This window comes from Artemia franciscana, chromosome 16 (genome assembly GCF_032884065.1).
Source record: "Artemia franciscana chromosome 16, ASM3288406v1, whole genome shotgun sequence".
Taxonomy (NCBI): Eukaryota; Metazoa; Arthropoda; class Branchiopoda; order Anostraca; family Artemiidae; genus Artemia; species Artemia franciscana.
The window spans coordinates 30,071,055-30,359,412 of NC_088878.1; the positions used below are offsets into that span (position 1 = coordinate 30,071,055).

The 288,358-nt window shown below is 35.5% G+C and overlaps 6 protein-coding genes and 1 long non-coding RNA gene across 11 annotated transcripts in view; 5 read left to right on the forward strand and 2 right to left on the reverse strand.

Annotated features, from left to right (window-relative positions):
• Nucleotides 1–12,961: 12,961 nt before the first annotated feature.
• Nucleotides 12,962–98,361, reverse strand: LOC136037329 (golgin-45-like). Its single transcript, XM_065720000.1, has 6 exons — nucleotides 98,253–98,361; nucleotides 90,638–90,996; nucleotides 76,761–76,960; nucleotides 71,126–71,254; nucleotides 65,956–66,166; nucleotides 12,962–13,228 (listed from the first exon to the last, which is right to left on the reverse strand). The coding sequence occupies exons 2-6, from the start codon at nucleotides 90,992–90,994 to the stop codon at nucleotides 13,085–13,087; spliced, it is 1,041 nt and encodes a 346-aa protein (XP_065576072.1). The 5' UTR covers nucleotides 90,995–90,996; nucleotides 98,253–98,361; the 3' UTR covers nucleotides 12,962–13,084.
• Nucleotides 94,261–94,755, forward strand: LOC136036826 (uncharacterized). Its single transcript, XM_065719158.1, has one exon. The coding sequence runs from the start codon at nucleotides 94,261–94,263 to the stop codon at nucleotides 94,753–94,755; it is 495 nt and encodes a 164-aa protein (XP_065575230.1).
• A 6,277-nt stretch (nucleotides 98,362–104,638) lies between the features above and the next one.
• Nucleotides 104,639–150,171, forward strand: LOC136037332 (AP-1 complex subunit sigma-2-like). Of its 2 annotated transcripts, none has more exons than XM_065720003.1 (5): nucleotides 104,639–104,794; nucleotides 117,004–117,182; nucleotides 122,961–123,069; nucleotides 129,415–129,552; nucleotides 149,943–150,171. In XM_065720003.1, exons 2-5 carry the CDS (start codon nucleotides 117,004–117,006, stop codon nucleotides 149,985–149,987), a joined length of 471 nt encoding a protein of 156 aa, XP_065576075.1. In that variant the 5' UTR covers nucleotides 104,639–104,794; the 3' UTR covers nucleotides 149,988–150,171. The 2 variants fall into 2 exon arrangements, with proteins under 2 accessions (XP_065576075.1, XP_065576076.1); XM_065720004.1 differs by lacking the exon at nucleotides 149,943–150,171 and adding an exon at nucleotides 137,592–137,783.
• LOC136037333 (uncharacterized) lies at nucleotides 135,392–194,376 on the reverse strand. The gene is made up of 3 exons (XR_010619916.1): nucleotides 194,264–194,376; nucleotides 159,941–160,078; nucleotides 135,392–135,669 (listed from the first exon to the last, which is right to left on the reverse strand). It is a non-coding gene; the product is annotated as an uncharacterized LOC136037333 (long non-coding RNA).
• On the forward strand, nucleotides 162,220–179,361 carry LOC136037330 (uncharacterized). Of its 2 annotated transcripts, none has more exons than XM_065720001.1 (4): nucleotides 162,220–162,903; nucleotides 166,629–166,734; nucleotides 177,683–177,858; nucleotides 179,047–179,361. In XM_065720001.1, exons 1-4 carry the CDS (start codon nucleotides 162,812–162,814, stop codon nucleotides 179,216–179,218), a joined length of 546 nt encoding a protein of 181 aa, XP_065576073.1. In that variant the 5' UTR covers nucleotides 162,220–162,811; the 3' UTR covers nucleotides 179,219–179,361. The 2 variants fall into 2 exon arrangements, with proteins under 2 accessions (XP_065576073.1, XP_065576074.1); XM_065720002.1 differs by lacking the exon at nucleotides 162,220–162,903 and adding an exon at nucleotides 163,918–164,975.
• Nucleotides 194,377–194,507: 131 nt separating the features above from the next.
• Nucleotides 194,508–239,932, forward strand: LOC136037334 (regulator of nonsense transcripts 3B-like). Of its 2 annotated transcripts, none has more exons than XM_065720006.1 (7): nucleotides 194,508–194,571; nucleotides 197,886–198,099; nucleotides 209,879–210,082; nucleotides 216,273–216,502; nucleotides 218,580–218,746; nucleotides 236,044–236,509; nucleotides 238,338–239,932. In XM_065720006.1, the coding sequence occupies exons 2-7, from the start codon at nucleotides 197,913–197,915 to the stop codon at nucleotides 238,569–238,571; spliced, it is 1,488 nt and encodes a 495-aa protein (XP_065576078.1). In that variant the 5' UTR covers nucleotides 194,508–194,571; nucleotides 197,886–197,912; the 3' UTR covers nucleotides 238,572–239,932. The 2 variants fall into 2 exon arrangements, with proteins under 2 accessions (XP_065576078.1, XP_065576077.1); XM_065720005.1 differs by having other exon boundaries at nucleotides 194,528–194,654.
• A 14,646-nt stretch (nucleotides 239,933–254,578) lies between these two features.
• LOC136037339 (fatty-acid amide hydrolase 2-like) overlaps nucleotides 254,579–288,358 on the forward strand; it is a 206,635-nt gene continuing 172,855 nt past the window's right edge. For both annotated transcript variants that reach the window (XM_065720010.1, XM_065720011.1), the window contains exons 1-2: nucleotides 254,579–254,908; nucleotides 270,565–270,784. In XM_065720010.1, the coding sequence (XP_065576082.1) occupies nucleotides 254,723–254,908; nucleotides 270,565–270,784 (406 nt within the window). In that variant the 5' untranslated portion in view covers nucleotides 254,579–254,722. The remainder of the gene's footprint in view (nucleotides 254,909–270,564; nucleotides 270,785–288,358) is intronic.

Consider the following 288,358-nt stretch of genomic DNA (forward strand, 5'->3'; position numbering starts at 1 on the left):
ACATGAATAATTAAAACGGAATTTGCATAGCAATTTTACTTTTTTCTGGATAAATGGCTTTCTCAAAGTTTTGTTCGAACGATTTTGAGGAAAAGAGGCGGGGGAGAGGGCCTAGTTGCCCTCCAATTTTTTTGGTTACTTAAAAAGACCACTATAACTTTTAATTTTATTTACGAACATTTTTATTAGTAATAAATACACGTAACTTACAAATTCACTTACGTACCGAATTCCTACATTCGTATTCTTTTATTACGTATATGAGGGGGTTCGTCCCCTCGTCAATACTTCGATCTTTACACTAAAGTTCAAATTTTGTTTCGATTCTTTAAGAATGACCCCTGAATCACAAAGGCCGTTTAGTTAGAATAAATAGCTCTTTTGAAAGTACTAAAAATACTTTAGCGATAAGAGCGAGGTATTGAGGAGGGGACGAACCCCCTCATATACGTATTAATTTCTGTTCGTTTTAAGTTTTAATCTTGCTCCTTACTTTCAGTTGAAAAAATATTTTTTTAAATTTATCTTTGTTTTTTTAAACAATGATGGAAAATCTAGCGCCCCTTCAATAAAATTCTCTTTCCCCATGATAAATTCCTCCATGAAAAGATCCTTCCACGTAACCCCCTGCCCCCAACCCCCACCAGAAAAAATCTCCCCTGAAGGATATCTCAAAATTTTGGTCCGATGACTTCGGGAAAAAATGAGCGTGGGAGAGGGCTTATTTGCCCTCCAACGTTTTGGGTCACTTAAAAAGGGCACTAGAGCTTTTAACTTCCATTAGAATGAACCATCCCGCGACATTCTAGGACCACCGGATCGATACGATCACCCCTAAAAAAAAACAAAAACAAAAAAATTAATAAATACGCATTCGTGATCTATCTTCTGCAAAAAATACAAAATTCCACATTTTTGCAGATAGGAGCTTGAAACCTCTACAGTAGGGTTCTCTGATATGCTGATTCTGATGGTGTAATTTTCATCAAGATTCTATGATTTTAGGGGGTGTTTCTTTCTTTTTTTCGAAAATAAGGCAAGTTTTATCAGGCTCGTAACTTTTGATGGGTATGACTAAAACTTGATGAAACTTATATATTTAATATCAGCGTACAAATCTAATTCTTTTGATGCATCTATTGGTATCAAAATTCCGTTTTTTACAGTTTCGGTTACTATTGGGCCAGGTCGCTCCCGGCGAACCGCGTTTTTGATTCCAAAGCAGCTGATCTTGAAAAGAGATTAAAAAAAATTAGATAAAGGTTTGATTTTAAAGGCTATTGAAAGATAAAATAAAGATAAAGTAAATTATTTACATATTGATATCGACTTCATAAGATTCACAACTCTTACTTCACGACTTCACAACTCTTATTTCGTAAGACCTGTTTTGATCTTAAAGCTCAAGATGGGAAATTGTAAAAATGTCAGAAATTTTCATTTAGAATGGTGTGAACTCAATTAAAAATCATGGGCTGATCTAGGTGGGGTCTAGAAACCGTGTTTACATTGTGGAAAGGTATAATAATGAGACAAAATTTGATTTCCAAGGACCTGTTTTCATGCAGACTGTAGGGATAGAAATGTTCAAAATGTGCAATATTTGATGTTAGAATGATGTAAAATGGACTGAAAATTATATAAATTGAATGGATGACTTAGGTGAGGCCCCCAGAAGGGAGAAGTTAGGTGACAAGCCCCATTTACTATACAACTGAGGAGTCATTGTTTAGGTAGGGGTAGGGTAGATTCCTAAAAATGTCCATTTTAATGGACATACTGTTTACTCTTTAAGAGGCTTTAGACAAATGCTGAAAGAGGTGGAGGGGGAGGGGAGTAGAAATTAATTAAAAAGTTTCTCTATACAGCTAAAATGTTAAATTCTTATATGTGACAGCACAGAGGTGGGAAAGGCAAGGCAGGCCATCATCAACCCCACCAGGAAATTCCGTCGGGGTGGCAAATACTGCTAGGAACTTAGTTTTGAGCAATTTAAATGGTAATATTTTTATTTTTTCTACTTATATGAAGTACTTCAATGTATTTAAAAAAATGTATGTAATGTATTTATCGAAAAGAAAACACCATTGTAGACGTTATGATGGCTACAGTTATGTAGAAGATAAAAAGTCTCACTGAATTTCCATCCATACAAACAATAATATTCATCCAACCGAAATTCTTTAATGGTAAGATTAACAAGTACTTTTTACCAAAATTGCTATCCATCGCCGATTTTTTAAGTATATTCAAATTTTATCCAAAATTGATATTGTAAATGTTAACGTAGAATGGTACTAATCAGCATAAAATTTTCGATTTACACATTTTAAAAGCAATTAACCAGAGATTTAAGGGACCGGTACCTCAAATTCTATCTTGGTTAGGCCTGGGTATATTTGGGAAACAATCAGAAAGTAAACTAAAAAAAAGAAACTTTTAAACTGAAAGCAAGGAACACATTTGAAACCTATTTGAACAGATTATTCCTTATATGAAGGGGCCTGTCTTCTCCGTGGCTCTTTACACTTTACTGTGAAGTTTGGCTTTTGTCCAAATTTTAAAAGAAAATTTGCAATTGGAAAAAAAAAGTTTTTCAAAGCATTAAAAAACTTTGTTTAATGATCAAGGTGTTGAGAAGGGGGCAGTTGCATTGCATACAGAGTAACTTCATTTTTTTTTTTGAGTTTTAAACTTGCTACTTAATTTAGTTGAAAACCTTTTTTGTTTGTTTACTTACACCTCACGAAACTGTTCAGTTTTATGAATACAATACTTTTGGTAACACAGAAAAAAACGATCAATATTTTAATGATCTCTGTTTGGCTTTCATGGGTGATCAAACAGTTCGTGGAAACAAACTGTAAGAAAGGACCTGGCGCAACAGTAACCGAAGCTATAAACAAGAGAGAAGAGCTCATACGGCAATGGGACGAGGTCGGAAGAGCCAAGATCCAAGAGCTCATTTGGCATGAACTCTAGAAAAATTCCAAGAATCGATAGATTGATTTAAAAGGAAAATCAGAGGCTTAATGGTGGTCGGGATTTAAAATATGAGCTCTGAGACACGAGTTCCTTCTAAATTTCAAAATTCATTAAGATCCGACCACCTACTCGTAAGTTAAAAATACCTCATTTTTCCTTTCCCTTCAACCCCCCAGAAGGTCAAATCGGGGAAAACGACGTTATCAAGTCAATTTGTGCAGGTCCCTGACACGCCTACCAATTTTCATCATCTAGCACGTCCAGAAGCACCGAACTCGCCAAACCACTGGACCCCTCTAACTCCCCCAAAGGAAACGGATCCAGTCCGGTTACGTCAATCACGTATCTACGACATTTGCTCATTCTATTCACCAAGTTTCATCTTCATCTCTCCACTCTAAGCGTTTTCCATGATTTCCGGTCTCCCCCTCCAACTCCCCCAATGTTATCAGATCTGGCCGGGATTTAAAATGAGAGCTCTGAAACATGAGTTCCTTCTAAATGTCAAATTTCATTCAGATCTGGTTACCCGTTCTTCAGTAAAAAATACCTCAATTTTTCCGAATTAACACCCCCACTCCCAAATCCCCCAAAGAGAGCGGATTCAGTCCTGTTATGTCAATCACGTATCTAGGACTTGTGCTTATTCTTCCCACCAAGTTTCATCCCAATCTCTCCACTCTAAGCGTTTTCCAAGATTTCCCGTTTCCCCTTCCAAATCCCCCAATATCACCGGATACGGTCGGGATTTTAAATAAGAGCTCTGAGACACGAAGTCCTTCTAAATATCAAATTTCATTATGATCCGATTACCCATTCGTAAGTTAAAAATACCTCATTTTTTCAATTTTTCCACCTCCTCCAGCCCCCAGACGGTTGAATCAGGGAAACGACTGTTATCAAGTCAGTTTGTGCAGGTCCCTTAGACGCCTACCAGTTTTCATCGTCCTAGCAAGTCCAGAAGCACTAAACTCGCCAAAGCCCTGGAACCCTCCCCCTCAACTCCCCCAAAGAAAGCAGATCCGTTCCGGTTATGTCAATCACATCTAGGATTTGTGCTTATTTTGCCCACCAAGTTTCATCCCGATCCCCCCACTTTAAGTGTTTTCCAAGATTTTAGGTTTCCCCCTCCAATTCCCCCCGATATCACCGGATCCTGTTGGGATTTAAAATGAGAGCTCTGAGACACGATGTCCTTCTCAATATCAAATTTCATTAACATCCGATTATCCATTCGTAAGTTAAAAATACCTCATTTTTTCTAATTTTTCCAAATTGACCGTCCCCCCCCCCAGATAGTCGAATCGGGGAAAAGACTATTTCTAATTTAATCTGGTCTGGTCCCTGATACGCCTGCCAAACTTGATCGTCCTAGCTTATCTGGATGTGCCTAAACTAGCAAAACCAGGACAGACAGACCGACAGAATGTGTGATCGCTATATGTTACTTGGTAAATACCAAGTGCCATAACAAGAGCTAAAAGCTCATATGGCACTTGTGACGAGGTCGGAAGAGCCAACAGCTCATATGTTATGAGCTCTTGCAAAATTCTAAGAATCAATAGATTGCTTTAATAGGAAAATCAGAGGCTTAATACCGGTCGGGATTAAAAATAAGAGCTCTGAGTCACGAGGTCCTTCTAAATGTCGAAATCCATTAAGATCCGATCACCCATTCTTAAGTTAAAAATACCTCAATTTTCGAATTTTTCCTCTCCCTTCAGCCCCTCAGACGGTCGAATCGGGGAAAACAACTTTATCAAGTCAATCTGTACAGCTCCCTGACACGCCTACCAATTTTCATCGTCCTAGCACGTCCAGAAGCACCAAACACGCCAAAGCACTGAACTTCACCACCTAACTCCAGCAAAGAGAGCGGATCCAGTCCGGTATGTCAATCACGTATCTACAACATTTAAGAGCGTTTTCCAAGATTTCCGGTTTCCCCTTCCAACTCCCCCCAATGCCAAAAGATCTGGTCGGGATTTGAAATAAGAGCTCTGAGACATGAGTTCCTTCTAAACATCAAATTACATTAAGATCCAGTCACCCGTTCTGAAGTTAAAAATACCTCAATTTTTCTTTTTTTTTCCAAATTAACAACCACCAGCTCCCTCAGAGAGGACAGATCCGTACCAATTATGTCACTCTCATATCTATAACTTGTGCTTACTCTTCCCATCAAGTTTCATCCCGATCTCTCCACTCTAAGGGTTTTACCAAGATTTCTGTTTCCTTCCTCCAATCCTCTATGTCCCCGGATCCGACTTGAATTGAGAATTGAGCATCTAAGACATAAGAATCTTCAATATATAAAGTTTCATTAAGATCCGATCACCCATTCTCGATTTTCACGTTTTCCAAGAATTCTGCTTTCCCCCTCCAACTCCCTTCATTGTCACCGATCTGGTCGAGAGTTAAAATGAGAGTTCTAAAGCACAAGATCCTTCTAGATATCAAATTTCATTAAGGTCTGATCACCCGTTCGTAAGTTACAAATACCTCATTATTTCTAATTTTTCCAAATTAACAACCCCCCCCCCACCCAACTCCGCCAACTCAGCGGATCCGGTTATGTCAGTCACCTATCTTGGACTTGTGTTTATTCTTTCCACCAAGTTTCATCATGATCTCTCCGCTTTAAGCGTTTTACAAGATCCCCCCCCCCTAATGACACTGGATCCGGTCGGGATTTAAAATAAGAGAACTGAGTTTCGAGGTCCTTCTAAATATGAAATTTCATTGAGATACAATCACTCTTTCGTAAGTCAAAAATACCTCATTTTTTCCAATTTTTTAGAATTACCCCCCCCCCTTCCCGCCCATTTCCCCAAAAGAGAACAGATCCGTTCCGGTTATGTCAATCCCATTTCTAGGACTTGTGCTTATTCTTCCCACCAAGTTTCATCCCGATCCCTCCGCTCTAAGCGTTTCCCAAGATTTTAGGTTCCGCAGCCCCCCAACTTTTCCTTCATTGGATCCGGTCAGGATTTAAAATAAGAGCTCTGAGACACGATATCCTCCTAAACATTAAATTTCATTAAGATCCGATCACTCCTTCGTAAGTTACAAATACCTCATTTTTTAATTTTTCAGAATATACCCTCCTCCCCCAACTCCCCCAAAGAGAGCGGATATGTTCCGGTTATTTTAATCACGAATCTAGGACTTGTGATTATTTTTACCACCAAGTTTAATCCCGATCCCTCCACTCTAAGCGTTTTCCAAGATTTTAGGTCCCCCTCCCAACTCATCCCAATGTCACTGGATCCAGTCGGGATTTAAAATAAGAGCTCTGAGTCACGATATCCTTCCAAAAATCAATTTTCATTAAGATCCGATCACTCCTTCGTAAGTTAATAATACCTTATTTTTTCTAGTTTTTCAGGATTACCCCCCCCCCCCCTCCAACTCCCCCAAAGAGAGAGGATCCGTTCCGATTATGTCAATCATAGGACTTGTGCTTATTTATCCCACCAAGTTTCATCCCGATCCCTCAACTCTAAGCGTTTTCCGAGATTTCAGGTTCCCCCTTCAAATCCCTCCAATGTCACCGGATCCAGTCGGGATTTAAAATATGAGCTCTGAGACACGATACTCTTCTAAACTTCAAATTTCATTAAGATCCGATCACTCCTTCGTAAGCTAAAAATACCTCATTTTTTCTAATTTTCAGAATTAATCCCCCCAACTCCCCCAAACAGAGCATATCCATTCCGATTATATCAATCACGTATCTAGGACTTCTGCTTATTTTTACCATCATGCTTCATCCCGATCCCTCCATTCCAAGCGTTTTCCAAGATTTTAGGCCCCCAACTCCCCCCAACATCACCGGTTCTGGTCAGGATTTAAAATAAGAGCTCTGAGACACGATATCCTTCCAAAAATCAAATTTCACTAAGATCCCATCACCCGTTCGTAAGTTAAAAATACTTCATTGCCTAAAGTAGCAAAACCGGGACCGACAGACAGACCGACAGAATTTGCGATCGCTATATGTCACTTGGTTAATACCAAGTGCCATAAAAACGGAGTTTTGATACCAATAGATATATAAAAAGAATTGGCTTATTATGGTGACTCTAAATATACAAGTTTCGTTAATTTTAGTCTTACCTATCAAAAACTAGGAGCCTGTGAAAATTTGTCCAATTTTTGAGAAAAGCGGGAAAGACCTCCCAGAAGTTATAGCATTTTAATGAAAATCATACCATCAGATTCAACGTCTCAAAGACCTTACTATGAGTTTTCAAGCTCATACATGCAAAAATGTGGAATTTAGTTTTTTTGGCAGAAGAAAGGTCACGGATGCGTGTTGATCTGTTGTTGTCTCTTTGTTGTTTTTTTCCAGGGGCGATCGTATCGATCCAGTGGGCATAGAACGTCGGGAGAGGACTCATTCTAACGGAAACGAAAAGTTTAGTTCTATTTTTAAGTGACCAAAGAAACTGGAGGGCATATAGGCCCCCTCCAACACTATGTTTTCCCAAAGTCGTCCGATCAAAATTTTGAAAAAGCGATTTTGTTCAGCATAGTTGAAAGGCCCAATAATTATGTCTTTGGAGGTAAAATGACCCCCGACAGCCCTTGGGGAAAGTTTTACAAGTAAGAGAATTTCCCCATCGTTTACGTATAGTATTTGTTACTGGGAAGTATGCATAGATTTTTTGGGTGAGGAGGGGAGGATGAATTGTCTGCTGGAAGAATTTTGAGCTGGGACAATTTTCTATGGAAAGAGAAGTTTGTGAAGAGTGTGAAGAGCGAGTTGTTGAGGTGGAGGCAACCCCTCCATCATATACGTAATAATTTCTGTTTGTTGTAAGTTTTCATGTTGCTTCTTACTTTAAGTTGAAAAAACTTGTTTTTTTCATTTAATGAAGCTTAGAGACAAACATTTTTACAAAGGCAATGGAAAAAGTACGTCAATTAAAGTAAAGGTCTATAAAAATGAAAAAAGTAAGTTATTAAAAATAATACTCAAAACAATAGCTTACTTACAAAAACTAAGTTTCTCCCAGCATTCAGTTCTGTTGAGCAATGCCGAAGCGTTCGACGGATATTTTTTTTTAACAATATCGACAGTTTTGAATTTGGGTATCAAACACCAAAATATTTAATGCCTTAAGACTCCGTGTTTGTAAAAACTGTCAAAAATGCTTGTAAAACCACATTATTAAAGTAGTTTGTTCAAAGTAAAACATTAAAACTAAGATTAAGAAAGTAAAATAAAAATTTTAAACTGAATATTTTAATTTAATTTTGAATACAAAGAACAAATATATTTGACACCTTTATACTTCATAACTGTAAAAATTAAATCTTTTTCAGTGACAACTAGATAAATACATATACTCCTAAAAAAAAGTTAAATAAAACACAAAAAACATATCCGTTCAGGGAAAAATACAGAAATTCCCAGCAATCCGTTCAGGAAAAACATTTCTGATTATAGTGGCTTCATACATCGGCTTATGGGTACTCTTGCAAGGCAAGCAAAAGTTGACGGCATATTTTTACCGAAATTGCCCCTTATTAAGTTGTGTTCCTTGTGTTTTCTATAATCATAGGAACTTTCTTGTGTACTAATAACTGCACTTATTACTAATAAATAAATTAATATTTAAGATCACCATAAAAACCCGATTCTTTGATTTAATGTTATCAATAGTTGGGCTCTTATGCTTTCTTTATTGACAAGGATTATTATTTACTTGTCATTCATTACTATGAAGAATTTGTTGTTTTTTTCTGCTACTCAAACCAAATCATATAGAACAAATGTTTGTGGAAAACTGGAAAGGGGTCAGTCAGTCACGAATTAGAACTTATATTTTCCTTATTAAGGATCAAAATCTATTGGCAGACAGCCAACAATGGAGCAACACACAGTTTTTTCATGGTTTTTCCCTATTCTGCTCTCTTTCCTTTGCTTTCCTTACAATTACTTTATAGTCCCAAATTTCCAGGGAAGGGGTCATACCCCTCCCCTCCTGGCGCCCATGAGGGGTAATAGCCCTAGATTGTGTCAATTACCCGTTGTTCACGGTTAGATTTTAGTAGAACAGGCAGAGATGTTTTGGTCTTGGTTAACCATAAGCTTGAATAAGATTATTCATAATGAAATAAATGTCAATGAATATACGTAGCTAATAAAGCTGAGTAAAAAGCAAACCATGGACTAGAATGAACATGGTGATTCAATGGTGATTCATAGTGATTCAAGATCAAGCAAAGGAATAACTCCTGAGGGATTACTTTCTTGACTGCTTATGATTTCTCGAAGGTTTCTAGCTCTATTATAAACCTTAGAAAGGGTTATAAAGAAACAGGAAATATTGAGACTCTCGGGATTTTTTCATAGGCTAAGATCCCCCAGAATTGCCCTAGAATATGCTGTTGAAACGACACGATTGCCTAATTAAATCAAAAGACGTTATGTTCGCCTGAATTTGAAAAATTGCTTTTTTGTAATATCGTGGAACACTGAGTTGAAATTTCTAGGGAATTTTTTCTATACATTTTTACTGGAGGGGGGGGGTGATGGTGGTGCATTTATACCTCGATTTTTGGCTCGGGGAAGAGCCAGGATTTTTTTTTTTTGGGTACAACTTCTCAATTATAGGAGCGGCAGAATTTTTAAATTATGTCGCTCCTCAACTCGTCTTCAAGAGAAGCCTTTATTTCCCTGAGACTCTAAGGACCACCCGATTCCCATAATACACTATGACATAAAAATTAGTAAATTAAATGCCAATAAGGAAATAAACTACTTTAACCATTAGATTTTTCGGTTTATTAGCAGAGCCTCATAAAGGAATTAAAGGGAAAATCTTAACATTTTTTGGGGGGTTGGGCAAGGTCGTCAAATTCTTAGATATTACTATCTTCTGAAGTTACGTCATAAGATTAATGTTGTTTGGAAGTATATAACCGGGTTTATTAAGTGTATTGGCTTGAAACACATTTATGCACATATTTCGTTAAGAAATCTATATATATAAAAATAAGTTGTCTGTCTGTGTGTCTGTCTGTGGATCAAGTGACGTCATGTTTCTGTGTCGGCTGACGTCATGAAGTTAGTTGTCGTCATTTTTGCTATGACGGTGACGTCATTAAAGATATTTAAGGCATATATGTTCACGTAGAAATCTATTAATGTTTAAGTTTAAAATGACTGATGAACTTACAATGGCAAAAGCCGATGAAGATGCTCAAAGAGTCTATGCCAAAAAACTTGCTGCTGATAGAGAAAGTCAGAAAAGAAAGCGTGCCGAGGAATCAAAAGAACAGCAAGGAAACAGGCTTGAGGCTAAAGAACGCAAAACCGCGCAGTTAGATGAAGATCCACCTGGACAGCGAGAGTCAAAACATATCAAAACTGAAAATGATAGCGATGATGATTGGGTTTGGGATTTTGACTCGGATAAGGTCATCAATGCCTACCAGATTTTAGTTAAAAAAACAAAGGTTCGGCGATATGTATTTCATAGTGAAGCTGAAAAATAAAGAAGAAAACTGAAAAAAGAAAAAATGTAAAAAACTAAAAAATACTAAAAAGAAAAAACACTCAAAGAGAAATTACAGACCGGGACACAAATGACGACCGGGACAGAGGGAATATAAATAACGACCGGGACACTCAAAGAGAAATTACAGACTGGGATACCGGGACACAAATGACGACCGGGACACAGGGAATATAAATGACGACCAGGACACAGGTATTTAAGAATATCGTTCAAAGACAAATTTTTAATTGTAAGAAGACCGTTGAAAGAGAAATTTCTAATTGTAAAATGACTGAAGAACCTACAATGGCAACGGTACCACCATCGAAGTAGATAACCAGTGGGTTGTTCCATATTCCCCATTAGTGCGAAACGTCAACCCCAAGTCAAATTCGTGCATTGTTTGGCATCATTTTAACAACTTGCTCTCCATCAGCTCCTACAGAGTTATGGGAAAAATATAAGTCAAAAATGTCCGAAGATATACTCCATCGAAAACAGTTAGAGACGTCAGATATGACTTTTGATTTTACATCAGAAATTTATAACTACACTTTAGTTATTATAGAAGATTTGTGCGTACGTATGGCAAACAAACCTCTTCAGGATTTGGGAATGCCTTCACCTAACCGTATCGCTGCTGTTTCGACATGTGTAGAATTGGATCGTGAAAAAAGTTACAGTACGAATGATCTATTGTCGTATGTACAAAATAACATTTCCAAGTTAACTTCGGAACAAAAAGACATTTATGATACGATAGACTCAATGTCAGGACGTATACAACTACCTGCTGATTTCTGTAATTTAGTGACGTCCAAAAATTAATTGATTGAAAAAGTATTTCCGAATATTCTAAAAAATTATAAAAATAATAAATGGCTAAGTGAAAGAGCGATTCTCGCACCCAAAAATATAGACGTCCACGAAATCAACAATATTGTTTTGACCAAGATTCGAGACCAGGCAGTCCTTTACAAGTCAGTCGACACAGTTTTGGAACCAAATGAAGCGGTTAATTATCCATCTGAATTTTTAAATTCCATAGATCTTTCAGGGTTTCCACCACACGTGCTACAACTAAAAATAGGCGTACCAATAATACTTTTAAGAAATATCAACCCACCAAAGCTTTGCAATGGCCGGCGACTTGCCGTAAAAAAAAACAATGGAAAACCTAATAGAGGCCACAATCTTGACAGGGCCTTTTGAGGGTGAGGCTGTTCTTATTCCTCGCATTCCCACGATTCCAACGGATCTGCCTTTTCAATTTAAAAGATTGCAATTCCCAATTCGATTAGCATTTGCAATCACCATTAACAAAGCTCAAGGTCAATCATTAGAAAAATGTGGTATAGATCTTAATACTGATTGTTTTTCCCATGGACAATTGTGCGTTGCATGTTCGAGGGACGGTAAACCTGACAATCTATTTATATGCAGCGACAATTGGACAGCGAAAAATGTTGTATATTCGCAAGTTTTACGCAGTTAATTTGTATTGTACCTACCTATCTATCTATCTATATAAAAACGAGTTGTGTGTATGCATGTTTGTTTGTTTGTAAAAAGAGCGTTTGCATATGACGTCATTATTAGTGCATACGGCTTTGTATATGCACAGACAATGGGAAAGCCAAGAATGTTGTATATTCGCAATTTTTACGTAGTTTAACTCCTGCAGACGAAATGAATGCTTGCCTGAAAAATTCTAATTTATGGGCACACGTAAAAATATTAAAATTAACTACAAATATGCGTGTCCGATTGCAAAACGATGACTCTGGTCAAACATTTTCAGATCAATTGCTGGCAATTGGAAACGGAAAGCTCCCAGTAGTGGGAAAGCCAAAAATGTTGTATATTCGCAATTTTTACGTAGTTTGAAACACATATATAAATCTATCTATATTCACAGGTGGGACACAGGGACACAACTACAATGGCGCGTAACTAATATGGCGCGTAACGACTTACGCGCGCGGGGGGGCTTGGGGGGGCGCGAAGCGCCCCACCAACTAGGTGTTGGGGTGGCGCGAAGCGCCACCCCAACAGCTAGTAATGATATAGAAACAGAAATGGCAATGAAGAAATACCTTTCCCTTTCCTGTTTCTCCTTCTTTCTCCCGTTTCTCTCTTCCTTCACCTTCTTGTTATGTGAGTACGGAAAGGAAAACAGTAGAAGTAAAAAAAAGAGTAAAAAAGTAAAAAGAAACTTTTCCCAAGAGTAAAAAAAAATAAGTGGATCAATTTTTCCTATAGTTCCACGAAGAGAAAAGCTGTTTAAACATGGGTGCCAATTCACAGAAATGTAGTAGATGGTACTTTCCAACATCTAGAGGTTTTTACCCTAAATCTAAAAAATAAGAATACAAAATATTTTTTTCAAAATCTAAATGGCAGGTTACCCCCTCCCCCACCAAATGGGCACACCTGGTTTAAGGACGTTTTCATCATAAATGAAGTTGAATAAAAATTTCAATTTTAATTTACAATCAACACAAACAAATGTTCAAATAATAACTTAATAGTAAGGGTAAATAAAATTACGTCCTTCCCAACCTATCCAAAAAATAATACCACAAACATTAATTTTTTCTTTGTCGGCAATGCTGGCAACACACTAAGGGCTTCATTGAAACATCTTCACTGATACAAATGGACTGACCTGTGAAGACACTGGTGGCTTTATCAAGTCGTTCCAATCGGGAGTGCGACTCTGCGATTAATAGCTGAAAAACATCTTTTTTTATTTTTGTGAAAATAAAACCTATATTAGTCGTCTCCTAGCTGAACAATACATATGAAAAGAAATTACTATGGCACCTGAATATCTATGAAACAAGTAGAATAAAAAATTTATTCTTGCAATGTACTTCTGTCGTAGGGGGAGATAATAGTACGGCGTGAGGAGCAAAAACTCCTCATTCACGATTGAAGTAAATAAAACATTTACTGGAACGGCAAACTAATTTTGAAATAACAGCCTAATGTGGTGTGAACGAGAAACGTGCGTTTATTTTTAATAGAATTTGCAGGTATTTCCTATTAAATTACCCATAAAATATATTTTTTATTATTGCCCCCTCCCCCCAAAAAATTCCTGTGTATGTGTCTGGTGGTGAACCAGAAAAAATTCAATACAGGGTAGAATTAAGGCAACTTGAGCGGTAGGCAAAATATTAAAAAAAAAAAAAAAAAAAAAGAACAAGGTCTGATAGAAGCAACAGCCCCTCCTTAATCCAAAGAAACCTCTCATGTTAAAATGTCAAACTCCAAAAATATGTTGAATTTTCAAAATTTACAAAGATAAGGAGGTATTTTATCTACATAATTGTTTTAGAAGATACTTGATTTGTATGTAAAAGGAAGAGCTAAGAGCTCAAATGGCACGTGTGACGAGGTCGGAAGAGCCAAGAGCCAAGAGATCATAATGCAAGAGATCTAACAAAATTCTAAGAATCAATAAATTAATTTAAAAGGAAAATCAGACGCTTAATGTCGGCCAGGATTTAAAATAAGAGCTTTGAGACACGAGGTCCTACTAAATATCAAAATTCATTAAGATCCGATCACCCACTCGTAATTTAAAAATACCTCATTTTTTCTCATTTTTCCTCTCCCTTCAGCACCCTAGACGGTCGAATCGGGGAAAACGACTTTATCAAGTCAATTTGTGCAGGTCCCTGATATGCCTTCCAATTTTCATCATCCTGGCACGTCCAAAAGCACCAAACTCGCCAAAGCACTAGACCCCCCTTAACTACCCAAAGGACAGCGGATCTAGTCTGGTTAAGTCAATAACGTATCTACGACATTTGCTTATTCTACCCACCAAGTTTCATCCCGATCTCTCCACTCTAAGCGTTTTCTAAGATTTCCCCCTCCAATTCCCCCTACTGTCACTAGATCTGGTCAGGATTTGTATGAGCTCTGAGACATGAGTTCCTTCTAAATATCAAATTTCATTAACATCCGGTCACCTGTTCTTAAGTTAAAAATACCTCAATGTTTTTAATGTTTCCGAATTACCCCCCCCCCCTCAAACCCCCCTCCCCAAAGAGAGCGGATCCGTTCCAAATATGTCAATATCCGTATCTAGAACTTGCGCTTATTCTTCCCATCAAGTCTCGTCCCGATCTCTCCACTTTAAGCTTTTTCGAAGATTTCCAGTTTCCGAGATTTCTGTTTCCCCCTCCAACCTTCTATGTCCAAGGATCCAATTCGAATTGAACATATATCATCTAAGACATAAGCTCTTTCAATATATCAAGTTTCATTAAGATCCGATCACCCATTCGTAAGACAAAGATACCTCAATTTTCACGTTTTCAAAGGTTTTCGATTTCCCCCTCCAACTCCCCCAGTGTCACCAGATCAGGTTGGGATTTAAAATAGGAACTCTGAAGCACAAAATCCTTCTAAATATCAAATTTCATTAAAATCTGATCACCTGGTCGTAAGTTAAAAATACCTCATTTTTTTATTTTTCCGAATTACCTTCCCCCCAAACTCCCCCAAAGTAAGCGGATCCGGTTCGGTTATATCAATCACGTATCTTGGACTTTTGCTTATTCGTCCACCAAGTTTCATCCTGATTTCTCCACTCTAAGCCTTTTCCGAGATTTCTAGTCCCCCCTCCCAACTCCCCCAAATGACACTGGATCCGGTTAGGATTTAAAATAAGAGGTCCGAGTTACAAGATCCTTCGAAATATGAAATTGAATTAAGATCCGATCACCACTTCGTAAGTAAAAATTACCTCAATTTTTCCAGTTTTCAAGAATTAACCCTCACCCCAACTCACCCAAAGTGAGCGAATCCGTTCCGGTTATCTCAATCACGTATCTAGGACTTGTGCTTATTTTTCCTACCAAGGTTCATCCCCGATCCCTCCACTCTAAGCGTTTCCAAGATTTTAGGTTTCCCGCTCCAAATCCCCCCAATGTCACCGGATTCGGTCGGGATTTAAAATAAAAGCTCTGATACACGATATCCTTCTAAATAACAAATTTCACCAAGATCCGATCGCCTGTCCGTAAGTTAACAAGAGATAATAGTTCAAATGGGACTTGTAACGAGGCCAGAAGAGCCAAGAGCTCATATGGTATGAGCTCTAGCAAAATTCTAAGAATCAAAAGATTGATTTAAAAAGAAAATCAGAGGCCTAATGCCAGTCGGGATTTAAAATAAGAGCTCTGAATCACGAGGTCCTTCTAAATACCAAAATCAAACAGTTCGCGGTAATCAAACAGTTCGTGGTAACGAACTGTAGTAAGGAGCAACCCGGCTGAATAGTAACCAAAACTAAAAAAATTGAATTTTGATGTCAATAGCTACATCAAAAGAATCGCATTTTGATGCTGGTTTTAAATATATAAGTTTAATCAATATTAGTCTTACCCATCAAAAGTTACGAGCCTGAGAAAATTTGCCTTATTTAGACAATAGGGAGAAACAACCCCTAAAAGTCATAGAATCTTAACGAAAATCACACCATCAGATTCAGCATATCAGAGAACCCTATTGTAGAAGTTTCAAGCTCCTATCTACAAAAACGTGGAATTTTGTATTTTTTGCCCGAAGGCGGATCACGGATGTGTGTTTATTTTTTATATTTTTTTTCCCAGGGGTGATCGTATCTACCCAGTGGTCCTAGAATCTCGCGAGAGGGCTCATTCTAACAGAAATCTAGGTTCTATTGCCCTTTTTAAGTGACCAAAAAAATTGGAGGGCACCTAGGCCCCCTCCCAAGCTAATTATTTTCCCAAAGTCACCAAATCAAAATTCTGAGATAGCCATTTTATTCAGCGTAGTCAAAAAACCTTATAAATATGTCTTTGGGGACGATTTACACCCCCACAGTCCCCGTGGAAGGGACCGCAAGATACAAACTTTGACAAGTGCTTACATATAGAGATGGTTATTTGGAAGTGTACAGACGTTTTCAGGGGGATTTTTAGGTTGTAGGGGAGGGGGATGTTGATAAGAGGGGGATATGTTGGGGGAACTTTTGTTGGAGGAACTTGTCATGGGAGAAGAAAATTTTCATGAAGGGAGCGCAGGATTTTCTAGCATTATTAAAAAAAAATCAATGAAAAAATAAATATGAAAAAGTTTTTTCAACTGAAAGTAAGGAGAAGCATTAAAACTTAAAACGAACAGAAATTATTACGCATATGATGGGCTCACCTCCTCCTAATACCTCGCTCTTTACGCTAAAGTATTTTTAGTAATCGAAGATCAAGGTAATTTTATGCCTACTTTTAAAGTAAAGGGCAAATATATCATAGAAGAGGCTCCCTTTTACCATTCTCAGGTGAGCGTCACAAATTTTTGCAACTGTACTTCATCAGTGATGGCAATGCTGAATTTAATGCATGTTGCGGAATTTCTCCGGGGCGTTGAAAGGACTATCGTTTCCCAGTTGCAACATCTTTTCCACAATAATAATAGTTTAGTGCGTCTCTTCAAAACAGCAATTGATTTGATGCCTACTGATACGCATAAAATTGTTATTTCCACTGACAAAACGCCTACTGATGAACATGTGCGCAGATACAATGCTCCAACTATCAACGAAGTGGCAATCGTTATAGTCGGTGATCAGTTCTTACGTCGAGACATTATTCTTTATAGGCGAAACAATCAGTTGACAAGAATTGCTGAAACTCATCGATGCTACGATGCCCTACAATATCCTATCATATGTTGGGATGGAGACGACGGCTATCACTTTAATATTAAATTGATAAATCCAGCCATTAACAAAGAAATGGATAAGAAATGCAGCGCAATGGAATATTATGGCTACAGAATAATGATTCGTCATAATGAAGATAACTATATTTTAAAATGCCGTCAATTGTTTCACCAATACTCGTTGATATGTACGTTTTCGTTGTAGATTATAAATATGCAAAATCAAATCTGAGCAACCATTTAACGCTCTTACTACCTTTACCGAAACTGCTACCCTATGTTCTATCAACTGCTGAAGGGGAATCAGCACCCCTCACAAGTCTGAGGATTAAAAAGTTGTTTTGATTAGGCAAAGTTTTATTAGAAACAACTTTTTTCGTTGTAGATTATAAATATACAAAATCTAATCTGAGGTAACATTTAACGCTCTTACTATCTTTACCAAAACTACTACCTAATGTTCTATCAACTGCTGAAGGGAAATCAGCACCCCTCACAAGTCTGAGGATGAAACAGTTGTTTTGACTAGGCAAAGTTCTATTCGAAACAACTTTTTTTCGTTGTATATTATAAATATGCAAAATCTAATCTGAGGTAACATTTAACGCTCTTACTATCTTTACCAAAACTACTACCTAATGTTCTATCAACTGCTGAAGGGGAATCAGTACCCCTCACAAGTCTGAGGATTAAACAGTTGTTTTGACTAGGCAAAGTTTTATTAGAAACAACTTTTTTTCGTTGTAGATTATAAATATACAAAATCTAATCTGAGGTAACATTTAACGCTCTTACTATCTTTACCAAAACTACTACCTAATGTTCTATCAACTGCTGAAGGGAAATCAGCACCCCTCACAATTCTGAGGACGAAACAGTTGTTTTGACTAGGCAAAGTTCTATTCGAAACAACTTTTTTTCGTTGTATATTATAAATATGCAAAATCTAATCTGAGGTAACATTTAACGCTCTTACTATCTTTACCAAAACTAATACCTAATGTTCTATCAATTGCTGAAGGGGAATCAGCACCCCTCACAAGTCTGAGGATTAAACAGTTGTTTTGACTAGGCAAAGTTTTATTAGAAACAACTTTTTTTCGTTGTAGATTATAAATACACAAAATCTAATCTGAGGTAATATTTAACGCTCTTACTACCTTTACCAAAACTGATACCTAATGTTCTATCAACTTCTGAAGGAGAATCAGCACCCCTCACAAGCCTGAGGATTAAACAGTTGTTTTTACTAGGCAAATTTCTACTAGAAACAATTTTTTCGTTGTAGATTATAAATATTTATTTCTTCATTTTCTTTATTACCCTCAAAAAATGAGGAGTAGGCAACAATATAATATAAAAAAAAGATAAACGATAACGCTTAACAATAAAAAAATATCAAATATACAAATATATGCAAAATCTAATCTAAGGTAACATTTAACACTCTTACTACCTTTACCGAAACTAATTCCTAATGTTCTATCATCCTCTGATGGGAATCAGCACCCTTAACAAGCCTGAGGATTAAAAAGTTGTTTTGACTAGGCAAAGTTCTATTAGAATTTTTTTTTCGTTGTAGATCATAAATATTGAAAATCTAATCTGAGATAACATTTAACGCTCTTACTACCTTTACCGAAATACTACCTAATGCTCTATCAACTGCTGAAGAGGAATCAGCACCTCTCACAAGTCTGAGGAGTTAACAGTTGTTTTGACTAGGCAAAGTTCTATTAGAAACAATTTTTTTTTCGTTGTAGATTATAAATATGCAAAATCTAACCTGAGGTAACATTTAACTCTCTCACTACCTTTACCAAAACTTCTACCTGATGTTCTATCAACTGATGAAGGGGAATCAGCAAACCTCACAAGTCTGAGTTCTAAACAGTTCTTTTGACTAGGCAAAGTTCTATTAGAAACAATATTTTTTTTTAATTCAACGGTCAGCTTAAGTAGCCTTTGGCGTAAACTTCTTTTCATTCGGTGTCAATGTGATTTTCACAAATACCAAGGACACAAATTCTGTTCATACCAAAAAACAGTAATTTTTCTTAAATTTTCAAACTTATAAAGCGTTTAGAGCTGTAAAACATTTTCCTCGGTGTTGCCACGTTGAACCGGTAAACAAAAACTAAAAGTAATTATTCAAATTAGATAATGCTTCAATGCAGAAGGAGAATCGACACCCCTCATCGGGTTACAGCGATATAGTCTGGGTTGCAGCGGTTGTTAGCAACCTAGTAAGAGACGATCATGTCCCATAGTAAAAACCAAATAGTCAATAACTCCTAAAACTGGAGCCAGGCCAAAAAAAGAAATAAACTATTAGAACCATCTTGTCCAATGGCCCTATATAGGAAACTAACTGTCCATTGGCTTGAATAACAAGAAGAAATATTGGTTTAAAAATCAAGAAAAGTGGCTGAAACCACGATGTTTTGCATATACAGCATCTTTTTCCTTTCCTTTTTTTTTCCTCAGATAGCAGGGCACTGGAACATCGTAAAGAGCTGTTTAATGGATCATTATAAAGGAAATTAACACATCTAGTGCCTTTTGTAATTAGGTATTAACAAGTAACATGGTGTCTTCTGAGCGAGTACATAAAGGATGGGTACAGTTCATTATAAATGGGGCCTATGCTAATTTCATCGGATATAGCTGAAATCCGGGATGCAGCGGTAGCTATTAAAATAAAGAACGAACGCTTGCTCATAGTAACTGAAATACCAATTAATAATAGCAGCTTAGCTTTAGTGGCAGTACTATCATCGGTAAACTATTCTAGAATATGGTGCAATGTTTGACTTGCTTAGCTGCTTTATTCTTTGAAATTCGTCTCTTAATATTCAAACTAAGAAAAATAGTAAAAACTAAAATAATATAATGAGGAATGAAATCTAGTCCAGAGTAACTATTATATTAAAATAAATAATCATATGCATGATTATGTAGTAGTAACACAATTACCTTTTGCATGATAATATAACACATGTATGTTTGAAAATTGATTACATAAAGGTATCAGTATAGTTTATCATAAATGGTTTTGGTCAAGTTATATTAAAAGACGACCATTAGAAGAACTAACCAATGCATATATTGGACTCAGTTAGGTGCCTGATTCTTAGAGGCTCGTCTTTACTATTCCAAAGAAGAAAAAGTCGTAGGCTTTTTTCTGTTTGTGATCAGGTTTCTTTATAAGCGATCCGGGTTGCAGCGGTAGCTAGCAACCTAGTAAGAGACGATCACGTCCAATACTAACAAAAATAATAACCCATAACTTCTAAAAATAGAGTCAGATCAAAACAAGAATTATACTATTAGAACCGCCTTGTCCGAAACCCCTATACAGGAAAATTAACGTCCCTTGGCTTTAATAACAAGGAAAATATATAGGCTTGAAAATCAAGAAAAGTGGATGAAACCACGATATTCTCCACATACAAAATCTTTTCTTTCTTTCTTTCTTTCTTTTTTCTCTTCCTCAGAGAGGCGGGGCACTGGAACATCGTAGAGCGCTGTTTAATAGTTCATTTTAACAGAAACTGATGGGTTGAAAACCTCTTGTAATTAAAAATTTTTATTTAACAATAATCGACTTTTTGAATACAATCAATTTTTCCAAAAAAAATACATTTTTCTATATCACTGCAGTAGCTTTTGTTATTATAAAATCAAGAATTTGTCACTCTATATAATAAGTTCCAGCGGATATAGCTGAAAAGTAGTAAGGAAAAAATCAAAGTGTCAAAGTGAAGAATCATTACAGCGTTCATATTTTCCGGGTTGCAGTGGTAACTAGCAGCCTAGTAAAAGACAATCATGTCCCTTAATAAAAACTAAATGACCATTAACTCCTAAAATAAGATTCAGATCAAAACAAGAAGTACATTAATAGAACCGTCTTGTCTGAAACCCCTATGTAGCAAACTTACCGTCTCTTGGCTTGAACAACAAGGGAAATATATTGACTTGAAAATGAAAAAAAGTGACTGCAACCACGATATTCTGTGCATAAGGCATCTTTTCTGTCTTTTTCTCCTCAGATAGCATGGCACTGGAACATGGTAGAGAGCTGTTTAATAGGTCGTTTTAAAGGAAATTGATCTGGTTAAAAACCTTTTGTAATTAAAAAACAATTTTTAAAATATAATCAATAAAAAAATTAAATTTTTTATATATTTAAAGTCAATACATTGAAAATTCCCTCCAACACCCGGGTGACTAACAGGTATGCTTACTATTATACCATCAAGGACTTATGAAACATAAGTTACATATAAGACATGATAGTAAATTCGTTAACACACTAAAAAAATATACAAGGAATCGATCTGGTTAATAATAAATGGGGTTATGTAAGTTTCATCAGCATCATGGCTGAAACCTAGTAAAGAAAAAATCAAGGCACATAATGGGTTTAGTTTGATGCCTCATTCTCTGAAATTCGTCTCTTACTATTCCAAATAAGAAAAGGCCATAGGCTTTTCCCTTTTTTATGCTAAAGAACGAGTTAAAAGCAATATTAATTAAAGTACTTAAGTAAATAATTATATACATGATGATATAACAATCTGGGTTGCAACGGTAGATAGCAACCTGGTAAGAGATGATCACACCCCTTAATAAAAACTACATTAGTCCATAACTCCTAAAATAAGAGTCAGATCACAACAAGAAGTACGTTATTAGAACCGCCTTGTCCAAAATCCCTATACAGTACATTTACCGTCTCTTGGCTTGAACAAAAAGGAATATATATTATATTAAAGAACAAACTATAACCAATAGTATTTGAACTGCAAAGACATCAGCTTCATGGGTATCATAGCTGTAGAGATGGCTGAAACCTAGTAAAGCATAAACTATGGCACATATTGAACTTAGTTAGCTGTCAGATTCCCTGAAGTTCGTCTCTTACTGTTCCAAATAAGAAAAAGCCATAGGCTTTTCCCTGTTTGTAATTTTTACATTAGAGTTCAATCAAATTTAAAGTTAAGTTTAAAACGTCAATTAAATTTTTTTATTAATTAGTATTTTCAAAGACCACACTGCCTTTCCATGACGATAAATAACAGTTTAACTATTAATTATAAGTTAAAAGTTTCTGGCTCACTAACATATCAATAATCACATATTATGTGTGTCATAAATAGGCTGCTTTTAGGCACTATAGTAGGGTAGATTCAAAGCCATGTCCATCATGGTTGCAGTTATAGTAAAGAACGATAACTGAATTTCATAGTAACTGAAATGTTTATCATGAACATCGGCTTTAGATGTTAGTGAGTCGAAATCTAACCAAAGAGCACTAGGATTTAGGCCCAGCAAGGTTTGATGAGGTTTCAATTCCATCCATCTTCGGGGTAAACGCCCAAAGCACTTTCACTGCGCTAAGCTGCTTCATTGCTTCATATGCTTCAATGATGTAAACCATTTTGCATCATATCAAAATGCTTATGATGTATGATATGGGAAAGTTTTGCTAAATCCACAATTGTCTGGGGGCAAAGTTTTGGATGAGGGGCTTCTTGGTCTTTTCGAAATAGCTGTGTTAAATCAATCAAACTTCAATGTTTCGTGGTTAAACCGGTAGCTGCATCATTGCTGCAGCTGTAGCTGCAACCTATTAAAACACGAACTATAGGCCATAGTAACCAACATTTGAAAAACACACTTCGAAAAAAACTGCAAAATGAATTATATTAAAAGACGGCCATTCAAAGGACAAACCATTACAAAATTGGGTTTAGTTAGCTACCTGATTCTTTGAGGTTCGTCTACTATCCAGGTTGCAGCGGTAGCTCGCAACCTAGTCAGAGACGATTACGTCCAATACTAAAAATACAGTAGCCCATTACTCCTGAAAACATTTTCAGATCAAAACAAGAAGTACAGTATTAAAACCGCCTTTTTCAAAACCCTTGTATAGGAAACTTGCCCATTCCTTGGTTTGAATAACGAGGAAAATCTATTGACTTGAAAAACAAGATAAGTTTCTTGAACTGCGACATTCTGCACAAACGGTATGTTTCTTCCCGTCTGTTCTACTCAAATAGCGGGGCACAGGAGCATCACAGAGAGATTTTTAATGGATCATTTTAAAGGAAATTAATGTATTTAAAAACCTTTGTAAAAAAATAATTCTTGAAATATAATAAATTTTTACAAAAAACTATTTCCATGTACAACATGATGAATGATGTCATGATCACAGATTGTAATCATATATGGCTCAAAAGTAAATATAATATTATGATGTTAGCTATAGTAACACCAATCTATTTTTACATAATTGCTTAGTATTGTTCATAATAATAGCATAAAAAAAGAGATATGACAGAATAAACACCAGTAAGCTTATAGTTTTCAATGCAACCAGTTATATAATGCCTGTAGGAAGACCCAAAAAACAAAAGTTTTCAATTGTTACAAATGATGATCTTGTGGAACCACTTGAACTATCAAACGTGATAAGACCAATAATGATGAGAATAATGAATGATAATCTACAACCCGGAAAATCAAATGAGACAACATTATCCCTTGCCACAGGCAGGATTGAACCCGCGAACCTCTGATCAAGAAGCACACTTTATTCCACCGTACTGTGACAAGGTATTTAATAATATGATTTTTCCACATAACTATAAATATATATTGGATAAAGGAAAAAAAGAATTGTAATGGCAATGGAACTGCTTATTACATTTAGAAGGACAAAGCATTTTATGTATTGGACTTAGTTAGCTGCCTGATTCTTTGAGGTTCATCTCTTACTATTCCAAAGAAGAAAAAGCCGTATACTTTTTCTTGTTTTCTTGTAAAAGCTCCAACCGATGAAATAGCTATAAATAACGACATTATAGTTTATAAGGACGTTAGCCAAGGACCTGATACTGCATTAACCTAAGTTATAAAAACAAAGGTTTGGCGTTATGTTTTTCATAATAACAAAAGACAGGCCATGGCAAAAGTTAAAGGTCCTACAACAAAAACATAATATTACATAGGCGCTAATACTAATTTAAGGTCATTTAAAATTATTTTTAAAGAACTAATAAGTTCACTATAAATTATAATCCGGGTTGCAGCGGTAGCTAGGAACCTAGTAAGAGATCACACCCCATAGTCTGGGTAAGAAATACAATAGCCCATAATCCCACGCTAAGAAATACAATAACCCATAACTCCTAAAAATAACGTCGGATGGAAAACACATGTTTCACCTTTTAAGAAAGGTGAAAACATGTCAAACGTATTTGTTTTCAGTAAAGTGCAAATTGTGTTCTGGTCTTGAGAAGGGATAGGGGTTATCAGACCTACTCACGTTAATTTTTGTTCGTTTTAAGTTTGACTCGGCTATCTATTGTAATTTCTCTTCGTTTTGAGTTTCATTTATTTATTGATAGTGATTTGTGGTAGTTTTACGCTTGGAATATTATTTGACTTTAGTTTTGCTCATGCTTGGCTTAATGGAGCTCTTTACTTTTCTTTGAAAACTTGTCTTGTGGAAAATTTTTTAATTTAATTTCTGTTCGTTTTTTATTGACATAGTCTCTATCTTTTGAGTTTTCTTCATTAAGAATCCATAGTGGTTGCTATTTGTATGTTGGAGAAACTTTTCCAACAATTTTAAATGTTGACACAAACAGTATTATTTAATTTAATTTTATAGCTTCTAAAGTTGACCTGAGAAATAAAACTTAATATCATTCTAAAAAGATTATATCTATGCTCTATGACAACCTGGATACACTTACACTCTTTTGATTTACTTAAATTTTAAGATCAGAAGTAGTAATTGTAGTATCCCCAAAAGTTTCAACTTAATATGCCCAGTCATTTTCTATATACTACTGAGGTGTCTTATTTGCAACCATTTAACAAAATACCTATTTAGTTTTAAAGCATAATGGGCCAATTGCATCATTATGGGGGGTTGACATGCCTAACATCTCTAAAGAAATAGTTGCTGGATCGTTCTACTATGCTGAATAAAATGGCTATCTCAAAATTTTGTCTAGGGGCGTTTGGGAAATAAACGGGCTTAAGAGCAGGACTGCTTGCCAGACACTCGCGCTGTAATTGGAGTGCAAGGGGGAGGACTTCCTTTTTCATATATCTAATTCAAACATTTAAAACATAAAAACAAAGTGAAAACACTTAAATATATTTTTTTTCTGTAAAGTGCAAATTATTTTCTCGTTCTGAGAAGGCACGTGGGTTGTCAGCCCTACTCATGTTAATTTTTGCTCGTTTTCAGTTTGACTCGGTTGTTAGCAGTATGATTTAAATAAAAAAAAAAAAAACGTTTAAAATGTTTTAACTTTAATAAATTAAAATTTTTTAAGACTTTAAGGAATATATATCAGTAGATGTATTCTAGACTGAAAATCCAGAGCAATTTTTTTCAGTAAAGTGCAAATCATGTTTTGGTCTTAAGAAGGAATGGGGGTTGTCAAGGACATAATCTCCAGAACTTTCAACTACACTGAACAAAATGGCTATCTAAAAATTTTGATTAGATGCGTTTTTTGAATTGATGGGCGTGAAGGGGACCAGTTGCCCTCCTATCACTTTTGACTAATAAAAACGGCACTAACCATTTCAATTTCTAATCGAATGAGCCTTTTTCGAAGTTTCTACGACGACAAATGACCATTTCAAAATTTATATCAGATGCACTACGGGAAAATACAAGGTTTTAAGCGATACAGGTTATCCACCCTCATATAACTCTAAATCTTAAAAAGGGCACTAGAACTTCTGATTACCAATCCAACAAGCCCTTCCGAAGTTAATATGATCATCCTTTCTATATATACCTTACGTACCCTCAGGGCAGTACTTACTTCGCCCTGAGAGCTGTGGGGAGTATTATCCCCAAAGACATAATTTCTAGTCCTCTCAATTACGTTGAAAAAGATGGTTGTCTCAAAATTTTATTTGGATATTTTTGGGAAAATGGTGGGCATGGAGGGGGTTAGTTACCCTCCAATCACTTTCTACTAATAAAAACAACGGTGATACTTTCAATTTCCAGTCGATTAAGCTGGTTTCGAAGTTTCTACGACAACAAATGACCATCTCAATTCTATAAGATGCATTTTGGGAAAATACGAGGTGTGTTGAGGGTTTCCACCCCCGATCTCTCTGAGTCTTAAAAAGGACACTAGAAATTCTGATTACGAGTCAAATGAGCCCCCTCCAAAGTTTATACGATCACCCCTTCTATACATACCTTAGATGCCCCCAGGGCATAACTTATAACTCTTGCCACGAGGGCTGTAGGGGGGAGGGGGGCCATCCTCAAAGACATAACTTCCAGACCTTTCGATTACGCTAAAAAAAATGACGTAAAAAAAATCTCAAAATTTTTAATTGGATGTGTTTGGGGAAATAGTGGGCATGGGAGGGGGGTTACTTGTCTTTAATAACTTTCGACTATAAAAAAGGACACTGGCCCTTTCAATTTCCGATCGAATGAGCTGATCTCGAAGTTTCTAAGACAAAAACACTTCATCTTAAAATTAAAATAAGATGCATTTCGGGAAAAAACGAAGTGTGAAGGGGGGAATCAGCCCTCCGATCTCTCTGAATCTTAAATTCCGATTGCCGTCAAATGCCCCCCCCCCAAGGTTATAGGATCACCCTTCCAATTTATACCTTATATGCCCCCAGGGCATAACTTACAACCCTTGCCCTGAGGACTGTGGTGGGTTGTCATTCTCAAAGACAAAATTTCCAGACCTTTCAATTGCGTTGAACCAAATGGCTATCTCAAAACATTTTTTGTTTGTGTTTCGGCAAATGGTGGGCATATAGGGGGGTTAGTTGCCCTCCAATCACTTTCGACTATTAAAAAGGGCACTGGTTATTTCAATTTCCAATTAAGTTTCTTCGACAAATAATGGACATCTCAAAATGTCTATCAGATGCATTTTGGGTAAATGCGAAGTGGGGGGTGGTATCCGCCCCCCAATCACTTTGAATCATGAAATGGGCACTAGAACTTTTGATTACCAATCCAAGGATCTCCCTCAAAAGCTTATGCGATCACCCACTCTATATATACCTTATATGCCCCCAGGGCATAGCTTACAACCCATGCCCTGCGGGCTGTAGGGGGTTGTCAACCTCAAAGACATAATTTCAGGACCTTTCAACTACGTTGGACTAAATGGCTATCTCAAAATTTATGATTGGATGTATTTGTGGAAATTAAGGGCGTAGAAGGGGATTAGTTGCCCTCCAATCACTTTCGACTAAAAAAGGCACTAGCCCTTTCAATTTTCTATCGAATGAGCTATTTTCGAAATTTCTACAACAACAAATGGCCATCTCAAAATTTCTATCAGATATATTTCGAGAAATAACGAGGTATATGTGGGGGTAGGAGGGTATCCACCCTCCGGTTACTCTAAATCTCAAAAAAGGCACTAAAACCTCTGTTTAGCAATCTAATGAGCTCTCTCCGAAGTTTATACGATCACCCTTTCTATATAAACCTTATATGTCCTCTGGGCATAACTTACAACCCTTGCCCTGAGGGCTGGGGTTGTCATCCTCAAAGACATTATTTCCAGATCTTTCAACTACGTTGAACAAAATTGCTATCTTAAAATTTTTCTTGAATGTGTTTCGGGAAATGGTGGGCTTGGGGTTAGCTTGCCCTCCAATTACTTTCGACTATTAAAAAGGGCGCCAGCACTTTCAATTTCCCCATCGAATGAGCCCTTTTCGAAGTTTCTACGACAGCTCCTTCGATACAAAGTGTCCTAGTCTAAGGAAAAAAAAAAACTAAAAAAACTAATACATTGTGCACACATCGTTCTTTACTTAGGCAGCGCTATTACGCTGCCTATGATTAATAAGTTTTGCCTTGTCAAAAACCCTATATACGAAAATTACAGTCTCTTGGCTTGAACAACACAACACGGAAAATATATTGGCTTGAAAATCAGCCGCAACCACGATAATCTGCAAATACGGCATTTTTTTCTTTCTTTTTCTCCTCAAATAGCTTGGCACTGTTTAATGAGAGCTGTTTAATGACAAATTTTAAGAGAAATTTATGTGGTTGTTAATAAAAAAATTAATTTTTAAAATATAATAAATTTCTTACGAACAGCATTTTTTATTTACAAGATTGAGCAATGACGTCTTAACCGTAGGTAGTAAGCAAGGCAGTTACTAATCGTAGGTTGTAGCCCGTGTGTTACTGCCTTTTAGGGCAGTAAAACATTTTCGATAGTGTTCCCACGTTGAACCGTCAAATAAAAAAGTAAAACTAATAACTCAAATTTGATAACGCTTCACTGCAGAAAGAGAATTTGCACCCCTCACAAGTTTAAGAATCAGATAAAGTCTTTGACTAAGCACACCTCTATAAGAAACATTTTTCTTTAACGGTTATATTATGCAGCTTTTGGCTGAAGTTCTATTATATTTGTGCCTGAGACAGTAATTTTCTAAGATTTGTTAAGACTATGAAGCTTTTAGGGCTGTTAAACATTTTTGCCAGTGTTGTCACGTTGAACCGTCAAATAAAAAGTAAAACTAATTATTCAAATTTGATAACGCTACACTGCAGAAGGAGAATCTGCACCCATCATACGTTTAAAAATCACATAGAGTATTTGGCTACGCACAGTTCTATAAGAAACATTTTTATTTAATTCGGCGGTTACCTTATGCAGCTTTCGGCTGAAATTAAGTTCTATTCGTGCCTGAGACAACAATTTTCTAAGATTTGTAAAAACTAAGAAGATTTTAATCAGCGTTGCAATGTTGAACTGTGAAATAAATAAGTGAAATTAGTTATTCAAGTTTGACAAGGGTTTTGTTCGTAAAATTAAAACATAAACAGTCTGTTATTCCAAAAACATCTAAACCTTCAAAGGATGCCTTTGATCGCCTTTCTAAGCTGTTTGGTGACAAATGTTTTCAGCTTATTTTCTGCTCATTAATCACCCACAACTTCTTTTTTTTTCTTTTTTTTCATTATTAGAGATAAGATAAGACAATACTTGACTGATAAACGACTACAAAAAGCCTTAAAAAATAAAAAAAAGGCGTAGGAAGACAAACAATAAAACGATTAAAACATTTGTCAAACCAAAGTTATCAAAACTGCACAGCTGCACACGGATTTCTTTTTAATTAGAACCTGAATTCCCAATTGTTAAAGATATATATATACATATATATATATATATATATATATATATATATATATATATATATATATATATATATATATATATATATATATATATATATATATATATCTATCTATATCTATATATATAAAAATAAGTTGTCTGTCTGTCTGTGGATCAGGTGACGTCATGTTTCTGTGTCGGCTGACGTCATGTTTTCGACTGACGAAATTACGAAATTACATTGGGACACAAATGATGACCAGGACACCGGCACATAGGGAATATAAATGACGACCGGGACACTCAAAGAGAAAGCGACCGGGACACAAGGAATGTTCAATTAGCAATCACCATCAACAAAACACCGTCAACAAACCATCACAAATGACGACCGGGACACAGGGAGTATAAATGACGACCAGGACATAAGTAAAAAAAAAACTAAAAAAAAAAGGTAAAAACTACAAAAAAACTAAAAAGAAAAAAACAAACTAAAAACTAAAAAAAAAACTAAAAAAGCTAAAAAACTAAAAAAACTAAAAAATAAAAAAAACTAAAAAAGGAAACAAAAAGAAAAATAAAGGAGAAAAACAAAACTAAAAAAATAAAAATAAAAAAAAAAGAAAAAAGAAAAAAAAAACTAAAAAAACTAAAAAATGTAAAAACCAAAAAAAAAAACTAAAAAGAAAAAAAGGGGAAAAATACAAAAATTTATTTCATCATTTACCATTTCAAAAACGAATGTATATACAGACTGGGACACCGGAATACAAATGACGACCGGGACACAGGGAATATAAATGACGACCGGGACACAGGGACACAACTACAACGGGGACGCCGGGGGGCACAGGGGGATATATAAATGACGATGGGGACACAGAGAATGTTCGATTAGCAACCACCATCAACAAAGCTCAAGGGCAATCATTAGAATCATGAGGTATAACTAAAAAAAACTAAAAAAAAAGGCAGAAAACTAAAACCTAAAAAAAAGACCAATTCAAAAACGAATGTATATACAGACTGGGACACCGGGACACGAATGACGACCGGGACACCGGGACATAAGGAATATCAATGACGCCCGGGACCCTCAAAGAGAATTCACAGACTGGGACACCGGGACATAAATGACGACCGGAACACATGGAATATAAATGACGACCGGGACACCGGGGGGCACACGGGGATATATAAATGACGACGGCGACACAGGGAATCGTCGATTAACAATCACCATCAACAAAGCTCAAGGGCAATCATTAGAATCATGAGGTATAGATCTGAATACGGATTGTTTTCCCATGGACCATTATATGTTGCATGTTCAAGAGTCGGTAAACCTGACAATCTATTTATATGCACAGACAATGGGACAGCAAAGAATGTTGTATATTCGCAAGTTTTACGTAGTTAAAAACATATATATATATATATATATATATCTATCTATATTCACAGGTGCGACATAGGGACACAACTACAATGGCGCGTAACTAATATGGCGCGTAACGACTTACGCGCGCGGGGGGGCTTGGGGGGGCACGAAGCGCCCCCACCAACTAGGTGTTGGGGTGGCGCGAAGCGCCACCCCAACAGCTAGTCAATATATATAAAAATAAGTTGTCTGTCTGTCTGTCTGTGGATCAGGTGACGTCATGTTTCTGTGTCGGCTGACGTCATGAAAATAGTTGTCGTCATTTTTGCTATGACGGTGACGTCATTAAAGATATTTAAGACTTGCGTTCACGGAAAAATTTTTAGTTGTAAAATGACTGAAGAACCTACAATGGCAACAGCCGAGGAAGCTGCTCAAAGAGTTTATGCCAAAAAACTTGCTGCTGATAGAGAAAGTAAGAAAAGAAAGCGTTCCGAGGGATCACAAGAACAGCAAGAAAACAGGCTTGCAGCTGATAGAGAAAGTAAGAAAAGAAAGCGTGCCGAGGAATCACAAGAACAGAAAGAAAACAGGGTTGCGGCTAAAGAACGCAAAACCGCGCAGTTAGATGAAAATCCACCTGGAAAGCGAGAGTCAAAACATATCAAAACTGAAAATGATAGCGATGATGATTGGGTTTGGGATTTTGACTTGGATAAGGTCATCAATGCCTACCAGATTTAAGTTAAAAAACAAAGGTTCGGCGATGTGTACTTCATAGTGACGCTGAAAAATAAAGAAGAAGAAAAAACTGAAAAAATGTAAAAACTAAAAAAACTAAAAAGAAAAATCACTCAAAGACAAATTACAGACCGGGACACAAATGACGACCAACACAGAGGGAATATAAATGACGACCAGGAACCTCAAAGAAAAATTACAGACTGGGACACCCGGACACAAATCACGACCGGGAATATAAATGGCGACCGGGACGCAGGGACACAACTACAACGGGGACGCCGTGGTTCAGGTGACGTCATGTTTCTGTGTTGACTGACGTCATGAAATTAGTTGTCGTCATTTTTGCTATGACGGTGACGTCATTAATGGTATTTAAGACATGCGTTCACGGAAAAATGTTTAATTGTAAAATGACTGAAGAACCTACAATGGCAACAGCCGAGGAAGCTGCTCAAAGAGTCTATGCCAAAAAACTTGCGGCTGATAGAGAAAGTAAGAAAAGAAAGTGTGCCGAGGAATCACAAGAACAGCAAGAAAACAGGCTTGCAGCTGATAGAGAAAGTAAGAAAAGAAAGCGTGCCGAGGAATCACAAGAACAGCAAGAAAACAGGGTTGCGGCTAAAGAACGCAAAACCGCGCAGTTAGATGAAAATCCACCTGGAAAGCGAGAGTCAAAACATATCAAAACTGAAAATGATAGCGATGATGATTGGGTTTGGGATTTTGACTTGGATAAGGTCATCAATGCCTACCAGATTTAAGTTAAAAAACAAAGGTTCGGCGATATGTATTTCATAGTGAAGCTGAAAAATAAAGAAGAAAAAGAAAACTGAAAAAAGAAAAAATGTAAAAAACTAAAAAAACTAAAAAGAAAAAACACTCAAAGATAAATTACAGACCGGGACACAAATGACGACCAACACAGAGGGAATATAAATGACGACCAGGAACCTCAAAGAAAAATTACAGACTGGAACACCCGGACACAAATCACGACCGGGAATATAAATGGCGACCGGGACGCAGGGACACAACTACAACGGGGACGCCGGGGGCACAGGCGGGATATATAATTGACGACTGAGACACAGGGATTGTTTGAATAGAAATTACAGACCGGGACCTCGGGACACAAATGACGACCGGGACACTGGGACACAGGGAATATAAATGACGACCGGGACACTCAAAGAGAAAATACAAACTGGGACACCAGGACACAAATGACGACCGGGACACAGGGAATATAAATGCTATTTATATGCACAGACAATGGGACAGCGAAGAATGTTGTATATTTGCATGTTTTACGTAGTTTAAAATATATATTTATATCTATCTCTATTCACAGGTGGGACACAGGGACACAGCTACAATGGCGCGTAACTAATATGGCGCGTAACGACTTACGCGCGCGGGGGGGCTTGGGGGGCGCGAAGCGCCCCACCAACTAGGTGTTGGGGTGGCGCGAAGCGCCACCCCAACAGCTAGTATATATATATATATATATATATATATATATATATATAGCTGTTGGGATGGCGCTTCGCGCCACCCCAACACCTAGTTGGTGGGGCGCTTCGCGCCCCCCAAGCCCCCCCCCCGCGCGCGTAAGTCGTTACGCGCCATATTAGTTACGCGCCATTGTAGTTGTGTCCCTGTGTCCCACCTGTGAATATAGATAGATTTATATATGTGTTTCAAACTACGTAAAAATTGCGAATATACAACATTCTTGGCTTTCCCACTACTGGGAGCTTTCCGTTTCCAATTGCCAGCAACTGATCTAAAAATGTTTGACCAGAGTCATCGTTTTGCAATCGGACACGCATATTTGTAGTTTTTAATATTTTTACGTGTGCCCATAAATTAGAATTTTTCAGGCAAGCATTCATTTCGTCTGCAGGAGTTAAACTACGTAAAAATTGTGAATATACAACATTCTTGGCTTTCCCATTGTCTGTGCATATACAAAGCCGTATGTACTAATAATGACGTCATATGCAAACGCTCTTTTTACAAACAAACAAACATGCATACACACAACTCGTTTTTATATAGATTAAATAAAAAAAACAAGTTTTTTGAAATGAAAGTAAGGAGCGACATTAAAACTTAAAACGAACAGAAATTACTCCTTATATGAAAGGGGTGTTTCCTCCTCGACGCCCCGCTCTTTACGCTAAAGTTTTTTATTGTTTTAAAAAGTAGAGTTGCGAGATAGAATCAAACTTTAGCGCAAGGAGCGGGGCGTCGAGGAGGAAAAACCCCTTTCATATAAGGAGTAATTTCTGTTCGTTTTAAGTTTTAATGTCGCTCCTTACTTTCATTTCAAAAAACTTGTTTTTTTTTATTGAATTTCTGAAAGTTTTTGAATTAATGCATGTCTGATTTTGGCTCTCCGTACATAAATTATTAAAATAAAATTTGCATATTAATTCTTTTTTTGGCTAAATGGCTTTCTCTTAGTTTTGATCAGACGATTTTGAGAAATAAGGGGTGGGGAAGGAGGCCTAGTTGTCCTCCAATTTTTCGGTTACTTAAAAAGGCAACTAGATCTTTTAATTTTTAACGAACGTTTTTATTAGTAAAAAAAATACGCAACTTACGAATTAACTTACGTAACAAACTTTTATATTCTTATATTTTTGATTATATATATGAGGGGGTTGGTCCCCTCGTTAATACCTCGCTCTTCACACTAAATCTTGTTTTGTCCCAATTCTTTAAGATTGACCCCTGAATCAGAAAGGCCGTAGAATAAATAGTTGAAATTACTTAAAAAATTTTTAGCATAAAGAGTGAAGTATTTATCTCCTCCTAAATACCTCGCTCTTTATGCTAAAGTATTTTTAGAACCCCTCATATGCGTAATAATCTCTGTTCGTTTTAAGTTTTGATGCTTCTCGTTACTTTCAATTGAAAAAACTTTTTCATGTTAATATTTTCATTGTTTTTTTTTTTTTATAGTAATGCTAGAAAGTCCTGCGCCCTTTTGATTGAATTTCTCTTCCCCCATGAAATATTCCTCCAAGAAAAGATCCTCCCATATAGCCCCCTCCCCTGAACCCCACACCCAAACCAAAAAAATCCCCTTGATAACGTTGGTACACTTCCCAGTAACCATTACTGTATGTAAACATTGGCCAAAGTTTGTAACTTGCAGCCCCTCTCCCAGGGACTGTGGGGGGTACGTCATCCCCAAAGACATAGTTATTATGGTTTTAGACTATGCGGAACAAAATGGCTATCTCAAAATTTTGATCCGTTGACTTTCGTAAAAAAATGAGCGTGGAAGGGGGCCTAGGTGCCCTCCAATTTTTTTGGTCACTTAAAAAGGGCACTAGAACTTTTCATTTCCGTTAGAATGAGTCCTCTTGCGACATTCTAGGATCACTTGGTCGATACGATGACCCCTGGGGAAAAAAAAACAAACAAAAAAACAAACACGCACCCGTGATTTGTCTTCTGGCAAAAAAATACGAAATTCCACATTTTTGTAGATTGGACCTTGAAATTTTTTCTATAGGGTTCTCTGATACGCTGAATCCAATGGTGCGATTTTCGTTAAGATCCTATGACTTTTAGGGGGTGTTACCCCCTATTTTCTAAAATAAGGCAAATTTTCTCAGGCTCGTAACTTCTGATGACAAAGACTAAATTTGATGAAACTTATATATTTAAAATCAGCATAAAAATCTGATTCTTTTGATATATCTTTTACCATTGAAATTCCGTTTTTTAGAGTTTCGTTTACTATTGAGCCGGGTCGCTCCTTACTACAGTTCGTTACCACGAACTGTTTGATAGATAGATAGATAGATACAATACAAATTAACTGCGTAAAACTTGCGAATATACAACATTCTTCGCTGTCCAATTGTCACTGCATATAAATAGATTGTCAGGTTTACCGACCCTCGAACATGCAACGTACAATTGTCCATGGGAAAAACAATCAGTATTAAGATCTATACCACATTTTTCTAATGATTGACCTTGAGCTTTGTTAATGGTGATTGCAAATGCTAATCGAATTGGGAATTGCAATCTTTTAAATTGAAAAGGCAGATCCGTTGGAATCATGGGAATGCGAGGAATAAGAACAGCCTCACCCTCAAAAGGCCCTGTCAAGATTGTGGCCTCTATTAGGTTTTCCATTGTTTTTTTTTACGGCAAGTCGCGTGCCATTGCAAAGCTTTGGTGGGTTGATATTTCTTAAAAGTATTATTGGTACGCCTATTTTTAGTTGTAGCACGTGTGGTGGAAACCCTGAAAGATCTATGGAATTTAAAAATTCAGATGGATAATTAACCGCTTCATTTGGTTCCAAAACTGTGTCGACTGACTTGTAAAGGACTGCCTGGTCTCGAATCTTGGTCAAAACAATATTGTTGATTTCGTGGACGTCTATATTTTTGGGTGCGAGAATCGCTCTTTCACTTAGCCATTTATTATTTTTATAATTTTTTAGAATATTCGGAAATACTTTTTCAATCAATTCATTTTTGGACGTCACTAAATTACAGAAATCGGCAGGTAGTTGTATACGTCCTGAAATTGAGTCTACTGGGAGCTTTCCGTTTCCAATTGCCAGCAATTCATCTGAAAATGTTTGACCAGAGTCATTGTTTTGCAATCGGACACGCATATTTGTAGTTAATTTTAATATTTTTACGTGTGCCCATAAATTAGAATTTTTCAGGCAAGCATTCATTTCGTCTGCAGGAGTTGATCTAGGTATTATAGGTAATGTTTGCCTGAAATCTCCCGCAAGCAATATTAATGTGCTGCCAAAGGGTTTCGACTTCCCTCTCAAATCTTTCAAGCATTGATCCAGAGCCTCGAGCGATTTTTTGTGTGCCATTGTGCACTCATCCCAAATAATAAGTTTGCATTGCTGCAATACTTTACCCATCCCAGATGATTTGGAAATATTGCACGTGGGAGTTTCTGTAGAATGCAAATTCAGAGGCAATTCAGCTACTTCGGCTTGAATACATTCGTTTTGAGCAGCTTCCTCGGGTGTTGCCATAGGAGCTGATGGAGAGCAAGTTGTTAAAATGATGCCAAACAATGCACGAATTTGACTTGGGGTTGACGTTTCGCACTAATGGGGAATATGGAACAACCCACTGGTTATCTACTTCGATGGTGGTACCGTTGCCATTGTAGGTTCTTCAGTCATTTTACAATTAGAAATTTCTCTTTCAACGGTCTTCTTACAATTAAAAATTTGTCTTTGAACGATATTCTTAAATACCTGTGTCCTGGTCGTCATTTATATTCCCTGTGTCCCGGTCGTCATTTGTGTCCCGGTATCCCAGTCTGTAATTTCGGGGGGAAGGTAATTCGGAAAAATAAAAAAAATGAGGTATTTTTAACTTACGACCAGGTGATCAGATTTTAATGAAATTTGATATATAGAAGGATTTTGTGCTTCAGGGTTCCTATTTTAAATCCCAACCTGATCTGGTGACACTGGGGAGAGTTGGGGGGGGGAGGAAACCGAAAACCTTTGAAAACGTGAAAATTGAGGTATCTTTGTCTTACGAATGGGTGATCGGATCTTAATGAAACTTGATATATTGAAAGAGCTTATGTCTTAGATGCTATATGTTCAATTCGAATTGGATCCTTGGACATAGAAGGTTGGAAGGGGAAACAGAAATCTCGGAAACTGGAAATCTTGGAAAAAGCTTAAAGTGGAGAGATCGGGACGAGACTTGATGGGAAGAATAAGCGCAAGTTCTAGATACGGATATTGACATATTTGGAACGGATCTGCTCTCTTTGGGGAGGGGGGTTTGAGGGGGGGGGTTAATTCGGAAAAATTAAAAACATTGAGGTATTTTTAACTTAAGAACAGGTGACCGGATCTCAATGAAATTTGATATTTAGAAGGAACTCATGTCTCAGAGCTCATACAAATCCTGACCAGATCTAGTGACAGTAGGGGGAATTGGAGGGGGAAATCTTAGAAAACGCTTAGAGTGGAGAGATCGGGATGAAACTCGGTGGGTAGAATAAGCAAATGTCGTAGATATTTGCTTATTCGTATATTGACTTAACCAGACTGGATCCGCTCGCCTTTGGGTAGTTAAGGGGGGTCTAGTGCTTTGGCGAGTTTGGTGCTTTTGGACGTGCCAGGATGATGAAAATTGGTAGGCGTATCAGGGACCTGGACAAATTGACTTGATAAAGTCGTTTTCCCCGATTCGACCGTCTAGGGTGCTGAAGGGAGAGGAAAAATGAGAAAAAATGAGGTATTTTTAAATTACGAGTGGGTGATCGGATCTTAATGAATTTTGATATTTAGTAGGACCTCGTGTCTCAAAGCTCTTATTTTAAATCCTGGCCGACATTAAGCGTCTGATTTTCCTTTTAAATTAATTTATTGATTCTTAGAATTTTGTTAGATCTCTTGCATTATGATCTCTTGGCTCTTGGCTCTTCCGACCTCGTCACACGTGCCATTTGAGCTCTTAGCTCTTCCTTTTACATACAAATCAAGTATCTTCTAAAATAATTATGTAGGAAAAATACCTCCTTATCTTTGTAAATTTTGAAAATTCAACATATTTTTGGAGTTTGACATTTTAACATGAGAGGTTTCTTTGGATTAAGGAGGGGCTGTTGCTTCTATCAGACCTTGTTCTTTTTTTTTTTTTTTTTTTAATATATTGCCTACCGCTCAAGTTGCCTTAATTCTACCCTGTATTGAATTTTTGCTGGTTCACCACCAGACACATACACAGGAATTTTTTGGGGGGAGGGGGCAATAATAAAAAATATATTTTATGGGTAATTTAATAGGAAATACCTGCAAATTCTATTAAAAATAAACGCACGTTTCTCGTTCACACCACATTAGGCTGTTATTTCAAAATTAGTTTGCCGTTCCAGTAAATGTTTTATTTACTTCAATCGTGAATGAGGAGTTTTTGCTCCTCACGCCGTACTATTATCTCCCCCTACGACAGAAGTACAGTGCAAGAATAAATTTTTTATTCTACTTGTTTCATAGATATTCAGGTGCCATAGTAATTTCTTTTCATATGTATTGTTCAGCTAGGAGACGACTAATATAGGTTTTATTTTCACAAAAATAAAAAAAATATGTTTTTCAGCTATTAATCGCAGAGTCGCACTCCCGATTGGAACGACTTGATAAAGCCACCAGTGTCTTCACAGGTCAGTCCATTTGTATCAGTGAAGATGTTTCAATGAAGCCCTTAGTGTGTTGCCAGCATTGCCGACAAAGAAAAAATTAATGTTTGTGGTATTATTTTTTGGATAGGTTGGGAAGGACGTAATTTTATTTACCCTTATTATTAAGTTATTATTTGAACATTTGTTTGTGTTGATTGTAAATTAAAATTGAAATTTTTATTCAACTTCATTTATGATGAAAACGTCCTTAAACCAGGTGTGCCCATTTGGTGGGGGAGGGGGTAACCTGCCATTTAGATTTTGAAAAAAATATTTTGTATTCTTATTTTTTAGATTTAGGGTAAAAACCTCTAGATGTTGGAAAGTACCATCTACTACATTTCTGTGAATTGGCACCCATGTTTTAAACAGCTTTTCTCTTCGTGGAACTATAGGAAAAATTGATCCACTTATTATTTTTTTTTTTTACTCTTGGGAAAAGTTTCTTTTTACTTTTTTACTCTTTTTTTTTACTTCTACTGTTTTCCTTTCCGTACTCACATAACAAGAAGGTGAAGGAAGAGAGAAACGGGAGAAAGAAGGAGAAACAGGAAAGGGAAATGTATTTCTTCGTTGCCATTTCTGTTTCTATATCATTACTAGCTGTTGGGGTGGCGCTTCGCGCCACCCCAACACCTAGTTGGTGGGGCGCTTCGCGCCCCCCCAAGCCCCCCCGCGCGCGTAAGTCGTTAAGCGCCATATTAGTTACGCGCCATTGTAGTTGTGTCCCTGTGTCCCACCTGTGAATATAGATAGATTTATATATGTGTTTCAAACTACGTAAAAATTGCGAATATACAACATTTTTGGCTTTCCCACTACTGGGAGCTTTCCGTTTCCAATTGCCAGCAATTGATCTGAAAATGTTTGACCAGAGTCATCGTTTTGCAATCGGACACGCATATTTGTAGTTAATTTTAATATTTTTACGTGTGCCCATAAATTAGAATTTTTCAGGCAAGCATTCATTTCGTCTGCAGGAGTTAAACTACGTAAAAATTGCGAATATACAACATTCTTGGCTTTCCCATTGTCTGTGCATATACAAAGCCGTATGCACTAATAATGACGTCATATGCAAACGCTCTTTTTACAAACAAACAAACATGCATACACACAACTCGTTTTTATATAGATAGATAGATAGGTAGGTACAATACAAATTAACTGCGTAAAACTTGCGAATATACAACATTTTTCGCTGTCCAATTGTCGCTGCATATAAATAGATTGTCAGGTTTACCGTCCCTCGAACATGCAACGCACAATTGTCCATGGGAAAAACAATCAGTATTAAGATCTATACCACATTTTTCTAATGATTGACCTTGAGCTTTGTTAATGGTGATTGCAAATGCTAATCGAATTGGGAATTGCAATCTTTTAAATTGAAAAGGCAGATCCGTTGGAATCGTGGGAATGCGAGGAATAAGAACAGCCTCACCCTCAAAAGGCCCTGTCAAGATTGTGGCCTCTATTAGGTTTTCCATTGTTTTTTTTTACGGCAAGTCGCCGGCCATTGCAAAGCTTTGGTGGGTTGATATTTCTTAAAAGTATTATTGGTACGCCTATTTTTAGTTGTAGCACGTGTGGTGGAAACCCTGAAAGATCTATGGAATTTAAAAATTCAGATGGATAATTAACCGCTTCATTTGGTTCCAAAACTGTGTCGACTGACTTGTAAAGGACTGCCTGGTCTCGAATCTTGGTCAAAACAATATTGTTGATTTCGTGGACGTCTATATTTTTGGGTGCGAGAATCGCTCTTTCACTTAGCCATTTATTATTTTTATAATTTTTTAGAATATTCGGAAATACTTTTTCAATCAATTAATTTTTGGACGTCACTAAATTACAGAAATCAGCAGGTAGTTGTATACGTCCTGACATTGAATCTATCGTATCATAAATGTCTTTTTGTTCCGAAGTTAACTTGGAAATGTTATTTTGTACATACGACAATAGATCATTCGTACTGTAACTTTTTTCACGATCCAATTCTACACATGTCGAAACAGCAGCGATACGGTTAGGTGAAGGCATTCCCAAATCCTGAAGAGGTTTGTTTGCCATACGTACGCACAAATCTTCTATAATAACTAAAGTGTAGTTATAAATTTCTGATGTAAAATCAAAAGTCATATCTGACGTCTCTAACTGTTTTCGATGGAGTATATCTTCGGACATTTTTGACTTATATTTTTCCCATAACTCTGTAGGAGCTGATGGAGAGCAAGTTGTTAAAATGATGCCAAACAATGCACGAATTTGACTTGGGGTTGACGTTTCGCACTAATGGGGAATATGGAACAACCCACTGGTTATCTACTTCGATGGTGGTACCGTTGCCATTGTAGGTTCTTCAGTCATTTTACAATTAGAAATTTCTCTTTCAACGGTCTTCTTACAATTAAAAATTTGTCTTTGAACGATATTCTTAAATACCTGTGTCCTGGTCGTCATTTATATTCCCTGTGTCCCGGTCGTCATTTGTGTCCCGGTATCCCAGTCTGTAATTTCTCTTTGAGTGTCCCGGTCGTTATTTATATTCCCTCTGTCCCGGTCGTCATTTGTGTCCCGGTCTGTAATTTCTCTTTGAGTGTTTTTTCTTTTTAGTATTTTTTAGTTTTTTACATTTTTTCTTTTTTCAGTTTTCTTTTTCTTCTTTATTTTTCAGCTTCACTATGAAATACATAACGCCGAACCTTTGTTTTTTTAACTAAAATCTGGTAGGCATTGATGACCTTATCCAAGTCAAAATCCCAAACCCAATCATCATCGCTATCATTTTCAGTTTTGATATGTTTTACCTCTCGCTGTCCAGGTGGATCTTCATCTAACTGCGCGGTTTTGCGTTCTTTAGCCTCAAGCCTGTTTCCTTGCTGTTCTTTTGATTCCTAGGCACGCTTTCTTTACTGACTTTCTCTATCAGCAGCAAGTTTTTTGGCATAGACTCTTTGAGCATCTTCATCGGCTTTTGCCATTGTAAGTTCATCAGTCATTTTAAACTTAAACATTAATAGATTTCTACGTGAACATATATGTCTTAATTATCTTGAATGACGTCACCGTCATAGCAAAAATGACGACAACTAACTTCATGACGTCAGTCGACACAGAAACAAGACGCCACCTGACAGACAGACACACAGACAGACAACTTATTTTTATATATCTATCTATATATATAAAAATAAGTTGTCTGTCTGTCTGTGGATGGATCAGGTTAAAAAACTAAAAAAACTAAAAAAAGGCAAAAACTACAAAAAAAACTAAAAACTAATAAAAAGCTAAAAAACTAAAAAAACTAAAAAAAGGCAAAAACTACAAAAAAAACTAAAAACTAATAAAAAAAATAAAAAAGCTAAAAAACTAAAAAAACTAAAAAAACTAAAAAAAGGTAAAAAACTAAAAAAACTAAAAACTAAAAAAAACTAAAAAAAAGGAAAAAACTGAAAAATAAGCTAAAATAAAGGTAAAAACCAATAAAAACTAAAAAAAAAACTGAAAAAACTAAAAAAAGGCAAAAACTACAAAAAAAACTAAAAACTAATAAAAAAAGTAAAAAAGCTAAAAAACTAAAAAAACTAAAAAAACTAAAAAAAGGTAAAAAACTAAAAAAAATAAAAAATAAAAAAAAACTAAAAAAAAGGAAAAAACTGAAAAATAAGCTAAAATAAAGGTAAAAACCAATAAAAAACTAAAAAGAAAAAAAGGAAAAAACTAAAAAAAATTTTCATCTAAAAAACTAAAAAAAACTAAAAAAGGTAAAAACTAAAAGAACTAAAAAAGAAAAAAATAAATGACGAAACTCAAAGAGAAAGCGACCAGGACAAAAGGAATGTTCGATTAGCAATCAACAAAGCACCGGGACACAGGGAGTATAAATGACGACCAGGACATAAGTAAAAAAAAAAAACTATCTATATATATAAAAATAAGTTGTCTGTGGATCTGTGGATCGTGGATCAGGTGACGTCACCTGAAAAAACTGGATCAGGTGACGTCAAAACTGAAAAAACTAAAAAAAGGCAAAAACTACAAAAAAAACTAAAAACTAATAAAAAAAATAAAAAAGCTAAAAAACTAAAAAAACTAAAAAAAGGCAAAAACTACAAAAAAAACTAAAAACTAATAAAAAAGCTAAAAAACTAAAAAAACTAAAAAAAAAGGCAAAAACTACAAAAAAAACTAAAAACTAATAAAAAAAATAAAAAAGCTAAAAAACTAAAAAACTAAAAAAACTAAAAAAAGGTAAAAAACTAAAAAAACTAAAAACTAAAAAAAACTAAAAAAAAAGGAAAAAACTGAAAAATAAGCTAAAATAAAGGTAAAAACCAATAAAAAACTAAAAAAAAAACTGAAAAAACTAAAAAAAGGCAAAAACTACAAAAAAACTAAAAACTAATAAAAAAAGTAAAAAAGCTAAAAAACTAAAAAAACTAAAAAAACTAAAAAAACTAAAAAAAGGTAAAAAACTAAAAAAAATAAAAAATAAAAAAAAACTAAAAAAAAAGGAAAAAACTGAAAAATAAGCTAACATAAAGGTAAAAACCAATAAAAAACTAAAAAGAAAAAAAGGAAAAAACTAAAAAAAATTTTCATCTAAAAAACTAAAAAAAACTAAAAAAGGTAAAAACTAAAAGAACTAAAAAAGAAAAAAATAAATGACGACACTCAAAGAGAAAGCGACCAGGACAAAAGGAATGTTCGATTAGCAATCAACAAAGCACCGGGACACAGGGAGTATAAATGACGACCAGGACATAAGTAAAAAAAAAAATTAACAAAACTAAAAAGAAGGTAAAAACTACAAAAAAACTAAAAAGAAAAAAAAACTAAAAACTAATAAAAAAACTAAAAAATCTAAAAATCTAAATAAACTAAAAAAGAAAAAAAAAGGAAAAAAATAAAGGAGAAAAACAAAACTAAAAAACGAATGTATATACAGACCGGTACACCGGGATACAAATGACGACCGGGACACAGGGAATATAAATGACGACCGGGACACAGGGACACAACTACAACGGGGACACCGGGGGAAACAGGGGGATATAAATGACGACCGGGACAAAAAAACTAAAAAGAAAAAAAAACTAAAAACTAATAAAAAAACTAAAAAATCTAAAAATCTAAATAAGCTAAAAAAGAAAAAAAAAGGAAAAAAATAAAGGAGAAAAACAAAACTAAAAAACGAATGTATATACAGACCGGGACACCGGGATACAAATGACGACCGGGACACAGGGAATATAAATGACGACCGGGACACAGGGACACAACTACAACGGGGACACCGGGGGAAACAGGGGGATGTAAATGACGACCGGGACACCGGGACAGGGAATGGTCGATTAGCAATCACCATCAACAAAGCTCAAGGGCAATCATTAGAATCATGAGGTATAGATCTGAATACAGATTGTTTTCCCATGGACCATTATATGTTGCATGTTCAAGAGTCGGTAAACCTGACAATCTATTTATATGCAAAGACAATGGGACAGCAAAGAATGTTGTATATTCGCAAGTTTTACGTAGTTAAAACCATATATATATATATATATATATATATATATATATATATATATATATATATATATATATATATATATATATATATAATATATATATATATATATATATATATATATATATATATATATATATTCACAGGTGGGACATAGGGACACAACTACAATGGCGCGTAACTATTATGGCGCGTAACGACTTACGCGCGCGGGGGGGCTTGGGGGGGGGCGCGAAGCGCCCCCACCAACTAGGTGTTGGGGTGGCGCGAAGCGCCACCCCAACAGCTAGTATAGATATATATATATGTATATATCTATCTATATAAAAATAAGTTGTCTGTGTGTGTGTGTGTCTGTCGAGTGACGTCATGTTTGTGTGTCGACTGACGTCATGTTTGTCGACTGACGAAATTACAGACCGGGACATCGGGACACAAATGACAACCGGGACACTCAAAGAGAAAGCGACCGGGACACAAGGAATGTTCGATTAGCAATCAACATCAACAAAGCACCGGGACACAAATGACGACCGGGACACAGGGAGTATAAATGACGACCAGGACATAAGTAAAAAAGAAACTAAAAAAATTAAAAAAAAGGTAAAAACTACAAAAAAACTAAAAAGAAAAAAAAACTAAAAACTAATAAAAAAAACTAAAAAAGCTAAAAAACTAAAAAAACTAAAAAATAAAAAAAAATAAAAAAAGGAAAAAAAAATGAAAAATAAAGGAGAAAAACAAAACTAAAAAAATAAAGATAAAAAAACTAAAAAGAAAAAAGAAAAAAAAACTAAAAAAAGTAAAAACCAAAAAAAACTAAAAAGAAAAAAAGGGGAAAAATACAAAAATTTATTTCATCATATACCATTTCAAAAACGAATGTATATACAGACCGGGACACCGGGATACAAATGACGACCGGGACACAGGGAATATAAATGACGACCGGAACACAGGGACACAACTACAACGGGGACGCCGGGGGGCACAGGGGGATATATAAATGACGACGGGGACACAGGGAATGTTCGGTTAGCAATCACCATCAACAAAGCTCAAGGGCGATCATTAGAATCATGAGGTATAACTAAAAAAACTAAAAAAAGGTAAAAAACTAAAACCTAAAAAAAAGACCTATTCAAAAACGAATGTATATACAGACCGGGACACCGGGACACAAATGACGACCGGGAAATACATATATATTTCCGTATATTACCGTATATATATATATATATATATATATATATATATATATATATATATATATATATATATATATATATATATATATATATATATATATAATTTTCATATTTAGAGGGAGGAGTCTAGATTTCTGAAGTTTCTTTTGGTTAATTTACTGCTAAAATGATACAGTAGTTTAACCAATTTAAGCGGAAGCAAAGGGTATGAGATATAATTTAACCTTGGAATAGGAAGTTATGCTTCCATAATTAGCAAATTTTATTTGCCAATTTAAATTTAACAGTTGTTTCATTTTTATGCTGACATAAGAAGTCTGAAAGGATTTCAAGAAGCATTTAGTATTTAGATAATAAATTATGGTATAGGAAGCACATTCCCTTTTTTTCAAGAGGTTATAGCTGTGAAAACCTAAAATCAGAAATTATGAGGGGGTTTAATAAAAAAAAGATTGTACATAATTTATTTTTGTCATTTCCATGCTCCAAAAGGCATGTTTAGCAAATTTTATAATCTCTTTCTATCTCTATTTTGACATTACTTTATTAATTACTTTATTAATAAACACAATAATAGCTCTTTACTTTTTACATCTACTGCACCCGCATATTAGGCTTAGATCAATACTAAAATTTGCAGATTTAAGATTTTAAGATTTAGATTAAAATTTTACATTTCGATAAGACTTAAGATTTAAGGATTTACAGCAGTATTTCACATTGACAAACCAAATTAGAACATAAAAGCGTATTCATTAATTTGTTTTTGTATAAAGAGGTTATAGCCATGCAGACTTAATATAAGAAATTATAAGAGCGTATAACCGAAAAATAGTAAGTAATAGGTTTTCATCTAATTTCCGCATTTCCAAATATGTACTTGACAAATTAATGTACTCGGGAATAACTTCAATAAAATTTTTCCCAGCCTTCCCCCACCTCTTTCTCTCCTATGCGAGAGAGAGAGAGAGAGAGAGAGAGAGAGAGAGAGAGAGAGAGAGAGAGAGAGAGAGAGAGAGAGAGAGAGAGAGAGAGAGAGAGAGAGAGAGAGAGAGAGAGAGAGAGAGAGACTCAGACTCGAAAAAGCCCAACACATTTTCCCATATTTGACAACATTTTACATTTTTCATATATTTTCCAGAAGGGGATAGAGGGTTTAAGGGGGCGGTAGCCACATCACACTTATGGTAATTCCTAATAATTTTAAGTTGGACTTCATTATTAGATTTAATCTATGCTCATTTTAGGTTTGATTTACTCATCCATAGATTGATTGTAATTCTTGTTCGCTTTAGGTGTCACTTATTCATGAATCCTGCAGATAGAGACTGATAACTTATAAAGGACATGAAACCGATTCGAAGAGTCGGTGTCCAATCATGGTTCAGATCAGAATCAGATCCCATCATGGTTAAATATAAATTCTGGTTCGATCAACATTTGTAACGCAAGGAGTCTTCTAGAATGTTTGATGTTACCATCTTCCCACACCAAGGAGAAGTAGAGCAATGCCATCTCAAGCCCTCAAAGCGCTCCAGTAACTTAGAAGATGAACATCCTAGGGAATCACAGGTAGAAAGGACTTTAGTACAATAGTCGATGCAAACCACGAGAAATATGCTCTACGAGGTAGCAGGTGAAATCTTAGGAGAGATGAAGCGAAAACAGACACGTATATCCATGGCCGTATCCAGAATTCTTTCGGGGGGGGGGGGGGATACGAAAGAATTTTTCGTGGGGGGATTTAAAAAAACTAAAGAAAAGGTATCAAAATTTGTTTATATTCATTTCTGTTACGTTTCTTACAAGTCGGACAAACATTTTTATGTGGGGTGGAGGGAGGGGGTTCAAACCCTCTACCCCCCATGGAATACAGCCTCGCGGATATCTGAGAAGACTGTCCACTTTACATAAAAGAAAAAAAGCTAACGTCATTCAGCTGAACTTAAGCATCTCTGCAAATAAGTACCATCAGTCGGGGAGGCAAGATGGATGGAAATATTGGGGAAATGTGGCTGTGGATATGCAAAAAACATCTAGTCTTTCAGATACTAGGAAGCTATACCAGCTGCTTTTAGAGCCAACAGGAAAAAGTGGTCAGATCTTTGTTAGAGAAGAACAGGGCATTGTCCTAACAAGTCAAGATGAGATTGTAGACCGATGGAAGCACCAATTTTTGGGCAAAATAAAACTATCTTTCAATTTGGAAAAAGCGGTACATGGCTCCTTAGACGTATGGCAATATCCAACTTACAAATGAAATCAATTTATTGTCATTTTCTGTTGCCTAGCTCCAGCTAATAAAGTTCATTTAAAAGAGATAGATAAATTATATGGTTAAGTGCCGGTATCAGCTACAACGATAAAATACCCAACACCAAGCTTCTCCAAGTCTCGGGATAAAACAAACCATAATGAAACCGCAGCAACTTAAATAGATAAGAGACACCGAAAGCATGGAAAGCCCTCGTCTTCCAAAGCTAATCTTCGAGGAAGCACCCTCACCACAATAGCTACCCCCCCCCTAGTCTATGAGGTAGAAAGACAACTTTTAGTTGATCAACCTGCTGCATATTCTCCATCAGCAGAGGAAGTTCACAAAGAAGTTTCATCAACTGTTTGGTGAAAGAAAAGGTCCCAAAACAACCTTCGAAGAACGATGGGATTTATCCAAGTACATATTTGATTCTTTTGCAGCTATTGCCTGCAATTTCTATATTGCTGCTATGTAGATAGTTGAGTTCAGACCAATTCATGAAATAGAAGAAAATCAATGCTTATGGGAGAAAAGCTACCAAGCGTCTTCTGTATTGCGCTAAGCTGTCTTGTACCCTGAAATCTCCGTATTAAGTTCTGTGTTGAGTTGTCAAACAGTTCGTGGTAACGAACTGTAGTAAGGAGCGACCCAGCTCAATAGTAACCAAAATTCTAAAAAACGGAATTTTTATAACAATAGTTACATCAAAAGAATCGCATTTTAATGGTGATTTTAATTATATAAGTTTCATTAAGTTTAGACTTACCCATCAAAAGTTACGAGCCTGCGAAAATTTGCCTTATTTTAAAAATTAGGGGAAAACACCCCCTAAAAGTCATAGAATCTTAACGAAAATCACATCATCAGATTCAGCGTATCAGAGAACCCTATTATAGAAGTTTCAAGCTACCATCTTCAAAAATGTGGAATTTCGTATTTTCTTGCCAGAAGGCAGATCACGGATGCGTGTTTATTTGTTTGTTTATTTGTTGTTTTTTTTCTCCAGAGGTGATCGTATCGACCCAGTGGTCCTATAATCTTACGCAAGGGCTCATTCTAACGGAATTAAAAAGTTCTAGTGCACCCAGGGAGCCTAGAGGGCACCCAGTGCACCTCTAGAGGGCACCCAGGCCCCCTCCCACGCTAATTATTTTCCCAAAGTCACCGGATCAAAATTCTGAGATAGCCATTTTATTCAACGTAGTCGAAAAACCTTATAAATATGTCTTTGGGGACAACTTACTCCCCACAGTCCCCGTGGGAGGGGCTACAAGTTACAAACTTTGACAGTGCTTACATATAGTAATGGTTATTTGGAAGTGTACAGACGTTTTAAAGGGGATTTTTTGGTTTGCGGGGGGGGAGGGGGGTTGAAAAGAGGGGGATATGTTAGGGAGGCTTTCCTTGGAGGAATTTATCATGGGGGAAGATAATTTCCATGAAGGGAGCGCAGGATTTTCTAGCATTATTAAAAAAAGAAATGAGAAAATAAATATGAAAAAGTTTTTCAACTGAAAGTAAGGAGCAGAATTAAAACCACTTAAAAAGAACAGAAATTACTACGCATATGATGGGCTCAACTCCTCCTAATACCTTTCTCTTTACGCTAAAGTATTTTTAGTAATTTCAACTATTTATTCTACCGGTTTTGTGATTCAGTGGTCATTCTTAAGAAATTGGGACAAAATTTAAGCTTTAGTGTAAAGAGCGAGGTAATGGCGAGGGGGTGAAACCCCTCATATATGTAATAAAGACATGAAAATACAGAAGTTTGTTACGTAAGCTAATTTATAAGTTACGTATATCTTTTACTAATAAAAACATTCGTAAAACATTAAAAGTTCTAGTTGCCTTTCTAAGTAACCAAAAAACCGGAGGGCAATTAGGCCTCCTCCGTCGCTCCTTTTTTTCTCAAAATCGTTCGATCAAAACTATGAGAAAGCCATTTGGCCAAAAAAAATAAATATGCAAATTTCGTTTTAGTTATTCATCTGCGGAGAGCCAAAATCAAAATAGAAATTACTTCGCATATGAAAGGGGCTGCTTCCTCATCAACGCCCCACTCTTTACGCTAAAGTTTTTTACTGTTTTAAAAAGTAGAGTTGAGAGAAAGAGTCAAACTTTAGCGTAAAGAGCGGGGCGTTGAGGAGGAAAAGCCCCTTTCATATACGAAGTAATTTCTGTTCGTTTCAAGTTTTAATGTCGCTCCTTACTTTCCGTTAAAAAAAACTTGTTTTTTTAAATTTAATTTCGTGTTGGGATCAATGTGTGTTATATGAATATGCGTTATGCGTTATACGAATAGGATGAAACGCCTTCTTAAATGTGTTTGAAAATAGCTGTCTGGGGTTTACTCCTGCTGGGAGCTCATTCTGCGAGGCTACTGATCACCAAAAGAAGTTTTTTGAAATTAAATGTGACACTGAAAATTCCTACAGATTTAACAGAATCGTTCATTATACATTTTCAATATATTTTTTTCCATTCCATAGATTTTATTCATTTCGAGAATGAAATATAATTTATCGTTTCTACAAAATTTCCGTTTAGGTAAATTTTCGTAGATGACCTGATTTTTTTGTCTTTCTATAGTTGAATGCCCGTTGAAAAAAATTATTCCAACTTTTCTATTTAATTTATAGGATCATCCCACGTTTGTTGATTAATGTTAACAAAATGTTAAAAACTTAACAAAAATGAAAATAAACTAATTTTTGATGCATTTTTTGTCCCGCCGAAAAATTCTTTTGCCCCCCCCCTGACAAAATCTTGGATACGACCCTTTTGATATTTCATTAGTCAATTTCTTTGTTACCTGGTATTTTTGTTTCGCGGCAGAAACATTTATTTATGCATTAAAACAAAGAATTTGCATGTTTATTAGATGACTTCATCACGTTTTCTTCAGTGTTTAAAGAAGAATAAATTGCACATTTTAATAATCATAGTCATGTTTTTTAATGACAAAAGTTAAATAAAGCCCTGTCTATTAATATTCTTATAAAAAACAACATAATATTCAGTTGGAACACTGCCGAATTAAATACTTGCATAGTTGTTCATGGAACACCGTTGTTTCACGGCTGTGGGTTTCAGGGAGTTTTAAAAAGTCTTAGTTCAAACTTAGTTATTCATATATTATCAACGATTGTTGGTTGCCCCAAAGACATGTGTCAGTGTGAAATTGCGGCAACAACACTCTGTATAAAATTGTTTGTAAGAGCCGTATCCGGCCATAAGAGTAGTATGGGGTATGGTAATTTAAGCACAGCCCCGTCTCAACAAATATTTGGAGTTACTAACCCCTCGCATCCAATCAATGGGTACTAGAAGAGCTCTGTCTCAATATGCTATTAAATAAAAAAAAACTAATTTTTTTAGCTGAAAGTAAGGAGCGACATTAAAACTTAAAACGAACAGAAATTACTCCGTATATGAAATGGGTTGTCCCCTCCGCAATCCCTCGCTCTTTACGCTAAAGCTTTTAATTGTTTTAAAAAGTAGAATTGTGGCAGAGAGTCAAACTTCAGCGTAAAGAGCGAGGGATTGCGGAGGGGACAACCCATTTCATATACGGAGTAATTTCTGTTCGTTTTAAGTTTTAATGTCGCTCCTTACTTTCAGCTAAAAAAATTAGTTTTTTTTATTTAATTTCTGAACGTTTTTGAATTAATGCATGTTTGGTTTTGGCTCTCTGCACATAAATTATTAAAATGAAACTTGTATATAAATTCTTTTTTTGGCTAAATGGCTTTCTCTTAGTTTTGATAAGACGATTTTGAGAAATAAGGGGTGGAGAAGGAGGCCTAGTTGCCCTCAAATTTTTCGGTTACTTAAAAAGGCAACTAGAACTTTTAATTTTTAATGAACGTTTTTATTAGTAAAAAATACACGTAACCTAAGAATTAACTTACGTAACAAACTTTCATAACCTTATATTTTTATTATGTATACGAGGGGGTTTGTACCCTCGTTAATACCTCGCTCTTTACACTAAATCGTAAGTTTTGTCCCAATTCTTTAAGAATGACCCCTGAATCAGAAAGGCCGTAGAATAAATAGTTGAAATTACTAAAAATACTTTAGCATAAAGAGCAAGGTATTTATGTCCTCCTAAATACCTCGCTCTTTATGCTAAAGTATTTTTAGAACCCCACATATGCGTAATTATCTCTGTTCGTTTTAAGTTTCAATGCTACTTCTTCCTTTCATTTGAAAAAAAGTTTTCATGTTTATTTTTCATTGTTTTCTTATAGTAATGCTAGAGAACCCTGCGCCCTTTTCATTGAATTTTTCTTCCCCCATAACAGATTCCTCCAAGGAAAGATCCTCCAACATAGCCCCCTCTCCTCAGCCCCACCCCCAAACAAAATAGAATCCCCCTGAAAACGTCTGTACATTTCCCAATAACCATTACTATATGTAAACACTGGTCAAAGTTTGTAACTTGCAGCCCCTCCCCCAGGGATTGTGGGGGAGTAAGTCATCCTCAAAGACATAGTTATTATGGTTTTCGACTATGCCGAACAAAATGGCTATCTCAAAATTTTGATCCGTTGACTTTGGGAAAAATGAGCGTGGGAGGGGGCCTAGACGCCCTCCAATTTTTTGGTCACTTAAAAAGGGCACTAGAACTTTTCATTTCCGTTAGAATGAGCCCTCTTGCGACATTCTAGGACCACTTGGTCGATACGATGACCCCTGGGAAAAAAAACAACAAATAAACACGCACCCGTGATTTGTCTTCTGGCAAAAAATACAAAATTCCACATTTTTGTAGATAGGAGCTTGAAACTTCAATTGTAGGGTTCTCTGATACGCTGTATCTGATGGTGTCATTTTCGTTAAGATCCTACGACTTTTAGGGGGTGTTTCTCCCTATTTTCTTAAATAAGGCAAATTTTCTCAGGCTCGTAACTTTTGATGGGTAAGACTAAACTTGATGAAACTTATATATTTAAAATCAGCATTAAAATGCGATTCTTTTGATGTAGCTATTGATATCAAAATTCAATTTTTTAGAGTTTTGGTTACTATTGAGCCGGGTCGCTCCTTACTACAGTTCGTTACCACGAACTGTTTGATAAGAGCTGCTAGCCCCCCGTATCCCACTAGACTTCTATCTAGTGAAGTGCCGTAACATTTTCTGGAAACATTATATACCTATTTTCTTGATGAGACCATACAATGGATACAAGCAGAGCCATATACACCTGGCGTTATCTCAATTTCCGGCGATAAGAAAATTCCTGTCCAAATTTATTTTCTCGATAAAACATTACAATGGGTCCCAATACACATATAGTCTTATCTCAATTTCCAGTTGATAAGGAAATTCCTGATAACATCGCATTGAATGCCAAAATATTTGATGCAAAAGAATGTGGATTTGGCATAGTTATTATTAAACGATAAACTGATTTTGACCAAGCAGGATGTATAAACGGAATTTTAACAATGACTCTAAGACACAAAAGGAGCGCAATATATATATATAAATATATATATATATATATATATATATATATATATATATATACATATATATATATATATATATATATATATATATATATATATATATATATATATATATATATATATATATATATCACTAAATCATTATTTTATTATGCGAAGATTAAACAAGCAATTGCTAATCTAAAGAATGAATTTGTAATTGTGCCAGTGGAAAAAGCTAATAATAATTTTGCCATAATTTGTCAGAAGCTGTATTGTGATATCTTAAAATGGGAGTTATGCACAAATAATGTTTACGAAAAGGTTAATATAGAGGATGAGAACTTAATTGAAAAGACTGAAGAAATACTTTTAAAAAATTTTAATATTAAAATAAATGACAATGATAAAAAGTTCCCTTTCCTATATTGGACTGTAAAATTTCACAAGAATCCCCCTAAACCACGGTTTATTGCTGGAGCAGCTAAATGTCCAACCCGCATTGCTGCTACTGACCTCTCTTTAATTTTAAAGGAAATTGTAAATTAACTTAAAACCTATTGTTCTGGTATTAAAAAATTTTCGAATTTTAATCCATATTGAAGTGTTAATAATTCACTGCAGGTGATAGATTCTTTAACAATGGTTTCAGCTAAAAGAATTGAGTCTTTCGATTTTGCGACAATGTATACTAATTTATCACTTAATGTAGTGTTTGATAATTTAAAAACTGTTATCAAGAAATCTTTCCTCTTATCTAGTAAGAGGTTCTTAAAAATAGACATTTATAATAAAAAAGCAATATGGACAAATTGCTTTAATACTACAGTTAACTTGAGATGTTACAGCTTGGATATGATTTTTGAGTTATTAGAATTTGTTTTATACAATACTTATATAAGATTTGGGGGTGATTTGTACAAACAAATTGTGGGAATTCCCATGGGGGGGAATGCCAGCCCATTTAAGGATTTTAAGGATCCTTAAATGGGCCATTTTAAGGATTTCATTGATATTTCTAAAAATATATATCCATCAGAGCTTATTCTTGAGCCTAGTCATGGCGCTGGTCATGAAGATCATTTCTTAGATTTAAATATTAATATTTGTGATAATAATAAATTAAGTTTCAAAATGTATAATAAAACGGATGATTTTGATTTTGAAGTGATTAGTTTCCCATTCCCTGAAAGTAATATACACTCAAATATCACATATTCAGCGTTTTTCTCACAGTTACTTCGTTATGCAAGGATTTGTAGTAATTATATTGATTTTAAAAATAGATGTAAAATCTTAAGCCAAAAATTGATATCAAGAGGTTTTTCTGCAAATAAATTAACTTGGCAATTTAAAAAAATTAGTTTTCATTATAACGAACTTTTAAATAAATATCAAAAGAATTATCTAGAAATACTTAAAGAAATTTTGAACTAATTTCGGAGGTTCGAGAAATGTTGTCGCAGCGCCATTTATTTTGAATTGTGTTTCTAATTGAGCGGATTTTCTTAAAAAATAGCCACATGGTAAAGATGAATTCTACAATTGTTTAGTTCATTCAGGTTTTTTGCAATGTGTTAATATTTGTTATTTGGTAAAATTTATAATATTTAGTTTACCTATTGTTGCTAAAAAGAGGGATATATTAACAGGATAAGCTTGTTTTGGTTTTACTTGGTTGTTTTACATTTGCTGTTTTTTTTTCTTTCATAGGCATGTATTTTGGGGGTGATACCTGACACGGGGATGCAATGGATATTCTGTGGTAGCCACAACGCTGTGCTGGGTAGAGAATTTAAAGTGGCGAAACCCTATATAGGCCAGTGTATTCTCCTGATGAGCCCTTATGCTGGGTGTTGCCTCTGAATTATTTGTCTATATTATTTCTTCTATTGTTTGGTAAATGACGACTTATACTTATTGACGACATGACTGCCTGTCCATGGATTATTCTTTATGGTTGATTGTTTATGGCTATACTGTTTGACCTATGTGATTGCATGGATGAGTAGGGTTAATGCCTCATTCAAGTGCTTGTCAATATTAATCACTAATTTAGGAAAACAGCCTTCCTTTTCTCCTTCTGACTCTTTTTTTTGTGTGTGTGTTTGTGCTGTTGCATTGGTGATTTTTCTTTTTATGATATATATATATAAATATATATATATATATATATATATATGTTTTTAACTACGTAAAACTTGCGAATATACAACATTCTTTGCTGTCCCATTGTATGTGCATATAAATAGATTGTCAGGTTTACCGACTCTTGAACATGCAACATATAATGGTGTATGGGAAAACAATCCTTATTCAGATCTATACCTCATGAGTCTAATGATTGCCCTTGAGCTTTGTTGATGGTGATTGCTAATCGACAATTCCCTGTATCGCCGTCGTCATTTATATATCCCCCTGTGCCCCCCGGCGTCCCCGTTGTAGTTGTGTCCCTGTGTCCCGGTCGTGATTTATATTCCCTGTGTCCCGGTCGTCATTTGTGTCCCGGTGTCCCAGTCTGTGATTTCGTTTTGAGTGTCCCGGGCGTTATTTATATTCCTTGTGTCCCGGTCGTCATTTGTGTCCCGGTTTCCCGGTCTGTATATACATTCATTTTTGAATTGGTCTTTTTTTTAGTTTTTAGTTTTTTACCTTTTTTTAGTTTTTTTAGTTATACCTCATGATTCTAATGACTGCCCTTGAGCTTTGTTGATGGTGATTGCTAATCGAACATTCCCTGTGTCCCCGTCGTCATTTATATATCCCCCTGTGCCCCCCGGCGTCCCTGTTGTAGTTGTGTCCCTGTGTCCCGGTCGTCATTCATATTCCCTGTGTCCTGGTCGTCATTTGTATCCCGGTGTCCCGGTCTGTATATACATTCGTTTTTGAAATGGTATATGATGAAATAAATTTTTGTATTTTTCCCCTTTTTTTCTTTTTAGTTTTTTTTTTATTTTTATTTTTTTTTAGTTTTGTTGTAGTTGTGTCCCTGTGTCCCGGTCGTCATTTATATTCCCTGTGTCCCGGTCGTCATTTGTATCCCGGTGTCCCGGTCTGTATATACATTCGTTTTTGAAATGGTATATGATGAAATAGATTTTTGTATTTTTCCCCTTTTTTCTTTTTAGTTTTTTTTTTTTTTTTTTTAGTTTTGTTTTTCACCTTTATTTTTCATTTTTTTCCTTTTTTTCTTTTTTTTCTTTTTTAGTTTTTTTAGTTTTTTAGCTTTTTTGTTTTTTATTAGTTTTTAGTTTTTTTTTCTTTTTAGTTTTTCCGTAGTTTTTACCTTTTTTTTAGTTTTTTTTTACTTATGTCCTGGTCGTCATTTATACTCCCTGTGTCCCGGTCGTCATTTGTGTCCCGGTGCTTTGTTGATGGTGATTGCTAATCGAACATCCCTTGTGTCCCGGTCGCTTTCTCTTTGAGTGTCCCGGTCGTCATTTATATTCCCTATGTGCCGGTGTCCCGGTCGTCATTTGTGTCCCGATGTCCCGCTCTGTAATTTCGTCAGTCGAAAACATGACGTCAGTCGACACACAAACATGACGTCACTCGACAGACACACACACACACAGACATATATATATATATATATATATATATATATATATATATATATATATATATATATATATATATATATATATATATATATATATATATATATATATATATGTATGATTAGGGGGTGTGGAAGATTTCTCATATAGTTTTGGTTTATCAAATTATACGTAAAGTCAATCCGTGGAAAATTTTGAACCTGGGCCTTCAGGGGACGGTAAAGAGTAATATCAAATCTAAAAAAGAGCGTTTACCGAATTTTTTGTGCTTGTACATCATATATAATTGTTATTTAAAAAAAACTCATTCCTACCAGTTATTTTTAAACTATTGAATTCAGTACATGGATTATCTCTGAACCCAAGCCAAAACATAATTATTACTAGAATACTTATTATGAGTACGAAAGGGTCCATATCCATACAAAATATTTTTGTGATGCTGAAAGAGAAATGGACAGACATAAAGTCGTAATGAACATGATAGGGCTCCAGGCCCCTCTGAGGAGAGGGGGGGTCAAACTGTTATGGAGGTCATTTTTTAAATGAAATATTTTCTACTTTTTTTCCATGTCTTAAGATCACATTAAATATATTTATAAAAAACCTTGTGATATTTTCAAAATACAAAACGAGCAAGATGTAAATATGTCAGTGTTTATTTTTTCTATTAGAAAAATAATGTTTGTAGTGACTTTTTTCTTTTTTTGGGGGGGGCTTATATATTGTATGTGCGTGCGTATGTGTGTGTTTATCTGTCTGTGTGTCTGTATTTGGACATTGGAGAAAAACCTGCTCATCTCTCTCAGACTATGTTAAAAACAATGTTACCCTATCTCAGACTGTATTTTTTATTATTTCGAAACAATTTTATTTTTAAGAATACAATAATAACATATTTATCATACTGTTTTCACCACATTCTGTCTGTTTGTCTTTTTGTCTGTCTGCCTTTGTGTCTTTTTGTTTGTCAGTCTGTCTATGTCTCTGTTTCTGTGTCTGCCTGTGTATTTGGCTGTGTCTGTGTGTGTGTGTGTGTGTGTGTGTGTGTGTGTGTGTGTGTGTGTGTGTGTGTGTGTGTGTGTGTGTGTGTGTGTGTGTGTGTGTGTGTGTGTGTGTGTGTGTGTGTGTGTGTGTGTGTGTGTGTGTGTGTGTGTGTTTGTGTGTGTGTGTCTGATATTTTGTGAGTTATGTGAGTTCAAAAAAAAATATAAATTTAAGAAAAAATTCGTCCAAAAATACTCCCTCAAATTTTATTCCTTTTCCTATGTGACTTTTCATATTGAAAATCTGTTGATTTTAGCAGGAGAAACTTCCTTAGTTTGCCATAAAATATCAGCCGATGTAAGTTTTTTTTTATGTATATTTTTTTTATTTAATTATTTTATTTGATATATTTAAGTGTCTAATACGTTTCCGTGCTGTAGTGGAAGTGTCATGTAAATCAGTATCCTTTTTGTCTCGTGAGGGGTGATTCTGATATATTCTCTCCAAATCGAATTGTTCGAAAATTTCATCTGAATCTCTATAAAATGTTTCAATGAGCTTATCCTGAGTCAGTCTACCAGAATCGAGATGTTCAAAAATATCATCCGACTCTTTAAGAAATTTGTCAATAAGCTCATTCTGAGACAAATCCTTCGGGCACAGGATGCTTTCTATCACACCCAAAAGAGCATCCCTTGGTATCGGATCTACATAACCAGGAGACTGCTGCCCATCTTTTCTGAAAATGGTTTCAGCATTCTCTCTTTTTGAATCGATGGTCAAGAATTTAAAAAATTCTAAGTCACAAAAAAAAATCTAGGTTCCAGAATAATTCCCCAAATTATAGTCTCCAACCCCCCCTCCATGAAAAATATAAGTCCGAAACAAGAAGAACAATAGAACAATCAATTTGAATGAGTTTTTCGGCCCTATTTCCAAGGGCCGTCCTCAGCAAAACATAAATATATAAAAGAATAAAATCTTAAAACAACATACGACCAATAAAACTAAAATGAAATTTTAATAAAACAGTCCCAGTATTCTTACTTCAGCGTAGTTTAACCAGAACTGATAAATAGAACAGAAATGAAACAAGGCAATTCAATAAAATGAAAGAAGAAGAATCATAAGCAGAATCATAATCATCGACATAAAGCAGGTGGTACGAGAAGCAATTGAAATCAGACTTAATATTAATAATAATATTTCCTTAAATAGGGACCTGGGGAATATTTACTAGATGTTCTATACACAAATTTAATTAAAAACGATATTACAAAATATTTTGAAAAACCAGTTGACATTAACAAAGAAACAGTCACAAATAAACCTTTGAGGTTAGCTGCCAAAAAGCAAGATTAGCACTAAAACGTGTTTTAAATTATTCTTCTTTTATTTCCATGAATTGCCTTATTTCATCTCACTTTATTTATCAGTCCTGGTTGAACTTTGCTAAAGTAAGGATGCTGGGACTGTTTTAAAAAATTTATTTTAGTTTTATTGGTCGGACGTTGTAAGTTTTTCCTCTTTTATATATTTATGTTTTGATGAGGACAGCCCTTGGACATAGAACCGAAAGATTCATTCAAATTAGATTTCCACTATCTTACAAAAAGAATTCCCTAGTGTTCTTCTTGTTTTTAATGTTTGTGATGGAAAGGCAGCGTGGCCTTCGTCGTTTTTAAATCCAAAAAAAGAAGAAAAAATGTCACAACAAACATTATTGTTCTAATAGAAAAGATCACGATTGACATTCTTATATCATCTTCATTTTGTATTTTGAAAATATCGCATGAGAATTTTTTATATATATTTAATGTGATTTTAAGGACATGGAAGAAAATTGAAAAAATTTCAATTTTCAGTTTAAAAAAAATATGTAAAAAAATGTAATTCCAAATTTTATTTTTTAATAGAAAAATTCACGACTGACATATTTATATCGTCTCCATTTTGTATTTTTAAAATATCATAGGTGATTTTTTTTTTGTTATAAATATATTTAATGTGATTTTAAGACATGGAAAAGAAGTTGAAAAAATTCGGTTAAAAAAAAGTTAGCCCTCTTAAGAATTTGACTCGTCCCCAGCCCTCCCTCCCCCTTCTCCAAGGGGTATAGTGCCCTATCATGTTCATTACGATACTGTGTCTATCCATCTCTCGTTCAGAACCAGAAAAAATATTTTAAGGGGACGTGGACCCTGTTGTACTCATAATATGTATTCTACTAATAATTGTGTTGTGACTCGGGTTCGACGATAATCCATGGACTAAAATCAAGAGAATAACAAGTAGGAAGGGGTGTTTTTTATAACTAAGATTATATATGATGCACAAAAACATAAAATTCGGTAAATACTATTTTTTAGATTTTAAAATGCTCTTTACCGTCCCCTGAAGGTCCAGGTTCAAACATTCCAAGGATTGAATTCAATAGCTTAAGAATGGCTAGTGAGGAGGAGTGAAACTAGAGATGATATATATATATATATATATATATATATATATATATATATATATATATATATATATATATATATATATATATATATATATATATATATATATATATACAATTTTGTAACTAAAGGGGACTGTAAATGTTATTGGATAAACCAAAACTATATGAGAAACAGTCCCTACTCACTAGATTCCGAGCCTCTTACATATTACTCATTGTTAAAATTCCGTTTAGACATCCTGCTTCTTCAGACTCAGTTTATCATTTGATAATAACTATGCCCAATCCCCATTCTTTTATATCAAATATTTTGGGATTCATTACGACACTTCCAGGAATTTCCTTATCAACCAGAAATTGAGATAAGGCTACAGATGTATTTGAATCCATTGTAATGTTTCGCCGAGCAAACAGACTTGGCCAGGAATTTTCTTGTCGCCGGAAATTGAGATAACACCCTGTGTTTAAGGCTTTGCTCCATCGAATTGTCTCATCGGGAAAATAGGCATGTAATGTTCCAAAAAATTTTATAGCTCTCCTAGAAGTTTAGCTAGATACGAGGGGCTAGCAACTTCAATAGCACATTGGGATAGGGCTCTGCTAGTATCCATTGAAGGGACACGAAGGGCCAGCAGCTTCGATAGTACATCAGGATAGGCATGCAATTAAAGTACAACCCTGAACTTGCCCCACACATAATTAGTTACACCACATTAGACACATTAGACGTTGAAAACGGGCAATTATGGAAGTTCCGAGCAAAATATTTCATACAAAATGAAAGAGTCGTGTTCTACCACAACAATGCTACAACCTTTCCCCCCACACATACACAAAAAGAAAAACTGCACGGAGATGCCGATGGAATAATATACTCGAAGTTGTTACACGGAACGTTATACAGTCTTTAGCCCCGAGGTTGCCCCAAATTAGTTACCACACACTGGTCAAGGAGGCACACTCGTGCCTCTTTAAAGAGGCGAACCACGACAATGTTAAGCGATCTTCGCTTAACATTGCAGTGGTCGCAGAGGGATGGGGAGGGATGCATTTCGTAGCCCGAGCTCCAACTAAGAAACCTGCCAAATTTCATCCCCCTCCGACTTTTTCTTCATGGGGAAAATCTGGCCGAAAGTTTCGACCCCCCAACCCCACCACCCCTTTAACGTTGTCCGATCGGGCTGAAATTCACAAGTTAAGGTACCCTAGGGCCCAGGAGCTTCTCCGCGAAATTTCAGCTCGATCCGATAACTCCTTCCCTGTTTTCCAGAAACCACGCATAGCCACTTAATGTTCATGTTCTCCTTTTTTTTTTCGCAAGTACATCAAAATGATCAGCTCGACATGGTGAGACTGACTGAAAGCTTCAAAAAATTCTGTCTTAATCCGTAAAATTTTTATTTGAGAAAAATGACAGAAACCCTTTTTTTCTGCCACGCCTACAGGTCACAGCCGACATCGGATCTGGGTGTACGAAGAATCATTCGACGCGGAATTCTCCGAGTAATTTTCCTGGAAAGTTTCGTCGGAAAATCTTAACCCCCCGATTTTCTAGCTTAGAAATTAATTTTTGAAATTCTTAAAAGTTATTTAAAAGTTATATTTATACACATGCAGGTATTTCGACTTCAAACATGCCCGGTTAGCTCAGTCGGTAGAGCGTGGGACTTTTAATCCTAAGGTCAAGGGTTCAAGTCCCTTATCGGGCGGTTTTTTTCACAAAATATGAAAAAAACTTCGTTTCTTTAAAGAGTTAAAGAGGCTGCGTCCCAAAGTCGAACCTTAAAACGTACAGGAATTAGGAGAGGCAGTCCTAATTCCTGTACGAGGAATACAGGAATTATTAAATTACATCCACCATGGATTGTAGAAAAACGTACAGAAATAATATGAAAAAAACTTCGTTTTCGTAAAGAGTTAAAGAGGCTGCGTCCCAAAGTCGAACCTTAAAACGTACAGGAATTAGGGGAGGCAGTTGGGGGGCCACCGCCCCCCAAACCCCCCGCTTTTAAAGACTCTTTTGTACAGGTTTTTTGTTTTGTTAATTAAAAGAGGGCCTTCCCGAAGCCAAGAGCGGGGGGTTAGGGGGGCGGCAGCCCCCCACAACAAAAAACCTGTACAAAAGAGTCTTTAAAAGCGGGGGAATTGGGGGGCGGCAGCCCCCCAACTGCCTCTCCTAATTCCTGTACGTTTTAACGTTCGACTTTGGGACGCAGCCTCTTTAACTCTTTAAGAAAACGAAGTTTTTTTCATATTATATCATATATAACCCATGTATCGTTAATAACACCAAGCTAGACATTGAACACGAGTTAGCGTGAAATTTGCAGTCACACCCCGGTGCACAATTCCTTGACTGAGTCATGCTCCACCACAACAACACTCCAGATATTTTTTTAATTCCAGACTAAGAGATCCAACTAAGAAAAAAGAACACTCACATTAAACGCAAGACATTTTCCATTTGTGTGTGTTACACGAAGTGTAGATGTCTTGAAGAAGCATATTTATACATAGAATCTAGGTGTCCCCCCTCCATTTTCCCCAAACGTATCTGATAAAAAGTTTTGAGATAGCCATTTTGTTCAAAATAGTCCAAAGGTCAAATAACCATGCCTCCAGGTTGGATATCTCTCCTTATAGTCCCAGGGCAAGGGCTGTAAGCTATGCAAGCTGCACACTGTCAAGATATAAAGCTTTTCTAGAAAGGGTGGTCGATAAACTTTGAAGGGGGATTATGCCTTAGAGCAGGGGTCTCCAAACTTTTCAATGTAAGGGCCATACTATATATTTCCCATATTTATGCGGGCCGAAGGGATAAAAAATTAGAGAAAAAAAAACAAATCAGTGCCAGTAATTTAATTTCCCCAAATATTAGAGTAGGCTATAATCATACAAAAATTAAAACACATTTTGTTGGATAAATAAACTAAATAAGTAGATAAAATAGTAATAAAATAAAAGTAAATAAAAGTGAATAAGTAAATAAAATAAACTAAATAAGTAAACTAAATAGACTCATGCCTTTAGTTTTATGCAACAAAATTAGTGTGAAGGATTATACTGTCATTTTGACTTTAAAATTTCATTAAAATCAGGTTCCAGATTAGATGAGTATAAAATATCTTTCAGTCTGTCATCTGCCTGGAGATCAATAATTCTATTTGAAATAGAGTTGGAAGATTTTCAGCATTGTAGTCAAGTGGATTATGAAAGAGCCTGATTTCATTTTCTTTGGCATCAAGGTCAGCAAATCGCTCCTGAAACTGCTTTTTCAAATCTGGCTGCAGACATTTATAAAATATCTTTCAGTCTGTCATCTGCCTGGAGATCAATAATTCTATTTGAAATAGAGTTGGAAGATTTTCAGCATTGTAGTCAAGTGGATTATGAAAGAGCCTGATTTCATTTTCTTTGGCATCAAGGTCAGCAAATCGCTCCTGAAACTGCTTTTTCAAATCTGGCTGCAGACATTTATAAAATATCTTTCAGTCTGTCATCTGCCTGGAGATCAATAATTCTATTTGAAATAGAGTTGGAAGATTTTCAGCATTGTAGTCAAGTGGATTATGAAAGAGCCTGATTTCATTTTCTTTGGCATCAAGGTCAGCAAATCGCTCCTGAAACTGCTTTTTCAAATCTGGCTGCAGACATTTATAAAATATCTTTCAGTCTGTCATCTGCCTGGAGATCAATAATTCTATTTGAAATAGAGTTGGAAGATTTTCAGCATTGTAGTCAAGTGGATTATGAAAGAGCCTGATTTCATTTTCTTTGGCATCAAGGTCAGCAAATCGCTCCTGAAACTGCTTTTTCAAATCTGGCTGCAGACATTTATAAAATATCTTTCAGTCTGTCATCTGCCTGGAGATCAATAATTCTATTTGAAATAGAGTTGGAAGATTTTCAGCATTGTAGTCAAGTGGATTATGAAAGAGCCTGATTTCATTTTCTTTGGCATCAAGGTCAGCAAATCGCTCCTGAAACTGCTTTTTCAAATCTGAAATTATTTCTTTTGCAAATGAAGAAGGAAATTCAACTTTACTTTCTGCATGAAATTTTTCACAACATGGAAAATGAGCAAAATTCTTAAATTTCACCTGGCCTTCAAGTAGTGCAAGTTTTGCTCTCAGTATGAACAAAGTAGTCACTGATCAAATTTGTTTCAGATTCAATTTCAGATTCAAGTGATTCATATGACCTGTCATATCTGCCAAACAATGCCAATTTCCAAATCCATTCACAATCTGATAATAACAACTGATTGGTTGTAATGCACAATACATACCTACCAGTACAAGTAACTGTGATTCACACAATTAAGAGAGGCAAACTGACTCGGGCTGAGCCGCCAGAGCACCACCAGTCAACCGCCCCAGCTTTGAATAATTCTGCAATACCAGTCGTACGATAATTTTTTTTTCAAGGCCACCACACGGGGATTTGTTTGGCGGGCCGGATGAAATTATGTGGCGGGCCAGATGTGGCCCGCGGGCCATAGTTTGGAGACCCCTGCCTTAGAGGGTGCTTTTTAATGCAATAACGTCCTATCTCTCCTTAAGCCTTTAGGCAAATACATAATTATTTCTAAGGAAGGAGCGGGAGGGGGGTGGAGTTAGAAATTGATATTTAATCCGTCTTGATTTCTGGTGATATTTCTGGTCTATGCTATTGTTATTATTAAAGTAAAGAATAACAACAAACCCAAAATTAGAAGAATCCACGGGGGGAGGACTTTCCGGGGGGGGAACTCCAGCTCCCATTTTACATAATACTCGTATATATTTACAGGACATCTTATCGATCGATTTATATAACTCACCTCGATTTATATCTTATATAAAATTAAATTTTATATGTAGCGATAATACGGTTTTAGCAAATTTAAAAGAAAAAAATAATCGGGATTTACTCGAATTTGAAAACAGAGCGAGTAAGACTCGAGTTAGTTTTTTAGAAAGCCTAAAACACACTATGCCAATATGTAGCTGGCACAAGGGCTAGTTGCAGCATGAGTCTTGAAAAGACATACACGTACATATATAAATAGAAGCACTATAATAATAGAATAGAGTAGAATAATAGAATAATAATAGAATAGAATAATAGAACTAAATAATAATAGAAGCACTAACATTAAGTGCGAATTGTTCTCCATTTGTGCTCGCACAAGGGCTAATTGCAGTCTTGAAATAAGTCTTGCATAAGTCTTGAAAAGACATAAACGTACATATTTAAAAGATACCTTATATCGACCGATGTACGCCTTACCGCGATTTATACCTTATATAAAATCGCATTTTATACGTAACCATAATATAGAAAAAAAATCTGAACTTTACTCGGATTTGAAAACAAAGACCAAGTAATACTCAAGTGGAATTTTTCCAGTTTTTTAGAAACCCAATACAAACTATGCCGATAAGTAAAAGCCAAAAATAATATTTGAAACCGAGAATACCAACTATTAAGAAGCACTCACGTTAAGCGCGAGACGTTTTCCATTTGTCTTTGAACACAAATTACTCATAGTTAAAACCCTTTGGAATTTTTTACACAATATACATGCATATTTATAGGATACCTATATATCTTGTAAAAAATAACATTTTATATGTAACCATAATAGAGTTCTAATAAAATGGAGTTTTACTTGAGTTTCAAACTAAAAACCAAGTAAGACTCGGGTTTATTTTTCTGAATTTTATAATTTCTAATAAAGAAATTCTAATGCATTCTATGCCAAAAATCATGATAGTTGAATAAAAAAAAACTCACATTAAGCGCGAGTCGTTCTCCATTTGTATTTGGACAAGGGTTAATCACAGTCAAGACCTCTTGATAAGGTATATTCTTACATCCAAGTTTCTCCCCCAAAATATCAGACGCTTCCACATTGGCTCTGGATATGTCCATTACATTATTCGTTCGAAGACTAATTGTACAATTTGAATTGGGAACGAATGCGTTCAATAAATTCGATAGGTTTCTAGAAAAATAAGATATTAATAGAAAAATTTAAAATAATTGCACATTTTAAAGAATTTAGATATGTCCATAATATTACTCCTACGAAGACTAATCGTACAATTCGAATCGGGAATGAATAGTTTCAATAAGTTCCATAGGTTTCAAGAAAAAGGGAATATTTATCACAGTAATCACAAATATTGCGTTATTCGTAGGAAGACTAACCACAGGAAGACAATTTGAATTGGGAACGAATGCGTTCAATAAGTTTGATAGATTTCTTGGGGAAAAGGGAAAATTTATCACAGCCATCAAAAAAAAAAAAAAATTTTAAAGAATTTAGATATATCCATTACGTTATTCGTTCAAAACCCACTCCCTCAAAACATAGCCCTCCAGAAAAAATCATGGACACGGCTATGATCACAGTAATAAAAAATTATAGTATATTGCAATAATGACATTTTTAGAGACAAGGAGAACATGTTTCTAAAAAAAGGGGGCTTTTTATCAAAGCAATCCGAAATAACAAAGAACTGCGACGAATTTGAGGAAAGCTTTAGAGGCGAGCGGAAAACTCTATACAATGATATCCAGCGTTGAATATGTGGCAAACATAACTAAGGCAAGTATACAATTCGGCTGCTGTGATTCAAAAAGGTGAATGTTTCAAATTAAAATTCGAAAAGAGAGCAAAAAAAAAAAAAAATGCGATTTCAGTTCTTAGTGACGAGCAGCTGTTTCATAAATGGAATGAAACAGCTGGAATGAAATGAAGTTTCTAAACTTAAGATACGACAAACAAAAGCTCAAAATGCCAACAATTTCTAAATTTTAGAAAATGAGAAATAGCACACTTTTGAAAAAAAAGCGCCAAAACAACAACAGTGCCCAACACGCTTTTTAGCAATTCAATAGAAAATACAAGGTTTTTTTTTTTAACTGAAAGTAAGGAGCAGCATAAGAACTTGAAACGAACAGAAATTATTCTGTATATGAAAAATGCTGTCTACTCCTCAACGCCCCGCTCTTTACGCTAAAGTTTGACTCTTTATCACAACTCTACTTTTTAAAACAATAAAAAGCTTTAGCGTAAGGAGCGGGGCGAAGTGGAATGGATAGTCCTTTCCATATACGGAATAATTTCTGTTCGTTTTAAGTTTTAAGGTCACTCCTTACTTTCAGTTAAAAAAAACATGTTTTTTTATTTAGTTTCTGTACGTTTTTAAATTAATGCAGGTTTTGCAATTGGCTCACCGTAAAGAATAATTCAAACGAAATTTGCATATTAATTATACTTTTTTTAACTAGTAATAACCTTATAATAACCTAAGTTTGATTTTTGTTCCAGTTGTTTAAGAATGACTTCTGAATCACAAAGGCTCTTCAATTAGAATTATAACCTCTTTTAAAAGATAAAAAAGGATATTTAGCGTAAGAGCGAGCTATTGGGGAGAGGCAATCCCCCTCGTATACGTAATATTTTCTGTTTGTTTTAAGTTTTAATGTTGCTTCTCACTTTCATTTGAAGAAAACTTGTTTTTTATTCAATAAATAATTTCGGAAAATCCAGCTCCCCCTACATGGAAAATTCCCTTCTCCACAAAAAAATTTCTCCATGGAAAGATTCTCCCATGTAATTTAAATTAGCGCTATTTACGGAACTGATTTTGTAAGGCATGGTAACAGAACAGCCAAAGAGGTCAAAACTATTTTTATCAAAATGAAAGTCACCAGTTCAGCAATTCTCAAATGACTAAAGATCTTTGATTCTCAAAGATCTTTAAAAGACATACGTAATAATTTATGCTCGTTTTAAGTTTTAATGTTATTCCTTACTTTCAGTTGGAAAAAAAACTTGTTTTTATTTATTTAAAAATAAGCACAAGTTGAAGACATACAATATCTTTGTTTTTATCACATAAAAATCATAGTTATGAAGCTGTTTAACATAAAATTAAAGGCTAAGATTGGCCAGGAAATAACACAAACAAATAATTCCTTACATCGGCCATTATTTAACAAAATTCGAACTTAAGCGTAAAGAGCGAAGTGTTAACGAAGGGGAAAATTTCCTCATATAAGTAATATGAGGGGGTTCGCCCCCTCCTCAATCCTTCGCTCTTTACTCTAAAGTTCGACTTTTGTTCTAATTCTTCAAGAATGACCCCTGAATCACAGAGGCCGTTTAATTAGAATAATAACTCTCTTGAAATTACAAAAAATGCTTTAGCGTAAAGAGTGAGCTATTGACAAAAGGACGAACCCCCTCATATACGTAATAATTTCTGTTCGTTTTAAGTTTTAATGTTACTCCTTCCTTTCAGTTGAAAAACTGAAATTTCTTATTGTTTTTTCAATAATGCTCGAAATATAGCATCCCCTTCATGGATATTATCTTCCCCCATGAAAAATTCCTCCATGACAATATAATCCCAAATAACCAAACCCCCCGACCCCCTGGATTAAACTTTAGCTACCGAAAGGTAGACATACACTGTCATAATTGTAGCCATGATTGTCGCATTACATTGAAACATTAAAACTGTAGGACTGCAGAAAAATACTGAACCAAAAACTTGAACTGAAAATATAAAATCAAATTCTTTATGTTCTTAAAAAAAAATATAAAAAAGCATATGTGGCAAAAAAAATTGAAACTATAAGAAGAAACGTGACAGTTCAACATATAAGATACCGATTTTAATGGAGAAAAACTGAGCATTAACATTTTCTATAAGGTTTGAGTTTGTTTGCCATGGAAATAAAAAGAGTAAATACTGTAATAAAAGAAAATGAGAAATGTAAAGTACTCTGGTGTCCTTCTAATAGAGAATTTCACGGCCAATAGAAAGAGATATTGCCACTGTCACGGTCAATGGTTGTATCTGACATTTTGACGCATCTGAGATAATAAAACAGTTCATTGGTAACGAACTATTAGTAATGAGCAACCCGGCTCAATAGTAACCGAAACTCTAGAAAACGAAATTCTGATACCAATAGATACATCAAAAGAAACGGATTTTTATGCTGATTTTAAATATATAAGTTCCTTCAAGTTATATTAATTTCTTAATTCTCACAAATATATATATATATATATATATATATATATATATATATATATATATATATATATATATATATATATATATATATATATATACATGTATATATACATATATATATATATATATATATATATATATATATATATATATATATATATATATATATACATGTATATATATATATATATATATATATGTAAATATATATATATATATATATATATATATATATATATATATATATATATATATATATATATAAATGTATTAATTGTATATTTAAAATCAGCATAAAAATCCGTTTCTTTTGATGTATCTACTGGTATCAGAATTTCGTTTTCTAGAGTTTCGGTTACTATTGAGCCGGGTCGCAAACTACCAATAGTTCGTTACCAACGAACTGTTTTATTCTCTCAGATGCGTCAAAATGTCAGATACAACCTTTGACCGTGACAGTGGCAATATCTCTTTCTATTGGCCTTGAAATTCTCCTTTAGGCGTATTGCATTTATTTAGGTGATTTATAAATTGTCCTTCGACAAAATGTCACATAACGCCTTTTGAGTTCTACAGCTGAACAACCCCTCTATTTTGGTCATTCTCATGTTGCCATTGTCATCTCATCACGTCAATATTTTTGCATAAGACATCTCCTCGCTTAAAAACAAAACAAAAACAATTGCAGTTACAATATCATCTCGTCTTTGTCAATTACCCTGAATGAATAAATGAAATATAAGAAGAAATTAAGCAAAATAAGAAATAGGAACGTGGATGAAACCACTCGATCGAGCGTATTGCTACTAATTGGATCGATATTGCAACCAATTCCTTTGACAAGAGTCGCATAACGCCTTTTGAGACAATGTAGCTGAATAGCTAATTTTTGGAGGCTTCTCATTTTGCAAGCCATCTCGTCAGGTCATGTTCTTTGCAAAAGAATGTTTAACAAAACAATCACCATTGTGATGTCATCTAGCTTTAGTCACTTAGCGTAAATGAAAAAATGAAACCTAAGACAAAATTAACCCAAGAAAGATATAGGAACGTGAAATAGATCAGTCAATCGAGCCCACTACTTCTAATTAATCAGATTACAAATACCCCTATGACAAAGTGTAACATAACACCTTTTGAAAAATCGCGGCTGAGCAGCCTCTTTTCGGATGTTTCTAATGAGTCAGATTACAAATACCCATTTGACAAAGTGTAACATAACACCTTTTGAAAAATCGCGGCTGAGCAGCCTCTTTTCGGATGTTTCTAATGAGTCAGATTACAAATACCCATTTGACAAAGTGTAACATAACACCTTTTGAAAAATCGCAGCTGAACAGCCTTTTTTTTGGATCGTTCTTATTTTGTTTCTGTCATCTCGCATATTTCATTTGGCCATTGTCATTCCGTGTTTCGCCTCAGCCTTTATCTTTACATTCGGCATCTCGTCTTTTAACCATAGAACAGTGATTGCAATCTCATCATTTTCTTCAGCTCTATCTCTATGGAAAAGTTAACAATGGCAATCAAAACTATATTCTTGATAAAGCTCAACAAAAACCTTAAATTAAAATATGGCTAAAAAGAAATGGCTGAAAAGGCTAAAATATAGCTGAAAAGAAAATCAATGAAAAGAAATGGCTTTCTGAAATGACTAGACAAGATAGACGTACAATGGATTATCATCATCTCCACCATAAAGTTAGTAGAAATAATTACTGAACTGGAATTAGCACTTGTCAATTTTCCTGTATTTTACATTTTAGAGGTCAAAGGGCATTCGTTTGCTCGAATGCTCTTTTTCCAGGAAAAAGAAGCCAAAAGAGATGGGGCATGAGAATGGAAGCAGGTAAAAAGAAGGGCAATTATCTTTTTTTTATACATAAGGAATTAAGATTCTCACTTACTTATTTGTGCCCAAAGCCATCTGTCTCGTTTTATCATGTTCATCAACCAAAAGCTTGATACAGTTTTGTAGCTGATCGCATCTTTGAGCAAGAGCATTTTTCCATTGTCTAAGCTCATCAACTAAAACACTAGAAAAAAGGATAGAACTGTTTCTAGAAAAAAAAATTCTAGAAAAGAAAAAAGGAAAAAAACAAGTTTTTCTCTCAAAGTTTTTCTGTCAAAACGCTCGAAAAAAGAGATAAACTTTTTCAGTTTGTATTTATCTCTCCCTCACTGTCAAAATTGCACACTTATCCCAAAAAAGGAATCTAGAAGGTAAATCCTCCTGCATATTAATCTGAAGGACCTTCCACAGTTTTTTTTTTTTTTTTTTTTTTTTTTTTTTTTTTTTTTTTTTTTTTTTTTTTTTTTTTTTTAGCTTAAAAATGTATTTCAAGGCTTTAAGTGGCGTGACCCCCCTTTCTCTGGAATCGCTAAAAATGACATTTCCATTTGCACATCTAGTTTGTATATAAGAAATAGTAACAGCATTGGCATTTCTTGGCATAGTTAGCATTTCTCGTCTCAGTAATATTGAGAGTGAAAGCATATTTTTAGTTACATAGAATCCACATGCGTTCCAAAAGTAAATGAAAACTGTAAATGAAAAATTATTATAATTTAAGGAACTTTTCTATAGTGTTCACAAAGTTAAAATTACCTTTTCGTTTTATTTATTAGTAATGAATTAAAACATTACTTTAGCAGATTAGTGTAGGCGAAGACAGTCGGGTCAATTAGGGAGGGTGAGGCAGAGATTTTATTAAGACTTCAGAATACTTTTTTCGGGTATTTTCATTTAAAATGTTTTTTAAGAAAAAAAAAATACATTCTTATATCTTGAAAAATATATTTTGCCCTCCTCCCCCTATTTTCCGTGAATTGACGCCACTGGGCAATGATGGAAGCCTGTTGCACTAGGAAAGTTTTACAGAAAGTTGGATATTTTATTATGAAAACAAATATACAATAAAACAAATATCAAAATAAATATCTAAAACAAATATCAAAATAAAAGACCCGGAACCAAGAAATTATCCACTCTGAAAAATCATGCATGGCGGAGGTGTATTTATACGTGGCACGGAGAGTGACACACGTGACATAACAAGTGGTGTTTTAAGATGTACAACAGATGGCGGAGATCGGAAAATCCCTCGCAAAGCACAATTTCCATTCATGGTCAAAATATAAAGAAATAAAATTTTAGGGATTTTTTTTTCAAGTTTTCAGGGAGAAAAGCATTTTTTGGACCAGCGACGGGTGGGATTCACTTAATTAAGGACTTTGGCAAATCGTCCCTAGTGGGCTTTTCAATGAAAATCCGGATTAAGAATTGACAATCTAGATTGCAAAATAATCGTTCTAGTGACTATCTTCACCAATAAAATTTAGTGTTTTAAGTACACGAGTCGCTAACCCATCGCCCCTGAAGATGACCTTGGTCTAACAACGTATTATTGCTTACCCATCCAGTGGTACCATTTGGGGGTGGGGGTAAGGACAGGAGGAGGAGCATTTACTGTCTAGGTTTTTTGCCACCCCTTTAAGACACTAATATATATTAGGCACAGATGGGTACCCTTAATTTGTGTGGAAAGATTCTCAAACCATGATGTATTATATCCTTATAAGAGAATGGAACTACTACTTTTATCAGTTCTTGTTCTCAATAGTCCCCTCTGAGCGGGGGCGAATCTCCAGCATTTTTATTGGAGAGGCAAGAGGAGTCCATATCTGGATAAGCAAGGGGCATGGGATGTATAATGATTTAATTGCACGCATTGTTGCGGGAGGGGGGGGCAGCTTCCCCCCCCCAACGACGCCCCTGCTTCCGCAACATTTGATATTATTGTGGATTAACAGATGCGAATATATTCAATTCTAAATAAAATTAACTAAAAATTAAGAATTAAAAAAAAACTAAAAAATTTACCACCATGAAGGATTTTTTTTTTACCTTGGCGGAATTGTATCTGTTGAAGAAAGTGATGCGCGAGTCATATCTGGCAGCTATTTGAATACAATTACTAGGGGGTCTATTTTTCCAGTTTTATTTTCTTATACATAGGGAGGTAGCATTAGCCTAGGGGACAAACGCTCCTCTCCCTGCCCCAATCCCCTCCCAATTGGGAGCATTTACCCCTCTAGATTTCGAAAAAATAAATTTTTTTGGTATTTTAATTAACGAATACCTTTTGTTGGTATTTTTGCTGAAAAACTAAAAAAAAACAAAGCTTCCTCCTCCATAAATTTAAAAATTCATTTGCCCCCCGCACCTCCAAATAATTTTATTGCGATGACTCTATGTACCCATAAGATAAGATAAGATTTATTCATCACGAAACACACATACAATATTACATTTTACTATTTCCAAAAAGGCTCTTTGGCCTGTAAAAAAGGGGAAAATGAACGAGCCACTTACTCAGAGAATAAAAAAAAATAATCACTTACTCACAGAGAGAAGAGCAAAAAGGAGAAGAGAGGAAAATGTAAATAAAATGAAAAACTATAGAAAACAAAACTAAATAGACTAATAGATTGAATAGACTAAATTAATTATGTAGATCTGTAGATAAAATAGACTCCAATGAAATAATAAGGAAATATATATGCATACATACACGCATATACACATATAAAAAGAGATAAAATAATTTCTAAGAAGCCAATGAATTTTTAATAATTTTTTTGAACAAACCGAATGAGTGGCACCTTCGAGCTGATTCGGGCAACTTATTCCATACAATATAACTCGCAATGAAAGGATTAAAGTCTGACCTTACACAAGGAGTAAAAGGAACTTGAATATGATTTTCGGTATTGCGAAGATTATAATTATTCTGATCAGAGGTGAAAGATGGCTGAACACTTAGGGGACGGGGGAGGTCACCATGAAGCTGAGAAAAAGTAAAACATGCACACGAAAGAATATACAGTGACTCGAGATCAAGTAATGGGATAACTCTTGAACGGTTAGTTTCCTTAATGAGATTTCTAGCTTTATTATAAACCTTAGAAAGTGGTTTTAACAGTGAAGGAAAGGTTGACATCCATACTAATGGACAGTAGGAAACGTAAGATCGGATCAAGGAGTGAAAAAGGGTTTCCAAAATTGATCCAGGGAAAATATGTTTGAGTTTCCTTAAAATACCGAGACTCCTGCATATCTTCATTTTAATCAAATCAATGTGACGCTTGAAAGACAAGTTTTCATCAACAAGAATGCCCAAAAAACGAACATATCGATCTTTAGATCTGTGAATTATCCCATTTGGCTGATGAATTTCTGATAACTTGGGATAAATCTGAGAAACATGCGAAAATATCAAAAAATTGGATTTTGAATAATTTAGGGTAAGAAAATTAGCATCAAGCCATGAAATTACTCTCTCAAACAATTATTCCAAGTTTAATCGAAGTTCGGATTCACAGTTCCCCGAAGTGCCGAGTGTGCTATCATCAGCAAAACAAACAAGGACATCAGAAGATGGCGAACTATAGCTGGCACTATGGGCAAGGAAGGTTTAGGATGACAGAGTCTACAGCAATGAATAGGTTTCTGCTTTTTTACTGCGTAAAAAAGATCATTTATATAAATCAAAAATAGCACTGGCCCTAAAACTGATCCCTGAGGGACGCCAAAATTCACTTGTGATTGACAGAAATTAAATTGTAGATTGACAGAAATTAACCTATCATTCAAATAAGATTGAAACCAAGAAAATACATTACCCCTAATGCCAAAATGAGACATCTTCGATAGAAGAATTTCATGGGTTAAGGAATCGAATGCCTTGCGAATATCCAGGAATATAGCAGCCGGAATTAATCCCGAATCCAATTCAGAATGTATAAAATTCAAAAGGGTCATACAGGCATGCTCCGTGGAGTGCTTCATTCGGAAACCAAATTGAAAATCATGAAGAAACTCTTTAGATTTTAGAAATTTAAGCAGACGAGAAAGCATAGCCTTTTCGAAGATTTTACTAAATACTGATAAAATTGAAATTGGTCGATAATTTGCTGGATCATTTCTTGGTCCACCTTTATACAGAACAATAATCCGAGCACGCTTGAGAGGATCTGGAAAAACCCCATATTTAAATGAAAGATTAACAAGTTTTGTAAGAGGCACAACTATTGAAGGAAGAATAGATTTAACTACCTTAGTAGGAATAGAATCTGGCCCAGATGAAGATGAGTCTTTCAAGCCATTAACAATTTTAGTAATTTCAATTTCTGTTACTGGCTCTAGAAACATAGACTTAACACAAGACGGCCCGAGGTAAGATCTAAAGTCCGACTTAGACCGAGATAAAGTAGCTGTGGAAGCGATATTATTACCAATACTAGCGAAAAATGAAGTAAATACTTCTTGGACATTAAGCTCACCCTCTACAGTCTCATCACCAATGACCAGACTCATAGGTAAAGAGCTATATTGAGAACCAGGTTTAAGCACAGAATTTATTACCTTCCAAGTTTTACGAATATCCTTATTACACGCAGCAAAATTATTTAGATAATAGAGAGATTTGGCTTTCCTGCACAAGGAATTATATATATTCCGGTAAATCTTGAATTGACAAAGACGAATAGCACTCGTTGAAAGTGTAGCGCATTTATAATACCTCCAGAGATTATTTTTCCTTCTCCAGCTTTTGAGAAGTCCGGATGTCATCCATGGGTTTAGAGGAATAATCCTTTTAGACCTGCGATTAGAAGGTGGTACTTTACAAATGCTAAGAATAGCCTCTTTTACGACTCAAATAAACAAGAAAAATCCTTGTCATTATCAAATAAGCTCCACGAATTTTTCGCTAATTTAGAACCAAGAAGAGATAACTCATTCTCACCAAACCTAATAGAATAGGAATCAAACACTTGAGTCCGGTTATTCCTTCCCCAATTAAAACTGAACCGAGAATATATGGGAAAATGATCGGAGATATCAGTAACTAAAATTGAGTTTTTCTTCAAGCAAGGCGTAGAGAAGATAGGTTCGCCGGTCAATCGCTAATCACATGATCTGTATCTAACCAAAAGTTTGAGAAGGGGAGGAGGGTAGGAGTAGGAGGAGCATTTGCCCCCCTAAATTTCAAGAAATGCCTTTTTTGGTATTTAAATTGACAAATACCTTTTTTGGTATTTTCACTGAAAAACTACAAAAAGCGAAATTCCTCCCTCCCCTAGATTTTGAAAAACACATTTTGCCCCCTACCCCAAAAAAATCCCATCAGTACACAGTGCCATTACAATCTGTCTTGAAATTTATTTATTTTTTTTTCCATAAATAATATAACAATGAAGTTGTCAACCTTTTAAAGATTCAAAATGACGTGTTTTATGAACTGTTTTGTTTTTGCACAACAATAAACCGTTGTAATACCCCATATTAATAGTATATACTCACTCATCACTTAAGGTGGCCATGTCTTTTGCTTAAAGTCTCCAAATTATAATTTTGAACTTTCCAACCGCCTATCTTACCCTATTAGCAGAAAATCAAACAAAAAGCTGTAGTATACTTATCAATTCCCCCCTTAAGCATAGCATTTAGATTATTTACCATAGTAACGAAAACCATACTTAGCTGCTAAATATTTGCTTCTCCAGAGGTCAGCCTGAACAGATAAACTTTCTTTAGTTTCAAAGTCGATAGTAAGCTGGTCAACATATTTTCGGATGTCATTTGCTAATTTGACCTTGTCTTCCGTGAGAAAATGCACCCTTGCTTCAATATCTTCGCCGACAGAAGCGACCAACAATTTCTTTAAGTCGGTGTTTACCTAAGATAAAAGCTACAAATACATTTGTTTGGACAGTATTTAGTAGATTGAGACGCCAGAAGAAATACGAAAACTCTCCTGTTTCACCGGAAGCTGTGGCCGAAGTCAGTTTCTTCACGCGAAAACAACCTTGCGACGTCGCTGTTTGGATTTCGATTAATATCGATTAATAATCGATATTAAGATCGATTAATTATTATCGATATTAATTATTATCGATATTAATATCGATTAATATCGATTGGATTTCGATTAATATCGGTTAATAAATCGATTAATATGTCAGTCACGTATCTTAGACAGGTTTTTATTCTTCCCATCCAATTTCGATTCTACCTTATTGGTAGCGAAATCGTTCAAAAAAGAAATATCGAAAAGCAATGTCTTTTGAACATATTATATCAGTGAAAAAAAAAAAAAATTCTTTGTCACAGACCTAAAGGTCTATTCGCACCTACAAACCACGATTTCCTGATATTTCCATCTGGTTGTGACAAATTTATAACGTTTTTAGAGGTATAACAAAATTTCCGACAGTGTAAATTTTGAACTGTCAAAAAGCAAACCAAATTATTAAAATTTAATAATGGTTTTCGTCCGCAAATATTCAAATATTAACAATCTGCCCAAAGACAGCTACACATTCTAACAAGAGCTAAGAGCTCATATGGCACTTGTGACGAGGCCAGAAGAGCCAAGAGCCTATATGGTAAGAGTTCTAGCAAAATTCTAAGAATCAATAGATTGATTTAAATGGAAAATCAGAGGCTTAATGCAAGTCGGGATTTAAAATAAGAGCTCTGAGTCACGAGGTCCTTCTAAATATCAAAATTCATTAGGATCTGATCACCCACCCGTAAGTTAAAAATACCTCATTTTTTCTAATTTTTCCTCTCCCTTAGCCCCCCAGATGGTCGAATAGAGGAAAACGACTTTATCAAGTCAATTTTTGCAACTCCCTGACACGCCTACCAATTTTCATCGTCCTAGCACGTCCAGAAGCACTAAACTCGCAGAAGCACTGAACCCCATACCTAACTCCCCCAAAGAGGCCGGATCCAATCCGGTTACGTCAATCACCTATTTACGACATTTACTTATTCTACCCACCAAGTTTCATCCCGATCTCTTCACTTTAAGCGTTTTCCAAGATTTCCGGTTTCCCACTCCAACTCCCCCCAATATCAACAGAACTGGTCGAGGTTTGAAATAAGAGCTCTGAGGCATGAGTTCCTTCTAAAGATCAAATTTCATTAAGATCCGGCCACCCGTTCTTAAGTTAAAAATACCTCAATTTTTCTAATTTTTCCAAATTAACACCCCCCAGCTCCCCCAAAGAGAACGAATTCGTCCCAATTACGTCAATCACGTATCTATAACTTTTGCTTATTCTCCCCATCAAAAAACAGCACGACCTCTTCACACTAAGCGTTATCCAAGATTTCTATTTCCCCCTCCGACCCCCTATGTCCCCAGATCCGATTCCAATTGAAAATGGAGCATCTGATACATAAGATCCTTCTACATATCAAGTTTCATTAAGATCCGATCACCCATTCGTAAGATAAAGAACCTCGATTTTCACGTTTTTCCAAGAATCCCGGTTTCCCCTCCAGCTCCCCACAATGTCACTGAATCTGGTTGGGATTTAAAATGAGAGCTCTAAAGCACAAGATTCTTCTAAATGTCAAATTTCATTAAGATCTGATAACCCGTTCGTAAGTTGCAAATACCTCATTTTTTTCTAAATTTTCCAAATTACTCCCCCCTCCAACTCCATCAAAGAGAGCTGATCCTGTCCGGTTATGTCAGTCACGTATCTTGGACTTGTGCTTATTCTTCCCTCCAAGTTTCATCCTGTTCTCTCCGTTTTAAGCGTTTTCCAAGATTTCCAGTCCCCCTCCAACTCCCCCCCCTCACTAGCTCCGGTCAGTATATAAATAAGAGATCTAAGTTACGATATCCTTCTAAATATGAAATTTCATTAAGATCTGATCACTCCTTCGTAAGTTAAAAATACCTCATTTCTTCCAATTTTTCAGAATCAACCCCCCCCCAACTCCCCAAAGAGAGCGGATCTGTTCCGTTTATGTCAATCACGTATCTAGGACTTGTGCTTATTTTTCCCACCAAGTTTCACCCCGATCCCTCTACTCTAAGCATTTCCAAGATTTTAGGTTCCCCCAACTCCCCCAATGTCACCGGATCCGGTCGGGATTTAAAATAAGAGCTCTGAGACACGATATCTTTCTAAATATCAAATTTCATTAAGATTCAATCACCCGTTCGTAAGTTAAAAATACCTCATATTTTCTAATTTTATCTGATTTAACCGTCCCCCCACTCCCCCCAGATGGTCGAATCGGGGAAATGACAATTTTTAATTTAATCTGGTCTGGTTCCTGATACGCCTGCCAAATTTCATCGTCCTAGTTTACCTGGAAGTGCTTAAACTAGCAAAACCGGGACAGACAGACGGTCAGACAGACCGACCGACAGACTTTGCGATCGCTATATGTAACTTGGTAGATACCAAGTGCCATAATAAGCTAAATCTTCATAAGATGTTTGCTGCCGTGTGTTTTAGCTTAATTTTTGATGATTTTTAACCCACCTTTCTTTTTTTAATCTAGTTGTTCAAATCTTTTATTAATCAATTCAAAGACTTCATTTTCACTGTTTTTGAATTTTTATTTACCCTATAGACAACCCATCTGGTTGGAAAAACCAATTTTTCAACTCTGATCCAAAATTGGAGTAGACTGAATTTTCGCTTACATAGACGATATTCGTTTTTCATCGGGCGTGATACTTGAATAGTTTAGTACTTACGTGTTATCCCGACTAGCCTAAAGAAGTAAAGTTGGGTTAATGATAATGAAATATACTAAAAGATGACGAAAATATAATGCTTTAGTGACAAAATTGTGGAAACTACAACTGAGAATTATGGATAGCAGGCCGCCCAGGACGCATATTAAACACCTAACCAACTCTATATATTAAATATTTCATGAAAATATAGTTGCATAGTGGTTTATTTCAATCAGGCTATGCTGATTGTCTGAAAGTTCACACAGAAAAACCGGTTTTAAACAGACCAAACTTCTTGAGTCTGGCCGGGATAACACGTAAATACCGATAGTTTTAATAACAGGTTTTATGCAGCTAACATCTTACTTGCTATACATTATTATTTTGTGTATGATATTAATATATACAATAATATATATTATATCTTATGATATAATGTATATATTACTTATTATGTCTTAATTAATTTGCTTAATTTTATTTGCTCAATCAAAGAGCTAACATTTTAAAGCTCAGTGACCCCAGTTAGAAGTGTTGCAATTAAATATCTAAGTCTAATAGGATACAAAGAAGACTTTGATGACAGATGACAATCTGTATTAAAGTCCTTGGACCACTGACGAAATTTGATGAGGACCACTGAAGAGTCTTTGGACCACAGAATGAAATTTGATTCTCTGAAAAAAATACAACCTGAGGTGTAAGATCAATGTCCTCAGATTTTTGTAAAAATACTATTCTGTTTCAAACAGGAAGATCTTAGCCAAATGGGTAACCAAAAAAGGGCCTAGTATTTGGTGGATTGGGACACCAGAAGAAATTAATAAACTCTTAGGCTTAATCAGAAGCAGTTGTAAAGAACCGACATAGAAATAACATATTGAGGAAAGAACAAATACAAAAATTACTGTGCTTAACCAGAACCTGATATAAAGAGCCCATATAGTAATAACTAAATAGGTAAAAAAAGCATAGGAAGAATAAAAAACGTTTTTGCTTAATCGAAAGAAAACATAAAAAGCAAAATAAAGTAAAAAAAAACTGAAGACATATAAACAGAGAATTTGTACACTTCACAGGAAGCAATTATAAATAGGTCACAAAGAAAAACAAAACTCTTACGCTTAATAGAAAGTATTACACAGAACCAATAAAAAAACACGTAAAAAAACGAAGAAATACAAAAACTCTAGCGCTTAACCACAAGCATTTATGAAGCCCAAAAGTGACAAATAATAGTAGTAACCACTCTTTAGGTTCGGGCGCTGCTATAGGGGTATACTATTGGAGCTAGCAATCCCTCAAGACGTTTTTACACACACCCGGGTCTTACAGGATACTATAGTGCACCTGCAACGGGATAATACACCTTTATGTGACGTAATAGGGTTTGTTTACTACGAGATTTCTTTGGATATTACGCAAAAGGGAATGTTTTCTTCAGGATTTCTTTGGATGTTACGTAATCTCAAGTATTTTATCTCATAAACTACTTTATTATGTTTTCTCTTGAGATGTAACATATTCCATTTTGGGATCATACCCAACTTTTAACAACCTCGCCATACATTTCATTGAGATTATCAGGTCCATGGACTGTATGCCAGCCATAGCGTGCCATGGTGGCGTGAATTAAAACTGTGTATCACGGATGGTTGGCTTGCGAAAACATGAATCCATGGATTTAAAGCATGATTTTTTAACATGATAATATCCGGAAAATATCTTAGGAATGATGAGGGGTTGCCAGAGGGTGCCACAGAGCCAGTGATAGTGTGGAACGGTGGGGGAGTTGACATGGTGTATCACGTTTAGGATTGCTTGCGAAAACATGAACCAGTGGATTTAGAATATGATTTATAACAAGATAATCCCTGGAAAATGCCTTAAAAATAACGAGAAGTGTCAGAGCGCCAGTCACAGTGTGGCACGGTGGTGTGAATTGACATCGTGTATCACATTGAGGATGGCTTGCGAAAACACGACCCAAGGGATTTTAAGAATATTTTAACAATAAAAGACCTAAAAATGTCTTAGAAAGGATGGGGGGTGCCAGAGGGTGTCGTGAGCAATCCATAGTTTGCCAAAACGAAGTGAATTGCCGTGGGAGACGTCACGTCGGGGTTGAATTGCTAAAACACAAATCAATAGATCTAAATCATATTTGATCATGAAAATATCTGAAAAATGTCTTTGGAATGATGATGGGTGACAGAGGGAGCTGTGTGTCATCCATAGTTTGCCACAATGAAGTGAATTACCTTTGACTAAAACGTTCAACAGCTTAAAGTTAAGGTGGGAGCTACTAAAAGAATTTTTCGGCAGAGGAGGACTGAAATCTAACACCCAGTCAAAGAAACTGGGCATTTTCATTAAGACCTCCAAGAAATATCTCTTAATAAGGCTTCAATTTGCCTCTAATAACAACCCTCCTCCTCTGGAACTGCTTTGTAGATTGGGCTAGCCACGCATTTCTAGCGTGAATACAAGTAGTCTTGGTAAAAAAAAGTAGGATTTTCATTAAAACGTCTCAGAAATAATAGAATGCTAGCATTTTCATTAAGACCTCCTAGAAATATCTATTATGGCTTATCCACATATCTTTATGGCTTAAATTTACCTCTAATTTCAACGCTTTCCCACTGGAATTGCTTGCTAGGGTGGGCTATCCACATATTGTCACGGTGGCGTGAACATACAGTCTTGGCTCAAACAAACGTGGCATTTTCATTAGAACCTCTCAGAAATAACCAAATGCAAAAAGTGGCTCTTTTTTCTTCGTTTGCGTGTTTCATTTTTTAAAATGAGACTTTGCTAGTATAAGATTTAAATTAATGAAATGTAAAAGGCAGGTGCATCCAATAGGGAAATGGAAACGAGGCATTTTCATTGAGACCTCTCAGAATTATCTCTTAATATGGCTTAAATTTACCTCTAAAAACGACCCTCCCCCTCAGGAATTGCTTGCTAGGGTGTACCAGCCATATATTGTCACGGTGCCGTGAATATGCATGCGCGTAGTCTTGGCTAAAAGAACTGTGAAATTTTAATTAGAACTTTTCAGAGATAACCGAATGCAAAAATGTATATGTTTTTGCTTCGTTTAGGTGTTTCATTTTTCAAAATGTTATTTCGCTAGTATCAACATTTAAATTAATAGAATGCAACAGGCAGGTGCATCTAATAGAGCAACAGAAACGAGGAATTTTCATAAAGATATCTCGCAAATATCTCTTAATATGGCTTAAATTGACCTCTAATAATAACCATACCCCCTGGAATTGCTTGCTAGGGTGGGCCAGTCACATATTGTCATGGTGGCTCGAATATGCATAGTCTTGCCATAAAGAAATGTGGCATTTTCATTAAAACCTCTCAGAAATAACCGAATGAAAAATGTCTCTTTTTCTTCGTTCGCGCGTTTCATTTTTCAAAATGTGATTTTACTAGTATTGAGATTTAAATTCATGGGATGTAACATGCAGTTGCATCTATGAGACCAATAACCAATAGCACTGGGATGCTTGCGCGCTCTCATGTGAAAAGGGTTGGAAACATGCGATCCATTTAATCGTTCTAGAAAGTGGGCAGGGAATACTCCGTGCTTGGAATAGGTTATCACGTAGAAGGTATTCCATGAATCAAAATATCATCAATTGCTTCTTGGTCCTGTTGTCTAGCGCACAATTTCATTGGAAGGATCTCTTTTGAATTCTAAAACGGACAAAAACCTCTGGAATATAAAGGTTCCCTGAGAAAGAAAAAGGAAAGAAAAATACTGAAGGAAAATAACTCTTAAACTATTACGCAACAATCACGTCCGTCATTGCGTAACACCCCACGTGTGCGCTATTCTTAGTTACAACTGAAGATTCCCCATTTGACCGGTGGAGCCTGATCTCTAACATGTCATGTGAGAATCTACCATCCTTAAAATAGGTAAACAACCTCCTATTACGAAAACAAAGATGTATGTACGTAACACCCACGTACGCGCTATCCTCACTTACAACCGGGGATTCCCCACTTGACCGGTGGACCCTGGCCTCGAATATGTCATGTGAGAATGCGTCATCCTTAACATAGGTAAACAATCTCCTATTACCTAACATAACGTTGCTCGTACCTAACACCCACGTCTGCGCAATCTTCGGAAACAACCGGGGATTCTCCGCTTGACTGGCAGGCCCTGACCGCTAACAAGTCATATGAGAATGCGTTATGCTTAACAAAAGTAAAAAATCTCCTATTACGTGACGACCACATAAATCTTGAAGAAAAATGTCTTGAAGAAAAGCTTCTTCAACAGAACGTTTTGAAATGTCTTGAAACGTCTTGAAAAATGACTTCAAAACGTCTCGAAAAGTCTTGAAAGGTCTTGAAAAACATCTTTAAGAAAAATGTCTTAAACATATCTTGAAAACAAATATCTTACAAATGTCCTGAAACGTCTTGGAATACGTCTTAAAGAAAACATTCCTTATGATGTAACGCGTAAGTTTGCATCTTGAATATCGACCCCCGAACTCTAACAACTCCTATTCCATAATATTCAAAGAAATCCCGAAGAAAACATTTCCTATTACTATTACTATACTTTACAGGGGCAATATAGTGTCCGGTAGTACTCAAGCGTGTGTAATAACGTCTTGAGAGATTACTAGCTCCAATAGTATACCCCCTATGGCTGCACCGGGACTTAAAGGGCGGCCACTACAACCATCCACTCCTCTCTCCCTGGAATTGGTTGCTATGCCCCCTACCTTTCTGTAATTCATGGTTCATTTTGCTTATATTTCATCCCATATAAGGTTTTTTCACGTTTATTTTTCCATTTTTGAGCTTTAACTGTCTTTTCTGCGATTCCATGATTTTATAACGCTTCTTTTCTAAATAAAAGTTGTATGTACAAAACAAACCCTTCATTCTTTAAATCTCTTATTCCAGGACGAATCTTCAATATGTTTCACTAATGCAATTTAAGCATCTTGTAGCCTATGTACATAGGTATGCTCGTTCGAGATTGCCTCTAATTTAAGTGTAAGATTATATGTAATGAAGGGGAAAAGAAAGACTTGATCGTGTATGAAGGAGTACTATTTTCTAGCCATAATGATACTCTCACTTTTATTTAATCTCTGATAGCACATTCAAGTTCCAATAGAGTAAAAGACTCTACCACCAAAAAATGCGCTAAGAACAACCCCAAATATTATCTTATAATACCCTCTAAAGCATTACTTAATAAAAAGGTCCACTTCAAATGTAACCAAAATTCTAGTAGTCGATTTTCTCCCCTGCATTTCAATTATTGCAATCATAGAAAAACACAAGTTCCGTTAAATCATTCTAGTAAGCGGAACAGAGGATTCTCCTTGCGCTGGAAAAGGTTGTAACGTATAAAGTATTATCTGAATAATAATATTAGAAAGAATTTCATAGTCCAATTGTCTAGCGTTTCATTCTATTGAACGGAAATCTTTCTCGAATCCTTTACTGAACTAAAATTTTTAAATTATAAATGTTCCCTGAGAAAAAAGAAAAAAGTGGAAGCAAAATGAAATCCTGAAGAAAAAATCTCTTAAAGTATTATGCAACACCCACGTGTGTATCGTCATTGCGTAACACCCCCGAGTACATTGCCATTACGTAACACCCCCGAGTACATTGCCATTACGTATCACTCCACGTGTGTGTCCTCATCAGTTAGAAGGAGGGACCCCCACGGGACCTGAAGTCTACCTTGTTACGCGAGATTGTGTCAGCCTTAACATAAATAAACATTCCCCAATTAAATAAGACCTTGAAATGTCTTGAAAAACGTCTTGTCGGTGAAACTGGTTAATAGGAGCCCCAATGGAATTGGACACCAGGGCCCCTTTAGAATTGATTGCTAGGGGCCTGGTGGAGTTGCCCGCTAGGGCCCCGGCAGATTCGGCTGCTAGGGCCCCCTGTGGAAAAGGTTGCTAGGGCCCCGGTGGAATTGGATGCTAGGATCCTGTTGGAATTGGTTGCTATTGGGTTCGCCGAAGATGGAAACAAGGGTCCCGGTAGAACTGGATACTTACGCCCCCCGCGGAATTGACTGTTAGGGCCCCGGTGGAATTGCATGTTAGTACCCCGATGGAATTGACTACCATAGGTTCCGTTGGAATTAGTAGCAAGCCCCCCCCTCGTTGGACCTGCTTGCTAGGGCCCCGGTGAAATTGAATTCTAGGGGCCCCTGATGGAATTACTCGCCAGGGTCCTCCGTTGGAGTTGTTCGAACGGGGGTCCCTAGTGAAATTGGATGCCAAGGTCCTGGTGACTAGGTTAGGGGCCCGGTGAAATTGGATGCTAGGGCCCCAATGGAATTAGATATGAGGGCGCCCCTGGAATTGGTTGCTACGGCCCCCGTTAGAATTGGTTGCTGCAGCCCCCGTTGGAATTGGCTGCTACGGCCCCCGTCAGAATTGGTTGCTAGGGCTCCCGTTGGAATTGACTGCTAGGGCAACGTTGGAATTGATTGCTAGGACCCACAGTTGGAATTGACTTTTAGGGCCCTCTGTTGGAATTGATTGCTACGGGCCCCGGTTGAATTGATTACTAGGGGCCCCGTCGTAGAAAAGATTGCTAGGTTAGGTTAGGGGCCGCGGTGGAAAAAGTTATTGGGGACCGGTGGAAAAGGTTGTTGGAGATCAGTGGAATTGCTCGCAAGAGCCCCGTTGGAATTAGTTGCTAGGGCTCTCCTGGAATTGCTCACTAGAACCCCAGTTGAATTGGTTTGCCCCCCCCCCGGTGGAAAAGGTTGCTAGGGAACCGATAGAAATAGATGGTTGGGCCCCAGTGGAAGTGCCGGCTAGAGCCCTCCGTTGGAATCGCTCGCTAGGGGCCCCGCTGGAATTGGTTGCTAGGTCCCACCCGTTTTAATTGGATACTAGGGCCCCGGATGAATTGGTTGCTAGGTGTCCCAGTTGGAATTTACTGCTAGGGCCTCCGTTGGAATTGGTTGCTAGGGTCTCCGTTGGAATCGCTCGGTAGGGGTCCCAGGTGGAATTGGTCGCTAGGGGCCCCCGGCGTCTTGAAGTTCCCCAACTAGCAGGCCCTGAGGGTTTTTTCCTGGCCCTCGCGCGTTTTTAAACAATTAAAGAAAAATACTCTCTATGTATGTACCACTATGTATCACCCAAAGCCTATTACATAACAACCAAAGAAAAGAAGTAAAGTCCTGAAGTAAAGAAGCCCTGCCCTCGTAATTTTTTAACAAGCCCTGGGTCTCGTCTGTATTTTTTTTTTCAACTCAAAGAAAAAGCCCTCCCTATTACGTAATTAAAACCTGCATCTCGAAGAAAACAATCCCTGTTACGTAACATGCACCTGCCTCTTGCCCTGAGGGGGTTGCCGTTAGACCTCTTCGTCATCTTAAAGCATTTTTTTGAAAACAGTAAAATTTGAGCGTAAAAGGTATCGATACTTAACAACAGTATCGATCAACCAACATAATGCTAATAAGTACCGATAATTTCTATGTCATATAGAGTACCGGCAAGCCAGTGTGTATCCAGGGTTTTTATTTGGGGGCGGGTTAAGAGAAAAAAACTTTACAAAAAGCATCGAAAATTTGTTTATACGCATTTTATTACTTTTTTACGAGTCGGACAGAAACTGGGAAGCGGGACTGAAACCTGGTAACCCCCTCCCCCAGGATACGGGCATGTCGGCAAGACTATGAATAGACAATAGAAGGTATCGTCTGGGATGTCTAAGAACGTCTAAGAATCGTTTTAAAAATTCTCACGAATTTCGAATTTGTTTCTGGATAATAATTTAGTAAATTGGGAGATATTTACATTGCTGAGCTACGAATTCGGTGAACATACCATTCAATACTTTTTTATGCTTTTTTGAATATAGTAATGGTTTTGCTCGAAAATTCAATTAAAAGCCCTTTCTGGACCCTTAAAATGAGATATTTTTCTCTTATTCTTGGAGAAAAGGGTTAAAAAACAACCGTTCCCGCCTAATGTGTAAATATATAGCCCAAATGTTATTATTTACCTTAGCTAACTGTGCGCATTCGGACTCTTACTCTGGGAAAAAGGTTTGCCAGTGATAATATTAATTTAGTCTAATTTCTATTTGATCAAGTTTCAACGTCCCTCTTCACTTTCATTTTAAGTACTGTGTATATCTTTTTATTTAATTAAATGCATAAGGGCTTTTTGAAATAATACTAGCCTTTTCTCAGATTTTCTTTCTGAAATTAACTTACGCAACGATGCTAATGAAATTGAATCGTACTATTTATATTTAGGACAGACACTAATGTATATAGTTGATAATTTGCTTAATAACACAAAAATGCCCTCAGTTGGGGGTACTTAGTAAAGTTTTAAATCTCTTCCATGTATTAGTTTTTCATGAAACAAAGTGTCTTATTAAATTTCTCTTAATTAAAATTAATCCGACCTCAAAATTGACTTAGAAAATAGACGGTCCCATAAACAAGCTAGTTTAAGGATACGCTGATACATTCTAATCGGATACATTATAGCAGTAGCCTTTTCCAGAGTGCCCTCAATCGGGGGTTACTTAGTAAAGAACCAAGTGTTTTCCTTGTTTTTTTTTTTTTTTACGAAAGACCAATAGATCACCCAAAACGAGAATAGCAGGACACTCCAAAAGGTTTATGTACACCATAAAATAATTTTCTGTCCTTTATTCACTGTAATAATATCCACTGTCATTTCACTTTAACTTTCCAATATTCCCCGTTTCAACCTTCCAATATTCCATAGGTTTCGCCGTCCTTAAGACCCTTTTTCTGAGGACCCGTACAAGTTAAAGGATTGCTGCTTCTCTTACACATCAATACAGTACCCAGGTAACTATTACCTGTTATATGGGATCAAGGCCGTATCCAGAGAGTTACTGGGTTTGAACCTCTTCCATAGATATAGTACTCATTCGGATATCTATTTCTTTGGTGAAGATATTTGGTGGAACATATTTATTTCATCACGAGGTCTAGTGGAACCCGATTGGCTTCTTAAGTCAACTTATGAAAAAAAAAACGTAAAACAGAAGAACAAGAAGACCAAACCAACCTTAAAAATTACTTTTAAAATCAAATATACCACAAAATAACCAGCATAAAAATTCCTGATCACTATATAAAATTCTTCCAGCTTAAACTCCTTAAAAGGTTTCCTAAATCATAAATAATGCAAAAACCAAAATTAGTAAACAAACCTAACACTATGAGCGTAATATCAATCAAGTAAAACAATATCTTCTAAATCTTTCTTCAGAATCTTTTATCGGAGTAAAAATGAACCTTTCTATTGAAGCTGAACGAGAGAAGCGATATCTAGGTGGAGGGGGATGACTAGGGAAAAATAATCTGTTGGAGGATATAGAATACTATTTCCAAAATGTAAGGAAAGTTTTTTCAACATTCCCGAAGGGTAAACAAATTGGCTCTGCCAATAAGAATGATAAAGAAACTTTACACACACTAAATATACTTTTCATCCTTTCCGTAATATTTTTTTTTTTTTCAACCGAAAGTAAGGAGCAACGTCGAAACTTCAAACAAACAGAAATTATCTCATATATGAGGGGGTTGCCCCCTCCTGAATAACTTGCTCTTAACGTTAAGGTTTTTCAAGAATTTTACAAAACGCTAATTATTCTAATTAAACTACCCTTATGTTTCAGGACTCGTTCTTAAGGAATTTGGGATAAAAATTCAAACTTTAGCATAAAGATCAAGGCATTGAGGAGGAGGCAACCCCCTCATACACATAATAATTTCTTTTCTTTTTTAGTTTCGATGTTGCTCTTTACTTACCGTTGAAAAAACTGTTTTTTATTTAATTTCTAATCTTTTTAAATAATGCTTGGATATTCGAATCCCCCTCCATAGGAAGTTCCATACACAATGGAAAGTTCTTCTCACGTAAAATACACTCCCCCCTCGCCAGGAAAATTTCCCTGGACAATTCAATTCTAGCTGAAAATTACCCCAAAAAATTTCTTATAGACGATTCCAAGTGAAAATCTTTCTTTTGAACTTGCACTTGCATTTGGAAAAGACTTTTGTTTTTGAAATCGTGCCAAGAGTACTTTCCACAGTGGAAAAGTTTTCCCGCAAAAACCCCACACCGTGGTATAAAGTGCATGGAAAAATACATGTTTAAGTATAAAATTGAATCAGCAAAGTGAAAGTAAGATATATCAAAAAATTTCGTACAAGAATTCAGGCACAATCCCCCAGTGTGAAATTTCCCCTGAAAAGTTCTCCTGGATGTATCCCTCCCCAAGGAAAATTCTCCCTGTGGAAAATTTTCTTCAGCATAAAATGTACCTCCCTCCAAACAAAAAAAAAGTCCGAATACTTCCCAATAACAATACCATACAAAAACAATGGCTAAATATAATGACTTACAGACCTTTCCCTAGGGGCTATGGGGGTCACGTTATCCCGAAAGGCATAGTTATCGGATTTTTAAATTATGCTGAACAAAATTGCTATCTCAAAATTTTGATCAGACAACTTTGAGGAAAAAGGGGGGTTGTGAGGGAGTCCTGGTACTTATACTTTATCTTAAAACTATATTAATTTCAGTTATAATGATATGTAATTGAGTGTTGGATTTTAGTTTCCTGTTTCAAGGAAACTTTTTAAAGATAAATAAAGGAAGGACCCTATTAAAAAACCTTTTGAGACTCAAATAAGCATCAATGAGTAGAGTGTTGAGACTCAAGTAAGCAACGGTAAGCAGCTTTTTATGACAAAAGCATCAATAAGCAGAGTGTTGAGACTCAAGTAAGCAACAGTAAGCAACTTTTTGAGAAAAAAAGCATTAATAAGCTACTAACTTGTGATTGAAGTTTCAGCTGCTCTTTCTGTGCTTCATTCTCCTTTTTCATTAAACTGAATTCTTTCAATAGTTTTTCATATTCATCATGGGTACCATGAATTTTTTCCTCAAGCTCACCAACGTTGGATACATCTTTGATGTCTTGATTATTTTCTAATTTTTCGTCGCAATTATTTTTGTTTTGCCCAGCCTCTTGATCTATTCTTGTTGTAGCTTCTTTAGTAACAAACGTGGAATTAGATGGCGCTACGAGGCCTAGCATGTTAGAAGATATAGATGGCATTGGATGTGATAAGAAGTCAAAAGTAACTGGGACAGGCTGTTTATTGATGACTTTCTTTGAGGTATTTTCCATATCTAGAAAAGAAAAGATTAATGGCTTAAAGCCCACGATAAGGCTTATTCAACCTCCTCAAGCACCCCTCATCCTTCCCAGCACCACAATCTCAGCAGGAGGCAGGCACAAGTCACCTTATTTGACACAGAATCATTCAATAATTTTAATCTAGATGATTGGATGATGAAAGGTTGGCATGATTCATCTTATGTGAACCAGAATCATGCAGCGATTTTTATCTGCTAAGATTGACCAAAGTGGTCCCCTGTCCCTCCTGCAATGGGCATTTTTACCCTTAGAGTCCACAAAGTGTTTTCCATACCAGGAAAAAGAAAAGCTGAAAGTTTGATCAAAGAAAAAACAACTTTCAATACTTTCATACAGCTTTGTGGAAGGGTTCTAGAAAGGGTTATACTCTAATCACGCTTTTACTGCAGCATAGATCAGAAGAGGGAGCCAACAACTTTGCTTTTTAAAAGCCTAATTGGCTCTTGAGTAAAATTTTGCACTAGTAAAAAGAACAAATAATCAAATTCAAATTGATTGGTATTTTGGTTTGAGATTTTAACTGATTTTTTTTATATAAATTTTAGCATAATTTAAAAATAAATAATAATAAGACAGACAAATAAACTTTAATACTAAAAATATATTAAAAAATTAAGATTTTAAAACTAGAAGTTTCAGTCATTCTGTTTCAATCTGGATCGAGTCCAGTAAATTAAAAAATATGCCAAGCAGAAGCACATACTAGTTATAGTCAATTGGATTTTTGGCTAAATTTATTTTCCTTAAGAAAAATGTTGATGTTCTTATATTTTCCATTTAATTTGTACATATAGGAAACTAATATTTTATATTAAGATTCATAATAAGAAACTAATAGCAAGATTCATAACAGATTTTTATATATTTCCTATTGCTGGTCCTAATTCAAGAACCAGAGGTCATTAGCCCAAACTTATTAAGCAGTCTACCTTAACCAGAGTCTGCACTCAATTCTTTTCTTCAAAAATTGTCAATGGTTGGAATTAACTCTCTGAAGACACAATTAGTGCTAAGCCTGTTGACATTTTCATACAAAGGCTGGGATGTGGGAATCAGTGTTGGGATGCTCACAAGGATCTAACTGACAAATTTACTTTTATCCTATTGGTTTAAAAGAATCATAAATTCTATTCATAAATCTCTATTTTCTACTCATAAATTCATAAATCTTTAATTTAGTGTTTATCAAATGAAATAAAGTTATTGGTAAGATTTGTTGCAACTGGTTATCACCCAAGCTATCAGGTAACTTACTGATGTGGTCATACAATTCAAGGAGATTGGTATCTTCCAGAATAAAAGACATGCTGTGAGCTTTGCAAGAGATAATTTGCTTTCTGAAAAAGGGCAAATCTCTAGCACTTTTATTGGGGGGAGGGGGTGCAAGATGGGTCCACATCTGGATAGCCAAGGGGCATGGGATATATAATAATTTTTGCTCCACATTATTGGGGGGACTCCCCCCCCCAAATTATGCCCATGACTGTATAATTGCCTTTTCATTCAAGAACCTTAACAACCACTGATGTCATGCTAATAGGTCAATTATTTTCAGCAAGGTCCTTTCTACCTTTCTTAAATATTGGAAAGATATAGGCAGTTTACCAATACATTGGTAGTGTAGAAAGATTCAATGATAAGTTGAATAGCAAAGAAAGTTTTTCAAGATTCAGAACACATACCAACCTTATGTTCCAAGGCCCTCTCAGTGGAAAATACAATGTGCATTCTTGTTAATATGGCTAAGGGAGAAAGGGAGAGATATATTTAGTGCATTTACAATATTTGATGAGGAAACAGACAATTTGGATACATACATATGAAAATTCAATGAATATTTCAACCCCCTATCAAACACAGTATTCTCAAGATATATTTTTCCTAAAAGAGACCAACGCAAAGGTGAAACTATTGACTGGTATATCCCAGACTTTAAGTTGTTGGCTTGAGAATGTGAGTATTCAACAACTTCCTTGAAAGAGGAAATGATAATAGACAGACTGGTATGCAGCACAACCTCAGCAAAGATCAAAGAAACGCTCTTACAAACAGGTTCAACTCTGAACCTTTCAAAAGGAGAAATAATTGCAACAGCACATGTAGAAACCCAAGTGTAACTTAGCACCATGGCACAGCCAGGTCCAAGCCAGAATGAACATATAAAACAAGAAGTGTGTTTCATTAAAAGGGGAAAGAAGACAAACCATAGCTAACAAACCAAAGCTTGTTACTTCTGTGGTGGAGAATATCCACCATTGCACATAAACACCACAAGAGGAAGGTATGTAGCAACTGTGACAAGCTGAACCATTTTGCAAAATTAGCGAGAAAACAGTAAACCTCATAAGCCAAGAGGCATGTCAAAGAAAAGAGGATGACATTTTTATTGACACGGTAAACATCATTAACATTGTGAACATGGATATTGGGAAACCCAGCATCAAGCATCATTTACCCCCATCAAGGAATTGATTTGCAATCCTCTTGCATTCTTTGACCCCGCATCAGGAAACATTGAGCTCTAGGTTGATGTGTCAAAGTTCAGTCTTGGAGCCATCATTCTTCAGAATGAAAGGAATGTGTCATTTCCTTCATGATTGCTTAACAGAACAGAGCAAAACTATTCCCAATTAGAAAAAAAAAATGTATGACATCCTCTTTGGCTACATTCACTATCATCAATATTCATACAGCAAGAAATTCACAGTTGTGTCAGATTATAGACCTCTGCAAGTTTTGCTACACTGCCAGATTTCAAAATCATTACCAAGCCTCCAGCAGATGATACTAAAAATCCAACCATATGGTTTCACAGTGGTATTCCATCCTGGCAAAGAAATTCCCATTGCTGATGCATTGTCATGGTTCTGCCTTCATGAATAGGGCAAAGAGACTCAAACAGACAGAGTCATATGTACAAATGACGTTTTTTCCAGTAAGTACATAGAGACTAAACAAACTGAATGAAGAGACAGCAAGTGACCCTTAATTTATCCAGCTAACCAAATCCATCCAGAGGGGATGGCATGAAGCTAAAAGAAGTCTACCTGTAGATATTCTCCCATTTTGGAGCGTCAGGCCTGAGTTGTTGGTCATTGATCAGATCATTTTGAAAGCAGATTGTTTGGTCATTCCTCTCAAATCCTATAAAGATATTCCTAACCACATCCTTGCAATCACATCTAGGAATAGGAAAGACCATGCAGCAAACCTACTCCATTGTTTTCTGGCTAGGAATGACAAAGAATATTGAATACTATATTAAAAAGTGCTATGTTTGTGCCAAATACCAAAATTCAGATCAAAAGGAGCCCTTGTTACCCCATGACATTCCCATTTACCTTGGGAAAAGGTTGGCTGCAACTTATTCTATAATAACAGAGAACATTATCTTACAACAGTTGATTATTACAGTTGGTTTATTGAGGTTGACCGAGTCAGGCACTATGCATACACCCACCATATTATTGCTTGTCGGAAGAGGCATTTCACAAAAATATGGAATCCTACACATACTTGTATCAGACAACAGTCCACAATTTACATCCAAACTATTTCAGAAATTAGTAAAAGACTGGGAAATAGCACACGAGATGTCATCACCAAATTTCCCTCAATTGAATGGCTTGGCAGAAAGATCAGTACAGATAGTCAAAGATATCCTTGTCAAAACGGAGCTAGCTAGAGGGTATATAATTTGGCCTTATTCAAATACAGGAAAACCCCTATGAATGGTTTGCGTCACCAGTCCAGCTACTAATGAGCAAAAACTTGAGACTGATTGTTCCATGCACAGGGAAACTTCTCTCCCCACATATAGTCCATCATTGTAAATTCAGAAAATATAGAAGTAAGTAACATCCATGCCAAAATAAATATAATGATAAAAACTCAAAAAAGCTAAATCCTCTACAAGCTGGTCATGCAGCACAAGCACAAATCCATGGCAAAGCATAGGAATCTGGTGTAATTAGAAAAGCAGACACTAATCCTTGATCATAAATAATTGAAACAAATGATGGGGAAACATATCGCTGGAATAGGAAGCATATAAAAGTTCTTTGCCAGTTAAACAAACCCCTTTCTACTAGTTAACCAGCAAGAGCTTCACACACAGAAGCCCTATTTTTGAAAATCTTACATCATCATCAAACACACCAGGCATTTCTATTGCATCTCAATCCAAAAATCCACTTATAGCTGCCACACCTCCGCCCAAACCCTCTGAATTAAGCTGCCTGCAACAAGTTACCCACAATACTAGTCCAGCCTTCCACATACCAATACCCGCGACCAGCAAGAATCTTTCTGCCCATTCTGATTTGCAGAATACTTATCACTCAAACCACTCAGGTTGTTATGAAAAGCCTGTAAAGAAGCTTAATCTCTAGGCATTAAAAGTGAGTATTAAATACTCTAAGTATTAAAACTGGCAATTTTCTTTACATTCTAATAACCTTTCAGTTAAGCTCTAGCAAAACTTTTGTTTAGCTTTTACCCATTTTTCATTTGATGATATTTAACTGTGTTGAGAAAAATTCACCATGAAGGTTAGTCTCAACAAAAACTTTGTAGTCAGTTTCAACTTCTTAAATTCTCAAAGAAAGTATAATGAGCTCAGACTAACAGAGAGTTTACCTTTGAAAATTATTCTGACTCAAAACTTATTGGCTTAACATTTCAAACAAAAGAATTAATCAGGTCTAGCCTTCTTTTTACTGGCTTAAAATAGTGCCTTGCCAGACCACCATACTACTTGACATTTGTAGTCATGCTTAAAAAAAAACTCTTGGTTATTTGTCCTTGGCTTTCTCAAACAACACCTACTGTATACACCTAAGAACACTGAGTGAAATAACTCAAATACTTCATTTACATTTTTAATCTTCATTGTGTTACTCCAGTTTGATTGCTCTAGTTCTTATTTTAAATTCTTCAAATTGATGAAGAATTTATACCTCAAGATGAGGTATATAGAGAAAATGAATGGAGAGATCATTAATGAAGTTTTTCATATGTTATTAGTCCCATGTAAAGTCAAGACATTGTTGAGAAACACTTGTAAAGGATGCCACATTTTAGTTTGTGAAAAAAAAAGAAGTGACCCTGGCACCTTCTCATAAGTAAAGTGAACTGAGATTACAAAAGGAAATATTAATTATTCCCAAGAAGTACTGATGTTATCAACATTGAATTAGTTTATCCCTTTGTTGTTAATTAATTTAATCAGGGGTGGTGACATGAGACTTGTTTTGTTTCTAATATGTTATTAGCCCCAGATAAAGATAAGACATTGTAGATAAATCCTTGTAAAGGATGCCCCATTTCATTTTGTGAAGAAAAAAAGAAGTGAGTCTTTGCATAACTAGTTACATAAAGAAAGATCCAAAATACTGTCAATAACAAACAAAACAAAATTGATGGATAAAAAAGAAAAAAAAAGAATGGCAACAGCTGCTTTTATAGGTTTCCAAATGTTTTGAAATTTGGAGTCAAAATATTTTAAATCTAAAAGAGGTTATCCAAAATATCTTTGTACATCTTGCCACACCAGTATACCAACATTTCTAAATTTTGACAACCACAAATTAAACAAAAATGTTGACATGGGTCAACAAATAAATGACAAATTTTAGTTAGGATTATGCAGTTTTTAGAAGCAATAGACAAGTTTTTCAGTTGAAAGTAGTTGGAGACCCAGAATTCAGCTGAATACTGACTCTGAATTTGTAAGTGAGGACAAATCCAGCTATCTGAAAAAAATAATATAAAAGATAAAACTGAGATAAAACCTGAGAAACTGAGAAAACCAGATAAAAACTGAGAAGCAAAGCAGAGGAAGAAAAACAAAATTAGACAACCAAATTGAATATATTTTATTTATTAACAAACAACCTGCAAAACTAATAATATCATAAAAATGAACTGCTTATTTCTTGATATGTAAAGTGAACTGAGATTATAAAAGGAAATATTAATTATTCCTGAGGAGCATTGATGTTATCAACATTGAATCAGTTTATCTCTTTGTTGTTAATTAAGTATATTTTTGTTCCTACCCACTGGTTTTGAAAAGGAGGAAAGATGTAGCATTCTAACTTATCTTTCTATTCTAGTGACTTAGGTTCCTACAATTACTGAATAAAGTTTTTGCTGTATCTAACAAATTTTTACAAAGAGGCATAAGTTCCTTTAGAACTATTGTATCCATGATCAAAATTGGCTCCATCTCAAGTAACACATCATACATGAGAGGAGGGGGAAAAACAGGACTAAAATTGGGTAAATATATGACTGTTCATATTATTGACTTACCAATAAAGTAAACATACCACTTGATGCTTATTTTGGTAAAATTGTAGTTTAGTGACTTTTGGTCATCTCAGAAAGCAGTTAGGTTAGGAAAATGAAACTTTCAGGGATGGGTCTAAATGCTAACATATATCCCAGAAAGGTATTTTAAAGTACCCACCTTCACTCCTTCTCCCTCTAGAGGGCCCTGACCTTTAAAAATATTTGTGTTATAAAAGTGAAACCTAGCAAAATAGATCTTCTGCTTAATCGAAGTACAAAAAAATTGTTTTCAGCTTCATAACTTTGCCAATTCCATTTTATAAGGTCTTAAAAATATGCAAATACATTTCCTAAATTTTGAAAAAAAAATTGATATGGCTCAGAATTCTACTCAAATAACCAGAATTGCATTTGTAAGACACTAAAAGCAGAGAAAAAGCAACTACTAACTGAAGATTAAGGTAAAATGTTGTTTTGTCAAAATTTCAATAGGTAGGTATAGACCTGTCATGTAGGCAAATTTCACAGCCCTCTAGAGGGAGAAGGAGTGGAGGTGGGTACTTTAGACTGTACCTCATAGTTTTAATATATTCCTAGGGCTACATCTGGGAAAGTCAGGGGGTAGGGGTGAATGGCAAATTGTCAAAGCCATGATGATATTTGGAAAGAGCACAAAATTAGGAATCTAATGGTAGGCCTCGGATATGCTACTACTTTTATCTTATTTGCTGGTTTCCTTTAGAATTGATCAACCTATCAACTGATACCTTGAAATTTACCCGTTTACCCTTACATTTTCGTAAATTGGTAGCCTTGTTTACTTGATGTGGCTTCAAAGAGCACCAGCTTTTCATAGAGGCTAGCCATCTAAATAGTCTAAGACCCATAGGCAAGGATACAGTCAATTTTTGACCAAGTTGAGAAATTCATATACCTTTGTTTCATTAATCTTGCAGTTGTAAATGATCCCTTTTAATAAATTTTCAAGTCAATTTGAATGGCAACGTTTGAAATTTTCAGAACTTACGCCATTTACGTTCAAACGCCATCTAAATCAGTTTTTACGTGACTATTTGGCATTTTATGGACGAATAAAAATGCGAAAAAAAAAGTTGTTGTTCTCTTTCGATGTAGCAGAGGAAAATGGAGTTTTCAATAGGCTGGTTCACTTTACTTTTTTTTTGTAAAACATAAGCATGGTGTATGAGTTCTTGACACCTAAATAGCTTTCCCTAGACTCCAAACTTGAGGTTATTTAGAAAAGGTGCAAAATTACTATGCTAAAGATAATGAACTTTCGTTAACAACGCTTTTCTTTAGTGTGAATAGATTCTTTAAGGACCATAATGGCTAGTTTATAAGCATGCCTACAAACATACCACTTGCATCTCATTAACAGGCTATTTCATTGATGAACAATCAAAGACTATTTTGTCTTATTCCCTTGACTAACTTATCTTACGGAACAAGAAAATTGCCATGTTTTTCACAACACTTTAATCACTTTTTGGAAAGAAAAAACCGATTAGTCTCTTTTTTCTTTTTCCTTTTTGTCTGCACCACTAGTGGAGCACTGGAACATCATAAAAAGCTGTCTAAGGGCTCATTTGAAAGCTAATTTTTATATTTGTGTATTTTTATAAATTAGACTTGATAAAGCCATCATAAAGTGCAATATGGCACTGAAATGGCACTTGGATGCCATTGTTGGACTGGAAAGACTGGGTAGTAGAAAAGGGTATCATCACAATCTTCATAGTCGAAAGCTTTGATCCTGAGATATGAAATTCCTTCTTGTATACCAACCCTCATAGCCCCCTTAATAAGTTTCATAAACTGTCTTTTGACTATCATAACTAACAGGCTGCTGCAGTATTATATAGAGATGCTTAAGGGGTCAATTTCAAGCTCCTGATTTTATTATTGTGTTTTTTGAAGAATCGTCTTGATAATGTCATCATAAGTGCCATATGTTATTCTTTTGTGTCATTACAGAATTGAAAGGATGGGAAGAATGAAACGGGCACCATGATAATCTCCATGATTCATAATGCCCTTAAGTCGTCTAAAACAATCTTTAGAAAAGTTTCGCTACATAAAAGAGATTTAACAGAAGAAATATTTTAAGAGCGAATTCAATTTTTGGAATTTCATAAGAGCCTGGAACCCTTCAAGCATGAAAAAGGTCAATTTGATACCAGGTTACCAGAAAAATCTAGTAAAAAGAAACAATTCCTGTATTGAATATGGTAAACTTTGTTTTCTAACCTAACCGAGGTTAGAGATTTGAGAGCTGATTTCAAATTCCTGTCTCCAGTCTCTTTCCACACTTAAGAACATTAGCTTCTGGTTATTTTTCTTGTATAGCTATTAAAAAAGGCTAGTGCCTGTTTACTGTATTAAAGCCCCTAGAAAATAAGCGAGCTGTCGTAATCAACTGTCAAATTAATTTACGATCTCTATTAATTAGTGTGTTGGATAGCCTATACCAAATAAGTATATATGAGCTCCTTTGATATAAGTGTACTGGCTTGCCTCTTCGGAAGGATGGCGCATTTCTTTTAAAAGAGGCTAGCCATTGAATACTTACCGTTCCTTTTTTGAAATTGTAGAATTGTAAAATCTTTATTTGATTATGGCAGAAAAATTGCAATAGTAATAACACTAATTTTCCACAGACTATATTAACTAAACATCTTAAATTATTTTTAAATTTTTCAAGCTTTCAAGATATTTATTTTTGTATCAGGTAATATTTTATAAGTAACTGATTTTTTTTTATCTACCTATAAATTCTAAGACTCTTTATGTGACAAAATTGACAAAGTGTCTAAACGGAAAGTTTAAAAGTAATGCGAAGTAAAACTTATTTCTAATGTCCTGTTTTGACACAAACTCAGGTTGACTTCCATAATTTCTTGGTATAAGCTGTACAGCGATCTTTTATAAGGTATAATGTGTACATTTTTAAAATCTTAAAAACGGTCAAAGATTAACTTCTTAAAAACAAAGTTCTTCATATGAAAGTAAAGCGTGAATTTGCAAGTTTCTGCTTGAAGTTTCTACATAATCAAGACTGTAAAGTAAAGTTTGGTCGGTAAAAGAAAATTGAGAACTTCTAAATTAGGCTTTTATTTTCTGTAGGCTATTTAAGAAACTTATGTTCAGAATTCTCCTTTGTTGAAGAAGTTATGTGTTTTCAGTAAAGGGCTAGTTTTTCAGAATTCTAAAAATATCACGAGACAGTTTATATGAAATTCTTTACAAAAACTTGTTACATATTCTATGAAGCAATAATTTTTTTATTTAAATTTCAATTTCGATCTTCATTATCATCAGAAAAACTTTTTTATTTAACCAGTAATCAAAACATGAAAATTTTTATTCATAAATAACACAGATAACAATAACAATAATTCAAAGTTTTCAGCCAATCCGTTTTGCTCCTATTTTGTGTGAGTTAAAATTTTCCCTTGAGTCGTGTATTTCTATAGTGAGCATGAAACTCAATATATTCAGCGATAAAATAAAATGACATTTCAATGTCGTATTGGGCATATTAATGACTCTCCCCAAATCTTAAACTAAACACTACAGTTGATTTTGTGCACATCGGGTAGCCGACGAGCCGACGAGGGGTAGTTCCAATATCTTCTAACTTGTTTAATAATAAATTCAACAGGTCTAGCACCAAACGTCATTTCTATAGACATTTAAGCGTTTACTCTCTTCCCAGTAACAAAAGGTTTGCAAGGGAAAGAATTTAGGACCAGATATCTCCGAAAGATATGACAACACACACCAACAGCTTATAATTTTGGCCCTTTTTGAAGAGTACCATAAAATCCCTTTTAAATACCAAACAACATTAGTATATGCACAAAAGATGGTCCAATTAGTCAGAAATAACGAAAAGAGCGACTAAAGCTTAAATAAAAAGTGGTATTAGGTGGCATAACTGCCACCTAAGTAATAGATAGGGGACCTATCACGTGAAATGTAGTCATCATAAAAAAAGGCTTGGATTGCATGTAACTTTATTTTGAAGGAAGGATTAGGATCGTATCTTTAGTTATTTTTGATTGTTCAAATAGAAAAAGCTGTTAGTAAATTTTGAGCAAAAACAAAGTGGATAATATTTAAATATGCTCAATAAGCATAAGTACTGAATGTTTTTCCAACAAAAAACTGCCTAGGCTTTCGGAATCTCCAAAAATTCCTCAAAGGTTTGTCTCTCTTACCTCACTTTTTAGTTTTGGGAGTATCTAGGAGCAATAGCTTCAAGCTTGTGAAAATATACAAAAAAAATGTAATGTAACAAAAACGGCATTCCATCCAATTAAATGCTGGTAATTGGGTGCTTGTATTTTTGGGAACAGGATTTTGGGAACAGGGATTTTGGGAACAAATACAATTTAACAGCATGAATAGAGATATTATTCAGTTTTCCTGCAAGGTAATCCTAAGAAAACATTACTAACTCAAAAAAAGTGGAAAAAAAAATCAGTCAGTCGTATTCTACAATTGATTATGGATATGGGCACAGTGTTGTAAAAACCTATAGAGCATGATGCATCAATGCAATTTCACGGCTGAAATTACTTCGTATATGAAATTACTTCGTATATGAAATTACTTCGTATTAACTGAAAGTAAGGAGCGACATTCAAACTTAAAACGAACAGAAATTACTTCGTATATGAAAGGGGCTGCTTCCTCATCAACGCCCCGCTCTTTACACTAAAGTTTGATTCTTTCTCTCAACTCTTCTTTTTAAAACAGTAAAAAACAAGTCTAAGCATTACCACAGATAGGTTTAACATTACATAGTGATATATTTCCCACATTTAAATAGTGACCGTATTTCAAACTCGAAAGTATTCGAAAATGTTAAAAGTAAAGTTGAAAACCTGAAGAATTCTGTGCATCATTGTGTCAGAAACCTTAAATTAATTAAAGATTGCCAGGGATGCGAAATGAAAGAGGAAATTGACTCCTAGAGTTTGAAATTACCTTCCCTTTTGCATTTCGTTTAAAAAAAAGAATTCTATAAGAGATACGTAAGAGTTTGTCTTCTGTCATTCAGGCTATGAGTGATATATGCTTCTGGAGGGGGTTGCACTGAACATCGTCTTTGTGCCTATAATTCCCTTCAACAAAAATTCTGAATTGTGAGAAAAATATACATATTTTGTTTAGATTTACTTTATTCTATTCTTAGCAGATATTTCGTACAGTATGCTGATGCAGAGATGAATGTCCCACAAGTAGCGCTGGCGTTGTGTGAAATACGATTAATTTCATTCATATTTCTTAGCTAATTTATGTCAATTTTTTTTGGAGCTGGATAAAAGAAATATTTATAAAAGTGAAAATAGCGAGAAGGTAGCATAGTATTGTACACAAAGGGAGAAAAGGAGGTTGTGCACATTTGTGGGTTAGAATGTGAATCCTTAATGTAAGGAATGGGACATTATTTGCGCTTATTAGGCATTTCAATGACAAATAAGAGAATCGGAGTTTCAATTAAATGGTGGAAATAAAAATTAAAACAAATAATTGATTTTTGGAATGGACCTTCCTCTATCAAATTTTACGTCCAAACTACAACTGATTTGACCTATTTAGCTATACTACTACAAATATCATTATAGAGGGTAACCCAAAAAGATGCGTGCCCATATTTTATTCGATAAAAAATCCATTTTTGACGAATCTGTTTTCTGTTGCAGGACGTGAAAGGTCAACATATGGATGAGTGTTTCAGCTATAGTGGCCCCAAAAGTTTCTTGGACCAATCAGCAAAAGATGTTTTCCCTGGAGACTTATTTTGCGATAAAATCATACCAGATTGTACAGATTCAATTTCAAAAACGTTCCATTGTCACAACTTTCTACCAAAATCAACGACTGTTAGTTGGATTACGAAGTTTAGAGAGCGTGGGATTGTAGTGGCTTTATGGTCTAAGGCCACAGTGGGAACTTAATCAGGCAGGAAAAAGGGGAAAACAATTCTGAAGTGAGGGATTCAGTAAGACAAAGCCCTGAAAAATCAGTGCGTAGACACAGCCAAGAACTTGGAATGACAAGTGAGTCACTGTGGTGTGCTCTTACGTTTAATTGAACAGTGAGGGACAGTTTAGTCCCTCACCACAGCAATGTTTTCTTCTGTTCTTGCATTCTCTTTCCTGCCCGAATAAGTTCTTCTGTAGCTTTAAAACACAAGCCCATTTTTTTTCTGATCTGAAGTTAAAACATGGTATGAGACGGTAATTGATCTCTTCTAACTAATGTAATAAGATTTTTTAGTGCGTTATTGATATAATTTGAGACTCTGTCCCAGAGTGCTGCGAAAGAGTATGGTGCTGATATGGCAACCATAACTTTAGCATCAGTGGGGAACCTCGTCTTCTAAAACTGGAATTTTTGCACTAATGTGCAAAGGCAAACTTTGGAAATCTGAGCAGAACAAGAAAGTATGCGAAACAAAATTCAATGTAGATGTTCAGTTCAGGATTTAATGTATTCACAATAGATTCCAAGAACAAGCTATCAACAGGTTCTATGGAATAATAGTAAAATTATCGCCGTCTCTTCAAAACTGGGTAATACTACTACTACTACTACTAATAACTCACTGCAGCACCAAGCCGCCTGAGGCCAACACAGCTACGCACGCTCCTCCTCCAACCTTATCTATTTAAAACCTCCCTCTTTACATCCTCCCAAGAAGTTCCCACTTCCTTTAAATCTTTATTTATGACATCCTCCCAACCCAGACAAGGACGACCTGCTTTCCCTGTAGCCCCAGACGGTTGGCCAAAAAGGATAATCTTCGGTAATGTGTCATCCTTCATCCGTAGAATGTTGCCTAGCCATCTCAACCTTTCTTTCATTATAGCCCCAGAAAGCGGGATTGGACCACACTTTTCGAAAACTGAGGTAATGAAACTGAAAACTGAAAACTGAAAACTGGGTAATGGTACCTAAGAAAGACAAAGAGAATAGTATTGCAGAAAAAGAAGAAAAATTAAAGCTTGTTTTATGACTGACTTGTATTCATGGCTATAATAAGTTTAAAAATTATGTGTAATTTCGTACTGATCATATGGTAAAGTGCGGTCAAAGGCCTTTCGAACGTTCAGGAGGTGCTAACTCAATTGCTAGAAAACTGCATTCACTCTGCTTGACTACAAAAAAAAGTTAGTTAGACATGCTCCTTAGAAACGAAGCGATATTCTTGATTTGAAACTGTTCTGCTGTTTTGCATCATCCTTTTTTTGATTTAATTCCTTTTGAGCCAAAACTAATATTTTCTAGCATCTTTTGTTACTGTCCTGGCAATTATATATTGGCAACGCTGGTGTGAAAACAACAGAACTCTTACAATTATTTATGGACAAAATTCAGTTTTGTTCCTTTAGTATAAAAAAAGTTGCTTAATAGGCCTTCCAAAACTAGTTACAGCAGAAGAAGGTAAAAATACCTTGTATTTTATTAGCCCACCCAAGATTAGGTTATCTTCTTAATAGTTAGGGCCTAACTATGAAACTATCATTCCTACACAAATCTGTTCCTATGGTTGTTGCTGCCCAGGACAAAATTTATTACAGCTTCCCCTTATCCCAACTCAAATATAACCAAAAAAGCCAAATCAAAGTGAAAAATTTGCTCAAAATGGGTACCCCCAGCCCAGTAGGCTACATCCCCTTAGCCAAAGTAACCTATCTGGGGCAGCTGCCCTGGTTGCCCCTTTATAAATGGCTCCATTCCTAAGAGAATGATATTCTAGCCTATATCTAGTAGTTGCTTAATTCAGCAGCTAATCACCATTTAAGGAGTAGAGACTAATCATTGGCACACACCCTTTATAGCCATATCTTAGATAGAGGATCATGAAGTTGAGACAAAGCACCCTAGACCTAATTATTGATAGACTTAGATTTATTTTTTGCAGTTCATATGATCAACTTATCAATAAATTGAACATAGCACTTGATGCCCTTTTATGCTCTTTATGAATATAATAATTGTTTCTATTTCATATTCAAGTTTAAGCACTTTTTGACCTAACCAGACTATAAATAATTTTGGTACTGAGAAAACATAGTATTATTTTGGGTAAAATTCTAGTTAATTGACTTCTTACTATCTCAGAAAGGGTTTAGGTTAGGAAAATGAAACTTTCAGTGATGGGTCTACAGGGTAAAGTATATCCCAGGAAGGTATTTTGAAGTACCCACCTTGTTAAAATTCTAGTTAATTGACTTCTTGCTATCTCAGAAAGGGTTTAGGTTAGGAAAATGAACTTTCAGGGATAAATCTACAGACTAAAGTATGTCATAGGAAGGTATTTTGAAGCAACTACCCCCACTCCTTCTCCCTCTAGAGGGCCCTGACCTTTGATGACCTTTAAAAATATGTGTGTTATAAAAGTGAAACCTAGCAAAATAGATCTTCTGCTTAATTAAAGTACAACAAAATTGTTTTCAGCTTCATGACTTCACTCAATTCCATTTCATAAGGTTTTAAAGATATGCAAATACATTTCCTAAATTTTAACAAAAACCCATTGATATGGCTCAAAATTCTACTCAAATAACAGGAATTGCATTTTCAGAACTAAAGGCAGAGAAAAAGCAATTACTAACTAAAAATCAAGGTAAAATGTTGTTTTGTCAAAATTTCAATAGGTCATGTAGTCATGTAGGCAAATTTCAGGGTCCTCTAGAGGGAGAAGGAGTGGAGGTGGGTACTTTAAAAACCTTCCTGGGACATACTTTAGCCTGTAGACCCATCCCTGAAAGTTTCATTTTCCTAACGTAAATCCTTTCTGAGATAGGAAGAGGTCAATTAACTAGAATTTTACCTTATTTTGTCAAAAACAACCAAAAATGCATGCTTTATTTGAAAATTTGGCATCAAAGAAGGAGATAACAGCATAAATGACAAAACAAAATTTATTTATCCAACTATATTGTGGAAAATCAGTGCTTCTGGATTATATAACATTAAAAAAATGGATTTATAGTGAACAGTAAGTTTGAGACCAATGTTTTAAGCCTTTTTTACAGCCCATATTTTGGTCATTTTCAAGAGCTCAAATAGTACTTAAATTTGAATTTGCAATAGAAGCAATTATAAAAGGCATTGATTGGTATGTTCACTTATTGGTAAGTTAATTATATGAACTGGAAAAGATTTACCTAGACTTAATCTTGGGTGCCCATAAAGGAGGGCAGAGGAGGCTGCACCTCTCTCCCTGGCTGAATGATGCTGCCTTATTTTTTTATATTTTGGTTTTGGGATTTCTATTTGGCTATACAGTATTGGAAGTGCCAATTACACAAGGGTAAGCCCCCCTGGTTTCAAGCTCCTATCTGCAAAAATGTGTTATTTTGTATTTTTGCCAAAATAAAGATCATTGATGTGCATTTGTTTTTTTTTCCTAGGTGTGATCATATTGACCCAGTTGGCCTAGAATATTGCAAGAAAGCTCATTTGAATAGAAATTGAAACTTCTATTGCCCTTTTTAATTGACCAGAAAACTGGTGGGCAGCTAGGACCCTATGATGATTGTTTCCAAAAGTTTAAAATTTTTAGAGAGCCATTTTGCTCAGTGTAGTTGAGAAATCTTATAAATATGTCTTTGAGGATGACTTAATCCCCCACAGTCCCTGGGGAAAGGGCTACAAGTTGTGAATTTGGCCCATTTTTTACATATAGCATTGGTTATTGGGAAGTATACAGACATTTTCAGGGGGGTTGGGAGAGGGGGTTATATAAAACAATCTCCATGGAGGAATTTTTCATTAGAGAAAATAATTTTTCCATGAAGTGGGTGCCAGGTTTCCCAGCATTATTTAAAAATGATCAGAAACTAAATAAGAAAAGAAGTTTTTTCTACTGAAAGTAATGAGCATTATTGGAAATTTAAAACAAACATAAGTTATGATATTTATATGAGGGGGTTTGTCCCTTTTGTCAATATTTTGTTCTTTATGCTAAAGTTTTTTTTTTAGTACTTTCAAATTTGTTCTAATTGAATGGCCTCTGTGATTCAGGGGTTATTCTTAAGAATTGAAACAAAATTTAAACTTATAGCATAAAGAGTGAGGTATTGATGAGGGGGCAAACCCCACTCATATGTGAAATAATAAAAAAATCAAACAATTTGTGGTAACAAACTGTAAGTATGGAGTGACTCGTTAGCAATAGAAACTCTAAAAAACTATGAAGAAAGGTCATGGTTGTGTGTTTAGTTTTTTTCCTTCTCAGGAGTGATTGTATTGACCCAGTGCTCCTAGAATATTGCAAGATGGCTCATTCAAATGGAAACTAAAATTTCTAGTGCCCTTTTTAAGTGACTACAAAAATTGGAAGGCAACTAGGCTCCCTCCCACACTCAATTTTTCCCAAAGTCATCAGATCAAAATTTTAGGATAGCTACTTTGTTCAGCATAGTTGAAACATCTATTAGCTATGTCTGTGAGGATGACTTAATCCCCCACAGTCCCTGGGGGAAGGGCTGCAAGTTCTGAACTCTCGCTATTGTTTACACATAGTATTGGTTATTGGGAAGTATACAGACATTTTCAGGGGGATTTTTTCTGGTGGGGGGGGGGTTGGAGGGAGAAGGTTACATGGGAGGAATGTTTTCATGGGGGAAGGGAATTTTCCATGAAGGGGCACCAAATTTCCAAGCATTATCTAAAAGCAATCAAAAATTAAATAAAAGGAAAAGTTTTTCCAACTGAAAGTAAGGAACAGAAACTGAAACTTAAAACAATCCTGTATCAGCAATCTGTTTCATATTGTATGTTTTGATTTAGTTCAGCTTTTCCCTCAATGGTTCCTCAGGTGTTTTTTTTTAATATCCCCAGCCTTAGTAGTTTAGTGATAGTTGTGGTAGTAGTAGTAGTAGTTATGGTAGCAGTAGAAGTAGTGGTAATAGTAGGGTAAAGGCACCAACGATTTGACAGTGCAAATTTGGAACCACTGTCAAAATTTTCCTTCAAAACAGGATAGCTCTGCTTAGTCAGGACTTGGAACACCATCACTTGAAGTCTTTGTTATATTTTTACAATGTGAAACATGGACACTATATCCAATACACAAAGATAAGAAAAGAATATTCAATTCAATCAGTTTCATGTTTTTTTTACACAAAATGAGCTCCCAACAGCTTTTTAGCTATGTAATGTTCAAAAGTCATTACTTGGTTATTTTTTTGGCAATAAAATTTGGGATAAGCACCAATGCATCAAGATACATCTGATCTTCTCAAAAATGTAGCCATATTGGCTTATTCTTAATAAAACTAAGTTAAAATAGCAGCTATTATTTTATTGATGAAGCTATGTTCCAAGTGTTGAAAATTCCTCTATGATGTAGTGGAATACCAGACCAACTAAAAATGTTCCTTCAGTCGAAATAAAATGTATATATTGGCGTCTATTATGAGATCAATTTCTTTTGAGAATATCTTGTAGTAACCTTGTCAAAATTTTTGACAGAGATCAACAGGCCCTGTCGAAATATAGGTGACTCTGTTGAAACTTCACTTAAAATGTAAAATAGATGAGAAACAATTGATGCCAAAATTCAAGAGTCCTCTGACAAAAACATAGTTATCATTCTTATGGGTACTTTCTCAACAACAAGAGATTTTGTTGTACTTTCAGAGATGGGTACTTTCAAATGGATTCCAAGTTTTAAAATACAAAATATTGTCTCTGAACCCCTCCCTAATTAGCATGGAATTCCTATACCACCAAATCCCACCCAAAATGCTAATGAAACATGTTAAACTCCTTAATGTCACAAACTTCTAATAACCTTAAGTAGGACATAATAATTTAAAAAATTCTAGACTTTCCAGACAAAGTATAATCAAAACTAATTTTTTTAAGTAGAATAAACTGGTAGATTAACTTTGAAATGGCTAAATGTTTACAACACTAACTGTGAACAACAAAGAAATATTTGCTGGGTCATTAAAGCTGAGAGAAAGAGGACCATTCCAGAAAGCGTTTATAAAGAGAGCTATATCACATTATTATGTTACACATTATATTATAGAGACCTAGGTCACATGATTACACTCCATATAATTATCCAATTTTGTCCATATACTTGAGGCAATTTTTTCAGTTTTTGCTTTCACTATCTGAATAGTATTTTATACATTTACGCATTTAAAAAAGTTGAAGAGAAACAAAGAAATAATTTAGAAAGAATGGGAATGTTGAATCCACCATGATCCACCCACAGGTATTCCCCAAGTATTTCGACATGTGTCAAATTGGGTTCCAGCTTACATTGAAAACAAATACTTTATTTTCTATCGAATTTGTGGTTGAAAACGTTCTAATTTAAGGAAATCTGGATTTTGTACCCTCATCTGAAAAAACTTCAAACTTCTAATCAAACAGTTAAATTTGTAGATATTTTTTCTACATATTGAAATCCTTTTCAAACCAAAAGTCTTTAAATTAAACCTTCTGGAGTAGAAAAAGTTTTTTTCTTTACTAAAAATGTTGAATCATCAGTACCTTTACCCTAGTTGCGTGCAAACATTGCCTTTTTGGTCAATTGATTATCTCCCTGATCATATCGTTAAAGTTCCCAATCAATATACTTAGTCATTTTTGAGTTACGCCCCTTTGACAACATATATTCTCGTGACGTGTTTTGATTTAGTTCAACACTCCCCTTAGCATTCCCTGAAAGACTCACCTGAATGCCCTTGGTACTTTGGAAAGTAAAGGTCACACATGCATAACTTTCTCAATAACATATATTATATGTAAACAACAAACAAATTGTCTAACTTACAGCCCTTGCACTGAGTCTGTTGGGGGGGGGGTTTATCTCCAAAGGCATAATTACTGGACGTTTCAAAATGCTGAAGATAATATGTGTCTCAAAATTTTGGTTGGATGTTTGTTTTGGGAAATGATGGGCATGGGGGGAGGGGCGGTTGCCCTCAAACCACTTTGACTCTTAAAATGGGCATTGTAACTTCCCATTTCAAATCAAATGAACCCCATCTGAAGTTCATGTGACCACCCATTCTGTAAAAACCTTGTATGTTTAAGGGCATAACTTACAACCCTAGCCCCAGGGCTCTGGGGGGATGTCAACACTGGAAGCATTGTTATATAATGTTTGGATTATTTTGAAGAAAATTTTGATCAAATACATTTGGAGAAAAGAGATACTTAGTTGGGGGTGGTGCTAGTGGCTCTATCACTTTTGACTTTTGAAAGAGAACTAGAACTTGGAATTTCCATTCAAATGAGCCTCCCCTAAAGTTTTTGCAATCACCTCTTCCATAACAACCTTATATGCCTCTGGGGCATAATTTACAACCATTGTCCCCATGCTCTTGGGCCTTGTTTCAACCCTGAAAGCCTTTTTGTATGATCTTGGGACTATTTTGAATAAATTGGCTATCTCAAATCTCTATTGAATGCATTTGGAAAAAAAGGACATGGGGGGGGCCTTTTGCCCTTTGATCACTTTTGACTCTAAACGGGCACTAGAACTTCTGATTCCCAATCAAATGAACCTGTTCTGAAATTTATATTGCCACCTCTTCCATAAAAACCTTAGCCTATATGTTAATAATGTACAACTAGTATAACTTATAGCCTTTGCCCTGAGGGCTCTGGGGGGCTGTCATCCACAAAGGCATACTTACTGAACCTTTCAACTATGCTGCTTGTTCTTTGATTAGGGAATGCTATTGTGCTGCCTATGATTAAAATTTTTGTTGATTAAGTTTAAGCCTGTTAGGATTTTTCTAGATCTATTGGGTAACACTGCACTGTCAGTAAATTTAGTAGTTTTTAATTTGTATTTCTATTACTATTAACAACTCGCTGCCGCACCAAACCGCCTTAGGCCAACACAACTAAGCGCGTTCCTTCTCCATCAAAATGTAAAAAAATAAATATATCACATCAAAATCTAATAGTTTTACTTCTCCATGCATTCCTGGGTATAGAGCCTTGCAGTTTTAGCGGTTTTTATGGCACTTGGTATCTACCAAATGACATGTAGCAATTGTAAATTCTGTTGGTCTGTCAGTCTGTCTGTCTGTCCTGGTTTTGCTACTTTAGGCACTTCCAGGTAAGCTAGGACGATGACATTTGGCAGGCATATCAGAAACAAGACCAGAGTAAATTAGAAATTGTCGTTTCCCCGATTCGACCATCTGGGGAGGCGGAGTGGGGGGGGGGCGGTTAAATCAGAAAAATTAAAAAAATGAGGTATTTTTAACTTACGAACGGTGATCAGATCTTAATGGAATTTGATGTTTGGAAGTATATCGTGTCTCAGAGCTCTTATTTTAAAGCCCTACCGGATCCGGTGACATTGCGGGGAGTTGGAGGGGGGGGGACCTAAAATCTTGGAAAATGCTTAGAGTGTAGGGATCGGGATGAAACTTGGTGGGAAAAATAATCACAAGTCCTAAACACATGGTTGACATAACCGCAACGGATCCGCTCTCTTTGGGGGAGTTGGGGGGGGGGAGGAGGGTTAATTCTGAAAAATTAGAAAAAATGAGGCATTTTTAACTTACGTAGGAGTAATCAGATCTTAATGAAATTTTATGTTTGGAAGGATATCATGTCTCAGAGCTCTTATTTTAAATCCCGACTGGATCCGGTGACATTGCGGGTAGTTGGGGGGGGATCTAAAATCTGGGAAAATGCTTAGAGTGGAGGGATCGGGATGAAACTTGGTCGGAAAAATAATCACAAGTCCTAGATATGTGATTGACATAACCGGAACGGATCCGCTCTCTTTGGGGGAGTTGGGGGGAGGGAGGAGGGTTAATTCTGAAAAATTAAAAAATACGAGGTATTTTAAACTTACAAAGGAATGATCAGATCTTAAAGAAATCTGATGTTTGGAAGGATATCGTGTCTCAGAGCTCTTATTTTAAATCCCGAATGGATCCAGTGACATTGCGGGGAGCTGGGGTGGGGGCCTAAAATCTTGGAAAACGCTTAGAGTGGAGGGATCGGGATTAAACTTGGTGGGAAAAATAAGCACAAGTCCTAGACACGTGATTGACATAACAGGAATGGATCCGCTCTCTTTGGGGGAGTTGGGGGGAAGAGTTGATTCTAAAAAATTAGAAAAAATGAGTTATTTTTAACGTACCAAGGAGTGATCGAATCTTGATGAAATTTCATATTTAGAAGGACCTCGTAACTCAGATCTCTTATTTTAAATCCCGACCGGATCCAGTGTCATTGGGAGGGGGGGGACCGGAAATCTTGGAAAACGCTTAAAGCGGAGAGATCAGGATGCAACTTGGTGGGAAGAATAAGCAAAAGCTCAACATATGTGACGGAAGTAACCAGACCGGATTCGCTCTCATCGGCGGAGTTGGGGGGGGGGGGGTAATTCAGAAAAGTTAGAAAAAATGAGGTATCTGTAACTTACGAACGGATGATCAGATCTCAATGAAATTTGATCTTTAGAAGGATCTTTTGCTTTAGAACTCATTTTAAATTCCGACCAGATCTAGTGACATTGGGGGAGGGAGCTGGAGGGAGAAACCGGAAATCTTGGAAAACGATTAGAGTGGAGAGATCAGGATGAAAATTGATGGGAAGAATAAGCACAAGTTATAGATACGTGATTGACATAATTGGAACGGATCCATTTTCTTTAGGGGAGCTGGGGTTGTTAATTTGGAAAAAATTAGAAAAATTGAGGTATTTTAACTTAAGAATGGGTGATCGGATCTTAAGGAAATTTGATATTTAGAAGGAACTCATGTCGCAGAACTCTTATTTCAAATCCCGACGATATCTGTTGACATCGGAGGGAGTTGGAGGGGGAAACCGGAAATCTTGGAAAACGCTTATAAATGTCGTAGGCACATTATTGACGTAACCGGACTGGATCCGCTCTCTTTGGCGGAGTTAGGGGGTGGGGCTCAGTGCTTTGGCGAGTTTGGTGCTTCTGGACGTGCTAGGACGATGAAAATTGGTAGGCGTGTCAGGGAGCTATACAGATTGACTTGATAAAGTTGTTTTCCCCGATTCGACCATCTGGGGGGGGGGGCTGAAGGGAGAGGAAAAATTAGAAAAAATTGAGGTATTTTTAACTTACGAGTGGGTTATCGGATCTTAATGAATTTTGATATTTAGAAGGACCTCGTGACTCAGAGCTCTTATTTTAAATCCCGACCGGCATTAAGTCTCTGATTTTCCTTTTAAAGCAATCTATTGATTCTTAGAATTTTGTCAGAGCTCATACCATATGAGCTCTTGGTTCTTGGTTCTCCTGACCTCGTCACAAGTGCCATATGAGCTCTTAGCTCTTGTTTTCATTGGTTTTTTGTACTTTCCGTATTTGTTTTTTGGCTTTTGCTTTTTCCTTGATCATATTATTTTGTTCGCGCTGAATAAGGCGGTTGTTCTCTCAAAATATTCGCTTTTTGTTTTTTCTTCATTATTTTCGGTTGGTCCCACTTAAAAACCCCACTTTTGATCGTTTTCTTTATTAATGACATTTTTATCTTTATTAATTATTTTTAGACACAATGTAATACTCATTACCACAGAAAGACTGGTTAAACTATAGAGAAAACAAAAACACACTGAGTTCTAATGGCGGACGATTTCAAACTACAGATTGCTTTTAATATTATTATGAAACTTTGAGACTTGACTAAAGATGGCTGAAGTTGGGTCTTTTATGTTATAATTCCTTAATTATATTAATTTTTTTTATTATAAGAAAATGATTTCGGGACCAAGACGTCATCAACCCCTGAGGTCTCAAAGAGCCTTACAGAAAGATATTTGTCTTTGTCATCTGGGTTATAAACCATTTTCAACAAATTTCTGTTGAAGCATAGAAACATGTAAGGTCAAAATCTAGTCTAGGGGCATGGTGTGATTGTGGAAAGCTGCCGAGCTAGTTGAATGACAGTTATGGAAATTGATCTACTGCATAAATTAGGGCCCACTTTGGGGTTTTTAATTAGCCTTGTCTACCCTTTCTTTCTTTGGATATTGACTGAAACCATCAGAAATGTATTTACAGCTCAAGTATGGGTTGTAAAATTTTGTTTTTATTCTCGTGCCCCACTCCTCTAAAGTAATGTACAAGCTAAAAGGAGGTAAAACAGTTATTTTGATACCTAAATTCAAATAAAGATAATTAAAATCAATTAAAAGGAAGTATAAACGGGAGTGTAAATCTTAAAAGGAAGTGTAAATCTCATGAGCTTCCGTTTTTGTAAATATGCTTTTTTTTATATAAGCACTATTTTGGCATTTAATTTTAGCTGGATCACAGTAGATGTTGTCTGTGAACAAGTGACTGGCAACCTGTAAAAACTCCTGAAAATTACTGCTGAAAACTTCAACAAATTGATCTAAAATTATAACCATTCTCTAGTGTTTCCAAAATAAGTTGCCAAAGATTTTCCTTATTGTTCTAATAAAACAGTCATGTGATCTTAATTGACATTCTAAAACAAATAAATATAACTATATTTTGTGACAGGAGAACATGTTTTGACAATGGTTTTATTTTATATTCATTTCCATCAGAAAAAAAAATCTATCGAACCTCAATTTTTGGTTTGTGCAGTGGAGATAGTCATTAAAAAAAAAATACACTAAACATATCGTGAATTCTTGTGGTAGCTTTACATAATAGGTTATTGTTAAAGATATAGGTAGGTTACTGTTAGATCTTAGATAGCGTAATTCTCAAGTGTGTTTCGTCTAACAGACAAGTACCAAAATAATAATGAAACAATACTATGGAAAGATTTTCAGCTGGTAGGCAAATATTTGCAGAAAGAAACGAAAATTTTGGCAAAGTGTCCGTGCAAAAGCATGTATAACACCAGATAATACCAATTCAGTAAAAAATAGCCTTAAAGAACACAAGGAAAAACGTTTAAAACAAATATAATATATTATAATAAAAGAAAGACATATGATCCTAATTGATATTCTGAAGCAATTAAATAAAACTATATTTTGTGACAAAAGAACATGTTTTGACAATGGTTTACTTTGTAGGCTATTTATTTCCATAAAAAAAATCTATCGAACTTCAATTTTTGGTTTGTACAGTATAGATAGAGTCATTGAAAAAAAATGTACTAAATATATCGTGAATTCTTGTGGTAGCTTTACATAATAGGTTACTGTTAAATATATAGGTTATTGTTAGATCTTAGACAGCATAATTCTTAAGTGTGTTTCGTTTAACAGACAAGTACCAAAATAATAATGAAACAATACTGGGGAAAGATTTTCAGCTTGTAGGCAAATATTTGCTGGAAGAAACGAAAATTTTGGCAAAGTCTCCGTGCAAGCCATTTATAACACCAGATAATGCAAACTCAGAAAAAAAAGCCTTAAAGAAGACAAGGAAAAACATCAAAAAAATATATATAATATATTATAATAAAAAAAGGTTGTGATCTTAATTGATATTCTGAAACAAATAAATATAACTATATTTTGTTACAGAAGAACATGTATTGACAATGGTTTTACTTTATATTCATTTCCATCGGAAAAAATCGATCAAACTTCAATTTTTGGTTTGTATATTGGAGATACAGTTATTAAAAAAAAGGAAAAAAATGTACTAAACCTATTGTGAAATCTTGTGGTAGCTTTGCATAATCTCTTACAAAAACTGACCAAAACTCATGAATATCTAGCAATAATTTTACTTTTGATTTTACCTTCTTTATGACATGAGATAATGACATAATGATATTATGAGTTAAAAACAGAAATTCAATGAGGTAAATTATTTCAAGACAAAATATAAGCTTTGCTGAATCAGGAGTTAATATAGAAAATTATTTACAACTAAATGCCTCAATGGGATTCATTTGTCTATTGTTTTTTGTTATGTTTCTACATTTATCTCCTGACTCAGCAAAGATGGTTCCCCTTAACTTAATATTTTTAGTTCATGTTAAAAAAAATGCTTTTCCTTGTGTTCTTTAAGGCTTTTTTCTTTACTGAGTTTGCATTATCTGGTGTTATACATGGTTTTGCACGGAGACTTTGCCAAAATATTCGCTTCTTTCTTCAAATATTTGCCTACCAGATTAAAATTTTTCCCTTGTATTGTTTCCTTATTATTTTGTACTTGTCTGTTAAACGAAACACGCTCAAGAATTACGCTGTCTAAGATCTAACACTAACCGGTTTGCATTGTCGGAATTGGTTATGATTTACTTATTTTGAGTGAGAAAAACTACGATATAGATATATTTTGATTAAATGTTTAATATATAGTGCTGGTTAGGGGCTAGGTTAGGTATTTAATGTAGTGCGTTCTGCATAATTCTTTGTCGTAGTTTCCATTATTTTGTTTCTAAAGTAATATATCATCATCATGTTTGGGATATTTCATTAGAATTAACCTTTTTTCACATCTTGGGTGTGTTTTGTTTAGTAGACAAGCTCCTTAGGCGAAAGAAAGTAGACGAAAAGAAAGTTTAAGAAGGGTAGGTTAAATTCTGTAGATGAAGGGTTGCCAAAAATTATGGTTTTAGGTTAGAAGAGGGTAAGATGGATGATGAGCATAGACTGTTGTATTTGCTGTAGACTCTGTGGTTTTTCAGTGTTGTCAATAGTAGGGTTATTCATTAATTAATATCTTCTTGCAGATGCAGTTTATGCTGTTATTTAGTCGCCAAGGGAAATTGAGGTTGCAAAAGTGGTATGTTGCTCATCCTGATAAGGTGAAGAAAAAGATAACAAGAGAATTGGTTAACACCATACTTGCAAGAAAACCAAAAATGTGCAGTTTTCTGGAATGGAAAGATTTGAAAATTGTTTATAAAAGGTAAAAGGTAATTGTTTATAAAGGTTATTGAATATGCAAAGACATAACCAACAAGAGAATTGGTTAACACCATACTTGCAACAAAACCAAAAATGTGCAGTTTTCTGGAATGGAAAGATTTGAAAATTGTTTATAAAAGGTAATAGGTAAAAGGTAATTGTCTATAAAGGTTATTGAATATGCAAAGACATAACCAATAAGAGAATTGGTTAACACCATACTTGCAAGAAAACCAAAAATGTGCAGTTTTCTCGAATGGAAAGATTTGAAAATTGTTTATAAAAGGTAATAGGTAAAAGGTAAAAGGTAATTGTTTATTAAGGTTATTGAATATGCAAAGACATATAGGTAATAAATATATTTGATCAGTGATAATTCTAAGCTAGCTACTTGGAGATAATCTTTCATGTTGTGTCAAAAAATGTTTAATATCAAGGGATGAAGATTAGGTCTTGGTTAGAAACTATAGATATATGACTATGGTTATACCTTTATTGTATATTCAAAAGGGTTTTAGGGTTAAATTTTAGAGATTTTAAGAATTAGAATGTTATTTCCTAGTTGTTTTTGCTCTTGTTTTTTTTTATATGTGTTTACGCTTTCTATCATTCTTGAACCTTAAGGGAAAAGTTTTGACCCTTAATAGCGCAAGACTGTCTTCCATTCTGTTGCACGCTTTATTCAAAATGGACTGAAACCAAATAACATGTTATACAGCTCTTATTCTTTGTTTAATTTTGGCTATTTAATAGGATTGCTATCTGTGATATATTTTAGGGGGAATTCATTTTCTGGCAAAACGTATTGTTAGTTTTTCTATTCAATACAAAACTAAATTGGCCGTTGATTTTCGAATTAAAATGGAATAGCTGTGGGTATCAAGTTATGGCTAATTGTAAAAAAACCAAGACAGAAAGTCCAGTTGAGTGAGAGGAAATTCTGGCATTAATCTCCCCCTTATTAGGATTGTATAAAAGTGGTGTTAGTTCATTTGTTAATAGATATGTCTATTTAATATCCATGAATTAAAATGGAATAGTTGTGGCCATCAAGTCATGGCTAATCACTGGCTAATCAATACATTAATCACCGCCATTGCAATTGTATATTATCCCTCTCCTCCTAGTGCCTATCCATGGCCCTAGTTTAAAGACTTAGAATATGGCCTAGACCTAGATACAGGTCTATTTTAAAGATTTTTATGGCACTGTTGGTCTTTTATGTTGGTCTGTCGGTCCCGGTTTTGCTACTTTAGGCACTTCCAGGTAAGCTAGGACGATGAAATTCGGCAGGCGTATCAGGGACCGGAACAGATTAAATTAGAAATAGTCATTTTCCCGATTTGACCATCTAGGGGGGGGGGGGAGAGTGGGGGGCCCGTTAATACGGAAAAATAGAAAAATAGAAATATTTTTAACTTACGAACGGTTGATCAGATCTTAATGAAATTTAATGTATGGAAAGATATCGTGTCTCAGAGCCGTTATTTTAAATCCCGACCGGATCTGGTGACATTGGGGGGGGGGTGGAGTTTGAAGGGGGAAACCGAAAATCTTGGAAAACACTTAGAGTGGAGGGATCGGGATGAAACTTGGTGGGAAAAATAAGCACACGTCCTAGATTGACATAAACGGAACGGAACGGCTCTCTTTGGGGTAGTTGGGGGGGGGGGTTAATTCTGAAAAATTAGAGAAAATGAGGGATTTTTAACTTGTGAACGGGTGATCGGATATCAATGAAATTTTATATTTAGAAGTATATTGTGTCTCAGAGCTCTTATTTTAGATCCCGATCGGATCTGGTGACATTGGGAGGGAGTTGGGAGGGGAAACCTAAAATCTTGGAAACACTTATAGTGGAGGGATCGGGATGAAACTTGGTGGGAAAAATAAGCACACGTCCTTGATATATGATTGACTTAACTGGAACGGATCCGCTCTCTTGGGGGTAGTTGGGGGGGGGGGGGGTTATTCTGAAAAATTAGAAAAAAGAGGTATTTTTAACCTACGAACGGGTGATCGGATCTCAATGAAATTTGATATTTATAAGGATATCGTGTCTTAAAGCTCTTATTTTAAATCCTGACCGGATCTGGTGACATTGGGGGGATTTTGGGGTGGGGGAACCTAAAATCATGGAAAACGCTTAGATTGGAGGGATCGGGATGAAACTTGGTGGGAAAAATAAGCAGAAGTCTTAGTTACGTGATTTACATAATTGGAATGGATCCGTTCTATTAGGGGGGGGGGGTTAATTCTGAAAAATTAGAAAAAAACGTATTTTTAACTTACGAAGGAGTGATCGGATATTCATGAAACTTCATATTTAGAAGAACCTTGTAACTCAGATCTCCTATTTTAAATCTCAACCTGATCCAGCGTCATTTGGGGGGGGGGGGCCGGAAATCTTAAAAAATACTTATAGCGGAAAGATCAGGATGAAACTGGATGGGAAGAATAAAAACCTGTCTAAGATACGTGACTGAAATAACCGGACCGGATCTGCTCTCTTTGGTGGAGTTGGGGGGGGGGGGTAATTTTGAAAATTGAGGTATTTGTAACTTACGAAAGGGTGACCAGATCTTAATGAAATTTGATATTTAGAAGGATCTTGTGCTTTAAAGCTCTAATTTTAAATTCCGACCAGATCCTGTGATATTGGTGGGAGTTGGAGGGGGAAACCGGAATTCTTGGAAAATGTGAAAATTGGGGTATTTTTATCTTAAGAATGGGTGATCGGATCTTAATGAAATTTGATATTTAGAAGGAATCCATGTCTCAGAGCTCTTATTTCAAATCCCGACCAGATCTTTTGACATTGGGGGGAGTTGGAGGGGGAAATATTGGAAAACACTTGGAGTGGAGGAATTGGGATGAAGCTTGGTGGATAGAATAAGCAAATGTCCTTGATACGTGATTGACGTAACCGTACTGGATTCGCTCTCTTTAGAGAAATTGGGGGGAGGGGTTCAGTGATTTGGCGAGTTTGGTGCTTTTGGACGGGCTAGGACGATGAAAATGGGTAGGCGTGTCAGATAGCTGCACAAATTGACTTGATAAAGTCGTTTTCCCAGATTTAACCATCTGGGGGGCTAAAGGGAGAGGAAAAATTAGAAAAAATTTGGTATTTATAACTTACGAGTGGGTGATCGGATCTTAATGAATTTTGATATTTAGAAGGGCATTGTGACTCAGAGCTCTTATTTTAAATCCTGACCGGCATTAAGCCTCTGATTTTCCTTATAAATCCATCTGTTGATTCTTAGAGTTTTGTTAGAGCTCTTACCATATGGGCTCCTGGCTCTTAGCTCTTCTTGCCTCGTCACAAGTGCCATATGAGCTCTTAGCTCTTGTTCTTTCTTAGTATTTTAGAGCACTTTCTTGGGTCAAATCAGACATGACTTCTTTTTTTCTTTTTACTAATGTTTTATTTTCAGCTTTATGATGGTCAATGCTATGCTCTATGCTCTGTATAACTTTGGCTCAAATTAGCCACCATGTTTGCTTCCTCTTTGATTTCAATTGAATTTTTTTTTTTTGAAAAAAAAATGTTTTTTTTTTGAATTTATAGCATGGACAGACATACCCCATGTTTAGTTGTAAGAGATTAAAACAGCACAACCTAAAAATTACAGTTTTATGGCACTTCAGAGTCTTTCCCCATCAAAGAATCCTATAACACCCCCCTTTCCCTCATTAAGTTTTGACCCCTTGTACCTACGCTGAGAGTTGTTTTCCATGGGAAAAGGACGGAAAATTGTTATTTTAATAATGAAGTGTTGGGTTCATCCTAAAACATTCACATCAAAGTTTCATTCGTTCATTGGACATTTATTCGAATGTTTTTGACTAAAACTCGATGATTACCACTTGGCACATGTGTTGACTACAAAATTCCTTTGAAATGACTAAATTTACTAAGTCGCTCTGAGTGCTGATTTTAGTTGGTGATCTGCTTTAACCATTTTTTTGCTTTCAAATTCTCAACATCACACATTACTGCAATCTGTTATGCAAGCCCATTCGAACCCATCACACATTACTGCAATCTGTTATACCAGCTCATTCGAACACATCACACATTTCTGCAATCTGTTATACCAGCCCATTCGAACACATCACACATTACTGCAATATGTTATACCAGCCCATTCGAACACATCACACATTTCTGCAATCTGTTATACCAGCCCATTCGAACACATCACATATCTCTGCAATCTGTTATACCAGCCCATTCGAAAACATTACATATTTCTGCAATCTGTTATACTAGTCCATTCGAACACATCACATATTTTTGCAATCTGTTATACCAGCCCATTCGAAAACATCACATATTTCTGCAATCTGTTATACCAGCCCATTCGAACACATCACACATTTCTGCAATCTGTTATACCCAGCCCATTCGCACACATCACATTTCCACAATCTGTTATACCAACCCATTCGAACACATCACATATTTTTGCAATCTGTTATACCAGGCCATTCGAAAACATCACATATTTCTGCAATCTGTTATACCAGCTCATTCGAACACATCACACATTTCTGCAATCTGTTATACCAGCTCATTTGAACACATCACACATTTCTGCAATCTGTTATACCAGCCCATTTGAACACATCACATATTTCTGCAATCTGTTATACCAGCTCATTCGAACACATCGCACATTTCTGCAATCTGTTATACCAGCTCATTTGAACACATCACACATTTCTGCAATCTGTTATACCCAGCCCATTCGCACACATCACATTTCCACAATCTGTTATACCAACCCATTCGAACAAATCACATATTTTTGCAATCTGTTTTACCTGCCCATTCGAAAACATCACATATTTCTGCCATCTGTTATACCAGCCCATTTGAACACATCACATATTTCTGCAATCTGTTATACCAGCTCATTCGAACACATCACACATTTCTGCAATCTGTTATACCAGCTCATTTGAACACATCACACATTTCTGCAATCTGTTATACCCGCCCATTTGAACACATCACACATTTCTGCAATCTGTTATACCCGCCCATTTGAACACATCACACATTTATGCAATCTGTTTTTCCAGCCCATTCGAACACATCACATATTTCTGCAATCTGTTATACCAGCTCATTCGAAAACATTACATATTTCTGCAATCTGTTATACCAGCCCATTCGAACACATCACACATTTCTGTAATCTGTTATACCAGCTCATTCGAAAACATCACACATTTCTGCAATCTGTTATACCAGCCCATTCGAACACATCACATATTTCTGCCATCTATTATACCAGCCCATTTGAACACATCACATATTTCTGCAATCTGTTATACCAGCTCATGCGAAAACATCACATATTTCTGCAATCTGTTATACCAGCCCATTCGAACACATCACATATTTCCGCCATTTGTTATACCAGCCCATTTGAACACATCACATATTTCTGCAATCTGTTATACCAGCTCATTCGAATACGTCACACATTTCTGCAATCTGTTATACCAGCTCATTTGAACACATCACACGTTTGTGCAATCTGTTATACCAGCCCATTCGAACACTAGCACAAGAGATAAACTGAAGCTAGTTATTTTCTGCAGGAACAGATTGGCAGTTCTTTTTTTCTCTTTTTTACAAGTGTCAATAACAAGTTAAAATGAAATGTTCTAGTTTGTAATTGCAAAGAGCAGTACCATTTAGGGCATTTTTCTGTGTCTATGAAAGCTCTTTTGGTTAAATTATCTTATGGTTCTGTTGTTTTAGATATGCAAGTCTCTATTTTTGCTGTGGCATTGAACAGTCAGAAAATGAGCTGATTACGTTAGAAATTATACATCGCTATGTTGAGCTGTTGGACAAATACTTTGGAAGTGTAAGCAAAGTTTTTTCCTTTTTCAATAATTAGTGATATTTACAACGTCGCAAAATAAAGTTGCTGAGTCTTCAGTGGAAAAGATGACAGATTGTCCTTTTTGACCAACCGTTTGGGGTACACGGAAAGCAGGCCGTCCTCGTCTGGGTTGGAAGGATGTCATAAATAAACATTTAAAGAAAATGGGAGCTTCCTGGGAGGGTGTAAAGAGGGAGGCCTTGAGTAGATTAGGCTGGAGGAGGAGTGTGCGTAGCTGTGTTGGCCTCAGGTGGCTTGGTGCTGCAGTGAGTTGTTAGTAGTAGTAGTATAGCATATATTTGAAAAATTATACCAATAAAACCTAATAGCGGCAAGCTTCTTATATCAAGCAGAGAAAAAAAAAACGATCGAGGTAGGAGCTAAGAGAGGGGAGGTGTCCTCGGGGCATGTAAACAAGTGCGTCCGCTTGATGAAGAAGACGAGATATTCTTCCAAGTAGTAGATTATGGAGGGTGTAAAGAGGGAGGCCTTGAGTAGATTAGGCTGGAGGAGGAGTGTGCGTAGCTGTGTTGGCCTCAGGTGGCTTGGTGCTGCAGTGAGTTGTTAGTAGTAGTAGTAGTTTAATAGATATGATTTTTGTATATATTATCAGCGTTGATGTTGGCTTATGGGTTTTACCATTACTAATAGTTAATTTCAACAAATAGTTGAATTATAGTAGGATGTATAGCGGTAATAGGAACATTCTTGCTTGGAACAGCGGCAGTAGGAATAGTTGTATTTGGGAGGTTTGATAGTAGTGATTGTAGACAGAAGTGTAGCTAGTTTTTTTTATGTCTGGGGTACTGTTGGTATTTGTCAACATATCCCCCTCTGTTAGCCACTTATACCCCTCCCCTTGGCTAATATCTGTAATTATTTAACAAATAGTTAATTTGTTTAATTATTTAAATAAAATATGGTACACTACTTCAGAAGTTAACCAGCCTCCAGGGAATTTCGACCAATCTTCTATCGGCCTAAGAAAAAACTGTTTAAAACGATTTTGCATGCTTAAAAACAACTATTTAGCAAAATAGGTGTTTATGAATCGTTTCATTTGAATTATGTTATATCTCTTCAGGTTTTCATCGAAGGGAATACATTTTTTGTTATATGCCGTTCAGACTGAAGCTAATAACAGATGAATTAATAATAAATTAATGGCAATTGACTGTTGTCACGCAATTATATTAAAAATTGAGAAATTTGATAAAAATATTAAGAATCTCGATTGAAATCGGCAAAAATTTTACGAATAACAAACCATTTGGCCTAATAATACCCTTTGAAAAATACCCAAAAGAATACATGGCGACATGTTTTTAACCATGTAAATATTTTCTTCCCTTTAAGGGCAACAGTAGACCAAATCCACTTTGGTTTGTTTTATTTGATTGTGTTTGGCATTCATTTGAACATTGCCATGCATATTAAAGTAAATTCGTTTTAAAGTTCTTTAAAGGCCTTACCAAATGTGACGAAAAAATAAGCGATTAATTTTTAGGTATTTAAATCTAGGAAATTATATTTTTAAATTTATTTATTCTGTTGATAAACTATTTCAGTGCCAGATCTTGAATCCCCTTTTTCCTATTTAAAAAAAAATACTTTTGGTTGTTTATCTTAAAATACATTGTAGGAACGTTTATCTTAAAATTTAAAAATGCTGGGAGAGTCAACCCTGCATGGGTGCTGGGAGAGTCAACCCTGCCTGGGTGCTGGGGTGCTGGGAGAGTCAACCCTGCCTGGGTGCTGGGGTGATGAGAGAGTCAACCCTGTCTGGGTGCTGGGAGAGTCAACCCTGCCTGGGTGCTGGGTGCTGGGGTGATGGGAGGGTCAACCCTGCCTGGGTGCTGAGGTGCTGGGAGAGTCAACCCTGCCTGGGTGCTGGGGTGCTTGGAGAGTCAACCCTGCCTGAAAGTTATAAATCTGGTTTAGTTTTAAGGGTTCACTAAAGGCAATTTGGGCACTATCAAAGCAATATTCTATTTAATGCCCCATTATTTATACATCTCTTGGACTTAAGGAAAATCATATATATATGTATAAGGAAAATCATATCATATATGTATAAGAAAATTATTAAGATTTTGGGCAAAATTTTTCTCTCCAATAGCAGCACTATTTTAAAAATGACTATTCACTGAAATAAGGTGGTAATATAGAATTAGTAAAAATGCTTGTGATATTAAACTATGTAGTTTTAAAGGGTAAAATAAATTATGTTCTAAATAAATATTCCAAGTTATAAATATAGTTTACCCCCACTGCATAATGGAAACATAATGTAATACATAGTACACAATACCATAGTACACATTAAGGAGCTGCTAAGACGCGACTAAAATTATCTAGTCGGAATCATTAGTATATTTAAGGGTCTAAAGGGCTTTCTTTGTCAAGAAACAAAGTTTCGTGCTGCTGACTAGTGAGCAAAGTGATTGGAGGAAAGGAACGTGTTTGTGCAAGGGGTACTATCCACGGTTGCTATCCACGTATAGCAAGGGTCAGTATTAGAGGGCTGAAAAGTCAATATGTCGTATGTGTTAGAGGTATATGTGTTCAAGCGCATATGTTGACAAAGGTCCAGAAGTTTCATAGGAAGTACCATTTTGGTATAAAATGGTAAAATTTATCCTAGGTTACCATGGTGGCACTGGTTACCATTGGTAACCAGATAAATACATACTTTCAAGTGCTTATGTTGACAAAAGTCCAGAAGTTTCATAGGAAGTACTATTTTGGTATAAAATGACAAAATTTTACCTAGGTTACCATGGCGGCACTGGTTACCATTAATAACCAGGTAAATTCATATTTTTAAATGTTTATGTTGACAAAAGTCCAGAAGTTTCATAGGAAGTACCAAAAATTTAATCTAGGTTAACATGGCGGCACTGGTTACCATTGGTAACCAGATAAATACATATTTTCAAGTGCTTATGTTGACAAAGGTCCATCAGTTTCATAAAAAGTACTATTTTGGTGTAAAATGACAAAATTTACCCTAGATTACCATGGTGCCACTGGTTACCATTAGTAACCAGATAAATTCATATTTTCAAGAGCTTATGTTGACAAAAGTCCAGAAGTTTCATAGGAAGTGCCATTTAGTCATAAAATTTCAAAATTTAACCTAGGTTACCATGGCAGCACTGGTTATCATTGGTATCCTGATAAATACATATTTTCCAGTGCTTATGTTGAAAAAGGTCCAGAGATTTCATAGGATGTACAATTTTGGTATAAAATTGCAAAATTTAACCTAAGATATGATGGTGGCACTGGTTACAATTGCTAACCAGTTATGTACATATTTTAAGGTGCTTATATTGATACAGCTTAAAAAATTTACTTGAAGTGTCATTTTGGCATAAAATGGCAAATTTTATCATAGATTACGGTAATGACATTATTTTTACCATAGGTAACCCTAGTGGCGCTGATTATCATAGATAGCCAGTTATATACATATTTTAAGGTGCTTGTGTTGAAACAGCTCCAAAAATTTCACATGAAGTGCCATTTTGGCGTAAAATGGCAAATTTTACTATAGATTACCATATTGGCACTAGTTTTACCATAGGTTACCCTAGTAGCGCTGGTTATCTTAGATAGCCAGTTATATACGTATTTTAAGATGCATATAATAATAATACATTATTACCCATCAAAATAAAAAAAAAAGAAACAGAGTATATAAACATACAAGAAAAAGATATACAATACAAAATATATAAAAATACAAGTTTTAGAAACAATGTAATACTCACTAGCACAAAAAGCCTGGTTAAACCATAGAGAAAACAAAAATACACTGAGTTCTAATGGTGAAGGATTTCAAACTACGGATAGCTTTTAATATTATTATTAAACTTTGAGATCTGATTAAGGACGACTGAAGTTGGATCTTTTATATTGTAATTCATAATAAGGAAAAATTTCGGGACCAAAGGGGGAGACGAAGCAGAAATTTAGCGTACATAAAGAAAAACAGATCGAGGTTTTTTATTGTGTTGTTCTTTTATTTGTTTTATGTCTTTTTTCGTGTCATGACATACTCATACTATTGCATGGAATAAAATATTGTCTATTAAATATTTTCTATTCTTATATTTCTATTAAAAAAAAGTTTACTTTTATCGCACTCGGGAAAAATAGGTTGGAAAAAATCCAAAAGTTTCATATGAGGGGCCGTTTTGGTAGAAAGTTGCAAAAGTCTGGCACTGTTGAAAAAGGTTCAACAGAACCAATTGCTATTAATTGCTATAATTTATTGAATAAGGGTAATGGAACCCAGGGCCGACTAGAGTAGGCAAGCCCATGTTGAGTTGCTCCAAGGCCGCGGGAAACCTTTGTTGCAACATTATTACTGTGGCGTTTCCACGAAAAATTACAATCAATGTAAAAACCTAAATAATGGATTTCCTGAACCTGTTTTGTACTAGGGTACAAAAAGAAATTTTAAAAAACACATCAAAATCTGGAATTGATATTTAATTCCCCTGGATTTCTGGTTATATTTCTGGTCTACACTGTTATTATGAAAGCAATGAGTACCATTAAACCTGAAAATGAGCAGAACTTATTCCGTATAGGAGGGGAACTGCCCCTTCCTCGTTCCCACCTCCACCTTATGGTCGTAGAAACTCCGGAGGAAGTTACGTCAGAAATTGAGAGTATTTTCTTCTTTTATATACACAGTGTGAGCATCTAAATATATTTTTCAAATGAAAATCAAAATAATATTGTAACCCTACTGAACCTTTGAAACTAGTCAAAAATATAGTTAGCTTGTCTTCTATAAAATAAAAACGAATTCATGTCTGTGTCCTGCACGCATAACTACGCTGTTCATCTGATCGCTAAGATACTTTAGGAAGTTGTTGAGTATACTCTTGCAAATGTTTTAGGTATAAATCATCCCCCTCCCAAGGTCTTCTTAATCATTCGAATACTTTTTGCGTTGACTGAAATTATAGACTCCTGATGAGATATAATTGCGATAGATGGCATTGCTGTTTTAAAGCAGACATTTTTATTAATGCTTGGGTGGGGATTTCCTGCAGAGGAGTTTTCTGCAGAGGGAATTTTTGGGGAGGGGTTAAGGGGTGTATTGCCCGCGTGGGTAATTTTCGGGGATGATTTTTTTTTTTTACATCCAACCACTTCTAAATTCAAGAACACGGTCATTATTAATGCCGGGAGAAATTTTAGGTGGAGAGGGGGGGAGGGTCTTTTGCATGGGTAGTTTTCCTTGAATTTTCTTTTGAGATCGCAGCAATGCGTGACTGGCAAGCTAATATGAATCTGTAAACATACCAAGAATTTCTGTCAGCTAAAGTAAGAATTGCAGCTTATCGAATTCTGAAGCACAAATAAGCAAATAATTAATTGAGTAGACTTCAATAAGTGTTTTGAACGCAATTCAACAATTGCAATTGCCTATTGGACGCCAAAAAGTACAAAAAATCATAGCTTTGGAACCTGAGGCTCCTGGTTGGGGCACACTTCCTCCCACTTCCCTTAGCAGCTAAAAGAAACATCATTACCGAGCTCAGTTGACTTGAGATCACTGAATTTACGTGCTGAATTTTTGCATTAATTCATTCAGAGTAACAGAAATAGCAACTCAATGCAAAATAGTCAACTCCAATATCAACTAGCTGAATTCTAAAAGCTGAATTCCTAAAGTGTGGTTCCACACATAGTGAATCACAAACCTGGATTTCATTGTATTATTTATTTTCATCCTAGAGCATCACGGTTTTAATCCAATTATTTATTATGTTTTATTATTTGTGTAAATAATTTTTCCACTCTGTTGTATGTATCATATTCGCAAAGAAAGATCTTTACAGTATAATATTGTCAATGATATTCCCATCTTTTTCTAAAATAGCTCATTTTGAAGCATTGAAGGGTGTTGATGGTGGTTATTCATTAGACCCAGAAAGGGGGTGGCACTTCTAGAGTCCGTCCCAGGCGGCACCTGCTAGATACGCCACTGTATGTGCTTTTGGTCTAAGCTTAAAAGGCGTTTCTTCTCTTGCTCTCTCCCCCTTGCCCCCTCCTCCATCTCACCACCTCACCCTTTCTACCCAAGCTCTCTCTCCCTCTCCCTTCACCTTCTATCTCCCCTCCCCCGGCCTCTATTTTAGTCTCCCTCTTTCTTTATTTTTCTCTCTGTCTCTTGCCTTCTTCCCTTCTTTCTGTCTCTATCCCCCTCTGTCTCTCTCTACCTATTTCTCTGTTCCTTCTCTCTATCTCGTATCTCCCTATTTTTATTGTTTTTAAGTAAAAACAATTCTAAATATATTTCAGGTATGTGAACTCGACATTATATTCAACTTTGAGAAAGCCTATTTCATGCTTGATGAATTACTTCTGGGTGGTGAAATCCAAGAAACCAGCAAGAAAAACGTATTGAAAGCTATCCAAGCACAGGATCTCCTGCAAGAGGTCAGTGACGTTAAGGATATTGCTGAATTATAGTCATCTAAATTTAAGCTTGCCCTAGGTTATAAACACTTAAAGAAGATATGACATTATAGGAAACTCTGCAATAATTTTTGTTATAGGTGGCGTTAGTCTATACATATGATTCCGTTATATTGATAGATATAGAGAAGATTAATACTTTTAACTTTATAATGCTGTCACTAAATTAAGATGATTTGAGCGTCTCTTGTCGTTCCTAGGATGAATATGGATGAGAGAAGAAAATTTATCTTTGTATTTTAGTAATTATTGCATTTTAAACGTTACTTTTGCTGTGCTAAGTTTTCTTGAAACTTAAGACTACCAAATTGACGCATATTGCGCCGTCTTAAATGCGGCTCAGAATTGTTGGCAACACAGTTTTTTTTAGATCTGCGATAACATAAATGTTTTTGAAACATAAATATTTGTCGAAAACATATTTTCGACAAAATTAAAATCATAACTTCATATTGTAATCATACTGTAATTAAAATCATAATTTTGCGAAATGGGATATGTCACATCTTCGTTAGTTAAATTTCTTTAGGGCTGCCTAGTCTGTAGTCCAATGTTTAGTTCCTTAAGATTCCGTCCCTTTGCTCCATAATTATGTGGTGCAAAGTGTATATGTTAGTGTTCTATATGTATTGTTTATCTTTGTTGTGCACGTTTGATGTTTTCCTTTGCATATTTCAAATTTATTTTTGAGTGCATTATGCTCTAGTGATTTTGGTGGCCGTTTTTATCTTGATAGTACAAAAATATCTGGAATTCAATTATTTGGTGAAATTTTAAAATGTTTAAGCCAGTTTAAATTCTCGTACATTTTGCATTATATTTTTCGCATCACATTTTGTATGAAATTTCATCAGTCATCTGCTTGAAATTTTATTCATTAACTAGTTCTATATAATAAATTAGCTGTGCTAGCTAAAAATTTAATTTGAACTGTTTGCAATTTTGATGTGGGGTTTATTCTCTCTGACCTTGAAGCATTGAACGAATGAACTAACCTCCTTTTTATACAATCCCAATGAGGGGGGAATTAATGCCAGGTTTTTCGTCTCACTCAATTGGACTATCTGTCTTGGCTTTTTCTACAATTAGCCATTACTTGATGCCCACAACTATTCCAGTTAATTCAAAATATATTTTGAATTTTCAAAATAAAATTCAATTGGAAAATAATTTTTTTTTTCAATTTTATTGAAAAAAAATATCTGCCGTTGACTGCTCGTAAATTCAATGGGCAATTTAGAAGTTGCTTTGTGACAATTTTGTCTGATTGAGTTTTATACGCCAATCTCTAGGCCAATCCCGTGGCATCTCGCTTCCAGCGTTTCACGGGGTTCTTTAAATTTTGAAAAGTTCAGTTTTCCTGCCTAAGCAGGATATAAAGAAAAAACACCTTGTTAATACATGACGTAGAAAACTCTTTATTCTCAGGAATTTATTTTGGAGGCAGCAAATTTGACATTAAAATAAACTGGCTGATTTTTTAAATTTATTTTATTATTAGTTTAATTGATCAATAATTGGTAGATTAGGGTACAATAAAGAGAATCAACTGTATAAAATTGTAAAAATAGTCTTGATGTATCCCTAAATTTGTATATACCAAGGCATGAAAGCAACTAAGTATCAGTAGAAAAAAATGCTATGTTTTTCATGGATATATGAGCAATTCTCGCCACTATTTTTACTAAATTTGGTTGATATCTCCGAAGTTAGGTTGAAGAAGCTAAAGTTGAAAAAAACTACTGCTACTACTGGCAGCTCGCTGCGGCACCAAGCCGCCTGAGGCCAACGCAGCTTTTCTCCTAATCTATTGAAAGCACCATTCTTTAAACTTTCCCAGAAGTTCCATTTTCCCTAAAATTTTTGTTACAACATTGTCCCACTCCATTGGGTGACGACCTGCTTTTCGCTTGACCCTAGATGGTTAGCTGACAATGGTGACCTTTGGGAATCAGTCATCCGCAGAACATGTCTTAGCCATTTTAACTTTTCCCTGATTATAGCCCTAGAAACCAGTTGAACCACGTTTTTCGTACACCTTACTCTTTGAAATACGGTCAGTCAGACGGGTACTTTAAACAACTGCATGAAGAAAACTGATCCATACAAATCTGGAGCAAGGACCTTTAGCTATGCAAATAGAGTTTAAAACAGATGTTTCCTACACATCTTTAAGTAGAAAGGTCGTCGTCATTTTGCACCTTGTTGAAATCACAGTCTAGGGGCTAGTCTAGGGGGCTAGGAGGCCAGTTTAGGGGACAGTCTAGGGGCTATACATGTCACTAAGCTACACATCACACTATATTAAACACATCCACATCACAGTTAAGGAGGCTTCATTGTGGGTCATTGCTTTCATATTTAGGCATAGATTAACGTAATTTTTTTGTGCTTTTTAGTTGTATGCAAAGTTTTTTTTTTATTTTTTTCAAAATAGGATATTTCTTTTTTTGTCGTTTGCAGAAATAGTTAGAAAATGATTTTATCCATGTTAAATTCTAAAGCAGATATATGGACAGAAAGGGCTAGAATACTGTCTTAGTGGCGTTAATTCACGAAGACTAAGGGGGGGGGGATTGTCATTTTTTTAATTTTCTTGGCGAAAATACTAAAAAGGCATTTTTCAATGGAAATACCTCCAAAAATGGTATTTTTCAAAACCTGGAAATATCAAGATTGTTTAGATTTTTCATATAATTCCCTGTATTTTCAACGTCATAAGCTTGTTCTTTGTGTCATTTTGAATTTGCCTTGTCTTCCATCCTCTGGAAATAAATTCCTGGCTATATTGTGTATGCCTTTATGGTACAAACCAAACTCGTTCGAACAACTTCTTTCTATTTTTGATAAAAGCCTGAGTTTTTTGTTCTTTAATCCATGTCCTTTAGTGCCTTTTGAACTACTGATGCCTAATTTTTTTCGATTATGGGTCGTTTCTTTCTAAACTGCGGAAATATTTCAATTCTTTTAATTTGGAATTTAATGTATTACTACCACATTTGCTTATTTTCGATCTTTATTCATTTTATTTTTTATTTCATTTATATACTTATTTTTATACCGAAATCATTTTTGTAACATTTATTAGGGGTGGTATTTCTGTTTTGTTCTGTTTTATTCTGTTTACTTCTGTTGTATAAATTTCGTGTCTACATATGCAACTCTTTATGTTACATAATGAGAAACTCTAAGCTATTTTTCTTATTTCTTGCCTAGAAGTTTTACAATAGTTGTTTTGTATACGGGCGTGCCTATTATCAAATACTTCAATTATACAATTAAATTGTTAACTTCTTGGCTATGCCATGCAGAAGAAAAATAAATTAATAGGTTTTTAAAAATAAAAAATAGAAAATATAAAGTTTTTTTTACTGTTTCTGTATTTAAGTGTTAAAAAAAATAAATAGAAATTAAATAGAAATATGTATAATAAAAATAGAAATGTAATCTAATAATCGTTTATCAAGTTTCCCTCCTCCGGGTTTTTTCTGTTTTGCTGAAATGTTGCTCTTTAGTTAACAAATGCCATAACTAAAAATTTCATTTCCATATCAGATGGAGTATAATTTTTGTAAGATTTATATTGTCGTCATATTAACATATTAAGGTTATTGTATCACGTCTATTATGTCATCATATATCGTAGTTCTGAGGTAATTACTAAAACCGTTTACTAAGCTGGTCTCAAAGGGAGGATAAAGAGGTCGATGTATGTGCAATCATACTTTACTACTACTACTACTAACAACTCACCGCAGCACCAAGTTGTCTGAACAGCACTATCCACGCTCCTCCTCCATCCCAATTTATTCAAAGCCTCCCTCTTTACACCCTCCTAGGAAGTTCCCATTTCTCTCAAATATTTCCTTATGAATCTTCCCACCCCAGCTGCGGAGCACCTGCTTTCCGTTTAGCCCTAGACGGTTGGCCAAAAAGGACAATCGTATTTTGATCTTGCTAAATATATTACCCTGCTTAGTGTGTTCGAACATTCCAAGATTACTTATCTGGCAAGCTCCATCATTTATCCTTAGCGTTTCATGAGACGTAAATGACGTCTTAAAGTAGCGTTTCTACTTGAAACAATATGAATTAGTTGTCGGATAAGTTGCACCTGCTAACCCTGCAAAATGCAGGATAACTGAGGATAAGTGACGTTAAATATAAACAAAAATTCAACCTGAACAACAATGGAAGAAATAACTGAAATTCTATACAGAGAACAAAAAGAGACAATAATTGTGAAATGTGGCATACCTTCAGGGGTTTGTAAATAAACAGGGGTTTCAAATAAGCTGGGGTATAAACCCTTCAGGGGCTTATAGTGGAGTCCACATGATTAATATCGTTGTTCCCCTTTTGCCTATGCGAAGTTGCTTGTTGACAAGTTACCGGATAAATGTTTGCTATTATCTTTTTACGGATTACATCCGAGGAAGTTAATTAACCGGATTAGGGATACTCGAGCACACTCACTGATTCTCTCTTTGAGAACAGCTTAGCGAATGGCTTTTTGGCAATTATCTCTTAAGTGTGAAAATGTCTGATACAACTGTTAGACCTGATAGAGGCAATATATTCCATAAGTTATCTTTGAGGCATTCACTTTGCTACCGCCTATATTTTTTTTTTTTTTTTTTTTTTTTTTTTGTAAATGCGTCCCTATACAAAACAGTTATATTTTAGCCTCTCTATTTTGGTGGAAGTATTTTTATTCTGCTCATTTAGCTCAAATTATGTGTACTTTGCGGCAATTATTTTATTGCTTTATTAATGTGGGATATCCACTTTCCATAGTGTCTGAATAGTTGCTTTTCTATGACTATTCCTGCTGTTTTTTAATTATTGCTTCCTTATTTCCTTTTTTATCAACTTTTTGGGCTCCGTCACTTGCTAACTTGTCGCTGTTCTGGGCGATTATCTTTCTTGCTCATTTTTCCACATTTAGGGGAACTAAGAAGATGATTTTGGAAAATCTCATTTGGGAGGCTTAAATGCTGACAAAAGAAATAGTTAAAACTCAATAGTGTATTGGAAGTTAATAAGATTTTGCAAAATGTGATTGTGAAAGTTGCAACCTTTTCACATCGTGTATTAAACCCAAATCTAACCCAACCTAACCCAAAAATCGACCATTGAGAATATTGGCTAAAATTAGCTTTAATACTTAAAATTAATGCAAATCATGTAATCAGGCTAAACAATCATTTTTCTTAATAAAATTTAATTAGAATTCCTGAATTTTAATTAAGCACCCTTCAAGTATATTTGCCCATAGGAGGATTGGAACTCTTGCCACTCAAAGAAGTGCTCAAGGGCCCTCCTCCTGAGGATAATTCAAAGTAGCACATATAAAGGCATAAGAATCTGGATTTCTGGCCTTTCTTAGGCCCTAATCGAAACAACGCACTTTCTTGAATTTAGAAGACCATGCACCCTCTAGCATCTTCTGAATACCTTGTCCCTCCCCCCCGTGAGTGTAACAAACTGTTGCCCCCCCCCCTAGGGCTGTGACTATGCAAGTGTGCATTTAGGCATAACTGGCGGAGAATTTCTCCATTAGTCACTTTTATTTTCGACATCTCTAATGCTTCAACAGATTGAATGTGACTTTTAACTGTCGCTTTCTAAATATGGCACCCCTTTATACTTTTCCCGTCTACCGTAAAATCCACCAAAGATTTTTCGGCTGGAAATAATCTATTTCTCTACGAAATATTCGTAATGCCCTACTGATTCCATCGTTTTAGTTGCGAAATGGTGAAAATTTAAGAACAGTAATAATTATGATTGTGTCATTGTTTAGTCAAATTTTAACAAAAATTAAAATAAGTAGACGCGTCTTCCTTACATACTATTTTATTCTTATCCAAATGATTTTGCCATTGGACCTGAATGCTGAAACCATGTCGGGGATGGTCGCCTGGATTAGAATATAATATGAGTAAAATCGTCAATACTATTGGAGTAAGAAGCTAAACGCTGTGGTGGCACAGTGGAATGCTCTGATTGGCAGTAAAAGGCCCAGGGATCAATCACTGTTACGGCAAGGTCGGTCGACACACTAGCTACTTGTCCCTGTAAAAAAGACCCAGTAACTACAACGTCAATCTGAAGTTTTATGCGCCAGCAAGACCATATTTTGGGGGGTTAGGGGGTTGGAACCCACCTCCCCCAAAATGTTTTTTGGACTCGTGAAAATTTAACAAAAATGAATATAAACAAAGTTTTGATGTGTTCTGCCCCCCTCCCCCCGAAAAAATGCTGGATACAACTCTTTGCGCCAGCACTGGTTCTGGGGCTATCCTAAAAGCCATTGAAGCTATCCTTAAAAGCTAGATCATTTATTTTTTTTTTTTTTGTATTTTGAGTTCTAGTTTGTCAAAAGCCGAATTGTTGTTATCCTCGTCTTAAATTTAGCCTACTTCCTTTAGCCTTAAATCATTAAACTGAGCCATGCATTTTCTTTACCATTTATATCTTTACTTTTGGATTTGAGTGTTCGAATCATTGCAGGGGAGGGGGGGGGGTAGATATAAATTGATTAAAGGTATCACGCTCTTGGTGGAGCGTGTCATACATTTACCTTTCTCTTCTGATTTCTAGTTTCTAAAAGCGACGCTATTATTATGCTCCTCAGGAAATCATCCTATTTCTTTTCTCATATCTTTGAGTAGGGATTTCCTTACAACCAGTTAGACCTATTGGACATGAACTTACTTTTCTTTGCCGTTCGTACTCTCAGCTGGTGACCCTTGCACGTCAAAAACTGCATGGTTTTGCAACAAAGTATTGATTGCGATTGCGACAGTGAAGTTTACACTTTGGATAAAGTGTCAATCCCCGCGAAGTAGATTTGATCATTCCATCTTCATTAGTCATTTTACTTGTTCATGATCTCGATTTTCTGAAAAAATTGTGTTGTCGGGTACCAAACGAAAGGGTATCTTTGGTAGTTTTTTCTTTCTTCTTTTTTGTTTCTTTTTAAATGAAACGAATAGTAAATAAATCTTTGGTGTGTTTTCATCTAGTTGTCGCATTTGGATGCTTATTTCGTAGGAAGTAAGGGGAACTGGGCGTAATAAGGACAATGTTTCCCTAAAAAGAGAGATTACTGTCCTATATTTCCGTCGTAACAGACGGGCTTTACTAGTCGCTGACTTATTTTTGTCAGGTGTTTCGTGACGTGGGCTAACTAACCCGAGTGACGAGGAAATCTCTTGAACGCAAAATCCTCTGAGGTCTTCACAGAAAGTATCCCTATCTATCTAAGAAGTCAGGTATTTTGTATACATAACTAAAAAAAAAAGGTTCAAATTTTGATAAGGATATAAATAGAAAGCTTTGAAAAATTTAAACACCGGGGATAGGGGTGAAGCCCGTGAGTGTAGCAGATTTTTTCGACCCTCATCTGAAACTGGAACGAAGCGAGTATTTGCCCACGTGAAGACAGTTTTTTCTTCGGAGCGGCTGCCGAAGCGAGACTTGCCTCATGTCAGCTCAAAACATGTCCTTTAATTTCGGGCCTGTCGATATATTTACCAAATATATTTGTCTGTATATTTACCGACATATTTACCGCTTATCGAAAAGGAACGATTTGTATCGTGATAAGATATTGCTGACCCTGTTGATAGCCAAAAATGTTTCGATATTTTTTGAGAGCCATAAATATATCCTTTAATCGAGAGGCAAAAATATATCCTTTAATTTCGGGCATGTCTATATATTTACCAAAAATATTTGTCTGTATATTTACCGTCATTATTACCGCTTATCGAAAAGGAACGATGTATATCGTGATAAGATGTTGCTGACCCCATTGAGAGCTAAAAATGTTGGGTTCTCCTATTTTATGTGTAAACAGCTTAAACTACGAACGGCAAATAAAAACAGACGGTAGTGTGCAAGGAGCCTTAGAAATACGTAAGAAATGTTTCTTGTTATTTTTGGGCCCAATTTATACAATTTAAGTATTGGTTTTGTGTTTATGTCTTTAGGATGAGGCAGTTGAAGGGGCACTGAAGGAAATTGGATTGATATGATTGGCTTTCAAATTTCTTGCTACCCTGCCACGCTATAGCCACAATGCTCGGTGAAGGTTTGGATTAAAAAATGCTATGTTCCGTTATTTATGTCAAGAGTATTTTTGTATTTGGTTTCCACAAATAAATGTTTGTGATTGTCGGTTATGTCCGCTGTGTCTCTGGCTTTTTTTGTCCTCAAAGATTTTAGGGTTTGCTTTAAATAGAACTGTACAATAGTAAACTGCACTTTTGCCACGTGGGGGGGGGGCTGAATCAGCCATTGCCTTTGGAACGACTCCGCTCCAAGTTCGAACATGTTTTAGATTGTGTGTGTGTTTTTTTATATTTGAAGATCCTCTCTAGAAAAGGGCCCCTCCCCCCTCCGATTAAATTTCTGCGTGGGTGCATTTCCCAGACCAGACCTTTAGTTGCCTGAAAACTTCTCAATTTTCCGGTGGTTACGGTTGCCTCTATTATCATATTATTTTTTCTTCTAATAGAATTCAACCAACTTTTGCTGATGCCTACAGTATCATGGGTTTAGGGTTTGCTTTAAATAGAAGTGCTCATGGTCAAAAATAAAAGGGGGGGAGGTAGAAGGTTTATTCTCGTTTCTTGAGGGATCTGTAACTGGGATCACATCAGAAGAAAAAATTAGCTTCTTGACTTTAAAGCTTGTTCAGTGGATGTCCAAAATAAATGATATCCACAAAGGCAAAATGGTGCTCAAGGTTCAAGGTTCTTTTAATATAACCAATATATACAAAATATTAGGTAACTCAAGGCTGAGAGTATAGCTCGAATGCAATTGAGCTACCTTTAAGCAACACTAAATATGCACAAAAATTAAAAATAAATAGTTCTCTTAACCAATCTTGGCAGAAATAAATAAAAAACAAATCCCGTGCCATACGATACCATTTCCATTCTCCGCGCACCATTTTGAGACACAATTAAATTTACAACTTAAAACCAGGTGAGTCATAAGACATCTGGAGGCCTCATGGGCGAACCCGGGAGACCAACCCAATACTTAAAAAAATAATAAACATCCTTAAATAAATAAAAAAACAAAACAAAAAAAAACATTTTTTCATATTATTTAGATTTATAACTTTCAATCAGCAGTCTTTTCAACTTCCGTCTTATAGCATCTATGCTTACATTAAAATCAATATCATTTTTCAATCTTAACCAATGTAGAGGAATCAAATATCTCAGGCAAAAACGCGACCTCTCTGTAACTACTTTAGGAGTCCGCAGATTATATTTACCACGCTAGATCAGGGAAATGAGATGAGCTTGAAAGCTTACAGCGTTGCCACGGACAGTACATGCAATATCAGTTTTTTTTTCTCTCATATATTACAAAAGAAAAAAGCGAATAATAAGGAATTAAGGGCAAAAGAAATAAGGCAACCCAATTAGAGTAAATAGTAAAGGTGCGTTAACACTATTGAAACAGGACGAAAAAAAAAATCCATTTGCCCCCCAAAAAAGAAAATTCACTATGGATCTAAAAAAGATGCATGGTTTGAGCCCTTAAGCTGACACCTTGTTTTTTTTCCAGTGGAACCCCGACAGAAATATGCTATTCGATGAAATTTTAAGTTAATGTTACACAGTCATCCATTCCACGGACATGGATTTTATCTGATCAAATCCAATAAATTTATTATTTATATATCTTAAAAATTTTATATATTAACTAATTTATTAATTTAATTACTTTTTTCATATATCTGAACATTTTATAAATCCTCTAATTTTACTATTTGTCGAAGTTGTTAATAGTAAACGGGTTTGAAACGTGAATGAGGTAATTACTTTTTGATTTTGTGTGACAACGGAAAATGATTCAACTTATGTCTTCAGTCATGTTTCCATCTGTGATTATCGTAGCTGTTGCAGTTGCGCCCCAGCCCCCTTCCCCTTTATAGTGCCAGATATAGCCCTAGAGTATACGCGACTTTTGCAGATTTTTCAGGTTTCTGTTAATTTTTTTTTTCTTGTCATAAACTGTTGGCCAGTATTGCAAAATAAAGTTAATTTGAAAAAATAACAAATAGAAAATAAACAAACTTTTATAATTAGCAAAGGGCTATATGTGCCTCCGTTTTTGGAGGAGGGACTGGGTGAAACTTTGACAGCTGTGATGATTGTAGTTAAAAAGAACAGTGAAGGCGCCTCATTTTCTGCCAATTTTGTCGAACGAAAGCAATTTGTAATTTTCCTCATTCGCGCTCCAAACCCCTCGGGAACTATTGGAACGTTGAAAAATGGCGAAATTAAAGATTTACAAATTATTTAATTAATTGAACTTAGTCGTAATAAATCCTTGCGGTTGGGATTGTTGACTGAGAAGTATTAAGCATTGGAGGTTAAATCGATTAGCGATTACTGTATTTGGGAAGAGCGCGTACGAAGGCCTAAGGTCCAACTTGTTCGGAGCTTATATTTATAAGGGCAGAACGACCATGGTTGCGAAAAGAGGCTATAAAAAGTCGATCTTTTGCTAGTACACACACACCCATATACACACACACACACACACACACACACATATATATATATATATATATATATATATATATATATATATATATATATATATATATATATATATATATATATATATATATATATGGTACAATTATTTGTTAAATGGTAAATCAATCCTCTGCTACTACTACTACTCCTACTAACAGCTCACTGCAGCACCAACCCACCTAAAGCCAACACAGCTGGGCATGCTCCTTCCCCACCCTAATCTATTTAAAACCTCCCTCTTTATACCCTTCCGAAAAGTTCAAATTTTTCTTAGATCCTTCCTAGTGACCTCCTCCTATGCGAGGACGACCTGCTGTTCGTTTGGCCCTAGATAACCTCCCAAAAATCAGGTATGGTACTAACATCTTCATTTAGGATGCCTAATTCATCAGCATAATCTGGGTCTTGGAGAGTTTTACTTTCCCATTTTTGATCATGCTCTCCCATAGCTTTTGCCGTGTTTCTTACGACAAAGTCACTCAAAATGGTCCTTACCAACGGTGTTAGAATGGAATCCGGCTAAACCCCTTATTCAGTCCGACACCAGCTACTAACCTCATTTCCTACCTTAACCGTAACAATTTTATTCTAGTACATGTTATTCTTCAGCGTATTTATCTGGTATACCACACAACGGATAGGACCTTCACTAAAGTCCTCTTCTGTCGGCTAGATCAAACGCTTGCTCATGACTTGCTATGCAACTAAGGACTAAAGGGATCCGATGAATCAGGCACTTCTCAGTTATTAGTCTAAGAATGGAAATTTGGTCGATGCATCCTCTCTCCTTCCTAAGACTACACTGTTCTTTTAATAAAAAATTATCTACAGCATCTCAAATCTAAAAAGTATTTTCATACTAGTAATTTGCTTCCTACCTAAACCAAGCCAGTGCTTTATAATTACCATACTATATCTTTTATCGTTTTTAATGAGGGGCTTAATTAGAGTTTTTTTTTTTTTTAAATCGCAAGGAACTTTCCTTTTTTTCAAAAACCATATGTATATCTAGTTTCTCAACCACCATACTTGAAAATCATTCACTAAACTATCAGCACCTGTGGTCTTATTGTTTTCCTATCCTTTAAATGCTGTCTTTAATTCCCCCTCACAAAATAAATCCTTCAAAAGTATCACAAAAGTTTTTATTTTTTCTATATCGTGTTTCTCCAACTTTATTACGGTTTAGAACATTCTAAAAATGTTCTTTCTGCCTCTCTTTAACTCTTTCCTTATCACTAATTGCGGTCCCGTTCAGATCTTTTGCCTCTAAATTTGTTTTTAGCATGTCAATAATTATTTAACTATTACACCGGCTGTTTGCATTTTCCCGATCCTCAAAAATTATATCCCTGGCTTCCAATTCACACCTCCTTAATTCACATTCTAATGGTTTCTCTAGTACCCTTACAACTTTCTTATTTTCTTGTGATCTGTCACTCAAACTTCTTGTACAAGCTCCTCCTCTTCTACTAAACTCAACTCTTTTCACCAATATTCCTAGCTGCGTTTCTAACTTTCTTCCCTGAGACACTGTCAGCGGCTTCACAAACTTTCTTCTCTAAATTATTCCATCCATCTTCTACATTGTCAAATCTTTATGCCCCCTAGTTAGATATCCAAAAGTTCTTCCAAAGTTTTGCTCAAATTCTCATCCTGGAGTCTACCAACGTCATAACTTCCTGGAAGGTAGTTACTCTTCCCGAATTGGATTAACCCTAGACACTACTAGATAGTAATCTTTACTTTTAACATCAGTAACAGCACTCCTGTATACCCTAGTATCTGGTATCGATGCGGCCAGTCTTTGATCTACAATAACATTATCAATAAGGTTGACTGTCTTACCATCATATAGGTACCATACCGTTTGATTGCGTTTTCCGGATCCTCAATTATATCCCTGGCTTCCAATCCACACCTCCTTAATTCATATTCTAATGCTTTCTCTAATTTCCTTACAAACTTTCTTATTTTCATGTGATCTGTCACTCATAAACTTCTTGTACAAGCTCCTCCTCTCTCCTACTAAACTTAACTCTTTTCACCAATATTCCTAGCTGCGTTTCTACCTTTCTTCCCTGAGACACTGTCAGCGGCTTCACAAACTTTCTTCTCTAAATTATTCCATCCATGTTCTACATTGTCAAATTTTTTGCCCCCTAGTTTGATATTCAAAAGTTCCTCCAAAGATTTGCTCAAATTCTCATCCTGGGGTCTACCAACGTCCTATATGTCCTAGTATCTGGTATCAATCTGGCCCGTCTTTGGTCCACAATAATCAATAAGGTTGACTGTCTTATCATCATATGGGTACCATATTCACTTATGGGCCATTTTATGACTAAATACTGTATTGTTAATAACTAGATTGTTATGCCTACAACATTGCAGCAGTCTATAACCGTTACTATTTTTCTTCTATTCTATTCTAACCGTTATCATTAAATTTATCTAATTTATCTAGACTAGGATACTGTCTATCCCTATTTCTACAAACCTGGTCACTAAAATTACCTAGTGAAATGCTATATTTCTACTTGGGATCCTGTCTTATTTGCTCCTGTAGCTTTAAGTAAAATCTATCCCAGTCACTTGTATCTCCATCAGTCGGTTCTACAGGGGCGTATACTACTATGACTGATACCTTGCATTTTTTGTCCTGTTTTAGCAGCTAAGTATCTATTATTATTACCTTCCCAACAGAAGCAAGACTATGCTGCTTCCAAATATACCCAGTTCAAAAATTCTGAATCCATTAGTCAAAATGTCAATACGATAGTTGTTTTAACGTTATAACATTCCAACTTGCAATTATCATATTATAAAAAGCAATGAGTCCCAAACCAGTATAGGACAGGGACTAAAACATTTTCTCAAGTCTACACGAAGCGCTTAAGCCGGCTTAGAAGTGGACCACAAGAAGTCCCTGGGACCCCCAACATAAATTGAGTCTTTGTGTAACCCAGGGATAACCTTGTTCACAACTTGGTTTTCCACACTTGACGATGCTCTTCTACGAACAAGAGTCGAGATTCTGAACGTGCAATCTCAAGCCTATTACCACCGACTCATTAAATATTCATATCTACAAACTTAATACTGCTGTGGGAAGACGGCCCGTTATGTATAACTTAGCTAGGAAGATATTTTTCAGCCCAAAAGAGACCCCAACAACAAACAAAACCAGGACTTATTCCTGGTCTTATCCCAACAAACCAGGACTTATCCCAACAAAACAACTTATGACTTATTCATCAATCAGAATCCAGTGCAAATGGTGTGTCGTTTACTTGGCTCTAATTTCCTTCAGAGGCCCCACTCCTCAAGTTCACCCTACAGCGCCGTTTGCAGTCACGGTTCTCGTTAGGCAAGCTCATGAAAGGTCCACTTTGACGCTACTATGGGGTAATGCAAGCAGGATTTTCCTTCCGGAGAAAGTAGCTTGTGGCGGAACGGACACCCAAAACCATTCACAGCATTGGAACAGCTTCAACCTTTTATGCCCAGCCTATTCTCATCAGTCTTTCATTTACGAAAATATTAAACTTTGCTTTTTCCCTTGGAGGAAGGTAAAAATTTTAGTTTCCTTTTTCTCATTAAGGGTAATCGTATTAAACCAATAACTCTACTTTCTTTTGCGAAATTAATCGTGGTTGAAGCTGTAGCTGCAACCTAATAAAGCCTGTTTAATAATATATATTGCATTTAAAATCACAATTAAAGGTCACTTGGTAAGAATAAAAAAAATGCACTACCAACATTTCTTGGTAAATTGGTAATTTCGTGGTAACTTTTTTTGCCAACTCGGACACTACTCTTTTTTTTTTTTACCAAATTTATGTATGTTTATGAATATCTATTGCATCTCAAATCAGAATTAAAGATCACTGACAAAAACCTGCACTATCAATGTATAATATGAAAAAAACTTCGTTTTCTTAAAGAGTTAAAGAGGCTGCGTCCCAAAGTCGAACCTTAAAACGTACAGGAATTAGGAGAGGCAGTTGGCGGGCTGCCGCCCCCCAAACCCCCCGCTTTTAAAGACTCTTTTGTACAGGTTTTTTGTTGTGGGGGGCTGCAGCCCCCCTAACCCCCCGCTCTTGGCTTCGGAAAGGCCCTCTTTTAATTAACAAAACAAAGAACCTGTACAAAAGAGTCTTTAAAAGCGGGGAGTTTGGGGGGCGGTAGCCCCCCAGCTGCCTCTCCTAATTCCTGTACGTTTTAAGGTTCGACTTTGGGACGCAGCCTCTTTAACTCTTTAAGAAAACGAAGTTTTTTTCATATTAGTTCTGTACGTTTTTCTACAATCCATGGTCGATGTAATTTAATAATTCCTGTACTCCTCGTACAGGAATTAGGACTGCCTCTCCTAATTCCTGTACGTTTTAAGGTTCGACTTTGGGACGCAGCCTCTTTAACTCTTTAAGAAAACGAAGTTTTTTTCATATTTTGTGAAAAAAACCGCCCGATAAGGGACTTGAACCCTTGACCTTAGGATTAAAAGTCCCACGCTCTACCGACTGAGCTAGCCGGGCATGTTTGAAGTCGAAATACCTGCATGTGTATAAATATAACTTTTAAATAACTTTTAAGAATTTCAAAAATTAACATGGACTCTTATGGGGAAATTGGTTTTTCTAAGCTAGAAAATCGGGGGGTTAAGATTTTCCGACGAAACTTTTCAGGAAAATTACTCGGAGAATTCCGCGTCGAATGAGTCTTCGTACACCCAGATCCGATGTCGGCTGTGACCTGTAGGCGTGGCAGAAAAAAAGGGTTTCTGTCATTTTTCTCAAATAAAAATTTTACGGATTAAGACAGAATTTTTTGAAGCTTTCAGTCAGTCTCACCATGTCGAGCTGATCATTTTGATGTACTTGAAAATGTTGAAATTCGTAACTTTTAACAACAAAAAACTTAACATGGGCTCCTATGGGGAAATGGGGTTTTTCTAAGCTAGAAAATCGGGGGGTTAAGATTTTCCGACGAAACTTTCAAGCAAAATTACTCGGAGAATTCCGCGTCGAATGAGTCTTCGTACACCCAGATCCGATGTCGGCTGTGACATGTAGGTGTGGCGAAAAAAAAAACAAAAGGAGAACATGAACATTAAGTGGCTATGCGTGGTTTCTGAAAAACAGGGAAGGAGTTATCGGATCGAGCTGAAATTTCGCGGATAAGCTCCTGGGCCCTAGGGGACCTTAACTTGTGAACTTCAGCCCGATTGGACAACGTTAAAGGGGGGTGGGGTTGGGGGGTCGAAACTTTCGCCCAGATTTTCCCCATGCAGGAAAAGTCGGAGGGGGATGAAATTTGGCAGGTTTCTTAGTTGGAGCTCGGGCTACGAAATGCATCCCTCCCCATCCCTCTGCGACCACTGGAACCGAAGATCGCTTAACATTGTCGTGGTTCGCCTCTTTAAAGAGGCACGAGTGTGCCTCCTTGATCTTGGATTGTATTTTTTTCCCATCTCAGATGGTAAAGAGGAAAAACGAACCGAATATAGATTTAGTTAGAAATTATTGTGTAGGTTGGGCAAGGGCGCATCCATGATTTTTGTTCGGAGGGGGGCTTACAAAAGAAAACTTTTAAAAACGGATAAAAAATTTGTTTATATGCATTTTGTTACGTTTTTACGAGTCGAGCAAAAATTTCGGGGGGTAGGGGGTTCAAACCCGTAACCCCTCTCCCCTCGATACGGCCTGGAGATTGAAAGAGGGTCAGATTTTAAATTACAAAATTCTCACATCTTTTTTTAATAATCCCCGTAGTTTTGTTATTTTTGCCTAAATGCTGGCGAACACAGAGTGAGGATTATCAAAATCGTAAACAGGGGTACTAAAATCTGATTTTATCATGATTTTTGATATCTGTTAATTTTCTTACTGTTTTCCGGGGGCTCCCGGTGCTTTTCCATCATTTCTGTTTTGCCTTTCTGCAATTCCTTAACGTATGCTTGCTCCTCCTATTTTAGTATATCTATTTGCTCCTCCTATTTTACATGCTTTTGCCCTTTTTTCTAAAAAAGGCCTCTTTTAGATGCTTTTGCCCTTTGATGCTTTTGCTCTTTCTAAAAAAGAGGTATAACTAAAGGCCTTTTCTGGCGAACAAATCGCTTATAAACAATGTTGATCTACAGTCGCTAGGATTTATCAAGAAGAAATTTCGCTAGAATACTTTTTTTTTACCATTGTTGGATATAAATGGCAATATTTTCAAAATTAGTTAAACGTTCTTTTATTATTTTCAATTAAACTCGTTAAAATTAAATTTATCAAATTATTATTGTAATTTGACTGTTTATGCACTTTTTTTTACTGTCGGATCAAATTTTGAAAGTTTCAAATACAACAAAATTTCTTCAGGGCCCCTTGGAGGGAAGAGGGCTGAGTAATCAAATAAAATGTATTTTCTGATGTCTTATTTTACATAAGATATCCAGTCAAAACTAAATATAACAATCTTAATTGCAAATTAACTGTTTTTTTCTCTTCTAAAATGAGTAAGAACAAAAATATTTTTTGCTTCCTTGATATCCATCCTTGAAATTTCTCGCTTAATTTTGACCAACAGATCTGACAAACAAGGATTTGAGTTGTGGATCGTTTTCATCCACAGTGATGATCAACAAAACCTTGGTCGGTCGCTAGAACAACCTGTTCATCAACAATGTGGCCAAAAAAGCCTTAAGCGCATGTGTGTCCTATTTTTACATCTGATAGTTTATATGTAAGCAGCACAATGTTTTAAATGTGCAGGCCAGATTATACAGTTTGTGACCTTTAAGCTGAAAATATTGAGTTCATCAACAATGTGGCCAAAAAGGCCTTAAGCGCATATGCGTCCTATTTTTACATCTGATAGTTTATATGTAAGCAGCACAATGTTTTAAATGTGCAGGCCAGATTATACAGTTTGTGACCTTTAAGCTGAAAACATTGAAGTTCCTTCTCAATTAGAATCTTCTGTCAGTTTCTTGTTACCTTGAGGATGCATTTTAAGGGAATGCGCTACCTTCAAGTATGAGTCTGTCTTGTCTATTGTAAGCATTTTAGTTTGAGTGTCGGAACTATTTGGAATTGATTGGGCGTTCTTGCTACACATTGTAGAGTTTGGATAAGAGGTCCGAATAAACTACAGAAAGTAGCTGACACCTACTTTCCCAGAAATCTTAGAAAACCCATTAATTTTCATAAAACTTAGATCTCTTAGTATAAATTTCGTTTTTCCGATTAAAAGGAGCAGAATTCTCTTTTTGAAGTTCAGGAAAAGGAGTCCCTAAAAAATGTTCTAGCATACCTGCTAGAAAAACACTAAAAATCTGCTCTAAGGAAACGTCATTTGAGAAGTTTGGCAGCTTTGGGAGTTCCCTGTGTTACAAACAACAAAATATAAAACAATGAGGAATCAGTCTGAGACAGCAAAAATTTTTCTAAATGAATATTTCGGGTCTATATCTAACAGCCGCCATCAGCAAAGCACAAATAAATATGAAATATGACTTACAATAAAATATGCGACCATTAAAAGTAAAATTAAAACAGTCTTAAAATCATCACTTCAAGGAAGCTCAGCCAGGACTGAAGGGAAAACACGAAACAAGGCTATTCATTAAGATAAAAACAAATCAAGAGCATGTTTTTGCTGGGATTATTGCTTTTTGGCACCTAAACTGAAGGGTCTTTGATGCAGGCTTATTGGTATTAACTTTTGGTTTGCAGTATAATTTGTTAAAGCACTTTTATTTAAATTTGTGGATGCAGCAAGACGCATTGGTTTTGTGGATAAACGCACGAATATGCAATGAGGCACGCTTGCGTTTCCCCTTTGCACGCAATATGCAGCAGGTTTCCTCAGTTCTTTCCAGTCATCGTGACTAAGCAACAAGACGCGTGGCTCTTGTGGATGAACGCATGAATATTTTATGAGGTACCCTTGTGTTTCCCCATAGAATGTAATATGCAGCAGTTTTCCTTACTTCTTTCAAGTCCTCTTGACTATAAAGCAAGGCTTATGGGTCTTATGTATAAACGCTTGAATATGCAATGAGGTGTGGTTGCGCTTTGCCATAGAATGCAATATGCAGCAATTAGCTGCAGCACTTTTTAGTAATCTTGACTATACAGCAAGACATATAGGTCTTGGAGATAAACATAAGAATATGCGATGAGGCACGCTTGCATTTCCCAATAGAACGCAATATGCAGCAGGTTTCCTCAGTTCTTTCCAGTCATCTTGACTAAGCAGCAAGACGCATGGCTCTTGTGGATGAACGCATGAATATTTGATGAGGTACGCTTGTGTTTCCGCATGGAACGCAATATTCAGCACTTTTCCTCAGCTCTTTCCAGTCATCTTGACTATGCAGCAAGGCGCATGGGTCTTGCGCATAAACTCTTGAATATGCATGCTTGCGCGTTGCCATAGAATGCAATATGCAGCAATTATCTGCAGCGCTTTCCAGTAATCTCGGCTGTGCAGCAAGACGTATAGGTCTTGCAGATCAACGTACGAATGTGCGATGAGGTACGCTTGCGTTTCCCCACAGAACGCAATGTGCAGCAGTTTTCTCAGTTCTTTCCAGTCATTTTGACTATGAAGCAAGGCGCATGGGTCCTGCGGATAAACACATGAAGACGCAATGAGGTATGCTTGCGCTTTGCCATAGAACGCATTATGCAGCAATTTTATGCAGCTTTCTCCATTAATCTTGACTATGCAGCAAGACGTATAGGTCTTGCAGATAAACGCACGAATATGCGACGAGATACGCTTGCGTTTCACCATAGAACGCAATATGCAGCTGTATGTGAGTGTTATGGAAAACAGAAAATTAACAACTGGGCCGTTTATCTTATGATACTGGTGTTGGAAGTGAAAACACAATATTTAAACAAGTCAGCTTGTGGTGTTCAACACATTAAATCTTAGATTAAAAGGACTTGATATCGAGGCCATCAAAAACACGGTATCCGACTGTTACCTCTTAAAAAGGAACCTATTACACAATTATTAAATAATGCCCTTTTCTCTGATATTGTAGCCCGAAGTATTTGCTACAGCCCCCTGGTGGATGCTGGAGTTATTCAGGGTGTAATGACAGCCACAGGTCTATTGTATTGGTTTTGAATATGCATTATATTTTCCAATAGGTGAACTACATCTATAAATTATTTAAGCATTTAACATTGTGTTACACTAAATATTGTATTAACTTACAACATTGATACGATATTACATTAAGCTTTTGCACATTTCGTCATATTTTTTTTTGCTACTTACTACTAAGGATTTGTACTAGGGCTGCTATATTCCAACCCGGGGATGCATCTGTTTCTTCTCCAAAACATCAAATAGGTATAGTAACGGTGCAACACGGGAATTAGATTTTTAAACATGCTTTTTTCTGTAGATATAGTCCTCGAGCTAAAGTTAAATGTGTGGGATAGGAGGGTGTGGGGAGGCTGGTGCCAAGGACCCGCTCTAGGGAATTTTCATTACAAAAAATGCACATGAAAAATTTTGCTTCATTGGACTTAGGGCAATGGGTAAAATATTGACTCCAAGCTTTAATCATTGTATTTCATATTTCCTGATTACACAGACCAAATTTAATAAAAACGTTCGAAAACAATTTGACAAAGCGAGACAGAGGATAAATGACAGAAACCAAAGAGTTTGAGTGAAATAAACGAAAAAAACTTTCTTGGAGAAATATTTTGGGGTAACACTCTTCATAGAACCATTCTTATATGTCAATTCACTTTTTAGGAGGAAACGCCTCAAGGACTCTTCGATGACCATGGCCTTGGTTAACCCTGGTTGAAATAGAAACTATCCCTCCGAACAGTGTTGTCATTTATGCTCTCTTGTGTGACTTGCATATTTTTTTTGAATTTTAATCATAACCTTTCCCAAATCAAATAATTTTGATTTATTATTTGCTTGCCCGTTTCTTTGACTGAAATATAAAATTTAAATAAATCTGTTAGTATGTCAAGTTTTCGTATTGTTTCTATTTGAATTTATAAGAAATCATATTACAGGCTTTCATTTAACGAGAATGGCAATATCTAGGCTGGGAACATTTTAATTCTAGAGAACATTTCGAATCACCAAAAGCATTAAAATAAAGTGTTTTTTTCCCCTTGAACCGTTTTAGGTCTATTCAATATTCATACCTGAAAACCAAGATTTTTGAAGATTTTTGTTTTGTCTATTTCAAAATCATTTTTAGGGCAGCACCACGTTTTCGGTAATGCCGCAACGATGAACTGTGAAATGGTACCTGTGGACTGTTTATGCCAAAGTTATGGATCATTTTATTTCCACATGGATCATATTTTTATGGCGCTTGGTACTAATCAAGTGACATATAGCGGTCGCAAATTTTGTCGGTCTGTCTGTCTGTCGTTCTGTCCTGGTTTTGCTACTTTAGGCACTTCCAGGTAAGCTAGGACGGTGAAATTTGACAGGCGTATCAGGGACCGGACCATATTAAATTAGAAATAGTCGTTTTTCCGATTTGACCAATCTGGGGGGGGGGGAGTGGTTGGCTGGTTAATTCGGAAAAAATAGAAAAAATGAAGTATTTTTAACTTACGAACGGGTGATGGTATCTTAATGAAATTTGGTGTTTGGAAGGATATAGTGTCTCAAAGCTCTTTTTTTAAATCATATCCAGATCCGGTGACATTGGGGGAGTTGGAGGGGGGAACCTAAAATCTTGGAAAACGCTTAGATTGGAGGGATCGAGATGAAACTTGGTGGGAAAATGAGCAGAAGTCCTAGATACGTGATTGAAATAACCGGAACGGATCTGATCTGTTTGGAGGAGTTAGGGGGGGCGAGGGTTAATTCTGAAAAATTAGAAAAAATGAGGTATTTTTAACTTACGAAGGAGTGATTGGATGTAACTTTAAATCCCGATCGGAGCCAGAGTCATTAAGGGGGGAGTTGGAGGAACCGGAAATCTTGTAAAACACTTGAAGCGGAGAGATCAGGATGAAACTTGGTGGGAAGAATAAAAACAAGTCCAAGATATGTGACTGACATAACCGGAATGGATCCGCTCTGGATCCGGTGACATATTGGGGAGTTGGGGGGGGGACCTAAAATCTTAGAAAACGCTTAGAGTGGAAGGATCTGGATGAAACTTGGTGAGAAAAATAAGCAGAAGTAATAGATAAGTGATTGACATAACCGGAACGGATCCGCTCTATTTGGGGGAGTTGGGGGGGGGGTATGTAAATTCAAAAAATTAGAAAAAATGAGGTATTTTTAACTTACGAAGGAGTTATCATATCTTAATGAAATTTCATATTTAGAAGGATCTCGTAACTCAGATCTCTCATTTCAAATCCCGACCGAGGTAAAATTCTAGTTAATTGACTTCTTGCTATCTCGGAAAGGGTTTAGGTTAAGAAAATGAAACTTTCAGGGAGAAATCTACAGACTAAAGTATATCCCGGGAAGGTATTTTGAAACAACTACTTCCACTCCTTCTCCTCTAGAGGGCCTTGACCTCTGATGACCTTTACAAATATGGGTGTTATAAAAGTGAAACCTTGCAAAGTAGATCTTATGTTTAATTGAAGTACAACAAAATTGTTTTCAGCTTCATAACTTTGCTCAATTCCATTTTATAAGGTTTTAAAGATATGCAAATACATTTCCTAAATTTAGAAAAAAAAAATATTGATATGGCTCAAAATTCTACTCAAATAACAGGAATTGCATTTTCAGAACTAAAGGCAGAGAAAAAGCAACACGTAACTGAAAATTAAGGTAAAAGGTTGTTTTGTCAAAATTTCAATAGGTATAGACCTGTCATTTATTCAAATTTCACGGCTCTCTTGAGGGAGAAGGAGTGGAGGTGGGTACTTTAAAATACCTTCCCGGGACATACCTTAGCCTGTAGATCCACCCCTGAAAGTTTCATTTTCCTAACCTAAACCCTTTCCAAGATAGCAAGAAGTCAATTGACTAGAATTTTACCCCCGGTCGGATCTAGCGTCATTGGGGGGGGGGGGGACCGGAAATCTTGAAAAACACTTAAAGCGGAGAGATTAGGATGAAACTTGGTGGGAGGAATAAAAACATGTCCAAGATACGTGACTGACATAACTGGACTGGATTCGCCCTCTTTGGTAGAGTTTGAGGGGGGGGGGCGAGAGGGAGAATTTGAAAAAATAGAAAAAATGAGGTATTTGTAACTTACGAACGGGTGATCAGATCTTATTGAAATTTGATATTTAGAAGGATCTTGTGCTTTAAAGCTCTTATTTTAAATCCCGACCAGATCCGGTGACATTGGGGGGAGCTGGAGGGGGGAACCGGAATTCTTTGGAGAACGTGAAAATTGAGGTATCTTTATCTTACGAATGGGTGATCGGATCTTAATGAAACTTGATATATAGAAGGATCTTATGTCTCAGATGTTCCATTGTCAATTCGAATTGGATCCGAGGACATTTGGGGTTGAAGGGGGAAACATAAATCTTGGAAAACGCTTAGAGTGGAGAGATCGGGATGAAACTTGGTGGGGAGAATAAGCACAAGTTATAGATACGTGATTGGTATAATTGGAATGTATTTGTTCACTTTGGAGGAGATGGGGGGGTTGGTTTGGAAAAATTCAAAAAATTAAGGAATTTGTAACTTAAGAACGGGTGACCGGATCTTAATGAAATTTGATATTTAGAGGGAACTTATGTCTCAGAGCTCTTATTTCAAATCCCGACCAGATCTGTTGACATTGGGGGGAGTTGGAAGGGGAAACCAGAAATCTTAGAAAACGCTTAGAGTAGAAAAATCGGGATGAAACTTGGTGGGTAGAATAGGCATATGTCGTAGATACGTGATTGACGTAACCGTACCGGATCCACTCTCTTTGGGGGAGTTAGGGGATGGGGTTCAGTGCTTTGGCGAGTTTGGTGCTTTTGGACGTGCTAGGACGATGGAAATTCGTAGGCGTTTTCCGGGAGCTGCACAAATTGACTTGATAAAGTCTTTTTCCCCGATTAGACCATCTGGGGGCTGCACGGAGAGGAATAATTGAAAAAAAATGAGGTATTTTAACTTACGAGTGGGTGATCGGATCTGAATGAATTTTGATATTTAGAAGAACATCTTGACTCAGAGCTCTCATTTTAAATCGCGACCTGCATTAAGTCTCCGATTTCCCTTTTAAATCAATCTATTGATTCTTAGAATTTTGCTAGAGCTCATACCATATGAGCTCTTGGCTCGTCCAACCTCGTCAGAAGCGCCATATGAGCTCTTAGCTCCTGTTTTGTTTTATTAAATTTTTTATCAAACAGTTCGTGGTAACGACTTGTAGTAAGGAGCGACCCGGCTCAATAGTAACCGAAACTCTAAAAAATGGAATTTTGATACCAATAGTTACATCAAAAGAATTGCATTTTAATGCTGATTTTAAATATATAAGTTTCATCAAGATCAGTTTTACCCATCAAAAGTTACGAGCCTGAGAAAATATGCCTCATTTTAGAAAATAGGAGGAAACACCCCCTAAAAGTCATACAATCTTAACGAAAATCACACCATTAGATTCAGCGTATCAGAGAACCTTATTGTAGAAGTTTCAAGCTCCTATCTACAAAAATGTGGAATTTCGCATTTTTTGCCAGAAGACAAATCACGGATGCGTGTTTATTCGTTTGTTTTTTTTTGTTTTTTTTCCCAAGGGTGATCGTATCGACTGAGTGGTCCTAGAATGTCGCAAGAGGGCTCATTCTAATGGTAATTAAAAGTTCTAGTGCCCTTTTTAAGTGACCAAAAAAATTGGAGGGCACCTAGGCCCCCTGCCACGCTCATTTTTCCCCAAAGTCACCGGATCAAAATTCTGAGATAGCCGTTTTATTTGCCATAGTCGAAAAACCTATTAACTATGTGTTTGGGGATGACTTACTCCCCCGCAGTCCCCGTGGGAGGGGCTGCGAGTTACAAACTTTGACCTGTGTTTACATATAGTAATGGTTACTGGGAAGTGTACAGACGTTTTCAGGGGGATTTTTTTTTGTTTAGTGGGGAGAGTTGAGGGGGGGAGGGTTTCTAGCATTATTTGAAAAAATAAATATGAAAAGTTTTTTCTACTGAAAGTAAGGAGCTGCATTAAAACAAAACAAACAAAAATTATTACGCATATGAGGGGTTTACCTCCTCGTTATACCTCACTCTTTACGCTAAAGTATTTTTAGTAATTTCAACTATTTATTCTACGGCATTTGTGATTCAGAGATCATTCTTAAGGAATTGGGACAAAATCTAAGCTTTAGTGTAAAGAGCGAGGTATCGACAAGGGTTGAACCCCCTCATATACGCAATAAAAACATACGAATGCAGAAGTTCGTTACGTAAGTTAATTCGTAAGTTATGTATATTTTTTACCAATGAAAACGTTTGTAAAAAATTAAAAGTTCTAGTTGCTTTTTTAAGTAATCAAAAACTTGGAGGGCAACTAGGCCTCCTCCCTCGCTTCGTTTTTCTCAAAATCTTCCGATTAATTGCAATTAATTAATATCCAAATTTCGTTTTAATTATTTATATGCGGAGAGCCAAAATCAAAACATGCATTAATTCAAAAACGTCCAGAAATTAAATTAAAAAACAATTTTTTTTTAAATGAATGTAAGGAGCAACATTAAAACTTAAAATGAACAGAAATTGCTCTTATATGAAAGGGGCTTTTCCTCCTCAACGCCCCGCTCTTTACGCTAAAGTTTCTTACTGTTATAAAAATAGAGTTAAGAGAAACAGTCAAACTTTAGCGTAAAGAGCGAGGCGTTAAGGAGAAAAAGCCCCTTTCATATACGGAGTAATTTCTGTTCGTTTTAATTTTAATGTTGCTCCTTGCTTTCATTTAATAAAACTTGTTTTTTTGGTTTAATAAAGAAGAAAGAACGTAATTTTTTAGCAATGTCTTATAAGCATTTCTTTGCGCTGGAGGGCTGAAAAAACCTTCAGTGAAGTGACTTTCTCCGGAACGATTGTAATTTAAGATAAACTGTTCACAAAATAGAACATTTGGATCCATTTAGAATGCTTCAAATGTATTCTTAGTGTGAAAACTTTTTTGAAAAAAAAATTGCAAAAATTCAGATTTTTGTACAAATAGACTTACTAAACGCCTTTTCAATGTTCATTGTTTTTTAATAAAAACACATTAAAATTTATAAAAATATGCCTATCTGGGTCAATTTAGCCATTTTCAGAAGTTTTTAACAGTAAAAAACGAAGAGAAAAATTCCAAATTTTCAAAACTGAATATTTTATCCATTTAGAGTTTCTCAAAGGCTTTTGAGTTTTCATAAGCATTGTTCGAAAACACATTAAAATTTGGAAGATTATGGGACCACCTAGAATTATTAAAAAAAAAAGATATATAACTTTTACAAGTTAAAAAACATTAAAATTAGGAAATAGCGTGAATTAATCTTAATTAATTCATTACATTTATTATAATTTATTATAATTATAGCATAACTTAATGCTATCCCGGCGGTACAGCATAAATTGAATCTTAATTAGTTAGATAAAACGTAAATATGGAAACTACATAAAATATGGAAACTACAACAAGAAGACAAAATAAAGGATAAGTTGCTGTTTTATACACACTAGTTCTAAACTGTTTGAGTGTGAAAAAGTTACCAAAAAAATACATGATAACTTGAAACAACACCGACATCACAATCTATTTGTATTTTTTAATAGTATTTTTGGTATTCAAATGAGAAAAAATCCTAATATTTTGACCCAAAGGAGATCTCCTTTTTTTTTTTTTTTTTTGCTTTGGCCTAAGCTCCTATTAGGATTTTTAGATCCTTGTTACTTCTTTGCTCACGAAAAATTTGAAATATGAAATTTAGGGTAGTCAAAATATGGTCTAAAGGTAAAATCTGAAAAACTCTAAAAGTTTTTTAACTGAATCCAGATAGCGTATGTGATTGTATGGATGAGTAGGGCCAAGGCCTCATTCAAGTACTGATCTATATTAGTTACTAATGTTCGAAACCAGTCTTCCTTTTCTCCTTCTGTCTTTTTTTTTGTGTGCGTGTGTTTGTGCTGTTGCATTGGTGATTTCTTTTTTCATTATATCAACCACAAATCCTAGTTGTAGTGTTTTAAGCTGTTAACCTTGAATATTAGTAAAACAGAGTTCCGAGTTCCAAGCGAACTATTTTGTCTGACTGCAGAGTTGTTACCTCTAATGACTACATCTTTTATTGATAAATTAAATAAAAAAAAAACAAGTTTTCTTTAACTGCAAGTAAGGAGCGACACTAAAACTTAAAACGAACAGAAATTATTCCGTATATGAAGGGTTTGTCCCCTCCGCAATGCCTCACTCTTTACGTTAAAGTTTGACTCTTTCTCACAACTTTACTTTCTAAAACAATAAAAAAAAATAATCAAACAGTTTGTGGTAACAGTTCGTTACCACGAACTGTTTGATTAGAAACACTGACAAAAAAACAGGAATATTTTTAATTCATTCCCAATTTTTAGTAAAATAGATTCCGACTCCCGAGTGTACTGTAAGTGGTAAGTCCTCCTCCAAAGTCTAAATTTCAAGGAACTTCCTCCTCTCAGGTAAATAATACAAATGATTCAGAAAAACAGGTTTGTATAGTTGGTGAGTTACAATTGTTGGCTGCGGCTCCTAGAATCACAGCATTTTTAAACCTACTCCTAAATTTTGACAAACCAGACTCTGACTCCTGAAGGAACTCCTGAACTCTAACTCCGCCTCCAAAGCCTAATTTCTAGAGGACTTCCTCCTCTTTGGTAAGTAATACCAACAAAAAAATAATAGGATTGTAGAGCTGGTAAGTTGCAGAACAATGGTTTTAACTCCTAGAATCATATTATTTTTAGCTTTCGCCTAAGTTTTAACAAAGAAGACTTTGACTCCAGAATGTACGAGAACAAACTCTTGAAGTAACTCCGCTTCCAAAGCCTAAATTCCAGAGGACTTGCTCCTCTTTGGTGAATAATACCAAAAAAAAATAGAATTATAGATCTGGTAAGTTGCAGTACAATGGTTATAACTCCTAGAATCATATTATTTTTAGCTTTCGCCTAAGTTTTAACAAAGAAGACTTTGACTCCAGAATGTACGAGAACAAACTCTTGAAGTAACTCCGCTTCCAAAGCCTAAATTCCAGAGGACTTGCTCCTCTTTGGTGAATAATACCAAAAAAAATAGAATTATAGATCTGGTAAGTTGCAGTACAATGGTTATAACTCCTAGAATCATACTATTTTTTGCTTTCGCCTAACTTTTAACAAAGAAGATTTCGACTCCAGAATGTACGAGAACAATCTCTTGAAGTAATTCCGCCTCCAAAGCCTAAATTCCAGAGGACTTGCTCCTCTTTGGTGAATAATACAAAAAAAAAAAAATAAATAGAATTATAGATCTGGTAAGTTGCAGTACAATGGTTATAACTCCTAGAATCATACTATTTTTTGCTTTCGCCTAACTTTTAACAAAGAAGATTTCGACTCCAGAATGTACGAGAAAAATCTCTTGAAGTAATTCCGCCTCCAAAGCCTAAATTCCAGAGGACTTCCTCCTCTTTAGTAAATAATACCAACAAAAAAAAAAAATATAGAATTGTATTTCTGGTAAGTTGCAGAACAATGGTTATAACTCCTAGAATGATATTATTTATAGCTTTCTCCTAACTTTTAACAAAGCAGATTTCGACTCCAAAATGTACGAGAACTAATTCCTGAAGTAACTTCCCCTCCAAAGCCTAAATTTCAGAGGACTTCCTTATTTTTGGTAAGTAATACCAACTATAAAAACAAATTTTCGAGTTGGTAAGTTACAGAACATTTATTGTAAAAAAAAGGTAAAGGTAAAGGATACGGCATTAGACTTTACAGTCCCTACCGGCGGTGCTGATTTCCGTTTCTTGGCCCTTCAGCCAGGAAGTGCAATGGAGGGTTGGGGGCCAGCTCACAGAGTCACGCTACTGACCCCCGTCCCAAACTGGAGAATCGGATATACTGGGGTTCGAACCCGCGTCCTCTCAAACAAAGGATCCCGAATCCAGCGCACCAATCCTGTGACTCCTAAAATCGTATTATTTTTAACTTGCTCCTAATATTAACAAAGCAGACTCTTGATTCCTGTGTGTACTAAATGGAATTTGCCTTAAGAGCTGGGATTTTAATTGACTAACCCCTTTGGTGGTAAAAGGTACTACTGATTCGGAAAACAGAAATGTAGAATCGGTAACTTTCAAATATCAACTGCTGCTCTTAGAATAGCAATATTTCTTACTCAATCATAATATTAACAAAACAAACTCGGTTTCCTATGTGTACTATGTGACAAGTTTGCCTCCGAAGCATAAGTTTTGAACTATCTTGAGCTGCACCTGACAGCGCAGCAAATCGGGTATTGGTCAGTGAAATTTTGAAAGGAGCAGCCTCAAAGCGTCCAATGAGGATGGATGGAGCTTTAGTAAGTAATCCTAACATAAGCCAAACTACCTCCGATTCTTAAATGTACTAAGTGGTAAATTTGGTTCCAATTCCTAAGTTTAAACTAAATCAATCCATTGGTGGTAAATTGGTACCACCATTCTAGGAAACCAGGACTGTAGAGTTGGTAAGTTACAAATATTAACTCTTATAATATTATTATTGCTAACTTCCACTTCAAAATAATATACAAAACAATAACAAAACAGACTCCGAAGTCCTAAGTACGACTTAAAAAGCTAAATTTACATTGGTCGAGCTATTTAGCAGTAAATATAATATAATATTATATATAATGTATATATATATATATATATAAAATAAATAAAATATGATATATTACAAATATATATATATATATATATAATATATATATATATATATATATATATATATATATATATATATATATATATATATATATATATATATATATATATATATATATATATATATATATATATATATATATATATATATAGTATAAAATGAGATGTGTAGGAATAAACTCAAAATTTTGGTATTGCTAACTCTCCTTCTTCAATATTAACAGAAAACACTCCAATTATTAAGTGCATTTAGTGGTAAGTCCGTCTCCAACGCAGAAAAGAAAGACCGACTGCTTCAACGATAAATTGGTACCACTAAATCAGAGAACCAGGAATGAAGTGTTGGTAAATTATTATTATTACCGTTATTGGCTGTCACAATTAGAATTGTATGATTTCCAACCCTCACTCCCTAATATTAAAAGAACAGACTCCAGCTTCTAAATGCACGAAGTGGTAGGTTCAACTTGTGGTAGGTATAAACAAAACAGGCTCCAACCCCTAAGTTAGACTCTTAGTCTTTTATTTTTTTTATACACCGATTCTTTTAGTGGTAAGTTGATGCTGGTGCTAAAGCTATGCAGAAAAAGCGCCCAGGGATTACGTCATTATGTTCTCTCTCAATATGTTGTTTCATGTTTAATTAGTAAAGGGTAAACAGTCTTTTCAAACAGTCCACAAAAAGTCGTTTTAAGGACTATTTGTCCATAAAAGGAAACACATACCGTTTTTGGCCGCAAGTACGCACAGTCATTTAAGCTCATAGAATAGTACTTATAAACTTATTCTGCCTTGAACGCAGTTACCCCAAAACCTTTGTAACTTGGTACAAAGTTTAGAAACTGACATAAACAAAATTGTTGCGGCAAGGACCATCTTCTAGACTTAACAACACTGGAGGCAACCAGGGAAACATACCCAAGAACCTGACCACCAGTTAAACTCAGGCTGTCACATTTCCAGAGAAAATGTAGGTTCTCTTTCTGGTGAAGTTGTAAGATTCAATGGCAGGAACCGAACCTGGGTCGTAACATTCATGCCGTGATGTTTCAGTCACTAAAAGAAAGGTTTGTTGATAGAGGTATTTCACAACCAAAACATATATGCAAAAAAAAAGATCGTGTGGATATTAAAGTTGAGACAGTCCAGTGTCGATATAGCCTACGGTTAATATCAGAACGAGTAGGAGCTTAAATGCAATTTTTCACACATTGATTTAGTTGACACAATGGCTCTGGAAAAAAACACAACTAAAATGCTTCACAGTGAAGCATCGGGTAGCTCAAAGCTACCCGAGTGAACTCGGGTAGCTTTGAGTGAGATTTTTTTGCGAGCGCAACGGAGACGTCTTCCTCGAGCAGTACACAAAATGATACCAGACGTAAGAAAAGGACTGAAAATCATCTATAATGATTTTTTAGTAAGACAGAAAATTAGCCAGCGCTAATTTGGGCTAACCAAAATTATTTAGCCAATCATTCTTCTTCTTTGCCTAACAAAATGGAATTGAAGAAAAGAAGCACAAATAAGTTATTATTAATAATAAAGAAAGATTGCCAATTGCAGACTATCAAACAGTTAGTGGGAACGAACTGAAAGTAAGGAGCGACCTTGCTTAATAGTAACCGAAACTCTAAAAAATAGAATTTTGATACCAATAGGTGCATCAAAAGAATCATATTTTTATGCTAATTTTAAATATATAAGTTTCATCAAGTTTAGTCTTACCCATCAAAAGTTACGAACATGAAAAATTTTTCCTTATTTTCGTAAAAAGGGGGAAACGCCCCCTAAAAGTAATATAATCTTATAAAAACTGACACCATCAGATCTAGCGTATCTAAGAACCATACTGTAGAGGTTTCAAGCTCCTATCTGGACAATGTGGAATATTTGTATTTTTTACCGGAAGAAAGGTCGTGGATGCGTGTTTATTTGTTTTTTTTTCCTATGGGTGGTCGTATCGAGCCAGTGGTCATAGAATTTCGGAAAAGGGCTCATTCAAACGGAAATTGAAGGTTCTTTTAGTGACCAAAAAAATTGGAGGGCAACTAGGCCCCATCTCAGGCTCATTTTTTTCCAAAGTCACCAGATCAAAATTTTGAGCTAGCCATTTTGTTCAGCATAGTTGAAAAATGTAACGACTATGTCTTTGAATTACGTGGGAGGAACTTTCCATGGATGAATTTTTCAAGGGGAAAGAGAATTTTTTTGTTCTAATTCCTTAAGAATGACCGCTGAATAACTTTAGCGTAAAGAGCGAGGCATTGACGAGGGGGCGAACCCCCTCATATACGTAATAATTTCTGTTCGTTTTGTTTTAATGCTGCTCCTTACTTTCAGTTGAAAAAACTAGTTTTTTTAATTTAATTTCTGATCGTTTTTAAGTAATCCTGGGAAATCTGGTGCCTTTTTCATGGAAAAGTCTCCATGAAAATATCCGCCGTGGAAAGATCCTCCCACGTGACTTTATCCCCCACCCCAACCAGAAAAATCTCCCCGAAAACATCTGTGTACTCATTAGTAAACAATACTATATGTAAACAATGGGTAAATTTCACAACTTGCAACCCTTCCCCAGGGGACTGGGGGGATTAAGTCATCCTCAGAGACTTATTAGATTTTTTGACTACGATGAATAAAATGGTCATCTCAAAATTTTGATCGGGTGATTTTGGGGGGAAAATGAGCGTGGGAGGGGGCCTAGCTGACCTCCATATTTTCTCATTTAAAAAGGGCACTAGAACTTTTAGTTTCCTTTTGAATGAGCCCTCTCACGATATTGTGGGACCAGTGGGTCGATACGATCACCCCTGGGGAAAAACGAACAAAAAAACAACAACAACAAATAAACACGCATCTGAGATCTTTCTTCCTGGCAGAAAAATAGAGAATTCCATATTTTTGCATATAGTAGTTTGGAACATCTGTAGTAGGATTTTCTGATACGCTGAATCCGATGGTGTGATTTTCATTAAGCTTCTATGACTTTTAGAGGATGTTTCCTCTTTTTTTCGAAAATAAGGCACATATTCTCAGGCTCATAACTTGGGCAAGACTAAACTTGATCAGCTTATATATTTAAAATAAGTATAAAAATCTAATTATTTTGATTTCGGTTACTATTCGGTTACTTCTTTTTTTTTCTGTGGATATTAGCGGTTAAAGTATATTTTTTTGTGGGGGGGGGGGTTCGAAACACGCTGATATATGTCTGGACTCAGCATTGAACTAAGCAGTAATATTTATTTTTGTTTGTTTCCATTATTAGAAGATTTAATTTCCTTTTGTGATTTATTTTTAAGTAAAAAATGTTTCATTTTGCGAAAATATACTGTTCTCAACCCTTAGATGTCGTCAATTATATAAATTTCGAAGCAAAAATAAAATTCCATACAAAACGAGCTATTGATAGACATTTTGTTTCATATAAAAAAAAAAAATGTAGTTTCAGTAGTTTCTGGGTAATATTTTCCTTTCTCCCTTATTTTCTTGAAACTTTTCCTTTCTTCCAAATTCTTTTCAGCAGCAACTTCAAGTCTGCTTACTCACCTACACTCCTTCAAACCTCGACAATTCATCAGTGGTCATTATGGACATATCCTAATAGGGGCGGGCAATTGTCATTATTTATAAAATTTTATCATAAAACTGTTTGGAATTATCGGTCTTTTTTACTGTTACTTCTATGATATAATCAATCCTGTGATTCTCCGGAAAAGCCTTGGATTCAGTAATTTTTGGACTTTACGTCGCTGCTGAACTGCTCTGGAGACGAATGGAGATGTCATGTCACCACTTTTCGTGCCAGCAGCGGCTCTAGAAGAACTAAGATCTGATGCCCATTTGTATTTATGGATCCTTAATCTAAATCATAAAAGGTAAGAACCTTATCATGCTTTTTGAGTATTCGACCGGTGTAACTTCTAATACGTTAAAACTTTAATCACTCCAAAAGCGCTCAGCTGAAAACTGAATGCTTACCAGATTATACCAAGTCAATGTGTTTTTTTGTTGTTTTTTTTTCTCTTTTTTTTGCATGGGAGGATTTTACTGTCCCTTGTTACTGCCCCGTATAACTTTTAATACGTAAACACTTTAATCTCTCCAAAAGCGCTCAGCTGAAAACTGAATGCTTACCACATTATACCAAGTCCATGTTTTTTGTTTTTTCTCTTTAAGCTTGGTAGGATTTTACTGCCCCTTATATGCCAAAGAGGGCTTTGTGCCGACATGAGTCATGGCTAATAAAAAGTATTTGTTTTAATTTGATTCCCCTATCCGTATTGGTGTCTGCTGTGCTTCATGCAAGTCTTTTTTTTTCTAATGCTTATGTACACGTCAAAAAATCGACCAGCCTATTGTTGAATGAAAAAGACATCCATAATTTTGAAACGAGCCAAAATTATTTAACAAATAAAACGTATCTCAAACATTACGGTTTATGTTTTCACTATAAAATGTAGAACGATAAAAGAAAAAAAAGTGTAGATCCGTTTTAAGGGGCTCAAATTAACTATTTCCTTTTATACTTGATACCCTTGGCCTCGGGCCAATTTCATATGAAGGTTTTGAAACAAGGATTAATTGAACTATCACCAAAATGTAAGAGATGATTTAGGGTACACAGGAGTCATGGCTAAGAATTTTTTTTTTATTTAGCCCCCTCCCCACATACGCACACAAATGGATTGGGTGCCCATTAAACTGATTTCTGGCTATGTTCGTGGTTACAAACCACTGTACTCAAGTCCGTACTTACTTAATTAAATATTTTTTATATTAGTACTTACTTAATTAAATATTTTTTATATTAGTACTTACTTAATTAAATATTTTTTATATCACACTGCTGTTCTATTTGATGAACTTAGGAGAGAAAAGCGGGTATAATGTAAATAAAACACTGAAAAATAACAACCTCAAAAAGCTTAAAATGATCCCAAAAGGATGATTTCTCAAATAATAGAAAAAGAAAGAAACCCTATTACCTTCCCCCTTTTATAAAACGAGTGGTTTCTTTGGCCTATAGAACAATCCCTTAAAGTGATAGTCCATGTTCAGCGTAAACTTTATCTGTAGGCTGCACAGTTTGTATTATGTAGGGTGGTGCCCTTGCCTTTGGTGGTGTTTGGGTCATGTGATTCCTTGAAACATATTTATTGGGCCTTTAGACTGTTCAATGCAAAACTGATAACGGAAACTTTGACCCAATGGAATAGGGATTAATGGGTTAACTGGGTAGCAATTGGGGCACGGAAGGAGTTCCAGTCCCTCCAATCACACTTGTACCTCTAAAATCACTAGAACTTTCAGTTTGGATTGAATGAGCCCCACTCAAATTTCTACAACCACCCCTTCCTTACAAAGTAACAGTGAAAACATATACGTGGTAGACACTTCGATCTTTACTTAGTCAACGCTAGTAGGCTGATTCTGATGAACCATAAATAGTTATGCGTATATGTTTTGGTCTGTAAAAAAATAACCTTAAGACTTTGATCTCTTAGGATGTATTCTTAGCAAAAGACCTGAAAATGGTGGGATAAAGTAAGATCCATCGAAGTAGGATCCAATGTGTCAGCCTTAGACGTCTTGAGACTGCAACGAGCATTTGTAAAGGTATCAAAATCTATTGTATTATAGCGACCTACACGAATTTGGCTTGCTATTTGAAATCATTTAATGAGAAACTACATAATTACATTTATCTTTACATTAATCAGAAAAACCGCAATAATTTTCGACAAAGTGAAATGAGATTTGGGTATTTTTTCATGGTTGATCTAACGCACCTTTACCTACTTACTCACAAATCCTATTTTGAGTATTAATTAAAGTTGGTACGTGTCTTACCGTTATTGTTTTTACCAATAAACTCAGTATCCTTTTAGATATGATTCATTGTGGAACACGGATCTAATTCAGTTAGAGGATTTAGGATTAACCTGAGGTATATTGGTGTTCGAAGAGATTTTTCTTTCCCTTTATGTCCAAAATCAAAAGCCAATCTCTGCGTAATAAAAAAAAAGTTTTGAGTAATTGAGGTTTTGCCTAAAAAATGAGGGTAAACGTTGTCTTTAAAAAGGATAAATCAAAATGAATATATTCATAAGTGACGTAGAAGTCACCAATTGGTACAGTAGCATCGTTAACTATATTTCCTACATCTATTACATACTTTTTTTCGGAAATCATGTTTCTATGCTTTTGGAACCACCCGATCTTTAAGGCTTCATTAGCTCTTTATCGCTACTAATGACAACTACTACTGCTACTAATGGCAATTCATCGCAGATCCATGCTGCCACGGACCCTAAACAACTGAGCTTACCCCTACTTTGCCTCAGTATGTTCAAATTTTACTCCCTTACATAAGATCCCTATTTTCCTCAAATTAGCTCTCATGACCTCCTCCCGTCCCCTTTGACGATAAAGAATAAATATCCTCCTAAGTCGTTTCTGGGGCATGGGGCGTCGAGTCAACGTCACCCTAAGTGTGGGATAGCAATCCCGACAAGCAGGACAAGTAGCAATCCCGCCGTTTCTACAGTAACATTATTGGCTATATAGTATTGCATAGTTTTGCTCCAACTATTCAAAAAATATATAAAAATTTTCTTTTTTTGGGGTGGGGGATGTGTAAATTTTAGGGGCAAAGTCTTCAAAGCTTCCAAGAGAGGTCCTTCAGATCGGTATGCAGGTGGATATACCTTGTCTTCTCTTCGTCTAAAGGAATATGTTTTGCTATGTTACGGAAACTGTAGTTTTTAACAGAAGGCCGTAATTTGTAAATACCGAAGCATTATCATAAAAGGTTGAACTTTAGATTAAAAGCCGAACGCCTATTGGGAATGGCAGTCCCTCGCATATTTAGGAAAACACTTTTTTATCACCTAAACCAGATGCATTTAAATGACTCCTTATTCTCTTAGTAACGTTACATAAAACCAACACATCAAGAGGGTGGTTTTGTCAAGGGAGGGGGCTTGAAAACACTATTTTTATCACCTTATGGTCAGGACAGCCCTGAATATGAGATTAAAACGAACAGAAGTTTAAAAAGGTTATTATCCAAATTAATGTCAGGAGTGATCTTACAGCTTGAGACGAGCTTTACCTGTCATTTATGGAGGGAATGAGGGGAACTACCGCCCCTCTTATCTCCCTAGTCTTTATATTGTATTTTGTCTCTTAATGCTTCAGGAAGCAATTCTGTAACGCAAGAGCAGTGTCATGAAAATTTCAATTTATTTTATCAGAATGCTTCGAGAATGATAGAGGTCATTTAGCTGCGCTTGTTTAAACAATGCAATTTTCAGTTCAACAGCTTAGAAAGTCAATCTGTAAACAAGACATTTGTAACTATTGACGGGATTAATTTGTTGCATACTAAATGTTTTCATTAGAGCACTATTCCAACTTTAGCATATGAATTAGGTAGCTGAGTGGCCAACCCTTTAATATATATGATAGTTTCTATCAATTTTTGGCTTTGATGTCACTCTTCAATTTCATTTGAAAGGGTTTTCCGTGTTGTTCAATGAAAGCAAGGAATCCTACATTTAGTTTGTTATTGTGAACTTTTTCGATTGTTTTTTTTCAGGATGTATTTTATCTGGCACACACGCATAATCCTGGCTTTTTCCATAATTTTGACTTGTCAAAGCAGTGATATCGCTGATACAATGGAATTTTCAAGGGCTGATCAGGTAACAAAACTAAATAATACACATCTGCATTGTTTTTATTTAGAAACGTTTTCACATTAAATGTTCCTGTCTGAAGTGAGTCGTCAACGAGTGAAAATAGTCATTTTTATGCAACCCTGAGCCATGAGCGTAATGCAACCTGGGGCATCCTGTAATTGTTCTGTACTGTAATTATCCTATGGATGGTTTTCAGCAACAGAGGTTCCAAAGATGCACTCTTTTAGGGGCGCTATTTGAGGGAGGCAAGGGTGGGCATTCGTCTACCCCTGATTTGGGTCCAAGCTTCCACCACAAAGGATCCTTTGCTTAGAAAGGACCTTAAATGACCCCTTAAACCTCTCTCCCTAAAATTCCAGTGCTCCATAAGCAGTGAAAAAAAAAGAAGACACGTCAGTGCTACCCACACAAGAAAAACTGATTTTATTTGCTATTAAAACCAGGGTGCTGTAATTATCCTGTGTATGGTTTTCAGTAACAGAGATTCCAATAACGCACTCTTTTAGGGGCGCCATTTGATGGAGGCAGGAGTAGGCATTCGTCCACCCATGATTTAAGCCCAAGCTTCCACCATAAAGGACCCTTTGCTGGCCTTTCTTTTTTTTTTACTAAACATAATCCATTCTGTCCAATTGTTATGAAATTACTAAACGCCTATTATCCATTAACCTACTTAAGGTTTTATAAGGCATTAGCATTAGTTAGCACAAAATCATTATCCTAGTGCAAACTGGGTCGGACAAGAATTGGAAAAGGAGTAACAGAATTGTTTGTGATATTATTGATTCAACATTTTATTTGTTTGTTATCATGAGTTTGTCAGGATCTTTTAGGCAGAAGTTGGCAGCCTTGATCACACCATCGGATTCAGCATACCAGAGAACCGAACTGTTTTCAAGCTCCTATATACAAAAATGTGGAATTTTGCATCTTTTACCAGAAGAAAGATCATGGATGCGTTTTTATTTATTTATTTATTTTTAATTTTTTTAGGGGCGATCGTATTTCAGTTTTTTTCTATTTTTTTTTTCATTTCATTTCGTTTTCATTTTTCTTATTTTTTCTGTTCTTTTTTTTAGGGGCGATCGTATTTAACCACTGATCGTAGATGCTCAGGAGAGGGTTCATTTGATCGGAAATCAAAAGTTCATTGCTCTTTTTAAGTGATCAAAAATACTGGAGGGCAGCTAACCCTCCTCCCACGCTTATTTTTCCTCTAAGCCACCCGATCAAAATTTTTAGATAACCATTTTTTAAGCATAGTCAAAAAGTCTAATAACTATGTCTTTGAGGATGACTCAACGCCCCCACAGTCCCTGGGGGAAGGGCAGCAAGTTATGAACTTTGCCCATTACATTGTATAGCATTAGTTATTGGGAAGTATATAGACGGTTTTAGGGGGATTTTCTGGTGGAGGGGGGAAGGTTGCGCGGGAGGATCTTTCCATGGAGAAATTTTTCATCGGGAAGGGAATTTTCCATCAAGGGGGAGCCGGATTTCCCAGCATTATTTAGAAAAACTATCAGAAATTAAAGATAAAAACATGTTTCAGCTGAAAGCAAGGAACAGCATTAAAACTTAAAACGAACAGAAATTATTACGTATATGACAGGGGTCGCCCTCTCCTCAATACCTCGCTCTTTAGCCTATTACTCTAATTAAACGGTCTTCATGATTCAGGGGTCATTCTTAAAGAATTAGGACAAATACAAATCTAAGCGTTTCTTTTATGCGAACTTTAATGTTTCTCGCTGAGGAAGGAAGGCCTGCACTGTGGTTGAATTTTCCACTTTCTGTTTGTTTCACTTAACCTCGTTGATTGTAATCTTCATTGTTACAATTAATCTTAGAGGTCATTGTGGCTGAGTTCCACATTCGGTTGAAGGACATTTCCAACCAACACACTGGTTCTACAAATGCGTTTTTACTAAGAATATTCAATATTCGATCAATGTGCTGCCAAAATCCGCATTTTTTTTTATGCGACACGAAGTGAATCGCAAGAGGGGGGGGGGGGCAGATGGAGTTCTTGCCCACCCCAAGGTTTGGCCCAAATTTCGCCTCTGGCACTGTTCGGTACGGCCCGACGCCATTTGTTTTAGGTGTTTCAGGCTATAATTCCCATTAATTGGTTTTAAAAATAACGTTTTACTTTTAAAAATAATCGAGATAATAGTTATCGTTCCTGAATCAGCTACAAATGATAGTTTTTTTCATTAACCGTTTTTTTTCTAAACGTGTTTTCTTAATTTTGGTTACTATGGCCCGCGGTTCGTTCTTTACTAGGTTGTAGCTACCTAAAAAAAGTTTTAGTCTAAGGTTAACATTTGGTGCGTCAATTACATAAAGATTAGTTCACTAATATTGAGAAACTCTAAATCTCAAAACGGGGATTGATCGCACAAGCTTTTACGGTTTCAAAAAGTCGAGTTGAGAGAAAGAGTCAAATTTTAGCGTAAAGAGCGGGGCGCTGAGGAGAGAACAGCCCCTTTCATATACGGGGTAATTTCTGTTCGTTTTAAGTTTTGATGTCGCTCCTTAATTTCAGTTAAAGAAACTTGTTTTTTATTTAATTTTTACCAAGAGGGTTCAAAAGTCTAATAGCAAACATAGTCATCAGAATTTTTTTTGTTTAATGGTACATTCCATTATGATTTCTCCGCTTTTCATGAAGTCCACCCTTTCTTTGACCCCACATGAATCTGTCTATGGAAATTACGTCTATTGGGTTGCTGCTTCCTTAAAAAAAGGGGCACATGTAGAATTAGATTTAAAAAAAGAGTGTATCCCAAAAAATATTCACAAATGCTGTTTTAATTTTTGATTAGTTCGCATCAAGTGCTAGTTTTGGCTCGGTGTTTAGTATTGTGACCAGAATGCTTGTTTTTTGTTTTTTTTCAGGTCCAAAAAAATGAATAATAAGCTTAGCAGCTCTGAGAACTCTTATTTGAAAGTTATTTTTAATAATTATTTAACTTTAATAAACTCATTGGCACTTATCCAGAAGTACAAAATACTCCTTCTCAGGTTCGCCTCGCAATCTGAATCAAATGTACATTTTTTATGTAGAAACAAGAATATGTTTTAAACCCATTGAGGTAGGTATGCGTTTATTTCATCAAATAAAAATTACTAAAATTGCACTTACAATCAATAATATACTGCTCAATTTAGGGACCTAAAATGTCCCTGTTCAGCATCAAACTACAACAAATAAATGATAACTATTCATTCAAAATCAAAGAAAAAAAAAAAAAAAAAAAAAAAAAAAAAAAAAAAAAAAAAAAAAAAAAAAAAAAAAACGAAACACTATACAATCTCTAAACAGCCATCTCTCATCATAAAAAAAGAAAAAAAAGGGATAAAAATTTAAACAATATAATTTATAATTTATTCAAAAAATAATTTTTTATTCTTACTTTAAATAACATAAGATTTTCAGAACACCTAACACTCTCTGGAATTGAGTTCCAAATAACAGCACCTACATGTTTAATCATAAACCCAGATCGCGTTGTATGCCTGATTTCACTAGTCAGCTGATCAGAGCTCCTAGTAGAATAATCGTGGTAATTTGAATTATATCGATAAAAACTTCTAAAATATTGAGGAGACAATCCATTTAAAACCTGGTATACAAAAATTGAAATCTGTTGAGATTTGATAAAATCAACATTCAAGATATCTAAATCTCTAAAACTATCTCTAGTACTACCACACTCAAGATACTCACCCAAACTTCTAATTGCCTTATTCTGCATAATCTGGACCCTTTTTACATGACTAGAAAAATTGCTTGCATACAATGAACAACCATACACTAAATAAGGATGGACAATTGAATAATAAATTGCTTTCAGGACATGAAGAGGAAAAAAATCATGAAATCTTCTTAAAATACCAACTCCGCGAGCCAATTTTGAAGATAAAACTTTGCAATGATGAATCCAACTAAAATTTACATCAAAATAAAATCCTAGATATCTACATTGAAAAACCTGACTGATGGAAACACCTTGTAAAAGAATACTATGACAGTTATTTACAACTTTACCAATACGACTAAATATCATATAATTAGTCTTCTCAGTGTTCACTGCAAGAAAACTATGTTTTGTGAACTGAGATAAATTCTCCAAAGCTACATTAGTTATCTCTATAAGATCTTCGACAGATTCCCCAATCACTGTAAGCGCTGTGTCATCTGCGAATGATGTAACTACGGCACCAGGAATGTAAAAACGCATTGTATCCACGTATATAAGAAACAGTAAAGGTCCTAATACCGAACCTTGGGGCACTCCACAATTCACATTGAAGGGTTTCCCTACCACATCATCTATCATAACTTTGATGGACCTACCATGCAAGTAAGACCTAAACCAATCCAAACACTTCTCACGGACTCCCAAACAAGCTAGCCTACTTAACAAAAGATTAAAATCAACGGTATCAAATGCTTTTTTAAAATCTATGAACACAGTAAGAGGGATAAGATTCCTTTCTAGGGCACTATTAACGCACTCCATTAGATGGTATGCCGCATGAACAGTTGAATGTTTAGTTCTGAAACCGAACTGTGACTCACTTAATATTCCGAGCTTGTCTAAATATTCATACAGCTGTCGATGTACTATTTTCTCGTATATCTTTGAGAATAGTGGTAACAAGCTTATAGGTCGATAGTTCGTCATATCTTGCTTATTGCCTGATTTGAACAGTGGTAGGACCTTTGCTTGCTTAAGCGCTTCAGGGAATTGGCCGACTTCAAGTGACAGGTTAACGAGGTAGAGAAGACATGGTAGTAGATACACTGAAACTACTTTGAATGCTTTCAGATTCAAACCGTCAATACCAGCAGCATTTGACTTTAAATTCTTCACAATTTTTGTTAATTCTTCAATTGACGCTTTTTCAAATTGAAATTTATGATGCTCACCTCGATTATCTTCAAAGAGCGTGTCACTTTTCGCTGGGTCTCCGTGAGAAGTGTCTTCCCTGATTCTACTTCCAATACCAGAGAAGAATTTACCAAACTCGTCAGCAATCTGCTGCTTATCAGTCAATGTAACACCCTCGACAGTGATAGCATTTATGAGACCATAATGTTTACCTGTGCCTTTAATCACGCCGTTAATGGTCTGCCAAGTGCCCCGCATATCACCTTTTTGTTCATTAAATTTTTCGATGTAATATTTTTTTTTTTTGAACGTCTTAACTTATTCACTAAATTTCGTTGACGAATATATTCATTTTTACTTTCTTCAGATGAGTCATTTAAACTTTTAAAGAAGCAAGCGTTACGAGCATTTATAGCTTCAACAACTTCATCATCAATCCAGGGTTTTCGGGGGATATCTCGTTCTTTTTTCCTAGTAAGTTTCAAGGGACAAGCAGACTCAAATATCGGAGTAATTATCCCAAGAAAGTTGTTGAGGGCACGCGAGGGATCCGGTTCTTCATACACTTTCTCCCACGATATTACACTTATTTGTTCACGGAACTCATGTAAATTTGCCGGCCGAAGATCTCTTATAAGTTTACGCCTAGACTTTTCGCAAGTCGGGTTCCGTTGCTTTATCGTACATGAAACAGGAAGATGATCAGATCCCGGATGGATCATGATATCACAATAAGAATCAGCAATAAGAATTGCGTTAATAGCCACATTAGACGATTAGTACTGTAACCAACATGCTTGATTTTTTTTTAAATCAAAACGACCGGCTGAAAAACGTATAATTCTACGTACTCTTATTTTACAACCATTTAAGTAATCTTTTAATTTTAATAAACTTACTGGTGCATATCAATGGTATAAAAGGCCCCCCCCTGTACACAGGCCTGGACGCTTTATACCTCAAAGCCTCAGATACCTAATGTCAACTATTTAAGTAATCTTTTAATTTTAACAAACTCATTAGTGTCTATCAAGGGTATAAAATGTCCCTCCGCTGCAAACACAGGCCTAACTCTCCATTTGATTCGAGTGCACTATTTTATCAATAGAAAAGTACCATGTGAATTAAAATAATTTCCTATCGGACGTGTTGTGCTTCACTGGACGCTTTATACCTCAAAGCCTCAGATACCTAATGTCAACTTTTTAAGTAATCTTTTAATTCTAATAAATTCATTAGTGCCTATCAAGGGCATAAAAATGTCCCACCCCCTACACACAGGCCTGGACGCTTTATACCTTAAAGCCTCAGATACCTAGTGTCAACTTTTTAAGTAATCTTTTATTTTTCATAAACTCATTAGTGCCTATCAAGGATATAAAATGTCCCTCCCCTGCAAACACAGGCCTAACTCTCCATTTGATTCGAGTGCACTATTTTATCAGTAGAAAAGTACTATGTGAATTAAAAATAATTTGCCATCGTACATGTTGTGCTTCATTGGACATTTTATACCTTATAGCCTCAGATACCTAATGTCAACTTTTTTAGTAATCTTTTAATTTTAATAAACTCATTAGTGCCTATCAAGGGTATACAAATTTCCCACCCCCTACACACAGGCCTGGACGCTTTATACCTTAAAGCCTCAGATACCTAATGTCAACTATTTAAGTAATCTTTTAATTCTAATAAACTCATTAGTGCCTATCAAGGGTATAAAATGTCCTCCGCTGCACACACAGGCCTACCTCTCCACTGGAATAAAGTGCACTATTTTATCAATAGAAAAGTACCATGTTAATTAAAAATAATTTCCCATCGGACGTGTTGTGCTTCACTGGACGCTTTATACCTCAAAGCCTCAGATACCTAATGTCAACTTTTTAAGTAATCTTTTAATTCTAATAAATTCATTAGTGCCTATCAAGGGCATAAAAATGTCCCACCCCCTACACACAGGCCTGGACGCTTTATACCTTAAAGCCTCAGATACCTAGTGTCAACTTTTTAAGTAATCTTTTATTTTTCATAAACTCATTAGTGCCTATCAAGGATATAAAATGTCCCTCCCCTGCAAACACAGGCCTAACTCTCCATTTGATTCGAGTGCACTATTTTATCAGTAGAAAAGTACTATGTGAATTAAAAATAATTTGCCATCGTACATGTTGTGCTTCATTGGACACTTTATACCTTATAGCCTCAGATACCTAATGTCAACTTTTTTAGTAATCTTTTAATTTTAATAAACTCATTAGTGCCTATCAAGGGTATACAAATTTCCCACCCCCTACACACAGGCCTGGACGCTTTATACCTTAAAGCCTCAGATACCTAATGTCAACTATTTAAGTAATCTTTTAATTCTAATAAACTCATTAGTGCCTATCAAGGGTATAAAATGTCCTCCGCTGCACACACAGGCCTACCTCTCCACTGGAATAAAGTGCACTATTTTATCAATAGAAAAGTACCATGTTAATTAAAAATAATTTCCCATCGGACGTGTTGTGCTTCACTGGACGCTTTATACCTCAAAGCCTCAGATACCTAATGTCAACTTTTTAAGTAATCTTTTAATTTTAATAAACTCATTAGTGCCAATCAAGGGTATAAAAATGTCCCACCCCCTACACACAGGCCTGGACGCTTTATACCTTAAAGCCTCAGATACCTGATGTCAACTTTTCAAGTAATCTTTTATTTTTAATAAACTCATTAGTGCCTATCAAGGATATAAAATGTCCTTCCCCTGCAAACACAGGCCGACCTCTCCATTTGATTTGAGTGCACTATTTTATCAGTAGAAAAGTACCATGTGAATTACAAATAATTTGCCATCGTACATGTTGTGCTTCATTGGACACTTTATACCTTATAGCCTCAGATACCTAATGTCAACTTTTTTAGTAATCTTTTAATTTTAATAAACTCATTAGTGCCTATCAAGTGTATACATATTTCCCACCCCCTACACACAGGCCTGGACGCTTTATATCTTAAAGCCTCAGATACCTAATGTCAACTATTTAAGTTATCTTTTAATTCTAATAAACTCATTAGTGGCTATCAAGGGTATAAAATGTCCTCCGCTGCACACACAGGCCTACCTCTCCACTGGAATAAAGTGCACTATTTTATCAATAGAAAAGTACCATGTTAATTAAAAATAATTTCCCATCGGACGTGTTGTGCTTCACTGGACGCTTTATACCTCAAAGCCTCAGATACCTAATGTCAACTTTTTAAGTAATCTTTTAATTTTAATAAACTCATTAGTGCCAATCAAGGGTATAAAAATGTCCCACCCCCTACACACAGGCCTGGACGCTTTATACCTTAAAGCCTCAGATACCTAATGTCAACTTTTCAAGTAATCTTTTATTTTTAATAAACTCATTAGTGCCTATCAAGGATATAAAATGTCCTTCCCCTGCAAACACAGGCCGACCTCTCCATTTGATTTGAGTGCACTATTTTATCAGTAGAAAAGTACCATGTGAATTACAAATAATTTGCCATCGTACATGTTGTGCTTCATTGGACACTTTATACCTTATAGCCTCAGATACCTAATGTCAACTTTTTTAGTAATCTTTTAATTTTAATAAACTCATTAGTGCCTATCAAGTGTATACATATTTCCCACCCCCTACACACAGGCCTGGACGCTTTATATCTTAAAGCCTCAGATACCTAATGTCAACTATTTAAGTTATCTTTTAATTCTAATAAACTCATTAGTGGCTATCAAGGGTATAAAATGTCCTCCGCTGCACAAACAGGCCTACCTCTCCATTGGAATCAAGTGCACTATTTTATCAGTAGAAAAGTACCAAGTGAATTACAAATAATTTCCCTTCGGACTTTTTGTGCTTCACTGGACGCTTTATACCTCAAAGCCTCAGATACATAATGTCTCTTATGAGTTTTGCTTCGGTAAAATGTTCTTGAGATATTCACATCCTGTATAATTACTACTGCTCTGCTGTTCCTTCTAACTTTTCCATTCAACTTTCAACTAGAACTTTTTCTTTTTAGCTTTCACTTTCAACTAAAACTTTTCTAAGAAAAAAAAAATTATGAAAACTTGCCTTTTAAGAGTAGAATAGGGGTAGTAGTAAGTAAGTAAGTAAAAGTAAGTAAGTACAATATTTATTACCCGTATTTTTCGTATGGAACAAAACGGAGTACAAGGAAAAAAAGAAAAAAGAGAAGAAAAACGGAGAGAAAAATAAAACACAACATAGAAAACTACACAATCAAGAACCGTAGAAGTGTTTAAGCCAGGGGTAGTTCCAGTTTGCCTGGAAACCAAACTGTGACTACCAAAACTTTGTTCATAGAGGGTAGATTCAAAAAATTGTAACACTACATTTTTTTTTTACCCATGGTATAGTGCCACTTTCCTTTGCTAAAATATGTTATTATATAAATGATAAATATAGATATAAGTGATAAATATAGGTTAAATATGAATGAGAATATCAAATTCAAGCAAGGATTTCTAATTTTCTGCTCCGAAATTATAAGAATTCTGAAATCTCAATAGAGAACGGTTCGTTCACTTTACTGCTTTCTGTTATGTATATATTTTGACCAGGTAGGGGGTTTTACCATTTTCAAGAGCCACGTATGTTTTTCTGTCCATACATGCAGAAGGGTACTTGACAGCAACCTATTGTAATAGGACGTCTTTTCAATTTTCGCGGTAGCAACTGTGGTTTACAAACAGATGTGGTTAAAACACAAAAGCAAGTCAGGCTTTCGTGGTTGAAATTTAACACACCTCCAGACAAAGACATTTAAAATAATGAACATAGTTATTATTTAAGGATGTATTTTCCGTTATATTTTATTAATTTTTTTGGAAGTAAAGTTGTTTTGTACTGATACCACTAGTTTAATTCAAAATCTGAGGTCCAGAATTCATATTAAATTCATAAGCATTAATTCATTCAAAATAGTTATCATGGTAAAGACTGCGATTTTTTCCATTTTACTAATATATAAAAAGTACTTCTTTCCTAAGGATGCACAGCACAGCAAAACTGTATATACAAACAGTAGTGAAAGCACCTATACTCTCCATTAAAGATTTTTAAGCTCATCAGTCTAGACCTCTTCATGACTCCGCCTCTTCGCGCACGTGCAAAGATAAATGCTTAGTGCTTTTATCCGTTAGAAAACCAAGTAGCAACTGAAACTATCCCTCTGACGTACTGGGAACTTCCCAGTCAGTGCACTATGATGTATGTCATTTTTGAAGAAATTTTTAGCTACTGTTCGTATACAAACTTATGCTGTGATGTAAAGCCGAGGTACATTTACACTGCAAGATACAATACAGTCTCGGCCCGTGCCTGAAGAACACCAAAAATACATAAAATCCGTGGCAATGCCCGCCTCAATATGCATAATGTTTGTCATAATTTTTCAAGAGAGCAAATGAAGTATGTGAAGGCCTCTGGGGGATTAAGGACCTAGGTAATATTTTTCCTCGAAATTTTTGCATCAACTGATTTTCAGAATAGGTTACTCAGTTACGCTTACGCATCACCACCGATACTTTTGTCCAGTTCGCCATCACTGACCTATGTGGAGAGGAAAGATACAGGAACTTTAGAATTTTAACAGGTATTAGTGTCAAATTTGTAACTTTAGGGAAGCATAGCCCACCGGCTGTGCTCCATCATCCCGGTTCTTAGTGCCAGAAGTCTGTTCCAGAGTGCCAGAATTCAGGACTGAGGCTGACGGGTAAATTCTGAATCGCAGATTTGATAGTTAATCAAAAACTGTTGGTAACATTAAATAAATTAATTAAATGAAAAACCAATGAGCAGCTCATACTTTTTTAAGGGTATTCTGCCAATAAATGACAAGGAACAAAAAGAAATGAGGACCAAATAAAATTAACTAGTAAATAGAATAAATCAAGTTAAATTTTTTAAGAAATAGTTGTTGAGACCATATAACAAAACAAACTTCATTAAATATATAAAACATAAATAAATAAAAATAAACTAATTTACTTTTTTTAATTCTAGGACCCATCTTTAAGCTCTTCCAGATTGTCTCCAGTTTACGATTCCTATTATTACCCAAAGCCCTTATCAAAGACGACTTTTGACCCATCAAATGGCTCTTTTGATGGGTTCACTGGCATTATCTCAATTCTTGCCATGTCTACTTTTATTATTACAGCTATCATACTCATCTTCAGGTAAGAATGGCTTATTTTCTCCCTTGTTATGAACTTACTTAAAGTCTAAGAAGGTCGCACAGGGAGGTTTTTAAGCAGCGGGAAAAAGTTCGTCAATTTTTTGGTATTCATATCGATCATTTTTGATTTTAAAGTCACGGCAGAAGCTTGCTAATTTGGTACCTAGGAAATTTAAAGCTATCTTAAAATGGGGATCAAAAGCGTAGTAAGGGTTTTCAGCAACCGGAGAAAATTTCGCCCCCCCCCCTCGCCCTGATCACTATTAAAATGTAGGTAAGATCGTAGAGTTGACGAAAAAACTCAGTTTGGCGCCCATGGGCTCTTTTGACTCTTATAAACTATAACGTCCAATTTCAAATTAAGTGAGCTCCAGCTGAAGCTTATACGACAGCCTGTTCTATAGTAGCCCCCCCCCCAATAGTGGGGAAACAAATTATGCCCCTTGACTATCCGGATATGGACTCCTCTTGCCCCCTCCTAATAAAGATGCTGGAGATTCACCCCTGCATTGTGTCAAGATCGTTCTTTACTTTGGGAGCTCTATTGCGCTGCCTATGAATAGCAAATACAAATTTGATTTCTTATCCACACCACAAGAGAGCCAATTAGGAGATCAAAACGAGGCGCGCTCGTCCGCCATATTTTTTGATAAATATATTTTTACAGTCATTTTCATTAAAAAAAAAATCCCCAAATTGTTTAAAACATTTTTTTTTGCATCTCCGTCTAAAAAACAGACAAACTCTGTTCTATCAGACAAACCCCTTGACTATCCGGATATGGACTCCTCTTGCCCCCTCCTAATAAAGATGCTGGAGATTCGCCCCTGCATTGTGCCAAGATCGTTCTTTACTTTGGGAGCTCTATTGCGCTGCCTATGAATAGCAAATACAAATTTGAAATCTTATCCACACCACAAGAGAGCCAATTAGGAGATCAAAACGAGGCGCCCTTGTCCGCCATATTTTTTGATAAACATATTTTTACAGTCATTTTCATTAAAAAAAGTCCCCAAATTGTTTAAAACGTTTTTTTGCATCTCCGTCGAAAAAAAACAGACAAACTCTTGCCCCCTCCTATATTTTCGTTAATCAGTCCCCCCACCCAACTCCAACTAGCTACAGAGGCTCATCGGTGGCCTTAGACCTGAACAGTCCATTCTAATTTCATATCTTTTATTATTTTTAGTGGCGGTTCCTTCTACACGTTTTCCAAAAGCGCATTTATTTCGACTGGAAGAGATGAAAAGAAAAGCCTCTTTGGAGGATTACAAGGTGCATGGGATGAGATTATGGGAACTCTTGACATGCCAACGTTTTTAAGAATTGTCAGGTCTCTTCGTGATATTACGACAGATTGAATTTGTTATTCTAAGTGTTGTTGTAAATTAAAAAGTGCTAGATATTGTTTATTCATTGATCTATTGAAACTATTAATTCTAAATAATTTATTAATTAATTTTATAAATTATTTGTTAATATTTATTAATTTATTGGGTTGTAAGACTTTTATTTAAGTTATTTTTCGCAAATTTTAGGCTAATTTGCTGCTATATGCAGACTGTAGAATATATATTGGTAAACTGTACCAAAATATAATCTGGCAAACTGCAGAAGATATCTCGGCATCAGAAATCTCCTTAAAGGCAATATTCCACCGACGGGCTCGCATTTTTGCTTATTTCCCAAAAATCTGATTTCAGCATGGGTGTGAAGTACTATTTTGGAAGAATAAGAAGAAGAAGAAATACTTTCTATAGCACTTTATACATCCAATTTTAGTCAATGTTAGTGTTACAATGTGATTCAGCTACAATTTTGTATTTCGATGACCAAAACTGCTCATCTCAAAGTTCAGGAGAAAAACTTACATTAAGATTATACCATGAATATTTATGCCAAATGCTAAATTTAGGCCATTTGGGTCCATAAATTGAGCATGGGGTAAAATACGGAAAACAAGGTCTATTAAATTCCTTTAATTTACCACTATTACTACTAACAAGTCACCGCAGCACCAAGCCACCTGAGGCCAAAGCAGCTACGCACGCTCCTCCTCCATTCCAATCTATTCAAAACCTCCCTCTTTACACCCTCCCAAGACGTTGCTATTCCCCTTAAATCTTTCATTACAATATCCTTCCACCCCAACCGAGCTTCCCACAATAAGACGTCAATTTATAAAGACGTCAATTTATTTAATTGATAATAATAATACGTCAATAAGACGTATAACAAGATAATAAGACGTCAATTATTGTCAATAAGACGTCAATTTATTTAGAATTAATACTTAATAAGATAGTCAATAAGAAAAATGTTATAGCACTTAAATGTATCGTTGTAAGACATGCATAAACATAATTCTTAGACAGATAGATACTTATCTATCTAGTATCTTATCTATCTAAAGATCTATCTAGAAAAATGCCTACACCAGCATAAAGAAGACATAGACAAAAAAATTATTTCTAAACGTAGAACTATACTGAATATAAGAATAAACAAGTGAAAAAAAAAACAAAAAACTAATGAATATAAATTGACTCTACAGCTCGATTTTCTATGGTTTAGATTATCTTTAAATTATAGCTGAAAGAAGTAGCCCAAACGTAAAACTATACTGAATATAAGAATAAACTAGTAAAATTAATGAAATAGTAATAAAATAAAATATTACATATCAATGAATATAAATTGACTCTAGAGCTTCATTTTCTTTAAATTATAGCTGAAAAAAGTAGCCCAAATGTAAAACCAGAGGCGCCATTTGGGCCAAATCTTGGGGTGGACATGAACTCCATCTTGCCCCCCCCCCCCCCGACTCACTTCATGTCGTGTAAGAAACAATATTTTTCTTGGGTTTTGGCAGCACATCGATTGAATATTCTAAGTAAAAACGCATTTTCAGCACCCGTGTGTTGCTTGGAAATGTACTGTAACAAAATGTAGAACTCAGTCACACTGACCTCTAAGATTAATTATAACATCAAAGATCACAATCAACGAGGTTAAGTGATTAAACTGAAAGTGGAAAATTCAACCAGACTACAGACTGGCCTTCTACAGCAGGAATCTTTCTTATTTAAGTAAACAATACGTTGGTGAAAGTAATCTTCATTAACATGCTGAGGGTTGTAACCAAAGTCTCAGTTTTCCTTGAGCAGAATCTTTCAGATCAAATATATTTACAAAAAGGAAAAAGATAACAAAAGAAAAAAAATATTGCAACACTTAAGGTAACAAGGGGAACCGCCAAGGTTTCATCTGTTCCAAATCATCAACAAGCTGGTCATAGTCCAATTTTTTGCTAAATCCTTCTCTGCAAACATCAAAAGGAGGTGACTGAGACAATTGTCTCCTGTTGTAGACTGCAGGTAGCTTTTCACTATTTCTAGGCTAGAAAACAAACGCTCATTGCTCGCTGTTGTCACAGGAAGTGTGGCGGCAATACGAAGTACTTTAATTACTTCTGAGTAAGCCACTGGTAATGCCTGAAGATGGTCGACAATGTCTAGGAAGGTTTCCGGCTGTTTCTTCTCATCCAGCAAGAAACGCTTGGCAATACGAGCTTGAGATTCAAGAAGAATGTCATCGATATCCAGCTCGCTGTAAAGAGCAGAGAAACGCTTGAGCAACTCTGTGTCCATAAAATTTGGCTAGTAGACGGTCGAAAGTCTTGGAGTGCTCTCGCTTCATCTCATCCGCCATAGTAGTAGTCCGATTTCCAGATTGGACAAAGTTCTTTCCTAGCGTCAAAGTTGTCACAAATTGTTTCAGATGCTTGGTGATCTTTTGAGTTCTAATGCTAGTTGCTATTAATACCTTATATTTACCTAACTAAAAATCTAATAGGCTTAATGATGTAAAGTCTTCTACTTCTCTCTGTGCTCTCGTCTTTAGAGTCTTATTGTAGAGTTGGCCTACAATCTGGGGTTTGACCGGTAGAGGATGTCAAGCATTTCTAACTTACATAACGTTTATGCGTCGAGCACAAAAATGTTTATTTGCACATATGATACAGTAAATTTACATAAAACGAAGACAGAAACAGAAAAAAAGAACTGACTCGAGTAATCTAAAACGGTGGCTTATATTCACTAAAACAAGGAAATAAACATCAAAACATTTGACAGGAACTGACCTATTTTAATCTGTTAACTTAGAGGAATTACTGCAAAAATTCAGAATTTATATTGTTAATATAATCACCTAGGAAATGGACATTTGACAGAACTTGAGACTTTTATTATGAATCTAACCTACTTTCAAAGTTTACAATGATTAATAGCAAATAGCATAATTACCCCAAGGGTCGTCATGTAATTATGCTCTTTAGTTAATAGGCGTGCAGCAATTTCAAATCAACTGAACAGAATGGATTATGTTGGACATAATGGATAATTATGGCCGGCAAAGGGCCCTTTGTGATGGAAGCTTGGGCCCCCCTAGAAAATCTGGGATGGGCATTTGCCCACCCCTGACCCCCCCCCCCCCAAATGGCGCCTCTGCGTAAAAATATACTGAGTATAAGAATAAACAAATGAAATAAATAAAATAAACTAGTAATAAAAAAAACTAGTGAATACAAATTGACTCTACAGCTCTATTTTCTATGGTTTAGATTCTCTTTAAATTATAGCTGAAAGAAGTAGCCCAAACGTAAAAATATACTGAATATAAGAATAAACTAGTAAAATTAATAAAATGAACCCTCGATTTTCTATGGTTTAGATTCTCTTTAAATTATAGCTGAAAGAAGTAGCCGAAACGTAAAAATATACTGAATATAAGAATAAACTAGTGAAATTAATAAAATCAACTAGTAATAAAATAAACTAGCACAGATCAATGAATATAAATTGACTCTAGAGCTCGATTTTCTATAAAATTGTTGAAAACTGGATTCCTAGCCGCATTTGCTACCACAAAGAAATTTCCTGGCGAGGCTGATGACCAGCCTTGCCTTTTCTACCTATGTGCTTTTAGATATGGGAGCGTAACATTTTAGTTGTATAAAGAAAAATTCTAAGTAATTTCTACTCCTCCTAACCTCTTTCAACATTTATCCGAAGCCTCAGCAAGAGTAGGCATTTTGTCCATTAAAATGTAATTTTGCAGGAATCTACCCTACTTCCACCTAAACAATTACTCACCCTTTTCATTATAGCTGACACGCAATATTAGATCACCCAACGTAGCCTAATTCTATCAAACAGTTCGTAGTAACGAACTGCAGCAAAGAGTGACCCGGCTCAATAGTAACCAAAACTCTAAAAAATGGAATTTTGATATCAATAGCTACATCAAAAGAATCGCATTTTAATGCTGATTTTAAATATATAAGTTTGATCAAGTTTAGTCTTACCCATCAAAAGTTAATTTGCCTTATTTTAGAAAATAGGGAAAACAACCCCTAAAAGTTATAGAATCTTAACGAAAGTCACACCACCAGATTCAGCATATCAGAGAACCCTATTGTAGAAGTTTCAAGCTCCTATCTACAAAAATGTAGAATTTTGTATTTTTTGCCAGAAGGCACATCACGGATGCGTGTTTATTTGTTTGTTTGTTTTTGCCCCCAGGGGTGATCGTATCGACCCAGTGGTCCTAGAATCTTGCGAGATGGCTCATTCTAACGGAAAATGGAAAGTTCTAGTGCCCTTTTTAAGTGACCAAAAAAATGGAGGGCACCTAGGCCCCCTCCCTCGCTAATTATTTTCCCAAAGTCACCAGATCAAAATTCCCAGATTGCCATTTTATTCAGCGTAGTAAAAAAAACCTTTTAACTATGTCTTTGGGGACGATTTACTCCCCCACAGTCCCCGTGGGAGGGGCCACAAGTTAAAAACTTTGACCAGTGCTGGCATATAGTAATGGTTATTTGGAAGTGTACAGACGTTTTCAGGGGGATTTTTGGGTTGGGGCGAGGAGTTGAGAACAGGGGAATATGTTGGGGGAACTTTCTTGGAGGAATTTGTCATGGGGGAAGAAGATTTTCATGAAGGGAGCGCAGGATTATTTAGCATTATTTAAAAAAATACAATGAAAAAATAAATATGAAAAAAGTTTTTTCAACTGATAGTAAGGAGAAGCATTAAAATTTAAAACGAACAGAAATTATTACGCATATGATGGGCTCACCTCCTCTTAATACCTCGCCCTTTTTAAAGCTAAAGTATTTTTAGTAATTTCAACTATTTAATCCACGGCTTTTGTAATTCAGGGATCATTCTTAAGAAATTGGAACAAAATTTCAGCTTTAGTGTAAAGAGCGAGGTTCTGACGAGGGGGTGAACCCCTTTGTATACGAAATAAAAACATGAGAATACAGCAGTTCGCAACGTAAGCTAATTTGTAAGTTACGTATATCTTTTACTAATAAAAGCATTCGTAAAAAAAAAAAATATGCAAATTTCGTTTTAATTATTCATCTGCGGAGAGCTAAAATCAAAACATGCATTGATTCAAAAACGTTCAGAAATTAAATTAAAAAAAAACAAGTTTTTTTTAACGGAAAGTAAGGAGCGACGTTAAAACATAAAACGAACAGAAATTACTTCGTATATGAAAGGAGATGCTTTCTCATCAACGCCCCGCTCTTTACGCTAAAGTTTTTTACTGTTTTAAAAAGTAGAGTTAAGACAAAGAGTCAAACTTTAGCGTAAAGAGCGGGGCGTTGATGAGGAAGCATCTCCTTTCATATACGAAGTAATTTCTGTTCGTTTTAAGTTTTAACGTCGCTCCTTACTTTCCGTTAAAAAAACTTGTTTTTTTTTAAATTTAATTACAAATAAAGTGAATCAACTTGGTTGAATCCAGTACTGCCACCTTTAGGCATTACTTCTTTTGTAACTGGGAAGCATAAAATACAACTATTGATATTTTGAAATCAACTAGCTTCTCAGAATTTTGAATTGACAGTTAGTTCTCTTCGGGGTAAAGTCGTAGTTTGGTGCCATAAACAACCTAAACTGTCACCCAGCCATCACTACTATTCTGCCGTCTGGCCTCCCTGGAAAATTTTCTGCCGGCACCCTTGGAATAATATTAGCTTTGTTTTTCAGGTCAACTTGAGGAGGTATAAAATTAAATTAGAAAATTCTATTTGTGTCAGGATTAAAAATTGTTGAAAAAGTTTCTCCAAAATATAAATAGCAAGCCAAACTATGGATTCTTATAAAAATAATCCGAAATGACATAAAATTTTTTTTTATGAAAAAGGCCATATAAATCAAAAACGTACTGAAATTAATTAAAAAAGCTTTTCTACAAAACAAGTTTTTCAAAGAAAAGTAAAGATTTCCAATAAGTCATAAATGAGCAGAAATTAAGTCAAGTAATCTTCCAAGGGGAAAACTACCATAAATCACTATTGGTAAATAAATGGAACTCGAAACGAACAGAAAATACAATAAATATCCGAGTTAGACTCAAACCGAGCAAAAATTAACATGAATTTGGGCTGATAACCCCATGCCTTCTAAAGACCAGTAAATAATTTATACTTTTCTGAAAGCAAAATATATTTTAAATGTTGTCACTTTTTTTGGCTTTAATAAATTAAAAATTATTAAAACTTTAAAGGAATAAATATCAGAACATCCAAATTAAACTAACAATCCACGATTATTTTGTTCTGTTTTTTTTTTTTTTTTGTAAAGTGCAAATAATTTTAATAATTTTTTCGGTGTAAAATTTTTGTGTAAAATTCTATATGTAGTTTTTAGTAGCACCGAGTGTAAAATAAAAATAGACGTAGGTCGAAAATAAACTTTTCCTTTATGCTAAAAGAGAACTAATACTACTACTACTTGAAGTAATAGCAGTAGTAGCAGCATTAGTAATAGTAGTAGTAGTAGTAATAGTATTAGTAAAATAGTAGTAGTATTACTGGCATTAGTCAAAGTAGAAGTGAAGAAGTAATAGTAGTAGTAGTAGTAGCAGTAATTTTAGTAGTAGTAGCAGTAGCGTTAGTTTTAGAAGTAGTAGTGGTAATGGTAGTAGTAGTATTAGTAGTAGTAGTATTATTAGTTAGAGTAGCAGTTGAAGAAGTAATAGTGGTAGCATTAGTGACTAGTAATAGTAGTAGTAGGTTCCTTTCCTTTGTGTTAGCTTTGTCTTTATGCTATAAGAGAGGAAAATGGTTCTATTAAAAGGAATAAAACACATTAACAATAAAACGTGAACCTTATAAAATTGCATGCGTAGACATCACCCTTTACAAAGCCCTACGTACACAATCAAACGCCATGTTAGAAACCTCTTTCCAAGTTACTCATATTCTGTGTCTTGCTGTTTTATCAATTGCCTTAAAAGTACAATGCTGTCTAGACTCAACACACAACACCGCAGTGCTCCCACTTTTCCCCGAAATTTCGAAAATTTCCCCGAAAATCTAAAAAATCCTCGAAAAAAAAGGCGTTTCCCGAATCTCCCCGAATATCTTTCTTTTCCATTAATCTACCCAAAAGTAGAGTTAGTGGAAGGCTCATTGGTCGTTCCAAAGTTAAAATACTCTTTTGCACCTTTATACTATGGTACGCTGGCGAGCATATGATATTGAAGACTATAATACGGAATTGAGCGCAGAAATTCAAATCTCCTAAGCATTGAAAAGTTTGCCTCTAGCACGGAAATTGTCCTAAGAAAGGCTTAGAGACTAGACCATACTGGCCTGCTACTGTTGCTGCTGACCTTGTATCTGACAACGTAGTTTAAAATAGCTAGGGGCTCATAAAATCAGAGGTATAGGAGGTAGTGTGCCATTAAATCATCGAAATTTGCAGTCATATTTCCTAGTCGGAGAAAAGCTGTCATAATTATTTCGAATAGTCTCTAAGCCATTCCAGTAATTATAGTTTTAAATATAGCATTTCTTTAACTTTTTTAGAGGTACTGTTAGACATATTATTTATCTAGTTTTAGCAGCATTTTTGCATTAAACAAGATTGATTGCTTTCACACCCAAGAAATAAACTTGATTAGCTATAAATAATTTATCAGGGCTATCCTGCATCATTACTCAACAGAATAATAGCAATCAAAAACTACTAGGGCTATTCTTTAGCCAAAGGGCTACTAGGGCTATTCTTTGGTGCTGATAAACAAAATAATGGCAACTTTCTGACAAAAAGCTTTTGCTGCTTTTCAAACTGGGTATGAGAAATACCAAGTGTTCTTAATAGCTTGAACACGGGGGCGTCATTTTGAAAGCGGGGCAGTAGGAAGGCTTTCCACACCCCTTCCCTGATCAAAAATCATGAGCTATCCAGGAGACTTCCAATCAGTTCAAACTCGCATTTGACCTAATGGCGAAAATCTAAACAAAAATATTTACTATTTTTACAATCTGTTCTTTAAATTTTAGTCTTACGTCAGAGCTGTGTGCACTCATCCCCATAATTTCTCTCCCAATCAAACAAAGAAACATTGACTATGAAAACTACCGTCAGTTAAATTTATCAAACAGTTCGTGGTAACGAACTGTAGTAAGGAGCGACCCGGCTCAATAGTAACCAAAACTCTAAAAAATGGAATTTTGATACCAATAGTTACATCAAAAAAGTCGCATTTTAATGCTGATTTTAAATTTATAAGTTTCATCAAGATCAGTTATACCCACCAAAAGTTACAAGCCTGAGAAAATTTGCCTCATTTTAGAGAGTAGGGAAAACACCCCCTAAAAGTCATAAAATCTTAACGAAAATCACACCATCAGATTCAGCGTATTAGAGAACCTTGTTGTAAAAGTTTCAAGCTCCTATCTACAAAAATGTGGAATTTCGCATTTTTTGCCAGAAGACGGATCACGGATGCGTGTTTATTTTTTTTTATTTTTTTCCCCCAGGGGTGATCGTATCGACTTAGTGGTCCTAGAATGTCGCGAGAAGGCTCATTCTAACGGAACTTAAAAGTTCTAGTGCCCTTTTTAAGTGACAGAAAAAATTGGAGGGCACCTAGGCCCCCTCCCACGCTCATTTTTTCCCAAAAGTTACCGGATCAAAATTCTGAGATAGGCATTTTATTCAGCATAGTCGAAAAACCTAATAACTATGTCTTTAGGGACGACTTACTCCCCCGCAGTCCCCGTGGGAGGGGCTGCAAGTTACAAACTTTGACCTGTGTTTACATATAGTAATGGTTACTGGGAAGCGTACAGACGTTTTCAGTTTTTTTCTTTAGTTTAGGGGGGAGAGTTGAGGGGGGGGTATGTGGGTGGATATTTAAATGGAGAAACTTCTCGTGGGGAAGAGAATTTCAATGAAGGGGGCAGGATTTTCTAGCATTATTGGAAAAAACAATGAAAAAATAAATGTAGAAAGTTTATTCTATTGAAGTAAGGAGCAGCATTAAAACTTAAACGAACAAAAATTATTACGCATATGAGGGGTCTATCTCCACGTTATACCTCACTCTTTACGCTAAAGTATTTTTAGTAATTTCAACTATTTATTCTACAGCTTTTGTGATTCAGAGATCATTCTTAAGGAATTGGGAAAAAATTTGAGCTTTAGTGTAAAGAGCGAGGTATCGACGAGGGTTGAACCCCCTCATATACGCAATAAAAACATACGAATATAGAAGTTCGTTACGTAAGCTAATTCGTAGGTTACGTATATTTTTTACCAATGAAAACATTTGTAAAAAATTAAAAGTTCTAGTTGATTTTTTAAGTAATCAAAAAATTGGAGGGCAACTAGGCCTCCTACCTCGCTCCTTTTTTCTCAAAATCTTCCGATTAATTGCAATGAATTAATATGCAAATTTTGTTTTAATTATTTATGTGTGGAGAGCCAAGGTCAAAACATGCATTAATTCAAAACGTCCAGATATTAAATTAAAAAAAACAAGTTTTTTAAAATGAAAGTAAGGAGCAACATTAAAACTTAAAACGAACAGAAATTACTCCGTATATGAAAGGGGCTTTTCCTCCTCAACGCCCCGCTCTTTACGCTAGAGTTTCTTACTGTTTTAAAAATAGAGTCAAGAGAAAGAGTAAAACTTTAGCGTAAAGAGCGAGGCGTTAAGAAGGAAAAGCCCCTTTCATATACGGAATAATTTCTGTTCGTTTTACGTTTTAATGTTGCTCCTTACTTTCATTTAAAAAAACTTGTTTTTTTATTATTAAATAGTCCAGGGATTGCTTCAGGCTTTAAGGTCAAATACGAGTCATAAGTGCAGAGGATAAAAAAAGGCATAAACACTGGTGGGCCCCTCCCCCCCCCCCCGCTCACTGAAAGATCAAATAACTTCCTCTTTAGCAAAGGCTTGATCATAGATTTTGTGTTCTGACATAAAAACTAATCAGCATTTTGCTAGTTTGCTAAGCCTACTTTGCTAATTCATGAAAGCCTGTTGGTTCCTTGTTGTTTGATTCCCAGCATGTAGAACGTAATGAAGGAAAGAAGAACTGTGTAAAATATCATGAAAATACAAATATTAACTTCAAAAAATTATAAGGAGTCAGTGAGTGAGATTTTCTTTCCGTGCCTCCATTCTGCGATACATAAACTAGTTAGGACTGTAGTTTAGACTAATTGTTATGGCTAAGAAAAACCGATCGGCAGGATAAATAAAGGTATTTTCACTTATATATAATACTTCTGGGATCTAATGCTGCAGCAAAACAGTCATAATTTCTGTCAGTCCATCTGTTTGATTTTGTAAAGCGGGTGAACTGCCGAAGAGATTTGAATGAAAATCGGAAGAAAGATGTCTGACACCATAATGCAAGAGAGAGGGAGGAAGTCTTAAGAATAAAAAAAAAGATGAGTTTTGTTGGATTTAGTGGAACTGATAAAAGTGTCTGATTTAGATGAAAATTGGAAAAAATATGCATAGTAAAGGGCAGCTGCATTTGACCCCGCTATAAATTGCTAGACTCGTTACTTATAGGACACTTGATAGCCTTTACCACAAGATTTATTCAGAAATTCAGGATTTCCGAACCTTAACAGAATTTTCATTATTTTTGGAGTTCCAAAATTTAACAGGATTTTTGGACTAGTCCAGGATTTTTCGAATTGTTTCTTATCTCGAGTACCCTTCGCAGCAAGAGTTAGGATTCGCTCATCATAAACATTGCTTGCACATCATATAAGACCTAGAACCTATTTCTTATACAGTGCCAACTATTAGTCCATTTATTACATTTCTTAGAGCAGGAAATATCATGAACCAATGTTTGGATTCAAGAAATTTTACTATTTTTCATGGGTAATACCTGTTTGAGATAAAAAAAAAAGATATTCTTTTTAAAACCTTAGTCGAACAACTGACTTATTAAAGCTCTGTAAAAAAAAAGAGGTTTGACCGGGTTTTTAGCAGTATTTTCGGACTTCTAGAGCATGATTCTTATTCCTGGGTCCTGGCAGGTTTTTTGAAGAGGAACAAGTGAAAGCACTGCCTGTAGCAGCACCAAGAATCTAGATGACCAATTTCACAAGCTTTTTATGCAAGCGGCACAATTTGCTCTTCCTTCGAATACACACAGTCACAATATCAATCTCCTGATTCATGTTCTACTAATTTTTTGTTGTTTTTTTCTTGCTAAGGAATAATTTATTTTTATACTAAGCAACAGTGATTCACTGACTCCCTTGCTTTGCTGCTAACTTTTCAATCGCTGACTCCCTTGCTTCTTTCATTCAATCCTTTTCCCACCAGAATGTCCTTAAGAAAGTCAGGCTAGGTAAACAGAAAGCCGTCAACTAGGACCTTACTTCAAACAAAGACTACTGGACAAACTGAAGATGCGAACCTTTTCTATTAATATCGGCGAGACGACTGATGATGGTACAACCAAGCAATTGGCTATTTGTGTTACCTTTTACAACAATCAGCATGACACTAAAGCTGATGTACTTGATTTTGTGGAGTGTTCTAGTGGAACAGCGGTGTCGCTGGTTTTGAAACTCAAAGAAACTTTAGATGTTCTGGAGAAAAACCAAGTGTCCCAGTGAAATTGGACTGTTTTCTGCGCTGATACAACAAACTCGATGAGGGTATGTCACAGTTTGATAGCAAAGCTGATCAGTAACAATAATACATGGGTGGTAGTTGTCAAGTGTACCTGCCACTCCATTTATCTCTGTGCTTCATATGCCTGCAAGAAGCTTACCAAAACTTTGGAAGACTATGTCTGTATATAGTCATTTCTGTATGAACGCTAAGCAAGTCGCAGCACTTAAAAAAATTTAAGATTTCTCGGCTACACCAGTTTACAAAATTCTAGCTCCTGGACAAACTTGGTGGTTGTCATTCTATGCATGTCTGCAAAGAATCCTTGAACTGTGGAGCGCTTTATCCTTCTATTTCATTAATTCTAATTTTGATGACCCTACCCACGGCAATGAACTTGCCCATAGAAGAATCCCTTTCTGAAGATTCTTATGATGTTTGCTGACTATGCTCTAGGCCTTTTGAACAACTGTAATGTACTGTTTCAATCAAAATCACCGATTTTCTATAAGCTGAAAGTGGAAATACTTAACCTCATTGCAACCTTGGCAATAAATTTTATGGATGGAGCCCTGTCAGAAACTGTACTGATCTTTTGGCTCTTGACATAACAGACCAAAGCCATTCTGTTAATGTTCAGATGGCCAATCTCAAGTGAACTGCAGAAAAGGAGTTGGCATCCTTGGTCTCATCTAGTCCAGATATCTCATAGTTGGAGGTGAGGAAAGTCTATATAACAGCAAGAGACTTTTACAAGAAGGCCATTATCCAGAAACAGAGCCACTTTACTTTTGAATGTGATGTTTATGAGTTCACAAGTCTACTTGAGCCTTTTCATACTCAAAACTTGAACCCACCTAGCTTAGAAACTTTTTCAGTTTCTAGTCCAGATATCTCATAGTTGGAGGTGAAGAAAGTCTTCATAACAGCAAGAGACTTTTACAAGAAGGCCATTATCCAGAAACAGAGCCTCTTTACTTTTGAATGTAATGTTTATGAGTTCAAAAGTCTACTTGAGCCTTTTCATTCTCAAAACTTGAACCCACCTAGCTTAGACACTTTTTTAAGAAGTTTTGGCTTGCCTTTGTGGAACAAGGCTTCAACTGACAGAAAATGTTGCAAACAGAGCATGGTTTCTTTGGCAGGTTTAGACATCTGTACAATGTCACTGGAGGAGTATTGGAAATTTATTTGTAAGCAGACATACCCTTGTGGAAAGCCAAGGTTTGAAAACTTAAATAAGGTTTTGGATTACGTGTATGCACTGCCATTCTCCAATGTTACAACAGAACGCTTGTTCAATGCCCTCAAAGACTTGAAGACTGATAAACGAAACTGTTTTGCAACACTCGGACCAAGGTGGGAATGAAGAGGCTCGATCTCAGTTGCTTTTCTCTTGTCATAGACTGTCAAATGACAAAAGCTGCTTTCAAATGTTAAGGCTTCTGCAATTACTGAAGAAGCAGCAATGCATATTTCTAGTTTTGTGGCTCCCTAGGTCCTAGGTAGTCTGTTTAGTTGAGCTGATATTGAGCCTCATCATGGCAATTTTTAGCAACATTTAATTTTTTGTATAATTGAGTATAATTGAAACTTGAAGGCTATATATTTTCCTGCTCAGTACAGTACAAACAAAATCTGTTGCCAATACATGTTAGATCATTAAAAAAATTCTATTGGCTTTCCCTTCCCAAAATACTGCCTTTTTGGTGCAGAGAAAATTTGAAAACTGAATCCCACTCAAGGATTTAAGCAGGCCTAAGTGTCTGAAGCTAGGCAGAGCCATCAGACCAACAAGGTTTTTGAAGAACTGGTCAAGAAAATAAAAGCTGTATCTATTTTCAACTAACCAGAGAAAAAACTCCCTGTTATAAAATCTATGTGCAACAATGGAAAGGGATAGTTCTAAAATTCCCAACCAGTACAAGAGAATACTCTTGATATTCTTACTTATTTTCAAGTCCTTTTGCAAAAAAATGCTAAGTTGCTGGAAAACCTTGTCCCCAATTTTAATATTGAAACACCCCAAATTGGAAATAAATTGGAATTGGAATTCCCAAAATGGACTGCACCATAGTTGCCAGCCACTAAGGAAGGAACACAAATTTCACCAGAGAACAAAAATTATTTGGAAAAAGAAAATATTGAAAAAAAAAAAAAACTCAAGTCATAGTTGCTACCATTTTTCACTGCTGTCCCACAAACAATATGTTATTAATTGTCCCACAAACAATATTTTATTAAGACAAATAAATTTTAAGACATGTATCAACAAAACTTCATCAGGGATTGTATTTACTTAAGATACAGTCAGCAATATGAATGCTTAGTTTTGTGATATTCTAGTCTTGAAATAATAAAAAAAGAGAAATTATATGTTCTATTTGTTTTCCACCAGCCAAAATCATTTGTGACAACAATATACCCATGGTTGGCTCAGAATCTCTCTAAAATGCTTTAAACAGAAGGAATTTTAAAAACAATTTAAGAGATGCCTCAAAGACTTTTAGTTGAATCTATGAAATGAAGGGCCAGGTATTCCTTTACATTTTATACAACATGTAAAAAGGAAAACAGTTCAAATTTTTTCACAAAAGAAGAAGCTTGATGTAAAAAATAAATGTACTCTTAACAGAAAGCTACTGACATCAATGAAATCAAATAAACAAAAATTCATGGAGAATAAATAATATAAGCCATATATTTAACCTATAATGAGGTGGCAAAAAAGATTATTTCTAAAATTAGAAAAAAACCAGTGTTATGGCTTAAAGTTCTGATCAATCAATAGGAATTGTCTTTTCAGAACTAAGGCCAGAGAAAAAAAAAACTGATAACCAAAAAATAAGGCCCCCAAAATATCAGGACCCTCTAGAGGGAAAAGAAGTAGAAGTAGGTACTTCAAAATACCTTCCTGGGACATACTTTAGCCTGTAGACACAACCCTGAAAGTTTCATTATTTATTATTTAAGAATTAATGACACTTCTTGACTACTAAGGTCCCTGCATTGGCCCTACAGTGCATTCCTACAGCGTGATTTGATCTCTGGGTCCTGTCCCTGAAAGTTTCATTTTCCTAGCCTAACCTCTTTCAAAGATAGCTAAAAGTAGCTTAAGTAAAATTTTACCCCTACTTTACCAGAAAAATCCAGTTTAAATAAGAATCTCAACAAATATAGACTATATAAAAGGCTATAGGTATTGGCCTAATCATTCTAAATTTTTTTCAACTAAAAATTATAGGATGGTTTAGATACTAGGCCTGTTTGATATAGTAATATTTGACTAACTCACCAATGTGATGGCTGCCTTCCTAAGAACCAACCTTTTTAATAACCAAAAAACTTTTCTATTGACTCCTTATGAAGCTTAGCCTATCCAAGACAGGCCTAGAACACCAAAAACCCTTTAGATCCTAAAGAATATGCACAAGATGACTTACAGTTCACTGAAAAGCTAAGATTATTTCCACAATTCAAAGTTGCCTTGTCTTTTCTCTAGACTTAACGATTTCACATGTTTATCCATTTAAAAAAAATGTAACATTGACGTCACTTCTCCTCAATAATCTTTTCTTTTCGGGGTTAGAAAGTGCAAGCCAGTAATCCTGAGCGTTCGAGAGGATAACTCGAGTCACCTCTGACGTCATATGCATCTCTTAAAACGCTTGGATTACTCAGATAAGTAATCGGACAAGTAAAAGAACACGGGGATATTTGAATCTCCTGCACACAAGTCTCTTTAAGAGAGGTATTGCTTTAATTAACAACAGACTTTAAGATATGGATAAAACGTTAAGTGCTAAAACAGCACCTGATAAAACTTTTACAAAGGTAAATGAATTGTTAGCCTGATTTTTTTCTATAAAGATACTATTTCTCTGTCACTTAAGGCTAATTTGGATTGTCCATGCATACAAAGGCATTCAGTTTGAGTTAGACCTATTTAACCTGTGATATATGTTCTGAAAAGGGTCAATAAGCAGTGCATAAAGTGTTAAGGGTATTTATAGGATAGAACTCAAATTGTAAAGTAGCCTAACAAATGCACCATTAGATTCCCTGTTCAATGCTCATTCCAAATAGCCTACAATGTCTATTACTGTCACAGTTGTGAACTGACCCTTTCCTCCTCAGACAAATGGTTTCAGATATGGCTGTGACTTAATAATTTTTTGCAGATTTAGCATTAATATAGCCTATTTTGCAACAGGAGAACCTTTAGCCTATCTTCACTTCATTCCTGGTTTTTCCATTTTTTATAAGAAATTCATGAATTTTATAGAACCTATAGCCTATATTAACAGAGTAGCCTACATATCCCCCCCCCTAATGTCCTAATATTTACCCAGAATTGCACTCTATATATAAATAGGCCTATCAACTTCATGTGAATCACAAATGAACTTTGTGATTCATATACTTCAGCATGTAGACCCATCCCTGAAAGTTTCATTTTCCCTTTCCAAGATAGCAAGAAGTCACTAAACTAGAATTTTAACCCAATATATAAGGTTTCAAAGATATGCAAATAAGTTTCCTAAATTTTGAAAAAAATGTTGATATCACTCAAAATGCCCCTTACCAGGATCGCTTAAGGTCTCTGAGACTTCCAACCCTCACATGTTGAAGATATTGAGGAGATATGATGATGGCATGCAAAATTTTCAAATCTGGTCACCTGAACCAGATCTTCACCCCTCCCTGGCTAATAATTCAAGAGGTCACAGTCTAAAGCTTCATCTGCCTGGATGTCAGAGAAGGGAACAATGTGGGTTCTTTTCCATTTGGGTGGTCCCCCTCTGGAATAGCCTGTCCAAGTCTACCATCCAAGCTGAGACTCCCCACTCCTTCAAGGCTGGAGTCAACAGGGACTGAGAGAGGGCTGAGTGGAGGTTCGACTGGGAAGCTAAGCCAACATAATTACATCACTCACCACCAGCAAGAGCTACAGGTGGATCTACCACCCTATCTTGCTGGCAAATACAATTGATGTTATTTCTAGTAAAATTCTACTCAAATGAAAGGAATTGCATTTTCAGAGCTAAAGGCAGAGAAAAAGCAACTGGTAACTGAAAATTAAGGTAAAATGGTGTTTTGTCAAAATTTCAATAGGGATAAACCTGTCATGTAGTCAAATTTCAGGGCCCTCTAGAGGAAGAAGAAGTAGAGGTGGGTACTTCAAAATACCTTCCAGGATGTAATTTAGCCTGTAGACCCATCCCTAAAATTTTCCTAACCTAATCCCTTTCTGAGATAGACAAAAGTCAATAAATTAGAATTTTACCATTTTGGTAAAATTCTATCCAAATTAGGTATATATTTGCACATAATTGGGTGGGAAATAAGTTCATTTGTGATGCAAATGAACATTATAGGCTATTTGGTAATTGTTTTGTTTCATTGCAAGCTGTCTAAACTGGAAACTATGCTGCTTTGTAGCATAGTTTCCATAATATAATTGTTAGACATGATAATTGTTGAAGTACATCCATTTCTGGTTGACCCTCCTCCTCTGAGGGGGAAACTAAAAATGCATAAAATAGGCAGGGTTTTGAAGCCAAGGAAAAATTGGGGTTGTACAGTGTGAATAAAATTATATTTTATATACTATTCAAGTTATCACTGGTAATTTCTGTATAGTAGCAAGTTGAAAGAAAATTCAAAAACTTACACATCCATTAATGTGAATATCCAAAATTTTTCACTTTCAAGTTTAAACCAGTCAGCTGTTTGATCCAAACAAACATCCAATTTTGCTTATAGCAACATTATGTATAGCAAAGCAAATTAGTCAGCTCATCATCATTACTTAAGCAACCTAAGTGTTCATGAACCAATATAAAGATAAGTATGATAATAGAATTAATTTAATACCTGACAGCAGTGTTGGCAGCATGAGCTGTGTGGACAGTCCAAGCGGGAGGGGCTCCAAGTTACAAAATTTGACCAGTGTTTAAGTATAGTAGTGGTTATTGGGAAGTGTTCAGACACTTTCAGGGAGATTTTTTGGTTGGAAGGGGGGGGGGGGGTTGAGGGGAGGGGGTCACTCGGGAGGATCTTTCCATGGGGGAATTTATTTTCCATGAAGGGGGCACAGGATATTCTAGCACTATTTAAAAAAAACAACAATGAAAAAATAAATATGGAAAAGTTTTTTTTCAACTGAAAGTAGTTTAAGTAGTTTAAGTTTTTAAGTAACCAAAAGATTGGAGGGCAACTAGGCCTCCTCCCCCACCTTTTTTTCTCAAAATCTCCCAATCAAAACTAAGAGAAAGCCATTTAGCCAAAAAATTAATATGCAAATTGCGTTTTAGTTATTCATGTGTGGAGCACCAAAATCAAAAACTGTATTAATTCAAAAACGTTCAGAAATTTAATGAAAAAACAAGTTTTAACTGAAAGTAAGGAGCAACATTAAAACGAACAGAAATTATTGCGTATATTAAAGGGGCTTTTCCCTCCTCAATGCCCTGCTCTTTACACTAAAGTTTGACTCTTTCTCTCACCTTTACTTTTTAAAACAGTTATAGGCTATTTAAGTTTCTCTTCATGCATGCTCTTTTAGCTTCATCTGCGTTCTCTTTCTTCTATGTTTTCCTTTTAAAAAATTAGCATAGTAGACCTGCTTACAAATTCACAAATTTTCTTGAAAAAGGGGCTCTGAATTTATCATTCCATGGAATTCTTTTAAATGAGTAAGAATTACCTCTGGTAAGAGGGTTTGAGTGGATTAAAGCTGATTTTGTCTCCTTTCCTCTCCTTCTAGATACCTGTGATATAAAATACATATGGCCATAATGTTACACATAATTTGACAGTGTCCTGACGCAAGACAATGCTTATAGGAATTTTTCTTTCTCCCTTTTAATATTTCTGTGGGGAGAAACTTACCAGTTTCTTATGGTGTTTTTGCGAAAAATAAGTTTTTTTTATCTACCTTACACCTCACTAGCTTACACCTACTTAAATATCAGAATTCTTTACTTTAGTTATTATTTTGCTCTGTTCATGTATTTTGCCTATTTATGCTGTCATTAACATCTATGAAATCTATTCTTGTAGATAGTTGTGAGATGTCTCCCTCCAACAATGAAAGAGGAGGAGTTTTTAGAACAGATTCAACCTATTCCGCCTAATGATTACTTTGTATATTTTGAGCCATTTGATACAATGGTCCAACCTTCTTACTCACGGGCATATTTCAACTTCATAAATACTCAAGATGTCTACATTTTTCGAGACAAGTTTGATGGCTATGTCTTTGTAGATGCAAAAGGTGAGTGTAAGTCAGTGCTCTTCTGTTTAGATTGGTTATTGGCTGACATAGAGATCCTCTGGCTAGACTAGAAGGATCCTAAGACTAGACTCTAAGACTTGAGGGATCTAAGACGACTGAGCAATGAAATCCATTATTTGAGGCATCAGTTTCCTTAGGAAAATGTTATTCCCTCCAAATATCTGGACTATGTCTATCTATATTTACATAGTCAGTCTGGATTACAGGCTGTATTCACTCAATAAAGTTTTTAGATATCTTCCATATCCTTGCACAGATTGGATATAGGGGGGGGGGGTTCGTCACTTCCCATTTTAGTACTTGTCCTAAAGGCCTTGTGCAGTAAATCTGTAAAATCTAAGCCTTAAAGTGAACTTTTTTGTGTATCTTTCTTGCAAAATCCTATACCTCCCCCTTTTACTCACAAGGCTTGCATATATTTGTATCTATTATTATTTGTTTTTCACTCAAACTAAACAATAGCACAGTGCATGAAGTAAAAATTAAAAAAAGAAGAACCAAGCATAAAAGGTGGAAAAAACTAAAAACTGAAAGAACCTACTAAGGTGATCTGGAGAAATACAAACGAAAGCTGTGTGCAGTGTGTGCAGAGCTTTTTATGCAGTAATTCTAGTTTTGCTGCAATATGTGTTGGTATTTAGAAGCTTTTGATTGTCAGGACTGAGAATTGATTTTCACATTTTATAAATAATTTTTAACCCTGAGTAAAGTGTCAATACTGTCTATTTTCTGTCACTCTTTAATATGGCAATCAACAAGCATGACTTGTTGATTTTTCGTCTTTTTTTATATTTTTTCACCTTGTTTTAGTAGTTGTGATAAAAGTAATTCTAGTTTTGCTGCAGTATACATTGAAAGCTTTTGTATTTGGAAGCTTTTGTTTGACAGGACTTAGAATTGATTTCCAAATTTTATAAATAATTTTTAAACCTGAGTAAAATTTTAATACTGTCCATTTTCTGTCACTCTTTAATATGGCAATCAACAAGCGCGACTTATTGATTTTTCAACTTTTTTTTTATATTTTTTGATTATGATTTTAGTAATTGTGATACAAGTAATTGATAAAAGTAATTCTAGTTTTGCTGCAATATGAGGAAGCAGAAATTTTCTAATAGAAATCTTTTTTTTTCATCCACAGCGGTAGAAGCAACAAAAATTTACAAAATCTAAAACGATTTGTTGGTATTATTTGTTTGTTAGTTTGTTTGGTAGAATATATCCAGAAAGTGGAATACTGATTTTACTTTTTCTTGAATTCCTTTGAAATCTGAATAGCCTACATCTGTAAAATCTGAGGATAATGTGCTGACTAGACGCCCAAGATGAAAATACTTTAAGCTCGTATTTGAAAAATGGCGGAGATGCCATATCTTGCTAAAACTAGGTATGTAGTCATGCTTGAATCTTTAATCTGCATAAGATAAGATTTATTTCTGAGAAATATCTATCATAAGCCAAGATGGGTTGAATTAGCACTTTAGGTTCAATAAACACCAAAAACAAAAATAAGCAAATATAATATGGGTGGTCTGAAAAAAAACCAATCAGAATGTTAAAAAAGTTGTGACAATATAAAAAAAAAATTGGAAATTGCAGAATTGAAAGGGAATAAAACGAATAAAATCTCAACGACAATTTATTCTTATGACTAAAAACTACAAAACACAATTTAGTAAAAAAAATAATATAAAAAGAAAACTCAAGGTAGTAATTCGTTTGTTTAATATGCAATGAGTGTAAAAAAATATTTTCGATGAAAAGAGTCTTAGGAGTTGTTGTGTTACATCTGATATTTAAAAAAACGGGTATGAGGGGCTAGATTTTAATTCATCTTCACCTACGAATGTGATACGCTTTTCAAAATTTATACTGCTTATTTTGTAACGGTTTGACAAAACAAATGACATAATATTCATACTGCTGACGCAATTCCTTGCTGTGGGTATGTCACAGTCTAGTGTGAGCTATTTGGTGCCCTCAATTTCTGTAGGATAAAAAAGATTTCTAATTTTAATGAAAGAATCCGTGAACCTTATCTATATATATAAAAATAAGTTGTCTGTCTGTGGATCTGTGGATCAGGTGACGTCATGTTTCTGTGTCGGCTGACGTCATGAAATTAGTTGTCGTCATTTTTGTTATGACGATGCTTAGTATATTGTAAAAACACATTAATTTGGTTAATAATATACCATTTAAAACACCAAAATGAACATGCTGGAGTAGTCACTCGGTGAGAGAGGGTGTCAGAACGGATAATGAAGGTCCCAGGTTCAAATCCTGGTTAGGCTAAAAAAGGTAAAAAACTAAAAACTAAAAAAAAACTGAAAAAACTAAAAAAAGGCAAAAACTACAAAAAAACTAATAAAAAAAATAAAAAAGCTAAAAAACTAAAAAAACTAAAAAAGGTAAAAAACTAAAAAAACTAAAAACTAAAAAAAAAACTAAAAAAAGGAAAAAACTGAAAAATAGAAGAGAAAAAGAAAACTAATAAAATTAAGAATAAAAATAAAAAAAAAATAAAAAAGATAAAAAAAAAGTAAAAAGAAAAAACGAAAAAAAACTAAAAAAGCTAAAAAAAGGTAAAAACCAATAAAAAACTAAAAAGAAAAAAAGGAAAAAAACTAAAAAAATTTTTCATCTAAAAAACTAAAAAAAAACTAAAAAAGGTAAAAACTAAAAGAACTAAAAAAGAAAAAAATAAATGACAACACTCAAAGAGAAAGCGACCGGGACAAAAGGAATGTTCGATTAGCAATCAACAAAGCACCAGGACACAATGAGTATAAATGACGACCAGGACATAAGTAAAAAAAAACTAAAAAAACTAAAAAGAAGGTAAAAACTACAAAAAAACTAAAAATAAAAAAACTAAAAACTAATAAAAAATCTAAATAAACTAAAAAAGAAAAAAAAAGAAAAAGGAAAAAAATAAAGGAGAAAAACAAAACTAAAAAACGAATGTATATACAGACCGGGACACCGGGATACAAATGACGACCGGGACACAGGGAATATAAATGACGACCGGGACACAGGGACACAACTACAACGGGGACGCCGGTGGGCACAGGGGGATATAAATGACGACCGGGACACCGGGACTGGGAATGGTCGATTAGCAATCACCATCAACAAAGCTCAAGGGCAATCATTAGAATCATGAGGTATAGATCTGAATACGGATTGTTTTCCCATGGACCATTATATGTTGCATGTTCAAGAGTCGGTAAACCTGACAATCTATTTATATGCACAGACAATGAGCCCGGTCGTGATTTGTGTCCGGGTGTCCCAGTCTGTAATTTCTCTTTGAGGTTCCCGGTCGTCACTTATATTCCCTCTGTCTCGGTCGTCATTTGTGTCCCGGTCTGTAATTTCTCTTTGAGTGTTTTTTTCTTTTTAGTTTTTTTTTTAGTTTTTTACCTTTTTTCTTTTTTCAGTTTTCTTTTTCTTCTTTATTTTTCAGCGTCACTCTGAAGTACATATCGACGAACCTTTGTTTTTTTAACTTAAATCTGGTAGGCATTGATGACCTTATCCAAGTCGACAACTAATTTCATGACGTCAGTCAACACAGAAACATGACGTCACCTGATCCACAGACAGACAGACAGACAACTTATTTTTATATATATAGATATATATATATATATTCACAGGTGGGACATAGGGACACAACTACAATGGCGCGTAACTAATATGGCGCGTAACGACTTACGCGCGCGGGGGGGCTTGGGGGGGCGCGAAGCGCCCCCACCAACTAGGTGTTGGGGTGGCGCGAAGCGCCACCCCAACAGCTAGTATATATATACATATATATATATATATATATATATATATATATATATATATATATATATATATATATATATATATATATATATATATATATATATATATATATATAAATATATGTCTGTTTCAAGTTTCAACTTCGCTTTTTACTTCCCTTGGAAAAACTTTCAATTCCAGGTAAGGGGCTGTAATTTTCAAATCTTTTGAAGAACTTTTAAAAGACTTTTAAAAAACTTATAAAGAAAAAAATAATTTGTTCAAGCAAGCACTTGTCAGACAGTCTAACAATTTAAGAAAGTTCCTGAAAAGGAAATTGAGAAAGGCAGCTTCTGAGTATTACAATAGTAAAGTTAAGGATCTGTATTCAAACAAGCCAAAGCATGTTGGTACAATGGTACAGGAAAATTAAAGAGATTTGCGGCAAAAACCCTGTTGAAGTTAATTTTCATCTTTCTGAGCCCCCTTGTAAGATAGCCAACGATCTGAACCTGCATATTGCGTCCATTGTACAAAGTCTCTCCCTTTCAACTACTCCACATCTTTCGTCGAGTTCAATCAAATTTCAAGCCATCTCGTCTGTATGTCTGTATTCATCTAGAATTCTCAAAGCTGGCTAAAAAAAAAATGAATATATAAACAATTATTATTATTATCATTATTTTTTTTTAGACCAGAGTACTTTGTATCGAAAGAGTTGTCGTAGAAACTTTGAAAATAGCTCATTCGATTGGAAATTGTAAGGGCTAGTGCCCTTTTTTATGGTTGAAAGTGATTGGAGGGCAACTAACACTCCTCTCACCATCGTAATTTTGAGATAACCATTTTGTTCAACATATTTGAAATCCCGGAAATTATGTCTTTGGAGATGATCACCCCCTACAGCCCTCAGGGCGAGAGTTGTAAGTTGTGCCCTGGGGACATATAAGGTATAAATAGAAAAGGTGATCGTAAAAACTACGGAGGGGGCTCATTGGACTGGTAATCAGAAGTTATAGTGTCCTTTTCAAGATTCAGAGTGACCAGAGGGTGGATAACCTCCCCCCCCACCACAGCTTATATTTTTCCGAAATGCATCTGAAAGAAATTTTGACATGGCCATTTGTTGTCTTAGAAAATTCGAAAAGAAGTCATTCGATTAGACATTGAAAGGGCTAGTGCCCTTTTAATAGTCGAAAGTAATTGGAGGTCAACTAATCCCCCTCTCAGGCCCACCATTTCACCAAACACATCCAGTCAAAACTTTGAGATATCCGTTTTATTCAACGTAATTGAAAGGTCTGGAAATTATGTGTGAGGATGACATCCCGCCCTCAGAGCCCTCAGAGCAAGGGTTGTAAGTTATGGCCTGGGGCACAAAAGGTTTGTATATAAAGGGTGATCGTATAAACTTTGGAGGGGGCTCATTGGATTGGGAATCAGAAGTTCGAATGCCCTTTTTAAGATTCAAAGTGGTCAGGAGTTGGATACCCCCACCCACACTTCTCATTATCCCAAAATGTATCGAATAGAAATTTTAATATTGTTTTGTTGAAGAAACCTCAAAAATAGCTCATTCGATTGGAAATTAGAAGAGCCAGTTCCCTTTTTTTTAGTCGAAAGTGATTGGAGGGCAACTAACCCCCCCTCCCACGCCCACCGTTTCCCTAAATACATCTGATAAAATTTTGAGATAGCCATTTTGTTCAACGCAACGGAGGGTGGATACCCCCTACCACACATCGTGTTTTCCCGAAATGCATCTGATAGAAATTTTGGGATGGCCATTTTTTGTCGTAGAAACTTTGAAAACAGTTCATTCAATTGGAATGGAAAGAAACAGCGCACTTTCTGATAGTTGAAAGTGATTGGAGGGCAACTAACCCCCCTTACATGCCCACCTGTTCCCCAAAAACATCCAATAAAAATTTTGAGGTATCCATTTTGTTCAACGTAATTGAAAGGTCTAGAAATTATTTCTTTAAGAATGACAATCCCTCCCCCCCACTGCCCTCAGGGCAAGTCTTGCAAGTTATGCCCTGGGGGCAAAATAAGGTATGTATAGAAAGAGCGATCGTATAAACTTCGTAGGTGGCTCATTGGATTTGTAACCAAAAGTTTTAATGCCCTTTTTAAGATTCAGAGTGATTGGAGGGTGGATACCTCCCCCCTCACACTTCGTATTTTCTGAGATGCATCTGATAGAAATTTTGAGATGGCCATTTGTTGTAGAAACCTCAAAAACAGTTCATTCGATTGGAAATTGAAAGGGCCAGTGCCCTTTTAATAGTTGAAAGTGATTGGAGGGCAGCCAACCCCCTCCCACACCCAGAATTTCCCCAAACATATCCAATCATTGAGATAGCCAATTGAAACGAACGGAAATTATGTCTATGAGGATGTCAACACCCCACAACCCTCAGGGCGAGGTTTGTAAGTTTTGCTGTGGGGGCAAAATAAGATATATAGAAAGGGTGATTGTATAGACCTCGGAGGGGGCTCCATTGATTGTTAATCAGAATTTTTAGTGCTCTTTTTAAGATTGAGAGTGATGGGAGGGCGGATAACTCTCCCCCCCCCCCCTCCAAGCCTTGTATTTTCCCGAAATGCAACTAATAGAAATTTTGAGATGGCTTTTGTTGTCGTAGAAAGTTCGAAAAAGGCTCCTTTGATTGGAATTGGAAAGGGCTAGTGTCCTTGTTATTAGTCAAAAGTGATTGGAGGGCAGCTGCCCCCCAAACCCATCAATTCCTAAAAAATATCTAATCAAAACTTTGAGATAGCCATTTTTTTTTTGGTGTAGTTGAAAGGTATGGAAATTATGTCTTTGACAACTCCCATACCTTCTAAAGATCTGAACATAACTTGCAGTTTGCAGAAAAAATGGCTGTAGACTGTCAGTTTGATATACATATACTAATATATATTATTTAGAGTTTCGATAATTTTTAATTTATTAAAGTTAAAAAAGTTAAAACATTTTAAAAGTATTTTTTTTTACTTAAATCATACAGTAAATAACCGAGTCAAACTCAAAATGAGTAAAAATTAACATGAGTAGGGCTGAAAACCACCATGCCTTCTCAAGACGAGAACATGATTTGCACGTTACTGACAACAAAATACATTTTAAATGTTTGCATTTTTACTTTTTTAGAATGTTTTTACTAGATATATGAAGGCGAAAGTCCCCCCCTTGCATTCCAGTTGCAGCATGAGTACCTTTTTAAACACATCCAGTCAAAATTTTGAGACAGCCATTTTGTTCAACATAGCAGAACGGTCCAGCAACTATGTCTTTTGAGATATTAAGCATGTCAACCCCCCACAAGTCTACAATTGGCCCATTATGCTTTAGAACTAAATGTTGCTTTGAAATAAATCAAAAGGCATTGTTTTTATGGTTGCCACTAAGGCACCTCAGCAGTATGTTGAGAACGACCGGGGTTTTTAAGTTTAAACTTTTGGAGATACTAGTATTACTACTTCTGCTCTTACAATTTAAACATATAAAAAGAGTGTAGGTATATGAATATTATTTTGGAAAAAAAGGGAAGTACCTAACGATTTTATGAAAACGTTAATCAAACCATAGTATAATAAAGTTGATAAGAGTGAGTGTCGTAATTATCGAGGCATTATTCTGGTGTCTGTAGGTAGCAAATTACTTAGTAATATGATAATCTTTAGACTTAGAGATTTTGTAAACAAAGTTTTAAGTGAAGAGCAGTGTGGTTTTAGAAAAGGTTGAGGATGTGTCGACCAAATTTTCACTCTTAGTTTAATAACAGAGAAGTTCCTTAGTTGTCAAACACCTATGGTCCTCAGTATTATAGGTTATGAGCAAGTGATCGATTCTGTTGATAGAAGAACTTTAGCAAAGTTCTTATCCTTCAATGGTATACCAGAATAATACATTAAAGTAATTAGTGCTATATATAATACAGCTGTGGGTGAGGTAGGAAATGAGGTTAGTAACTGGTGTTGTATTAAATCAGGAGTTATGTAGGTTTGCGCTTTATCCATTTTTATATGGAGCATTTTGATATACTTTGTCTTAAGGAGCACAGGAAAGGTAATGGGAGACCACGGAATCAAATTGGGAGGAAATACTGTTTTGGACTTATATTATTCTGATGATTTAAGCAACCTAGATGAAAGTATGAGCAAAATGAATAAACTTTTAGAGGTTTTTCGAATTCAGGGTTCTAGAATAGGCTTGAAAATTAATGTTAAGAAGACTAAGTTACTAAGACTAGGAATAAGTGAAGATGAAAGTGTGACGGTGGTTAGCGAAAAGATTGATTTGGTCGGTAGCTTCACTTATCTGGGTAGTATTATTATTAAAGATAGTGGGAGTAGTGCAGGTGTTAAAAGTAGACTTTCCAAAGGCTCAGGTTTATTTCACAGTTAAAAAAGTTTGGAAGAATAAGAAAATATGTCTGCAAACTAAGATTAGAACATTGGAATGTACAGTGATGAAAGCGGTCAAATATGGCTCTGAAGCATGGGCCCTCTGAAAAGCGGATGAAGAATTACTACATGTTTTTCAGAGAAATTGTTTACGGATTGTTCTGGGTATCCGGCTGACGACCATATTTCAAACAGTAGGCTGTATGAAAAATGTGGTTTAATCCCGCTTTCTGGGGCTATAATGAAAGAAAGGTTGAGGTGGCTAGGGCACGTTCTGTGGATGAAAGATGACAGATTGCCGAAGATTGTTCTTTTCGGCCAACCATCTAGGGCTAAACGGAAAGCAGGTCGTCCTCGTCTGGGCTGGGAAAATGTCACAAAGAAAGATTTAAAGAAAATTGAAACTTCCTGGGAGAGTGTAAAGAAGGAGGCTTGGAATAGGTTGGAATGGAGGGGAAGCGCGCGTAGCAGTGTCGTAACTGCCTCAGGCAGCTTGGAGCTGCGGTGAATTGTTAGTAGTAGTAGTAGTAGTAAGTATTTCGAGGTTGTCAAAGAGCATAGACAAAATCTTTTGGGAACAATATTAAGTGTTATTTTTCAGGTCAACTTCAGAAGCTTTGAAATTAATTTAAAAATACTGTTTGATTCAGGATTAAAAATTGCTGAAAAAGTTTCTCTAGCATTAATTTTAACCCCACACTACGGATTCTTATAGAAAATTAAATAAAAAAAACTAGTTTTTTAACTGAAAGTAAGGAGCGACATTAAAACTTAAAACAAACAGAAATTACTCCGTATATGAAATGGGTTGTCACCTCCGCAATCCCTCGCTCTTTACGCTAAAGCTTTTAATTGTTTTAAAAAGCAGAATTGTGGCAAAGAGTCAAACTTTAGCATAAAGAGCAAGGGATTGCGGAGGGGATCCAATTTTTTCGTTAAGATTCTATGACTTTTAGGGGGTATTTCCCCCTATTTTCCAAAACAAGGCCTTTAACTATTTTCTCAGGCCTTTAACTTTTGATGACAAAGACTAAATTTGATGAAACTTATGTAATTAGAATCAGCATGAAAATCCAATTCTTTTGATTTATCTTTTAGCATCCGTTTTTTAGAGTTTAGCTTACTATTGTGCCGGGTCTCTCCTTACTACAGTTCGTTACCACGAACTGTTTGAAAACTGAAAAATATAGAATATTATTTTTTTCATGATACAAGAACCTCATCTATGGTAAATCCAGGGTTATTGTGGCTAAATTTGACTTTTTGCTGTTAATGGGATAAAGCTTCTGCATTACTTTTAGGTTATTTTCATATTAATTTATACACTCTAAAGATAGATTTTTAGCTAAGGCGAATTTGAGAGACATTCTCCAATTCCTAGTATAGGTCTTTTTCTCTGGGTATTTTATCAACGTCATCTTTTTTCTCATATTGACTAGCTCGCCATCTACATCGCCAATTGCACCTAGTGCCATCTTTGTTGCTCTTCATATAGCACCGGTCTATAGTTGCCAAGTATTTGTTTCCCAAAAAAGTGCACTGAGTCGTTTATCTTCAACACTTGGAGAAGTCTGTGCAGAAGAGAGCGATAACGAACACGAAGGGCCGTATTGGTACCGGCTGGATTTCCATCCTTAAACTGCTGGGCTAGGCAATTCGGGTATCTGCACTTTCCTAAGGTCAAAAATCCCCCGCCCCCAAGTTCTGAAAACCCCGTGACGAATTGACATCTGTTGGCTTCTCGCTAAGACCGTGAACCGTGGCAAATAGCTGTCCTAAATGCAAAAAGAACGTTACAAGAGCTCAAGGTGGAATCGAGTGCGGAGAGTGCTGCAGCTGGTTTCACTTTAATTGTGCTTCAGTAACGTACAACAAAGATACAATGGATAAACTGGAGAGAAAGTGGCTCTGTCAGCAATGGAAATCTAAATCTTTTACCCCCAAAAGCACTCCAGTACAAAATAAATCCGCTTTAACACCAGCTAATGGACGTTCGGTTACTCATCCACCAGGAACACCGATCCCATTACTCACAGGCTTGGATTCTTCTCATTCAACTTCTACTTCCCAGCAAAGTAACACTGCTCAGTCAACTTCCACTTCCCAGCAAAGTAACACTGCTCAGTCAACTTCCACTTCCCAGCAAAGTAACACTGCTCAGTCAACTTCCACTTCCCAGCAAAGCAACACTGCTCAGTCAACTTCCACTTCCCAGCAAAGTAACACTGCTCAGTCAACTTCCACTTCCCAGCAAAGTAACACTGCTCAGTCAACTTCCACTTCCCAGCAAAGTAACACTGCTCAGTCAACTTCCACTTCCCAGCAAAGTAACACTGCTCAGTCAACTTCCACTTCCCAGCAAAGTAACACTGCTCAGTCAACTTCCACTTCCCAGCAAAGTAACACTGCTCAGTCAACTTCCACTTCCCAGCAAAGTAACACTGCTCAGTCAACTTCCACTTCCCAGCAAAGTAACACTGCTCAGTCAACTTCCACTTCCCAGGAAAGTAGCACTGGCGACTGCTCGTACTGTCACAAGTGGCAGAACATTGCTTCTCGTTGCAGTGCTTTTTCTGCTCAGAGTAGAAGCACGCTGGATGCAGATCATTGCATGCAGATTTATTCCTAGCGATTAAGCAACTTGACAGCAACTCATAACCGTTTAAGTACGAGTGTACAAGCTGCTTGAAAAGGAACGAAATATAATAAACTTAATAAATTTGAAAGATTGGTCATAAAATTAGTACAGGAAAATACCTGTGAAATAGGTAAGAATTAAAAAAAAACTGAATGAACTTCTAAGGTCAGTTATAAAGTCTATAGAAAAATACAAAGTATGAAATAAATGCAGAATCTTATAAGGACAGTCATAAAATCTACACAAAGAACAACGAAAAATAAAAATCTTAATAAACTTAAAAGGTCAAGTAAAAAGTCCATACAAAAAAAAACAAAATATAACAACTTAATAGACTTGAAAGTACAATAAAAACTAAGAAATAGATAAAAAAAACTCAATAAAATTCAAATGTAAGTCATAGAATCGATGCTAAAAACTACAAAATGCATCAAATCATAATACAGTTCAAAGGTCAGTCATAAAATCAGTATAAAAAAAAACTGTAATATGTACAAAATTACAAAATTTAAAAGGTTGACAATAAATCGGTTCAAAATATAGAATAACCTGACAATTTATAAAAAATCCGTCTTAAAAATCCAATTTATAAAATCCAATTTATAAAAAAAAAAAAAAAAAAAAAAAAAAAAAAACCTGTGAGGTCGAAAGATTGTCGAAAAAAACATGGGAGCATATTGATTTAGAAGAGTATAAAAGCAATAAAGTCGGGAGTGACCCTGTATATTGACCCTGTAAAGAGTGATTCCATGTTTCTCATGAGTCAATTTGTTCAGAGTTTGCAATGGGTTTTGCTATTTTTGGGTATATTTGTGTTCCTTAAACACCGTTTCTGTAGTTTCACTAATATCACAGACCGTATCGAGGGTCCATTTACGAACTAGCCTTCCTACGCATACGTAGACTCACTTTTTTTTTTTTTTTTTGTAGGCAACGAGTATCCTGCCATTGTTGAATTTGCTCCATATCAGAAAACACCCAAAGGGAAGAAAAAAGATGATAAAGTGAATACAATTGAAAATGAACCAGAGTATATTAAATTTTTGGAAACTCTCGAAAACCCAGAAGCATTTGTGCTTCCAAACGCCCAAGTTATCTTAGAAGAACTAGAAGAAAGAAACAAAGAGAAGAAAGGTAACTTGTTTCTATTTTTGAAGCTTCAATATTTTTTGTTCAAAGGTTGTAAGCCTATTGTTAAAAATTATAATATTATTTAAAAATAAAAATATTATTTAAAAATAAAAATATTATTAAAAATATTATCTAAAATTATTATTTAACAATTGTAAGCCTTTTTTGTTTAGGGCTCTGTTTTGCTTAGTGTCAGTAGCAGTTCTCGCCTCTCTCGCACCCAAGGCTCAATCTTGATTAGCCCCCCCCCCCCAACCCCATGCCTTCCAAAAATCTACCAGCCAAATTTTTAACAAAATTAATTAAATTCGATCTACTTACTTCTATTTTCAAGGAATGGTAGTGGAGATATGAAAAAATTAAAATTTCGGATTCATTATACTTTCAACTACGCCTTATGCTGCTAACTGTGCCTTCTACTTTATTTGCAAAATTGTTATAACCGTAAGATTATTTATTTGAAATTTTGCACCCCCTAAAGTTTTTGCTCCCAGGGCAAGTGTCCCCTATTTCTGCCTCTAAAAGATCATCTCCGTAGTATTTAGAAAGATTAGATTTTTAGTTATCATGATTTCGCTTTCTCTGATTGAGGTTATGTTGCAACAACATAATCTTAAAAAAGGAGGGAGGGGAGTTGATACCCTCACCAGTAAGGGTTATTTCTAACATTATATATCATTGTGAAAGATGAATATACTGAAATAGGACTAGATTTCAATGCTAAATGGAAAATCATCTTGTTTAATTAGAGTGGATATTTGTGTTATACTTGCGTTTGCAATCATCACATCGTGTGCTTCGTTGACATACCTAGGTTTGCCAATAGGTAGGTTCATCTCTGCAGCAAGGGCTTAGCTTCTTGCGCACATCAAGAAGCGAACGTCATCCGCCTGTGAGAGTATTGTTGCAAATAAGCTGAGATTTAACCTTCTAATCCTTGTAGGATTGTCAAGGCCGTATCAACGGGGGGGTCACACCCCCCTCCCAAACGTTTGACTCGTAGAAACGTAACAAAAATGAATATTAAGGAATTTGTGATGCGTTTTATAAAGTTTTTCTTTGACCCCTTTCTCACCCCCCTCCCAAAAAAATATGGATACGGCCCTGAGGATTGTTCGCAAAGTGTGTATGTCGCACAGTTTTGGAGAATCTTTACTGGCACAGACATTAATCAAGTCAGATGGTGCTATTAGTGTTTTTGAAATATCTCCTTCGCCTCCCACCCTGGACCCCAAACTCATTTTGTCTACAAAAACCAATATTAACAAATTTCTGTTGGGTTTTATAAAGTTGTTTCATACCCCCCTCCCAAAAAAATTATGGATACGGCCCTGAAGGTCGTTCAATGTTATTGCTGCACCTAATGTATGTCGCACAGTTTTGAAGAATCTTTACTTGTACAAACATTAATCAAGTCAGATGGTGCTATTAGTGTTTTTTGAAATATCTCCTTCGCCTCCCACCCTGGACCCCAAACTATTTTTATCTACTCCCCCCTCCCGAAAAATGCGAATCTTTAGGTCCCCCCCCTCTCCCCCAAATTTTTGTCCGATTCGTGAGAACTTAACAAAAATTAATATTAACAAATTTCTGAAATTTCTGAAATTTCTGATAGGTTGTATGAAGCTTTTTCCTATCCCTCCCCCCCACACACACACATAAAAAATTGTGGGTACGACCCAGAGGATTGTCCAATGTTATTGCTGCAGCTATTGTATGTCGCACAGTTTTGGAGAATCTTTACTGACACAGACATTAATCAAGTCACCCTAAACTCTTTTCGTTTATTGTGTCATTATAATCTAACTGATCCATTTACTGCCATTGGAGCAAGTATTGTGGATCTCAAGGATAAACTGTCACACGAAATGGAGCCATATCTTGTAGCAGTAAAAAAAAATGGCCACAGCAGGAAGTAAATGTTTTTGTCTCTGTACCCGTAGAAGAAGTAGAAGTTTTCTTTTTGTTTCCTTTTATATATTTGTTTGTGCTGTACTCTGTCGATAATTTATTTTTTATGACGGGTTATAAATAAATCATTCATTTGTTCATTGCCTAAAAAAATTGATCAATTCCTACTCCTCTGTTTAAAAAGGTTTTTCACACGGAATATTAAAGAAAAAGCGTTGAAAGATTATCTAAAATAATTAAAATGACTCTATTGAATAGACTTCGAAGATTGAAAATCAAGTAAACAAAACTGATTTCGACTGTATTTTGCAAATGAAAAGAACATGAAAGATTTAGCCGACGAAACTGATTCTTTTTATGTAAGCAACTAAAAGAGGTGTTTTTACCTTTTTATTTTCTTTATTTTCCCCAAAAAACTGAACAATAGCACAATTACAGAGTGACCAGCGTGGCACTTCTTATTCAATTGTCTTCTATTCAAAACAGAATCAGAGCATCTCAACAAACGGCTATGGACCCTTGTGATGGTGTAGTGGAAGTAATCGTGCCTACCAATCTGGGCTCCTAGGTTCAAACCCGGCCGCCACAAGGGAAGATAGCATGATTTATAATTTAATAGTAATTGTTTTCAATTCACTTCACTTCAGAAATGGTTAAGGTAGCAGGTATCTCGCGATTTAGATGAAAATCTTCTAAATGAAATCAAAATAAATGAAAACAAAAGTAAAATAATTTAAATTTTTTGAAAATGAAAATAATATTAATACCGACAGATACATCAAAAGAATTGGATTTTGATGTTGATTTCAAATATATAAATATCATCAAGCAAAATTTACGAGCCTAAGAAAATATTGCCTTATTCTCGAGAAAAGGGGGAAACACACCCTAAAAGTCACTGAATCTTAATGAAAATCGCACCATCAGATTCAGCGTATAAGAGAACCTTACTGAGGAGGATTCAAGCTTCTATCTGGAAAATGTGTATTTTTGTGTACAAAGTTTTTTTTGTATACAGAAAAATGTGTGTACAAAAATTTTGTATTTTTGGTAGAAAATAGATCACGGATGCGTGTTTATTTGTTTATTTATTTCTAGTTTTTTTCCAGCGCTGATCTCAGCGACCCACTGGTCCTAGAGGACTCATTCAAACGGAAATTAAAAATTGTAGTACCTTTTTTAAGTGACCGCAAAAATTGGAGGGCAACTAGGCCCCCTTCCACGGTCATTTTTTCCCAAAGTTACCCGATCAAAATTTTGAGATAGCCATTTTGTTCAGCATAGTCAAAAAATTTAATAACTTTGTCTTTGAGAATGACTTAATCCCCACAGTCCCCGGGGGAAGGGTAGCAAGTTATGAACTTTGCCTGTTACTAACATACAGTATTGAATTGAATTGAATTGAATTTATTTATAACCCGTTATAATACACATGAAAAACGGAGTATAATGTGAATAAAAGAAAAGAGGAAAAAGAAAATGGTCTGACAAACTAAACAACACTTCACCTTACTTAAGAACAATTAAAACATACAAAAGCAAAACATTCATTGAATCAAAATAGCGCTCCATGGATGCCAACCAATTCTACTATTATAAGCTTCTGTGCTTTTTCTGATAGAAACCTTCGGGTCTATGATGCCGTACCTTTTAATGACCCAGGAATTGCTTGACCATGGTGGAAGGGCAAGCAGGTATTTTGCATACCGGAAATAGATTCGCCGAAGCTCCTTCGTCTCGGTTATCGTAAACGTATGCCAAAAAGATGCAAGGTATAGGAAATTTGGGAGTGCAGAAGCATTGTAAAGTTTCGCTAGCAGTTTGCGGTTGAGTAGAAGTTTGTTTGCTACCAAGCATCCGTATGCAGTTGCTGTTTGACGTTGGAAATGAAGGATCAAGAGCCTTCTAGTTGCTTTAAGAGTGTCACCGATAGGATGCCCTAAATATTTCATTTGTGATTTTGGGGAAATTGGTGCGCTGTCGAGAATAATAGTAAATCCTGTTCGAGTTTCACCCCAGTTGAACAGAACCACGTCCAATTTTTCTCCATTGAATGTAAGGTTAATTTTAGTATATTCCTTACTTAAAATAGTAAAATTTCTTTCGAACGACTGTACTATTCGACTGGGGTTAAAAATATCATCTGCGTAAGCGATAAGTGACACATCAATCCCTTTTAAAATACACGAAGGAACTGCGCTGGATTGGGCGTTCAGGATAAAGTTATTCAAGGCAACTGGAGAGGTAAGGGCACCCTGTCTGACGCCTCGACGGACTAGAATAACGAAACGTGTTACGGTCCCATCAGGTAGCGTGATTACAACAGCAAGATGGTTATACATATCATACAAAGCACGAATGGCAGACGTGTCAACTCCACGTTTATATAGCTAAAGGAGAATTTGTGCGTGAATCAGAGAGTCGAAAGCATGGCTTACATCATGACTCCCTAGGACGAGTGAATCACCAGACTTATCAGCATCTATAAGTATTGACGATAGTGCAGTAAGAGCGTGGGCACACCCTATGCCTTTTTGGAAGCCAAACTGATATGGCGGCATGTAGCATTTATCTGTAAGTTCTGGCATTATGAGTGTTTCAAAAATCTTGTAGAAAGTAGTAGCAACTGTAATAGGGCGATATGAAGAACACTCATTCAGCGATTTATTCTTTTTTGGAACAGGAGTAAGACGACCAGAAGAGAATGAGGTCGGAACTATTCCAGTTGTGAACACCATTTGGAACATGAGATCAAGGTGACAAAATAGTAAGGGACTTCCAACAAGAATGTGCGCAAATATTATCTGTACCCCTTGAAAAAGGTTTCTTAATTTTTTGCGTGGAATTCCTAATATCAGACAGTGAAACAATAAACGTGGGTGCAGCCTTTTTTGACTGTATCCGATTGAGATCACATTTAAGGGGATATTCCACTGTGAAGTCAGGTTCTGAAAACTCTTTCAAAAAATGCTGTTGCCAGGCCTCGGCAGAGATATGAGATGACGGAGCGTTTCTTTCACTCTGGTTGCGGGTCAAACTTAGCGGTAAATGGTCAAAAACACAAAATTCACATCTACTGTTAATGAGCTACTAAAATACTACTAGATACAAGGGCATGATCAAGATTAGACACTGATCTGGTAGGGTGAATGTACGTGAAGTCACCCGCTTTCGGTAAAAGAACACTTTCATTTGGAATCAGACTATGCTGAAGAGCTGTACGCGAGCTTTCCCTTTTGGATATATTACAATAACAGTATTGGTTATTGGGAAGTATACAGACGTTTTGGACGTCATGACGTCATGGAGAAATTTTTCATGGGGGAATGGAATCTTTTATGAAGGCGGTGCTGGATTTCCCAGCATTATTTAAAAAATGATCAGATATTGAATAAAAAAAAAAGTTTTTTCAACTGAAAGTAAGGAGCAACAGTAAAACTTAAAACGGACACAAATTATTAAGTATATGAGGCGGTTTGCCTCCTAGTCAATCCGTCGCTCTTTACGCTAAAGTTTTTCTAGTACTGTCAAAAGAGCTATTTATTTTAATTAAGCAGCCTTTGTGATTTAGGGGTCATTCTTGAAGAATTAGAACAAAATTTGAACTTTAGCGTAAAGAGCGAGGTGTTGGGTTGGGGGCAAACTCCCTCATATACGTAATAGTTTCTGTTCGTTTTAAGTTTTAATGTTGCTCCTTACTTTCAGTTGAAAAAACTTGTTTTTATATTTAATATTCTTAGCAAGAACCAATAAAGAACGAACTACGTTGTTATCATTTTCACCCTAGCCGTCCTTTAAAATACTACTATTATGACGTCATTCATCATCTCGTATACGATGTAGTCGTATAAGATGTAGTTTTTCGTGATTTAATATCACAAAAGGGATTTAATTTTAAATATTGCGTCTGTTCACTTACAAGAGGCACTAGATGTAGCGGTATCCTTTAACAGGAGCCTTTAAACAGTTCTCTATGATGTTCCAGTGCCCCGCCAGCTGCGGATATGGAAAAAAAAATCATGCTTTCCATGCAAAAAAAGTGATTTTCCTTGTTGTTCAAGCCAAAGGAATTTTCTTGTTGTTTAGTCAAGAGACTTTAAGTTTCCCGTATGGGACTTTAGGCCAAGACGATTCCAGTGATGTAGACCTACTTTTTGTTTCGATCCGACGCCATTTTTAGGGGGTTTTCAAGCTTTTTTTTTGGTTACTACTGGCCGTGTTCGTCCTTTACTAGGTTGCAGATACTTCTGTAACCATGATTCGATAAAATTGGAATTTTCAGGTTTGGTTCATACTCCTCTAGTGGACTACCTAAACAAAAGAATAGAGGAAAGAGCTCGAATTCGTGATGAGAGGAGAGAGGAAAGGCGTAAGAGAGAATTAGAAAGGAAGCAAAAACGGGAAGACGATAGAAGTAAGAGAGTTGCTGCTATCGAAAAAGGGAAAAAGACGTCGAGAGAACAAGAAAAATGGGATGAATGGGAAGACGACTACGAAGAATCAGCATATTATGTGAGTGTTCTTTTACACATATCTAGTTTCACCTTTTTATTATTTATTGGCAGGGGAGCAAATACACTTGGGGGAAACAAAGTGGAAGCTAAACCTAGAAAAATGCTCCACCTTCTCCCCAACGTTCTTAAATTCTTCTCTAAACAGGGGATAACTGTTACACTCTAAGAAAAAAAATCCTTATATGTTATGTTGTTCTTAAAAACGGACTACTTACTCCCTAAATAGCTGGGGGAAAACTTGAATAAACTGTGTGTCGAAACTTCGTTGGTTCTGTTGAGCATAAAAATAACAGAAGTGGGAGAAAAGATTGTACAAGGTTTATCATTTGGTATTATTTTTTTTTTCTTTTTTTTATTCCTTTATTCACGGTGCCGGGTACATAAAGATATCTGATATGTCGCTATTCTTTTACCTTGTTCTGAAACCTTGAGGTTTTAAATGACCGTTGAACCTTCTTTTAAAAGAGTCAACAAATCGGTTCGTGGCGTGGCCTCCTTTAGATAATTGGACCGATCTCTGTGCCTTCGTGTCTGCCTTGATGGCTGGACAAGGGGGGGGGGGGGAATACGAGAGAGCTCATCTGAAGGAGCTGAATTCATGTACTTGTAGAAAACAGCCATCGACGCTATATCAACCCTTTCACTGAGAGGTGCAAGCGAATCATGTGTACAGGCGCGGTCCACCCGATGAGTCCGATGAGCGGTCCATCCCGATGGACCGCTGGTGGACCCGCGGTCCACCCGATGAGTAGTGCCAACAGTGTCAACTCTATTCCCACTTGAGGATTGGTGCCCTTCGAGGAAGTTATAGCCAAGTGAACATCGTAGCATTCATACGGAATTGTGATTAATAGCCAAGGCTCAGGGTAGTTTTTCACAGTTAGGAAAAGTTTGGAGGAATAGGAAGATAAGCCTACAAACCAAGATTAGAATATTAGAAGCTACAGTGATAACTGTGGTCAAATATCGCTCCGAAACATGGGTGCTCCGAAAAGTGGATGAAGATTTGCTAGATGTTTTCCAGAGAAATTGCTTACGGAGTGTTTTGGGTATCCGGCTGACTGGCCGTATTTCCACCAATAGGCTGTACAAAAAGCGTGGTTCAATCTCGCTTTCTAGGGCTATAATGAGAAAAAGCTCGAGATAACTAGGGCACGTTCTGCGGATGAAGGATGACAGATTGCCGAAGATGTCCTTTTGGGCTAACCGTCTAGGGCTAAGCGAAAAGCAGGTCGACCATAGTTGGGGTGGGAGGATTTAATAAAAAAAGATTTAAAGGAAATGGGAGCTTCCTTGGAGGGCGTAAAGAGGGAGGCTTTAAATAGATTGGGATGGAGGAAGAGTGTGCGTAGCTGTATTGGCCTCAGGTGGCTTGGTGTTGTGATGAGTTTTTAGTATCGAGCTGGGCGGAAGAATTTTTTTTTGCAGTGAAGAGTAAATCCCAGCTTTCTTGCGCAGGAGGCTCTCACCCCATCAAGGTGGTTATTCCAAGAGAGGTCGATGGAGAAATGAATCTCAATAGACGAAGCTCGTCGACTCTTTTTTTAGTTTTATTTTTAAAAATGAAACTGGGGCGTTCACGTAACACAAGAAAAGATTTTACATGAGCCATCTATGTGAGCCACCTTGCTGGTCATATTGCAGAAGGAGTGCCTTAAGTTCGTGGGAGGGGTAAGCTTGTTTACCTATCTCCTCCTAAATGGACAAAAATTTACGGAAAAATTGAGAAAGTTCTAAACTGATAGGGTTTAACTAATAGGGCTCTATGGGAGTCGAGTTTTGTCTGAATATGTTCTAAAAAGGGAATATGCGTTAGACCAGAATTACATGCTTTGGAATTTCAAATAAGTAATTTTGAGTTTCCTAATGATTTGCGTCGATTGTCACGTAGATTAGTTTCCGTAGATTAGATTGTGTAAATTAGTCAAATAGATAGATTATAGGTAAGTTTCATGCAATGGGTTTTAATTGTTAATAGGGTGGGTTTGATAGAGAAATGTACGGAAAATCAAACTTAATCTTTGCCAAGACTGACAAAGATGATCTTAGGTTTTTTTCTGATTTCTTTTTTATAGTCGAAGCGAAAGGAACCTTCATGGAAAGAGAAAAAGACGTTTAAAGAAGAGGCAAAAAAGGTAGAAACGAAGAGTTTAAAAGAGAAGAAAGTAATTGAAGAAGCTAGCAAAATAAGAGAAGGGAAAGAAGAGACAACGCTCTTGAAGAAAAAGGAATCTGATGACAAGTAAAGGTTTTTTGCACTTTTCTTCTCTTATTTGTTAGCACGTGTTAAAGAGTATGGGAAAACTATTAAGAAAGAAAATTTTGGTACTTTAACTTTAATAGTAAAGTTTACTAATTAACGGTAAATTAATTTACTGTTATTTTATTTATTTTTAATAACTAATTTGTAAATTGGTTTAAGTTAAATTAGCTTAAATTAATGAAATTTAACTGATTAAATTAGATCCATTTCATCATTACTTTATAAGTAAATTAATTTTTAGTTAATTAATGAATTATTAATAAAAAAGAGAGAGGGAAACTGTCGCTAACAGCTCTTTGTTTTCTCTCTTCTTCTGATTCTGAATTTCCTGTATAAAATTAGCTTACAAAATTTTTTGATATATCACTTTTATCCTTTCCAAGGCAGAAATGATTATTTCCCTGGAAGGGGTCCCTGAAAGGAAATATATCACACACAGGAATACTCCTATATGACATCATTCCAAGTATGTGAAGACGAATATTTTCCACACAGAGGAAGAACCTTGTGGATATTTCTCAGCTGGAACTAGTAAAGAACAAACCCGCGGCAATCAGTCAGTGGAATCACTCAAATATGACATCATATCCAATATGACATCATATTGTATGTGAAGACGCAGTTTTTGTCAAAAATTATTTTTAACTTTAAAGATTATGTTTACTTTATTGCAAAAGGTATTAGATGTAGCAGTTTCATTTCAAATGAACCCTTAAACAGCTCCGTAGAATGTTTCAGTGCCCTGCTGGCAGCGAAGAAGGAGAAAAAGAAGAGATCTCATGAGTTTACTCGGTGTACCCGAGTAAACTGATTTTCCTTGTTGTTCAAGTAAGTGAGCTGTAAGTTTTCTGTGTAGAGTTTACGGCAGTGTTGATTCCAATGGTGTACTTATTATTTTAATCCAGGTGGCAGGGCTCAGTCCGAGTGAGACGAGTAACTGGCACTGACACCTCACATGTTGCTGAGGCGCGCAGCGCCTCACCGACGCTTGCCAGGGGTCAGCTAGTGAAGAATAAAAAAAAGAGAAATGAGACCAGTCACTGTATGGAATGGCAAAAATTGATTTGCCTTGTTGCTCAGGATTTGGACTGTAATTTTCCAAAATGGGGAATTCAGCTATGGTGATTCCAATGGTGTAGCTTTTATTTCCATGCTACACCATTATGGAGAATTTCAGGCTATTTTATGAAATTCCCACGAATTTGTTTTCATAACGATTATCATTGAGATTAATCAAAAAAAGTTTCCATCCCTTAATCAAAACTTGTTGTAGCGCAGTGAATTGATGCTCCTGTTTGGCAATACGGAGCACCAGGGTTCGATCCCCGCTGCAGCAATGTTAGACAAATATTCACATGTTTTATATTATTATCCCTGAATCATTTTAAATAATGATTCTCCTTCACTTGATAGTTTTCTTTTCTAGTAAGCAAGTGGGTGCTCTTTTCAAAACTAAGATACAATCAAGTGCCAATTTTTGGTGTATACTGTTAAAAGCATTATTAATATGTTTAGGCGGGGAATTTTTTTCGGGGGGGGGGACGTGGAGGGATTGGTATGAAACTTGGTGGGAAAAATAAGCCCAAGTCCTAGATGTGCTATTGATGTAACTGGAACAGATCCACTCTCTTTGGGGGAGTTGGGGGGTGGTTAATTCTGAAAAATTAGAAAAAATGGGTTATTTTTAACTTACGAAGGAGTGATTGGATCTTAATGAAATGTGATGTTTGGAAGGATATCTTGTCTCAGAACTCTTATTTTGAATCCCGACCGGACCTGGTGACTTTGGGGGGAGTTGGGGGGGGACCTAAAATCTTGGAAAGCGCTTAGAGTGGAGGGATCGGGATGAAACTTGGTGGGAAAAATAAGCACGAGTCCTAGATATGTGATTGACATAACTAGACGGGGTTCGCTCTCTTTGGGTTGAGTTGGGGGGGGGGGTTAATTCTGAAAAAATAGAAAAAAGAGTTATTTTTAACTAACAAAGGAGTGATCGGATCTAAATGAAATTTGATGTTTGGAAGGATAACGTTTCTTAGAGCTCTTATTTGAAATCCCGACCGGATCCGCTGACATTGGGGAGTTAGGGGGGGGGGGACCTAAAATCTAGGAAAACGCTTGGAGCGGAGGTAGCAGGATGAAACTTGATGGGAAAAATAATCACAAGTCCTAGATACGTGATTGACATAACCGGAACGGATCCGCTCTCTTTGGGGGAGTTGGGGGGAGGATTAATTCTGAAAAAATAGAAAAAATTAGGTATTCTCAACTTACGAAGGAGTGATCGGATCTTAATGAAATTTGATGTTTGGAAGGATACCGTGTCTCAGAGTTCTTATTTGAATTCCCGACCGGATCCAGTGACATAGGGAGGAGTTGGTGGGAACCTAAAATCTTGGAAAACGCTTAGAGTGGAGGGATCGGAACGAGACTCGATGGGAAAAATAAGCACAAGTCCTAGATACGTGATTGACATAACCGGAATGGATCCTCTCTCTTTGGGGGAATCGGGGGGAAGGGTTAATTCTAAAAAAATAGAAAAAATTAGGTATTTTTAACTTACGAAGGAATGATCGGATCTTAATGAAATTTCGTATTTAGAAGGACCTCGTAACTCAGATCTCTTATTTGAAGTCCCGACTGGATCCAGTGTCATTGGGAGGGGGTGGAAATCTTGGAAAACGCTTAGAGTGGAGAGATCGGGATGAAACTTGATGGGAAGAATAAGCACAAGTTATAGATAAGAAATTGACATAATTGGAACGGATCCATTCTCTTTGCAGGAGCTGGGGCTTGTTAATTTGGAAAAATTAGAAAAATTGAGGTATTTTTAACCTAAGAACGGGTGACCGGGTGAATCTTAATGAAATTTGATATTTAGAAGAAACTCATGTCTCGGAGCTCTTATTTCAAAATCCCGACCAGATCTGTTGACATAGGGGAGGGTTGGAGGGTGAAACCGGAAATCTTGGAAAACGCTTATAAATGTTGTAGATACGTGATTGCCATAACCGGACTGGATCCGCTCTCATTGGAGGAGTTAGGGGGTGGGGTTCAGTGCTTTGGCGAGTTTGGGGCTTCTGGACGTGCTATGACGATGAAAATTGGTAGGCATATCAGGGAGCTGCACAAATTGGCTTGATAAAGTTGTTTTCCCTGATTCGACCATCTGAGGGGCTGAAGGGAGAGGAAAAATTAGAAAAAATTGAGGTATTTTTAACTTACGAGTGGGTGATCGAATCTTAATGAATTTTGATATTTAGAAGGATCTCGTGACTCAGAGCTATTATTTTAAATCCCGAACGGCATTAAGCCTCTGATTTTCCTTTTAAAGCAATCTATTGATTCTTGGAATTTTGCTAGAGCTCATACCATATGAGCTCTTGGCTCTTCCGACATCGTCACAAGTGCCATATGAGCTCTTAGCTCTTGTTTTTTAGAAAAAAACTTATTAATTAAGTTTAAATGGCATTTAATTTTAATTTACCCATCTCGGAATTGGAAATGTAGTCTTAAATACGTATCTACAAAATACTTTTAACTCCACTAGGATGTGTTATATTATATGTAACACACATCATATGCTATATGATGTAAAATATGTACCTTTTTCTTAACATTTGTACCCTTGTGCAAAAGAAAAAAACTAAAAAAAATTCTGAAATTGGAATAAATAGAAAAGTATTTCCATTTTAAGTTTTAAAGCTTACTTGAAGAACATTAAAATGATTGCTTCTGCTAATTTTAATTCTTCAGTTACCAACTGCTGCTAGTGCAGCAAATCCGAGGTTCCGCTGTCATTACGGGTTTTGAACTAATTACTTTATTAATATGGTTTACTTGTGTTTGAAAATTTTAAAGGCTGAATTCTTAAAGGATGTGATTGACGATGAGCCACAGAAGGTATTTGTTGAACTCCCAGAAGAGAGTTTTAAGCTTAGGACTCCAAGTTGTCGTGGATTTTCTCCGGAGTGGAATTATGATTTCAACATTGATGGAATTGGGAAAGGTGTTGTGATTAAGCTACTAGTAAAAGATTCAAAGATAGTAATAGGTGAATGTAGTATTAAATGGGAAGATATATTGTCTTCACGTAACTCGGAGTTGATTAAAGAGCTGGAGTATAAAAATAAAGTGTCGGGTAAATTAATGCTAGATCTCACTCTTTATGAGGAGGATGATTCTGGAACACGATTCGAAGTTAAAGTCGATAAATTAGAAGCATTGATGGAAAGCGACCAGCAAAAGGAAGACCAAGAAAAAAAGGAAGCTTTGATTGAAAGTGAACAGCAAGAGGTAGAACAAAGAAAAAAGGAAATTGGAGATAACAAACAAACTAAACCGCAGGAAAACCAACCACATCAAAAGGAAGACCGAGAAAACAAGGAGGCTTTGATTGAAAATGAACAGCAAGAGGAAGAACAAAGAAAAAAGGAAACTGGAGATAACAAACAAACTAAACCGCAGGAAAACCAACCACATCAAAAGGAAGACCGAGAAAACAAGGAGGCTTTGATTGAAAATGAACAGCAAGAGGAAGAACAAAGAAAAAAGGAAATTGGAGCTAACAAACAAACTAAACTGCAGGAAAACCAACCACATCAAAAAGAAGACCAAGAAAAAAAGAAAGCCTTGATTGAAAGTGAACAGCAAGAGGAAGAAAGAAGAAAAAATGAAATTGGAGATGACAAACAAACTAAACTGCAGGAAAACCAACCACATCAAAAGGAAGACCAAGAAAAAAAGGAGGCTTTGATTGAAAATGAACATCAAGAGGAAGAACAAAGAAAAAAGGAAATTGGAGATAACAAACAAACTAAACTGCAGGAAAACCAACCACATCAAAAGGAAGACCAAGAGAAAAAGGAAGGTTTGATGGAAAGTGAACAGCAAGAGGAAGAGCAAAGAAAAAAGGAAATTGAAGATAACAAACAAACTAAACTGCAGGAAAACCAACCACATCAAAAGGAAGACCAAGAAAAAAAGGAGGCTTTGATTGAAAGTGAACAGCAAGAGGGAGAACAAAGAAAAAAGGAAATTGGAAATAACAAACCAACTAAATTGCAGGGAAACCAACCACATCAAAAGGAAGACGAAGAAAAAAAGGAAGCTTTGATTGAAAGTGAACAACAAGAGGAAGAACAAGAAACAAAGGAAGTTTTGGTTGAAAGTGGGCAGCAGGAGGAAGAACAAAGAAAAAAGGAAATTGGAAATAACAAACAAACTAAACCGCTGGAAAAGCAACCACATCCAAAGCAAGACCAAGAAAAAAAGGAGGCTTTGATTGAAAGTGAGCAGCAAGAGGAAGAACAAAGAAAAAAGGAAATTGGAGATAACAAACAAACTAAAATGCAGGAAAACCAACCACATCAAAAGGAAGACCAAGAAAAAAAGGAGGCTTTGATTGAAAGTGAACAGCAAGAGGAAGAACAGAGAAAAAAGGAAATTGGAGATAACGAACAAAGTAAACCGCAGGAAAACCAACCACATCAAAAGGAAGACCCTGAAAAAAAGGACGCTCTGATTGAAAGTGTACAGCGAGAGGAAGAACAGAAAGAAAAGGAAATTGGAGATAACAAACAAACTAAACTGCAGAAAAACCAACCACATCAAAAGGAAGACCAAGAGAAAAAGGAGGCTTCGACTGGAAGTGAACAGCAAAAGAAAGAAAAAAGAAAAAAGAGAATTGGAGCTAATAAACAAACTGAAACACAGGAATACAAACGACATCAAAAGGGAAACAAAGAAACAAAGGAGTCTTTGATTGAAAGTGAACAGCGAAAGGAAGAACTAAGAAAAAAGGAAATTGGAGACAATATACAAAGTAAAACGCAGGAAAACCAGCCAAAAGGAAACGAAAAAACACTTGAAGAGCATGGACAACGAGGTGGCTCCTGCTTTCCCTTCTCGAAATTAATTTTGATTTTACCATTTGTTCTGTTTGCTCTTTATTTATCAAACCGTAGAAATAAGTGAACCTAAGAAGGTACACCGTTTTTTGACATTAAAAACAAAAAACAAGTTGATGAATCTCATGGGAAATTTTTCATTGGTAACTATTTTCCGAAAAATCGTCCGTGCAATTCGGGCTAACATTAGCTTAATCATGGCTTCCATGAACTTTAGTTGACACAGTTCGGTGCCCTCTATTGAAGAAAAATCAATATTGTGTCTATAGTTGATTTCTTTTAATAACTTGTCAAAAAACATGTAAGGAGCGATATTAAAGCTTAAAACCAACAGAAATCACGGTCCATATGAGGTAAACTCCTCACTTTTGTGCCCATGTTTACACTAAAGTTTGCCTTTTTGACTCAGTTCTTTGAAGAGCTACTACTCAAAAGGCCGTTGATATGAATGATAAATATTTTAAAACCACTATAAAACTTTTCGTAGCTTAGAGACTGCCCCTCTGAACCCCCACTCATTCTGCTAAAGTTTTATAGTGTTTCATGGCTAAGTATGGTTCAGCTTGGGTAGTAGTTTTTAAAGAATCGAGACAAAAAATCAAGCTTAAGCGCAAAGAGCGGGGTTCAGAAGGGGGCAGCCATTAAACCACAAAAAATTTTATAGTGGTTTCTGAGCTCTGTGTTCTTTATTTAACAATAAATTTTATAAACAAAAAACTACGGCAAGACAATCTCCCCCATAAGGCTCCGTGGCCGTGAAAGAACAGGGAAAAAATAACAACACAAAAAAAATATCAACGAAATCCATAAAAAATCGAGTCGCCCACCTCTATAATCCCCAAAAATGACAAGCTAGGCAGGGGGTAGCACATGATTTCACCAACACAATTAAATATCCAGCTCAATCCAGAGACATCAACTCCAAGGGAAACTGGAAAAAAATTATTTACTAGCTCGAAATTTTGTAACATAATTTTTGGACATGCCAAACGAGTGGCAGCTTCGTGCTAACTCTGGAAGTGTGCTGCTGATCCTGTTGCTGATCCTGCTATCAGAGGGTTGAAGTCAGACCTTACTGATGGAGTGTGAAGAATCTGCAAATTGTTGGAAGTGCGGGGATGATAAGTCGATTGATCAGAAACAAAACATATATTATTACATAGGGCAGCAGGAAGATGGCCGTGCAACTATAAAAAAAAGAAAGAAGAACAAGAAAGAAAATAGAGATTTCAAATCAAGCAAGGGTTTAAGTGGAGATCGGTTAGTTTCCTGAGTAAGAGTCCTTGCTTTATCATAAAGTTTTGAAAGTGACTTCAAAGACGAGGGAAAAGTTGACATCCAGATAACAGAACAATATGAAACATAAGACTGAACTAGGCGGCTGAACGAGATTCTAAGAATCTTGTGATTCCAAGATTTAAAAATACTAATTATTTCCTATCGACGACTCCTATGTTTGAGCAGTAGCTCGTTAAGAATTGAGAATAAAAGTCAAAATTCAGCGTAAAGAGCTGAAAGGAGCAGAGCTGAGGGGGTTCAGAAAGGAGTAGCCCCTTTATAAGGATTAGTTTCTTTTTGTTTTAAACTTTAATGTCGCTGATTGTTATTTCTTCAACGCCCCCTAGACATCTCCTGAAAGTTTCAACCCAATAATATTACCTATTTCTGAGATAGTAGGCCTTTCTTGGTCTGCTAGGATCTGGAAAGCATCAAAATAATGCTATTTTTCCAAAACTAAAATCAAAAGGTAAGTACTGTCAGGGTTATCAAGCCTGCTTTTCATTGTGTAAATGTGTTTTTTTTTCAAATTTTGAATATATCAGAAGCAACACTCTAGCGTTACCTGTGTAGCTTACGTGTAGCTTATTTGTAGCTTACGTGTAGTTAAAATGTGCACTCTAGCGTTAAGATGTGTAAGATGTATAGTTAAGAGCCATAAGCCTATATTCTTACTTTATTATTTTTATCACACAAAGTAAACATTTTAGCTGGGGGGAGGGCAAACGGGAGTCTGCGGGTAGTTGCCCCATTTCGTCCGATAGTAAATTACGCCCCTGGTCATAAGGCTGATTAATGTTCACGAATAGTAGCAGTGCTACTGCGCCCCTCCCAAAACTAAAAAACTCTCTAAATTCTTTGTAGTATTTGTGTTTTATTGAGAACAAAGCGTGTCTTGAACCGTGTGGTTTTTATTTTTTGAACAGTGGTGTAATTTTGTCGAGATCCTGGGGCGGGGGGGGGGGGCAAAGCTAGAGCAAATTTTCCAAAACTCAAGTGAAAATGACAATAAAAACTAAAAAAAAGCCATTTGGTACCATAAAGGTATGATGCTTGACAAGATTATGGACGAAACTAAATTTCAGTCGGGGGGCAAATTGAGGTCCGGGGGGACAAATCAAGGTCTGGGAGGGGCAGTTGCCCCCCTACCCCATAACAAATTATGCCCCTGTTTTCGAAGCATTATTAAAATGAAAAAATAATATCGATTATCACGGTAACTGGAAAGATCTAGCAAAAGTAGATAGCTTGTTCAATACACAATGATAATTATTCATTGAAGTCTAAGTAGTTTTTAACATTTTTTGAGAAAATCACTGTTTATTGGCAGTTCTATGTGTATTTTCAATAATATTTTTGAATATTAGTTGACGGTGAAGATATTAGATTCAGCTACATACGAATAGTTCTATCATAAAACGAAGAGAAAAATAAATCTGAGCTAAAATAAAACCATAAAAATCTAAAAGGAATAATTAAGTCAAATCTACAAAGAACATTTACAAATATTAAATCTACAATCAACAATCTACAATTTAAAAAGATCAAATTTACAAAGAGCATTTATGAAGATTAAATCTACAATCTAAAAAGATCAAATTTACAAAGATTAAATCTGAGCTAAAATGAAACCATAAAAATCTAAAATGAATCATTAATTTAAATTTACAAAGAACATTTACAACGTTTAAATCTTCAATCAACAGTCTACATCTACAATCTAAAATGATCATATTAACAAAGATTAAATCTAAGCTAAAATGAAACCATAAAAATCTAAAATGAATCATTAAGTCAAATTTACAAAGATCATTTACAAAGTTTAAATCTACAATCAACAGTCTACATCTACAATCTAAAAAGATCATATTAACAAAGATTAAATCTGATATAAAATGAAACCATAAAAATCTAAAATGAATCATTAAGTCAAATTTACAAAGAACATTTACAAAGATTAAATCTACAATCAACAGTCTACATCTACAATCTAAAAAGATCAAATTAACAAAGATTAAATCTGAGCTAAAATGAAACCATAAAAATCTAAAATGAATCAATAAGTCAAATTTACAAAGAACATTTACAAAATTTAAATCTACAATCAACAGTCTACATCTACAATCTAAAAAGATCAAATTTACAAAGATTAAATGTGAGCTAAAATGAAACCATAAAAATCTAAAATGAATCATTAAGTCAAATTTACAAAGAACATTTACAAAGTTTAAATCTACAATCAACAGTCTACATCTACAATCTAAAAAGATCATATTAACAAAGATTAAATCTGATCTAACATGAAACCATAAAAATCTAAAATGAATCATTAAGTCAAATTTACAAAGAACATTTACAAAGATTAAATCTACAATCAACAGTCTACATCTACAATCTAAAAAGATCAAATTAACAAAGATTAAATCTGAGCTAAAATGAAACCATAAAAATCTAAAATGAATCAATAAGTCAAATTTACAAAGAACATTTACAAAATTTAAATCTACAATCAACAGTCTATATCTACAATCTAAAAAGATCAAATTTACAAAGATTAAATGTGAGCTAAAATGAAACCATAAAAATCTAAAATGAATCATTAAGTCAAATTTACAAAGATTAAATCTGAGCTAAAATGAAACCATAAAAATCTAAAATGAATCATTAAGTCAAATTTACAAAGAACATTTACAAAGATTAAATCTACAATCACCAATCTACATGTACTATCTTAAAAGATCAAATTTACAAAGATGAAATCCGAGCTAAAATGAAACCATAAAAATCTAAAAGGAATCATTAAGTCAAATTTACAAAGATTAAATCTACAATCAACAATCTAAATGTACAATCTAAAAAGATCAAATTAACAAGATTAAATCTAAGCTAAAATGAAACAATAAAAATCTAAAATGAATCATTAAGTCAAATTTACAAAGAACATTTACAAAGATTAAATCTACATTCTAAAAAGATCAAATTTACAAAGATTAAATCTGAGCTAAAATGAAACCATAAAAATCTAAAATGAATCATTAAGTCAAATTTGCAAAGAACATTTACAAAGAATAAATCTACAATCAACAATCTACAATTTAAAAAGATCAAATTTACAAAGATTAAATCTGAGCTAAAATGAAACCATAAAAATCTAAAATGAATCAGTAAGTCAAATTTACAAAGAACATTTACAAAGTTTAAATCTACAATTTACAAAATTTACAAAGAACATTTACAAAGATTAAATCTACAATCTAAAAAGATCAAATTTACAAAGATTAAATCTGAGCTAAAATCAAACCATAAAAATCTAAAATGAATGATTAAGTCAAATTTACAAAGAACAGTTACAATGTTTAAATCTACAATCTACAGTCTACATCTACAATCTAAAAAGATCAAATTAACAAAGATTAAATCTAAGCTAAAACGAAACAATAAAAATCTAAAGTGAATCATTAACTCAAATTTACAAAGAACATTTACAAGAATTAAATCTACAATCAACAATCTACAATCTAAAAAGATCGAATTTACAAAGATTAAATCTGAGCTAAAATGAAATCATAAAAATCTAAAATGAATCATTAAGTCAAATTTACAAAGAACATTTAGAAAGATTAAATCTACAATCAACAATCTACAATCTAAAAAGGTCAAATTTACAAAGATTAAATCTGAGCTAAAATGAAACCATAAAAATTTAAAATGAATCATTAAGTCAAATTTACAAAGAACATTTACAAAGATTAAATCTACAATCAACAATCTACATGTACAATCTAAAAAGACCAAATTTATAAAGATTAAATCTGAGCTAAATGAAACCATAAAAATCTAAAATGAATTATTAAGTCAAATTTACAAAGAACATTTACAAAGTTTAAATCTACAATCAACAGTCTACATCTACGATCTAAAAAGATCAAATTAACAAAGATTAAGTCTGAGCCAAAACGAAACCATAAAAATCTAAAATAAATCATTAAGTCAAATTTACAAAGAACATTTACAACGTTTAAATCTACAATCAACAGTCTACATCTACAATCTAAAAAGATCAAATTAACAAGATTAAATCTAAGCTAAAATGAAACAATAAAAATCTAAAATAAATCATTAAGTCAAATTTACAAAGAACATTTATAAAGATTAAATCTGCAATCTAAAAAGGTCAAATTTACAAAGATTAAATCTGAGCTAAAATGAAACCATAAAAATCTAAAATGAATCAGTAAGTCAAATTTACAAAGAACATCTACAAAGACTAAATCTACAATCACCAATCTACATGTACTATCTTAAAAGATCAAATTTACAGAGATTAAATCTGAGCTAAAATGAAACCATCAAAATCTAAAATGAATCAATAAGTCAAATTTACAAAGAACATTTACCGTACAAGCAGAAGTAGTGTTACAGGGTCCCTTGAACCGTCTAGACGCCGGTCTATCATTTGTGTTTTACTGAAAATAATTGGGATTTCGAGTTATGTATTTTAATTTTAATTACATCAAACAACAAAACAAGAACTAATGTCAGAAGACTAATCAGTATCTCAAAATCATATATAAAAGACTGGGCCATATTCAACATTCGTCTTTTAACCGGAAACGTGTCCTACTTGTTTGGATACTACACACTTTTATAGTTTTGTATATATTTGGTCTTCAAGGGTAAATACATAAAGATGCAATACGAAAGGGTAAATACGTGGTCTGTCCAAACCCTTCGCCCTTTTGGGGTCCATTAGTCGAAAATTTCTTTTGATTTTCGGGTCCTTGCTGGATAACATAAAGAGCTTTATTATTCAAACAAACTTATACTATCAGCTGCAGGGGCTAGCAAAAGGGTCAAAGTATTTTAAGAATTTGGTACATTCTTCTAGAGCTTCATCATTGGTAGAAACACTAGAATCGTTTTGGGTTGATCCCTGTTTGATGACCCTGTCATAAAACTGTGCATTCTCTAGACTCTGTTCATTAATTGTTTTTCCTAAACTTTCAGTTACTCTAGTTTAGAGTTCCTTCTTTGCTATTAGAAATTAAATCAGGTAGCTGGCTCTTCATCATAAGAATTACACAGAAATCACGCCGTTCTTCTTTTTTAATTAATTACAAAGACAATTTTCCGAAAAGGAAGTTTTTCAATGAAAAGTAAAGAGTCATATTAAACCTAAGACTAGCAGAAATAAAGTCCTATAATAATTTAAATTTAAAACGGCCAGAAATTATTATCAAAGAATAAATGCAACCCAAAACAATCAGAAACTAAAACAAATAATTATGTCAAACACAAACATGCCATATACTGATATATCAAACAGTTCATAGTAACGAACTGTAAGTAAGGGGCGACCCGGCTCAATAGTAACCAAAACTCTAAGTGACGGAATGTTGATACAAATAGATATACAAAAAGAATTGGATTATTATGCTGATTCTAAATATATAAGTTTCATTAAGTTTAGTTTTTTTATCAAAAGCTAAAGGCTGAGAAAATTTGTCTGATTTTCGAAAAAGGGGAAAGACCCCTTAAAAGTCATAGAATTTTAAAGACAGTCACACCATTAGATTCAGCGTATCAAATAACCCTACTGTAGAGGTTTCAAGCTCCTATCTGCAAAAATGTGAAATTTTGTAGTTTTTGCCAGAAGGAAGATCACGGATGCGTGACTATTTTTATTTTTTCTTAGTATTATTTTTGCCATGGGGTGATCGTATCGATCCTGTGGGCCTAGAACGTCGGGAGAGGGCTCTGTCTAACGGAAATGAAAATATCTAGTGCCCTCTTTTAAGCGAACAAAAAAATGGAGGGCAACTAGGCCCCCTCCCACGCAACTTTTTTCTCAAAATAAAATGATCGAAATTTTGAGATAGCTATTTTATACAGCATAGTTGAGAGGCCTAGCACCTACGTCTTTGGTGATAAAATAACCTCCACAGCCCCTTGGGGCTTTTTTATTGTTTACGTATAGTATTTGTTATATATATACTAGCTGTTGGGGTGGCGCTTCGCGCCACCCCAACACCTAGTTGGTGGGGGCGCTTCGCGCCCCCCCCAAGCCCCCCCGCGCGCGTAAGTCGTTACGCGCCATAATAGTTACGCGCCATTGTAGTTGTGTCCCTATGTCCCACCTGTGAATATAGATATATATATATATATATGGTTTTAACTACGTAAAACTTGCGAATATACAACATTCTTTGCTGTCCCATTGTCTTTGCATATAAATAGATTGTCAGGTTATCCCCCTGTTTCCCCCGGTGTCCCCGTTGTAGTTGTGTCCCTGTGTCCCGGTCGTCATTTATATTCCCTGTGTCCCGGGTCCCGGTCATCATTTGTATCCCGGTGTCCCGGTCTGTATATACATTCGTTTTTTAGTTTTGTTTTTCTCCTTTATTTTTTTCCTTTTTTTTCTTTTTTAGCTTATTTAGATTTTTAGATTTTTTAGTTTTTTTTATTAGTTTTTAGTTTTTATTTCTTTTTAGTTTTTTTGTCCCGGTCGTCATTTATATCCCCCTGTTTCCCCCGGTGTCCCCGTTGTAGTTGTGTCCCTGTGTCCCGGTCGTTATTTATATTCCCTGTGTCCCGGTCGTCATTTGTATCCCGGTGTACCGGTCTGTATATACATTCGTTTTTTAGTTTTGTTTTTCTCCTTTATTTTTTTCCTTTTTTTTTCTTTTTTAGTTTATTTAGATTTTTAGATTTTTTAGTTTTTTTATTAGTTTTTAGTTTTTTTTTCTTTTTAGTTTTTTTGTAGTTTTTACCTTCTTTTTAGTTTTGTTAATTTTTTTTTTTACTTGTGTCCTGGTCGTCATTTATACTCCCTGTGTCCCGGTGCTTTGTTGATTGCTAATCGAACATTCCTTTTGTCCTGGTCGCTTTCTCTTTGAGTGTCGTCATTTATTTTTTTCTTTTTTAGTTCTTTTAGTTTTTACCTTTTTTAGTTTTTTTTTAGTTTTTAGTTTTTTTAGTTTTTTACCTTTTTTTAGTTTTTTTAGTTTTTTAGCTTTTTTATTTTTTTTATTAGTTTTTAGTTTTTTTGTAGTTTTTGCCTTTTTTTTTAGTTTTTTGTCCTGGTCGCTTTCTCTTTGAGTGTCGTCATTTATTAGTTTTTTCCTTTTTTTTTTTAGTTTTTTATTGGTTTTTACCTTTATTTTAGCTTATTTTTCAGTTTTTTCCTTTTTTTTAGTTTTTTTTTATTTTTATTTTTTTTAGTTTTTTACCTTTTTTTAGTTTTTTTAGTTTTTTTAGTTTTTTAGCTTTTTTACTTTTTTTATTAGTTTTTAGTTTTTTTTGTAGTTTTTGCCTTTTTTTAGTTTTTTCAGTTTTTTTTTTAGTTTTTTATTGGTTTTTACCTTTATAGTTTTTTTAGTTTTTTAGCTTTTTTATTTTTTTTATTAGTTTTTAGTTTTTTTTGTAGTTTTTGCCTTTTTTTAGTTTTTTCAGTTTTGACGTCACCTAATCCAGTTTTTTCAGGTGACGTCACCTGACACATCCATCCACACATCCATCCACACATCCACAGACAGACAACTTATTTTTATATATATAGATATATATATATATATATATATATATATATATATATATGTATATATGTATATATATATATATATATATATATGTATATATATATATATATATATATATGTATATATATATATATATATATATATATATATATATATATATATATATATATATATATATTATTGTTTATTATACGTTATTGTTTTGCCTTTTGCACAAAAAGCAAAACAATAATGTGGAGTACAAAAATTGAGGAGAAAAGAAAACAAAAAGCAACCCAAAATAACTTCAAGTATTATAAGCAAGAGAATTATTTAACCAATTTTAGGGATGAAAAAATAAAAATAGTGTCATAAACAGAAACAAAATTCAAGATTCTCACACGTAAAGCACCAGTAAGACCATTTATTTGAGCCGTCCTGGCCGAGTGGATTGGTGTGCTGGATTCAGGATCCTTTGTCTGAGAGGGCGAGGGTTTGAATCTAAATCTGACCAATTATTTAGTTTGGGGCCTGGTTCAGCGCTGTGTCTCTGTAAGCTCAGCCAGAGTCGACCCAGCTCTAATTGGGTACCTGGAGATATTTGTTGAAGGTTTGGCGAAGGAGCCAATATTCGAAAGTAAATGTTTTGTTTCGCTTATATTTGTATAATTTAATGAGCTTATTTTGCGCTTCATCTTAGTATCTACACAAAGTTTGATTCCCCATATCAACAGCCAAAAATCCTCTCACCAAATCCTGTCAATATTGACACAAAACTTGACGAGATCGCTTGCATTCTCTATAGGGTCGAAAATCAACGGCCATATAGAAGCAAGGAGCCTCTATATGAAATGAATGAGTAGACTTATGAAAAACAATCAGACTATGGGAAAATGACAAAAGAGGCGCCTTAAATTTGTCACTGAGAAAAAAGCAATCAACGCCATCTCTCCTTTTTTTTACCTTTGGTTTACACTAAACCGTAAATAAGAGAAGTACTTTTGCCAAATAAGGAAACTTATATATGTCTTGCAATTTTAATAGGCCTACTCCAGAAGCGATTTGGCGTACCAGTATGCTGCACTGTTTGTATTTTTCTATCAAGAATTTGGAAATTACTGTTATCCAGCTTTCAGTTCTCATAAATGTGAAGCTCACGTTTTCGCGAAAATTGATTTTTATTGGTGGACTAATCATTGCAAAATTATGTAGATTTATTTACGTTAATACATTTTTCTGGATACCTTTAAACCTAATAAATTTTAAGGTCATCACAAAATTAAATTCTTTTTTTACAATAAAGCACTGCCAAAAATGTCTGTTGGGTCAATTTTCAGTTAAGTAGTAACTTGAAACTTGTCACATCGTCTGTTATATAAACATTGGGGGATCCTGTTGAAGGAATCTTAATATCCTGGGGGCCTAAAAAATTCTTTTCAGCGCAATGATGGTAAAGGAATACCAAGAACGAGTGTTCAGGCTCGTGTGAATGAACTTTCTAATATTTGTTAGCAAAATTTGTCGACCCACTTTTTTTCCAGGGAAATACATTTTCCATTATACTCTAGGAAATTAGATTCTACTGAGAGTTTGCAAAGGTGAAAATAGAACAATTTAATATAAAGTTATAGCTAAAGCGTTTGACTTTAAATAATAGTCATGAAATTCATTATTTTAGATTCAGTCGTAATCTAAAATTAAAAAAAAAATTCTCAAAAATATACCAGTCCCAAAAATTCTACTATACTCTTTTATAACTATGATATACTTAAACTCTTTTAATTAATTTAATCATCACAAAAATTCATCACAAACATCAAAAACAAGAAGAACAATGGGGAATTCTTTTCGTAAGACTTTTGTATTTTCGTAAATTTATGTATGTCTTGCAATTTTAATACTCCGGAAGCGTTTTGGCGTATCGGTATGCTACACCGTCTAAGTTTTAAGTTTGTTTGTTTTGTTGTTTTTTTTTCACTGAGAACAGCAAAAACTTTTGGATCTTATTTTATTATTTCTGTACTTGTTGTGATCTACGGTTTAATGTAAAGCAAAAGTAATAAAAAAAAAAACGATTTTGTGATTTTCCTGGATAATTTGAAATGACCATGAATTTTTTTTCTCAGTGAATAATTTAATTAATTAAATAATAATTAATTAATAATTTAATAATTTATTAAATAATTATTAATATAATGATAATATAATAATTAATAATTATTAATAATTATAATATTAATAATTATTAATATTATAATTAAATAATAATTATTAATATTATAATTAAATAATATTTATTTAATAATTAATTAATAATTAAATAATTTAAATAAGTAAATAATTTAATTTAACTTCTCTTAATTTAACAACTCTTCTTGCATCATTTTTATCAGAGATCATGTTTAATATTTCTTGAGAGGAAGGTTAAACTGATTAGTATATTGATATATTCGCCATGTCAAAACGCTTCTGAAGTGACTAAGTCGGCTTTATACTGGCTTTTTTCATTTTGGACTCGTTCCTCTTAGTTTTTGGTCGATGCGGCTTTTAAATGTTGACTACCTTTTTTTAGAATCCCTAAAAAAGAAGAGGAGAAATCTAAGTCTTTCCGCTCAGAAAGTAAAATTGAAAAGCCATCGCGGGATAAGAAGCCTGAAAGAAAGCTAAGTAAAGGTCAAAAAGAAGTTGGTGAAACAGACCTTGAAACTACAGATAGAAAGTCAGTCGTACGTCCTGAAAAATGGCCAGAGAAGAAGATCAAAGACGAAACGGAATTGAAGATGAAGGCTGAAAAACAAAAGCGAGAGGCAAAAGAATTCCTCGATAAAGAAAAGAAAGAGATAAAAGCAAAAGCAAGTGAAGTCAGTCAGCCAACTAGCATTAAAGTCGGAGACAAAAGAGAAGTGGAAACCGAAGATGTTAGAAAAGTAACTGAGGCGCTTTTAGAAATGAAATCTGAAGAAAGAGAAGGACTTGTAACAGAAATTGCTGAGAAGGAGAAAAGAGATGCTAAAACGGAAAGAAGGGTTAGAAACAAGGTAAGCAGACGTATTCTACCCTACTGGCGTAGAAAATAGCCAGGGTAAAATCTTGGGGGATATAACCGAGCCAAAAATCTAGTTTTAATGTTATGTTTATTTGACTATTTGGTTAAGCTGTTTTTTAACAAGAAAACAATTTTAATTTTTACATAATATGATGAACTTCCTGCGAATTTTAACAGTGAGAATGATGCTCGAAACTTCCACAAATTAATAGATTATGCCAAATTCTAAAGTAACTGCTCCTGTTCTAATGCAAACACTTTTCTATAGTGCAATCATAAACACAGCTCGATACATATAAAGCATATCAAGCGGTTCATTGTGGCTTCTAATGACGCAAGCTATCTCTCTTACGTAGATGATGATTATACGTAGATGATGTAGAAGATTAACGTAGATTTGCAGTCAGACAGTTGACGACGTCTCTACGTAAATGGCGTCTCTATGTAGAATCATCCACGTAGATGAGGTAGATGATCAACGTAGATTTGAAGTCAGTGCAGACCATTGATATCGTCTCTATGTTGAATCATCTACGTAAATAACGTAGATCACCAATGTAGATTTGCAGTCAGCGCAGACCGTAAGATGACGTCTCTACGTAGAATCATCTACGTAGAGACATCACCTACGGTCTGCATTAATCTTTTACATCCTCTACGTCATTTACGTGTAATTATCTAATCATCAACATAATTTACGTAGAGATGTCATCCAAGACGTAGATGATGACGTGACGTAGTAAGAGACGTAGATAATCAATGTAGATTTGCAGTCAGTGCAGACCGTAGGTGACGTCTCTACGTAGATGGCGTCTCTAGGTAGAATCATCTACGTAGATGACGTAGTGCAGGCTAGAGTAAGTTCAAGTTAAGTAAGTTTAATTCAGCTTTAATTAAAGATCAGACCAATGTTACTCACTTCTTAAAATAATCAAAAGGCCCATAGGGCTGAGAATATTTGTTTATAGCCAGTGCAGACTTTTTATGCAGTCAGTGCGTTTTTGGTGTTTAATATTTTCACTTATAAAAATTCCAATGCAAGTTTGATTTAGCTTAAATTAGAGATAAGACCAATGGTGCTCACTTTTTAAAGTAATGAAGAGGCCAATAGGGATTAGAATATTGGTTTGTAGCCAGTGCTGGCTACAAATTCCAATATAAGTTTATTTCAGCTTTAATTAAAGATCAGACCAATCTTGTTCACTTCTTCGAATAATAAAAAGGCCGATAGGAACTAGAATATTTGTTAGTAACCAGTGCAGACTTTTCGTTCAGTCATTGCGTTTTTGGTGTTTTTTGATAAAAAGGTTTTCTGGTAAGGGATTTTTTTACCCTAGGACATTACCGAGGAAGACGGATCGGCATTTTTGTAGTTCTTAGTTTAGAAGATGAGTAAATCAGAATTTTCTGCTTCAGGCAAAAAATGATGCTAATACATCTCTTATAAGTCCTGTTTGACATTTCAAGGCTTTTGCGATAATTGACTAAATTTTTTGCTAAGCTATCCTCAAAAGCAGAAACAGCAGGGCAATTTGTGTTCATTCGCACTTTGCTCATTTTTATTCATATTTGCTTATTCTCTTTGAGAACTACTCAGAATTTCTTTTGGTAATTAGCCTAAAAATGTTAAATGTCCCTTAAGAACTTTAGCCGTTACATCAATAACACCACAATAGCGTCAGTGATAATAGGGATAACGACCTCCGGTTCTAAGGGTTTCGACCGTAGGCTAGATTGCTACACCTATAGTCTAGCTCAAATATAACTCCAAATTAAATTTTCATATACGAAGATGTGTATTGAGATATTTTTACTCATAGGATCGTCCATCACTGGAAATATACAGGCCTGGAATGAGACGGAAAGGGGCTGAGCAGAAAGAAGATAGCCCTCGTGCAGAAGCTGAACCAGATCAGTCAAGAATTAGCCCGGTGTCCCAAGAGGATTTGAACTCGGAATTGGAAAGCAAGAGTAAAGATGGAAAACACAAATCTGATAAAGGAAAAGGTGAAGTCAGAACGAGAACTTTTCGACGTTCGAATCCACGGGATTAATCTCCTTTTTCTGCACAGGTTTCTGTACAGGATTAATTTCCTTTATATTTCTAATATCCTGTCAATGATACGCCGCAAATTTATACATGCTTAAGTAGAAAACTGAGGATGGATTAATTATCCAGCTGTGTATTTACGTTTTTGGAACTTGGGTTTGAACTTGGAATGGGAAAGCTAGAGTAAAGATGGAAAACACAAATCCGATAAAGGAAAAGGTGAAGTCAGAACGAGAGCTTTTCGCACACCAAACCACTAGATTAATTTCCTTTTTCTAAATAGGATTACATTCCTTTATTTTTCTAATATCCTGTCAATGATACGCCGCAAATTTATACATGCTTAAGTAGAAAACTGAGGATGGATTAATTATCCAGCTGTGTATTTACGTTTTTTGAACTTGGGTTTGAACTTGGAATGGGAAAGCTAGAGTAAAGATGGAAAACACAAATCCGATAAAGGAAAAGGTGAAGTCAGAACGAGAGCTTTTCGGACACCAAACCACTAGATTAATTTCCTTTTTCTACATAGGATTACATTCCTTTATTTTTCTAATATCCTGTCAATGATTACGCTGCAAATTCATACAGGTTGTCTCAAAAGTCTCTTTACTTAAGTAAACAGCTGTGGATGGATTAATTATCCAGTTGTGTATTTACGTTTTTTGTTACAATATTATTGCACCATCAATCCTTTTAGATTTGTTAATAGTAAAGACTTTATATTAATACCGCGCAAAATTTTGGTATGAATTACATTAAGAGACGTGCTTATACGTGTCTTTTGAGGTTCTTGGAACCATGAATTTTTGATGATATGGGACTAGCCAAGATCTAATTCTAAGTCAAATTTGGCAATATTAAAAAAAATGTGCTTATACATCTTTGTACTAAAAGTTTAATGGCACCATTAATTCTTGATGCTGTGTGGCTAGGTTAGGCTACTGTCGGTAAAATTAGATGATCAGACGCGCCCATGCGTGTTTATGTTGAAGGCACGATCAACTGTTGATGACATGCGGCTAGCTAAGATCATATTTTAGTTCCACAACGAACTCTGGTAAAGTTAAATGAACAAGCGTGCACATTCGTGTTTATATTGCAATATTGTTGGCACCATCAGTTGGAATGATAAAAAAATGATGAAACCCATACTAATTTTTATTGCAAGAACCTTGGCACCGTCAGTTCTTCATGATATTCAGCTAAAAGATCATATATTAATTCTATGTCAACTTTCGGTAACATTAGGTGAAACAAAAGTGCCCATTTGTTTATGTGTCGTGGAATTGTGAGTACAATTAATACTTGATGATATACAGCTAGAAAAGCCCATACGTAGGAGAAACTAGAAAATCAAACGCGCCCATGCGTGTTTATATTGAAAAATTGTTGGCACCATCAGTTCTCGATAATAATAATAATAATAATCTTTATTCTTTCCCTTTATCACAATGCAATAACATGGGTATCGTCAAACAAAACAAAAAGAGAAAAAGACGCAACATAAACAACACACATGATGAGCTATCACTTCGATTTGAGGATATTGTCGTTGTAGTGCATCACGTAGTATGGAACGAAGGAGTTTAAAAATCTTGTCATTGAGTGTGTAGGCAGGCATTCTAACAGTTTTTTTTCCATCTTTAAAAGTTGCCAGCCTCGTCTTGTTTGTTTGGGTCACTGAAGTAAACTGAGGAAGGATTTCTCGGTGCGTTGGGGACTTCAGGATGTCAGCTCCAAACTTCATCAGCGTTTCGTGCCTCCTTTCATCCAGGGTTGGGAGCCTGAGTTCGCTCAAGCTTTCTTCGTAGTTTTTGTAATTTGATCCAAGAATTATTTTGCAGGCTCTTGTCTGAATTGTTTCAAGCTGACTTATGTGTTTCTCTGTGAACGATGGGTGCCAGACAGGACAGCCGTACATGACTATGGGCATTACATAAGTTTTGTAGAACAAAAGAAGCATTTTATAGCACGAAATAAGTTTTGTAGCACGAAATGCATTGTCTTAGTATCACTCTAAATGTTGATAAAGTTACATTAGAAAACGTGTCATTACGTTTTTTATTACAAGAATCTTGGCACCATCTACTCTTGATTATAAGCGCCTTGCAAGATTGTTGGTAGGATTAGTACTTGATGATAAAGGGCTAATACAGGTAAATTACGTGATCAAACGTGCCCATGCTTGTTTATATTGAAAGATTGTTGGCATCATCAGTACTTGATATATACCTTATGTTGGTTTAACTCCAAATGAATTAATGAATGAATTTTGTTCGTAGCCCGCCTTAAAACAACAGAAGAATGGGCGGAGTAAATAAACAATGAAAGAAAAATAAACTAACAAGAAAATTAGTATTAATGTATATATAAAACACAAAAAATCAAATATTTAGTAATCGACACAGTAGATCAAATATGTACATACATATTTGAAATATGTACATACATATGTACAAATATAACAGGAAGATCACCCGCAGCTTTGAATCGAGCATGATCTTCAAGCTCGGGCAGCTGAGTTAAAATATTGCATAACTCATACTCATTCTCCAGGTATGTTTTCCTGGTATAAAGAGGGAGTCTGGGGTATATGTCGATGAAAATTACATCAAAAGACGTTGCTATACATGTTGTCTTTGCTAGATTGTAGGCAATATGAAATACTGGGGAATTATTGGGAAAAAAGGGAATTTTGATAATATAGTTCGGTAGATGGTAAAAGCTACATCACAGCTATCGAATAATAGTAAAATTGTCGTCTTACGTTACAACAATAAAACTGGTGCTCGGCAGAAAAACAACATTGCATAAATTTGCACAGGGAATATAAACCTTAATAGGATAGGGACTGAACCATCGCAAGCCTTACCACGCTACTGCTCGTGGCATTGGGATTAGATATAGTTAGAAGAGTTGAGAGAAGAATTATTATCAATTTTGAGAAGAAAAACTAGAACTTGCTCATAGTTTTCTTCTAAGGTGTTATGACTTCTGAGGCCCACCAAATCCTTATATTCAAAGCTTCTTTTTGTATGTTTAACACAAAAATCATTTTCTACATACTTAATGCAAGTACTGAAATGACTTACCAACAGGCATAACTTAAAGAGCTCGTTTAATAGAGTGGGATTTTTTTGGAAGGGGAACAAGACCATTTCTACATTTCGTAAAATACATGCAATCCGTCTTAACAATCCAAAGAAATTTCGGGAAAGTCTTAAAGACATTGAAATTGTGTGGAAGGATATGGGCAAGGAAATTAAGATCTACACACTCTGTTACATAAAGAAAGAAAACGGTCAAAAATGGAGTTTTTAAAGGCCAAATGAAAATACTGAAGAAAACAAAGAAAGCGAAAATTTCGAGAGAACAACCGATTCTCTTCTTCAGCGCGAAAAAAAAATGATCAAGGAAAAAGCAAAAACAAAAAACAAACGTGGAAAGTACAACAAAAGAGGCGGGTTGTTCTCCCGAAATATTCGCTTTCTGTGTTTGCCTCGATGTTTTCATTTGGCCTTTATAAAAACCATATTTGGTCGTTTTCTTTCTTTATGTTATGGCAGGCCAATGTGGTTTAAGAAATTATCTACACTCTCTATTCCCTTCACAAAAGTCTTCCATGAACAGCCGGCACTATTTACGTTTTTCCTCTTTTATTGAAATATTGTCTGGTAATTTTCCTTTCTTAAGGATTATTTTACCTTGATTTTCCTATACAATTTTTACAAGAAAAATTCTGTCTGTATTGATGCTTATATCTGTATGTCTTCTTATAACTGTTTTATGTGTCTGTGGTTCTAAGCAATAAATAGTTTATTCAGAATATTGAGCTACTGAACTTTGTGGAAATTTGATTCATTTTTTTCTGAAGACTCGACGCTGATGGACTCGACAAAGAAAATTTGAGAGAAACTTTCCTGGAACAGTTGAATATTAAACTAAAGAGTCGATAATTGGACAATGTAGAAGATAGATGGAATGCTTTTAGGAAAATAATTAGGGAAGTAGCATATGGTATCTTAGGAAAGAAGCTTAAAAACGTATCTAGGAATGTTATTAAAAGTTCTTTCAGTTTTGTAGAGAAAGGAGGGGCTTGTAAAAGAATTTTTGAGGTATAGGTCATATGAAAACAAGAGTAATTTAAGGAAGTGAAGAAAGCGTTAACATGGGAATTGAAAGGTGTGAAATAGAGGTAATGAATAAAATTGCAGAAGGTCTGGTAGATGTAGCCAGGCGGCATAATAGTAAAAAATTGTAGTGGTATGTTAAAAAATTGAGAAAGAACAGGCAATCTGAACTTGTCCCAGTTATTGTTGAAATGTTGTCACAATTAGTGATAGGAGAGGAATGAGTTAAGGAAATTAAAATTCATTTTATTTACCTCTATTGTTAGGATATTCGATAGAGAATGAAGAAATTGTAAAAATATTTAAGAAACCAAGAAACGAGGGTGGTGTTCAGGCAGTTGAAAAAAAAAACGAAAAGACAAAGCAGATCTAACGGCAAGACCATTTTGGCAAGGTGTAATGTGCACAACAGGAAAAAAAAGATAAGAAAAACATTTGGAAGTGAATTATAACAAAACAGAGGGAACATATGCGTTTTCTAAAAAAAAGAAGAAAAATACGAGAAACTAACATTTTGAAGTGAACCCTAAAAAGACAAAAGAAACGCTGAAATAAAAAGCAGAATAAATAAAGGTCATCTTCTGCATTGAAGCTAAGGAAAAATAAAATTCACCGGAATCTATACCCCACTATGAAAGCATAGGGATAGTATGTAACCATGATGATAATAAGTAAATATCTGAAATTAATCAACATTGATTAATAATTAACGTTGGTTAATTTCGAAAATACATCTTCGAGAATAAAAGCTATCTAGGCTGGCTGGATTTAGTAATAAAGAAGTTGGAAATGTAGGGGAGGAATGAGTTAAGGAAAGAATAGATGGAAAAAACATTTAGAAAATCTGCTAAACTCTGATATATGAAATTTGAAAAGAATAAAAAAGCTTATGACACTATGAACTCGAAGGAAGATTTATTATGCAAAGAAGAATTAGTGACAGTAACAAAAGTGATAAAAAAAAAGTAATGAGGGCCCAAGTGCTGATTGTACAGTAAACGGGTTCTTTTTTCAATATGTGGGTTGGGAAGTTATAGATAAATAACTACAGATTATGAATATGACTTTTGAAAAAGGGAAGTCCATGTTTTGCTATCACAGACAAACCTAACAGCTTACTGAAGACGCTGAGATATTTTGCTTTCTCTTAGAAGCAAAGAAATGTTTTTTTTTCATCAGAGGTGATGAAATGATGTCACAATTAGTGATATGTAGGAGAGGAATGAGTTAAGGAAATAAATTCATTTTATTCACCTCTATTGTTATGACATTTGATAAAAAACGAAGAAATTATAAAAATATTTAAGAAACCAAGAAACAAGGGTGGGACCGTTTTGGCAAGGCGTAATGTGTACAGTACAGGAAAAAAGGATAAGAAAAACATTTAGAAGTGAACTATAACGAAACTGAGGAAATATATGTTTTTCTAAAAAAAACACACAAAAAACTAACCTTTAGAAATGAAACCTAAAAAGACAAAAGAAACGCTGAAATAAAAACCAGAACAAATAAAAGTCATCTACATTGCAGCTAAGGAAAAATAAGATTCGCCAAAATGTCTTATAATTTTTTTTCTTTGCTTGTAATTACATAATGAGAGTCAGCTTCGCTGTTGCTGTAATGTTCCCTTTTGTGTTTTGTGTTAGAAATTAAAAATCACATTATGGAAATTAAAAGCACATAAAACTTCGGTTTTCAATACGGAGTGCATACCCCACTATGGAAGCATAGGGATAGTATTTAATCATGGTGATAGTATGTAATTTCTGAAATTAATCAACATTGACTAATAATTAATCAATTTTTGAAAATACATCTTTGGGAATAAACCTATCTAGGGTGGCTTAATTCAGTAAAAAAGAAGTTTGAAATGTTGGGGAGGAATGAGTTAAGGAAAGGAAAGATGAGATGAACATTTAGAAATTCTGCTAAACTCTGATATTTGAAATTGGAAAAGAATGAAAAAGCTTGTGACACTATGAACGCGAAGGAAAATCTATTCTGTAAAGAAGAATTAGAACAGTAACTAAAAGGATAAAAAAAAATAATATGGGCCCAAGTGCTGATTGTACAGTAAACGAGTTCATTTTTCAATACGAGGGTTGTGAAGTTATAGATAAACAACTAAAGATTATGAATATGACTTTTGAAAAAAGGGAAGTACCTAACGATTTTAGGTAAACTTTAATTAAATCCCGCTTTAAGAAAGGTGATAAGAGGGAGTGTGGTAATTATGGAGTCATTAGCTTGACTTCTGTTGGAAGCAAGTAAGGAGTATGATGATACTTGTTAGACTTAGAGATACTGTAAAGAAAGTTTGAAAAAAATAGTTCGGTTTAGGAAGGGTAGAAGATGCTTTGACCAAATTTTCACTCTTAGATTAATACTTGAGAGGTGGCTGAGTCATCATACCCCTTTAGTCCTCATTTTTATAGATTATGGGTATGTGTGTGATTCACCCGATAAAAGATATGTATCGAAGGTATGGTATACCAAATATATTTAAATTGATTAGTGCTACATATTAGGTTAGTAACTGGTTTCGTATTGAATCTGGATTTAAGCAGGATTGCGTTCTATCCTCATTTATATGGATCATTTTGATAGGCTTTGTCCTAAAGAGCACTGTAACGGCTATAAGAGAGTATGGAATCATTTGGGGAAGTAAACTCTCCTAGACTTTAATCATGCTGATGATTTGATCGTCCTACATGAAAATATTAGCAAAATGAACAAAGTTTCAGAGGTTTTGAGAGTCCAGGGTGCAAGAATAAGATTGGAAATTAATGTCAGGAAGACTAGGTCCCTAAGACTGTGAGTAAATGATGATAAAGGGATGATGTTGGGTAACAAAAAGATTAATCGAGTGGAGAGTTTTACTTACTAAGGTAAGATTATTATTAGAGACGGTTCTTGCAGTGAAGACGTTAAAAGAAGAATAGGCTTAGGGTTTTCTATTTCACAGTTGAAAATAGTTTGAAAGAACAGGAAGATAAGTCTGCGAACCATTATTAGAAGATTGAAAGCTGCAGTGATGACGATGGTCGAGCATGGTTCTAAAGGCGTTTTGAAAAACGGAGGAGGATTTGCTAGATGTTTTCCAGAGAAATTATTTATGGATTGTTTTGGATACCAGACTGACTGAATGTCTTTCAAACAGTAAGCTCTTCGAAAAATATGGTTCAAGCCCGCCCACTAGGGCTATAGTGATAGAAAATAAAAACTGGTGGTGCACAAATGTTCGCCTTAATTTGGCTGCGAGCTAGATATTTATAATTCAAATCATGTTATTCTCAAAGCGGTCTTGCGTCAGCTTTTGTTTTGGACTTAGCTCTTAGTATACCTAAGAACTAAGACCCTCCTCCCACACACCTGTTTTAGACTTATTCCACCTGTTAATTGCCTACTTCCCTTCTCCCATGGGTTTTAGAGAGGTTACTTGTTCGTATTAGTGTAGATTAAGTCTGTAAAGTATTTACACTTTTATTGTAAAATATTATTTGGTGTTTTTTTTTATACTTCTTCTTGGAACCTAGGCTCTCGTATCTGCACATTAATCTCTATTGGCTTTACTAAACTTTGACAAACTTTTGCCATCTTAAAATTAAACTTCGTAAATTATGCTTGCATATATGTAATAGGTATGTACACAAAATGATGTACATAAAATGTCCAAAAAAATTTATACTATAATAGTTCGACCGCCAAAAAAAGGTTGATAGAGTGGTTGATGCTTCCGACTGCAGAGGAATGCAACGCCTGGCTCTTACAGTGAGGACCAAAGATTCAAGCTACCAACCATAACGATCGAAGCTGGAGGAGGCACGTGGTGTCAGGCTATTTTTGCAAGAGCTGAGGTCCCACTCATCACCCAAGCGAAGGACGTCAATAAAAAGAGCCCAAGCGAAGGACGTCAATATAGCGAACCCAAGCTGCCCCCAAAAATTTTAATCTAGTACCGTGTGGAGCCACTAGGGGCAAAATTGCCGATTAGTTGCCTGTAATCCTTTTTGTCTGGAGGAGGCAGGTGGTGTCAGGCTATTTTTGCGAGAGCATCTAGTACCATGTGGAGCCACAAGGATGTCAAGGGGCAAAATTGGCGATTGGTTGCCTTTGATCTTTTTCGTCATTTAAAACACCCAAGAATCCAGAAGATATAACCAAGCAAAGCCTACTTCAGTTCTTTCTTTGTATCCAGCAATTGAGGTTGTAAGAAAGCTATATCGAACGATATAACAACATGTGTTGGTTTATAATCAGTGGTTTCTATCTTATTAAGTTTCAAATTTTGTTGTATATGAACTAAATTGGATACTCGTAAATCTTGAAATCTTTTTTGGGTCAGAAACCCTTCAGTATTCCTGATTTCTTTCTTAGTAGTTTCTGTTTAAGAAAAATTTCTATTGGCTTTTTAGACGCGTTTCTAAGTCAGTAAGTATATCTCGTATATCATAACTAATGTTAATTTAAAATGTACTGCTTCAATATCGTGCCCGTTATTTTATTTTTGGCAAATCATTAGTATCATTTCTTGGCTGCAATGGCAATGGTAGGGGAATTTGCATATTCGTTGCAAAACATAGTCACAAGTCATATAGTTTCATTGTATCTTAGAAGCTACTGAAACGTATATGCCACTACAAAGACAAGAACTTATGATATGAAGTCAGTAAACTACGTTGAATTTCATCTATTTTGGGACATCATGGAAAATGACGAAAATCATGCTAGGTCCTCTTTAAGACAGAACACTTCAACAAACACCCAAAACAGTATTCACAACATAACGTCAAAAAAAAGAAAGAAAAACGAAAAAGATAAATGCTACCCTTGCAAAAAAGTGATTTTCCTTGTTGTTCAAGGCGGAGGGCTGTAATTCTCCTATACATGGTTTTCGACCATGCTGATTCCAAGTGCACTTTTCATTTTGACCTAATGCCATTTTTGAGGGATTTCAGTCTTTTTCGAAATCACCATAAATTTGTTTTCGCATTAAGATTAACCGAAATAATAGTTACAATTCGTGAATTAGTGTCAGATCCGAATTTTTTTTTTCATTAGGTAGTTTTTTTCAAAACGTGTTTTTCAACTTTTGGCTACTATGGGGTGTGACATAGTATAAAAAAATAAGTACTTTTTTTTCAAGTGCTTTTGGTTTTGTATTGCCAAGAATATGTCGAGTACTTAGTCAGATCCTCTTTTACCCTTCATTAGACTTATGCTATATTCTAACCTCTGCATTTAAAAAAATGTTGTAAGCATAGCTTCAATCAACCAAGTAGCTGCTGCCTAGTTTAGAACAAATCACGGCTCGTAGTAACATAAATTTAAAAGCGTGTTAGGAAAGAGATTGCCTCATGAAAAAGGACGGGTATTTCAAGCTGGTTAAGGAATGGTAACTTTTTTTTGGTAACATTTCAAAGTAAGAAATAATTATGAAAAAGAGTTGTCACAAATTTCGAAAAAGAAGTTATAACCCCTCGACAATGGCTGTGGTTTTCGGAATAAAAAGGAAATAAATAATTTCTGAGACCACACTGGCTAATCATGACAAAACACAAAATCGCAAAGAAAAGAAGAACGAGGACAATAAACAGCCAGTGAAAAATTGAAAATTATGCAAACACTTCGATTAAGACTTCTACTTGACCGTCCTCAGTGCAGAATTAACTGAAAAGAAAACAACCTTAAAACAAAACACGAAACTAAAATATGATGACCCTTTCTCAGTAACGGTGAAAGGGTAACTGAGGACGGTCAAGCGGAGGTCTTGACCGAAATATTTGGATAATTTTCAATTTTTCACGATCTATTTATTGTCTTCGTTCTTCTTTTTGTTTCAATTGTGTGTTTTTTATAAGAAGGAAAACATCAATACCGCCAAAACTGAGCACCTTCAACTGAAAGTGTTCATCCTCCATCTTGAAAACCCTTGAAATACGTTTTTTTTTTGCATCGGTTCTCCTTCTTCCTATCAGACAACTAAAACATCACAGAGAAAATTATATTCAAAGTTCGTTTATTAGAAATAGCTATTGTAGTTGCGGTCACAACTAATTTACGCTACTTTCTAGAACCTATTAAACACTAGACAACATATTAAACGTTTATCACTCTAGAAGCAAAGAAGTTAAAGAATCATTGAACCAATTTCAGTGCGCTGGTTCAAGTTTGTTATTTTGGCGTGTGTTTATACTGGCCGAAGAGGTAGTATAAACAAACACACGGTAGTAGGAACGACGCTTTGCGCACAAAAAACACGGATTGCCCAAGTTTTTACATCAGCTGATACCTGCTATCTTTAAGAGTTGGGACTCATAGAGCTGCGAGGGCAGATGCCTAAGTGACATGCTTAGTTCTTATGATGATTTCTAAGGAGCATTTTGCACCTGTTTTTTAGTCGTCATTTGGGTACCTTAGTCCTATTGGTCTTATTCATCTTACTGGCAGCAACCGTAGTCCATAAATTTTGGGAACTAGTGGTCACCAAATTCAGCACGCGTATTCAAGCAGAGGGTGTACATAACAAGTGTACGCGAGAAGCAGTTGCCATGTAGAAAACTTGAGTCGACGCATTGTGGTTGGAAATCGTCGCACGAAGTGGCCCTTTCTCACAGAGCTCGTGATGTGTGAGCTAAATTGACCACTGTCACACTAAGGTTATCTGTAGTCGAAATGATAGGATGCCAGAGGTCAGGTTAAGCAATATCTTTTTTCAGAGGATTGAAGCGCGTCACGTTGATCCTATTAACGTTAATTTGAAACCCATTTTAACTGCACTCATCTTTAAATTTGTCTTTTAGGTCACTGTGTAACTGAAAATTACTTGAAAAACCTCAATGAGGTATTTCAATAGGGTAGATATTTGATCCATACAGTATTTAAATGTCTCGTCAGTGGTATCACATAAAACATAGTTAATGATGTCTAAAAACTAGAACAACAACTAAAGTGCCTTGTGGAGTTTCTCATTGTCTTTGCCCACTCAGAATCAATATCTGCAGGACAAAGTGAATTGACACACTGATATCGGTATCTCAGGAAGTCCCACTATCAATAGTAGAATGTCCTTTCTAGCGCCCATTGGTTTCAGATCTTGCAAAGCTGCAATTTGGCAGATTTGATCAAACACCTCGCCGTAATCGGCCAAGAGTAGATGAACTGTGGTACTCGCTTTGTCTGGCCATTCTGTGATTAGATGGTGAAGCTGGACTAAGCAGGGAGTCTTACTGCCATCTTTAAGGCACGTGGCCTGGAAAGGGTCGAGGCAGGGGCTTATTTGCATCAAAAAATTTACGGTACATGAACGACTTAGTGAATTTGGCTACATTAGGAGTTATTGATATTGGTAGGAGCTCATCTAAGGGTTTGGGTTATTTTATCAAGGAATAACGTACACTTAAGTTTTCCTCCAGGCTTGAGAGAACGTTTGCTCTCTGGGGTATTGGTTGAAAATAAACGCCACTGGCTTAGCGAGAAATACCGCAAATTTTAAAAGTATCTTGAAAGGCACTTTGCCTAGGTGCGAAAAACAGTCCCTTTTCAGCTTTTCAAAATCCTTGCAAACTACATAATCGGTATTTCTACAAGCTGTTCCTCAGAAAAACTAGCCGAAAGATTTTCAATGTTTCTTCATTGACTGGTAGGAAAGAAGAACTAATAGCAAAGAAAAATATATTTACTTCGTTTGATTACACAAAAGACCCATCGTGTTTCTGTATCTTCAAGTCACTATTAAGGAGTTTCCTCGAGAAACGTTTGGCTTTGGTTGGCTACTTATGAAAGGGCTAATGAAATGGCTACCACTAATGAAACGACGGATTCTGATTCGGTCTTTATCATGTCCCAACTTAAAAACAGAAGCCTTTGGTTCTATAAAAAATTCAAAATTCGATGGTTTTTCAATCTTCAATTCTTTATTTACGTATATACTTGAGCACTTACAAAGGTACTTGAGTATATGTATATTAAGTCTGTATCTGCATATGCCCTTAAGTGAGTCATCAAACACCTTTAGTCCTCTGTTTTATAGAGCAAGCGTTTGATTCAGCTGGTAGAAGAGCTTTAGTGAAGGTCTTATTCTTGCATGCTTTACTAGACAAAAACATTAAAGTGAAACATTAAAACATTTAGTGCTATGTACGAGAATAACACTAATGTGATTAAGGTAGGAAATGAGGTTAGTAGGTGGTTTCGTATTAAATTAGGAGTTAAGCAGAGTCGTATTCTATCCCTATTTATATGGATTTTGTTTTAAGGAGCACAGAAGAGGCAATGGGAGAGCACGAAATAAAATGAGGAAGAAAAATTTCCTGGACTTGGATCATACTGATGATTTAAGCATCCTAGGTGATAGTGTGAGCAAAATGAATGAACTTTTAGGGGTTTTAAGAGTTCAGGGTATTAGAATAGGTTTGAAAATTAAGAAGACCAAGTTGCAAAGGCTAGGAATAAGTGAAGATGAAAAGGTGACGTTGGGTAACCAAAAGATCGATCAAGTGGGTAGCTAAACGTACCTGGGTAGCATTATTAGTAAAGACGACAAGAGCAGTGAAGATGTTAAAAATAGAATAGCCAAGGCTCAGGGTGTTTTTTCACAGTTGGAAAAAGTTTAGAAGTATGCGAAGATAAGTCTGTGAACCAAGATTATAGCATTGGAAGGCAGTGATAAGTGGGATCAAGTATAGTTCTGAAAAATGGGCGCTCCGAAAAACGGAAGAAGACTTTGTAAATGTTTTCCAACGAAATTGCCTACGGATTGTTCTGGGTATCTGGCTGACTGACCGTATTTCAAAAAGTAGGCCGTACGAAAAGTGCGGTTCAATCCCACTTTCTATGGCGATAATGAGAGAAAGGTTGAGATCGCTAGGACACGTTCTGTAGATGAAGGATGACAAATTGCCAATAATTGTCCTTTTCGGCCAACTATCTAGAGCTAAACGGAAAGCAGATCTTCCGCGCTTGGGGTTAAATCTAGCATGTTGTTCTAGCATCTGGCATGTTTACAATAACATCTAGATAGTGTATGTTTTTGGAAGCTCATTGCGCTTGATATTTCGTAACACCAACAATGGCTTCCTAAGGCGTCTGAAGCAAGCAAATCGGCTATGTAAATCTGCATCTCTTACAACCAACAATCGTCGTCTTGATGTTGAGAAGCAGCACTACTGGTTCCGCAGCTATTTTTTGTCTCGTGGTGAAAGGTCTGTAGCTTCGAAGTGGTTAGAGATCCAAACTTAGATTTTTTGGGGGGTAATCATGAAGCGAGGGAGCTTCAATTAAATTTGTAAGATTTTGAGTAGTTTTCCAAAAAAAAACAGTCTTACTCTCCATATTGTATATGGTGTCAAAACAAACTATTCTAGCTGGTAAAAATAAATTTTTTCAAAATAATTTTATGTCTTACTCCTACCAAACATTAAATTATCTCTCCGAGAATCAGAGAAATGATTCTGTGTCTCTTTTAGGTTTCTTAGAAATAATTATGGAAAAGTTTATCTTAAATGCCAGATTCCGAATTATCGGTTGTTTTCTGCTATGTATGATTTGATTGAGTAATACTGTGAAAACTAGGCTACACAAGATGACATGAACTTGGTTTGATCCGAAATTGCTTTGTTCACTTGAAAATAATTTTCAAAGCTGTCATGACGCGCCAATTTTTTTTTATCCTAAAGGCAACTTTTTTCTTCTATTCAAGGTAGATTTTTTTCCCCAATGTGGATAGACGGATTTTGGTGTTCTAAGAGTTGTAGCTGACATTGATTTTCCAGAAATGAAATTTCTTCTGTGACTTTTTCTATTTTGAAGTTTTGACTTTGCCAATAACTAAGCCTCGACGCAAAACTTTTCAAAAATCAAATGACTTTGAATACTGGTAGAACTTCACCTTGCCTCATCAGAAAATTGAGCAAATATTTTCTGTCCCTCATACATTTTTGGGAAATATTAACATAAATCCTTATTTCGAAAAATATAATTTTTTTTTCAAATTTATTGATGTTGACGTTTATTATATTTAGGCGTTTAATGCCATGAAAAATAAGCAAGGAGCTGTGTACTCTTTTACATCTGAAAAATGCACTACACACTAAGAAATAATTTCCTAAGCTGCCATTGCAAATCTGTTTCCTTTATATTCTGGAGGTAACTGTTTCTCTAGACAAGGTAGGTTTTTTTCCAACTCGGATAGAAAGATCTTGATCTTTTAAGAATTAAAGGTGATATTAGTTTTCCTCAAATAAAATTTGTTTATTTTTTCCGATTTTTTATTTTTGCCTAAATACTACTACTACTAACTCACTGCAGCACAAAGCCGCCCGAGGCCAACACAGCTACGCACGCTCTTCCTCCATCCTAGTCTATTCAAAGCCTCCCTCTTTACACTCTCCCAAGAAGTTCCTGTTTCTCTTAAATATTTCCTTACGACATCTATCCATCCTATTCGAGGACGACATGATTTTCGTGTTACCGTAGACGGTTGGCCGACAAGGATAATATTTGGCCATCTGTCATCCTTCATCTGCATAATATGTTTTAGCCATATCATTCTTTCTTGCATTATAGCCATAAAGTGGGATTGAACCACAATTTTCGTACAGCTTACGGCTTGAAATACGATCAGGCACCCAAAACAATCCGTAGACAATTTCTCTGGAAAACATCTAGCAAATCTTCATCTGCTTTTTGGAGCGCCCATGCTTCAAAGCCATACATGACCATCATCGCTGTAGCTTCTAGATATGCTAAGCTTGGTTCGCAGACTTATCTTCCTGCTCTTTCAGACTTTGTTCAACTGTGAAGAAAAACACCTGGGCCCTGTCTATTCCACTTTTAACATCTTCCTTGTACCCACCGCCTCAACTAATAATACTACCTAAGTAAGTTTTGCCGAAACATCGTTTCGGTTTTGAAGTTTCGATCTTGAAGATTAGTTGATATTCTATTTTTGTGTCTTTTTTTGATTTGTTAATATATATAATTTCCATTTGGAGCTTAATTTCGAAACTTAAAAATAATTGATATAATTCTAAATAGTCAAAAGAAACCACCTTAACTTGAAAAATAATAAGCCTCATTCAGAATCCTTTGGTGGGCTTTCTTTTAACTCTTACAACTGATACAAAAGTTAGCTTTCGACCTTTGCGCCTTTTCAGAAGTATGGTTTACTTAACTATAGCTAAGTCAAATATAGCCACGTATCCATATTGAGAGTCCTGACGTACTCAAAGCATATAAAGTGATATGAATAACAATTTGTTAGCCTCGTGAACGGTTTTAATAAGCTATTTATGTCATGGGATCCTCGCAAAGCTTTTATTTCTGAGTGGGGTCAACTCCTAACTAAGGTGTTATGTTCGCCCGTTGCTCGAGTACCCGTGCCTGGTGTGGGGTCCATTTGCTATCCGAACGGCGTACCTATTACACGACAGAGAGTGCCCAGAATAGAGCAACGGGGATTATACTCCGAAACTGCAACATACCCTATGATCATGCCCTCACGAAACTGAATTTATCTCCACTTAAAGTCCGGCTTGAACACATGATTCTGCAATTTGGGAAATCCGTCCTAGAAAATACAAGCCACCGATCACTACTACCCGAACCAGCCCCTTCCAAATGTCGAACTCGGTTACAAAATAAACTTCTACCCACTAAAGTACGAGCTAAGTATTACGCCAACTTTTGTGTGTCTTTCTTCACATTGGTTTTCAATGTTGAGCCGTAGTGTGTGATTTTTGTTTAAATGTAGGAATTTGTAAAAAACTGAATTTAGCTATGCTACGATAGTTTTTAAATACAACGCTCTCTCTTTCTCTCTTCTCTAAGTTAGTTGATTTATGGCTTGGGCTTATGTTACGGACAAAGTAGATGACTCTGGTAAAGTGAATGTTTGAATAGGGGATACGTGACCAAGCCCAGCAGAAAACCTGTTGAAAGTTGAAACCTGTTCCCATTTGATAACCTGTTGGAAGTTTATTTTGTACTCAAGACGCTTATTTCCAAAAGAAAGAGGACGACAATGAAAAGATTCACTAAAATACTTTTTGTGGTCTTTCGAATACTATTTAGGACATGGGACTTGGCTGCAAACTTTATATTTCAAAAAGTCATTTATCCTAAACCAAAAAGAGAACTCCCAGACATCAATGATTTAATTCTCCTTGATAGTGCAACATCACTAGCAGCAAAAATCAGGCATAGAAAGGTTTGTTTCCATTTTTTTTTTACTTAAGTTGGGTACTACCAACATACAGCCTTCTGAAATTTGCCAAGCTAGGTCTACTTGTTTCAGGGTTGTGTCTTCTTTAGGCTAAGGCTATTTATAAGGGTAAAGTTCTAGTTGAGGGGCTTTCTGTAAGTATTTCTTGAAAAATAGTCTAGTTATATGAATAAAACTTAAAGAAAGGAATCCAGAGCTTACACCCCCAGCAGAAGTTAATTTCTGCAAAAATGTTGTCAAAATTAGGATAAGCCTGCATAATTCAAGTATTCAAAGAAACAGTCCAGTTTTCTTTAGTATATCTGTACCTTTGCAGTAATATATGACCCATTTTTTAGTTTTCTCTGTTATTTTCACTTGCTTTGGGAAAATTGGCTCAAAATTTACCCCCTTCCCCCAGGGTTTTGACAAAATTACACCCCTGGGTAGAATTAGGACTGATGAGAAGGAAACATGCTGAGAATACATTTCTTACTTCAGATTATAAAGAATAATTATGGTTAATATGCTTTACTGCTATTCCTCTATGCTGCCCCTTATGGTGTAATTATATAGGTTATATTATACATTTCCCATGTCCTTTTAATTAGGTGAGTGGTTAAGGGGTTGTGATGCTTGGGACACAATTGCAACAGCTGGGGTTATATTTTAAAAGAACATTAACTAGAGAGTCAAATAGTGTATTTTATTGTTTCTATCTGATTTCTTCTCTTTAAAATGGAAAATTTCTCAATATTCTGCTAAATTAAACACTGCAGCAACAGAATTATTGTTTCATTATTTGGTGAAATTTTGAATTTTTTACATTTTCCTTGTTACATCATGTTTAATTATGTCTAAGCCTAGTAAAATTTTACATTTTCCTTGTTACATCATGTTTAATTACATCTAAGTGTGGTAAAATTCTTGAAGATAAATTTAGGGATGTTTAAATTAACTTACTTTCTTAAGTGTAATCATACCACTCAATTCAAATTTCAATTTTTTTCAAATAATTGCTCCCTTGTAAATCAATTTAAAGTGACATCTTGCCAGAAAATAAGCTAAATTACACATTGCTTTCATACAGCAAAATTTAATATCCCAGAGAAAGTAAAGTTGAAATAAACAAACAAATAAAAAAAGATAAGCCTGCTTTATTGAATATGTGCCAAATTGTACATTGTTTCAAAATTACATAATTAAATGATAATAATAAAAAAACTAGCCTGTTAATGTTGCTTCTGCTTGGTGTCTAATCAGCATTTCTAGAAAATAGCTACTAGCTCAGTTAGTTTTTTTGTAAACTTGCCACATTGGAAGTTGATCCCCCTTCATTGCAATCTCCAAATATCTGCCATATGACAAAGTGCATTAGTCAAATGAGGAAGTATATTCAATTTGAAATGAGAAGAAGTCTAAGCATTACCCTGATTACATTGAAGTACTTCTGATGGTCCAGGTTAAGAACATTTAACAGTTATTTCTATTGCATCCCTGCTTAAACCTTAATATTACCCTATCTTATTCCATACTTTTAGCAGGGCTCCAAGCAATTAAGATGGCTTTAGAAGTTTCATTGCAACATGAGTGGAGATAATGTAGTGGTTTTGACTGATCTTCAGATGCTGTATCTCTGCTGGGCTCAGTTTGTTTCTCTGGCCCTGATTTAGATCTAAAGGCAGTTTCTGAATTTTCTTCCAAGCTATGAAGAAAGGGAAAACAATTCAAGGTCCAGCATATCCCTACTCACAAGAAAATAAAATGGAAGGATACTGAACGTTCACAATTTCTTAAGAAAAACTGTTGAAATGCAAGGACCACTATATTAGAATAAAAAGCTTTTTCAAAAGAACTTAAAAGCCATAGCATAAAGAGCAAGGCGCTTAGAAGTAGGGGCAACCTATTCACATATGGGATAATTTCTGTCATTTTGGATTTTTGATGTTGCTTCTTACTTTCAGCTGAAACAACGTGAATTTATTTAATTTTTAATAAATTTTTAATAATTTATTAATTTTTAATAAATACAAATACTTTGTATATTGTTTGTGATTGTGATATCTGCTTGTTGTTATCTGATTGTTGTTATCTGTTGTTAGCTGATATCTGCTTGTTGTTGTCCATTTTATTTTGTCAGGATTTCTAAAGCACTTCAAACAGTTGACTTTGGTTAAGAATTTTTTTTCTATATTTGGGCATCAGAAATGTTACCTTAACAGCCTTGCATATTTAAATAGCAACATTTCTCATATCATATACCAGGCATGTTATATGGTATATATTCTCCTATTAAGGAGAATATTCAGTTGCTTTATCATTAAGACTGTCTTTGACAGGATCCGCTGGCAAATCTAGCTCCTCTCCTTCAGACTCAGGTTCTGATTCAGGTGACTGTGCCTGTTCTAAAGCCCCCCTTCCCCAACGAAAGTCCTGGATAGAACCCTCAGGATTATATGTCAATTGCTACCTCCAACCTTTCCTTTTGTCTCCCTTAGAATTAATTCTTTATTTATCTTAAGATTCTTCAAAACAACAGCTGACACAAACACAAAGGCTGTTAAACTGGAATAAGAGTTTCTTAAAGACAGTGTAGTTGGTAACAAGTAATTCAGTGGTAATTGGCTGAAAAGCAGGGTAAATCTTAAAAAGGAGCACTAGAACTTTCAATTGACTGAGCCCCCTCCAAAGCTTGTTCAACCACCCCTTCCACATGAAGGGCCTCTGAGAAAAAACAAATTAACAAATATTGATACTTTGAATTCTTGTGGGTCTTTACTATAGGCAATACTATTGACCTACAGTTGCCTCTGACTTAAACAGGAGTGTAGAATTTCAATTTTCCTTCTAATGAAGATCTGGATTTATCTAGGTCGAAAATGGAGGGGGGAATTCCCCGAGGGGAGGGGCTAGTTCTTCTACAGAGGATATTTTCAAGGGGGGGGGGGGCAAACGCTGGCTCCTGGGGGGAACAATAGCATGAACACAAGATTTCTCTCAGATCTGAAATTTAATTAAATAAAAAAACAACTTTTTTTCAGCTGAAAGTTAGGAGCGACATTAAAACTTAAAACGAACAGAAATTACTTCATATATGAAAGGGGCTGCTTCCTCATCAACGCCCCGCTCTTTACGCTAAAGTTTGACTCTTTCTCTCAACTCTTCTTTTTAAAACAGTAACCTTTAGTGTAAAACTTTAGCGTAAAGAGCGGCGCGTTGATGAGGAAGCAGCCCCTTTCATATACGAAGTAATTTCTGTTTGTTTTGAGTTTTAATGTTGCTCCTTACTTTCAGTTGAAAAAACTTGTTTTTTTTTTATTTAATTTCTGAACGTTTTTGAATCAATGCATGTTTTGATTTTGGCTCTCCACAGAGGAATAATTAAAACGAAATTTGCATTTTTTTTGCCTAAATGGCTTTCTCATAATTTTGATCGAATGATTTTGAGAAAAAAAGAGCGGGAGAGGAAGCCTAGTTGCCCTCCAGTTTGTTGGTTAATTAAGAAGGCAACTAGAACTTTTAATTTTTTACGAATCTTTTTATTAGTAAAAGATATGCGTAACTTATAAATTAGCTTACGTAAAGAATTTTTTATTCTCATGTTTTTATTACACATATGAGAGGGTTCGCCCCCTCGTCAGTACCTCTCTCTTTACACTAAATCTTAAATTTTGTCCCAATTCATTAAGAATGACCCCTGAATCACAAAAGCCGTAGAATAAATAGTTGACATTACTAAAAATACTTTAGCGTAAGGAGCGAGTTATTAGGAGGAGGTGAGCCCCTCATATGGGTAATAATTTTTGTTCGTTTTAAGTTTTAATACTGCTCCTTACTTCCAGCTGAAAAAATACTTTTTATATTTATTTTTTCATTTTTTTTTAAATAATGCTAGTAAATCCTGCGCTCCCTTCATGGAAATTTTCTTCCCCCTTGACAAATTCCTTGATGGAAAGTTCCCCCAATTATCCCCCTCTTCTCAACCCCTCCCCCCAACCAAAAAATCCTCCTGAAAACGCCTGTACACTTTCCGATAACCATTACTATATGTAAGCACTGGTCAAAGTTTGTAACTTGTAGCCCCTCCCACGGGCACTGTGGAGGAGTAAGTCGTCTCCAAAGACATAGTTATAAGGTTTTCCGACTACGCTGAATAAAATGGCTATCTCAGAATTTTGATCCGTTGGCTTTGGGAAAATAATTAGCGTGGGAGGGGGCCTAGGTGCCCTCCAATTTTTTGGTCACTTAAAAAGGGCACTAGAACTTTTTATTTCCTTTAGAATGAACCCTCTCGCTACATTCTAGGACAACTGGGTCGATACGATCACCCCTGGCAAAAAAAAACACAAACAAAAAAAAAACAAATAAAAAACAAAAACAAACAAACAAATAAACACGCATCCGTGATCTGCGTTCTGGCAAAAAATACAAAATTCCATATTTTTGTAGATAGGAGCTTGAAACTTCTACAGTAGGGTTCTCTGATATGCTGAATCTGATGGTGTAATTTTGTTAAGACTCTATGACTTTTAGGGGGTGTTTTCCCCTATTTTCTAAAATAACGCAAATTTTCTCAGGCTCGTTACTTTTGATGCGTAAGACTAAACTTGATGAAACTTATATATTTAAAATCAGCATTAAAATGCGATTCTTTTGATGTAGCTATTGATATCAACATTCCATTTTTTAGAGTTTTGGTTTCTATTGAGCCGGGTTGTTCCTTACTACAGTTTGTTACCATGAACTGTTTGAAATAAAAATGAGGATACTGATTCCTCTTTAGCCCTCAAATCATTGAAAATCCAGATCATTTAGTTCCTTTGATGAGGCAACTTTGATATATAAAGGAAACGGCTTCCCACATTTTTTTAGGAATCTAAAAAAAATCCAGATTTAGAGACTTTGCTTTAAATAAAGATACTTCAAATATTCCTATGAACCCAAATTACAATAACCTAAAATTAAAGGATATATATAATATTTTTTCTTCAGCTTAAATTAAGATCAACTGACCACCTTTTTAACAAAAATTAGGTCAGTAGACAAGCTAAGTCAATCACTAAGCAGAGAATTCTTCCCTAATCTAATTGGTGAATAGTATTTCATTTATTCTGGCTTGGTTTATTTGATTCAGTCTTTCTTCTGCTCTGGTAAGAGTTACTTCAAAACGTTAGTTTTCCTTCTTTTTTTTTTGAGCACTGAAGACCCTGACAAAATATCTGCTTTTGTTGTTTTCACTTCTTTTCTGTCCACTGGCTGACATTACCCTCTTTCTTTGCTATTTAATTTCTTTTGTCTTCTTTGTCATATGTCAATTCTGCTTGTAGCCCTTCCTGTCTGTAACAGCTCAGAGAACTAACATAATTTTATTTCAGCTCATATTTCACCATTTTATAATTATAATTACCTGTACTATAGTACAATTTATTGTTTTGATAAGAAGAGACTGAATATCTGAATATCTATCTAGAGAACAAAGATCATCTTCATGCTTTTGTGCTGTGAAAATTGCAAGCCCTTGTAAAATATGTACAATATTGGCAAAACACATAAAATACCGACAGAATATATAAAATAGGTAACTTATGTAAAACATGTAAAATACCAATGTCATGTGGGTCTGTAAAATTACAGTAAAATGCATAAAATGCCCAATTTTATCATGACCAATTTTACCAGTTACAACACTAGTTGAGGATGAAATTTTTGCTAATCATCTACCAGATAATTTAGATTCAATTTAGGATTATTGTGACCAATAGATGAACAAGACTGTCTCATTGTTATCACTGGCATTCTGCCTAAGGATAATAACTGGACCAGGATCCTTGACGTAGCATGAGATACATTTTTCAAATTTCTTGCATATATCCCTAAACTTACAGCCAGAATAAATGTAATAGGAAATTGTTGGCAAATGAAGATTTACCATGAACACATTGTCAGCCTGGGCAGCTTCTAAATGCTCATTTTGTTAAATATACATTAGAGGCTGTAGGCTGGAGGGTTCAATCAGGTCAAGGCCACAATGATACCTATGCTGTCTTCTATCAGAAGTTGTTCTTGTATACAGGTCTGGTCATATTGTGTTGAGAGATCACTTAAGAGGGGAATTGTGTCTAATGCTATCCTTCATATTCCAGCAGAAAATCTAACTTTTAATTTATTCTCTTCTGTTCTGCTGATACTTATTAAAGAATTTAGCTTTGTAGTAGCATAAGTTTCCATTAGACCTACAGTTCAGGCATTTTTGTCTCATATTGTTGTAATAAAGGGATGCCCTCATTAGTTCCAAAAGTATGAAATTTCAGGATGATTCTCCATGGTAGACCCTGTCAAATGCATTGATCAGATTTAAAGATATAATGCTAATAACTATATTCTCTTCTTGCCGTTGTGCTATCCAACTATGTGTGTCAAGGAGGTTTGAACAAAAAGACCTGCTAGGTCTAAAACCCTGTTGACAAGAAAGGGAAACAGTTGAGTTAGATCTTCTTTGTACAAAAACAAGTCTATCTTCCGCCGTATCGATAACATTCTCTAAGCAGTGCCTTCTTTGTCAGCTTGAATATCTATTTCTCCAGTTCAGCACAATGAAGAAGAAAGGATTTGGCTGGTAACGTGGTTTCTCCAGTTGATGTTCAATATCCTACAAAGATGGTTCTACAAGGTGGAACCACCTACAAGGTGGTTCTTGCAATCAAGGATCATCTTCTTCTGCTGCTGGCTTAGTAGTGGATAGCTTAATTTCAAATACCAGAAGTAAAATCATTCGGTATCACACCAAACGAGTTGCTTGCAAGGGTATGCTACTAACAAAAAATAGCAAGTATAATGAGTTTTATGTAAAACAGTGCAGCAAGAAATACCTACAGAAATATTTGGCACGCAATAAAACTACTTGATATCGTGATTTCAATCAAAAGCATTCGCGATTTTAAAAATAATTACGTATATCTCAGTAAAAACAACAATGTATGATTAAAAGAATCAGGCAATCAAAGCTGTAGTGGAAGGGGGAGAGAATTTTACAATAGCAAAAATAGACAAAGTAAAAGGAAAAAAACTATGTTAGGCACTTTCTTCTCAGCAACCAATAGAAGAGTAAGCTCTCATTTTCAACGCAGATGCTCCTAGAAATCAATCTGCTTAAAACAGCAGACTGAACATTGTGTATCAAAAATCACGTCCTGTGGTGGCGCAGTGGGTTTGACCTTAGCTTGGTAATACGGGACCTAGAGATCGAATCATGCTGCAGCAATGCACTGCAGGACCGACGCAGGGACCTTAGTAGTGAAGAAGCGTCGTTAATCTGATACAATACAATACGTATCAAAAATAATAAAATATAGTTGCTATTAGTCAGTTTCTGCAATTAACTTACGTTTTGGTTTGCTTACAGTCAATCACTAACTGACAGTTCATGTATGCTCAAAGCACCAAGGACATCAAAATAAAAACATGTTTTCCTCCCTGGATCCATCTCGGGTCTGCTCATACCTAAAAACCTTTCTAAGATTTGTCTTTTGGTTGTTTCAAAATCATGAAGGTTTGAGGGCAGAACCACATTTGTGTCAGTGTTGCCACTTCGACTCATGAAAAATAAATAAGTGGAACAAGTTTAAGCACTCTTTTCATCTGTAAGAAGCTTAAGCTATTTAGTGCAATATGCTTTAGTGTTTTTTTTTTGTGGATTTTTGCCCATTTTTCTATCTTTCATGTTTCATTCTTTCTTTCATATTAGATGAAAGTGTGAGCAAAATGAATGAATTTTTAGAGATATTGCGAGTTCAGGGTGCCAAGATAGGCTTGAAAATTAATGTTAAGAAGATTAAGCCACTATGGCTAGGAATAAGTGTAGATGAAAAGGTGACATTGGGTAACGAAAAGATTGATCAGGTTGGGAGCTTCACTTACCTTGGTAGTATTATTAGCAAAGATGGTGGGAACAGTGAAGATGTTAAAAGCAGAATAGCTAAGGCTCAGGGTGTTTTTTCACAGTTAAAAAAAGTTTGGATGAATAGAAAGATAAGTCTGTAACCCAAGATTAGAATAATGGAAGCTACAGTGATGACAGTGGTCAAATATGACTCTGAAGCATGGGCGCTCCGAAAACCAGATGAAAATTTACTAGATGTTTTCCAGAGAAAATGCCTACGAATTGTTCTGGGTACCCGGCTGACTCACCGTATTTCAAACAGTAATAGTCAGTAAAAATAGTCAAGTACAGGGTTGTACGAAAAATGTGGTTCAATCCCGCTTTCTAGGGCTATAATGTAAAAAAAGTTGAGATGGCTAGGCCACGTTCTGCGGATGAAGGTTGACAGATTGCTGAAGATTGTCCTTTTTGGCCAACCGTCCAAGGCTACACGGAAAGCAGGTCGTCCGTGTCTGGGCTGGGAGGATGTCATAAATAAAGATTTAAAGGAAATGGGAACTTCCTGGGAGGGTGTAAAGAGGGAGGCCTTGAATAGATGAGGTTGGAGGAGGAACGTGCGTAGCTGTGTTGGCCTCAGGCGGCTTGGTGCTGCAGTAATTTATTATCATTATTATTAGTAGTAGTAGTACTTTCTTTCTTTCATGCTTGGTTCCTGCACTACCAAAAACTGCAGAACTGCATAATTAAGTCTTCTCTATTTTTGCGATATATATGGCTGTGTAAGCTCAATATATGTAAGCTAAATATGTTCTTAAAATGTGTGCAATACTGGCAAACCACGTAAAATACCCGCAAAATACGTAAAATAGGTAAATTATGTAAAACGGGTAAAATACCAATTCCATGGGATCTGTAACATTATGGTAAAATATCACAATACCCAATTTTACCATGACCAATTTACCATGACCAATTACCAGATAATTTAGATTGAACTTAGGATTATCATGAGCAATAGATGACCAAGACTGTCTCATTCCTATCACTGGCATTGTGCCAAAGGATAATAACTGGACCAGTATTATCAACTAAACTTGAGATGTATTTTCCAAGTCTCTGGCACATATCTATGAACTTACACGAGAATAAATGTGATAAGAAATGTTGGTAAATAAAGATTTACCATGAGTGCAGGCAGTCAGTACTGATTTTTTGCCCATTTTTCTTTCTTTCATGCTTGGTCCCTATACTACCGAAAACTGCAGAACTGTATAATGAGGTCTTCTCTATTTTTGTGATTTGTATGGCAATGTAAGCTTCCAATTAACTAGTTTAAATAGTCAGATTTCATTTCCACTATCATTGATATCTTAAGTAAATCAACTAAATGTAACAACCGCCTGACAATTTTTTTTGCCTTGATAACAACATGTACATAGTAAAAAGTCAAAAATTAATATTTCGTAGTAATTAAACATGCATCCATGATCTGTCTTCTGGCGAAAAATACAAAATTCCACATTTTTGTAGATAGGTGCTTGAAACTTCTACAGTTGGGTTCTCTGATTCACTGAACCTGATGGTGTGAATTTCGTTAAGATTCTATGACTTTTAGTGGGTGTTTCCCCTATTTTCTAAAATAAGGTAGATTTTCTCAGGCTCGTAACTTTTGATGGGTAAGACTAAACTTGATGAAACTTATATGTTTAAAATCATAATTAAAATGCGATTCTTTTGATGTAACTATTGGTATCAAACCGAATTCGATTTAAACATATCTTTATTACCGACGCTATGCACATATAGTCAAAATAAATTAGTTCGGCAAATTATTTAAATGCAGGATAGATTATCCATTATTCAGCCTGGGATTAACGCTATTGTAAATAAAATCGTGAAAATTGAGGTAAGTTTATCTTACGAATGGATGATCGGATCTTAACGAAACTTGTTATATAGAAAGATCTTATGTCTCAGATGCTCTATTTTCAATTTGGATTAGATCCAGGGACATAGGCGGGTGGAGGGGGGAAACGGACCGTCACCATTTTTTCTTCTAGTAAAAAATACAAAATTCCACGTTTTTTCAAATAAGAGCTTGAAATTGGTAAGACTTAACTTAATGAAACTTATATACTTGAAATCAGTAACATAAGCTAAATCTTTTGATATATCTTTGGTATAAAAATTCTATTTTTAGTTTCGGTTACTGTTGAACCGGGTCGTTCCCTGCTACAGATCGTTACCACAAACTGTTTGATATGGGTATTTAGCTTTTCGCCATTTTCTCTTTGACTATTCTCTGCCAGTCCATAAATGCGGCAGTGTTAGTTTCTGACATCTCTTATGCATTCTTTAGCTTGATTGCCAATGTCTTCATGCCTTCTATTTATTTTCTATTGACCAATTTCAGCTGCATGTTTTTTGGCAATTTCAGGTAAATTTCATGCTCATGAGCATGACAATTTGGCAATTTGGCAAACAGGCAATTTGGCAATTTCAGCTGCCTGTTTTGCTTGTTTGATTTCATCATCCTCGGGGAACATAATTGGCTTAAAAAAATATAATGCATACATAGACTAATGAAATTAAATCACAATATGCACAACCGTTATTATTTAAGTAATATTTGATTATTTAGACTTAACATGGATCCCAGTTAAGAATTAATAAACTGTAAATAAATGTTAATATTAAAATATTAATACAACAATGAAAATCAAGCGCAACTTATAAAACTGTATTGTTTAAGTAGTTATTAAATATAAAAATATTATAGATTGTAATTAAAAAACAAATTCATTAATTTTAAAATTAATAGGATGTAATATTAATGGAATAAAATAATAGAGGAATAATCTCTTTCTTATTAATCCCGCTGCTTTGTAATGTTTCCACTCTTTTTTAAAAGCTAAGACAGCACTGGTAATAGAGTTACTAGTGCTGACCAAGATTGAAAAAGGTATTCCATACTCACATAATTTCTGTAAGCTTTTATGTTGGGAGTCAAACAGCTCCTGGTAATGAACTATAAGTAAGGAGCAACCCGACTCAATAGTAATTGAACTCTAAAAAATGGAATTTTTATACAAATAGATATATCAAAAGAATTAGCTTGTGTTACTGATTTCACATATGTAATTTTCAATAAGTCTAGTCTTACTCATTTCAAGCTCTTTTCTGCAAAAACGTGAAATTTTGTATTTTTTACTAGAAGAAAGACCACAGGTGCGTGTTTATTTATTATTTTTTTTGATTGTTTTTACAAGGGGTGATTGTATTGTCGCATTGGTCCTAGAATATCGGGGGAGGGATCATTTGAACTGAAATTAAAGTTCTAGTGCCATTTTTAATTGACCAAAAGCATTGAGGGCTATAAAACCCCCTCCCATTACAATTTTGAAGTAGCCATTTTTTCATCATAGCCGAAGGCCGAATAACTGTGCCTTTGAAGATATCATGACCCCCATAGCTTCTGGGGAAAGGTACTTAAAGTATAAAATTTGCTCATTGTTTATGCATAGTATTTGTTAGTGGAAAGTATGCGTACATTATTCGGGGAGGGGGCGAATTTTCTGCTGGGATATCTTCCATGGGGATAATTTTCCACGGGAAGGGAAGTTTCAAGGGGGTGAATTTTTTAGTGGAAATTTTACGCTGGGGGGATTTGCCAGAGCTCCTACAAGAAATTCTTCTTATGTCCTGCTTTCTCTTTGCTGACTCAATTTTACGCGTGGAAATGTTAAGGGAAATTGTCCGGGGTAAATTTTCACCAGGGTTGAATTGTCTAGAGAATATATCCGTGTGGAGGAGGGATTTTTTCGTGGAGGTGGAGCCAGATTCCCCGGTGTTATTTAGAAAAATCATCAGAAATTATACTAAGATAAATTGATTCAACTGAAAATAAGGAGCGAAATTAAAACTGAAAACGAACAGAAATTTTTACACATATGAGAGGGGTTACTCTTCTCCAATACCACGCTCTTTACGCTTAAGTTTGAGTTTCGCCCCAATTCCTTAAGAACGACTCCCAAAACAGAAGGCTCGTTTAATTAGAACAATAAGGAGCTTTTTTTAAAGTACTAAAAGACTTAAGCGTAAAGAGCGGGGCATTGAGGAGGAGCAGCCCCTCTCATATACGTATTAATACGTGTTCGTTTTAAGTTTTAATGTTAATCCTTACTGTCACTTGAAAAAAAACTTTTTTTTTATAAACTTTTTTTATTTAACTATGTGTAGTTGCAGGACAAGGTGCTAAAAAAAAAAAGTAATTTCAAAGCATGTTTTATTTATCATTCTTTCGTTTTATTTATCTGGGGAAACGGGATTTATTTAAGAAAATGTGCCGCTCACATAAACCAATGAAATTAAAGCACAATATATGAAACGGTATTATTTAAATCATTAATGAATGTATAAATTTATAATCAAAAGAAATAATTTTATTTACTTGAAAAATTAATAAATTATAGTATTAATAAAGTAAAATGGAAGCTATGCAATCTTACTTTCTCTCTTTAATTCCACTCTTTTATAATAATTATACTTTCTTTTTCAAATAAGGCAATATTGGTAGTACATTTGCTAGTACTGAAACAGCTTGAAAAAGGCATTCCGTACTTGTATACTTTTTCTTATATAGATCTAGTCTTATGTCTCATCTTTTCTTGTGTCTCTGTAGGCTGTCTTATGTAAAGGCAGATCTGAGTGCTTACGTATATTTATATTTTTTTCTTTTAATTTTGTATGCTATTAGAAAGTACTAGCCATAAGATATGCTTACAAATTATTGAAAAATGCAATTTCAAAAGAGGTTTGGGAGGGAGAATGTCGTTCCAAATTGAATAAATCAACCCCACGGCAACACTGAATACAGTTATCTGTGCTGACCAACCTTGGAAAGGTATAAATACTTGTATACATTTTTTGGGGGCTTTCATGATGGGTATTATATGCTGATGTAGGTCTAGGTGCTTACATGTATTTTATTTTTGTATGCTAAAAAAAATTCAAACTAAGAAACCTAAATGCAACCTCTGGAAAAATAATTTCCAAAGGTAGTTGCAGGATATCGTAAAAAAGTGACACAGAAGATGAAAATGAACCACCTACATTTGTTTTCTCATTCCGTGTTTATCTTTTATTTCACGAAGACAAGCTGACAAGCTGAAGATGGAGCTAGAAATTGGGGATTGAAATAACAAAACTAGACTTAAATTATGGTGACTATTCTGCTTCAGAATTGTGTTTCTTTTTTTTTTATCATCCCTTGCATTATTTACGATGCAGCATAATGTCCTGTGTCGTCTGCTAATCTGAGAAAGGCATTTACAGTATGTCATTTTGACATCTAAATTGTTCAAATCTTGGCGAGAATTCCTCGAACTCCCGCAAGAAGCAATATTTATGATTGTTTAACTAGAAGTCTGCGTTTTAGTTTCTCCTTGTTTCAAGACATTAAGTTTGAAAAGCTTTTAGAGATAATGATTTTCTTGCTTGTTTTGACAAAGATTTAAAAATATATACATCAGTAAAAATATATTTTGGAAAACCGTTGTGATAGCTTGAATTAAGCTGCCTGTCATATACATGATTTTATAGTGTCCTACGGATTTTCTATGGACAGAAATAAGATCCGATAAAATAGACATAAGGAAGAGTACTGTATATCACAAGTCTATATTTGAACATTATTCTTATACTCAACTAGCTCACAAGTCCTTACAAGCCAATTTTGGTGAAAATCAGAGAATATTTGTAGATTATGTTTTTGATATATTTCAATTTAGGACAGTCGTACTGTAGTCTTAAAGATACTTAACGATGATCATGTAATCATTAAGAACCATTCTTTTGACCTTTCACGACTGGATATGAGTCGTTAGAAGTGAGACGTTTCTAAATATATTAGGTTATAGAGAGGAGGAGGGGTGTTGCAAGGGACAAAGAGCCTCATAAGTATGTAATTAAAGAGTTCTGATTTGGGCGTATGTGTTGTACAATTAAACTTCTGATTGATAATCAAAAAGCTTCTAAACTCTAAATACCGTTTTCAGTAAAAAAAAAATATGGTAGAATTTTAAGTGAATACGAGTCTTAGAGCATCGGTTTAAGCCCTTTAATGTAAAGATTAAAAACCTTACTATTTATTTAGAAAGAAGATAAGAGGTGGGGAGGGGAAAGGGTGCACATGTCCAATGGTACCTATCTTGGCCCTTTATTTATACACATTGAAAGTCCGATTTAAACAAAGTGTGACGTATCCTTTTACTAAAATGTATCTATGAAATCTCTGTTTATAGGGATTATGTTCGTAAATTGGTGTTTTTTCCTTCGGGCCGTGTTTATGATGTCACCCCTGGAGGCATATTTTCGGAACTTACGACCTTTCTCATTAAAACTTAGAACTTGGGGTTGAATGAAACTTTAGCTAAATTTCTGTGACGATTCAAAATTAAGAACATGGATGGAATCGTGTCACCCTTGGAGGAACAGAATTGATTTCCAATCTGATTAAAATTAATATAAAGAAATTTTGAGTTGGTGCCTTTCGGGATCGCGGGGCGCCCAAAAATGCGAGATGCGTTACTATTTTCCATCTCTTAACTAGTGGTAATGATAGAAAATTTTACAAAATGTGCCTCGAGGGGCTACGCCTTGCGTGCATAAGATTCTCTATTTAACTGTTTTAACGAAGAGCCTTCGTAGATACATTTTAGTAAAGATGTATCCATGTTTTCCAGGCGATAGGGGCCTTGCAGGGGGCATAGGATGTTGTATGTATATGCTTGCTATATGCTTGAAAGCGTGTATGTTTCGTTTGTATTAATATATCTTCTCCTCTAGGTTGATTTTGTGCATATAATTATATTGCTTCCCTTTTGACAATTAATTATATAGGGAATGGCGCTAAATGAATTAATGCCCGTTGCTGAAAATTAATTGTAAAATCTGCTAATGAATAACATTTTTGTGTGAAATTGAAAAAAATAAAAGCCCACAAAGAACACAGTAAAGATTTGTCTTTGGTTGAACACATGGAGCCTTACTGTTACTACTTTTACTGCTTCTACTCTAGGTGCTCCTATCAGAAAAACTCCTGCCGTAAATACTACTGACAACTATCCTACGACTGAGCTACTGCCACTTTTTTACTCCTACCACGACTACTCTTACCACGGCCATTTTCATCCTGACTATTCCTGTTATGACTTCTGCTTCTATGACTATTCCTAGTTAAGGGAAAACTTCTGACTTGACTACTCATCAGCGTTGCTATTGTGGTACAACGTCCATTTTTGGTACAGTTTAGAGTTCCTGGTACAATGCCGTAAATCTAGATATTTTATTGTACAAATTAAAACTTATGGCTCATTTTGGTAACAGTCTGATTGCATTGGCCTGCTTAAGTGCCACCTTTATGAAAATTTTGAACTCCTCCAGTCACCTCTTACAAATGTTAGCAAAAGAGACCTCCACAAATTACAAACTATATCGTGCTATAAAATGTATCTCGAAATTAGTTTCTGAGAAGTTATGACTTCAATATAGCTTATTGCAATTAATTTTGCTGCTGGCAGCCAATAAAAACCATTCTTTTTCAAAGAGAATTGTTTTCGGCTGAAAATGAATGGTTTTCATTGGCAATAATGGACGAAAATCCAGTTCAATCAATTACAATATTGCTATATTGGTCGTGGGGTAGATGTTCGGCAAATGAAAACTGTTGAGACCTCCCCACCCCGATGTGCAAGTATGCTATTGTTGTTTATTTTTATTGCAGATTACCAGCGTAGAGGTTGTAAAATCTTTCATTAAGAGAATAGAAGCAGTTAATCCTCTGCTAAATGCTGTTGTAGACAAGCGATATGAAGAAGCTTTAAAAGATGCAGAAGCTGCTGACGAACTTCTCAGTAGTGGAAAAAAAACTTTTGAAGAACTTGAACAAGATTTGCCGTTTCTTGGAGTTCCTTTTACTACTAAAGTGTCTGTAGCAGTAGAAGGTAACTATAATCTATAGCCTCTAAGTTAATCTGAATAGATTACCCTTAATTCCAGCGTGGCGAAGGGAAGGGGGTTAAAGTTAAGGTGTTATGCAATTGCACTTTCGGGCCTATAAAGTGTGAAGCATGACAAAACAATAATCATAAGCTAATCACCTAGTTTGATCTTTAATCGGGGGTTTGATGTTTGGATTATTTCTGAGCACAGCCTATTCCTATCTCCGAGCATATCATAGCCTATGTCTGAGCATAGTTTCTATGTTACTATAAATAGATGACTCTTATATTTGGTTTGGAGACGGGAAAGGATGAGAGGGGGGGGTTAAAGTTTAGGTGTAAAAGAGTGTCATATTAGAACTATACATTTTGGGGTTTGACAAAACAGTAATGATAAAGCTAATCACCAGGTTTGATCTTTAATTGAGGTTGTTTTGACTCTCGGAATATTTAAGATGAGGGGCCTTGGTCTGAAAGCCCGAGCCTTCGATAAGGAACCTTACTTTCTGAATATTGTAATCTTCCATGAAGCTAGGGAGAACCTAATTAATTAGAACCTAATATTAGTAATGGAACCTAATTAGTTACAACCTGAAGTTAGAATAGTTACCACATGGCACATTCGCCAGTTTGAATTAATAATACATTTTGGAGTAGCTTCGCACTTCCGCACTTCCCACAATCAATAACAGTGCAATTGTATTTGGCTAAATACAATTAGTTTCCATTTAAGTTTAATAGTAGGGGTTGTAATCGTTGTACTTGTCTCTATAGTTCAAACTCCACTTCCCCTGATTTGGGTTGTTTCTTTTCCAAATAGTATGTTTATAAATCGTCAAGAGCTATCTGGTTTTGTTAAGATTTTCTTTGAAGACGGAAATAGATTAAATACTCATTCCCTCCTAATTACCCATCTTGAACCGTAAATTTCCGGTCTTATGCTTCGATTATCAAATCGACTTTTCGGTTCGATTGTCCACCCCTGGCAAGTATTTAAGACACTGTTGCTCTGCCATATTCATAAAATAGAGCTTCGTTCTCGAAACCTCAGGTACAGCGTGAAAAAGTCTTGGATCCGCGTTTTTTCCTATTTGGCTTTCCTGTTAAACCAAAATGGTTTAAATGAACTTAATACAATTAGCTGTTGCTATTACATTGCCGGTATGTCCTTTTGATAACCTGTATTTTAATGCTCCTTGAAATTTTTATCTTAATGCTCTTGGGCTTCTAAGCAGTAAAAGTATCGGTGGTAGAAGTGTTAGTAGTAGCATGCACATATTATCTTTTGGTCAATTAATATTCCCCTTTAAGTTTTCTCTGAAAACCCAAATTTGGTACCCAAATCTGTTCTTGAGACACGCCCTTTTCACAATCTGCATGCGGGTAATGTGTTTTGATTTAGCTCAATTTCTCCCTCTATATCCTGTCAAATCTTCACCTTCATGCGCGTAGCCTTAATAGCAGTAGTATCATAGGAGTAGTGGTAGTAGTAGGAGCAGTAGTAGCAGTAATAGTGTTGTATTAATAAGAGTAGTAACAGCAATAGCAGCAGTATTAATAGCAGTAGTTGTAGGCAGGGTCGTTACTAGCCAAAATGTTAGGGGGTGGGGGGTTGGAGTAAGAGATTTTGCTGGTCAATTTTACCGATTGTTTTTGTCAAAAATTAGCATAATTTTTGTTTCAAATACAATACGTAAAATCACCGCCAACCGAAAGTCAGATTTCGGTACATATCATGTCACTATTTTAATGTTGTTTATTTAACCAAATGGAAAATTGTGGCACCATCTGTAAAATCACCGCCAACCGAGAGTCAGATTTCGGTACATATCATGTCACTATTTTAATGTTGTTTATTTAACCAAATGGAAAATTGTGGCACCATCTGTAAAATCACCGCCAACCGAGAGTCAGATTTCGGTACATATCATGTCACTATTTTAATGTTGTTTATTTAAGCAAATGGAAAATTGTGGCACCATCTGTAAAATCACCGCCAACCGAGAGTCAGATTTTGGTACCTATCATGTCACTATTTTAATGTTGTTTATTTAACCAAATGGAAAATTGTGGCACCATCTGTAAAATCACCGCCAACCGAGAGTCAGATTTTGGTACCTATCATGTCACTATTTTAATGTTGTTTATTTAACCAAATGGAAAATTGTGGCACCATCTGTAAAATCACCGCCAACCGAGAGTCAGATTTTGGTACCTATCATGTCACTATTTTAGTGCTGGTTATTTAACCAAAGGGAAAATTGTGGCACCATCTGCAAAATCACGACAGGAGGCCTTAAAACTGCTTAGGCATTGTCATGTGTTCTTTGGACTATTTTAAACAAAATTACTATCTCACAGTTTCGACCTGGTTCGTTTAGGAAAAGAGAGCGTTGGGGGGGGCTAGTTGCCCTCTGACCGCTTTTGACTTCTAAAAAGTGCATTAGAATTTCTGATTTCCAATCGAATGAGCCTCCTCCGCAGTCTGTACGACTACCTCTTCCATAATAACCTTATATTTTAATAATGGACAGCTAGTGTAACTTATACTCCTTGCTATTGCGCCGTGGGGAGTTTTCATCCCCAAAGACGTGATTACTGGACCTTTCGGATATGCTGAATAAATTGGCTATTTCTGCGACAACTCCTTTTACACGAAGTGCCATGATCAGACAAAAATAATAATGCATTGTGCCGACATCGCACTTTACTTAAGCAGCATTGCGCTGCTTATGGTTCCATCTTCTACTTACACTTGCTTACGTCTGCCTATTAAGAGCACTCTAATTTTTAATTGACTATTGACTATTTATTAATTGATTGACTATTAATTGATTGACAATTTATTGCCAGCGTTAGTGTGTCTATGAAAAGCCATTTATTTATTCTGCGTGAAAGCAAGGAAATGTTCAAAAGCATAAAGATTTGACAGAAAAAGAATTAAAATGTTGGATTTTCATTTCTATTTTGAACAAAATAAATATATCCGGTTGAAATTTTCGATCAACCCTAGTTTTGTGTAATGAATTTTCAATAAAGATCTAAATAATAGAGTTTTGGGTGGATGGGGAGGGGGATCATTATTTATGTGAATTGAAAATCTGCATAATTTCTGTTTTTCTATAGGGTATATGTATCTTAATCCCCATCCTGTAGATCCCCTTGAAATTACTTGATGAGTAAAGTTAGTTTTGACTCGTTTTAATTTTTTTCGTGTAAATTAAAAAAACATGAGTTTAAAAATAAAGTTTTATTGCTTAACAGCTTAAACATTGGATTTAAATTTTTAGCAAGTCAGTACATGATTCTTTTTGAATTAAAAAAATTCAAATTAAAAAATTCAGTTGTTCTTTTTAGAATGAAAAATATTCAACTTAAAAAAATTGGCTGTTCTTTTGAATTAAAAAAAAATGAAAAACTAAAAAAAAAACAAGTTTTCTTCAGCTGAAAGTAAGGGGCAACATTAAAACTTAAAACGAACAGAAATTGCTACGTATATGAGGGGGGTTGTCCCCTCCTCAATACCTCGCTCTTCACGCTAAAGTTTCTTACTACTTTAAAAAAAGCTTCTTATTGTTCTAATTAAACGACCCCTGTGTTTCAGGAGTCGTTTTCAAAGACTTGGGACAAAATTCGTACTTTATGATGAAGAGCGAGGTTTTGAGGAGGGAACAACCCTCCTCATAAACGTAATAATTTCTGTTTGTTTTAAGTTTTAATGTTGCTCCTTACTTTCAGTTCAAAAAGCTAATTTTTTTACTTTAAGTTCTGATCGTTTTTTAAATGATGCCAGGAAATATTGCTCCATCTCCACGGAAAAACCCCCTTCCCCATAGAGAGATCCTCTAGATAATCCAATCCCGGTGAAAATTTACCCCGGGTAGTTACTTTTAACAGTTCTACCCTTAAAAATGAGTCGGCAAAGAGAAAGTAAGACAAATAAAAAACATTTCAATAGGCATTCTGGAAAATTTCTCCAGTGTTAAATTTCCCCTGAAACGTTCACCCCTTCTGGAATAGTGGGCAAGATGTAAGTTTCCGCGCGGTAAGTTACCACTGGGTAACTTACCCAGTAATGGTAAGTTTTAGGTTAATCTTAATGTTAAGTTTCATTTGTGGTAAGTTTAAGTTTTTGATGAACAAAAATGTTCTCCATTGAAACAAATCCACCCCTAAGAGAGCTGCCACTTCACTAAAATCTATTGTAAAAAAATTTCATTCATCAAGTTCAATACATGAGTCATACCCCTTTGAGCTTATGCTGATATCGCACTGTCCTACTACCTTTTTGTCATTTCCTGCCTGAGTAAAAAAAAGCGATACGTGACGAATCAGTCAGTCTGAATAAATCAGACGTTCATAGCAGAGGTCAATATAATTTAGTGAGTTTTTAACTTTTGACTCAATTTTTTGACTGGCTATCTTTAACTATAGAAAAATAATCAATGAATTATATATCCTGCTGTAATGCGGGTAGTAAGGCTATATTAATAAAAGCAAGGTAGTAAGGTGTAAGTGTTAATAAGTAAGGTGTAAGGTAGTAAGGATATTTTAATTAAAGATATTCCCGTCTAATCTAGAATTGCGATAGTGACATAGCGGCAACCAGTGCCCATACATAAATTCCTCCTATCATCCCACTAGATTCTTCATTTTTTCTGGATGAAGTGTCGTTATAAGGAGGTGTCCACAAAATCAAATTGAATCTTTTTATATGGAATCTTGGTTTTGAAATAGATACTTTTACTGGCTTTTGCCAGTGTTTTGACTTTTTATTTTATTTTGCGATCTTAGCCAAGTCTGCCTCAATGTCTTTAGTTGTTTTCCATGCTCTCTATCCGTCCATCACTGCATAACTGCATATGTTTATCAAATACTTTTCGTGATTTATTGCATTCACTAGTATCGGAAAAAAAACGCACGTTTGATTTGATAAACTGTTTTTTTTTTATTCTGGTCGGTTAACCCTGTCAACAAAGAGTGGCTATATAAAGAAATCACTGTTAACTGTAATCGTGTTACAAAAGCTTTCTGCAAGCATTGTTGTTGTTCATTGGTCAAAAATACTTGCGCTAAAAGCATGACCTTGCGCTATGTGAAAAGGCACCAATTGACATCCGTGAATATTATGATGTGCATAGATCATCTATCCATAAAAAATTCGCTGCTGCAACAAAGAAGCGCATGAAGAAGTAGTCGCGTGAAAGAGGGAATGGTGTAGAATCTGAAGATGTCGACATTGATTCCAGCAGTTCTGACAAAGGTGGTTCTAATCAAGTTCCAGTACTTTCAAACGCTTTGGCTGGAACGTCATCGCTTCCCAGTACTTCTGGGTCTTCTTTTGCGACTCCCCTTATTCTTTCAAATTCCCGCCCTCTTGCTTGTGTAACCAAAGTGGTGCAGCAACCAAAACTTACGTGTATCCAAAAAGTAACCATAGAACAACATGAAGCCAGCGAAAAAGCTTGGGTTTGTGCATTTTATGCATGCAATAAACCGTTCACTGTGGTCAAAATGAATATTTTGCAGAGGCCATAAGGGCTACAAATCCAGCTATGAAGGAAATTTCGGATCCCAAAGTGCGAACCATGTACCTGGATGAATGCTTTGCTGAAAGCACGCTTGACATTAAACTGGAAATTCAGGACTGCAAAACAGCCAAAATTCTTTGTTCGGGTGGATGTGCAAATATTGGACGAGAACCCATTGTTAACTATATCCTTGTCACTGACAAAACTCTCTTCCTTGAATCAGTAGAAACTGGTGACAAGCAGCACACTGCGCAGTTTGTAGCTGATGAGCTGAAACGAGTTGCTAAAGTCTGGTAACCTGCTATGACTGGAGACAGGATTGCAATAACAGGGATTGAGGCCATGTGCCTATTGTTAATAAACTTGTTACCTTGTCGTTGAAGCAAAGATATCTCCACCTTTAAACCATTGGGTTCATCCCTCACATTTTGAATCTTCTTGTCCGAGATACTATGAAAAGCTTAGACCAGTGTGTCAATAATATCTTTAAGGTTATAACTTCTGTCAGGTCTTATCAAATAGCTCAAGTTGTCCGAAAAGCAGATTGCAATTCTTGGAAAAACTATTAAGAAAATGTATCTACTAATCTGTGTGCTTCATGAAAGAGTCACGGGAACCTTTATAGTCTATGTCAACTGATAGAAGTTGTGGTATAAATGAGGGAATTCAGAATATCAGAAAGGTGCTTTTCAATGATGTGAAACTGGATTAATTAACAGCCTATCTGAAATTCAATTTCACTTGGCTGCCACTTCTTTGAAGGAGAGGAAGATCCTTCTTTGTGTTTCATCCCGTACTTCAATTTGCTGCAGCGGCATTTCCAGGAGATTGTACCGTTCTTACCAGTCTCAAAGGCCAAGGAAAAAAAAATACACAAGTACCTAAAAAATAGGAGGGTATTTACATATGATCCCGCCCTGGCTGCAGCAACTCTACTTGATCCGCTTCGTGGTGCAAACTCATTGATCCATGATTAGCTTACGGATGCAGTAGGTCGAATCAATGAGCTTGCTAAACTTTCTTATCAATTTCAGAAGGATGGTGATTCATTTAACAAAAGATCTGAAGCTGACTTTGTTAGGATCTTGAACACAGAACTCTGTAGCTACATCTCCAAAAATGACCCGTTTTCAAAACCAATATACTTTGAGACTGCACAAGCTGTAGAACCGGCAGCTTGTTGGTGGGCTGTTTTTTTGCGAAGTTGGTTCTTACAGAGTTGCTGTAAAAATCTCAACCATTTGTTTTACCATAGCCTCCTGTGACAGACTCTAGTCAGGCTATGGACTAGTTCAGACCCAACATAGAAACCACATCAAGAATGAAACAGCGAACAAAATTCTAGTGGTCCGTCAGTCACTCAATAGCAAAAAATGAGCATCATGCTCATTCAATGAGCATCGTGCTCATCCATGAGCATCGTGCAGCTTCAAAAATGCCTGGAAATCGACGTGAAAGGCTGGAAGGGATATTCACGCTGCCATCAAGTCTTTCTATCAATAGTTAACTGCCACGTGATAGTGGAGATGCTCTGCCAGACATAGCTTTTGAAGATGCACCAGATGAGGATGAGGAGGAGCAGCTGCAGCAGCTCTAGCTTATCTCTTATAGAGAATTATCTGAAGCCTAAAGTGCGATTTATATATTTTTGTTTCCGTGTAAACGAAGTAGGAAATAAACAACTAAAATAATGCAAAAATAATATTTTTCTTATCAATCTGTCTGAAGAGAGAATATTTTCTTTTAAATTCATAATTATTTTAAACTTACCACTTATGCGGTGACTTACCAAAGTTGCCAGTAACTTATTTGGTATTAGTAAGTTTCGAAACATACTGATAAATCTTACACACTACCCCGAAAAATTCTCTCCCCATGGAAAATCTTTCCCTTGGAAATCATCCCAGCAGCAAATTAGCCCCCCCCCTACCCGGAAAATTTATAAACGCCATATTATTTTAGAGTAGCAGCAGCAACAAATCTTATCGGCGAAAATGCCTAAAAAACGCTTAGTGTGTTCTGGCCTTAGTGTTCACTTCATTAGGGAGTTACAGTTAAAGTTTCAAGTTGTTCGGAAAAAAATGCCCTTTTTTGGGCTCTTAAAAAAATGTGCTTATGAGCACTTTTCGAGGTTGAAACCAGTTGAAAATATGTTTTTAGCCCAGTCTGAGAGGTTTGTGTCCAAACTAGATTGTGCTCAGTTTTAGAGGTTATGTCCTTTTTGAGAGGTCCAAACTAGATTTGTTATGGCATGAGGGTTGTCTACATGCACTGGAAGCTATAAACCTAACATAGATAAAAACAATCTTAGATCCACTTTTGAGCATCAAAAACCGATGCAGCCAAAATTAAATCCAAATTTGTTTTCTGTATGGGGGTCAACCTGACCAAAAAAATTGAAACTAACATTTTCAAGGTGATTGAATACAACCCCGTCTTTGTGGATCCTAAATATTTTAGTCTTTTGGTCTGCAACCATTGAAATTATTCAAAGTCAAGTAATTGGGCTACACAGAAATATTTCGAGTCCCACCTGGTAAAAAAAAAAAAAAAAAAAAAAAAAAAAAAAAAAAAAAAAAAAAAAAAAAAAAAAAAAAAAAAAAAAAAAATGTTCCAGTTTTGGAGGCAACTGATTTTTTTTTAAAGATTCTTTTATTGTGCATAAGGGTTCCTTTGACCCAATAGCTCACATATGTTAGTTTCAAGGCATTAAGAGGAAATCACCTCTCTTTTTGAGACAAATCAACATTTAGGAGATGATTCTTTTTGTCGTCTTTCAGTCCTTAATTTTATTTTAATTCCCCTTGCCCTTCCCAAACACTCCTTGAAAGTTTTAAATCAATCCCCCAGTTGTATTGATGTATTTCAGATACGCTTGTTGATATGCTGGTGAATAAACTGTCTTTTAATTTACCTCACCACTTTACTGTGGATAGACTCTAAGTTCCACCAGGGCTAATACTACCTAAAATTTTTTGGTGTTCCGAAACATACGTTTGTTGGCCTCCAAATCCCCTCATTCCAACCACAAAATATGATGTCCTCTTGCTTTTACTCCCTTGTCTTCCCCAACCCTCTGAAGGTTTCAGCTCGATCCACACCTGCCGTTCCTGAGAGATTGCAGATATGGAATTTAGATAAACTGAGCGTATGGTTTGTTTAGATTACTCTCCACCTATCCCATAAGTCGTTTTTCAACATACATTAGGGAGCCCCAACATTCTCTTAAAATTCCAACTCTATCCTCTATGCTGCTCCTGAGATAATGCAAATATGCGTTTTTGATAACCTGGGTACACGTAGTTTAAATTTGGCCCACATAGCTACATCTCCGGGATTAGATTCTAGTCCAACACGGGTTCATAGTCCCTACATTTTAAGCAGATTTGAAATCCAACACTTAGAACATTTCCGTCCCTCCAAGTCAAGATTGTATGCCTACTTTGGGTATAATAGGAGCATAAAAATAGTTTTTAGCCCCCCCCTCTGTGCTTCCCTCCCTTCCCAAATCAGTACTTGAGGTCGACTTGGCCTTAGTACTTGAGGTGTTACACTATTCTTTTAATCTAACAATAGTATCTTTTGGTTTACTTCGGTATATACACATGAAAAAAAAATCTAATTCCTGTAGGGGCTTTAAGTGCAAACACGTGTAGGTGGATCTGAGAGCTAAAATTATTATTGTCTCTCTCCCCAATGCAACATCGAAAGTATCCCTGTCTCCCTCCTTCTATCTTTTACGCTTCCAGAAAATTTTGACTCTTTGATACACATAGTGTCTTTTAGTCTAGATCTCACCCTTCCCAAGTCAAAATTTGAGATCCACTTACCCCCCCCCCAAACGCTCCCTGAAATTTTAACTTGATCATGCAAGCCATTCTCGAGGTAAGGCTGATAAAACTAGGGTACATATAGCGTTTGTTTTTACTTACATAGTACGCGTGTCAATTCTAGAGTACACACTTTGGAAACTCTAAAAATCTGGGCCTAGCAAACAGTTCCTAAGAGCTTCAACATTATCGGATAACCAAAACAAAACATGGCTACCTTTTCTGCTGAAATCGATATGTGAGCAATGGGTTATTTGCATAATTACCCATTGTCTGTCCAGTCTGCAAAAACGTAGGCCAAGTTAAGTTTGTGGAAATGACTATCCATTGTCAGTTACACAAAATCTGTCTGTAAACAAAGGGTAATTTGCATAATTAACCATTCTCTGTCCGGTCTGCAAAAACGTAGGCCTTGTTAAGTTTGAGAGACTGATTATCCATTGTCAGATACCCAAAATCTATCTGTAAATTACATATAAAAAAAAAGTTTTTTTTAACTGCATGTAAGAAGCGACATTAAACCTTAAAACGAACAGAAATTATTCTGCATATGAGAGGGGTTGTCCCCTCCTCGACACCTCGCTCTTTACGCTAAAGTTTGACTCTTTCTCACAACTCTACTTTTTAAAACAATAAAAACTTTAGCGTAAAGAGCTAGACGTTGCGGAGGGGACAACCCCTGTCATATGCGGGATAATTTCTGCTCGTTTTAAGTTTTAATGTCGCTCCTTACTTGCAGTTAAAAAAAGTAATTTTTTTATTTAATTTCTGAACGTTTTTGAAATAATGCATGTTTTGATTTTGGCCCACCGCACATGAATAATTAAAACGAAATTTGTATTTTTTTTTTTGCTAAATCGCTTTCTTATAGTTTTGATCGGATGATTTTGATAAGAAAGGGTGGGGGAGGAGGCCTAGTTGCCCTCCAATTTTTGGCTACTTAAAAATGCAACTAGATTTTTTATTTTTTGTACGAACGTTTTTGTTAGCAATAAACATACGCTCCTCACGAATTAACTCAAGTAACGAACTTCTATATTTGTGTATTTTTATCATGTACTAGCTGTTGGGGTGGCGCTTTGCGCCACCCCAACACCTAGTTGGTGGGGGCGCTTCGCCCCCCCCCCCAAGCCCCCCCGCGCGCGTAAGTTGTTACGCGCCATATTAGTTACGCGCCATTGTAGTTGTGTCCCTATGTCCCACCTGTGAATATAGATATATATATATATATATATATATATATATATATATATATATATATATATATATATATATATATATATATATATATATATATATGTTTTTAACTACGTAAAACTTGCGAATATACAACATTCTTTGCTGTCCCATTGTCTGTGCATATAAATAGATTGTCAGGTTTACCGACTCTTGAACATGCAACATATAATGGTCCATGGGAAAACAATCCGTATTCAGATCTATACCTCATGATTCTAATGATTGCCCTTGAGCTTTGTTGATGGTGATTGCTAATCGACCATTCCCTGTGTCGCCGTCGTCATTTATATATCCCCCTGTGCCCCCCGGCGTCCCCGTTGTAGTTGTGTCCCTGTGTCCCGGTCGTCATTTATATTCCCTGTGTCCCGGTCGTCATTTGTATCCCGGTGTCCCGGTCTGTATATACATTCGTTTTTGAAATGGTATATGATGAAATAAATTTTTGTATTTTTCCCCTTTTTTTCTTTTTAGTTTTTTTTCTTTTTATTTTTTAGTTTTGTTTTATTCCTTTGTTTTTCATTTTTTTCCTTTTTTTATTTTTTTATTTTTTTCTTTTTTAGTTTTTTCGTTTTTTAGCTTTTTTAGTTTTTTTTATTAGTTTTTAGTTTTTTTTCTTTTTAGTTTTTTTTTAGTTTTTACCTTTTTTTTAGTTTTTTTAGTTTTTTTTTACTTATGTCCTGGTCGTCATTTATACTCCCTGTGTCCCGGTCGTCATTTGTGTCCCGGTGCTTTGTTCATGGTGATTGCTATTCGAACATTCCTTGTGTCCCGGTCGTCATTTATATTCCCTATGTGTCGGTGTCCCGGTCGTCATTTGTGTCCCGATGTCCCGGTCTGTAATTTCGTCAGTCGAAAACATGACGTCAGTCGACACACAAACATGACGTCACTCGACAGACACACACACACACACACACACAGACAACTTATTTTTATATATATAGAAGATATGAGGGGGTTTGCCCCCTCGTCAATACCTCCCTCTTTACACTAAAGCTTGAATTTTATCCTAAATCTTTAAGTATGACCCCTGAATCACAAAGGCCGTAGAATAAATAGTTGAAATTACTAAAAATACTTTAGCGTAAAGAGCAAGGTATTGTGGAGGAGAAAACCTTCTTTTATACGTAATATTTTATGTTCGTTTTAAGTTTTAATGCTACTCATTATTTCCAGGTGAAAAATGTTTTTATTTATTTTCTTATTGTTTCTTTTTAAAAAATGCTAGAAAATCTTGCGCTCTCTTCATGGAAATTTTCTTCCCTCATGATAAATTCCTCCATGGAAAGATCCTTCTACGTAACCCCCGACCCACTCCCACCCAAACACAAAAAGTCCCCCTGAAAACCTCTGTATACTTCATAATAGCCATTGCTATATGTAAATAATGGTCAAAGTCTGTAACTTGCAGCCCCTCCCCCGGACACTGTGGGGGATTAAGTCGTCCCCAAAGACGTAGCTATCAGGTTTTCGACTAAGCTGAACAAAATGGCTATCTCAAAATTTTGATCCGGTTACTTTGGGGACAAATGTGCGTGGGAGGGGGCCTATGTGCCCTCCAATATTTTTGGTCACTTAAAAAGGGCTCTAGAACTTTTAAATTCCGTTAGAATGAGCCCTCTCGCAACATTTTAGGACCACTGGGTCGATAGGATCACTCCTGAAAAAAACAACAACAAATAAACACGCATCCGTTCCACATTTTTTCCACATTTTTGTAGATGGGAGCTTGGAACTACAGTAGTGTTCTCTGATACCCTGAATCTGATGTTATGGTTTCGTTAAGATTCTATGACTTTTAGGGGGTATTTCCCCCCTATTTTCTAAAATAAGGCAAATTTTCTCAGGCTTCTAGCTTTTGATGGGTAAGACTAAACTTGATGAAAATTATATATTTAAAATCAGCATTAACATACGATTCTATTGATGTAATTATTGGTATCGAAATTCCGTTTTTTAGAGTTTCGGTTACTATTGAGCCGGGTCGCTCCTTACTACAGTTCGTTACCACGAACTGTTTGACAAAGGGTAAATTGCATAATTACGCATTGTCTGTTCAGTCTGAAAAAACGTAGGCCATGCTAAGTTCGGGAAAATGACTACACATTGACAATTACCCAAAATCTATCTGTGAACGCTGTGTCTCATAACGTTTAGGAACGTGATCCTTTAAAGACACGGACGTGTTTTCCTCGTCGCTTCAAGTTCCTTTCTTTATTGGAATTCTCAATTTAATGGTCACAAAGTCAAAACCGTTGCGAACTTGTAATGTAAAAAGGAATGACATTAACTTCTTACTTAATGTGACAGTTAGAAAGAGGATTATTTTTTTGAAAAAGGAAAGTTGTTAAGTTCTAAGTTAGTCAATCCAATTAAATAAAAAACCACTTACAAACAAGTAACCTAATTGCAAGAAACTCTCTTTAGGAAGTGTTGCCTGTGAGGAAATCCCCATACCCTCCCTCGATGTACAGGCATATTTGTATAAAAAAATTGTCTGTGATAGGCCGCAATAATTGGTTTGGTAAAGCAAGATCGGAAACTTCAAGTTATGGAAATCTTCGTTGGACACTGGAAAACGTCTTGCACCTGCGAGGGAAAATTTACCTAACGAAGTAAATTTAACGTTTTGACTGTGGATTCAGCATACACTGACGAACGGGCATCCGAGGAGGAATGCTTAAAAACCACCGAACTAAGAAAAGTGTTAGAAATTAAAAAGAAAAATACATGGGAGTCATATAATTACAGGCAGAGACTACGACGAGACTCTGGTATTGAGAACCTTGGGTCTCAATCTTGTCTCCTCCGCAAATTGCAAAATACCATGGAGTCTGGACTAATAAAATCACGGATTCTTTAAGGCGATGCGTTACTTCAAAGAATCATCTTATCTCGTCCATTATAAACTTTTTTAGTTTATGCTGCCAAATTATTTAGAATTGATTGGGTGGTCTGGCCATTACTTGTAGAGTTTGGATAAGAGATCCGAATAAGCAAAAAAAACTTAAGGCTGACACCTAATATACCAGAAACCTTAAAAAATAAACATTTAACTTCTCCCCATTTTTTTTTACCGGAGATAGAGATATTTAGAATTAGCTCTAAGGAAGGGAGTGGAGGTAGACGTTTGTACATGATCTCTCTTGATTTCTTGGAATATTTCTGGTCTACACTGTTGTTATGAAAGTAAAGAGTAACATTAAAACCTAAAACTAAAAGAATATATTCAATATAGTAGGGATGGGGAGTCGCCCCCTCCGAATCCTCAACATCCCCCTCGTGGTCGTAGAAACTTTGGAGGATGCTGAATTTATCGGAAAACTGAGAATTGTAGCCCCCCTTTTATTTTAAGTCGAAAGTGAATGGAGACCAGCCAGCCCCAGTCATAGAAAAATTTTTGATGTCTGTCGTTTTGTTACCTCTTAGGAGGACATCCGTTCCACATTTTGGTTCTCTTTAGCCGGTCAATTTTACGTGTGGGACATTTCCCAAGGGGGGAATTTCCGGATGTGAATTTTGTGGGTAGGATTCTATGGGGGGAGGAGGTAGAACGCTAGCTGTCCACTGTGGTATAGCTGAAACAGAGTATATTGTAGGGTATTCATAAAATACTCCTTGATACGGGAATTATCAGGAGAGAAATTTCCTTTGGAATTCTTCGAACGAGATTTTTGCACAGGATTTTCTGGGGGAATTTTCGGGCTCGGCCTCCTACTGTGTATCTCTTATAGATGAATTAGGATACATGTTGGGGTAGGTTTTTCAGGAAATTAATTTTATTTTTGCTGCAGACGAAATAATGTTGCTGTTTTTTAAAGGCACTAAAATGGCCAATTTTTATCACAGCAACAATAAAACTATTCCACCCCGCTATTTTTTGTTCCAAGGCTTTTCTGGAAGTTGTCACAAATATAGACAACTGACATAATTGTAAATGAAACCATGATTTATGTCGAAGTTCCCGTTTTTTTACTATTTTTTTTATCTCGGGTGTGCAAACAGAGTTAGGGCTTCTGAGCTCAAGCCCTGTCCCTTAATAACAGGGTATTGACCGTTCTCTGTATTCTTCCTACAACTCTTTTTCTCGATGTTTTTTTATGTAAAGTTTGTTGGATTTTCTATGCAAAGTTTACGTAAATTTATATTTGTAATTCTGTAAAGTTTTGTAAATTTGTGTTATTTTCATAAATTTATGTAAGTAGTATTTACTTACTATTGCTTGCTGTTCTGAAATAACCGATGTTGTCGAACTGTCTTTTTTAGCTAACCTTTTTGACTCTATCCACTTAAATGCTATACCTTCCACTTTCCATTCACCTATTTTACATTTTTGTTGTATTTTAAAATATATTTTATTTACCTAAAAATTTACAAAAAGCATGCTTTCATCTTAATTTCCATTTGCTATAATTGATAAATTAAACGAAAACTTACCAAGTTTGAAGTTTGATTGTAATTCTACTCCAAAGAAGGAGCCGCCAGCATCGCTGAAAGTTCAACAGAGATAGACGCGTGCAATCGCCTCGATTGACCAAAACCAACACCAGTATTTTAAAGTCATTGCAGTATGCGGTGGTTAAGCACATGATGAACCGCTGAGAGTTCAACGGGAAGGGAAATTGGGAGGGCAGTTGAACTCTCCTTCTTTGGAGTAGAATTACAATCAAACTTCAAACTTGGTAAGTTTTCGTTTAATTTATCAATTCTACTGCAAAAAGAGTGCCTTAGCTCCATCTCGAGTTAAACTGAGATTTTAAAGTTCAGCATGAGCTAAACCAACACTAATTACAAATAATAGCCCTATTCGTAAAAAGAGGCCGCTGTACAAAAATTCATTTATAGTAACATATTTCAAATATAACAAAATGCAATGAGCAATTTCAAAAGACAGATAACTGTTGTCCGTTTTCAATTGGTTTATTACAGAACCTTGCAAACGTTTTGGCATTTGTCCAGCCTACATATCTTACGATTTGGTCCACATCAACTCCTCTTGCTTTAAGATGGGACGTTGAGGCAGACCGTGTGCTATGAACACCATAAACACTGATATCTATACCTTCAAGAAATAATACTTCTTTTATCCATCTAGAGATAGATGACTTGGACGCAGCGGTATGAGGCTTACGATATGTAAGAAAAGTACGTCGTCTCTATTTGGATATGACGTCTTTCTAATATACGTCCGGTGCGTCACCGGACAAAGGAACGACTTTTGAAAAGACCGAAATTTAAGTACTGTTTTGTGGTTACCCTGTTTCGTTGTTTTTGATAATGCATTGATTTTAAAATTGAAACTTCCATCGTCATTATATATCATATTACTAAGTGACAAACGGGCCAAAAACTGAACTCTTTCACAAGCTGACAGAATCAATAAAACCGCTAATTTTTGTGCTAGTGTCTTTAATTGAAAGCTTTGATATCCCAAGCTGGCAATCTAAAGAGATAAAATACACATTTTACATCCTAAATACTAGAAATCTTGGGTAGAATAGGCCTTCTGTTAAAGACACCTCTCATTAAATTCTTGGTGATGTGATTACTGCCTAACTGAAGGCTTGGTAAAACTACCGATAAAGCACTCCTCGCAGTATCAATAGCACTGTATCCAACACCTGAATGAAACAGTTCCGTAAGAAAGGTCAAAGTCTCCGCTAGAATTGCCTCCAAGGCCTGGATTGTGTTTCCTCCAGAAAAGTTGATCAATTTTTCAATGGAAACCCTGTACTAGCGCTTTGTCGAATCCCGCCATCCATCCATGAGAATATCGACCTTAGAAAGAGAATATATTTGGTGGTGAAGCCCTTGCAGGAGACGACATAAGCCGCTAGGCGTAACGTCTTGGACAATGGATGGTGAAAGGTCGGTTTCTGTGTGAAAGACTAAGTAAAAAATATCATTTGGTAGAAATATAGGACTTCCTATTAAAAGCTTCAATAGTAAGGGATACCAGACTTATGTGGTCCAGCTTTGAAAGATCAAAATACATGTTGCCTGATCTGTTTCTACCTTCTGAAGAGTCCTCAGAAGTAAGCTAAATGAGTGGAATGCATGAAAGAAATAAGGCTCCGAACTCATTGCAAATGCATCTATGAAAAACATTCTCGATCCGGTTTCCAAGAAACGAATGGTTTAATCTGAAAATCTAATCTAGTTGCAAGCAAATCAACTGACATACGACTGACATACCAACGAATTCAAAATAATAAATATTCTAGAATCCAATTTCTTTTCTTTTTCATTATCGAATTTTCATGATGCTTTATCCGCGATATTAGCAACTCCTAGCACATGTTCTGCAGATATCCACCCTTTGCCCTGCAATACTAGCTGACAGACCCTATTTGCGAAATAATTACAAAACTCAGATTTTGATCATCCCATTTTGTTTATATAAGTTACTGTGGCTGAGTTGTGTGAACGCAGCCAGACATGAGTGCCTTTAGTATCCTGAGCAAAGCATTTTAATCTCAGATAAACGGCCTTCGTTTCAAAAACACTGATGTTAAATCCCTTCTCTTCTGAGGACCATTCACCTACGGCTGTTTTCATGGAATATTCATTCACGTGTGCCCAGCCTAGTTTGGATGCATCACTGCACAAATATTTCTCAATTGATCTAGGCTCAATTGCTTTGAAGAGTGATTGGCAATATCCAACCACCATTGCAGTTCCGAAATTACATCAGATGTTAAAGTTAGCCTAGCCGCAAAATCACCCCTCGCGTACTTTAGTGCTTGAATTTTCAATGGTTCCGCTTTCCGGTAATATAAAGGCCCAAATTCTACTGCTGGGAAGGTTGAAACAAGAACGCCTAGAGTTTCGGCCAATTTTTGAATCGTAGTCGATTCTTGACTAAGACTTTTTGAAACCAAATCTAAAACTTCTAATTTTTCTTTCCGGCAGGAAAATACGCATTGATCGCGAATCTAACGAAAAACCCAGAAATTCTATTCTTTGACTTGAAATGA

What these genes read in the sequence shown, in the direction of transcription:
- LOC136037329 (XM_065720000.1), bottom strand. Translation starts at nt 90,994, where the DNA reads ATGGAAAATACCTCAAAGAAAGTCATCAATAAACAGCCTGTCCCAGTT. An exon ending in AGCTGAAACTTCAATCACAA is followed by an intron (nt 76,961 to 90,637) that starts GTTAGTAGCTTA and finishes CTTTTATCTTAG; the next exon opens with GTAAACACCGACTTAAAGAA. An exon ending in ATGGCTTTGGGCACAAATAA is followed by an intron (nt 66,167 to 71,125) that starts GTAAGTGAGAAT and finishes TTATTTTTCTAG; the next exon opens with AAACCTATCGAATTTATTGA.
- LOC136036826 (XM_065719158.1), top strand. Translation starts at nt 94,261, where the DNA reads ATGACAAAGAATATTGAATACTATATTAAAAAGTGCTATGTTTGTGCC.
- LOC136037332 (XM_065720003.1), top strand. Translation starts at nt 117,004, where the DNA reads ATGCAGTTTATGCTGTTATTTAGTCGCCAAGGGAAATTGAGGTTGCAA. An exon ending in TTGAAAATTGTTTATAAAAG is followed by an intron (nt 117,183 to 122,960) that starts GTAAAAGGTAAT and finishes CTGTTGTTTTAG; the next exon opens with ATATGCAAGTCTCTATTTTT. An exon ending in CACAGGATCTCCTGCAAGAG is followed by an intron (nt 129,553 to 149,942) that starts GTCAGTGACGTT and finishes TTCACTTTTTAG; the next exon opens with GAGGAAACGCCTCAAGGACT.
- LOC136037330 (XM_065720001.1), top strand. Translation starts at nt 162,812, where the DNA reads ATGTCACCACTTTTCGTGCCAGCAGCGGCTCTAGAAGAACTAAGATCT. An exon ending in AATTTTCAAGGGCTGATCAG is followed by an intron (nt 166,735 to 177,682) that starts GTAACAAAACTA and finishes TTTTAATTCTAG; the next exon opens with GACCCATCTTTAAGCTCTTC. An exon ending in GCTATCATACTCATCTTCAG is followed by an intron (nt 177,859 to 179,046) that starts GTAAGAATGGCT and finishes TATTATTTTTAG; the next exon opens with TGGCGGTTCCTTCTACACGT.
- LOC136037334 (XM_065720005.1), top strand. Translation starts at nt 194,604, where the DNA reads ATGGATAAAACGTTAAGTGCTAAAACAGCACCTGATAAAACTTTTACA. An exon ending in ACGAAGAATCAGCATATTAT is followed by an intron (nt 216,503 to 218,579) that starts GTGAGTGTTCTT and finishes TCTTTTTTATAG; the next exon opens with TCGAAGCGAAAGGAACCTTC. An exon ending in AAAAAGGAATCTGATGACAA is followed by an intron (nt 218,747 to 236,043) that starts GTAAAGGTTTTT and finishes ACCTTTTTTTAG; the next exon opens with AATCCCTAAAAAAGAAGAGG.